We start from the raw sequence: 243,793 nt of genomic DNA on the forward strand, positions 1-243,793 counted from the left end.
AGTATGCTAAATGTGCCAGTGTGTGATGGATCACGATACTTCCAATAAGTCAGTCCCTGAGGCAATTTACAAATTGATTTGCGTTTCATATATGAATTAGCATGCACAGAGGCAGCACTTTGCTGGAACAAATGTTGCAGCATATACCATCACGGAGAAGCGTCTACGAGTGGATCCCCGTCCTCACCTATACAAAACCAAGCTGCTGTTCGCGTGCCACTCAAAGGTGGACACCTTCGAGCATGGATTTATTCGCGGCCGTCCAGCCGCGGAGTATGCACCACCCCGGTACCCTGGGGGTCACGAAAGTGAAGCAGCAGTCGTACTTGGAATCGAGGACGGGCCCACTTGTGGAGTCCATACAGGACTTGATTGTGTGCTTCCCGGACCACACTTCCCAGAATACACAGTCTCATTTGAGCCTCCCATCGGTGGGTGTGTCATATAGAAAATGGGGAAGTGGGTCGGCGGTTGCGCACACCGCTTCCGTTAAAGCCCCTGAAGAGAAGCATATGGAGCTTCGAAACGCGTCGGGCAGATCCCGTACGGATCGGCGTCTACGAGTGGATCCCCGTCCTCACCTATACATAAACCAAGCTGCTGTTCGCGTGCTACTCAAAGGTGGACACCTTCGAGCATGGATTTATTCGCGGCCGTCCAGCCGCGGAGTATGCACCACCCCGGTACCCTGGGGGTCACGAAAGTGAAGCAGCAGTCGTACTTGGAATCGAGGACGGGCCCACTTGTGGAGTCCATACAGGACTTGATTGTGTGCTTCCCGGATCACACTTCCCAGAATACACAGTCTCATTTGAGCCTCCCATCGGTGGGTGTGTCATATAGAAAATGGGGAAGTGGGTCGGCGGTTGCGCACACCGCTTCCGTTAAAGCCCCTGAAGAGAAGCATATGGAGCTTCGAAACGCGTCGGGCAGATCCCGTACGGGGCGGCGTCTAGGAGTGGATCCCCGTCCTCACCTATACATAAACCAAGCTGCTGTTCGCGTGCTACTCAAAGGTGGACACCTTCGAGCATGGATATATATATAAGTATATATATATATATATATATATATATATATATATATATATATATCCATCAACACAGTTTTGCCACTTAGGGAGAGCTCACACGGTAGGTTAACCCCCTAGGCAGGGGGACACAGCGAAGACACCTCACAGCCCTTCAACCCCGCATTCCTGGCTTAACGCGTTTCGGACATGAGTCCTTGTTCACAAGCCGTGGTAAGAAAGCAAACAGTGGGGCAGTATGGGACTTCTGCTTTTATTATTCATCTCGCCCCAGTGGGCGTGTCACAAAAAAAGGGCTCCCGCCCTATTGTATCGTGGTAATTGCAGTTCCTACACAAAATTCAAACCCAAGTTGGTGCACCGTAGCTTCACAAAAGTTCATCACCCTTGAATAAAAATCCCAGTGGATTGGTTAGAGGAGGCTGGAAACCTGGATTCTCTGTAATAATCATCCTCCCAGCCTGAGCCTTCCGTTCCAAGCGGCGTGCTGCTTTCAGAACGCCGCAGATCCGCAATACCGCGGCAGGCACTCCCGCGACCTGGCTCGGCTGCCTTTAATCCATCAACACAGTTTTGCCACTTAGGGAGTGCTCACACGGTAGGTTAACCCCCTAGGCTGGGGGACATAGCGAAGACACCTCACAGCCCTTCAATCCCGCATTCCTGGCTTAACGCGTTTCGGACATGAGTCCTTGTTCACAAGCCGTGGTAAGAAAGCAAACAGTGCGGCAGTGTGGAACTTCTGCTTTTATTAGGACTCCCTAAGTGACAAAACTGTGTTGATGGATTAAAGGAAGCTCTTTTGCTGTGTTGCACTGTACTGCTTAATTGATTAACTGCTGCATCAAAGTATGCTAAATGTGCCAGTGTGTGATGGATCACGATACTTCCAATAAGTCAGTCCCTGAGGCAATTTACAAATTGATTTGCGTTTCATATATGAATTAGCATGCACAGAGGCAGCACTTTGCTGGAACAAATGTTGCAGCATATACCATCACAGATAATGGGAGACTTCTGTCATGGCCAAAGGCATATCCTCAGGTGTAGATGGCAAAATGTTATTTGTAGAGATTGCCTTCATTCATGTGTCGGGGTTGTGGAAAAGTAAATTTTGCCATGTTCTGTGTCCCTACGCCTCATCCATCATATGTTATGTGTGCATGACCAATATGCATATGTTATTCCCCATTTCTGATTAAAGACGCAATTACAGTTGTGTCCACCTCTAGTATGTTATTTTCCAGTCCTCGTGAATACTACGAATATCAGGCCTATGTAAGAAATGTTGCCACGTTTCTCAGTGTGCACGTTATTCAATTATAAAGTCCCCGTTTCCAGGCCTCAAAAGGGCCCGGATCACAGATTCAGCTCCTGTCTCCTGAAAGCCTCGCTGAGGAGCGATACAGCCCCCACCTGTATCCTCGACCCTTCACTTACTTCCTGCCTTGCAGTGCCCGGTGCACCCCGGCTCTGCCTCTGAGTCTGCCAAAAGTATGTTATAGTTCCAGCTATCAGTTCAGTCCTCCTCCTCTGCATTCCTAAGCTACTGAACTGTATCAATAGTTTCCGTCATTGTCTAGCCTTCTCGTCTCCATGTTAGAGAAATACTGTATTTAATGGTCATTTAGTATTCTTCATCACGCACTACATGTAGAATAATGCATGGTCCAGTCTTAGAATCAAGTTAGTTTTTCCCCTCATGACTTCTAGTTTATATCAACATGTTCCCTAAACAGTAGATACCAGATAGGGTTTAGGTACATGTCGCTCCGACCCTCCAGACTCTAGTCTCTGCTCCTAGCACAGAGTTCGTAGCCCCCAGCTTCTCCTAGTAACACGTCATTGTCAGTTTTCGCGCACCATTAGGTTAGAGGTCCCGGCTCCTTAGGTAGCCCCCTCCAAAGTTTCCGCCCATTCATGACATATTCTGTTACGTTTTGCATCACGTGTCTATGTATACTCCCAGTTACACCTCTTTTTACTGTTATCTCTCGCGACTGCTACGCGTCACGCCTTCTACTCCACCTACTGTTACGCCCACTGCAATGTAATGCTATGTGTTTGCGCTATGTATATAAGTCAATGTTTTGTTATTAAATGTTAGCGCGCTCATCCCAGACCTAGCCCCAGCAGCTGCTGGGCCTCTTTTCCCCTGCTGGGCCCTGTCATTCTGTTCCTATGCAGGTTGTCCTGATCCTGTCCTTATGCTGTAATAAACCTGCAGAAACTCCTACTACCTCGAATCTTGACTCTTATTTATTGAGCTATCTGTTATGCTATAAGTCTAGTCAAAAATAGGGTATTATTTATTTATTTACCACATAATGGCGCCCGAATAGGGACTTGCCCTTTCCCCACGCGTCGGTGAAGCCACGCCGACCCCCTGACCCTCTGCAGTCGTGACGGAACCATACTGGCCAAGTGCAGATATTTCTGCTTCAAGTATCCCTCAGGCCCACGGAGGAGACGGAGGAGGCGGTCCAGCATCCGAACGAGACGGTGGAGGAACGCGGCGAGTCCCGACCAGAGCCCAAGCCGAGAGTCCAAGGTCCGAGGTATCCGGAGGCCCACCCGTAACTGAAGTCCGAAGTCCGAAGTTCGTCGTCGTAGTCCAGTCCCGTCCGAGGCCTTCCGTTCCGTGCTGCCCGGTGAGTACCATTGCTGGGGTAGTGTCTAGACAGGGTCAGTCTAAATTGACTCCTGGTCCGTGGGTTGGTGGTACCCAAGCCCACAAACGAAGTGTTCACCTAGGTGGATACGGGTCTTGATGCGTTCCTTTATGGGACCGGTATGTTCCGTACTGTTACAGCAGTGCATCCAGTAACTCTAGTCTGTTCCGTTCTCGAGAATTCTGTTCTGTTTCTGTTTTCAGTATTTTCAGGTAGTATTCTGTTCGAACTGTTATGTTATGATATTGTTTAATGTATTTCCAATGTCGTGGTATGCCTGAATTGTTTTCCCAATTGTTATTGTTTTTCGTGTATTGTATTGTGTTCCGATTCAAGTTTAGAATGCCGCTCTTTTCCAAGTTACGTCAGTTAAAAACTAGAAAGGGTCTGCTGGAAGCAGCAGTTCCTGTTCCGCCTAGGGACAGTCCAGGTCACTTTATGTATCAGAAACATGGCATAAGCGCCATATTGTATCTAGATTTATGGGTAGAGTATACCAAACAGTTAGAAGAAAAGTATAGATGGCCCGTATCGGGTACATGGGATGCCGAATGTATCATGCGAGTAGAAGAAGCATTATGGAAAAAGAAAGCCAGACAGTCACAGAAAGATGCCATCGAGTTATGGCGTAAGGAAGCGCATAGAAGAACGGAAAAGGAAGTCAGAAAGTCAGAGTTAAGTAGAGAATCCCAAGAACGAGCCCAAGAAAGAGAATTAATCGAGATAGGTGAACAAGTCAAAGCCGAACAGTCAGACAGACAGAGGCATGCCCTTATTAAGGGTATGTATCCTCTCCTTGCCGAAGGCTTGCCAAAAGCGACCCCAGAGGCACCCAGTAATTTCCCGCCACCATTAGTTCCGACCAAGCTACGTCACCAACCGACCGCAGCTGATATTTTTATTTCGTCCTATTTGGACGACACAGTTCCAGAATATGCAAATCCAGTTCGCGCTCCACCTGTCCCTGTAAATCAGGCACTTCCCGTTCCTCCAGACACCGGAGTACCTGTTACGGTACCCCCGGGTCAGCCTGCCATACAAGTTCAGCCCACGTTACAATTACCGACCCTGCAAGCACGAAGAATGTCAGTCGACGATTCTAGTATAGGGGCCGCAGGAGGAGGTCCTCCTCAAACCCCACCGCCACACAAGCGTTTATCAGCACTCGAATTACATGCTCAAGCATCACAGCGTACTCCTAAAAGTAATAAGTCTGTTACAGAAATCAGGCAAGCCCTTGCCGAATGTGTCTATGACACAGTCCCAGGCGAGTATAATATGGTTTTATATTCCGTACGCGTAAGAAGGGTGACCGAGTATCTAGTCACCTTACCAAATATGAAAGAAGATCTAGACAGAATATATCGTTTCATCCGTACAGGGGATGATCCAGAAAGTATTGGCGAGATTATGTCTCAAAGGAAAGCCGAGATTCAGTGCATGATATTAAAGTTCCTGATCAATTGTCTAATAAGAGAACAAGATTACCCGTCTAAAGATCCCGCCGAAATGAGAATTCTAACAAGGTGGAGTGATAATATAGCCGAGGGTAAGCACAAGACCATTAGTGCCATGGAAAGTATGTACAAGAAAATTCGTAAAGAAATAATAAGGTTACACGAACAGCGTAAAGCAGCACAAGTAAGCGAGAAAGAAAGTATCTCTGATCCTGAAGAGGAAGACGAGAATCCCGCCAGAATAGCGTATGTAGGAAAATCCAGATTTCCAGATCGCCATTTACGTCCAGAACCTAAGTCTATTTTTCATCATCTAGCACCAGAACAAGGCTCCCTAGAACAAGTATTTCAAGCTACCGATCACATTCTGAAATCACGAGTCGGATATAGCGAATTAAGTACCATGCACGAACAAGAACTAGCCCGATCAGCAGTCCGATGGATTACTGACTCCACCACTTTTCCAGACGAAATAGTGGCACAAATGTTTCTGAAACTGCCCCCAGCCGAGCAACGACTGGTGGGTATGTATATGATCCAGCACCTCATTACCCTGTATGAGGGTCAACATTCTGATCCAGGCCCGTTACATGATATCCTGAACGAGTTACTCCAGTACAGATGGAGAGGTCTAGGTACCGATTTAATTAGTGTCATTCTAGAACAGCGCCACAAATATAGAACGTTCCTGAACCCGCATTTTGTTCATGTCTCACCCCCAGAAAGTAAACCATTCTACATAGACAGACAGAATCCGCTACGAGAAGTCCACCCAGTCCAAGGGGCGGGTGGCGTAATGCAACGAGTGTTTGTATACACTCCGATATCAAAGATGGAACTTCTTGAAATGAAGAAGTTAATCCCCTGTCACGACAAAGATCCAGCAGGGTTCCATAGAGAATTAAAAGACATGCTCCGTATGGGAGAATACACTTACCCAGATATCATTAAAATGTTAAAGGTCCTGTTACCCGCAGGGGTGTATGAAAAGTTAAAGGAAAAAGAATGGGAGGTGGGAGAGAAAAAGATCGATTGGGCAGCTCTAGAAGCTGAAGACAAGGCACGAGTACCAGGTACCGGTCTTGGAGATAAATGTAAAGAATTACCAGAATTATTGATTCAAGTTTTACCCAGATTATTGACCACTAGGAAAGAAGACTGGGATGCAATCTCAGCCTGTAAACAGAAACAAGAAGAGGATATTAGTGATTTTTATTCTAGATTTGAGAAATGTTTCAGTATTAACAGTGGTCTCAAGACAAGTAGTGAGTCATACCCTCATCTTTTCGTTACCAAATTAGTCGAGAATTCAAGTCCACAAATTAAAAACCGAGTTTTGAAAGTCGAAAGCACCTGGCAAGCAAATACTCCGTCCCAGATGCTCCAGATGCTTCAGTATCACCAGAATAGAATTAGAGAAGAGCAAGAACACGAAAGAAAACGTATGAAAGACACGAAAATGAAAGTGCTAGTTGCACAGTCTATTCCTCAAGACAGTCAGAAGAGAGGTCCGAATCAAGCCAGTCACCCTGCGGCTCCCGTTAAAGGGAACTGCAATTATTGTAAACAGCCAGGTCATTTTATAAACGAGTGTGCAGTTCTGAAACACAACATAGCTACTGGTAAGACTAAAGAAAGACCACGTCCGCCGAGACAAGAACAAGTTTCACAGACTCCTCAGCCACAGAATGCACAACAGACCGTTACAGTACCGCAGCCCATTGCTGCAACACAGCATGTTACATCACAGATGTACCAGTATGCACAGTCTGAGTATCCAGAGTACCAGTCATATTCATGAAACAGCCTAGAGAGGGAGGTAGGCTTGCCTCTCATCGAGATACCTGTAGACCAAGAAGGTCCCTATGTTCATAGTCAAGTATTAGGGAAAGACAGAAAGTTTTTGATCGATACAGGGGCAAGTAGGACCACAATTAGTCACGCCGAAGTTCCAGGGGCTCCGCTCTCAGGCTCAAGAAATGTTTCCCTTGGATTTTCAGGAAAACCCATAGTTAATGAAATATCTAAGCCAGTTACTCTAGAAGTAGGCCCATTGTCCCGTACTACTGATCTGTTACTTACTAAGTCATGTCCAGAAAATCTATTAGGTATTAAGACACTGAAAGAATTAGGTGCAGTTATTTGCTGTTCCCCAGAGGGAATACGTCTGTTCCTACGTGACTTTAAGGGTCACTATGTATTACGAGATTTTGATTCAAGATTGTCTAATGTTCCGCAGCATTTATGGGCGCAAGGTCCAACTGATGTAGGTTACATGCAAATCACACCCTATCGTGTGACTCTCAAACCAGGTGTAGTGTTACCACGAATCAGGCAGTACAGATTGCCACCTGAGGCTGTAGCAGCCTTATCCAAAATTATTGACGAGCTCATGGCTCAAGGAGTAGTTGTAGAAACTGACTCCAATGTATGCAATTCTCCGATCATTCCAGTCATGAAACGTACTGATCCGAATGCACCCCCAGTATATCGATTAGTGATTGATTTACGAGAGCTTAATAAATGTATTATTCCTCAGTACCCAGTCGTCCCAGACATTTCTTCCCTGTTAACAGCCATTGATTCCGAAGCCATGTTTTTCACTGTTATTGACCTCAAGAATGCATTTTTTAGTGTTCCAATTCATCCAGACAGCCAGTTTCTTTTCGGATTTTGTTTAAATGGAAGGAGCTATATGTTTACACGCGCTCCTCAAGGTTTCACAGAAAGCCCTAGTATTTACAGTCAAGCACTCAAGAGACAACTAGACAACATTCACATGCCAACTGACACTGCCCTGCTCCAGTATGTCGATGATCTACTGATCACAGCCCGTTCTGAACGTGCTTGCGAGCGAGCATCACTTACAGTTCTGTATTTTCTAGCCGAGATGGGGCACAAGGTGTCACCTTCGAAGCTTCAATTCTGTGTCCAGCAAGTGGTATACTTAGGACACTTGCTGTCCAAGAGGGGTAGGCAGTTGACACCCGACCGTATCCAGTTAATAGCGAGTCTTCCCCAGCCCAGAACCCAGAAGGAGGTACGTGCCTTTATCGGCCTTACTTCTTATTGTAGACAATGGATTCCCCAGTATGCATTCCTAGCCAAGCCACTGATACAGTTAACGACACAGGAGGCAGCCGTATCGACTGTCCTCCCTTGGACATCTGACCATACACTTAGTTTTAACGAGTTAAAGAAAGCCCTATGTCAAGCTCCAGTTCTAGCTACACCGAACTACAGTAAGCCTTTTACACTTTTCGTTACTGAACGCGAAGGTACAGCATTATCTGTCCTCACACAAGATCAAGCAGGTCAATACAAGCCCTGTGCTTATTTTTCGAGCACATTAGATCCAGTCGCCCAGGCGTTGCCTGCGTGCCTCAAGTCAGTTGCAGCCACAGCACTAGCTATCAGACAAAGTGATTCTATAGTTTTAGGACATTCCCTGACAGTACAAGTTCCACATTCAGTAGAAGTTCTTTTAAACCGAACACAAACTCAGCACTTGACAATTGCACGTTTAACAGGTAATGAATTGACACTGTTCCAGCCGCACATAGAAATTAGACGCTGCAACGTCCTGAATCCTGCTACACTGTTACCATCAGTTAGTTCAAATCCAGACACACATGATTGTGTGGAAGTAGTTAACATTACGACAAAGCCAAGACAAGACCTGACAGACATTCCGTTACCAGATCCTGACCTGACACTTTATGTGGATGGTTCATGTATGAGAACTAATACAGGAGAACTAGTCGCCGCGTATGCAGTGACTACTGACACTGAAGTTATTGAAACACACCGTATTGATACCCTGTCCGCTCAAGCAGCAGAGCTAGTCGCTCTGACACAAGCCTGTATACATGCCAAGAACCTGAAGGTTAATGTTCACACAGATTCACGTTACGCATTCGGAGTTGTACACGACTTCGGAGTGCTCTGGCAGGAGAGAGGTTTTATGACTTCTCATGGAACCAAGATTCAGCATGGTCTCCTTATTCAAGCCCTGTTAGATGCCATACATTTACCGACATCTATTGCTATCATGAAGTGCAAAGCACATACGAAAGTCACTGACATTATTTCCCAAGGTAATGATTTAGCAGACCGCACAGCCAAGCTTACAGCACAGACTCCAGACATTCCAGTTAATCAGACACAGACACATACTCCAGATCCGATTACATGCATGACAGTTAAGGACCCTACTCAAGATGTCATAGATATCCAGTTACATGCTACTCCCGATGAAATCAAGAAATGGTCTGTACAAGGAGGGGTCCAGACAGATCAAGGATGGTTAACGAAGGGTAGAGCCACATGGTTTCTCCCCGATTCTATGGTTCAAGTCATTATCAATACCGCACATAGTCCAGCACATTTAGGAGAAAAAGCTATGTTAGACAGTATCCAGAACATTTGGTTCAACAAGCATTTACGAGCTGCAGCCAAGCAGAAAGTCCGTACCTGTATGATATGTTGTCAGTTTAATCCAGGTAAAAGTGTCCCGGTGGAACAAGGTGGTTTCCAGCCCCCTGACCACCCTTTTGAGGTCCTCCAGATGGATTATATTCAAATGGAGCGATGTCGAGGTTTCAAGTATGTCCTTGTAGTTGTATGCGCCTTGTCCAGATGGACAGAAGCATATCCAGTCCCAGATTACACAGCCGCGACCACTGCCAAGCAGTTGGTTCGTGAATTTTTCCCTAGATATGGACTCCCTAGAGTCGTATATTCTGATAACGGCCAGCCATTCTCATCTGAACTCATGAAACACGTTTCCCTTTTGTTAGGGTACCAGTGGAAGTTCCATTGTGTACGCCATCCAGAAGCAGCTGGACTAGTCGAAAGGCATAATCAGACTCTGAAAATCCGTATAGCAAAAATATGTAAAGACAAGGGTGTGGATTGGTTAGTAGCTTTGCCAGTCGCTCTGTTTTACATGCGTATGGTCGCACATTCCAGATCAGGTCTGTCCCCGTATGAGGTCGTTTTCGGCCGCCCCCCTAATATGTGGGGTACTCCTAGACCCCGAAGTATTACCGATGTTTCATGTAATATGCTGACAGATTACCTAGCTTCCTTGATGTCTGCCCTCAACTCATGTCGTTCACAGGTTGCCGCCGCATTTCCAGACAATACCGAGGTGGCACCGCACGAGATCGTTCCAGGCTCCCTAGTGATGATCAGAAATTTTGACAGATCAAGTCCGCTGGAACCACGTTGGAAGGAGCCACGTCAGGTCCTCTTGACCACCCGAACTGCCGTCAAGTTGGAAGGCAGGAAGGGGTGGGTCCACCTTTCTCATGTAAAACTTTTCAAAGGATCGAAACCAGTCTTCAAAAACATTTCCAAGAACATTTCCCAGGATTCGAAGGATTGCCAGAACATTGTTTTAAAGGACTGTCCCGCACAAGACATTATTACAACCCCTCCCTTGTTAGAGAAAACTCCGCAACAAGAGTATAAGTTAAAGCTCAGGTCTAATAAGTCAGCCAGTTTGATTGTATAAGTCCTCCCCTAGGTGAAACGGTTAGACTGTTTCTGACATGTATAAAATAGACCCCCATAGTGAGAGAGTCAGTCAAAGCTCAATCAAATGTATCGTTTTTCTGAGTTTCGTATTATTTCTCAGCATAATGATTTCCTGCACCAGCTATGCTTTCTATCTGTGTTTTTCAGTTCCTCATGTAAATATGTCTGCTCATGCTACAGTAGAGCACACGTTTAGTGATCTGCCTCCTCACGAATATGCATACCGCCTCGCCATGCGTAATAACACATTTATCCGTATGTTACATTATTCACACCAGACCAGCAATGCCACTAATTGTTGGGTGTGTGGTCGACTCCCCCCTTTCCAGACACCGAAGGGAGTTCTGCCACTCTTTCCTTATCCATTCTCACACAATGGTTCGTGTGGAGCATGGTCCACGTTAACGTCATCCTCAACAGATATGTCTTTTCTTAACAGTACATGTTTCCCAGACAAGCAAGGTCTCCCCCACAGAACAGGTTTAGATCTAGAAAATGAAGTATATAATTTAGGAAATTATTCGTCGAATTTCATGGTCCTGAATGTTCAGTCTGATACTACTCCAGACTTACCTGCTATTTCAGTACTACCAGTCAAAGGCGAATTATGTGTCCGTAGTTATGGTTCTGTACACATAGGTCATAGTGAATGTACTACTGTTATCCAGTATAGTGACAGTGGGAAATCTATTTTCAAAGCTTCACGTCATTCTTATTTTATTTGTGGTCAAACTGCATATGTCCGTCTGCCCCTCGATTGGGAGGGAACCTGTTACATTGCTTTCCTACTGCCACCTGTTTTTCTAGCCCCACCTGACTATCATAGGAACTCTTTCTTAGTACACACTAGACACAAGAGAAATCTCCCGATTGTCGATTATACTGAAACCGCCGCAGAGCAATTCATTGATATAGATAAAGGTGTTTTCCCTTACTTAGGTACAGTTGTAAATAGTAAGCTTATTCGTAGGTTAACAAGAACCCTTGAAGCAGTAGTAGATGAGACTGCCTCCGCTCTAGGTAACCTAACCGAAGAGCAATCCTTTATGAGAATTGTCGTTTTACAGAATCGTCTCGTCCTTGACGTCATACTGGCCGATAGGGGCGGGGCCTGTAGAATTCTCGGATCCAGTTGTTGTATTTTCATTCCTAATAACGCGCCGTCTGTTTATTCAGCTATAACCAGACTCCATAAAATTGCCCATCTGTTACACCAAGATCCAGGCACCTGGACATGGTCCGGTTGGTTCTGGAATATAATTTCCGCATGGGGATGGAAAGTCCTGTCCTTCTTAGGTATTGCAGTAGCGATCATATTTAGCTGCTGCCTCTGTATACAATGTGGCCCTGCGATTTGCAGCATGTGTGCTACCTCTTGTATTCCCAGTCCCAAGCCCCGTTCTAAATCCCGTTCCAAGACAATTCGAGACGAGCAAATGGTACTGTATGAAATGATAGACGGTATCATGAATATTGATGTTTCCTGATGGAAACGTAGTGACAAGGAGGGAATGTGGAAAAGTAAATTTTGCCATGTTCTGTGTCCCTACGCCTCATCCATCATATGTTATGTGTGCATGACCAATATGCATATGTTATTCCCCATTTCTGATTAAAGACGCAATTACAGTTGTGTCCACCTCTAGTATGTTATTTTCCAGTCCTCGTGAATACTACGAATATCAGGCCTATGTAAGAAATGTTGCCACGTTTCTCAGTGTGCACGTTATTCAATTATAAAGTCCCCGTTTCCAGGCCTCAAAAGGGCCCGGATCACAGATTCAGCTCCTGTCTCCTGAAAGCCTCGCTGAGGAGCGATACAGCCCCCACCTGTATCCTCGACCCTTCACTTACTTCCTGCCTTGCAGTGCCCGGTGCACCCCGGCTCTGCCTCTGAGTCTGCCAAAAGTATGTTATAGTTCCAGCTATCAGTTCAGTCCTCCTCCTCTGCATTCCTAAGCTACTGAACTGTATCAATAGTTTCCGTCATTGTCTAGCCTTCTCGTCTCCATGTTAGAGAAATACTGTATTTAATGGTCATTTAGTATTCTTCATCACGCACTACATGTAGAATAATGCATGGTCCAGTCTTAGAATCAAGTTAGTTTTTCCCCTCATGACTTCTAGTTTATATCAACATGTTCCCTAAACAGTAGATACCAGATAGGGTTTAGGTACATGTCGCTCCGACCCTCCAGACTCTAGTCTCTGCTCCTAGCACAGAGTTCGTAGCCCCCAGCTTCTCCTAGTAACACGTCATTGTCAGTTTTCGCGCACCATTAGGTTAGAGGTCCCGGCTCCTTAGGTAGCCCCCTCCAAAGTTTCCGCCCATTCATGACATATTCTGTTACGTTTTGCATCACGTGTCTATGTATACTCCCAGTTACACCTCTTTTTACTGTTATCTCTCGCGACTGCTACGCGTCACGCCTTCTACTCCACCTACTGTTACGCCCACTGCAATGTAATGCTATGTGTTTGCGCTATGTATATAAGTCAATGTTTTGTTATTAAATGTTAGCGCGCTCATCCCAGACCTAGCCCCAGCAGCTGCTGGGCCTCTTTTCCCCTGCTGGGCCCTGTCATTCTGTTCCTATGCAGGTTGTCCTGATCCTGTCCTTATGCTGTAATAAACCTGCAGAAACTCCTACTACCTCGAATCTTGACTCTTATTTATTGAGCTATCTGTTATGCTATAAGTCTAGTCAAAAATAGGGTATTATTTATTTATTTACCACAGGGTCCACAAAACAGCACACACGTAACACCTTTCCAAGTCTCCCTGCAGTGAGATCTATATTTACCCACTCTTGATACCATATACATTTACCATGCTTGCGGAGCAAAGGCCCCTACCAAAACATACTAAATGGTAGAAGTAGCAATGCATGTCATCTGAGAAGTAAGGCAAGGGAAATTCTTTCCAACCATCTCTTCAGGAATATAGAATATGTGTAATGTGTGAAGCATGTATGTCATAATGCAAGCACAAAATATTGTTGACATACACAAATATTTGAAATGTGGTGCAATGGTGGTGTTGGGTAGGGAATTTCCCCTGCATGATAAGAGTTGTGTACCATTGCCTTGTTTGCCCAACTGTATTCTTGTCTCGATCACTATTACTGGTATATTCCCTTTGAGGAACATGGAATATGCATGTGTGCAATGACATAAGGCAGTGTCATGGAATATAGTCTTGCACAACCAGACCTACCCTCATAGTTGTGGCATGCTACTGCCTTTGCCAGGATTGCCGGCATGGGAGTGGCAACATATGGTGTAGTGACTCACTCACCCTTTCTAAAGTTCTGCTGCTGAGTGTTCAAATCACCACTGCCCAACATCAGGTTAATATAGAAATGTGTGCATGATAACATCATTTGCTGAATGCATTTGCCTGCGCAAGACATTCACTACAAATAGAATTAAATGTGGAACAGTGTGTACATGGTTAATGTGTGTGTGTGCTGGTAGTGTGTGTTAAAAGTGCTCTACTACAGTAAAAGGGACTGTAGTAGTGAACAGTGTGTGGAAACTGAGTTTGTGTGCTATATGTCAAATGCTGGTGGTAGCATAATACATGTGTCTTTACTGTACTGGTCACTGAATGTGCTATGACTGTACACTGAGTGCAGAAGTAGCTGCACCGCTACATTACATTGAGGTCCTGGGGTTCCTTTGTGGGTAAGGGCATGGCTGCCTGGGTAAAACAGGAGGAGTAGAGGCATTTTATTTAACACAGATGTTTTATATATCCCAAACATGACCACAGGTGGTATCAGAGTGCTTTACAATTTAGCAATTGTGAAAGATATATGAGGCAGTAAAAGAAAGCCAACTGATCAAAATAAAATTATCACAGTCTCATAGAAACAAGTGTGTCCTAGACAGCCTTGGAAGTTAGGGTTCTAATCAGAAGTTTTCTTCATCAATATTGCTTTAACTTCCTTTTTGAAAGAGCAATCGAGGGATTCAGTATGACTTCAGGGGGCAAGGAATTCCAGATTTTCAGGGTGATACCCGAGAAGGCTTGATTGTAAGTTTGAGCAGTAAGGAGCTGGTACTTGAGCCACCAGAGAGCTCTATTTGGGTGAGGTATATCGGGGTCTTGAAATGAATGGCTGTGTGGGCCATGCATGTGATGTTTAGTTGCATCCTTGCTTCATATGGTAGCCAATTTAGGGATATCAGCGCAGGCGTGATGTGGTTGTTACTTTTAGAACCTATTATGAGCCTTGCAGCAGAGTTGAAAGTGGCCCTAAGTAGAGCCATCTTCGATCTAGGAAGGCCACAGAGAGTGAGCTTCCATAATCCGGTTTAGAGATCAATAGGGTTTGCTCTTCAACTCTAAAGTCATTAGAGGGGAGGAAAGGTTTTATTTTTTCTTAAGATGCTCAGTTGGAAGTTTGCTCCCTTGATGGGTGTACGAATGTGCTTCTGCATGTTCAGACTCTTATCTATGAGTTTGTAGAATCAATGATGTGAAGTGTACAATTAAGAGCTGTTATTTTATCCATTCTTCAATGACTGGTGACTGGGTGGGGCGATTAAGAGGAAATCAGTTTTAGGAACATTTAATTTCAGGTGGTTAAGTGTCGGCCAACTTTGGGTTTTCTGTAAAACTGAGTTAAGGTACCTTCAAGTACAGTTGGGTGTTGTTGGCATACATCTGAAAGTGAAAGAGGGATGTTTTCAAAATTTCTATTAAAAGCTCTAAGAACAAGATGAAGAGAGTGGGTAAAAGTGAGGACCTCTGTGGTACCCACAGAGTGACCGGTGAGGGATGAGACAAAGATTGGTTCACCTTAACTCTTTGGGTTATATTGTGGAGAAATGAGGAGAACCAGTTTAGTACAGACCCAGAAAGCTCCATCCTGTGTTCTAATAGGTCGAGTAGGTAGTCAAATAACCGTATCAAAAACTGGTGATAGGTCGAGGAGTATCAAAAGTCAGGATTCACTCTGATCAAGCATTCTTAGAGCATTATCTGCAATGTGAGTGAGAGCAGATTCCATGCATTGACCCTGATGGAAGCCAGACTGGAATTTGTTTAGAAGTTGGAAATGATCAATGTGGTTACAAAGCTGGACCGGAACATTTCTTGAGCAGCTTTGGCAGCGTAGGAATGTTGGAAATTGGGTAGGTCAGAGTGATCTACAGAATTTCTTTTTAGAATAATGGGTCCTGTCCAGACATTAGGCAATCCAGAATAGTGCCTTGCAGTAGTGAAGCATTGACAATCTTAGTCCAAATTGGAAGTATGGAGGATCTGATCTCAGAGAAGAAGTTTGATGGCAAGGGGTCATTAAAGTGGTTAGATGGTTTCAGAGTAGCAAGACGTTTGCATATAGTGCTTTGATCCAAAGTTTACAATATGCTCCAGGAAGGGTTGTGTTTGAGGGGGAGAACCCAAACGGGTTGGGTCACATCAGACCGAGGAGGAAGGGGGGTGATAGAAGGTGTGATCAGTAGGAGCTCCAAGGCTGACCGTAGGTTAGATTTGATCTTAGTTGTCTTGTCAAGGAAGAAGTTCACAAATTCTTCACAGTTAGGATGCGGACAGGCACCTACTGAGGAAAGGTTAGGGTGTCCGATTGTAGCTTGCTGAGTTCAAAAAACAATTGAGTTTTTTTTTGCTTGCTTTAGTTGGTTTGTTATAGATATTCTTAATGATCTTAATGATCTCATAGAGGAATCCCACCAGACCGAGTTTGATAGTCCAGCAAAGCTGCAAGCTGGGTGGGATATACACTGGAGTATGGGAGAACCAGCCTGTATCTGTGATAGATCACAAGGAAGGGACCTGGATACATATCAGCAAGAGAGAGATTAGACTGAATAGAAAACCTAAAGGAGTGGGGGCAGAGGGCCCAGGGTCAACATTTTAATGCACATATGACTCTGGCTAACATCCAGGTGTGTACCATTTTAACTCATAGTAATATTGATGTGGGACCAATCAGCTTTGGAGTCCTAACTTGCTGAGCTGCTCCGCAGCCTGCTATTCCCCTGGCTGGCTGATGAGGACTGCCCATGCATTCTTTGGCCCCCAGAGTGACTCCACAGGCAATCTGGCTCCCCTCCAGTTATGAAGGCTCAGGGACATAAAAGACTTCCAATCACCCTTTTTCAGCACCTGGACTCTGCCAACTTTCCGTCTGGACTGTCAAGTGTTGCCACCCCAGTCCTGGGCTCATGGGCTCATGGAAGTAGGCCTAAGGTGTTTGCTCTAGCAGAAGCCATGTATCTACTGTCGTACTGGTGCATCGCCTCTATTGCACGAGTCTGAACCAGCGCATCCCCACCATTGCATGGCATTTTGCATTGCTGCATAAGTGCAAATGAGAAGTGTATCACCCAATTTACAATTGTGAAGAAATGCACCAGAAAAATGAATGCAAAAGTTGAAAATATTCCAGTCACACCCAGGAAATGATGCAAGGGGTGTGTCTGGCTGCATACCAGGAAGTGTACATGTTACTTTCATTTTCTGTTAGTGTCTGTTTGTTGGTGCTAGTGCATGTCAAATATATTTGTGTTGTTTTACTACCTAAGTGCTGTTTGTTTGTCCTTGTAATTGTGTTTGGATTGTTGGGTGTTAGTTCAAATCTGGAGAATAGTTCCATAGGTATAGTTTGTGGTGAAAACATTTTTTTGTCATGTAAGGTTTAGGTAGAGCTTATGCCATTGTGGTCATGTTGAGGAGAGGTAAGAATTTCTATTCCAGGGAGGTTGGATTTCTCATCTGGCTGGTGCAGCATTTCTTGCCGTTGATGCTGGCTGCAGGAAAAAGTGTCAGCTAGGGGTACCAACTAACTGATTGGAAGGACCAGCAGAGCAGGTCTGATGGTTCTTGAGTAGGGTAGTCAATGAGGAGTACACCATCTCCCAACTGATAAACATATTTGGGCCCATGTTATAGTCCAGGATGCAGATGTTGTGGAGCATATGGGATTGGAGATCAGTTGGCCAGTAGGTATGTACTAATGTACCATCCACATGTGGTAATGTAGATCATTTTGTAAAGGTACATATCAATATCAAAATATATGTGCAATGTGTAGATGCCTTGTGACACCCAGGACAAAATAAAGTGACACCAGGTGGCAGATTTATCAAACTGTCATAAAAAGCAGCACATCTGGCATAAATGCAGTGTTGCCTTACCGGGAACTTCTACTATTGATGGTAATTATTGCAAGCAACCCTCTGGCCAAATGAGGGTTATTTTTTAGCAATATCTAGCACTGAAAAGGTTTGGGCTTGTAAATGTATTAGTAGACATTTATTTTTCTATTTTTCCTTTTCCCTGTGATGGCTATATTCACCCTAAGGCTATCTTCTCAATGCAGATCATTATCCACAGTGCACAGTATGTCTGTGTGGCAAGGCTACTATATATGTACCAAGGGCCACACCTATCAAATCTTCACCTCGCGGCGTGAAGGTGAAAGGGCAGGAATGTGTTGTATTCAACAATTTACGGTGCAAGCCAGTCCTTTCTGAGCACCGGCATAGTTTTACCTGCCTAGTAGCAATGCTTGCACCTTCGTATCATGGTGTAAGGGAGCTTGTGATTAAGCTGGTTATCATTTCATACAACATCATTGTTATAATGAAGACCGAAAACAGGTAAGAAAGGAACTCTTCTTTATTAGTCTTCTCACCACAGCAGGTTCCAGTCAGCTGGAGGGCACTGTGGAATGTTGGTAAACACTGGAGGGGAAATACTATATGGAGGTGCAAGGAAGGGGAGAACGGAGTGTACCAAGTGGAATTAATTATAACACACATCCCTGCATAGGGTGAAAAAAAGGTAAAGTGGCAAGGGAAAGAGGAGAAGAGAGGTTAAGGGGAAAAGAGAAGCAAGAGCGGGGAAGAGCTGGGAGCAGGTAAACGGGGAAGAAGTCAAAGAATGCAAATACAATACCCAAGCCTGCTGGTGGATGCAGGACAACAATCTGAAACAGAGGCTCTCATCAAAAAATGTAAATAAAATACCCAAGCCTGCCAATGAATGCAGGACAACAATCTGAAACAGAGGCTCTCACTTAACACAATTGTCTTTGGTCCACAAGGGTGTGCTTCTTCTTCTCAGAGATCTCCTGGGACTGAGAGCCTCTGACTCTCTCTCTATGTTCCTACCATTGCAGAGATCAAGCCTTGTTCATGAGGGATAATTCTGTCCATGCTCCATCTTTGACCGTTATCAAGATGGACTACATTGTTCCCTACCCTTGATATTCTGCAAGGATCAGAAAATCTGGACGTTTCTTTCCTTCGTGCTTTGGGCAAGTCCAGATGGACCCATTCTCCTTCTTTGAACATTTGTTTTTTGACATGTTTGGTCTTGTCATATCTGACCCTGTATTTGATTTGATGTTCGCCTACTCTTCTAGAGATTTCACTGCGATTTACCACACATGTATGATCCCTTGTCAATACAGGTGGGGTAAGCTTAGTTTTCGGGAGCATCCCTTTGAGAGAGGGGAATACCCAGTTACACTATTGGGAGAGGTGCGATAAGCCCAAATAGTCTCCATTAAAGCTGACCTTGCTGGTGTCCCCATTACTTCTGCTCTCTGCAGACACTCTTTGAATAAACGGTTGCTCCGCTCCACTAGTCTATTAGCACGGAGACAATAAAAGGCAGATTTGTGATGAATAATTCCCCTGTGACAGAGAAACTCTTTCATACTGTCCGAAGTGAACTGCACTCCATTGTCTGTTACGAGGGTGTCAGGTATTCTCTCCTCAAAAAACACACTTTCTAAGAACTGTGTGAAAACTCTTGTGTCGATTTGGTGGACACATTTGTAGATCACCCATCGTATGTGATTGTCCACTAGTACTAAAATAAAGCGTTCATTCAATGTTTTCAGGTTGAGAGGACCAATAATGTCCAGGGCTAACTTTGACCATGGCCGATCAGGAACTTCGACAGGGGAAAGTGGTGACTTCCGGCTTTGGTGAATTTCGTCACTGCGGCTATAGTCTAAAAAATTTTTACTACATTCTTCGGCATGGCATCCATCCCTGAGCCACCAGTATTCCAACCGGATTTTGTTTTTAGTAAGGCTGCGTCCTAAGTGTCCTATGTGTGCTAATTCCACAATTTTCTCCCTTAAGTTCTCTGGTGGAATCACTTTTTCCCCCCTCCAAACGAATCCTTCTTGTATGTTTAATTCCAGTCTTATGTCCCAGAACTTGGCCAAGGTTGGTGGAACATTACTTTTGTTTTCAGGCCAACCACTTATGATGAGTTCTTTGATGGAACCCATTTTTGCATCTGCTTGCATGCTATTGTCCCATTCCTCTTTGTTTAAACAAGTAAGTTGCAGTATCACATCTTCCCAATCACAAGAAACAGAACTGCTTTCAACCATAGAAGGAGATCGTGATAGAAAACCAGCCACAGTGTTTTGAGAATCTGATACATACTTTGCAATGAAATTGTACCCTTCAAGTCCCAGTATCCACCTGGCGATCTTGGGTGTTGTTTTATTTGCCCCTTTAGTGGTGAATGCAAATATCAATAGTTTGTGCTCGGTCTTTACCGTAAATGGAATACCCCAAAGAAAAACCCGAAAGTGTTTGATTGCCCAATAGCACGCAAGTGCCTCTTTCTCTACCACTGAATAGCTGAATTGCGCACCCTTTAGAGCACGGGAGGCAAATGCGACAATCTGTTCCTTTCCATCTAACATTTGGGTGAGAGTGGCTCCCAGAACTTAATTGCTGGCATCAGTGCAAAGGATAGTGATTTTGCTCGGGTCAAATCTACCCAGGGATGAGGCAGCATTGATGCTATCCTTTACAGTTTGAAAGGCATCTTGACAGTCATCAGACCACACAAAAGGAGTTCTGGATTTGAGCAAATTCTGTAGGGGTTCAACTTTGGAGGCATAATTTCTGACAAACTTGGAATAATATTCAGGAAGGACCAAAAAGGATTTAATTTCTTGAAAACACTTGGGGGCCACAGTGTTGTGAATCAACTCCACTATGTCCAGTTTGGGTTTAATATCATCTTGCGAGATGGTGTGCCCAAGGTACTCAACCAATCCCACTCCAATACGACATTTCTCCTTTTTGAGAGTGAGCCAGCTTTTCCCAAATTGGTCAACACCATTCTGAGGGTGGTATTATGTTCCTCCAGATCTTTCCCGTAGATGAGTATGTCATCTTGAAAACATAGTGTTCTGGGAAGGTCCTTCATAACATGCTGCATGATTCTCTGGAATGCAGCCACAGCAGATGCCAACCCAACTGGCATGTGAAGGAATTGGAACGCTCCTAGTGGAGTAACAAACGAGGTGAGGTGGCGTGAGTCAGGGTGGAGCTCTACCTGGTGGTAGGCTGAGGACACTGAAACAACTCAAACCTTGGATCAGGGTAAGGACCTCATGAATGCATGGAAGGAGGTCCCTGAGGTCAACACATAGCCTAATATCTTCTTCCTTGCTTTGCACGCGTGGATTCGTATTCCACCCTCGTCACCAGTGTTATAATGAACACCAAAAACAGGTAAGAAAGGAACTCATCTTTATTAGTGTTCTCACCACCACTGGTTCCAGTCAGCTGGAGGGCACAGTGGAATGTTGGCAAACACTGGAAGGGAAAGACCATAGGGAGGTGCAGGGTGGGGGAGAATGGAACGTACCAAGTGGAATAAATTACAACAATCATATGCATGGTGCATGATTTTGACATATGATGTAAGAGATGTCTGACCTTTCCCCTCCTGTCAGATCAACCCTGCGTGGTAACTATCAGCATGGTCTGAAAAAGTATACGTATGTGTATAAGGGTGTCTAAATGTACCATGACACTGGAATGTCATAGTGCTTAGTTGAGATGAGATTTGGAAGTGTGTAGAGTAGCTCTAAAATTAATGCAATGACTCCATTGTTGTTTGCAGGTGGATTTCATCTGTTCACCCGAGGCAAAGTTGACAGTTTCGAGGATGCTGATATGGAAAGTAAGTGTAATGAATACATGGTTGTAGCTCTGTTATGTGTGTAAGTGAGCCATGATAGATGAAACAGTGTTATGTCTAACCCTGGGTGAAGCACTACGCTACGCTCGCATAGTTTGCGAAGTTTGCACAATGTCGCACTATGCGAATTGCACGCAGCTTTGGGCGAACACCCGTAGCGTAGTGCAGCGGTCATTTTTTGCTTGCTCGCGGTCCTCAACGTCATGTTGGTGACCGTGAGCAAGCAAAATGACATCCCGGCGAGACTTTTTCATTGTTTGCGATGAGCAACATCAAGTTGTTTGGCAAGATTCTCAACGCGGGGAGGTCAGGTTTCTCTTTCCGAGTGCTCACGCATGCGCACGACCGCTCACAATGAGAAACTACCAGTCCATGTTGAGAAAGCTGCCGCTCGAGTAAAAATCTACTCGAGCGGCAGAAAACTACAGCTCGCACAGTACAAGATGCCGGTTTCAATGATTGCACAGTGCCGGATGCTTGTCAGCACTGGCAATCATTGAAAACGGCATCTTGCACAGTGGGAACATGCTACTACACAGTTCGCGTAGTGCGAAGTGCAATTTGCGTAGCTACGCATAGCGCTACTTCGCGAACTACGCCCACCCCTAGTTATGTCCATAGGGAGGCAGAAATCACCTGCCAAAAAATCTCTCAGAATCATTGAGCAAACACAACATCATATGTGCCAACAGATGTTAAAGAGAACAAGGAGGCATGATCATGTGAATGTAGTGTCAACATAGGTGTAGGTAACTGTTTTCTGCTGTACCCCACTGGAAATATGGGGATGGTATATCGGTGACAGTATCTGTGTTTCATGCCTAACAACACTTTACATAAACATCCATTACAATATTACCAGGTTAGCCATCACATTGCAATTATTGCACAATAGATAGATGCAGGAAATGTGGCAGCTAAACATTTCCTCAGTATTACCATTTACCTGAGATATATATTCTGACCCTCCATCAGAGGTGCCCCTGTCATGCCTATGTAGACTGGAGTATCAGTGGCCCTATTACACTGATGCCCTTGAGGCTACATAGATGTATGTGTATTGATCAAAGTTTTGCTTTATTACAGCTATCAGCCTGTCTAATGCACATTGTGAGGGTAGAATAACACATGGAAGGTAGCTTGCACTGTGGCCTAGCAGTTGTACTGTGGATAGTAGCAACCATATATCAGTAACTAATGTATTTGTTTACCACAGAGTGGCAATATAATTTATGTCAAGTTGTCATGCAGTGCAACATATCAAGCCACCTTGCTGTGCTGTGTAAAAGGGAAAGGACATAGTGATTTGATGATACAGCGCTTTCATGTCCTTTTGTACACCATGGCGATCGGACCTGCCATCTTCTTGTACATGAAACTAAACTCTAAAAACTTAGAAAAGCAGGAAAAACTTTTCTCTGTATGTTACAAAGTGATGCACTCAGCTTTTAACCCCATTATCTACTGCCTGAGAAACAAGGGTGTGAAAATGGCATTGTGTAAATTTACAAGGTCACATGGATTTCTGTAAAAAACAATGCAACTGGTTACCTTTATACGAGTGTCAATATAACTACACCTATGACAGAAGTCTATTAATTTTAATTCCGTTCAGTCACCTTATACACTAAGGGGCATATTTACAAGTTTCTGACATGGTGCAGCACAGTGCAGCAGGTCAACGTGCTACGCCACTGTGTGCCAGATTGAAAGGACAGGAAACACTGTACTTAAGCAATGCACTGCATTCATGTCCTTCCCCCTACAATGGCACCATTTAAGCAGCCTGATTTTAGGGTGCCTGTGTTGAAGCCACAATTATTTTTGTGCAGGTAGGTGCCCTTTCCTGCAAAAAAATTATCCACAAATACGTGTTCCTCTTTGTATGTGTGCTGCATAATACAGCACACATACAAAGAGGAAAGAAGGATGAGAAATAAAGATTATTCTTCTTGTGAATCCTCACCTGGGGGGGGCGTATCTTTTTGGTGCATTTCCAAGTTTACCAGGTTTGAGAAATCTATGAATGTGTCAAAAACCATGGGATTAGCATGGGAATAACCACCACAATACCCATGGAATGTCTCCCTTGTACAGAGTATGGCAACATAGCGATTTGAGCTGCGTTGAATTACTCCAGATTTATGAAGCCATTCAAAGCCCGGCAAAGTGACTTTACGTGGCATCATGAATCTGCTTCAGAGGCTTGTGTCACACGTGTACCACTTGTCATGGTGCAAATGTGACACAAGCCTCTCAGAAATATGTCCCTAAAACTTTTGGTTAGCACCAACGCAGGCAGCCGTGCGTCATAGTGCAAGTGAGCCTGCATTGTAGGCAACATAGTTATTGGGCAGGTATGGACAGCTGCCTGCATAAACACACTCCTGAGATGCTTTTGGCGATTTATTTTTGAGCTACAGAACGCAGGTGAAAGGTGAAATATGATTGTTTCTCCAGGTTTTATGTTCACCTGGTAACTTGATGCACCATGACACTTTCCAAGTATAGCACTGATGCTAAATCTGCAAAGCCCTTGATAAAAGGATGTTGCTGAAGTGAGACACCAACCCTCCTATCTATGGACTAGCTCTCTGCTTCAGACTAAGGAGAGTCAGCAATGTGTGCTGCCTTATGTAACTCAAGATTACTTGAGACATTCAGAGCCACAGAAGCTGCCATTGCTTACTTGTACGCATCACTTGTGATTTTCCTTGACCTTGCCCCCCTTACACGATGCAAGACCAACAACAATACATATCCGGCCTATGTGTATTATTTACAATTGACACTTCAACATGAGTGTGGATCACCTGTATGGGTGAAATGCATTGTTATACATTTGCCCAAATAGATGTTTTATACCTCTACACTGTCCTTACTTAAGTTATTTGACATATTGTACTAGAATTCACTGTATTGAAAGTATATTCTATATTTATTGAACTCGGTTGGTGGTATTATACTAGGTTTTGGCGCTCCAAGGGAATATACACCTTTCTATTTTCCAGCTCTATATGGTTGACGGTGCTACAAGGAGAAGAGAACCACACTTCCTCTTCTAGATTAAGCAAAAGCCACTGGATACTTGAAACTCCTTAGAACACGATTCTGTATCGTACTACAAGTTGTACATATGTGTTTCCACCAGACATCAATCATGCAATCATTAATAATTGAGATCCTTGTTATTCAGGGTTGTCGATGGGTGTTGTTTATTTCAGGAGACGTCACAGCCATGCATCATAGAAACGGCAGCGGGGACAGATACGGAAGCACTTGAGCGCAAGCGGCGAAAGCTGCCATACCAACAACCGACACTCCGGTTACAAACAGTGGGATATTTCAGCACGAGAACAAGTCCCCTAACAGAACCCCTTTGAGGGTTGGAAGTATCACCTCATCGAATAAGAAGAAACATTTCAGAGAATAGCCTTGAAAAAGTCGAGGGTTACAGTCCCTACCGACGAAACACGTGTTTGGTCTGTGACGTCTCCTGAAATAAACAACACCCATCGATAACCCTCAATAACAAGGATCTCAATTATTAATGATTGCATGATTGATGTCTGGTAGAAACACATGTGTACAACTTGTAGTACGATACAGAATCGTGTGCTAAGGAGTTTCATATATTCTATATTTCTATATGCCAAGAATAGGTATTGGTATGGACATGCATTTATCACTGCACAACAATGTCAGTTATATTTTGTGATATGGTATGTGCATATTTTACTTGCCCTAAAATGAGGTACAATTATCTCCCTACCTAACATGACACAAGACATGGCAAGAACCATTGCCTTGAGACAGGCACGCAATTCCCACCTGGGGAAGATTGCACATGCATTCCCGCAGCATGGGCTGCCCATATAACAAGGACAAGTCTGATAGTATTTTGAAGCCACCCTCTTCCACCCAGGCACCAAAGACCACCTCCGCTTCAGCTACCCATTATGGTCCTCAGCAGCCAGATACATTCTACCCACACCCCTGCACCCTCAGGAGCATACCAGCAGCAAGCCACAGTCAAGGCCAATATGGAGGTTCTGCGTATGTCAGATTCAACTTCATACTAGGAAGGCAGATGCGTAAAATGGACAAGAGGAATGGGAACTTGGTAAAGGAGCAGAAGCTGCAGGGGTAGCGTCTGGAAGTGCCATGAGACTAACCCTGGGCGAAGCACTACGCTACGCTCGCGGAGTTTGCGAAGTTTACGCAACTTCACACTACGCGAGCTGCACGTAGCACAGTGCGAACATGCGTAGTGCAGCGTAGCGGTCATTTTTTGCTTGTTCGCGGCCCTGAACGCCATGTTCGCGACCGCGAGCAAGCCAAATGACATCCCGGCGAGATTCTCAACGCGAGGAGGTCAGGTTTCTCATTGTGAGTGGTTGCGCATGCTCGCGACCACTCTCAATGAGAAACTACCTGTTCGCGTTGAGAAAGCTGCCGTTCGAGTAATTATCTACTCGAGCAGCAGAAAACTACAGCTCGCACTGTGCAAGATGCCGTTTTCAATGCTTGCACAGTGCCGGATGCTTGTCCACACTGTGCAATCATTGAAAACGCATCTTGCACAGTGCGAACATGCTACTACGCTGCTCGCGTAGTGCTACGTGAAGTTCGCGTAGTGCGAAGTACACTTCGCGTAGCTTCGCGTAGCTTCGCGTAGCGCTACTTCGCGAACTACGCCCAGGGTTACATGAGACACTGGAGCCCAATGCAGTACAGATATGCCATTTCCCATGGCCAATCCCTTCTTTTTGTATTCTTCATTTTATATAGTTATTTTAGTAGTCATAATAAAATGTATAGCGTAGATTTAGGAATAGTGTAGGTTAGTTTTAGATAATTGAGTCATTTTTATGTAGCAGTGTTTTGGTACATTTTTCTTATGGTGAGTTTTTAAGTTGATGTTTTGTGTTAATAAAAAAAATATTTAAAAAATATAAACAAATACCAACAAAATATATATTTGTTTCGACCTCTATGTGTAGTATATAGTTAGGATGTAGTGACGTTTGTATTGGACTGAGTAGTTAAGACAGGCTATGTTTCAAATTAGGTAGTATAGGCAAGTTTTAATCATAGTTAGTGTAAGTTAGTGTAGGTTAGTTAGCGTTTTTAGATTGTAGGTTTAGTACTTATAATAAATGTGTCATTGTTCTCTAGTTGGATAATATTTATTTGTCATGAGTTTCTACTATTGTGTTCAGTGACTACATGATGTTCAACTTGTCATGAGTTTGAAGGAATATGTTGCATTGTCAGAGTCCTCAGGACATCTTTAAGGCTTCCTCACATTTGACTTATGTTTGGAACTATTTACATAGTTTAAACTGTGTAAAGGGGGATTGTGATTTGATTTTACTCAGAGCACAACACAGGCAGTCTCCTTACTGTAGGGTTCTGTGTATCTGTGTAATAGGGAGAGTGTGGCAAAGTGTAGGATTTTTACAATTGACACAAATTGCTGCCCAGCACTAACACTGATACCCTTTCACCATTGTACAAGGGGGCATGTGCTGTTGACTGGTTAATGTATGTTTAGGAAGTCACACCTACCTTGATAACATCCATCATTATTGGTATTTACTACATGGTAAGTATAGCACATCATGCAGCTCACTTAGAAAATAACGACAACAATGATTTTTTTCCATATATATCTTCCATTATCTCCTCCCCTGGGGAGGTGTAGCATTGTTATAGGTTCCCTCCTTTGTCACATATGCGAAATAGTATGTACAAATGATGTATTGTGTGGATGTGGATGCACTCACACTCAACACGTGTAAGGTCTCTCTCTGGGCCAGAGTTACGTAATGTGGCAATAGCCGGTGTTGCATAACTCAATATCTATTTGATGTACACAAGGCCAGGCAAGGTGCCCTTCTTTGCCTTGGTCATTGTCATTCAAAGATACTGTGTTTCCTTTATGCATCCTTGTGTCACAAATACAGTGCAAAACCTTTCCAGATTATGAGCATGAGTATCTGGTTAGTGTTGGTACAACCATCCAGGTTTATGTACTGTTGATTATGTTTTGTGAGAATAGTGAGGCTTCCGATTAGGTAATGATGTGTTCATATTTACTTTGCTACATACATCTTGATGAGTGCAACAATGTTATGGCCTCACACATCCCATTTATATGTTGTATGTATTTGTGTCCTTTGCAAAGATTCTCACTTGTGTCTAGCAGGAAAATGCAGCTTGTTGATACACTGTTTTATTGTTTTAAGTTGTTTTATCTGGGCGGAGTGCTTGACCATCTTCCTGAAAACTAAGGATCGAGGACGTCCCAATATTAACACGCAGGCCCCAGACTTGGCCATATTCATCCAATTCTTTCAAGAAAGCGGGGACCAATCGGGCTTGTGACTCTAGGGAAGTAATAATGTCATCAACATATAAATTAACAGTGTTTTGTTCTCCCCAAAAGGGATGCCCACTGTCTCTGAATTATCCCTGATCCTCCGAGCCAACGGTTCAATATAGAGGGGGAAGAGGAGAGGCGACAGTGAGCAACCCTTTCGGGTCCCCCGTTGTATCTCAAAGGGCATTAAAGTTACCCCATTCACCTTATTCGTAACCATGGGATTAGTATAGCAGCTCAAGACCCATGCTCTTAACCTGCCCCCAAAACCAAAGTGTACCAGAGTTTTATCTAGAAAGAGCCAATCCACCCGGTCGAATGCTTTTTCAGCGTCCACTGACAGGAGAAGGGCGTCCATCTTAGAGCGGTAAGCTTTGTTTATAAGGTAAAATATGCGCTTAGTATTATCACTACTCTGCCGGGACTGTATGAAGCCATATTGGTCCATATCGATTATGGCCAGCATGAGGGGACCCAGATGTTATGCTAGAATACCTGTAAATAGTTTTAACTCGACGTTAAGCAGCGATACTGGCCGTTAAGAGCCGCACTTGGAGGCATCCTTGCCCGGTTTGAGTAGCACCACTATTGAAGCCGATAACATCTCTTGGGGGTTTGTGCCTGGGCCAGTGAAAGAATTAAAAAGCCTTGTAAGTATTGGAGCTATTGCTGGACAGAACAACTTATAGAACCCAGCCGAGAATCCGTCCGGTCCCGGAGATTTCATGGGCTTAAGGCAGGAGATAGCTCCCACCACTTCCTCTATACAAATAGGGCTATTGAGTGTCTCTCCATTATGGTGGTTAAGCGCTGTTGTGTGTGCACCTCGGAAATAAGTATCAATGTGTGGGATGGACAATGAGTCTCCACCGTATACAGCAGCATAAAAATCTCGAAAAGTCTGTGCTATTTTCATATCATCATTGAGCTTGACACCCTCCGGACTTGTGTAATCTCTTTTACCTTACTCTGCTGTGTCCTCGCCCTCAACTGCTTGCCAGCATCTGACCTGTCCTATCCACTCCTATATAGTATGAATGTTTAAGGCGAAGGATTGCGTATTCTGCTCTGTCCAAGTCGAGCCCCGCCAGCAGGGCTCACACGTTCTTCAATTGCCGCCAAATTCTAGGCACTCCCGTTTGGCTATGTACTTTCTCCAGCTCCAGTACTTGAGCTGTAAGTTCCTCCCGTTTGACTTTGCGCTCCATATTCTCTGCCACTGATGTAGCGATCACTAGCCCTCACAATTGCTTATAAGTGCCCACCACAGTGTGGCTATGTTTGTGTCTGGAGTGTCATTGATCTCTAAGTAATCTCTAATGAGCTTCAGGATTTGCTCCTTTACCGCTGATTTATGGAGAATAGCCTCCCACGATCTCCACCTTCCCACAGGCCGAGCTATGCAGCGGACCTCCAAGATTACTACCACTGCATTATGATCAGACAGGGCCCCCACTGTGATATATATATATCTTTGATCGTCGCCTGAACCTCTGTTGAGCCAAGGAGGTAGTCTAAACTAGCATAAGAATGGTGTGCATGTGATTAGTAGGAGAATTGGGAGGCTTGAGGGTGAGCCACTTTACACAAATCTACTAGTCCCCTTTCCTCCAACCATCGTTTGCCCTCCACAGAGACCTCCCCCGCTTGGGAATATGGACTGCTAGATCTGTCTACGGCCGTGTCCATAACTAAGTTCAGGTCACTTCCCACCAGGATGAAGCGATCTTGCATCTCTAAAACTGTTGATAGGGCAGTTCTAAGGAAATGTCTCCTGGCCTGTGTTTGCTGCATATACAGTCCCTATTGTTAGAACCAGGCCTTTAATCCAGAAACGGTGTGCCAATAACCGCTCTCTTATTTCCGTTATATTGTCCTCCACTGTCCCTCTAAATTTCCATGAAACTAGAATTGCTACCCCCGCTTTCTTATCCTGCGCAGAGGAAAAAATATTGATAGGGGAATGCCCTGAATTTCATTCTATGCCTGTCTCGTGCTAGCAGGTGAGTTTCCTGCAGCAGACAGATATATCCGCACCTGAGTTCTCCAGGTCAGACAATATGGAGCGTCTCTTGTTGGGGCTCTTCAGACACTTAACGTTAATTTTGAATCTTGCATGGCTCGCGTTACTTGCTTATGGAATGTTCCCCGGCACCCTCCAATGTGATGATGTTTCCTGAAATCGCAATTGTCTGAGTTGATAGTCCCCTTATGAGCACACCAGTTCCCCTCCCTCCCCTCCCTAACCCCAACTGCAAGAACTGTCCCCCCATATAGTCCTGTACACACTGAACCAAGCAGTGTGCCCGTGGTGAGTTAAATCAGTCCAGGGCATCCTCTGGTGTGGGTGATGCAGCAAAACCATCCGTCCCCCCGACCCCCTCCCCCCAGCCCCCACCTCTCAAGAACGTGCAAGATTTTCCTGAGTTCTCTCATGATTCTTCCTAAGGGGACGTGTCTTTGGTAACTGCTTCAAGCACCGCTCTGCGCTCCTGCGCTACTGCCTCTGGGTCGGAACCTCGGGGGGATCCCACTAAGCGTTTACTTCCCAACATCTGCCAATGTGCTGGGGACTGGTGTTGGCTGGATGAGCTCTCTGCTACTGGGCTCTGGTGTGGTAGACCCAAAAGTTTGCATGTTTCAGAGAGGAAATGTATTTGATGGAGTCTGCCATTCCACTTAAATATTATATGAAAGGGGTGCCCCCAGGAGTATGCCACTCTGTTCTCTCACTAGTGTGCTGTGACATCCTTAAATTCTCTTCTTTTCTGCAGGTTGCTAGCTGCTAAGTCTTGTTACAGGGTGATGTGCAGGACTTGATATTGAACTGGGTGTTTCAGCCTGGCTTCCCTGATAATGTGCTCTTTCAGCAGGTAATCTGGTAGGAAAGCCAATATGTCCGGTGGCAGTGCATTGGACCGTTGACGCAAGCCCACCCTGTGAGCTCTATCAATGCAGATCTCCATCTCAGGAGCGGCTGCCAGAATGTCACGGAACAGGCCCTGCAAATAATTGGAGATGTCAGTCCCTTCTGCATCTGAATGGCACCCCAGGAACTCGAATGTTGTTCCGCCGAAAACGGTTCTCGAGGTCCTCGGCATGGGCTTGCATGGCGAGCTGTTGGTCCTTCAAATGGATCACCTCTTGCTGTAGTTGTGTAATTTCCTCCTCCTTGGTCCGCTCTTGGTCCTCGATAGCTGCCACCCTGTCAAGGGTATCTACCTCCCTCCGGAGTTCACGCCCCTCCTCTGCAACTTCGCTTTTCAGTGTGTGAAAGTCTTTGCAAAGTGTATTAAATAATGTCTCTAGAAAAGATTTGGTTATGGGGTGTACTCATCATCATGACCAGAACTGGCCTGGGAGGTTTTGGCGAGCATCTCTTTTAGCGTGCGCTCCTTCTTTTCCCTTTGGGTGGGCATGACTTCTCCTGGGTCGGTGGATCACTATAGCCTAGTCCGAGCGAGGCTTGGTGCCAATCAGATCGGAGGCTATGTTGCGGCTCGGCGGAGAGCGTACCTTAGGATGATTCCAATGGTCGCTTAAGGTATGACTTGACTCCCAATTGCCATAGCAAGTTGTCAACTGGCAGTTTAAACCCCAGCAGGGCTGCCAGATGCTAGATATGGCCGGGACCCCCTCTGTCTGAATGCGGGGCTCCTTGCTTTGGTCTGGGTGCTGCTTGCCGCCCTTAGTGGTAAGGTAGAAAGCCTCCACCAATATTCAGGGTTCCTCTGTGCCTGGTAGCACTACCTGGTTGGGGAGGTGTAAAGGGTCGAGATCAAACTGGTGGCTGCCTCTATTCTGGAGCTTCAATCGGCCTGTCTGTATCACCATTCCCGCCCAAGGTGTCAGCTGGAATGTGCTGCCTACATCTTGGCCCCCGCTTCCGCCACTCGGTTCTGGGTCTGTGCCTCAACCTGGGGAGACTGCACCTAAATGTGGTCCCGGGGGTCACTTGAAGCTGCACCACAGTTCCCAGTTGCTGTAAGAGGCTGGTAGAGGGCAGTGAACTCCGAGAAGGGGCGCCCGTCGATGGATATGACCGAGTCCCCTCTATCTGTTGGCTGGGCCCACTGCTTGGTTCTAGGTGTTGCTTGCCGCTACTGATAACAGGAGGGTAGGCCTCTGTGGATGATCCGGGCACCTCCACGCCTGTATTTGCCTCCTCTATGTGAGATATTGTGGAGGGGTCGGTGACTGGTTGGGCGCTGCCTCTACCCTGGAGCGCCTGCTGACTAACTCTGGCTGAAATTCCTCACCACGCAGCGCTGACCCATCCCGCCTTCAGATGCGCTGGATTGAGACTTTACACATCTCTCCAGGCTCTTTACTTGCTTCAGCCCCCTAGGACCTATTCACAATCAGCTGCTTCAGTCATTGCTCACGGGGGCCACTAGCGAATCGGGAAAGCCACGCACTGGATCGCCTCTTGGTCCTGGGCGGCGCTTACCGGTACCATAGTCGAGCCTGCGGGCCTCCGCGGGTTTCAGTGTCCCTCCGCTCTCACAATCTCCTCCGTCCTGCAGGGTAATGCTGCAGAGGTTGTTAAATGCCGTAGAGGTTTCACAGGCTGGATGCAGCCACAGCATCAGAGCGCCAGCAGATCTTCTCTGGCCAGTACTCCCGGCCACTCTCCACCAACCAGCCCTACCTTTCAGGACTTCAGGCTCTGGGGACATCTCTCGTAAGGAAGCGCCGTGGGCCCCGTGCACAGCCAGCTGCTTCAGGAGCCTCTCTCGGTGCCACAGCAGTCTGTGAGGTAGTTGCTCCCTTCCGACGTCTCCTGGGTTGCGTTTAATACTACCCTCTGTACCCACCGGCAAAACTATCTGCTGAGCCCCGATGACGCACAGGGTCTGGCTGCCATCTAAGCCTCCATCTTTGCTCCATCGCCCAGCTCCGATTGAGCTCAAAATTCAGCCCCCATTCTCAAATTCGTGATTTCAAAGCATAGATTCAGCTGGGGGCCACTTTTGCTACTCCCGGGTTGCTCTTGGGGGAATTAATCTCTATTCTAGGGCCGAATCGGGCATCGATGGGCGCGGGAGACAAAGCAACGCACGTCCTACCCGCGCGCCTTCTTGGCTGCCCCCAATATGATGACTTTTGAGATACAACCATACAAAACTCATTATGATTTCAAACACAATATTGTTTACTTCCAGACATTTAGTTCCTCACATTATAAGTGAGTAGTTGATTTATTATCACTATCAACATGTATCCAAAATAATGATGTATTGTGCTTATACAATTTATTTGTTTACACATGTAAGTTCACCTTTACATATCATTATTCTGATCAGTGAGGAGGAACAAATTGACATAAGCAAGTGCAGCATTTTATTTTGGGCAAAAGTGGACAAGTGAAACTACTGCACAATCAAGAGAACTGGACTGGATTCCAAAGAAGCTGGCATGATGTCCTCCACAGGACAGTCAGAAACACTGGCCACAGAGTGCTCACAAATGTATATCAGGAAGTTCTTCTTTGGAAAATGGGGAACTCTACATCTTCCTCCTCTGATGGGTGGTCTGCCTTCCCTGGAAGTTGTTGATTTGGAATGAGAGGCAGTAATGTCTCTCAAGAGCCTTCCTTTTACTGTGCCTCCTTAGCTTCACAGCCTTTCTGCATCTGCCCATCTTTTGTCTCTCCTGTGACTCTCAGTCTCTGAGTTTCGTGAATGCTCCTCCACAGTCCAGTGCTTCTTCTGTCTGCCTCACTGTTGCCCCTAAGCCTTCTTGTCACCTGTGTAGACATTATCTTCCTATATTGTCCTTCCTCTGTTGTTTCCCACATCCATGCTGGGCCTGCTGCTTACTGCTTCTGTTCATGCACTCTGACAACTATGCATCTATTCCCACTACTCCGGCCTTCACCACCATAGTGGAATGCCTACTGTACCACCTAGTAATTGCGCTTGCAGTGCTTTCTTGCTTATTTGACCCCTAAACTCCTTAAATGTGGTCCCTGTGACAAAGTTAATACTCACGGTAGCATGCAGTGAAGCAACTGTTCTATTTCATAGTATTGTGAGTGTGGCAAGTATTTACAAACTCACTAAATATTAACAAAACATTTGTGGCCCTCCTCTGGTGACACAATTCACAAAAATAATAATGTTGGGCAATAAACGACAGAGGGGAAATACATGACAGGCGTGTGGAAGATGGGCAAACATGCACAATACAAGGAAAGCCATAAAGTAAAAGTATGGCATCATGGAAATGGGGGCAACACAGAGGGGCACATAGAAAAAAAGTAAGCATGACAGAAAGGGAAGCAAGGAAAAGGAGTGATGAGAGATGAAATATTGGGAAATGAAAGGAAGAAACAAAACAATGGGAGGAGGAAAGGAAAAATAAAAGGAGGAAAGAGACAAAAGGGAATTCGAAAGAAAAAGGGGAAGGTAGGATGAAGGGTAAATGATGAATTGATATAAGAGTGGGAGGATGTATGAAAGAGCAAAAGGAATATTAGGCTGTAGGGTGAGTGAGTAGAAGGATGAGAAATCTACAGATGGTCAAAATTAAAATATGGACAGGTGGGCATATTAATATGTGGATACATAAAATGTTGGCTGTCAGGTCGGAAGATTACAGGGTGAGGGTAACTCAATTCTCAATGTCAGTAGAGGCATGTTTCATGTAGAGGGTATTTTATCTGCCTGGCTATGAAGAAATATTAATAAAATAAATGCTTTTCAATGCTTGTTGTCAATAGTTGACTCAGAGGTCCCACAAAAATCACAGCACTGCTTTTCATACTTGCTTGCTTAGTGATTCAGAGCTGAGTGAAAGACAGCAAGGGCCTCGGCCATGGTCCTCTGTCAAGCTGTATCAGGAACAGTAGTCTAACCTATTTTGAAGATTGCAGAAAGAGACATGTCCTTGTGTCTTCATTTCTGAAACAAATAAACAACAGCCAACTGCGGTCAGATACCTGGTATACAGTCATATTGCGACGTTGCACAACAGATGCAACAGTGGTCATGATGTAGCCTTCTATCATAAATGCGCAATCCAGGAGAAATTATTTATCATGTGCAGTGTATTTACTTCAGTTGTGTCCTATTTTTATTTAAAGGTAGATCCAGAAGGACTAGTGGTGAGATGAACAGCAGCTCAGTAACAGAATTCCTGCTCCTGGGACTGTCGCAGGATCTCCATATTCAGATGTTTCTCTTTGTGTTATTTTTGGTGGTATACACAGCGACTCTCAGTGGAAACATCATCCTGATCATAGCCTCTGTTTGTACCCCACACCTTCATACCCCTATGTACTTCTTCCTGGCTAACCTCTCCTTCATAGATGTCTGCTACTCATCTGCTATTGTCCCTAACATGCTGCTACAACTCATTGCAAGGAAGAGAATGACCTTCTCTGCTTGTGCGGCTCAGTTGTACACATTTCTGCTTTTGGCGTGTACTGAAACTTTGCTCCTGTCTGTCATGGCTTACGACCGGTTTGTATCCATCTCACTCGCCTTGCGTTACAATGTAATTATGAGCAAGTCTGCGTGTATCAAATTGATGGCCTGCTGCTGGGTTTGTGGTAGCTTGTTGGCAGCGCTGGATGCAGTTTTTATTCTACTGTTGCCTTTTTGTGGTCACAATGTCATTGACCATTTCTTTTGTGAACCAAATGCTCTTGTAAAAATGGCATGTGTGAACACCTACATCACGGAGATGGTGATTTTATTTGTTGGGGTCATGGTCCTGTTGATCCCAATACTTGTCATTCTCTTCTCCTACACCCGTATTGTTGTCACTATTGTTGGCATCCGCTCCTCGGCAGGTCGATATAAAGCCTTTTCAACCTGTGCCTCTCACCTGATTGTGGTCACCATGGCAATCGGACCTGCCATCTTCATGTACATGAAACCAACCTCTAAAAACTTAGAAAAGCAGGAAAAGCTTTTTTCTGTGTTTTACACGGTGATGCCCTCAGCTTTGAACCCCATTATCTACAGTCTGAGAAACAAGGATGTGAAAAGGGCATTGTGGAAACTTACAAGGACACGTAGTTTGCTGTAGTTACCTTTATATGAGTGTCAATCTAACTACACCTTTGACAGATGACTATGGATTTTAATTCCGTTCAGTCACCTTATAAACTAAGGGGCATATTTACAAGATTCTGACATGGTGCACCGCAGTGCAGGAGGTCAACTTGCTACATCACTGCGTGCCAGAGTGAAAGAACAGGAAACACTGTATTTAAGCAATGCACTGCATTCATGTCCGTCCCCCTACAATGGCACCATTTATGCATCCTAATGCAAGGGTGCCTGTGTTGAAGCCACAATTATTTTGTGCAGGAAGGTGCTCTTGCTATCACAAAAATAATTCACAAAGACGTTTTCCTCTTCTGCAGCACACATAGAAAGAGGCAAAAAGGATGAGAATTAAAGATATTTCTCCTTGTGAATCCTCACTTGGGGAGGCGTATATTTTTGGTGCATTTCCAAGTTTACCAGGTTTGAGAAATCTATGAATGTGTCAAAAAACATGGGATTTGCATGGGAATCCCCACCGCAATACCCGTGGAATGTCTCCCGTGCACAGAGTAAGGCAACATAGTGATTTGAGCTGCGTTGAAATACTCCAGACTTATGAAGCTGTTCAAAGCCAGGCGATGTGACTTTACGTGGCATCATGAGTCTGCTTCAGAGGCTTGTGTCACACGTGTACCACTTGCCGTGGTGCAAATGTGAATCAAGCCTCTCATAAATATGCCCCTAAAACTTTATCATCAACATTACAAATAAACAATGTTACAGATTTTCATTAGTATTTCCCGCAAAAGTGTCAAAACACTACCTACTAGGGAATACTTCTACAAGTACACTATCAAAGACCTCAACCACCAAGTGTCCTTATTGCCCTGATCAGGTTGAGAGTATTGGTCATATATTTTTTGCTTGCCCAGCATACCGATTGCCCCGACTAAAATGGCTGCAACCAATTTGTAAAACTTTAAATTGTGGGGGGAATCGCACCGCCCTGTTGAAATTACGTGACATGCGCACTGAAAAATCTGTGATCTGTGTTGCCAAATTTCTGGGGTGGATGTGGCTGATACATGCAAAGAAAGTGTAACCCTGCCTTGATTAACTTGTTTTTTAACCTGTTTTTTAAATATTGTATGTTGCCTTGGGCAATCTCTTTTATAATTGGGGTTCCATGTAATATGTAAAAATGTTGATATGTTGTAAATGTTTTTATCTGTGGTCTTTTATGAATTTTATTCGAAATAAAGACTTATGAACTTGAACTTGACTATCACATATAGGCTAGCACAATGATCTTCTCTTGTTCTTCATGCCCGGCTCTGGCAGCATCTTCAAAATATCCATCCATTGTTCACAGGGGTATTCATGCATTAGGGCCACAATGTTTAGGAACACCTCTTGGGGCCCGATTCATAAAGGTAAACTATGATTTAACAGTAACTCCATAGTTGAGCTGGAGAACTCTGAACATATGAAGATAGTACAGGCCTTTTTTTTCAGTTTTCCATACCGACTGTGGAGTTTCTACAGTTGTAAAAATACTTTTAAATCATTTTTTGTGAATACAGAAAAAGAGTAATCTTACACAAAAGTGTACATTTACCTTTACCAGTATCTCAAAACACCATATTTGATATTACCATTCCTCACAATAGTATTAATATTTGAGCTGCTTACATAAGAGTAGGTTTTAGATCAGATTTTCAATGGTGTAATGATTACTATAATGTTTTGCCTTTTCGTACCATTTACATGAGGTGTAAGATTGTGAGATGTTTAGGAAAAATACTACGTAATAGCAAGTTTATATGCCAATATTAGTTGGTTTCTTAATCAGATCATCATCCAAAATACTAGAGAAGGATTTGGAGATGTGGCTAAACATGGGGTAAGGTAGTTTGGGTCAGGATCTAAAGGTGACACAAGTTTACATTAAGTTGGGCATTTTTGACTCCTATCATGAGAAAGGCTTTTGGGAGCAACAGCCTGTTCTGTTTATATAAACACATGGTGATCACCATAACTGGCTACCATGACCTCTGTAAGCTGATTTTGAGAGACCATCACACAGCACAAACATACACCCAAATAGTTTCATTATTTCTGTGCAACATCAAATCTCTCAACTCTTTTTAGAATACCTGGCTATGAATGGAGCTTGTGCAGATTGTCTCTCAGCTGCAACAGCAGCAACCTGTCGATACATACTAAGACAGTTTGCAAAATATGAGAAATATATAAACATAAATTGTAAATAAGAGAAGTAGGCTAAGTATATACAATGAGTGATAGGATTAGATAATTTTTCTAAAGAAAAAATAGCATTATTCAGATTCTGTTTTTAAGGAGAAACAAATGTCAGTATGTTGTTGCTCAGTTGACCTGGGATAATGCACAAATTCATTTTAGGTTAATTCCTTAAGTGGAGTTCAGAAGAATCTTCTTTGAGTGTGTTTAAGGCATACATTCAGCAGTTATGTCATACAGTTGTGAGTTTTTATACGTGTGGGAGTCATTGACCAACACTGACACCATTGTCTTGGCACATGACTTACGGTGGACATAGTGGTCAAGCAAGATGGTCCACCTACCAGGGATAAAAGAAAATTTAAAATGCAGTCATTACCATGCAATACCTTTACCGCACATGCATTACCACGCACCACCAATACCTTTACCACACATTGCCTTTACCATATTCATCTTTACCATGCAAATGTCACAATGAAATAGTAAGTATATGCTGGGTAAGAATATATATATATTCACTGATAGAAACATAGGTTTCAGGGACATTACAGTTAGAAATTAGCATTTATAAAACCTTAGAAATTCACTGAAAAATATACAGGTTTCAGGTACGTTATAGTTAGTTGGTCATTTCACTCGTACAAAACCAGAGAAATTCAGCTGTTATAGTTAGTTGAGCAAACTATAACTCGCGCCCCCGCAATGCACTGCTGATGACATTACATATTACATCATTCATGACATGGTCATTGACATCACTGATGACATCAATGATGACTTCTCAAATGACATCACTGATGACATCATCCATTGTGTGTTTCTATAAAGTATAAATATGTTTTATTACCTACTGGCGGTCGCCAGTAGGTATATATAGTTAGGATTTTTTCCCTATGGGATTTTTGAAAATTCTATGTCTAATAACTTTGGCGTTTGTGGACGGAATTGGCTGAAATTTTCAGCAAAATGGAACATTTTGTTTCTGAGCAGCCACTGGAAATTTGGGGGGAGTTGGTCCAGGGGGGGCCGAGAAAAAAGGGGGGTCCCAAAACGTGTTTTTAACATTGAGTTTTCCATAGGGCGGTTAGCCTCATTTTTAGCCCGAACGGCTGAATGGATTTGCACGAAACTTGGCAAATTTGTAGGGACTGGTAGCCCGATGTGCCTTTTGTAGGTCTCAATGTATGTGCTCCAGTGGATTTTGAGAAATTAACGTTCAAAAAAAGATATATATCTAGATCCGCGCCTGGAGCGCTCCCGGATACGCGTACGGGAGAGCGCTCCAGGCGCGCCACGCGACTTGCGCACGGCAAGCTGATTGGTTCTCGGGTGTCTATAAACATTCGAAACAGTCCGCAGCGGCCGCCATCTTGTGTCTCGGTAGGATTGAGACACAAGAGGTGGCAAAAATCAAAGGGGGAAATGAGCAAGAGGGAGCAGGGTACACACCCCCTGACCCCCTAGGTTTCATGTGGGGGCCATAAAAGGCTCCCGCGGGTGAAAAAAATAAATTAAAAAAAAATCGATTTTCGCGGGGGTGAGCGCCCGGTACGCGCACCGGGGAGCGTACGGGGGAGCGTACCATGGAGATTAAAAATGACAGACTTTAAAAAAAATAAAGCTTCTTTTTAAAAATTGGAGGTAGTTCTGAAAAGAACTTTTTTTTTCATTTTGTTGTTTTATATATATTTTTTTTTTGTTTTTTTTGTTTTATATTTTTTTAGACTTTTTAAAACAATTTTATATTTTTTTTGTATTTTTTTCAAGGGAAAAACAAAAACAAGGATTGCAAAACTGCTCAACAGGAGCAAAAAAAATTGAAAATTTAGGGACTGGAAGAGCAGCGGTGTTGCTGTTTCTTTAGAGCAATCAGTTCAACACTCTGCTCCCCATAGCAGAGCAGTTCGTCACACTCTGCGCACAAAAATTTGATGCCCGCAAACACCGGCTGAATGTTAGGGATCATTCTTCCACGGGGTGGTCCCGAAGGTGTTGCTCCACCAGTGGAGGTGCTGCCGCCATCTGTTGGTACATTCCGTGCCAGCTCTCTGACACTCTCCCTGGCAAAGTTGTTAGGGTGTCTTCTTTTGACATGCCGGATCAAATTGGCATTGCCAAAACTATATTTTTTCAGAGGATTGCCTCTGGATAAACTACTCCCACATATTTTGCATGTTACTTTGGGAGCGTTCACTTTTTTCTGTCCTTCTGGGATGTCGTAAAATTTCCAAATGAAATGGGTTTTTTTCTTTTGCTGAGGAGGGTCCTCATCCAAAAATCCCTCTGAATCACTGCTGGATGACTCTCTTGCAGCCATTGCTGGAGATCAGAAAAGTAGGAGATAGAGTAGACACAACAGCTCTTGCTCTCTCCAAGTACAAAGCAATAGTGAGAGAAATGGGTGGGTTTCACACAATTTGGAAAAAAAAAAGTTCTGAACCAATGAAAAGTGTTATTTTAAAGTCACATGGTTTGACGCGCTTACGCTACGCGCCCGGGGCGCGTCCCGGGCGTGTATCGTAAGCGCATCGGGGCGCTTACGTTGCGCGATCGTATGCGCTTCCGGGTGCGCTTACGCGGTGCGTCATAAGACGCATCTCGCGGCTACGCGATACGTGTCTTATGACGCAAGGCGTGGCGGCTACGCGATACGTCACGATGTTGTTTTCGTTCTCGACAATAGCGCTTCCGGGACGCGCATTAGTACGCGCCTCGGGGCGCGCCGCCAGATTGCGCTTACCCGTGCGTTCACCTGTCCGCGCCCCGGGAGCGCACTAAAAATAATATTAAAAAAAAATAAAAAAATTATAAAATATAAAATTAGATTTAAAATGTATTATTTTTATAAAGATTTGCTATTAAAAAACCTATGAAATTCACTGAAAAAACCATAGGTTATAGACCATATATAGTTAGGAATTAGCATTTACAAAACCTTGAAAATTCACTGAAAAAACCATAGGTTATAGACCATATATAGTTAGGAATTAGCATTTAAAAAACCTTATTTTACTCACACAAAACCATTGAAATTCCATATATAGTTAGTTGCAGTAACTATATATCGCGCACCCGCAATCCACTGCTGATCATGTCACATATTACATCATTCATGACATGGTCAGTGACATCACTGATGACATCACTGATGACATCTCAAATGACATCACTGATGACATCACTGATGACATCTCAAATGACATCAGTGATGACATCATGACACACCAATACCAGTTACTACATACGCACTCACTGATTCCTACGTCTACACACACATTCACTCATTCACCCATACAATCACTCATAAATACAGTCACTCATTATTACAACACTATCATATGCACTCATACACCTAGTCAGTCCTGTGAAGAATCAATCACACTTCGATTTCCTCATCTATACAGTTAAACACAGAACACCATACTTTTCACACATAAACTAACACATACTTACTCTCTTATACAATCACTGATACAAGTACACATTGATATGCACAGTCACACACCTCCCAGCCAGCCACACACACACTCAGTCTTCCATACATCCACTCATTCTTCAATATGTAAAACATATTTAAACTTTACAAAAACACACAGACACTAGATGATGTCATCAGTGATGTCACTGACCATGTCATGAATGATGTAATATGTGACATGATCAGCAGTGGATTGCGGGTGCGCGATATATAGTTACTGCAACTAACTATATATGGAATTTCAATGGTTTTGTGTGAGTAAAATAAGGTTTTTTAAATGCTAATTCCTAACTATATATGGTCTATAACCTATGGTTTTTTCAGTGAATATATATATATATTCACTGAAAAAACCATAGGTTAGAGACCATATATAGTTAGCTGGACATTTTATTGACATAAAACCAATGAAATTCCATATATAGTTAGTTGCACTAACTATATATCGCGCACCCGCAATCCACTGCTGATGATGTCATATATTACATCATTCATGACATGGTCAGTGACATCACTGATGACATCACTGATGACATCTCAAATGACATCACTGATGATATCTCAAATGAGATCACTGATGACATCATCTAGTGTCTGTGTGTTTTTGTAAAGTTTAAATATGTTTTACATATTGAAGAATGAGTGGATGTATGGAAGACTGAGTGTGTGTGTGGCTGGCTGGGAGGTGTGTGACTCTGTGCATATCAATGTGTACTTGTATCAGTGATTGTATAAGAGAGTAAGTATGTGTTAGTATATGTGTGAAAAGTATGGTGTTCTGTGTTTAACTGTATAGATGAGGAAATCGAAGTGTGATTGATTCTTCACAGGACTGACTAGGTGTATGAGTGCATATGATAGTGTTGTAATAATGAGTGACTGTATGTATGAGTGATTGTATGGGTGAATGAGTGAATGTGTGTGTAGACGTAGGAATCAGTGAGTGCGCATGTAGTAACTGGTATTGGTGTGTCATGATGTCATCAGTGATGTCATTTGAGATGTCATCAGTGATGTCATTTGAGAAGTCATCAGTGATGTCATCAGTGATGTCACTGAAGTATGGTGTTCTGTGTTTAACTGTATAGATGAGGAAATGGAAGTGTGATTGATTCTTTACAGGACTGACTAGGTGTGTGAGTAACTCCATGGATGAGTGGCAGTGTGTGAGTGTCTGCATAGGTGTATGAGTGCATATGATAGTGTTGTAATAATGAGTGACTGTATGTATGAGTGATTGTATGGGTGAATAAGTGAATGTGTGTGTAGACGTAGGAATCAGTGAGTGCGTATGTAGCAACTGGTATTGGTGTGTCATGATGTCATCAGTGATGTCATTTGAGATGTCATCAGTGATGTCATCAGTGATGTCATTTGAGATGTCATCAGTGATGTCATCAGTGATGTCACTGACCATGTCATGAATGATGTAATATGTGACATCATCAGCAGTGGATTGCGGGTGCGCGATATATAGTTAGTGCAACTAACTATATATGGAATTTCATTGGTTTTATGTCAATAAAATGTCCAGCTAACTATATATGGTCTCTAACCTATGGTTTTTTCAGTGAATTTTCAAGGTTTTGTAAATGCAAATTCCTAACTATATATGGTCTATAACCTATGGTTTTTTCAGTGAATTTCATTGGTTTTTTTAAAAGCTAATATCTATAGCTGTAAAATATATTCTTTATAACGTGACGTATCACGTAGCCACATGAGACGCCTCATGACGCGTCGCATAACCGTGACGTATCGGCTCAGCACCGCAAACAAAACCCGTAACGTAAGCGTGCCGGAGCACGCTTACAGATATATATATATTTTTTTAAGCTTAATTAGACAAAATCCACACGTGCACATATCTTGAGGCCTTGCAAAGGCACATCAAACAAACAGTCCCTACAATTTTGCCAAGTTTGCTGGAAATCTATTCCCTTAATTTTTTTTTTACTGTTTCTCTTGGTTTTCCCCTTGTTACGCTTACCGGGACGCTACCCGGTACGCGAACCGGACGCTCCAAAAACACAAGATGGCGGACTCCCGTTACGCTGCCGGTTAGCTGCCCGGTTCGCGTACCGGGAGGCGCCTCTACCGCGAAAAATCGCAGGGGACTTTAATATCCCCCTCATCAATCCTAGGGGGTCAGGAGGGGTTTACCTTGCCCCCTTTCCTTCATTTCCCCCTTCTTTTTTCACCACATCTTGTCTCTCGAACCTACCGAGAGACAAGATGGCGGCCGCTCCGGACTGTTTACAATGTTGACAGCTACGCTGCCGGTTAGCTGCCCGGTTAGCTGCCCGGTGAGCTGCCCGGTGAGCTGCCCGGTTCGCGTACCGGGACGCGCCTCTATGGCGTAAAATCGCAAAAAAATATATATATATATATTTTTTGCCCCGCGGGGCACTTTAATTTCCCCCTCATCAATCCTAGGGGGTCAGGAGTGGTCTACCTTGCCCCCTTTCCTTCATTTCCCCCTTCGTTTTTCACTACATCTTGTCTCTCGATCGTACCGAGAGACAAGATGGCGGCCGCTCCGGACTGTTTAGAATGTTGACAGACACCGGAGAGCCAATCAGCTTCGCTTCGCGAAGTTCCGTTACGCGTCAGGTACGCGAACCGGGGCGCTAACCTGAGCGCTGTCACAGATATATATATTTTTTTAAACGTTAATTTCTCAAAATCCACTGGAGCACATATATTGAGACATAGCAAAGGCACGTCGGGCAAACCATATCTACAATTTTGCCAAGTTTCATGTAAATCTATTCAGCCGTTCGAGCTAAAAGTGAGTCCAACCGCCCTATGGAAAAATGAATAGGAAAAACACGTTTTGGGACCCCCCTTTTTTCTCGGCCCCCCTTAACGAAACCCCCCCAAATTTTCAGGGGCTGCTCAGAAACAAAATGTGCCATTTTCCTGAAAATTTCAGCCAATTCCGTCCACAAACGCCAAAGTTATTAGACATAGAATTTTCAGAAATCCCATAGAGAAAAAATCCTAACTATATATACCCACTGGCTATCGCCAGTAGGTAATATACATATATAAACATATATAGTCTGCATATCTATATAAATATAAATGCATGCATACATATACATATATGCATACATATGCATGTTATTTACATGAAAGTTTTAAAAACACTAATAAAAGCAAAGCTAAAAAGCCACCTCATTACAAACAGAATGGCTTTAACTTAAACGAGGGCGAGATCTATTGCATTTTCAATGCTTGTTTACTTTGGTTCTATCAAGAAGGCATTCAGATGTGTCACACATTTGCCATAAATTCTGAATGTTAGCACTCTAGTTGCTCATTAGATCACTGTAGTAAAGCTAGTGCTCACCAGGGAAGTCTGCTGCTAATCATTGTTTGCAGCCATTTTCCTGCATTTTTTATCCCGCAGACTTTCTGTCCGCATACCATTATCCCGCAAGGTCATTGACCTCGCATACTATTATCCCGCATTTTTTCAAAACGCATGTGCATTTATCGCGCATGCCTTTACAAAGAATTACGTTTTAAAGGCATGTATGGAAAATGCATTTGCGTTGTGAAAACCACGATGACGAGAGAGGTAAGTGGGTTTGTGTTAATTTTTTCGTGGGTTAGTGATTGTGTAGTGTAGTGTAGTGTTGTGTAGTGTAGTGTTGTGTTAGTTTAGTGTAGAGTTGTGGTGGTTGTTTAGTGTAGGGTCATGCTGGGGGTAGTGTTTTAGGGTTTAGGGTTGTGTTGTAGTGTTTGCGTAGTGTAGGGTCATGCTGGGGGTAGTGTTTTAGGGTTTAGGGTAGTGTTGTAGTGTTTGCGTAGTGTAGGGTCATGCTGGGGGTAGTGTTTTAGGGTTTAGGGTTGTCTTGTAGTGTTTACGTAGTGTAGGGTCATGCTGGGGCTAGTGTTTTAGGGTTTAGGGTAGTGTTGTAGTGTTTGCGTAGTGTAGGGTCATGCTGGGGGGTAGTGTTTTAGGGTTTTGGGTAGTGTTGTAGTGTTTGCGTAGTGTAGGGTCATGCTGGGGGTAGTGTTTTAGGGTTTGGGTAGTGTTGTAGTGTTTGCGTAGTGTAGGGTCATGCTGGGGTGTAGTGTTTTAGGGTTTTGGGTAGTGGTGTAGTGTTTGCGTAGTGTAGGGTCATGCTGGGGTGTAGTGTTTTAGGGTTTTGGGTAGTGTTGTAGTGTTTGCGTAGTGTAGGGTCATGCTGGGGGTAGTGTTTTAGGGTTTTGGGTAGTGTTGTAGTGTTTGCGTAGTGTAGGGTCATGCTGGGGGTAGTGTTTTAGGGTTTTGGGTAGTGTTGTAGGGTTTGCGTAGTGTAGGGTCATGCTGGGGGGTAGTGTTTTAGGGTTTTGGGTAGTGTTGTAGTGTTTGCGTAGTGTAGGGTCATGCTGGGGGTAGTGTTTTAGGGTTTAGGGTAGTGTTGTAGTGTTTGCGTAGTGTAGGGTCATGCTGGGGGTAGTGTTTTAGGGTTTTGGGTAGTGTTGTAGTGTTTGCGTAGTGTAGGGTCATGCTGGGGGGTAGTGTTTTAGGGTTTTGGGTAGTGTTGTAGTGTTTGCGTAGTGTAGGGTCATGCTGGGGGTAGTGTTTTAGGGTTTTGGGTAGTGTTGTAGTGTTTGCGTAGTGTAGGGTCATGCTGGGGGTAGTGTTTTAGGGTTTAGGGTAGTGTTGTAGTGTTTGCGTAGTGTAGGGTCATGCTGGGGGTAGTGTTTTAGGGTTTAGGGTAGTGTTGTAGTGTTTGCGTAGTGTGGGTCATGCTGGGGGTAGTGTTTTAGGGTTTAGGGTAGTGTTGTAGTGTTTGCGTAGTGTAGGGTCATGCTGGGGGTAGTGTTTTAGGGTTTAGGGTAGTGTTGTAGTGTTTGCGTAGTGTAGGGTCATGCTGGGGGTAGTGTTTTAGGGTTTAGGGTAGTGTTGTAGTGTTTGCGTAGTGTAGGGTCATGCTGGGGGTAGTGTTTTAGGGTTTAGGGTAGTGTTGTAGTGTTTGCGTAGTGTAGGGTCATGCTGGGGGTAGTGTTTTAGGGTTTAGGGTAGTGTTGTAGTGTTTGCGTAGTGTAGGGTCATGCTGGGGTGTAGTGTTTTAGGGTTTTGGGTAGTGTTGTTGTGTTTGCGTAGTGTAGGGTCATGCTGGGGGTAGTGTTTTAGGGTTTAGAGTAGTGTTGTAGTGTTTGCGTAGTGTAGGGTCATGCTGGGGTGTAGTGTTTTAGGGTTTTGGGTAGTGTTGTAGTGTTTGCGTAGTGTAGGGTCATGCTGGGGGTAGTGTTTTAGGGTAGTGTTGTAGTGTTTGCGTAGTGTAGGGTCATGCTGGGGGTAGTGTTTTAGGGTTTAGGGTTGTGTTGTAGTGTTTGCGTAGTGTAGGGTCATGCTGGGGGTAGTGTTTTAGGGTTTAGGGTTGTGTTGTAGTGTTTGCGTAGTGTAGGGTCATGCTGGGGGTAGTGTTTTAGGGTTTAGGGTAGTGTTGTAGTGTTTGCGTAGTGTAGGGTCATGCTGGGGTGTAGTGTTTTAGGGTTTTGGGTAGTGTTGTAGTGTTTGCGTAGTGTAGGGTCATGCTGGGGGTAGTGTTTTAGGGTTTAGGGTAGTGTTGTAGTGTTTGTGTAGTGTAGGGTCATGCTGGGGGTAGTGTTTTAGGGTTTAGGGTAGTGTTGTACTGTTTGTGTAGTGTAGGGTCATGCTGGGGGTAGTGTTTTAGGGTTTAGGGTAGTTTAGTTGTTTAGTGTATGCTAAAGGCATATTCGTTCTAAAAGTTTTCGTTATTTTAATTTGCGGCCTAATAGTACATGCAGGATTTTTTTTGCGGACTGATGGTATGCGGGATTTCGTCATATATTCGCTAATCATACTTTCTATGGCAAAATGAACCCCCTCATTTTGTTCCTTTTTAAATTAAATGTTTTAAGAGTTACCACTTTATTCCAATCAAGATGGCTTCAGGTGTGCCATACCTTTGTAATAAGTAGGACTGTTAGCACTCTAGTTGTTCTTTAGAACACTCTAGGACATTCTGTCATTGGGCTATAGTTGGGCTACATCTGGCTGATATTTGGGCTACATTTGTTTTTTTTGTCTCTGGTGGCCATCTTTGGGCTACATTGGGCTACATTGGGCTACATTGGGCTACATTTGGGCTCCAACATATATATAGCCCAATGTAGCCCAATATATATTTTTCAAAGTTAATTTTCGTAAAAACCACTGGAGCCTATATCTTGAGACATAGCAAAGGCACATCGGGCTACCAGTCCCTACAATTTTGCCAAGTTTGGTGTAAATCCATTCAGCCGTTCAGGCTAAAAGTGAGGCCAACCGCCCTATGGAAAATTGCATGGGAAAAACACGTTTTGGGACCCCCCTTTTTTCTCGGCCCCCCCTTGACGAACCCCCCCCCAAATTTTCAGGGGCTGCTCAGAAACAAAATGTTCCATTTTCCTGAAAATTTCAGCCAATTCTGTCCCCAAACGCCAAAGTTATTCGACATAGAATTTTCAAAAATCCCATAGGAAAAAAATCCTAACTATATATACCTACTGGCTATCGCCAGTAGGTAATATATATATATATATATATATATATTACCTACTGGCGGTCGCCAGTAGGTATATATAGTTAGGATTTTTTCTCAATGGGTTTTTTGAAAATTCTATGTCTAATAACTTTGGCGTTTGTGGACGGAATTGGCTGAAATTTTCAGGAAAATGGCATATTTTGTTTCTGAGCAGCCCCTGAAAATTTTGGGGGGGTTCGTCAAGGGGGGGCCGAGAAAAAAGGGGGGTCCCAAAACGCGTTTTTCCCATGTTAATTTCCATAGGGCGGTTGGCCTCACTTTTAGCCCGAACGGCTGAATGGATTTGCACGAAACTTGGCAAAATTGTAGGGACTGGTAGCCCGATGTGCCTTTTGTAGGTCTCAATATATGTGCTCCAGTGGATTTTGAGAAATTAACGTTTAAAAAAAGATATATATCTGTAACAGCGGACCGGGCAGCGCTCTGGTTCGCGGACTTTTCGCGCAACGGAGCTTTGTGAAGCGAAGCTGATTGGTTCTCCGGCGTCTGTCAACATTCCAAACAGTCCGTAGCGGCCGCCATCTTGTCTCTCGGTAGGATCGAGAGACAAGAGGAGGTCAAAACAAAGGGGGAAATAACTATAAGGGGGCATAGTAGATCCTCGCTGACCCCCTAGGTTTGATGTGGAGGTTTTAAAAGGGCCCCGCGGGGCAAAAAAAAAAATAATAATAATAATCGAACGGCTGAATGGATTTGCACGAAACTTGGCAAAATATTAGGGACTGGTAGCCCGATGTGCCTTTGCTAGGTCTCAATATATGTGCTCCAGTGGATTTTGAGAAATTAACGTTCAAAAAAAGATATATATCTGTAACAGCGCTCCGCTTCGCGTAACGGAGGTTTGCGAAGCTGATTGGTCATTCTGTCACTGGGCTATAGTTGGGCTACATCTGGCTGATATTTGGGCTACATTTGTTTTTGTGTGTGTCTGGCGGCCATCTTTGGGCTACATTGGGCTACATTGGGCTTCATTGGGCTACATTCGGCTAATTAGCAAATAGCTCATCGCAAACTAGGAATGGTAAAGAATCGCTATTTATTCCTTAAAGTTCGCTATTTAGGAAATGCAAAAAACTTTGATGATACATATGGCGGTTCATCTCTAACAAGATAAGAAGCATAGGGATACATTTATGATGACTGGCGCATCACCAGGGATGTGTTAGTCATTCTGTGCCGCTGTTCCGTCACCTATGGTGTGCTGCATTTACAATGCGGCGCATCATGGGGCAAAAACAGCACAGATGCGTGATGTATCTGTGCCGTAAAGGTGGCGCATTGCTGGAGTTGTATCGCAAGTGTGATGAAGCTCCAGCAAGGGTCGGGGGTGTTCGGGATCCCCTGTCGCAGGGTTTCTGTTCTCACACAGAACTGTGGACAGAGGATTGGAACCTCGGCGAATGCATTGCTGGAGTTGTATCGCAAGTGTGATGAAGCTCCAGCAAGGGTCGGGGGTGCCCCTGTCGCAGGGTTTCTGTTCTCACACAGAACTGTGGACAGAGGATTGGAACCTCGGCGAATTAGGGTGTCCCAAAACTCACGTTAGTAATCAAAAACTCCTTAGCAAGCTAGGTACAGTGTCACATTGGATATAACAAACTCTCAATGTTTAGACAATACAGAATATGAACTTATAGTACCTCAGGATACGTGGAACTCATGAACAGTCGGTCGTTATAGATTTCTTAGAAACCAGAACATGGAGTTAAGAAGAACAGATGTGTATTTGAAATGTTTATTTACTAATGCCGTCTTCTCAGGCGTAGTACCTTAGATAATAAAAGTACACATATTATCAGTAGCAAAATTACCAGCATAGTTACTAGTACATAAAAAGTGAATGGTGATAGTATGTTAACATGCTGTAAATGAATAAGAGTTAGCAACACTTATAAGCAGCCGCGGGCCGTGGAGGGAGTTACGGTGAGGCAGGGAGGCGGGGAGGGGGAGAAGCAGGGTGGAGAATACAAGTACACATATTATCAGTAGCAAAATTACCAGCATAGTTACTAGTACATAAAAAGCGAATGGTGACAGTATGTTAACATGCTGTAAATGAATAAGAGTTAGCAACACTTATAAGCAGCCGCGGGCCGTGGAGGGAGTTACGGTGGGGCAGGGAGGCGGGGAGGGGGAGGGGCAAGGTAGAGAGGGCTCCACCCTGCTTCTCCCCCTCCCCGCCTCCCTGCCCCATCGTAACTCCCTCCACGGCCCGCGGCTGCTTATATCTCACCCTCCCTAATACACATATTATATTATTTGCTAAGAAGGTCTCTTTGTGTTGGTTTAGGGCGTGCCCATACTTTAGTGTCTTAGATTTGAAGGAATCACATCAGCATACACCAGCTCTCTCTTCATGTGAACCGCATCAACTGTTGTGTATGTGTGTTCGGCAAAGCAATATAAAACCCGCCTCATGCCCAGAATTGGCAGAAGTTGCACTTATGTTATGAGTATGAAGTCGTGGAGATCAGACCTCATAACAATTCTGTATCGTGTTGTTCTTGAAACTTTAGCACTCGCTGTACAGATATAGTTTAACAAGTAAAGCAGATAGTAGACCAATAACATATTATTCTCATGTAAACCACGATGAACTACTAGGTGGAAAGCTAAAGCAACAACTAAGTGTCGTGTGCAGAAGTTGCAAAAAAGGAAAAATGGCGTTTTAAACCGGTAATGAGCCCATGCTAACTTAACACGGTGTAAAGATATCCAGGACCTAGATGACACCTCCTCATGATCCGGAAACGAACTGAATAAGATAATAGAAGTGCCATCTCATGAGAGCAGATTGCAAGTTTATATGTGGACGGTCCGCAAGGTAAAGCATTAAAAACTAGGAAAATTTAATGCTAAAGAAAAATAAAACAGCCAAGTACTTTATCGAGTCTTAAGCCAATAGGCAAGGTAAATAATAAAAACTTGACAAATAAGTCAATGAATTGTCAATGAAATGCTAGTACTCAGCATATCAAACATGAAAAAGGTCTATGACATAACTGTGTATGCAAAATAAGCTGCAACAGCCTCCAATAGGAAGTCACCGTCTTCATCCGAAAACAGTTCAGCCATCCAATTTAAAAGCGGAAAAGAACATACGTGCTCTCCCAGCACCGGATCCTCTATCACCATCAGAGGACAGCTCGGTGGGTTTTCAAGAAAGCTCTGTTCCAAGAAAGACTGTGCTGCCGCCAGTAAATTCCAGGGACCAAGTAGTCCATGCATCAATGCCACAGCCATAATCCTTTCGCCAGGACAAACCAACTCGTGAGTAATGATAGGAGTCATCAGCTGATTAAAGTCGACGTCAGGAGAAACCGGTCCGCAGAGACACAAATCAATGGCCCAATCGAAATCACAGGTCAGGCAGTGAAATACAGGCTGGACACAGGTGAAGTAGGAGAATCGAAAAGATAATCCATATGCCGTGCTTAATATCGCCAGCGGCATTGTGCCATAATATTCTAGCATGCGATTGCGGAACAGTGTCAGCAGCTGCAGGGTGGGAGGTTGCATAGGAGGGACATCCATATTTAAAAATGTAAAAAAGCACAAGAGCGTCCGCTGGTAATGCAAGTAAAAATGCCAATCCACGAACCAGAGTGCAGAAAATAGAATGAAAGGAAGCAGGGATGACTCCAAAGATTTTCTCAAATGAAGTCACGAGACCACTGGTAACAACTTTAAAAAAGTGCGCCAGGGACTTTGTGGAGGATGCGTTAAAGATAGTCGGAAACATGTTGCTGAAATTGAAAGGCAAATCTTAATTGAAAAGGGTGTGCACCTCTGTACGGGTGTTCGCTATGTGAAGTACGAAAGTTTCACGGGCCGAACTCAAGGCCACCTCTCTCTGAGACAAAAGAGCTCTTATTCTTGCCATGCCGTTGAAACGTGTCCCAAGGTTGGTATTTGTGGCCAGATTGAAAACTCCCTATGTTCATGTGTGGGAGGAAATAGAACATTTCTGCAGCAAATAACCCGTTCACTTACTGTTACGATAAAAGGAATACTTTTAATTAACTCAGAACAATCTTCATTATTGAGCATCAAATAACTACCATTTTCCAACAACTTGAACGTGGGGATGATAGCAGGAACTGGCGTGCCTTGCAACACGCAAGCCATATTTGGTCGGTGTTTGTTGCATGAACCGTGTAACTGTATGTGCCTACACATTAGTGAATGATCTGGCGTCTCAGTGCATTCCTCTCCATTCAGATAAACTTCTTGATCATCTTTGAAACATCTGTATGTGTATGGAAGCGACCAGACCTCATGAAGAAAAGCACTACCTAAAGGTTCATAACGACCTATTGGTATATATTTCATACAATTTGAAAACTTATATAAAGCAAAAGGCAGCGTTATTAAACCGTGGATAAGGCATGTTGCCAAAAAACCCGCAATCCTCTGCTGATGATGTCACTGAGCATGTCATGAATGATGTAATATGTGACATCATCAGCAGTGGATTACGGGTAATAGTATCTCTAGTTTACTCCCCTATAGCTGTCTTTCTTTTAACATAAGTGTCTGTTTCCTTCCCTTATACTTACTGTTTTTGGTTCGCTTCCGGTTCGCGTACCGGCGAGCGAACTGGGAAGCGAACTAAGAGAAATAGAGGTTGGCACAGTTCCAAATATTGTACCAATTTTTTAATAACGGGGAGGTAGTTCTGAAAAGAACTTTTTTTTTTATTTTTCTGAACATTTTTTTACTGTTTTTGAATTTTTCGGAACAGTTTTATATTTTTTGGGGTTTTTCTTGGAGGGGGCAATGAAAACGATTCATTGTAAAGGGCTCAACAGGAGCAACAAAACAAAAAAAAGAAGTATTTATTATTTTGGGCGTTTCGGACAAACTTGCATATGATAGTCAATAGCTCTGTTGATCAGAGTGATGCTTTTTTGTCCGTAGGAAATGAATCCATCGCAAAATGCGCAGATGTGTTTTACATCACCAAATCTCATTTGTATATTTGGCACCATCTCCCTGCCCTCTGGTCCCGTTACTTCCGGTACAACAGATCTTCTGGCCATAATAGGGAGATTATCTAGGTCGTTCCGAAACTGTGCAGCACTGTAGTTGTTAGGATGCCACCTAGTCATATGGCGATGCATTGTGTAGTTTCCGAAACTGTATTTCTTGTCGGTCCCTCTGGACAGTCTATCTTGACATATAAGGCAAGTTACGTATCTTGCATTTACTTTTTTCTGACCTTTGGGAATTTTAAAAAATTGCCAAATGAAGTTTTCTTTCCGGTGAGACGTCCTGGGCTGCTCAGGCAAAAACTGCCTCTCTTCGTGCTCGTCCTCCTGTTCCTCTTCTTCTTCTTCTTGTTGAATTATAACTTGAGTAGGTGGTCCACTCTTCCTTGCATGTGGTGGAGGTGGTGGGGAAGCACCAGCTGAAGCTACTAAAGAAGCCATTGCTCAGTGATCACAAAGGGTCTTTCTCTCACAATGATGAAAGTCAGAGTGAGGAAAGAAGGAGGGATTTTCATCATTTGGGAAAAACAAGAGTTCTCAACCAATCAAAAGTGTTCATTTTAGATTATATGACCTAGTCTTACATCATTAGGAAACCAAAAGTGAAATGAACCAATGAAAAGTGTTATTACCAAGTCACATGACTTGCTGTGTTTACGTTAAGCGCTTTGCAGGGCCTCCCGGTTTGCTTCCAGAAACCTGCGCTTTGCGACTCGCTTCGCGTACCAGTTCGCTAACGTAGTACGTCATATGACGTATCACGCGACAACGTGAAACGTCATGCGGACGGGAGGCGTCACGATGTTGTTTTGTAACGCGGCACTTGCGGTAAAGAAACGTTTACCGGCTCGCGGTCTATTTCGCGGCATCAAGGTCAGCTAACGGGAAGCTTCCCGATTTGCGAAGCGGGAACGAAGAAAAAAAAATATTAAAAAAAAAAATTATTCATAAACATATAAAATATATTTTTGGATTTAAAGAAGAATACATTTTACAGCTACAGATATTAGCTGTTAAAAAACCAATGAAATTCACAGAAAAAACCATAGGTTATAGACCATATATAGTTAGGAATTAGCATTTACAAAACCTTGAAAATTCACAGAAAAAACCATAGGTTATAGACCATATATAGTCAGGAATTAGCATTTACAAAACCTTGAAAATTCACTGAAAAAACCATAGGTTATAGACCATATATAGTTAGGAATTAGCATTTAAAAAACCTTATTTTACTCACACAAAACCATTGAAATTCCATATATAGTTAGTTGCACTAACTATATATCGCGCACCCGCAATCCACTGCTGATCATGTCACATATTACATCATTCATGACATGGTCAGTGACATCACTGATGACATCACTGATGACATCTCAAATGACATCACTGATGACATCACTGATGACGTCATCCAGTGACTGTATAATTCTGTAAAGTTAAAATATGTCTTACATATTGAAGAATGAATGGATGTATAAGTGTCTTGATGAAGGATTTAGTAGGGGCATGGCTGACTGTATGAGTGACTGATTAAATGTGTCTCACTGAGTGCATGGGTTAGTGACTAAACTGTCTTAATTTGTGCATCATTATGTCTGTTGTTCTGTAAACTGCTGCATGTGTTGATCATTAGCTATATGATTAACTGTATGGGTTATTGATTGGTTGCCCAAGCATTTGTATGGGAGACTGAGTGTGTGTGTGGGTGGCTGGGAGGTGTATGACTCTCTGCATAGATGTGTGAGCAGTTGATTGACTGGATGTATGGGTTCAAAAGTGCATGTGGAAACAGCTGTATGGGCGGTTGACTGTGTGCATGAGTGTATTGGTGAGTGAATGGATATCCCAGTGCTACATGTCAAAGTAAGTACATATGTAAAACACAGTACATGTGAGAGTTACCATATATAAATAACTGTGCATAAGAGCCAGTGAATGTGTGAGTGGCTGTATGGATCATTGTGAACTTGTATCCAGGATTGTATAAGTGAGTAAATATGTTTTAGTATATGTTTGAATAAGTAAGGTGTGTATAACTGTATAGTTGAGGAAATGGAGGTGTGATTGATTCTTTGCATGACTGACTAAGTGTCTGAGTAACTCCATGGATGAGTGACAGTCTATGAGTGTCTGTTTACACTGAGTGTATCTAAGGTTATATTAGAGTCTGAAGAGGTTTATCGTATTATCACATGAATGATGTCATCAGTGATGTGATCAGTAATGTCAAATGAGATGTCATCAGTGATGTCATCAGTGATGTCATTTGAGATGTCATCAGTGATGTCATCAGTGATGTCACTGACCATGTCATGAATGATGTAATATGTGACATGATCAGCAGTGGATTGCGGGTGCGCGATATATAGTTAGTGCAACTAACTATATATGGAATTTCAATGGTTTTGTGTGAGTAAAATAAGGTTTTTTAAATGCTAATTCCTAACTATATATGGTCTATAACCTATGGTTTTTTCAGTGAATATATATATATACATATATGACAAGGTGTATTAAGAATGAGTCAGTGTATGAGTGTCTGAATGAATGATTTAGTAGGTGCCTGACTGACTGTATAAGTGAGTGATTAAATGCATGGGTTAGTGACTAATCTGTGTGAATGTCAGTATCAGTCTGTCAGTTGGTGTGTGAGTAGCTGCATTGGTTGGTGAGTAGCTACATGAGTGCCTATATGGGTTATTGATTGGTTGTCTGAGTATCTGTATGGGTGCCTGAGTATCTGTGTGAGTGGGTAAGGGGTGTGTGACTCTGTGCATAGATGTTTGAGTGGGTGATTCACTGTGTGTATGGGTTCAAGAGTGCATCTGTGAAAGGTTATATGGGTTGCTGAGTGTGGGTATGGTTGTGTTGGTTAGTGAATGGATTTCTCAGTGGTACATGTGTGAGTAACTACATATGTACAATGATGTATATGTGAGTGTTGGAGTATATACATGACTACATGTGAGAGCAAGTGAGTGTGAGAGTGGATATATGGATGAGTGTGTGCTTCTATCATTAAATGTATAAGAGTAAGTATGTGTTAGTATCTGTATGAATAAGAGTGGTGGTGTGTGCATAATTGTTAGGTGAGTAAATAGGCGTGTGATTGATTCTTAGCATGACTGACTAGGTGTGTGAGTAACTCTATGGATGAGTGGTGGTGTGAGGAGTGTCTGTATAGTTGTATGAGTGCATAGGCTAGTGCTGCACTCTAGAATCCTGCCCCATAATGCATTGTTGAGCCTCTGGTTTGCATTGTATTGTTGCCCATAACTTTGCTTGGGGTGGTCCTAGGAGAATGGGACCACCACCAAAACATCCATCTTGATATGCTCATTGTGTTCAAGACATTGCTTGCCCTCCCCCTAGGTTGGGTAGACCCCAAAATCATCACCTCTCTAATTACCTGATATATATTTGAAAGCTCACTTTTGTGAACTGGTTATATGTTTTTTAGGATATAACGGTAAAGTTGTTTTATCAAAGGGTTGTAGGTGCAGTAGCTAACTCTGCTACGTGTCGGAGTTTTTGAACGAATTCTGTGTTATCAATGTTAAGCATAGTTAGCAAATCTCTGCCACTTCTGCTAGCTGAGTGGAGTTCATTGCCCACGATTAGCGAGGAGGGGCATCAGATTATCATGTGGATGATGCCATCAGTAATGTCATTTGAGATGTCATCAGTGATGTAAATGACCATGTCATGAATGATGTAATATGTGACGTCATCAGCAGCGCTTTGTGGGGGCACAAGTTATAGTTAGCTCAACTAATTATAATATACAAGTGAAATGTCCAACTAACTATAATGTCCCTGAAACCTGTGTTTTTTTGTGAATTTTTAAGGTTATTTTAAATGCTAATTTCTAACTATGATGGCCCTGAAATCTATGTTTTTTTCAGTGAATAGCTAGGGTTTTTTAAATGCTGATTCCTAACTATAATGTTCTTGCAATCTATGTTTTTTTCAATGAATTTCAAAAGTTTTTCAATGCTAATTTCTAATTATGCCTACAGAGGTAGGGCACGTGCAGAAAGAGGAAGACAAGCACAGAAAGAAGCAAGAGAAATCCAGAAAGAGGCAACAGAGGTGCAGAAAGAGGCCTTGTTGTAAAGTCATCCTGTGCACCCAACATTTTGCTGACTGGTACTGGTGGTAACTGACTCTGATTAACCAAGCCCAGAACAAGTGCTATGCTGAAAGACAATTGGAATACAGTGAAAACACCTACATACACTAAGGTACACTATTTGTTGGGGTATCCCTGTGATTGGCATGACCTCTCCTGTAAGGCCCTTGTACATGATAGGGCAAGGGGATTAAAACTACCTGTAAGTCAGAGGTACAGAAAGAGGCAAGAGAAGTGCAGAAATAAGGAAGAGAAGTGCAGTAAGATGCAAGAGAATTGATGAAAGAAGCAACAGAGGTGTGGAATGAAGAAATAGAAGTGCTGAAAGAGGGATGAAGGGTGTAGAAAGAGCAAGAGAAGTGCAGAATGAACCAACAGATGAGAAAACAGAGGAAAGAGGAGTGCACGAAGAGGTAGAAGAGGTGTACTAAGGTGCAAGAGAGGTACAGAAAGAAGCAGGGGGATACAGAAAGAATGAAGAGAAGTACAGAAAGAGGCACAAGACTTGCTGAAAGAAACAAGAGGAGTGCAGAAAGAACCAAGAGAGGTGCAAACAGAGGCAAGAGGGGTGCATAAAAAGGTAGGTGAGGTACACAAAGAGGCAAGAGAGGTACAGCAAGAGGCAGGAGGGGTGCAGAAAGAAGATAGAGAAGTGCTGAAAGAAGCAACAGAGGTGCTGAAAGAGGGAAGGGAGAAGCAGAAACAGGCAGGAAAGGTGCTGAAATAGGGAACAGGGGTGCAGAAAGCAGCAAAAGAAGTACAGAAAGAGAAAAGAGGAATACAGAAAGACAGAAGAGGGGTGCAGAAAGAACCAAAAGCAGTGCAGAATGAACCAACAGAGGTGGAAAAAGTGGTAAGAGAAGTGCAGAAAGAGATAGGAGAGGTGCACAAATAGGCAAGAGAGGCACAGAAAGAGGCACGAGGGGTGCAGAAAGAAGGAAGAGAAGTGCAGAAAGAGGCAAAAGAATTGCTGAAAGAAGCAACAGAGGTGTAGAATGAAGCAAGATAAGTGCACAAAGAGGCAAGTGAGGTTTAGAAAAAAGCCAGAACAGTGCAGAAAGAACCAACAGAGGTACAAAAGAAGCAAGAGTGGTACAGAAATGGATAGAAGAGGTGCACAAAGAGGCAAGAGAGGTACAGAAAGAAGCAGAAGGGGTGCAGAAAGAAGTAACAGAAGAGCAGACAGAAGCAACAGAGGTGCTTAAAGAGGCAAGAGGAGTGCAGAAAGAGGTAAGAGAGGTGTACAAAGAGGCAAGAGAGGTACACAGAGGGACAGGAAGGGTACAGAAAGAAGAAAGAGAAGTCCAGAAAGATGCAAAAGAATTGCTGAAAGAAGCAACAGACATGTAGAAAAAGGAAGCAGGAGAAGTGTAGAAAGAGGCAAGTGATGTGAAGAAAGAAGCAAGAGCAGTGCTGAAAGAACCAACAGAGGAGCAAAAAGAATCAAGAGCGGTACAGAAAAAGGTAGAAGAGGTACACAAAGAGGCAAGAGAGGTACTGAAAGTGTCAGGGTGGGTAAAGGAAGAAGGAACAGAAGTGCAGAAAGAAGCAACTGAGGTACAGAAATAGGCAAGAGAGGTGCTGAATCAGGCAGGAAAGGTACATAAAGAGGGAACAGGGGTACAGAAGAGTCAAGAGAGGTACAGAAAGTGAAAAGAGGGGTACAGAAAGAGGCAAGAGGGCTGCAGAAAGAAGCAAGTGAGGTGTAGAAAGAGGCAACATAGGTGAATAAATACGCAAGAGAGGTGTAGAAACAAGCAAAAGAAGTGCGGAAAGAGGCAAGAGAACTGCTGAAAGAAGCAACAGAGGTGCAGAAAGAAGCAAGAGAAGTGCAGAAAGAGGCAAGAGAGGTGCAGAAAGAGGTAAGAGTTATAGAAAGAGGCAAGGTAAGTACAGAAACAGGCAAGAGACATGCTCAAAGAGGCAAGAGAGGAGCACAAAGAGGCAAGAGAGGTGTAGAAAGAAGCAAGAGCTGTGCAGAAAGAACCAACAGAGGTGCAAAAAGAGGCAAGAAGGGTGCAGAACAGAGGTACAGGAAGTGCACAAAGAGGCAGGAGTGTTATAGAAAGAGGCAGGAGGTGTGCAAAAAGAAGGAAGAGAAGTACAGAAGAAGGCAAGAGAATTGCTGAAAGAAGCAACAGAGGTGTACAAAGAAGCAATAGACGTACAAACAGGGGCACATGAGATGCAGAAAGAAGCAAGAACAGTGCAGAAAGAACCAACAAAGGTGCAAAAAGGGGCAAGAGGGGAATAGAAAATGGTAGGAGAGGTGCACAAAGAGGCAAGAGAGGTAGGGAAAGAGGCAGGAGGGGTGCAGAAAGAAGGAAGAGAAGTGCAGAAAGAAGCAACACAGGGCTTGAAAGAGGCAAAAAGGGTGCAGAAAGAGCAAGAGAAGTACAGAAAAAAGCAAGAGACGTACAGAAGGAGGCAAGAGTGGTGCAGAAACAGGCAGGAAAGGTGCAGAAAGAGGGAACAGGGTTGCAGAAAGAGGCAAGAGAGGTGCAGAAATAGGGGAGAGGGGTGCAGAAAGAGGCAATAGGGGTGCAGTATGAAGCAAGTGAGGTGCAGAAAGAACCAACAGAGGTACAAAAAGAAGCAAGAGTGGTACAGAAATGGATAGAAGAGGTGCACAAAGAGGCAAGAGAGGTACAGAAAGAAGCAGAAGGGGTGCAGAAAGAAGTAACAGAAGAGCAGACAGAAGCAACAGAGGTGCTTAAAGAGGCAAGAGGAGTGCAGAAAGAGGTAAGAGAGGTGTACAAAGAGGCAAGAGAGGTACACAGAGGGACAGGAAGGGTACAGAAAGAAGAAAGAGAAGTCCAGAAAGATGCAAAAGAATTGCTGAAAGAAGCAACAGACATGTAGAAAAAGGAAGCAGGAGAAGTGTAGAAAGAGGCAAGTGAGGTGAAGAAAGAAGCAAGAGCAGTGCTGAAAGAACCAACAGAGGAGCAAAAAGAATCAAGAGCGGTACAGAAAAAGGTAGAAGAGGTACACAAAGAGGCAAGAGAGGTACTGAAAGTGTCAGGGTGGGTAAAGGAAGAAGGAACAGAAGTGCAGAAAGAAGCAACTGAGGTACAGAAATAGGCAAGAGAGGTGCTGAATCAGGCAGGAAAGGTACATAAAGAGGGAACAAGGGTACAGAAGAGGCAAGAGAGGTACAGAAAGTGAAAAGAGGGGTACAGAAAGAGGCAAGAGGGCTGCAGAAAGAAGCAAGTGAGGTGTAGAAAGAGGCAACATAGGTGAATAAATACGCAAGAGAGGTGTAGAAACAAGCAAAAGAAGTGCAGAAAGAGGCAAGAGAAATGCTGAAAGAAGCAACAGAGGTGCAGAAAGAAGCAAGAGAAGTGCAGAAAGAGGCAAGAGAGGTGCAGAAAGAGGTAAGAGTTATAGAAAGAGGCAAGGTAAGTACAGAAACAGGCAAGAGACATGCTCAAAGAGGCAAGAGAGGAGCACAAAGAGGCAAGAGAGGTGTAGAAAGAAGCAAGAGCTGTGCAGAAAGAACCAACAGAGGTGCAAAAAGAGGCAAGAAGGGTGCAGAACAGAGGTACAGGAAGTGCACAAAGAGGCAGGAGTGTTATAGAAAGAGGCAGAAGGTGTGCAAAAAGAAGGAAGAGAAGTACAGAAGAAGGCAAGAGAATTGCTGAAAGAAGCAACAGAGGTGTACAAAGAAGCAATAGACGTACAGACAGGGGCACATGAGATGCAGAAAGAAGCAAGAACAGTGCAGAAAGAACCAACAAAGGTGCAAAAAGGGGCAAGAGGGGAATAGAAAATGGTAGGAGAGGTGCACAAAGAGGCAAGAGAGGTAGGGAAAGAGGCAGGAGGGGTGCAGAAAGAAGGAAGAGAAGGGCAGAAAGAAGCAACACAGGGCTTGAAAGAGGCAAAAAGGGTGCAGAAAGAGCAAGAGAAGTACAGAAAAAAGCAAGAGACGTACAGAAGGAGGCAAGAGTGGTGCAGAAACAGGCAGGAAAGGTGCAGAAAGAGGGAACAGGGTTGCAGAAAGAGGCAAGAGAGGTGCAGAAATAGGGGAGAGGGGTGCAGAAAGAGGCAATAGGGGTGCAGTATGAAGCAAGTGAGGTGCAGAAAGAACCAACAGAGGTACAAAAAGAAGCAAGAGTGGTACAGAAATGGATAGAAGAGGTGCACAAAGAGGCAAGAGAGGTACAGAAAGAAGCAGAAGGGGTACAGAAAGAAGTAACAGAAGAGCAGACAGAAGCAACAGAGGTGCTTAAAGAGACAAGAGGAGTGCAGAAAGAGGTAAGAGAGGTGTACAAAGAGGCAAGAGAGGTACACAGAGGGACAGGAAGGGTACAGAAAGAAGAAAGAGAAGTCCAGAAAGATGCAAAAGAATTGCTGAAAGAAGCAACAGACATGTAGAAAAAGGAAGCAGGAGAAGTGTAGAAAGAGGCAAGTGAGGTGAAGAAAGAAGCAAGAGCAGTGCTGAAAGTACCAACAGAGGAGCAAAAAGAATCAAGAGCGGTACAGAAAAAGGTAGAAGAGGTACACAAAGAGGCAAGAGAGGTACTGAAAGTGTCAGGGTGGGTAAAGGAAGAAGGAACAGAAGTGCAGAAAGAAGCAACTGAGGTACAGAAATAGGCAAGAGAGGTGCTGAATCAGGCAGGAAAGGTACATAAAGAGGGAACAGGGGTACAGAAGAGGCAAGAGAGGTACAGAAAGTGAAAAGAGGGGTACAGAAAGAGGCAAGAGGGCTGCAGAAAGAAGCAAGAGAGGTGTAGAAAGAGGCAACATAGGTGAATAAATACGCAAGAGAGGTGTAGAAACAAGCAAAAGAAGTGCAGAAAGAGGCAAGAGAAATGCTGAAAGAAGCAACAGAGGTGCAGAAAGAAGCAAGAGAAGTGCAGAAAGAGGCAAGAGAGGTGCAGAAAGAGGTAAGAGTTATAGAAAGAGGCAAGGTAAGTACAGAAACAGGCAAGAGACATGCTCAAAGAGGCAAGAGAGGAGCACAAAGAGGCAAGAGAGGTGTAGAAAGAAGCAAGAGCTGTGCAGAAAGAACCAACAGAGGTGCAAAAAGAGGCAAGAAGGGTGCAGAACAGAGGTACAGGAAGTGCACAAAGAGGCAGGAGTGTTATAGAAAGAGGCAGGAGGTGTGCAAAAAGAAGGAAGAGAAGTACAGAAGAAGGCAAGAGAATTGCTGAAAGAAGCAACAGAGGTGTACAAAGAAGCAATAGACGTACAGACAGGGGCACATGAGATGGAGAAAGAAGCAAGAACAGTGCAGAAAGAACCAACAAAGGTGCAAAAAGGGGCAAGAGGGGAATAGAAAATAGTAGGAGAGGTGCACAAAGAGGCAAGAGAGGTAGGGAAAGAGGCAGGAGGGGTGCAGAAAGAAGGAAGAAAAGTGCAGAAAGAAGCAACACAGGGCTTGAAAGAGGCAAAAAGGGTGCAGAAAGAGCAAGAGAAGTACAGAAAAAAGCAAGAGACGTACAGAAGGAGGCAAGAGTGGTGCAGAAACAGGCAGGAAAGGTGCAGAAAGAGGGAACAGGGTTGCAGAAAGAGGCAAGAGAGGTGCAGAAATAGGGGAGAGGGGTGCAGAAAGAGGCAAGAGGGCTGCAGAAAGAAGCAAGTGAGGTGTAGAAAGAGGCAACATAGGTGAATAAATACGCAAGAGAGGTGTAGAAACAAGCAAAAGAAGTGCAGAAAGAGGCAAGAGAAATGCTGAAAGAAGCAACAGAGGTGCAGAAAGAAGCAAGAGAAGTGCAGAAAGAGGCAAGAGAGGTGCAGAAAGAGGTAAGAGTTATAGAAAGAGGCAAGGTAAGTACAGAAACAGGCAAGAGACATGCTCAAAGAGGCAAGAGAGGAGCACAAAGAGGCAAGAGAGGTGTAGAAAGAAGCAAGAGCTGTGCAGAAAGAACCAACAGAGGTGCAAAAAGAGGCAAGAAGGGTGCAGAACAGAGGTACAGGAAGTGCACAAAGAGGCAGGAGTGTTATAGAAAGAGGCAGGAGGTGTGCAAAAAGAAGGAAGAGAAGTACAGAAGAAGGCAAGAGAATTGCTGAAAGAAGCAACAGAGGTGTACAAAGAAGCAATAGACGTACAGACAGGGGCACATGAGATGCAGAAAGAAGCAAGAACAGTGCAGAAAGAACCAACAAAGGTGCAAAAAGGGGCAAGAGGGGAATAGAAAATGGTAGGAGAGGTGCACAAAGAGGCAAGAGAGGTAGGGAAAGAGGCAGGAGGGGTGCAGAAAGAAGGAAGAGAAGTGCAGAAAGAAGCAACACAGGGCTTGAAAGAGGCAAAAAGGGTGCAGAAAGAGCAAGAGAAGTACAGAAAAAAAGCAAGAGACGTACAGAAGGAGGCAAGAGTGGTGCAGAAACAGGCAGGAAAGGTGCAGAAAGAGGGAACAGGGTTGCAGAAAGAGGCAAGAGAGGTGCAGAAATAGGGGAGAGGGGTGCAGAAAGAGGCAATAGGGGTGCAGTATGAAGCAAGTGAGGTGCAGAAAGAACCAACAGAGGTACAAAAAGAAGCAAGAGTGGTACAGAAATGGATAGAAGAGGTGCACAAAGAGGCAAGAGAGGTACAGAAAGAAGCAGAAGGGGTGCAGAAAGAAGTAACAGAAGAGCAGACAGAAGCAACAGAGGTGCTTAAAGAGGCAAGAGGAGTGCAGAAAGAGGTAAGAGAGGTGTACAAAGAGGCAAGAGAGGTACACAGAGGGACAGGAAGGGTACAGAAAGAAGAAAGAGAAGTCCAGAAAGATGCAAAAGAATTGCTGAAAGAAGCAACAGACATGTAGAAAAAGGAAGCAGGAGAAGTGTAGAAAGAGGCAAGTGAGGTGAAGAAAGAAGCAAGAGCAGTGCTGAAAGAACCAACAGAGGAGCAAAAAGAATCAAGAGCGGTACAGAAAAAGGTAGAAGAGGTACACAAAGAGGCAAGAGAGGTACTGAAAGTGTCAGGGTGGGTAAAGGAAGAAGGAACAGAAGTGCAGAAAGAAGCAACTGAGGTACAGAAATAGGCAAGAGAGGTGCTGAATCAGGCAGGAAAGGTACATAAAGAGGGAACAGGGGTACAGAAGAGGCAAGAGAGGTACAGAAAGTGAAAAGAGGGGTACAGAAAGAGGCAAGAGGGCTGCAGAAAGAAGCAAGTGAGGTGTAGAAAGAGGCAACATAGGTGAATAAATACGCAAGAGAGGTGTAGAAACAAGCAAAAGAAGTGCAGAAAGAGGCAAGAGAAATGCTGAAAGAAGCAACAGAGGTGCAGAAAGAAGCAAGAGAAGTGCAGAAAGAGGCAAGAGAGGTGCAGAAAGAGGTAAGAGTTATAGAAAGAGGCAAGGTAAGTACAGAAACAGGCAAGAGACATGCTCAAAGAGGCAAGAGAGGAGCACAAAGAGGCAAGAGAGGTGTAGAAAGAAGCAAGAGCTGTGCAGAAAGAACCAAACAGAGGTGCAAAAAGAGGCAAGAAGGGTGCAGAACAGAGGTACAGGAAGTGCACAAAGAGGCAGGAGTGTTATAGAAAGAGGCAGGAGGTGTGCAAAAAGAAGGAAGAGAAGTACAGAAGAAGGCAAGAGAATTGCTGAAAGAAGCAACAGAGGTGTACAAAGAAGCAATAGACGTACAGACAGGGGCACATGAGATGCAGAAAGAAGCAAGAACAGTGCAGAAAGAACCAACAAAGGTGCAAAAAGGGGCAAGAGGGGAATAGAAAATGGTAGGAGAGGTGTACAAAGAGGCAAGAGAGGTAGGGAAAGAGGCAGGAGGGGTGCCGAAAGAAGGAAGAGAAGTGCAGAAAGAAGCAACACAGGGCTTGAAAGAGGCAAAAAGGGTGCAGAAAGAGCAAGAGAAGTACAGAAAAAAGCAAGAGACGTACAGAAGGAGGCAAGAGTGGTGCAGAAACAGGCAGGAAAGGTGCACAAAGAGGGAACAGGGTTGCAGAAAGAGGCAAGAGAGGTGCAGAAATAGGGGAGAGGGGTGCAGAAAGAGGCAATAAGGGTGCAGTATGAAGCAAGTGAGGTGCAGAAAGACAGAAGAGAGGTGCAGAAACAAGCAAGAAAAGTGAAGAAAGAGGCAAGAGAATTGTTGAAATACGCAACAACAGGGTAGAAAGAAGCATGAGAAGTGCAGAAAGAGGCAAGTGAGTTGCAGAAAGAAGCAAGAGCAGTGCAGAAAGAACCAACAGAGGTGCAAACAGAAGCAAGAACAGTACCGAAAAAGATAGAAGAGGTGCACAAGGAGGCAGGAAAGGAGCAGGAGGAGTGCAGAAAGAAGGAAGAGAAGTGCAGAAAGAAGCAGCAGAAGTGCTGAAAGACGTGAAAATGGCGCAGAAAGAGTAGGAGTAAGTGCAGAAAAACCAACAGAGGTATAGAAAGATGCAACAGAGGTGCAGAAAGACACAAGAGAGGTGCAGAAACAAGTAAGAGAAGTGCAAAATAAAGCAACAGGGATGTAGTAAGGGGGAAGTGGGGTAGGGAAGAAGGCAAGAGGGATACAGAAATAAACAAGAGAGGTGCAGAAAGAGGGAAGAGGGGTGCAGAAAGAGGGTGAAGAGTGTTGTGAAAGAGGCATGAGGTTTTCAGAAATGAGTACAGAAATGTAGGGAGGGTCAGAAAGAAGCAAGAGTGGTTTAGACACCATTAGTACCAATGTAATACCCACATTTAGAAATAAGTAACAGGTGACCATTCTAGCTTTACACATGGCCTTCCACCATGATGTAACACGTGTTGCTGCATTTTTGGTAACGTTTGAGACGTTTGAGCTAGAAACAATGTTCTTATGTTCAAATCTGCAGATTATGCAGCAGATGATGGATTATGTGGCAAAAGCGGAAAATGTATAATTGTGCAAAAGCCAGTGCAGCCAAACAGTCACATAATTCCAGTGGCCCTGCTCATACCTCTGACTAGGTCCAGAAGTGCTAGCAATCCCACTGTGTTGGACTTACTGGAGGTAATAAGAGGAATTGTTGGCCCCCAAGGAGATCCATCTCCCTCCTATTAGCTCCAGTGAGCTCCACAAAGCAAGAATGCTATGTTCTCATAGCAGGCCATGCCTGCTTTGCCCACCACTCTGCAAAGCGCTCTCTGGAGCGCTCTAGGTTGGGGATTGAAGTCCCCTTCGCTGCTGGGGGTGGATTGGGGCAAACTAGCCTATGTGTTACCTCCAGTAAGCCCCACTCAGTGCGATTGCTGAGAGGTGGACACAGCTACACCCCCTTTGCCCACCACTCTGCAAACGCGCCTCCTGGTACACTGCTCATTCTTGTTCTACCATCATTGGATAAAGTGCTTTTGGAGAGAACAGGCCAATAAAAATGTAAGAAAGAATCAATACTCGGAAGGTGTAGATGGATATATTACAATATCCCAACTGCTAATGAGCAGCATTTAGTAACACTGTGTGAAGGGGTAAATACAATGTCAATGAATTTCATAATATATGTGCAGGTCTGACAACAGCAATACTAATAAAAGCAATGTCAACCTGTGCTATCACTTGAGCCCTCACCATTACTGACAGTAACAATAGCAATGTATGCCATAGTCCAGTGGTTCCCAAACTTTTGACTCCACCGGACCCCCATTGAGTCACCACTGGAAGACGGGTACCCCCCAAGCAATTCGTAGGATTCAAAATTCTAACATTAAAACAGTAATTAAAAAAAAATATCACATGTGTGCACACAAAAAAATACTCGAATTAGTTAATATTTTAGGGGCATATTTACAAGCTCCTATCACCATGAGAAAGTCACTTTTTGCAACTTTCCCGTGGCGATAGGGTTTTCGCTTTATTTTCAAGGCAACATTAAGCCACTTAACATGGCTTAAAGCTGTCTTGTAAATAACACCCCCTTTTACCCAATGCTTAGTGTGAAAGGGGTGGGCAGTGGGTGTCCCACCGCAACACCCATTGATTTTGACATTGACCCCTATTAACAAGGGCAGCGTAAATGGGAGGCAGCGCCAAAAGTAAGACCAGGAAAAACCTGGCCTTAACTTGGCGAAACAAGGAGAAATGCTTTAGTTCTCCTTGTTTTTGCGAAACGCCTTCGATTGTTTAAGTTAAGGAAGGTGACCCTTCCTGCAGATAAACAATCTTTAAAAAAATTACATTTTGTAACTTCCATGTGTGCTGCATTACGCAGCACATATAGAAGTGTCAAAACAGCATTTCGAAATCGTTTATGTGCAGGAAGGGGGACCTTACTGTACATACACAATCTTCCCCTGCAGGCAGACCCCCTTGCACTATGGTGCAAAGTTAAGTTTAGCGTGAGCGCAGGGGAAACACAGGACTGCATCATATTCTTGAAAATATCGGTGCAGCACTGTTTCTGAAGTGGTGGAGTGTGTTGTTAAGCCAAGGAGGCTAACAACACTCTCTGCCACTTCTGTTGTATTTTATATTTTATATTGAAAGAATTTGGAAAAAAGGGGAAGGTTTGGTGCTGCATCTCCATGACTAACTTTTAAATGGTTGGCTTTGATTCACAGTACGAGGCACCTGCTCCTGCCAGGCCGGACTGGAAACCCTAAGCTGCCCTGGCGAATGTTTTCAGATCAGTCCCCATATGGTGCACACCAAGTGCAGTGAGTGAGCCGGACCACTATGAAGGGGGCTTTTGGTTGCCACCCTCCCCCCCCAAAAGAAACTTTTAGAAAACAATGGTGCAGTCTACAACACAGTTATCATTACATATTGCATTGTATTAGCTGTACCAGAATACGACAATCTTTTTTGGGGTTCTTCAATGATTCCCCCACTATCACCCTCCAACAGTACCTCTCATCTCTCCATAGCCCCTCTGTTACATGTATTACATTTATTATATCATCTCTCATACCATTGTATGAGAGAGAGCACTTTAGATCACACACACATAGAGACAGTGAATCATACATGTAAATCAGTGTATAAAAAATGTCACATAAGGCAAAAGGGACTACAAGGTGTGGAATTTGCGTCATTCACACAGGTAGGCATTTTTAAATAGTGCTTGGTCTTGAAAAGCACAAACTAAGGATTCACAACATACCACAGTGGTTAGCATTGACGTTAACAATAAAAATGTATTTCCACCCAAATAAACCTTTTTAGCAGTATCAGGATTATGAAAGACTGGGAAAAACATGTCACTAACTTGTACCTTGCAGTTTGCAAGCAGCTCTTTGATGACAGTTTATAGGTCACTGTGCTAGATTACGATTGTCACTTATGAACTGCACAGTACCAAAATAATCTCTGTTTTTTAAAATGCATTATACATGTTCTTTGCAGTAGGCATATTAACCCTCTGTGCTACATTAGATAATTCAAAGCTGCCACTGGACAACTCGCTCATCTCTCTCCAGCAGGTACATTAATCACTGGTGTTATCTTGACATGTTTGTTGTTGTTTGAATACTGCCAATTATACAAGATACTTTTAAGTGCTTTTAAAACTGCTGCCTGTGGACCCCCTGGGAATGTGTCATGGACCCCTGGGGTCCACGGACCACAGTTTAGGAAACACTGCCATAGTCCATTCACGAATAACAATATTGGTGACAGTAAAAGCAATTTCAATGTTCGTCATGATCTAGGAATGCATAACCATGTAAATATCAGTAAAGACAATATCAACGTGTGCTATAACAACTGTAAACAAGGTTTCCTAGAATATTATTTTCAGGAATTCCAGTGAATTTGCATCATTGCTGTCAGATTTACCCTAGGTGACCTCCCCATCAACCCAGAGTCAGAGATACCTGGTGAGACAGGCCCAGTAGACCTCACCTATCGAATAACAGGTCACAGGTGGGATCTATCTCTTAACCCAAAGACAAACGCACACCCAGGGAAAACCCTGATTGATCCCACAGATAGATAATTGCACCACAAATAGGTCTGAGGAAATTGGCCTCCCCAAAAAGACCATAAAGCTAGATACCGCATGTTCATAGGAACACTCAACCAATCAGGACACAACATGCACACCACACAGAGTGATCATGCGCTTCTTATGCCGGACATCTGGACACATACACATTGGCCCACATTTGCTCTCACTAAGGTCAGGAGCCATCTGTTTCCTGATCAGATGCCCAAACCTTTTAATTTACGACTGGGATGCTTTTTAGGAATATATAAATAACTATAAAGAATATACTAATAACATTGTAGTACCTCACAGATGTATATAATATCAAACAAAACTTTGTCCTCCGAGAGACTTTCCTCAGATTCATTATGTCGATAATCAACCTCCTCCCTAATTTTGATTGACTCTCGATAATCTACCAGCTGCTGCTTTAAATTAATCCAACTTGTTCCTGTTAGGCAAGTGACTTACTGTCTCTAACCCCTTGGACGCAGGATTATTTTCAGCGGAGTGTAGGAGAAATAAATGGCGGGCGGGATTTGGACGGCTCCCGGCCGTTGTGCGCAGATGCCAACCATGATGCATGAGGGGCGGGAGCCATCATGAGCATGCAAGGGGTTAAGGTAAATTCATATTCGAGTAAGAATATTACACAGGGTATATGTATTTAAACATCAAATTATTATATGTTTATAATGCATTATGTTACATTTTATTCTAAATAATAAATCATGTTTCGTTTAAACCAATATTGGGAAATATTTGTGAAATATTTTAGTTCAGATTTTGAAAAAAACTAAACAGAAATGTAAAAATATAAATGTCAATTACAAGCAACTTTTAGCTATTAGATGAAAATGTTCCTTTACATAAAACACTGAACACAGTTTATCTAAAATAAAAATCAACACATTTCAAATACTTTCTCAAATATAAATTATTATCACTTGCATATATATTCCTTAATAATTACTTTAAAAAAAGTCCATCCAATGCCCCCCAAAAATTAGGAAGCTTATTTTTCACTTACCTACATTTTATTAACTGTATCTAATAGCTTTGGGATAATTGGCAATTTAATAACAAAAATGCTAATTCAAACCAATTTCATAATTTTTTATAAAAGACAGTCATAATAACATAACTTTACAATACAGCATACATATTGCTATAATATTACCACATTAACAAAGAAAGAAAACACATTAATACAATTAAAATTATTAATGCACTAAAACAAAACCAAATGAAAAAAAAACAAAAAAATTGCATTGTGAAATAATAATTCAACTTATACTTATAAATAAAAGATAATAAATAATAAATACATACGATAATCAATAACATAAAATGATACATCATGATGGGTTATGTTGGAATCGTCAAAAACAAAAATAGCTTATATTTTTCCTCTCGATATATAGTCCAATGTAATTTAGGAACTGACAATATTTTGACCACAATGGACCTGATTACGAGTCTGGTGTTCCAAGGATTGGCAGGCTTGCATGGGCGTAGTGGTGGCGTCCCAGCCACTGACGCCCTGGCAGTCTGACTACTCTATTAAGAGTTGGGAGGTCAGACCTCCCTGGGACCACCAACACTGCCAGGGAACCGCCAATCCCTGGAGGTGGCGCAGCTGCCAGAGGCCGAAACTTATGAGTTTCCTGTCCACCAGCAGTGACATGGAGGTGTCTACTCCATGTCAACCATGGTGGAGAGGAAACAAAGGCGGCCCTAGAGAACTTATGCCCCCTGTGTGCATGCACAACAGTTCCTGCACAGACAGGACTTTCGAGTCCATGTCATGCAGGACCCTTGTCAGGCGTTCCCATTGGAGTGCCTTTTTCAAAGGCACCGTAGCATTTGAAAGAGGCACCGCCCTAGGACTTCCACACTGCCCGCCCACCAGACTACTTTAAAGTCATAATATGGCGGGCAGACGCAATGTGTTGGTCAAACAATATTATGGAGTCAATATTCCAATACTACATGAAAGACATGGTGGCCGGCGTTGGAACAAAAAATATTGCCCATGATGTGAAGAAAGCAACCTTAATGAACATCATGACAGTTTTTTGGGGGAAAATAGCATTCTTCAATGACTCCAGTTCCTCCCCTGCACTGGCACATGCACTGAAGGCAAAGTTCAATGCTTAACTTAATTCATCACTCCACACAACGACCAGCTACATATGCCAGTTTAACCCCCAGAGTACAAAGTAAAATATGGCCCCAGGTTACAGAAATAAACACATTGAATTGCCCACAATTTGGCAGTTATTTGCAGGACTGATTTGCTAGCCTGATTTGCTCTGCTGAGGTATTGCCACTGCCTTTAACCCATCTTCTGGTTTCAATAGATGGTTTGATTATCTTAAGGTTCCTGATGCAGGCACACAGTGAGATCCCAAGCTTTGCTATCTGGAGAGAATATTAAAACCCCCAGTAGTGAACACTTCAAATGGGAGATTCTAACTTGATGACTGATTTTGTAATGGATGCTGCATCTGAGCAGAAATTCCCACAATTCCACCTAGAGAAATGACAGCCCTTCTCCATTTAGAGCACAGTGAGAAAAACAGAGGAGTTTTTTTTTTTTTAGTTCAAAACTGCTTTATTGCACAAGATGAAGCATAGTACACAGCTTTTCGCGCCCACAACCCGGAGGCCGGAAGCGTATTGCGGTAATTATAACACAGCCTTGTGACCGGCATCCCTGAGGCCCGGCGGCGCAGCACAACTATGAGCGAGGATGGTAAAACAGCCGGTGTTGTGGGACACGTGAAGGATGAGCAGCAGCAAAACAGTGTTATGAAATTTTCTTTCAGTTTCGAAATAGTTAAAAGAACTTCCCAACAAGGAAAAAAATAAGAGGCAAGTCATTCTCCCTTGGAAAGAAAAAGGTATCAAGTTGGTATGGCAACCCAGATAGACAGAGTCATGCATGTCACAGTAGCCGCACCCCACTAATCCCAACAGCTAACCACAATGCCATAGATAGTGACGTGTGCGGTGGCATGAAGTGTGGTGTGATAGAAGAAGAATGCGAGTATGTGCCGATTATGGTGTAGGGGATCCCGTACTAACATGGGGGGGGGATAGTCGCCATCAGGAGGGAGGTCTTCGATGTCGGGTACTGTGTGGGGCATGGAAGGTAGATCGATTCATCGTGGCCCAAGGATAGTAGGTCTTGTTGAGGGCTGTCCACAATGAGATGTGGACGTGGGAGTGGGATTGATGGCCTGAGCCAGAGTTGTAAGTCATATCATCAAACAGCAGCAGGGTTTTCTTCAGGCGTATCCGCATCGTCTGAACGTGCGAGCAGATAGCTCACTAGAGGACCCCAAATGTCCCTAGGCCGACTGGAGATGGGTAATAATTCGGCGAATGTAGTATGTTGGTCTTGACAGTAGGTCAAGTCCGCTAGCCAGTCCTTAAATTTGGGCGCCCTACCTCGGCCCCAACGGCAAGCCACACGCCTCTTGGCCAAGAGGAGCGCGGTATCGACGAATTTCCGGCAAGAGCTAGGGATCCGCAAAGTATATCCGAGAAGTGTCACCAAGGGGTCTATGGGCACAGTTTCTCTCGTCATGTCTGCGAGGGCACTCGTCACCTGCTGCCAGTATCGCGCTACCTGAGGGCGTTCCCACGCCAAATGCAGAATATCCGCATGTTCGGAACGGCAGCATATGCAACGATCATCATCCGCAAGGCCAAACCTATGTTTTCTCACCGGCGTATAGTACATCCGCTGTAGAAATTTGTAATGTATAAGTTTCAATCTGCTGCTGGCGGAGATGCGGGAGGTGAGCGCACAGCAGTATTGCCATTGCTCGTCAGTGATGTCAGTAGCCAGTTCAGTAGTCCAGCGCGCCCGAGCACTAGATTCCGGCATCGGAGCTGCGCCCCTGAGCTGACGGTAAAGGCCGGAGACCAGATGAGTCCCATCCTGTGAGCATAACAGGAAATGAAGCGGAGGCAGGACCTCAGGTTCGTCAGGGAAATTGGGTAGGATATCCCTCATCCCCGCACATAAGCGTATGTAATAAAAAAGCTCAAGAGGGGTGTGGCTGTGTGTCGCGAAGAAAAGTTCCGCCGATTTACCATTAGAGAACAAGTCACCCCAGCAGGTGACATGAATCCTTGCACAGAGGCTGCGGAATCCTTGTTCCCACAGCAGGGTGAGATTAGGATGATAGGTAAGTGGCAACCTAGGTGAGTAGGGTAGGTGACAAGACAAGCTCTTGGCTATACGGCACCATGCATCCAATGTGCACGAGACCGAGGTATTTGGCGTGGTGATGGATGATTCCAGACAGTGAAGCAGTCCATTGAGCGGAAGGGGATGCACTATCCAGTCCTCCACCGCAATATGTGACATGAAAGGCTTAGGAGCCATCCAATGGTAGGCGAAATGTGCCTGCGCGCACTGATAATACGCCTCGAAGTCAGGGACATCGAAACCGCCTTTGTCATAGGGTAGCGTAAGCGCGGACCATTTGAGCCGTGGGCTCCTGCCTCCCCAGAAAAGCCTGTGCAGTTCCATCTTCAGGGTTTTAAAGAAAACAGCGCCGGGGAAAAAGGGAATGTTAAGGAAGAGATAAAGAAAAAGGGGGAGGATAATCATTTTTATAAGGGACGCCCTTCCGGCCATGGAAAGCGGTAGGGTGATCCAGCGATCCACAGAGGCGGTCAGCTTGGTGATTGCCACTCCATAATTGGACCGTAATGTCTCCTCCCTATCCCGGGAGATACGGATCCCCAGGTAACAGAGGTCTGTCCGGCACCACTCTAGTGGATAGTCAAGGGGAAATTCAGCAATCGCATCCGTTAAAGGGAAGAATTGGGACTTGGACCAATTAATATGCACACCTGACATCCCGCCAAACATAACAAACTCCCTGAGTAAGGGATTGAGGGGCATCTCAGGGTGCTTAACATATAGCGTGACATCGTCCGCATAGAGGGACACATCTATTTGTTGCTGTAAGCATTGCACCGCCCCGTCTCGGTGTAGTTGAAGCAGGCGACAGGCAAGGGGTTCAACAGCTATGGCAAACAATAGGGGAGAAAGTGGGCAACCCTGGCGCTTGCCTCTGGTAATGTCGATAGGTTGTGATAGGCGATTATTGACCAATACTCTCGCCGTGGGCCGAGTATAAAGCAGGCGAACCCAGGATATAAACAAGGACGGGAATCCCATGCTAGCCAATACAGAGAATAAGTAAGGCCATTCGACTGAGTCGAAAGCCTTGGATGCATCAAGGAAGACGGCTGCGACAGGTACGTCGGGATGAACTGTGCGTAGTAGAGAGAACAGGGTACGGAGGTTGTGTGAAGTAGACCGGCCAGCCACAAACCCAGACTGATCGGGCAGCACAATTCTAGTCATCAGCAGCGATAGTCGGGTAGCCAGAACCTTAGCGAGTATTTTAACATCGCAGTTTAGGAGGGAGAGTGGGCGGTAAGAGTTGCAGGAGCTGGGATCTTTGTCAGGCTTCAGGAGAGAGGTGATTACCACTTCACGCATGGAGCAAGGAAGAATACCGTCGCTAAGTGATTCCGAGTAGACCTCGCGTAGGACAGGAGCCATGATATCAATGTACGCTTTATAAAATTCGGCAGGAATGCCATCGAGGCCTGGGGCCTTACCGTTCTTGAGGGACATGATGGCTTCGCGGATCTCGTCAAGCTCGAAAGGTGCCGCCAGGAATGCCCTATCCCCATCACTGAGCCAGCACAGCGCTACATCTTTTAGGTAATCAGCATAAGATGTTTCGAACCCTGCGTTGGAATTGTATAGCGAGTGGTAATGTGCTGTGAATGCAGTAAGGATCTCATCCGTGTCCCTGATTGTGGCGCCGTATGTATCCGTGAGTTCAAGTATGACATTACGTTCTCGCGGAGTTTGTGTGAGCGTGGCGAGCACCCTCCCAGGCCGATCTCCCTCGCAGTATCTCCGGGGTTGCCAGTGTTTTCCACGGAACTTAGCCTCCCTAGCAGCCTCTTCCTCATACCTTTACAACGTCTCCCTGAAAGTAGAATGCAGATCGGGGCCAGTCTCATCCACCATATGGAGTTCCAGAGCTCGCAGCTCCTTCTCTAGTGTGCTAATAGTATGGAGGATGTCACGCAGAACTCCACAGCTCTTGGAGATGCAATAGCCCCTAATGGTTACCTTGAAAGCCTACAAACAACAAACATTTCTTTTAGGGTTCAAGGGAAATATTTAAAGACCAGAGCACAGTTATACTCCCCACACAAGGATTCAAAGACAACAAATAACTGTGGGTCTAGAAAGTGAGCTCAAGACATGCTAAATAGTGCTGGCTATGTGTCTGCTGCTACAAGGACGTTAGAAGACAGACTGGACAGTTAACCACTGTGAAAAATGTCCATCAGTTACGCGTTTCTAGGCACCCAGTACATCATTTGGTCTACTCCACAGTAGTATCACCACCACTCTATCTCCATAGATGTATATTGGGGATACAGAGTGATGGGTGGATGTCTGGCAGAGGAGATTTAATCGTAACTGTGAGCAGTGCACAAAAAATGAGTGTGAAAAGAATATGTAAGAGTAAAATTGGATGGTGCATGCAATTATTATTTTATTCTGGAGTCAAGCACCTCCAAATTTAAAAACAATAGTGCAAAAAAGTCAGGTGGTTCAAGCAAATACCTTCTGACTGGGTTATCTGGTCGACATGTTTCTGCGGTGACTGGTCAATCATTAGACCATCCGCTTCCTCAGGACCCATAAACTTAATTGCTACTGCTAAACAAAGTGAGTGTGAAAAAACAGGACATTAGTGAATGAGAAAAGTGTCACCTGTACACTTCCATAATCCTCCTGTGAGTGTCCGTTTTATGCCACAGCCAGCAAATCCACATGTAATGAAAACACAAACATTCACAGCACTTAAGTTAGTTCATGCTGTGTACACATTATACAACAAGATATTCAGATACTGCATCTGGGTCAAATGACCCTAGTGTGTATAACTAAATCAGCGTGATTAAAGTCTCACCTTAATTTGTAAGGGGGAAAGCCTCACCTCACCTGGCAAACAGCTCAGGAAAATGAAGCACCGCTCTGTATTGCGGAAAAAATATATATACAAAAGTCAGTGTAAAATACCAGTGTCAGGCAGGTGCAGAGTCAACCCTAAAAGGTGCCGGAAGCACCAAGTAGGTGTCATTTTGCTTATCATTGTTCAAAAATAAGGCATATTGTTTGGCATACTTTAGGAGTGTATTGTTCCACGCATCAAGCGTCACTCTCTGTAAATTATCGAATGACAGCCTCATAAGGATACAAGCCTTTAGCGTGTCAAAGGGCGCCTCATGGTGTCGATCAATGCTGTCCAGTATCGTTAATCTCTCAATTGTTAATGGTCTTGATGCGAGCACCGGCCATCAAGGCACAGTGAAATTATTAAATGCGCTGTGTCAGCATGCGCGATCTAACCATAAGTATATCATAAATACATCTTATGTCAAAAAGGCATTTCTTAGCGATAAAGGAGAATGCTTAAATGGACTCCTATTAATAGTGATCGCGGAGGTGCCCAGTAGACTATTAACCCCAAAACGGTCACGCTGTGTTGACAGGCGCCGTCTGTCTGTACCAGCAAACGGGGTCTCATGAAGCATATCAAAGTTAACAAGGAGTTAATGCGAGAGGCAAAGCCCCTCCTGCCGACTCACCTATCCGTCGGTTCTTCAATCAGCCATCCGGGCTGTTTGGGGAGGTGCTGCGGGGGGCGCCGTGCAGTGCCTTATCGTTTCTGAGCCTGCGCGGTGAGTCACGCGCGCGGCTCATGGAACTACAGGAACAGGCAAAGAATGCCGGGAAATGTGGTCCCGCTTCCGCTAGGCATGTACAAACTACAAAAACGATGGGAAATGTAGTATAGCTCGCTGGAGCTAGGTCGCGTGTACTTAAATTCTACAAGCATGCCGCTGATCTCAAGCCTCTCTAATCGGAAGCGGTGACATCAAAAGTATGCTCGCGGTGAATAGACTGCTAGTCTCTTAGTGTCAGGTTTTAAACACTCTCCTCACCCAGGGCTGCTACCCGGGGCTTGACTAAAGAGGTATAGGGAATAAAGGATTTGATGATAGTACAGACTTCATCAGATCCTCAGCATAATAATAGCATATTTACAAGGCGTATACATAAGCCAGACAGTTAGCTGGTTGTGAGGCATGGATAAATATGATGGAAATATATGGTCCAGTCCTCTTTAGTTTGCACTGGTCTCAGGATAGTGGCCGGTGGCCATTACGCAACAACCACTCAAAATACAAGCAAACATTGAATATTTGTGATAAAGGAACCTTTTAGGGTTGACTCTGCACCTGCCTGACACTGGTATTTTACACTGACTTTTGTATATATATTTTTTCCGCAATACAGAGCGGTGCTTCATTTTCCTGAGCTGTTTGCCAGGTGAGGTGAGGCTTTCCCCCTTACAAATTAAGGTGAGACTTTAATCACGCTGATTTAGTTATACACACTAGGGTCATTTGACCCAGATGCAGTATCTGAATATCTTGTTGTATAATGTGTACACAGCATGAACTAACTTAAGTGCTGTGAATGTTTGTGTTTTCATTACATGTGGATTTGCTGGCTGTGGCATAAAACGGACACTCACAGGAGGATTATGGAAGTGTACAGGTGACACTTTTCTCATTCACTAATGTCCTGTTTTTTCACACTCACTTTGTTTAGCAGTAGCAATTAAGTTTATGGGTCCTGAGGAAGCGGATGGTCTAATGATTGACCAGTCACCGCAGAAACATGTCGACCAGATAACCCAGTCAGAAGGTATTTGCTTGAACCACCTGACTTTTTTGCACTATTGTTTTTAAATTTGGAGGTGCTTGACTCCAGAATAAAATAATAATTGCATGCACCATCCAATTTTACTCTTACATATTCTTTTCACACTCATTTTTTGTGCACTGCTCACAGTTACGATTAAATCTCCTCTGCCAGACATCCACCCATCACTCTGTATCCCCAATATACATCTATGGAGATAGAGTGGTGGTGATACTACTGTGGAGTAGACCAAATGATGTACTGGGTGCCTAGAAACGCGTAACTGATGGACATTTTTCACAGTGGTTAACTGTCCAGTCTGTCTTCTAACGTCCTTGTAGCAGCAGACACATAGCCAGCACTATTTAGCATGTCTTGAGCTCACTTTCTAGACCCACAGTACCTTGAAAGCCTCCCAAATGTGTTCAACCGAGTCCACTGATCCCTTATTACTGGGGAAAAAGGCAGCTATCTCTCGTTCAGTGCGAAACAGATTGTCCAACAAAATTTCAGGGCGGAGTCTCCAGTGTGACCTTGGGCTATCCCACCCAGGTGTACGGAGGTGAAGCAGAACGGGACTGTGATCAGAGTATGTTCTCGGCAGGTGCGCCACCCCTACCAACTCCGTGGCGATCCCTTTGGTGACTAGAAAGTAGTCCAAGCGTGCCCATGTTCCCGTGTGTGAGGTAAAGTGTGTGCCTTCCCTCCCATGTGGGTGCGAGTGTCTCCAGGCATCGAACAGCTCGCCCTCTGCGATCACTCCCTCCAGCGCCTCTCGCGCTCTAGGCTTATAGGAGCAAACTCCGTCTGCCCTGTCTAGTTGAGATACCAGCGCCAGGTTGAAATCACCACCCCAAATGACGTGTTGTGAGCCTGCGGTCATGATCTTGCCCCACAGAGTGGTGAAAAAAGCAGGTGCATCCACATTCGGTGCATATGCGACGACAAATGTGTATGTGTCCCGACCCAGACTACCCCACAGCAATGCATAGCGCCCCTCCTTATCGACCAGCTCCCCATATCTGTGAAACGGTACATTGCGGGCTATAAGGATAGCTACCCCCCTCGTATAAGTGGAGTATGAGGAGAAAGTGCGGTCCCCTGCCCATCTGCTCGCAAAGGTGGTCCTACCCTGTGGTGGCAAATGGGTTTCCTGCAACATGGCCACCTTAACGTGATGTCTATCAAGATAGGCAATGACATTGCGACACTTTTTAGCATTGTTCAGACCACGAACATTCCATGACAAGCAAGTCAATTGTGTGTTAGCATTCAGAGCAGCCATAAATAGGTCAACAACAAACGTAGTAGTGCCAGCCAAGGCAATGAGATAGGGCCTGCTCCACCCCGCCAACATAGGTGCACATACCATCGTAGGGTCTGCATATATATTCCAAGCGATAAATGCCTCTTCATAGAACAACCCAACCCCCCTCCCACCCCGGCATCCCAATCATGCCAGTAGCCATTGAGCCCCACCCAACATCCCTCCCCCCACCCCATCACTCCCAACCCTTGCAACAACATCAAAAACAGTAGCAGTCTTAAGGGGAACACCCTTTAGGGGTATAGCATAGAGTACGCAAAGCCACTTCCCGGTCCATAGCTCCAGTCTATACCGCCCTCGGTGGAGCCTTGGGCCAAGAGAGTGGTCCTTGGTTTACGTTACCACAGGAATGTCGCGGCCATGCAGGTCCATCGCGTGTAGTCATCTCAGTGTCTGCGTTTAGAGCAAGGGGCAACATTCAAACAGTGCAGGTGAAGCATCCAGCGCAGCCGGTGTAAGCATTCAGTGATCATTTAGTGCCGGAGGCAGGCCCTCGTCTCCCAGTTCCTCTGCAGCATCGCGTTCTTCCCTACGCGCTCTCCGGAGCGATTTCAGGAAGTCCTCCACTTTCTGCGGGTTCGTGAAAAAACGTTGCTTTGCCTGATGTGTAATGCGCAGCTTTTCCGGGTAAAAAAGAGCAAAGTCCACTTGGGCTCCCCGCAGCTTCTTCTTCACTGGGAGAAATTTGCGCCGTTCTTCCTGCACCATCGGTGTGAAGTCCGGGTATATGGAAAAGGTGATACCATCGTACTGCAAGGTCTGTTGAGATCGGGCCGCCCTTAATGCAGTGTCGCGGTCTCGATAGTTCAATAGTTTAGTAATAATAGGCCTAGGCGGTAATCCAGGCTTGGGCACAGGTGCTAAGGAACGGTGTGCTCTCTCAACAATGAATTGGGGAGAGAAAGCGTCCTCTCCGATTGAGCCTTTAAGCAGTTTTTCGATATAGAGTTCCATCCTGCCCGTGTCTGTGGATTCCGGCACATTCGTGACGCGTATACTGTTCCGGCGGCTGCGGGCTTCCAAGTCCTCATTTTTAGCTGCTATGATTCTGAGCAGATTCTCCATCCTATTCCTAGCTAGTTGCGTCGTGTGAGTCGAGGCGACATCCGCGTTATCAGATACACGTTGTTCCGCAGCAGTTAGCCGCTCCTCGTGGCGATCCACCTTATGGACCAAGGCGTCCAATCGTGCAGTGACGCCGTCGACCTTTTCCACAACCGTTGCAAACCCCTGCCTCATCTCCTGGAACAGGCTGTGTAGGTCAAGGTCTGCTGCTGTGGGGGGCGCAACGGCCTTCGAAGCCGCCTCGCTGGGTCCAGGACCAGCAGGTACTGATTTCGCGCCTTTCTTGGCGCCATCAAAACTTAGCTTCGCTTGGCGATTATCAGGACGCCCCATGGTGGCAGCAGGTCGCGGCTCCCAGTTGCCTCGTATCTCGTCGGCGCTATGGGTCCAGTGGTCGGACAAGTTGGACACAAAAGCAGTACGTGAACTTGGCACGCACAGGCAGATCTCAATGTGGCAGCCGCTGGAGAAGATGGTGACGATGTGGGACAGTAATTGTCGGGGGAGGGCACAGGCCTACGGCGCCCCCCGTGCTCCCAGGTATTCCAGCGACGATGGGTCACAAGGTCCAGGGGGCAATGGTGGGACAGTTTCGGTCGTCCCGCTGACCGAGCGGGCCGCGGGTGCAGCCCTGCAATGTGGTAGCAGGTGTGATGGCCGCCGGCACCCTGCACAGAGGAGGGCAGTGTCCAGTATGATCACGGCGACTACAGAGAATCCGCCCCGATCAGGCACAGAGCAGAGCCCAACCGCGCAGCTCGTTAGCGGGAGGTGATGTAGTCCAGCCAGCCCGAGGGGTCCGGCCCTGCTTCCAATGAGACCAATGAGTCTATAAATGTTCAGCAGCACACTCGGTGCTATGTGCAAAGTTCAGGTGGCTCACAGATATTGCCGAGCACAGCAACTCCTCCCGCAGATGGAGTTAAAGATGCGGCTGCCGTCGTCTGATTTGGGCGCTCCGCGGTCTCTGCCACCCCGCCGAGATTACCGGCTTGTTGTGGGCCTCTCCAGTCGCTCGGGGGGCGTCCCGCCACTCGGTGCTTCTTCGGGTATAAAAGGCGGCTCACCTGTAGTCCGGGCGCCGAGAGTCAGCAGCAGTGGGGGGGGACCAACACATGTGAGGGGGCGACTGCACCTCGCCCCAGCCGCGGGTTCCCACACAGGATCTGTCCCGACTCCAGACGGCCGCCCGAAATCGCGGCCTAGTTCCTCGTGGCCGTCCCCGGTGTCACGTAGGCTGCCGCGGCCGGCCCTCTCCGCTCGCAGGCTCCAGGCCAATCTCCGGTGATTTTTGAAACGGCGGTAACTCCGGCTCCGAACCTCGTAGCGGCCCCAAACTTGGGTCGAGTGTAGATGGCAACTTCCTGCAGCATATAAGGTGTATATACGGCGATTCGGCACCCTGTGGCAAAGGATAATTTGAGGATAGCTTGCCAAGAAGCGGGAGCTACTTGCCTAAGCAGCCATTCCGCTTGTGCGCCCTCTAGCGCCCTAAAAAAAAAAAAAAACAGAGGAGTTTTGAAGGATACTCTGACTGTGTCAGGCATGAAGTTAGTACTCTGCACAAATATCTGGGCTAATGCAGTTAACGATGAAGGGGAAGTCTTGCCACAACGTATACTTCCTTTTTCAATGAGTTTTATGCGTAACATGGAGCAGCTGCTACATTCATCGCAGCAGGCAGAGAGTTGCACATGAAAAACCATGTATCAATCAACATCCCCATCGGCACAATCGTGTCAGTCTTGCAAATGCAATTGATAAATTCTGATATATATATATCTAACAAAGCATCAAAACAAAGGAAATAAGCTAATAAGACTGCACAGCAGAAGTAAGAAGCCAATTAATGGGAGGAGGATGTCGCAGGGATTCTGCTCATACACAGAACTGTGCACAGAGACCCAGGACATCAGTGAATTGTAGTGGACCAAAAAACTCACCTCAGTACCTAGAACCCCTAACAGACTAGCATCAGTGTCACATTAGCTCTTCGTCCTATAGCAAAGGTACCAATGATTACGCAACCCAGATCATGCGACTTAGGTTACTCTCAGGAATGGTGGGAATCAAGAACACTTTTTTGTTATATTCTCATACTAGTCCACAACATGGGTAAAAAAGAGACCCAGTAAAGTTCAAAATGTTTATTTTAACGACGTGCTTTAAGATGCAGTATTTTTGCGAGCATAAGCAGGCAAATATTTAAAAATAATACGATCAGCATTGTTACAATTCCATAAAATACAAAAGGATAAATAACATTATAATGATGGTGGGAACAGGTTCTATAGCACCTTGTATGCCACCCTCCCTAGCTACGAACTATGTTTTATAAAATATAGAAGGTCTCTTAGGTTTGAATGGGGAACCCCATACCTCCAAAATCAGCAGAAGTGAATAACATCAGGATCTGCACTAGCTCTCTGTCTCTCTGGAAACGGATTTTCTTCATAGTGTGTAGAATCATGTATGCAGTGCAATATTAAAGGCACCAGGATTTCAGCTAACTGCAACTGCGTGCATGTTGTGTCTAGAGCATGAGCCGATCAGCCCGAACAACACTTAACATTGTTAGGACAACCTAGGAGGCTTCAGCTCTCACTGTGCAGATTAAGGTCGAGAACGTTGAAAACAAGCCATTCTCATGTGAAGCAATTCAAGCAGCCTAACTTACAACAACAGTTACATATAGTGTCGCGTTCAAAAGCAGCAAAAAGGTAAAATGGAGTTTAAACTTCTAATAAGATTATGCTAACATAGCAATGTGCGTAAGTAAGACCCTGCCTTCACTACAAGGGAGGGATAGAGCCCAGAAAGGTGTCCATCAAGTGTGAAAAACAAATACTTGGTGTAGTCATTTCACTTAGGGTGGCAAGAGGGTGAGGGACCCCAGCCCAGAGTGGGAAGGGCAATGGAGGCACTGCACATACAGGGGAGAATAGTTGTTTCTGCTGTAGTGTGTATGATGTGATGATTGTGAGACTACAGGATCCAGTAGGCCCCACGTGTTGTAGGAAAGATACTCACCCCTATTTGTGACAACGTGCTTGTTGAAGATGTCAGAAGGATAAGTGTGTACTCAAGGAGGGTGCATAACATTTTTGTTTCCTCATTAGGCAGAAAGGTCTCCCAGCAAACCCCTCCAGTGCAGGAAATCCCCCACATCCAGAGACACTGGAGTGTGTGAGTGTCAATAGGTTATGGAGCCATTTCTGAAAATCAGTTGCCATAGGTATGTGCTGCTGATTCTGTCACTGTTACATTTACACTTGGTGGAAAAACCCTGTTTTCTTTAATGTGCAGTGGAGGCAAGTGGAGACGAGCATCGGAAACATATGCTTAATGTGTTGAGGGGTGAGGTGGGCCTGATGGACATAGATGAACTGTGTTAACCTAGACCTGGGGTTACAAAATAACCCCATGACCATCTGGAGAGCCCAGGACCATGCTCTGTCTGACAGAGGTTACGGCAATACTGCATCCCACTCGGTGTCCATGTAGTCCAGGGGGGTCTCATGTAGTGCTGTTAAGAGAGCAGTGATGGTATGCCATCTGCACCGGAGGACAACAGCGTATGCAGCACCAGCAAGGTAGGGGGGTCCTCTTCCCCCCCACCCCAGCTGACATACAACGTGTAATAGGTTAGGAATTGGCCAGCTGTCAGACCTTAAGTATTCATAATGTCCTGAAAGTGCATGATGACCCCCCTCCAGATAGAGGTTCCCTAGCTGCTCAATTCCTGCTTCCTTCCAGAGACACAAATTATTGCTCCAAATTGCCCCAGACTTCAAATGGCTGTGCCCAGTGAATACATGAGGTGGAAACCCCTAGAGTGCACACATCTGCTCCAGCAAGCATGGGCAACTGCCACCTGGGTCCTCTTGTGCCGAGGGTGGATGGAAGAGTCAGGCAGCCAGGTGTAGGTGCCCACACTGTTCAGCACAGCTCAGACAAGAGGTATCTTGAGGAAGGCAGTAGGACACAGCCAGGCCATCAGCCACTACAGCTGCACCACTGCGTAGTAAAGTTCAATATTTTGAGCCCTGAGTCCGCCCTACTGCAGCAGGCGCTGGATCATGGTCAGGGCACAATCGTTATGGCTGCAAAAAAATACAGAAACCTAGGCAGCACCCGCATTTTGGATATGGCCATCTGACCCAGTGGAGACAAAGGTAACGACTGCCAAAGCGACATGGATCGGTAGACAGAGCAACCGCCCTGTCGAAGTTACCATCGCAAAGGTCCATCTGAAAGCAAAAAATCTGCACTCTCAGATATTTGAAAGAGTCAGACCACCACTGAAGGTGCATGCCCGTCATCTTGGTCCTATTTGATGTTGGGTGTGGCACAAGGGGGAATAAACACAATTTGGGCATGTTCAGCTACAATCACAATGCATCACCAAACCCGTCCAGCAGACGCATGAAATTGGGGGGAGTATCTTCGATGTAATGGAGAAAAACCTAGGTGTCATCTGCGTAAAGCAATATGATATAATGGATGCTCAGCTCAGGGATACCCCATAACTGTGCAGTACATGCAAGCTCCATGGCCAGTGAAATGATGAGTGGGGACAGAAAGCAGCTGTGGCAGGGGCCCAGTTAAATGCTGAATCTGTCTGATATCACCTGGCCAGTCTTTACCAATGTGCATGGGTCTGTGTATAGGTTGTGCATCCAAATCAGGAACCTAGTCCAAACCCCATAGCAGTGAAGCTGAGAAAAAAAATCCCACCCCAGAGTATAAATGGCCTTTTTAATGTCCAATGATATGGCCACTTGGGTCACAGACTCCGGGCGAGTGTTATATATGAGTTGCAGTAACCAGTGCATCTTCTTTAGTGAATCTTTGGTCATGCATGCTTGCTCTTTCCTTCCTATGTGAACGTTTATATATGAAAAGACCCTCTCAACATTGTCACTTGAGACAGGCAACACCAAAAGAGTCAGTACACAATTTTCTAACTGTGGCCAATGACATAGCTTTCCATGCCAATACTGGTGCACTTGAAGATCATAATTCTCTAGGACATGTTCTGCAACATATGCCTTGAATTGGGCACATATTCCCTCAGTTATTGAAGTGGTCAATATAAAGCAGTACTTTTCAAAGTCCGGAGAAAACTCAGAAGGGATCTAGAACTTGTGCAGAGTACCTCAGTGAGACTTTATTAACTTCAAATGTCATGGTTGGTGAAGGGACATTTCTGTGCATCATTGTAAGCCATTTCCTATGCACTGTAAAAAAAAATCCTGAATTGCTCCTCAACATTTCTTTGCTTACCAAGTGGTAATAATTCTAACATGGAGCATGTTGCAGTGCCAAAGTCACTCAAAGTGTCGCCCAGCCTACTCTCAAGGAGATGTTACAAATCTACACCAATTACGCTGAAAACTTGGTACACAAGAGTGTTTTCAGACTCTAGTATTTTGATTATATCCACTACAGCAGTAATGTTTTCCTTTAAAAACCTAAGCATACAGTAGACAATCAATAAGTGACCAAAGTGACCAAAAAAAGATCATCACATTTCTTGCCTTTGGTAATCAATGAGTATGTCTTTCAACGGGGTTCTACTATGAAAGACATGAGGCTAGATTTGGAGGAATGGGACCTAGTTAAAAGTCTGACAGACATGCTTCGTCCTTTTGAGGTCTTTACGCGTGAAGTCAGCAGGGAGGACTGTACTTTGGGCAAAGTTATCCCATTGTTGTGCATGCTAGAGCACCAACTGAAGGAGGTGTCTTCAACGTTCAGAGATGATACTGAGAAGCAAGCCGCATGTCCGTTGGCGGAGAGCTTATTAACCAGCCTAGTTGACAATGAGAGGTTTAAAAAAATACATACAGATCAACATTACATTTGTGCCACTATTCTGGATCCACGGAACAAAAAGGCAGTGGCCAGCAAAGCATTCATTCCTTTTACTGAAGCAGATGTTTCAAAGTACAAACATTGGCTAGCTCTGTCAGCCACTTGGTTCGAAAAAGAGCAGCAGGAAATTGAAAGACAAGCAGAAGTACTACTGAATCAGCAGGCCATCCGGCGTCAAGGTCCAATTCTGTGGCTGAAGGCAGTCACTTTCCCTCAGAGCCGTTACCTACACAAGCAACCGTATCATCATCCTCACCTGCACCAGGCCCAGCCATAATATTGTCGGAAACGGATTGGATACTTCATCAAGAGTTTGCTTGTTCCAGTGCTGATGCAAAGGCCACAGATGGTACGCAAAGTGGAGCAGCCCTGGATGACCTTGAGTGTATGGTGCAGGCCTATCTGGATGATCCAACAGAGGTCTACATTGATCACAACCCATTGGTGTATTGGTATGGGAAAAGGCCTCACTGGCCACTGATCGCCAAGCTGGCTATAAATTATTTGTCTTGCTCACTCGCAAATGTGTCTTCTGAACGTGTTTTCAGTGCTGCTGGTGCCATTGTAACTTTAAAAAGGACCCGCCTCTCACCCAAAAATGTGGAGAGGTTAACAATGATCAAGATGAATCTGCACTTCATACCACCAGATTACAAAATATGTGAATCCACGCAGGAAGAAGAGGACACCGACTTAGGTGACGGAAATTCTTCTCTGTTAGCTCACCTACTCCTGTCTCAATTCACAGAGTTTGAGGACGACAGTGCTGACACCTAGGTCTGAAACTAACTTCCTTTTTTTTCCATCTTGACTCCTTATTCACTTTTTTTACTCCTGTGTGTCTTTTGTTTTTTTGCAACTTTTACCACAACAAAACTCTAATCACAGCAAATCCATCAGCAGCACTGTCTTCGTCTTATTTCCGTATTGAAGGTGCCACTGTCTGCAATCCTGAAGTTCACAACTTAAGTTCACAACTCAGTCATGCTCCTCTATCCTCCTCCTCCAGACTCCCCTATCCATTTCCCTCAAAGCAGATGGCTGGATTACGCAGAATGAAGAAACTGTCGATTCGTAGACGAGTCCCCTCAAAAGAAGTGGGACTGCAATTACTGACTATATGCTGATTGCTGACAGCTACTTCTGAAATTGACAAGAGAGGCTGCCCTGTAGGCCTCTACTTTAAAAACAAGATGCGGACAAAAAGTGGAACAGGTAATGAATAATGAGATGGCATGCATGGATTGGACAGCACTGGCTGTCTGGCTCTGATAAAAGCAATTGTTGTATGTTGTGCATGAAATGAATCATCATATCTCTTCTGTTATTGTTTAATGTTTTACTCACTAAATGTAACTCAAGTCTACTCTGTTTTTTTACTTTGTTTAATTCAAAGTCTACTTCTACTGCAGGGGCTACTACGTTGCATTTTTTAATATGCAAAATGTCCTTGGACTCACTGTGCGTATAGAATGCGACTGTATGAACAAGATTGAGTTTGCCAATATACCATGATGATGATAATGAGTCTTGATGATCAAAGTTATATAATATCTTTTTTCATTACAGTCACTCACTGGGAGGGATGGATCATCATCGTCGGTTTAGAGAAGAACTATGGCCATTTCGTTAGTGGCAGCAGACAGGTAAACCAGTCAACAACAACTATAGCAGAACTACATGTCTGTCTAGTCGTGGTATGGAGTGGTCGAGACAGTGTAGTGTTGTTATGCCAGAGTCCAGAGAGCAGTTCATGTAAAATAGCGGCTATGTGACTTGCTGCATACAATTAGATATGCTTTGTCTGTCTGTGTCAAAGAGGTATGCAACATCAGGCTGCTTCACTCAGTGATGCTTGCCTTGACCGTCTGCATGGCCCTGGTGTTTTAATATCACTTCCTGTTTTTCCATCAACAAATACAGGCTGGCTTTTACCCTGTGCGATGAGAAAAGCGATTAACTCAGGCTTACCATTAGCGATCCGCAATTCCGCATCCGCCAGGCAGGCAGTGGACAGTGTGTCTGGTCACCAAGATTGATCGACGGAGCATCAGATGGAATGGAGGAGTACCGCGAAGAAGAGGAATGGCTGGATGAATGCAAATTCCCAAATTGAACAGGACAACTACAACATACAGTTACAGTATCCTCTTCACTTCTCCTTATCTTTTAAATAATGTTATTGTTGTGACAAACTTCTATGAGTGTGACTCTGTGCGTTTGTTTGCTCTCTGCTTGAAATTCATCCCTCCAGCTATTTGATAAGTTTCTTTGCTATTTTTCAAACTAATTTAATGTACTAATAAGTGTTTATTCTCTCTGAGGGCAGATAGGCAAGTAAAATTGCGTTATTACTGCAGCCCTGTACTGTCGCATTGTTTCTTCATAGTTTGTAAGTTGTAGTAAGTACTACTTTTCAGTAACCTAACCATCCATTTAGCAAACATCTTCATGCATGCAGTAGTGCATGCACTTCCTTTATGTCCCTTAATAGATTCATGGATATCTTCGTATCCAAAGATTTGTTGTTCTTCATTTGTTGTTTGTCCATGCTGTGTTTTTTTTCTCTCTACACAAAACTTTCCCAAAACCCCCCATTCCCATCCAATTTTCAAACCCTAACCCTCTTCCCCCGGGCTGTGTGGTTTTCATTGAGGTGTGACTAAATGACACCAATAATTCCACACACTTGCTGGGGAGTAAAACGTTCAAGCAACCTCCTCAAGTCAATTTTAAGGCAACTAGATGAATCCTAGGATATTGTAAAACACCAATGAGTATTTTCAAATCAATTCTGAATTTCATGCACACCATCGATTGGATCCATCGTCAAAAGCATCATCATACACATCAAGAAATGTTATGCTGATGTGTCACTGTTCTTGTTGTAGCCATCATCATCCATGCAAATATTTTTTTCCCATACTTATCTTCAGCTTTGCGTAGGCTACATACTGTTCTTTCTAAGACTCATCTCAGGCCACTCAATGTCTATTTCCTTTTTTTTCATATGCTGCCACTGCTAGTGTGATACCACCCCTACTACCACCAAAACAATGGAATGTCTGTCCTGGATGGATTTCATGGGCAACCGTAATCGCCATTTGCCATGCAGCCAGCGCTGTGCCTAGCTCTATTCTCAAACACAAATCACAGGTAAGATAAGCATTTTGGGGAGGTAGAATAATGGGCTAGGACTCGGAGGAGAGGAGAGACTGACAGTAGTACTAGTAAAGTACTAGTAGGGCAATTGAATTCACTAACTCTGTTAGTGGCACTTTTGTACATTTTTGGACGTTTTAGATAATTCATGCTGGTAAGTTTGAGGAAACCAAACGTGCAGTAACCCCCGCCCACCACCCCACAAAATATTATGAACGCGTACACTATGTTGAAGTATTTAAAATATATAATTATATTTCCCCTAACACAAATAAACTATTCAAAAGACCCAACCCACCGCCCTGCCTAACCCCAACAAATGTCCATATGAATGTCCCTCAAAAAGTCCCTCTGAATCCCCAACACCCAATTCCCACCCCCCCAACAGTCTTTAAAAAGGGGGCAAGGGACAGTCACTTCCAGCGGTGTCCTGTGGACAGATGGTCCCGCATCTCTTTGCGGAAGTCCTGGAGCTGGCACTTCATGTTCTCCACTGTGTGCTCCAGGTAGTCCACTCTCCAGAGGAGACGGCGTTGACGTGCCATCCAGGCTCTTGGGGGGAGCTGCTGTTTTTGTTGCAGCTCCGCGGCGGCGGGGGGAGGCTGGTGGACCACAATGCCGTACCACTGGAGGCTGATGGCTGGTGGCCCCGGGAGCACTGGAGGAGGATGCAGTTGTTGCCGGCTCCTCCTCCTGTTCCCGAGCCCACAGCCGCCGATATTCAGCACAAATGGCCTCCAGCTTCCGGGCCCTGGCCCGGACAGCCATCTCCTTCCTGCTGAGCTTTTGTGGAGCATCTATATGAAGAAAGAAAGAAAAATACGGTAACCAATACTCTTTAACATTAACACAAAATATTTCAACAGAAAGTTGTCTCACAGTAACACTAGCAACTTGCAAGCACAGTATAACATTTTGGCATGTATCTTTTCGACATCTTTGTAGGCCTGTAACATTAGTGGGAGTTTCAGGAATTCTACTAGCAGCACTATGGACTCACTACATAGTCAGAGAGTCAGAGAACACCAGTATTCTTCTTTTTTTCCTCTCGTTTTGCAAAAGAAATTACTTGTATGTGAACTTGCGGTAGCCGGCATAATGCCAGCTCAGTTAGCTTGCACCCAAGAAAAACAGACACAAGCCATGATGACGCAGACTCGCATTATTTTAAGCAGTACATGCAGGTGGGAAAGGAAAGCTCTTACTTTTCTATAGGGGTGGCACTGGCCATACTCGGTTACATCAAGGGCTACTGAAGATTATTCATTTCTGATCATATATCCAGCCGATCACATGGTCTTTGCTTATATGATGGAGAACTTTAGGTGCTTTGTTTTGATAGATTGAGCTATATACTAAACCTATGTCATACTGTCATATGTCATATATATTTTTTGTATAAATTTAATTGATAGTATCATTCTATTGCTGTATATGTACCTACCTCATAGTACTGTGAAAGTTTACTATAACAATGCTTGTCTATAACTACCTCATGTAATGTGAAGCGCTCTGATACCCAAGGGTCATGTTCGCGCTATAGAAAACTCTTAAAATAAAATAAAATAAAATAAAATAAATTAAATAAATAAACAACAGCAATAGTCCACCCATGATTGACACAGCTGAAAGAAAATTATTAACATAGGGAGTGAGTGTGGTACCCATAATTGCCGGAGGAAGGGACTTGAATAGATATAATGTGAACTATACAATACATACACAATATATGCTGTGCTTGCAAAGTAAACTACTGAACTGTTAGTCAAGGGAGTATTTCTGAACAATCACAACTTCTAGTATTCGGATTTCTTCTGTTTTGCTATTCTGGCACGGACATGCTGTTCAAAGTAACACTCTTCATCCACTGAACGTCTGCTCTACATACACCTCTGCTATCTATGAGGAAGAAGATACCATCAAGGCTTCCAAAGTAAACGTCTATCATTCTTCTTAATGTCTCAACTGTACCAACTTTACTTTTTATCAACAAGCAACTAACACGCATTTTATTTTATTTGGTAAACCACTGTCTTGACTTGCATTTGAGTTTCACCCAAATGATATATTGCAATGCACACCACACATGCATTATCTGATTCACCCACACAGGCAGTTATCTTTTCTTTCTCCTCCAACCACCCTTGCTTCAAGCAGCCATGCATCTGATTCCTTCCTATCAGCCACCTCTGCATGCATTCAAAAACACGTATCATTCTTTACAGTCATAAATGCTACAACTCGCTCGTCCTTCCTTACACCCTTCTTTCCCTTTTAGTTCATCACATCCCTCAAGTTCATCTGATCTGACTTGGCTTCACAATAAAAGTTTCACAGCTGAGTTGAAGTCAAATAGAGGGGGCCATTGCTTACTCAAGAACTTCCGGTGCTAATGCTATTGCTAAGTCAAGGGTGACTGTCTTCTCCGTGATTGGCAAAAATGTAGTTCTAAATTAGTAACTGTTCTTAACAGTTCAGTGTACTTGTACTAGTGTACTGTCTACTGTACAGTACATCATACACCCCTTTGCAAGCCTATTCTAAAATGTCAATAAGTAAGGAGTATAATAACTTACCACCATCTGCCGCTGCTGAGCCATCCCTCACAGCAGCTCCTCCTGGTGGCACTTGTGGCACCGCCGCATCAGTCCCTGGAGTGGACGCCTCCGCGCTGCTGGTCCCGGCACTGGTGGTGGGAGGTGCTGCATCCGATGTTGTGATGACGCCTAGAAAAACATGTCATATTTTTAGATGCCATACACCACCCCCTATTTCGTCTCGTAATGGATGAAAATGTTAATACATAAACAATTTTTAATTATTGGGACTGAAAAAAAGTCACAGTTTTGTGGAGGGTGTTAACTTTTTATATGCTTAGCCATAACATGCAACACTTTTTGGCACAACTGATCAATGCTTGCTTTTTAACGTGCACCATTTTTCTAATTACGGACAGAAGATTCCATTGCCCTTCTGCCAACAAGAGCTTTTAAATTTTCACTACCTACTCACCAGTACTTGAAGTTCAAACAAGGTGAGGGATCCCACACAGTTACTATAATAATTAGATGTGTTAAGTTGAAGTATATTCTAGGGAAGGGTGTTTAAACTTTAACGTCATCTATCACCACTGCTCGCTGGGAATAAGTTGATACAGCGCTACTAAAAATAAATAATTTTTTTTATTTCTTATTTGAAAATAAAACTTTAAAACTAACAAACACTGTGTGTTTTTTGTTCACGAGTGAGTGAGCGGAAGGGTTTGCAGTTGCACTACTGCACTTTGCAAGCATGCTTCCGTGACTCTGATAGTTCGGGACTCGTAGTCTTCTTCTGTTCTTCTGGGTCGTATAATTATTCATTGGTCAGACACACTAGATAGTTGGTCAGGGGATCGGGGGTTCAACTTCTGTTCTGACTGAAGTATGTGGAAAGTCAAACTGCACCTATCATCAACAATGTTATATTTCTCTTGTTCATATGTTTGTATGTGCATAATAGTCCCTGAAACACTAGCGGTATGGTATGTGCTCCTATCAAATCAAAAAGACAACTACTAGCTTATTCTTGGTGGACATTGACATTTTGTTGTTGGGAATTGTCAAAGCACTAACACATTAAGAAGACTGGAATAGACAGCAAGGGCAACCCAGAGGACTGCACTCAGTGCCTAGAGGTATTGCTGGATCTGAGTTTTGTTTAACAGCAAGCTTAGCTACCTACACAGACCGACTCATAATAATAGTAAATAGTAGTAGCACAGAGAGTGATAGTAGAGGCAGGATAAGAATGTCGAAACAGTCTACAAGAAGATCAAAGACTATTTTGTAAAAATAGAATTAGGAAACAGTTTGGAATGAATAGGTGCTGTAAAAGTTAGGGAAGTATAATTATTAATATTAACAACAGAACAACTTACTGGGGCCAGCAGAAGAGCCTGCAGAGGACCAATCCTGCCCACCTTGTTCCGCAGGCATCTCTGTCGTGGTTTTCTTGCCCCTGGGAGGTGCTGATGATCATGAAATAAACAGAAACATGGATGATTGTTTTTTGAAATATTTGATTTCTTTGACCACAATCTAAAATTATCTCTGGGAAACAAATTACCAACAATTGCACTACATGTATTGACCTATCTGATCTGGTCAACTAGGATAGATAGTACATTATTGCTGGATTCGCAGACCGTCTACTTGGAAAGTATGTAAATCACTAACTAAACCAACAACAAAAAGGTTCTACTACGACTGCCAGCACTCAGCAGCACGCGACGTGACAGACACAGTCCGTCAATATGATTGCAGACCACTAAAAAATGTCCTACTACTAAATAACAAGTCATAATAAGGCCTCGAATAAGATAGAGGGGGGAGCACTTGAGGACCCCCTGGTTTTCTCTAGAGAGGCACTCCCATCAGAGGTGGAGATGGTGGCATCGACCTATACAAGTTGGATCAAAAAGGCCTGTGCCACCCTCGCCCCACCTAAACTCTGCCTCCCTGCCAGGTCCCAGCCACCAGCTCCCTGGTTTTCGGAGGCACTTAGAAAACAGAAACTAGGTTGTAAAAGACTGGAAAGGGTTTGGTGCAAAGACTATAAGGAAACCAATAAAAGACTACTTAAACAAAGCCTGCTACTATATAATAAAATGGTGGTTATGGCGAAACAAGACTATTTCACTGACCGTATTAACCTGGTCAAGAACTCGGCGAAGGAATTGTTTAAAACAGTTTCCTGTTTGGCTGCCCCTATACCTGCAGTCACACCCGCTAGCCCCTAGCTGTGTGAGGAGTTAGCCAAATTCTTCTCAGATAAAGAAGAGGCCATCTTCAAGGCCTTTGCTGGCTTAGACATGCTGAATTGTCCGGCGAATATACCGGATAACACAGCCGAGCTTACTTCAGGGGAAAACCTGGAGTGCTTTTCCCCGGTGAAAGTTGAAGAGATAATGGACTTCCTTCAAGTGGCAAAATCAGGCTCCCCATTAGATCCATGCCCGGTGGCTGTGCTCAAGCTTGCTCCAGCCCCGATAGTTACATCTTTGCTTGCCTTGTTTAACAATATGTTCAGGACAGGAGACTTTCCATCCTGCTGGAAACTAACCTCTATTCTTCCTCTACTAAAAAAATCAAACCTGGACATTAGGAAGCCTAATAACTACAGCTAAAATAATAGAAAAGGTTATGAACATCCAACTTAGCTCTTTCCTTACGGCTACGCGGGCTCTGGACCCGTCTCAACACGGTTTTAGAGCCAGCCATAGCACAGAATCAGCGCTAATTAAAACAAAAGAGGAGATCAGAGCAGTAAACCGATGCTGGGGGCAGAGCTGCGCTTGTGCTTTTAGACCTTTCCGGGGCCTTCGATAGGGTCCACCATGTGATATTGTTGGACCGTTTGAAGGCATGTGGGGTACAAGGAAAAGCAGTTAACATTCTAAAAGCTTTCCTCTCCAACAGAGTTCAGAGTGTGGCGCTGGGCGAAAACGAATCTAAACCTTTCGTTCTACCCTGTGGGGTCCCTCAGGGTTTGTCCCTGAGCCCAAAGCTGTTCAATATTTACGTCAGCTCACTGGCCCCAGTAGTTCGGGCATTTGGCTTTGAACTTACCTCATACGCCGATGACACCCAGATTGTGGTGTCATTGTTACCAGGTAAGGAGGAAAGAGTAGCCAAACAATTTCAGGATTGCATGCTGGCGGTGGGAAACTGGATGGCCGTAAAGTGCCTTAAACTGAACTCGGCTAAAACGGAAGTTTGTGGAGTGGTGTGGCTCACTGGTTAGAGGCTGCAGACCTGTAAGCAGAGAACGGCCCGGGACCAGGGTTCAATTCCCGACGCGGCAGGGTCTTGGACCAGGGTCAACGGACCCGATAATTCTCGCCTCAGTGCCTACTCTAACCAGGGAACACACTCGGCAACTCTGGGCATTAAGCTTGCCTCATCTCTACAACGGCCCCCCACAGACGCCGGGGATGCCTGGTTTCACCCTGGAGATACCCAGAAAGGGACCATCTCACAGGGAAAACCAGGACGGGTTCCCCAGCGGTCTACAGCGCCAGGACACTCGGGTAGAGTAACAGTGCGCTTTACAAGTATCTTTTAATAGTGTTTGGCTCAAATGTTAACTTTTGGAGTCCAAACTAGTGGCCTGAGGGGATGGGCAATGTTCCTACCCCTGTGTCTAAAGTCAAGAACTTAGGGGTGCTGATCGATGATCAGCTTACCTTTCGACCTCAGGTTAATCCGCTGTCCTCCTCCATTTCCTTCCTGCTCAAAACAATTCGAAAGATTCTGCATTTTCTTCCAGTAAGTGGTAAAAAAATAGTTGTTGCCACTCTGGTACTTTCGCGGCTGGATTATTGTAACAGTCTGTTTCTTAACGCCCAACAGGGCATATTGAACAAAATGCAGGTTTTGCAAAATGCTGCAGCAGGGCTCATTAAGGGCTTCCATTTCTCAGGGGTTAGTTAAACTTCACTGACTCCCGGTGTGAAAGCGGATCTTGTTTAAAGCGCTGTACCTGGTATTTAAGGCCTTACGAGGCCTAGGCCCATCCTTCCTCTGGCAGTATTTTCATTGGTATCATCCGACAAGGTACTTTAGATCCGCTGACGCAGGGCTGATGTTGTACCTCGCATCAGGAAAGCGCACTGGGGAGGTGGAAGCTTTGTGCTGGGAGCAGCCAAGGCCTGGAATGCCCTGCCCCAGGCTCTTAGAAAGATGACGGATCTTATGGCCTTTAGGAGAGGTCTTAAGACCTGGCTGTTCAGTAATTAATCATTCCACGGTTTGTGCCTATGGAGTTTTACAGAGCGCCAGGATACCTACGGGTAACAGTGCACTGTACAAATGTCAAAAATAAATAAATAAAAATAAATAATATACTCAACCTATCAATCCACCACTATCTCTTCTTAGAGGCAGCAGGAGTACAAAGGAAGGACTAGACTTGAGTCTCTAGTCTCTAGTCTCTCTAGCATTACACAGTTCTGTAAAGTACTACACCCATACATAATCAATCAGGCCAAATGAGCACAAAGTTGCAAACAAGTAAGCATAGTAGCAACGCCACTGAGCAGGTGAGCACCTGCAATCACAGAAGCTATTTAAACATTAATTTACTTGCAACGTAATTGAATCGGCAGCATTCTTGCTCTTCGGGAAAAACATATATTAGCAATATAACACAGAGCAGAAGAAAACAAAGTAGGTATTAAATAGCTACTCACCAAGGCCATGGATCTCTATGCCTAGCAGGTGGAGCAGGTCCTGCTCCCGGTCAAGGACGTCCGACCACCGGTGCGTCGCCTGGTTGTAGGTGCGCCGGACCCCCGACTCCATAAACAAGGCCCAGCACACCTTAGCCCAGAGCTGGCGACGCTCCCGGACCCCATACCATGAACCGGGCCTGCCCCCTGCTGCGGCGGTCTTCGGGAGGTGCCGCTGCACATAAAAGATAAGTGAGGCCCCCTCCACCGCACTAAAGATCTCCCTGGCTTGGGTATCCTCCGCCCTTAAGCGCCCGCAAGGGAGCCGGCTACGGGGTGCGAGACCCTTCCCCTTAGACTTGCCGGCTCCCTTTGCCATGCTCCTGGGTGAAACAAGAAAAGAATAGGGGGGAAAAGTAAGTAAAAGAAAAGAGAGAGCTAAACAAAAAAAGTAGTTAACACCCGCTCGGCACCTAGCGATTCCTCCTACTGGATCACGGGGTCCACGGGGTCCAGTAGATAGAATCGCTAGGTGCCGAGCGGGTGTTTGGCGTTGCGGGCGGTGTGCCATTGTCGCCTCCACCCCCCTCCTGAGACCCATGGGGTGTGGATCTTTTAAATAACAAACCACAGGTTCCTCAAATTCTGAAGGAACACCCACTTTTTCAGGTTTGTTTCTTTTTGCACATATTTTACACTGAATTTTAACTTTCACGTCCTCTGGTAAGGGTGGGCCTTAGCGCGCCCACACCACCGAGGTACACTGTTACATGGTCCTGATGAAAGCCCTGTAAAATCTACACATAAATGGGCAGAAACATGTCGACCCCACTCTAAGTGGAAATACCCAACACACTAGTTGGTAAATTTCCCAACACATATATATTTTTAACTAATGCCTGGCTGACCACAGAATAAAGTCTTTGTCTGGTACAGCTCTGTGGCATTTTTTAATTCACTTATTTTTCACACTATTGTCACGAAAAACCAGCTCCGCAGTAACCTGGCGTTGTAGCACACCAGGGAGGCATTCGGCTTCTCCTGGTGGGCCCGATGATGAAGCATGTCACCACCCAGGGTGGTGAGTGAGGGCTTCCAGAAAAATCCCTAAATGACTCCCAATGTGAACCTTTAGGTTGATTCCAACTTTCTCAAATACTGTGCCTAGCTATATTTTCTTCTGATTACACTCTTTTATTGTTTGATATAATTATCTGGGGGCCTGAGAGTGTCCTGTCTCTTCCCTCCCTCTCTAGTTGTTCTATTTTTTTTTTTTTTTAAGATGTACAAGACAACACCCTCAGATCGCCACAGAACCCCCATCACTACGCACCACAACAACCTGAAACTCCAGGCCCACATTCCTTATCCATCACCTACCCCCCCAACCTTTCAGCCAATGCCACCAAAATCTTTTAAGCACAAACTACTCAAGCAACACCCTGAAACACTCATAGCATCCAAAACACTTGGAAATGAAAAACAAAAACAGATCTAATGTTCTACATTACCCACCATGCCAAATGGAGAAAGAACCTAGCAAGCCACCTTTGAGTTACTAATGCCCCACGGCAAAAAACTGCTTGCCTCTAATTCACACGCCTTCAAAGGCAATGCCACCATAACACTATACAGAAATGGCAAAGTCAAGGTCCAAGCCAATGACTTCGACTTGTGTCAGTTTTAGCACATCTTCACTAAAATATGCAGTTCCATTTCTAATCCCTCCAACCATCCAACCACTACCCAACCCATCCCCCCAGAAATGAACGCAAGGTATACCTCTCTCAAAAATACCAGCTAAACCACCCTCACTGCACACCTTAGATTTATACTCTACCCGTGTGCTAGATGCCCCGACACACCTTACCGCTACCCATCTCAACTCCACCCCCTCTCTCACGACACCACCCTATCTCTCCCCCTCACGCCACTGAACACACTATCCCGGTACTACCCACCTCCGATAACTAACATACGCAGAACCACCACCGAAACCATGACCAAACTAGTCTAAAGATACATGATAAACACACTCCCAACAATTGCGATTCTCCTATTAACATGACTAGAGAATCTGGATTTCATTAAAGACACGGAGGCTAGCATTATGCATATAACTTTTAATGCAACTCCAAACAGCCGCATATGTCACAAAGCAATAGTTCCAATGGAACATTCTTAACAAAACAATTCTAGTAAGGACCAAGGAAACAGCCTCTTTTAAATAAGGAGTGAAGGAGAAAAGGAAATGTCCCAATGAGAAACTTCAACGATGAGACTTCATAAAATCAAGGTAGATGGAGGACAAGCGAAATCTCCAGGATCCGAAGAGAAATAATCAGGAACCTGAGTTCATGAGAGGTTATCTGAAAAGAAAAGAAGTGTATATATTTCCAGAAATATAAAGAAAGATTAATCCTGATAAGGAAAAATAATAATTCAAGAAAGGTATTTCGTTCATTAAAATATGATAGATTTTATCAGTTTACAGAAGTAATCAGTAAGCAAAAGAACAATCATCAACCACCCAGGGAAGGGTGGGAGGAATAATGCTAGCCTCCGTGTCTTTAATGAAATCCAGATTCTCTAGTCATGTTAATAGGAGAATCGCAATTTCATTACAAGACCGGAGGCTACCATTATGCATGTTGGAAGCCATGTAAGACAACATCAGACATATGAGTGATTGGTTTGCAATAATGATGAGCAAAGGTTCTAGAATTTGACCAATCAGCAGCTTTAAGAATATCATCCAACTTACCTCCTGACCAAAAGGGCTTACTGGCCATAGCACCTCTGATAGATTGTGGTTTGAAGATATTAAGATCAACACCAGCAAAATTCATAGCAATCTTTACCCATCTTGCAATAGAGGCAGAGGAGATATCCTTATGAGGTTTACCAAAGGATATAAGTAATTGATTAACACCAGAAGGGCAAATATCATGCATTCTTGAATCATATTGTTTCATACAATCTACAACACAAAGTTTTTTACAAATATCAAAACGAGGCTAGAAAATAGAATCAGACATAGTTTTAGTCCTTCTGTGGAGTTCAAATTTAACACCAAACATATCATAAGACCTATAGGAAATATCTAGAGCTTTAACATCAGAAACTCTACGACATGAAATTAGACAAAGAAGGGTAGCTAGTTTGATAGAAACGTTCTTTCTGTTCAGAAGTGAGTTATCCTCCAACTACAGAAAAGGTCAAGAATTAATTCAACTTCCCTTAGAGATTGATATCTAGGTTTTGGAGGTCTTCTAAGTCTTATACTTTTAAGGATTCTACAAATAATAGGATTTTTACCTACCGTCCTATTGTTGACCAAGGAATTACCAGCAGAAATAGCTGATCTATAGCAATTGATAGATCTATAACTTAGACCTCTATCAAATTGTTCTCCAAGGAAATTAACTATATCAACGATAGGTGCTTCCACGGGATCCAAGTCCCTCTCCAAGCACCAACGTAACCACACTTTCCAAATGTTGTTATACCGTTAGTGTGTTCCCGGGGCCCAAGATTCTCCCAGGAGAGTTGAAGCAGTCGACGAAAGTCTTGAGAGATCATTGGATCTCCTGACACTCTCCAGGCAAGAAGGTTCAACTTCCCTGTTTGAACAAGAGGATGAATAAGACCGTCTACGTCGGTGAGAAGGTCATTGAGAAAAGGAATTAGGAAAGGAGGATCGTAGGACATCTCCAGAGTAGTTGGGAACCAGGCTTGGGACGGCCAAAAGGGAGTTATCAGGACAATGGAAGCTTGTTGATGTCTTATTTTCTGGAGGACCCTGTGAATCATTGCAAAGGGAGGGAAGGCATAAGCGTTGACTCCGACCCACGATTGGAGAAAAGCATTGACTGCTAGAGCACCCGGGTCGGGCATCCAGCTGTAATAAGGTTCCATTTGAAAGGTTAACCTGCTCGCAAAAAGGTCTATTTGGAAGGGACCCCAAAAGTAATTGAGGGAATTGAATACTAAGGTGTTCAGTTTCCAATCGGAATGATCCAAGAGGAATCTTGAGTTCCAATCTGCAGAGAGGTTGGATTCCCCTGGAAGATATTCTGCTCTTAGATAAATTTTGTGTTCTAGACAAAAGATCCAAAGTTTTTTGGCTAAATTTGACAAGTCTTCCGACTTTGTTCCACCCAGGCGGTTTATGTAGGCAACAGCGGACATATTATCCATTTTTAAAACAACTGATCTTCCTTGAAGAGAGTGTTTGAAGCTCATTAGAGCATAAAGGCCTGCAGTTAATTCTACATAGTTTATATGGTGAGAAGACTCCTCTTGAGACCAAACTCCACCAGTATTTCGATCTAGGAGACAGGCACCCCAGCCATGAAGGCTGGCATCTGATTCCAAAATAAAATCTGGTGTTGAGCCAAATATTGCTCTGCCATCCGTACCAGAGACATGATCTTAAAGCTTTTCCCTTTATCCTTTGAAGGGCTCAATAATTTAGAGGGCCCGGAAAGATAGCCTGAATGGAGGACGAGAGAAGACCTAGAAGTCTGGCTAGTTCTCTTAAGGAAAGATTTTGATGTTTGAGGACATGTCTTATCTCTTTTTTGATTTTGGAAATCTTCTTCTGAGGAAGAAGGAGAAGACAATTGGTGGTGTCTACGGTGGAACCTAGGAATTCCATGGACATTGAGGGGGACAGTATTGATTTTTCTTTGTTTACAATAAATCCCAGGTTTTCTAAAAGATCCATAACAGTTTTGAGATCTTGAAGAATTTGAGTATAATCTTGGGACATAATAAGGATATCGTCTAGATATATAATCATATGAGTACCCTTCTCTCCTAGAGATGAAGCGACTGCTCTCATTATTTTGGTGAAACACCAAGGGGCTGATGACAGTCCGAAGGGGAGAGCTTGGAATTGATAAAGTCGATTCTTCCAAATAAATTGTAGGAAGGGTTGGTCTTTCATGGCCATAGGGATGGTAAAATAGGCGTCTTTGAGATCTAGTTTGACCAACCAGTCTCCTTCTAATAAGAGATCTCTCAGAAGATGGATACCTTCCATCTTGAAATGTCTGTAAACAAGATATTTGTTGAGTTCCCTGAGATTTATGACGGGTCTCCAACCTTTGTCCTTCTTTTCTACCAGAAAAAGAGTACTTACAAATCTCAGAGTTTCCATAATGACCTCTATGATTGCGCCTTTGAGGAGCATAGAAGAGATCTCCTCTTCTATAATCTTTTCTTGATCCTGAGAGAGAGACATTACTCTTGGGAAAGAAACTTGAATCGGAGTGTCTATGAAATCTATTGTAAAACCAGTAACAGTGTTCAGAACCCAAGGGTCTTGAGTAATTAGTTTCCAATCCTGGAGAAAGAATTTTAGTCTGCCTCCCACTTTTGTGGGAGGGGAAAAAGGAATCAAAGGATTCAAAGGACTTACTTTGTGGGTTGGTGTCGTTAGATCCCCTTCTTGGTCTCGAACCTCTCGAACGGAAGCCTCTTCCTCTTGAAGGGTAAAATTGAGTTTGGTAGGAAGACTGGTAGTCGCCTCTTGCATTATAACCTCTGAATCTACCGAAGGGCCTACGATTAAAGCGGCCGAAAGATTGGCCCCTTCTTCTGGCCCTGCCAAAAAGGTTATTGTTGTTGACATTGAAAACCTTTTTCATACTTTGGTGAGCTTTATCCAGGGCAGTAAAGGTGGACACGTATTTACCTAATGTTTTGATTAGGTCTTCGCCAAAAAGAAGGCCTTTAGGATTAAGTGAAGGCTCTTTATCGGCTAAGTCAGACAACTTCGGGCTAATCTTAGTCAGAACGACTCTCCTTCTTTCAGAGTTGAGACTAGCATTAGCGTTTCCTAAAAGAACTAGTGCCCTTTGACTCCAACCACGTATAAGGTTAGTGTCTAGTGGGGAACCGTTGATATGACTATTTTGAGCGGCATCGATAATTTTAGTGAGGGGACCTAAAATATCAAGAAGTCTGTCTTGACAGATTTTAAGGGATCTATCCATACCTTTTCTTGGATCCCTACCGAGCTTGAAAAGATATTTTATCAGTTTGGGATCAAGGTTAGGAGTTTGGCAGACTTTACCTTCGATAGAAGGTCTCGAACATTCAGCTCGTAAGAATGCCGAGCGCTTAGTTAGATCCTGTCTCCTGAGGCGAAAAGCCGGGAGTTGCTTGATTTGATATTTTAAAACTGGTGTCCTGTCCTATATTGTGTTTTTAAACCCTGTACTGTGTGATTTTAAACTTTGTACTTTGTGTTTATTAACTGACACTCTGGCACTTTAAGGTGACGTGCAGCGGACCTAGCGCTGCCACGTGACACCCTCGACCGGCTCCACTCGCCGCTGGCCACGCCCACTTCTGGCCACGCCCCCTTCCCGCCCTATTAGTAGCGCTGAATACCGAGCGCTTAGTTAGATCCTGTCTCCTGAGGCGAAAAGCCGGGAGTTGCTTGATTTGATATTTTAAAACTGGTGTCCTGTCCTATATTGTGTTTTTAAACCCTGTACTGTGTGATTTTAAACTTTGTACTTTGTGTTTATTAACTGACACTCTGGCACTTTAAGGTGACGTGCAGCAGACCTAGCGCTGCCACGTGACACCCTCGACCGGCTCCACTCGCCGCTGGCCACGCCCACTTCTGGCCACGCCCCCTTCCCGCCCTAAACGGTCCACTATTTAAATGTGCATTTCTAGAACGCGCAGCGGACGTGCGCAGCGGGCGCGCCGTTTGCGCGCCGAAGGCGCGCCTAAGGCAAGCCCGTCTGCGCCCGTCCGCGACCAGATCGCGGCCGGGGCCAGACATGCTGCCGGTAGCGAAGAACAAGGTGGAAGGATAGCGTGGTCGGGTGAGGACCTCAAGGCGCTCGATCCCCCATCCAAATGCTGCCCCCATTATATTGACCCTTTGACCCTCGAACTCCCTCAGACCTGTAACAACTGTGGGATAGCTATTGGCAGTGATGCCTCTGTGATATCCCCTAAGCCCAAATCCCTATTTCTAACAAACCTAAGGGCGGGCCTTCTTAACTGTAGATCCTTAGCCAAACACGCAGATGATGTCTGGCTTTTACTTGAAGAACAGGAATGGGATATATTGTTTCTAACTGAAACTTGGATCAAGGAGGACAATTCGACCTCCATTGCACTTGCAGTCCCTTCGGGATTTAAAATATGCCTCGCCAACCGCCCTGGGACAAAAAGAGGCGGCGGTGTAGCCATTATTTTTAAAGAGCATTTAGTTTTGACATCCTCTGCCCCTACTGCCATTCAAGGTATTGATGGCCTCCACTTTTGCTTCCAAGTGAGCCCTCAGCTGTCACTAGCAGGACTAGTGTTATATCGCCCACCGGTTGGTACAGACCCCTACCTTACTACTTTACTGGACACCATTGTCCAGAGTTCGCTTCTCCACCCCCTTTTTATTGTGGTAGGCGACTTCAATATCCACATGGACAAACCCGACTGTGCCATGGCAGAGCTGCTAAGATCCACGTTAAATATGGCCAGTCTCAGACTGATCAATGAGGGCCCTACTCATACAGGGGGCCACACTATTGATCTCATTTTTTCAAACATTGAGAATGTGCAGTCTGAGACACCTCTTCCTCTGACATGGTCAGATCATGCACTCGTCCCATTCACACTGAATATTGCGACTGATACCCCTGTCTCGAGTAAACGGTACTTCTTGAAGAGGCAGTGGAAAAAACTGACCCCTGATACTATGTGCCCTGTCCTTGCGCAAACCATCCCGTCCCTGACAAATAATTCCAATACGGATGCTATACTTCTTAATGAATGGATCAGAAAGATGGTTTCCTCTATTGCTCCAGCCTCCCGGGCCCTATCTAAAAGAGACTCTCCCTCAGCCCCCTGGTTCACGCAGGAACTTAGGAATGAGAAAGCAGTCTGTAAAAAACTGGAGAGACTCTGGAGAGTAAACTACGGTCCAGAAGAAAAAGCCAGGTATAAGGAAGCCTCTAAACAATTCCGGAAAGCTATTAGGAAAAGCAAAAAGCGCTTCTATGCGGACTTAATTTTTCAGGCAGAACAGTCCAGCAAACAAGTTTTTAAAGTGGTACAGTCGTTTTTTAAGCCAAAATGCATTGAAAGAGAGGTTGTACCCACTGCTACGCTATGTGAGCAAATTTCTGAGTATTTTGAACAGAAAATTAAAAAGGTGTACGACTCTTTTGGTCCAATAACAAAAACAGTGAAGCAGGACATAGCGAATAAAGGCGAGCTAGAAGAGACTTTTACCCAGTTCATGCACATTCCACTGAATGAGGTAAGGCAAGAACTCAGCCGATGCAAATCCGGTTCCCCGGACGACCCCTGCCCAGCTAAACTTTGGAGTGCCATTGCAGACTCGGTAGCCCCGATACTTCAATGTATTTGGAATTCTTCAATTGCTTCGGGCATTTTCCCTGACGTCTGGAAGCATGCCACTCTCCTACCCCTAAAGAAGAAACCCAATGGGGACCCTGACGACCTGACGAATCTCCGCCCAATATCCCTATTAGCTGCCCCGGGAAAAATGCTGGAAAAAATTATACAGCGACAATTGAGTAAATTTGTGGAAACCAACAACATCCTACATGAAACTCAATCGGGTTTCCGACCCGGTTTCAGTACGGAAACAGCGCTCATAGAGGTAGCCGAGTCAGTGAGGTGGTCGATGGATGCAGGAGACTCTGCAATGCTGGTACTCCTGGATCTATCGGCCGCCTTCGACACGGTGGACCACGCCAGCCTACTCAGTCGGCTCGCAGAGATAGGCATTCAGGACAGAGCACTAGGGTGGATAAACTCCTACCTATCGCTTAGAACGCAGAAGGTAACACTTGGGACGTTCTCTTCCACGCCCAAAATTCTTGGCTGTGGAGTCCCGCAGGGATCGGCCCTCAGCCCCCTTCTGTTCAACATCTACCTGGCTCCTCTTTTTACGTTAATTGCCAACTGGGGTGTCAAGGCAATTTCATATGCCGACGACACCCAGTTGGTATTTCCGTACTCGGAGATGACACATGATTCTTTCTCAAATTTCAAAGGTTGTCTCCAGGATATAGCACACTGGATGAACACTAATAAATTAAAGTTGAATGCCAATAAAACCGAAGTCATCTTCTTCAGCAAGGGTCCCCTCCCCGCCCATGAGCTCTGGTGGCCCACGGAGATGGGCCCGCCCCCTCACCAAGTCACTCGGCAAAAAATCTTGGAGTGAGATGGGATGATAACATGTCCTTTTCATCCCATGTCCAACAAGTGGCCGGATGCTGTCTCAGCAAGCTGAGAAACCTCCGAAAAATCCTAAGGCTCCTACCGGAGAGTTGTAGAAAAACGGTTGTTCACGCGACTGTCACCTCACGGCTGGATTATGCCAATGGTTTATACCTGGGCCTACCAAAATACCTGACTCATAGGCTTCAGGTAGTTCAAAATGCGGCTGCGAGACTGTTACTGCGAATCCCTTTCAAGCAGTCAGTCTCTCCGCATCTTCGAACCCTGCATTGGCTACCAGTAGCCAACAGGATAAAATTCAAAGCTCTGACACTTGCGTTCAGATCTCTGTATGGCTCCTGCCCACAATACCTGAAAAACCGCCTTCCTAGATACTTTCAAAGCCGTGCACTACGATCCAATGACCGTGTCCAACTGGTCATCCCGCGGGCAAAGAAGGCCCGGCTAGGCGGTCGGACCTTTTCAGCCAACGTCGCCGCTCTGTGGAACTCCTTGCCACAAGTTATTCAACAGGCCCCCTCTGAACCCTGCTTTAGGAAATTACTAAAGACCTGGCTTTTCTCCCAGCCACGCTAGCTCCCATATTTTGTATGCCTAAGGTTATCAGTGATCTACTAGCGCCGGGACACCTCCTCGCGAGGTAGCTGTTCGCGCTGTATAAAATCCAGTATTATTATTATTATTATTACGAGTGTCCCTCTCTAGAGGGTTCCTGATCCATTTGGTAATAAATTTGCTAACATGGTCCATAGGAATCCAGTCAGAACTTCTAGGATGTCTGATGTTCAGAGGTGAAAACATCTCTTCACCTGAAGGGTCAAGAATGCTATCCTTTGATGAGGAAGGTAAGTTATCATCATAGGATTCAAAATCTTGATTATCTTCATCCAAGTCGAGGATGTATTCGTCGGGGAATTCTGAGGCAGTGTCATTATAATCATCATTGTCAAAGTTGTTAAGATCATCATGGTGGATGAATTCATTATTCTGAGCACTTGGATAAGTTGAGCCGCCGAGGACACCTTTATAATGTGTGCCGCGGTGGACACCTGTAGATGTTGTGCCGCTAGGGACACCCGAGGTACTAGGACCTGAAATAGTGCTCTTAGGGGTAGAAGCCATATTTTTAGTTTTTTTAGTTTTTTTACCCCTTAATTCATTGAGGTCATTAACATTTTCAAATTCATAATGAAATTCATCCTCCTCTTCGGGACAAAAGGGTCTCTTAGATGCCATGACTTTAGAAAGTGTAGAGAACATACAAGACCTCATTTCTTTATGTATTAAGGATTTAAATGCCTCATTTTCAATGTTGGGGAGAGAAAGATCGTTTTGGTCTGAATCTGAGTCAGACATGATAAATGGTATAGCAAGTAATAAGTAAGGACCTTTTTTCTCTAACCCCTCTCTTTTTTTTATATAAGAATATGATTAAATAAAGAATAATTCCCCTTTTTTTATGCAGGGGGTAGAGATTATATTAGCTCTATTATTTGATTTGGGTATATAATAAATAATATAGCCCAAAATGGATCAATTTGTTAAAAAGGCGAAGGATAAACGAATAAACAGTGTAAATCAGCCGATCGCGTTGGGAAACTGACAGTTTCCCTGTGCGCGATCAGCCGGTTGCTTAGACACGCTCATTGTGAGCATCGCATTTGAGGAAAGACGCTAGGCAACGACGACGCGTAGCGCGTGTGTTGCCAATGGTCTTTCCTCGTTTTGCGTGAAGGACGCGGCAGTGCTGAGGAAAGGTTCCAAAATCACGGGTACTGTCGAGGGGGGTGATCGAGAGAGGCGATCAGAAAAACGAGGCAAGGCACTGTCTTTACTGTTTGGACACACAACGTGCGGAGACTAAACCGCTCAAATAGTTGGAAAATAAAAAACGGTGAGATCATCGAAAATTAATAAAACCAAGCCGACCTCCATACATTGGAGGACGGGCAACGATCGAGTCAGGGAGGGGGGAGGGAACGGAACGTCCCACAGGGGAAAGGCAATCAAGAACAAATAGGGAGATAGGAAATATTATTTGATGTACAAGAAATATGATTTGAATTTCACAGTGCAAAGTGCAATAGTTCTATCAATATCAAACACAAGTCATAAATAGCAGCAGTAAAACAGTAAATAGATAATAAACAATGAATAGCGAGAGCAAGAAAAAACATGACTTATCTGCTTGGAGCTGCATTTAAAAGAGGCTGTTTCCTTGGTCCGTACTAGAATTGTTTTGTTAAGAATGTTCCATTGGAACCATTGCTTTGTGACATATGCGGCTGTTTGGAGTTGCATTAAAAGTTATATGCATAATGGTAGCCTCCGGTCTTGTAATGAAATCTGCTCTAAGGAAGACACCTGGGTCACCACTACCCGCAGTCCAACCACCCCACAACCCACCAGTCCCGGCCAATACCTCCAAACTAACCAGCTCCTTAATTCCCCCTCTCTCTCCACCATGAACCCAGTGTAGGCAGCCAAATTAACCAAACACCTTGCACATATAGAAAAACAACTCTGGTCTCTCTTGTCACAGAACGCTATGCCCAATATATCCATAAGTGAATGCCTAACCTGCCTTCAAAGCCAACTTGACATAATCACTCAGGGCATAAACAAAATCCTTATCAACTCCAAAACCTCCTCCATCCGCACCCAACACTCCCAATTTCCCCCCACAAAACCATCAATGAACCCTCTCAGCTATGCAAATCCCAACTGATTACCTGGCGCACCACTCTCTCGACAACCAACATCACAGACCAAAAAGACTGAGTCCTAAGATGTGTTTGAGAGAGGCAATGCATCTTGCCAAAACATCCAGCCTTAGGACAGCCCAGGCTCCTCCTCACCTCTAATATCCAGGTGATCACCGGAATTTGCAGAGACATCAGTCCACCAAGGATCACAAGATTATCATCACAAAGCACCTTTGGTCCCCCCCAAAAAATCACCCCACCAGCTGCAAGGTAAACTGCATGCTAGTAAACTGTAGATCAGAAATCAAGCATGCAAAGGAGTTGACTGATGCCATACAGAACTACATCCTTGACATTGCATTTTTAACCAAAGCCTGGCTTAACAAATCACCCTATCTGATCCTTGACCTCCTAGTTTCCCCCGGTTTCTCTATCATCAAAAAGAACAGATTGGATCATCGAGGCGGTGGCATACCATCATACATAAGTACAGAATCAAAATAGCTGGAAGTGAAAACCTTCTCGTATTCAACATTCAAATACCTCTGCACCAACCTAACATGAAAATACAACAAAGCAATGAATTGCCATCTCATCTATCACCCACCAGAAAATACACCCACATGCATGGAAAAACTATCTGACCTACTAACACACTGCTCCCTCTCTAACTCCGACAACATTCTCCTATGTGACTTCAGTCTCCACTGGAATAATGATATGGACACATTGATACAGTTAATAATTAACTCCTATTCATGAAAGATCTCACCCAACACAGCAAGGGACAAACCCACAACAAAGTAACTACCTTGGATGCTATCATAGCCAAAAATGATATAATAAGCATCAGCAACATTCTCCCAATCGACTGGTAAGACCACCACATAATACTATTTAATATTAACCAAGCTGAAGTGCCACCTAACTGACATTAGAAGACCCATCAATGGCACAGAATCCTCAATCCTATCCCTCTCTCTGACTTGGAAGAAAAAATATCCTCCCTAATCCCAACCACCATAGAAAACCTCAATACCGATAAGCTCACTTCCCTCTACAACTTGACGATGAAAACTTTCCTTGACCAACCAACACCCCGAAGCAGAAAAGGATTAGCAATAACCCGTTGGGAGCCTGGGTCAGCAAAGCCCTCAACTTTGAAAGAAGACAAGTAAGAGCCACTGAATGGCTCTGGACAGCACACTCATCCACCACCAACCTCTTCCAGCCCAGAAGAGAAAGTATGAACTACAAAAAACCACATCTTCAAAGAGAAAGCCACCTTCTTCCGGAACACTCTAGACAAAGCTAAAACCCCCCCCAAAGGGCTCTTCAACATCATCCGAAATCAATCCTCCATACATGCCAAAGATGATCCCCCTGCCTCTACATTACAATGCGACAACCACGACAAATTCTTCAATGAGAAAATCACCAAAATAAAGCTCTCTCTAGGCTATCACCCACAAACCTAACTCAGCAACTTTTAAACCAAAACGGAGATAAACCCAACCCTAGCTCGCTCCACAAGCTCTAAAACTAATACTCCTCCCCCATTAACCATAAACTAATTCAATTCCCAAAACCTTCCTCCACGCGCATGAACTGGAAGGACTTCATACCTCTCACAGTAGAGCATATCTCCATGGTGATAGCCAAATCCAAACACCCCCCCACCCACTATGTACACCCACTACCTGCCTCACTGGCTAAAAACCTCAACCTCACCACACTATGGACTAAGATCGTTAACAGCTCCCTGAAAAATGGGCTGATGCCCAATTACCATGAACAAGGCCAAGTCACCCTGTGCTGATAAAACCCAATGCAGACACAAAAGATCTTAAGAACTTTAGAACCATCACCAACTTTTCATTCCTAGCAGAAATCCTCAAGAAATGTGTTCTCTCCCAAATCATCCAACACCTGGGCTCCAACAACCCACTCGACAGGTCCCAGGAAGGGATGCAGCATTGAACAGCTATACTGAATGTAAAATATGACATTCTCAACTGTCTTGACATAAACAGATACTGCCTGCTTATCCTTCTTGACATATTGGCGGCTTTTGATATGGTTGATCACAAGTTACTCCTAGATGTCCTACAAAAGCGTATCGAAGCTGATGGCACTGTTCTGAAATGGTTCTCTTCATTTCTTCATAACCCATCCCAGCTCATAAAAATCGACAACTCAATGTCGGACAGCTACCCCATAACCAAAGGTATCCCGCAAGGCTCAGTCCATTTGCCCACACTCTTCAACATTTACATGGAACCCCTCACAACCATTCTAAAACAAGCAAATATCTCCTATCACCAATATTCCAATGACACTCAGCCCTACCTAGAAATATCCTATAATTAACAGCATTCACAACTTAACTCCACACTCACAAAAGATCAAAACTGGCTATCACACAAATTCTTGTCTTCTCCAATCATGACTACCCTCACAGAGTGGGTAAATAATATGGACTTCCTAAACTGTGAGCTTACTCTAGCCGACTCACTTAACTCTTTAGGGCTATCCCCGGACTTCAGACTAAACATGAGCTCTCACATAAGCTCCACTGCAAGGGGTGCTTTCTAGAACTTTAAACTCCTCAACAAAATCAAGCCTTTCCTATCACCTAAAGATCAAACAAATGCAACGCAAGATCAAGTTTGTCCAGAATAGACTATGGAAATGTCACACCCACTTGAGCACCCAAAGCACATGTAGCCCCATGAGAGTCACCCTAACTGCAGCATCAAGAATGGTCATAGGACCCAAGAACCACAACCACATCACCCCTGTCCTGCAAAACTTAAAGTTGCTTCCAATCGAAGTGTGTTGTTGTTTCAAAACAGCCTGTTTCACCCATAAAGCACTACACACTGGCAAACCAGATTACCTCACAGCTAAAATCACAAAAGAAGGGAAAACAAGAAACCTAAGAAGCTCTCATACTCTTCTCTCATCCTCCCCCCAAGACACAAACAAAAACCCTCTACAGCTCCGAGTCTGGCAATACCCCAGACATTCTCTCACAGCACATATTGGAACCAACCCCACCATCACGAGCTTCAAGAGACAATTAAAAGAAATTCTCCTCACCGGTCATCTTTATTCCTCTGGACAACAGGCGCTCTATGTCACCTCTTAATCCCCCACTAACGATGGCTTAGCAGTGCTGCAAAGCTTCTCGCTGCTCCAATCCCCAACTCCTCAATCGAAATTCACCACTCTGCCTGAACTGAACATTTACTACATTATATCAAATTGGGAACTATCTAGAATCTCTGTTTATTAGTGTACCATGACTGTTTATGATTTTGTTGTGTTTGTTGTTGTAAAACGCTCTCACACCCCTCGGGTCACGTCAGTGCTATATAAAACTCCTAAAATAAATAAATACATAAGAAAGTAAAGAAGAAGAAGTGGAGTCTGAAAAGAAAACACAGGACAATTTCCGGTCTGTGAAGAAAGCATCACTCATGATTAACCAGAATTTAGTCACCACAGCTTTATTTCAGCATTACAAGCTTTTTAGATCCTAGATGCTAATGTATTTCAAGAAAAAATAACTTGAATGCAGCAAGAATAATCACACAGGTGCACTTAACAGAAATGACCCCAGACAATAAGCAGATGGAAATGATTCATGGACAGCATTCTGATCTCACTCATCCTTCTCCATCTTTGAAGTGTGAACTTTACTTTTGTGGACCTGGGATGCAATTATTTGTGCCAGCAAGGGCTGACAAAATTCCAAATAAATCAAAGAGAGTATATATTTTGCCTGCAAACATGCTTTCAAGAAGTCCTCGGCAAATTTGGCGGCCTTTAGGTGAACACATGGCCTGCTTCCACTTCACCAGAAGGGATCCTCCTGGAGGGTGGGGAGTGGAGAAGGACAAAATTACAATCTTAAGTAAATATATATGTGCCTCAGTACAGATTAAGCTCAAGCGAAACAAAACATTAACATGCATTCTAATAGAAATATACAGTACTTATTGAACAAGTTGCATTTTACATGTGTTTTTACACAGTGCGTACAAAATCACAAGACATGCACTGGTATGTAACAGACATGAGCATAATACAATCATTAATATATTTAAACCATCTACTGTTGTGTATCCTTTACATTTGTGGGAGGAAGAGTGCAATATTTTGAGTATTTATAAAGTTTTCAGAATATTTAAGTTAAACTCTTAAGAAGCAAGTGGAATCACTGGGAAATTTCATAAGACTCCAAGGGGGGAGTTACCATTTTTACCATTTTTTAATCGGGAAACAACCTTTACATCGGGGTCATTAGACTGCTATGCCTTTACAACGTAATGCTGTTAGTACGCGTCATTACATCGACTTGCAGTAGATGGCGGTCTAACATAAGAAATAGTATAATTTACTATTCCAGCACCTTCCCTGCTGTTACGTAGGCTAGAGTTAGAATAGTAAATTTACAGTGCCATCTACTGGACATCGATGTAATGACTTGCGCAGTAATGGCATCGCGTTGTTACGGAACGCGATGTATTTGCATGCGTTGTACCATGCTATATTCGTTTGATCAGCTCTACGTCAGAATAACATTGACAAAGATATTGTCCAAACAGCACATTGCCTCATAAATGTCATATACAAAATACCATCTCATTAAGTGTATAGTTTCCATTACATTAGAGTAAGGAAATTTCTGTTCTGGTTCCGTATGATTTGTCTGAAGAGGTTTAGAAAAATGTTTAAGCTAAAGCCGATGAAAGCATTTTTGTTCCCTCACAGCCTCATGTATACTTGGCTGTAAAAAAAGGGAAAACATGGGAAAAGAGTGACTTGACGCTCTCTCCTATTGTTTAAAACTTTTACCCTCCGGCTTAACAATGGTGGATACATCTGTATTTAAAATTTTGGACCTCAGTGGAATGTTGGGAAAAACTGGGGTAAAAATGAGGTTTATTATGCTGCTTTCTTATTATACCTTTTCGTCCAAAAATACTTCAGGGAGCCCCATTTTTGTGATAGGAAAAGGTTTGGGGAGCAATTGCAACTCCATCAGGACTGAGCTGCATAGCTGCCAAGGTTTCAGACTGCTATGTGTAACATTTTCATAATTTCAGTGTAATTATGAGTGACATTTCAACTACTATGAGTGACACTTTCCCGCAAGAAAAATCAAGCAGTAAAGACGAGAAAACATATAAATATCAGAAATTACACCCATTAAAACTGCTGCAACTCAACAGAAATGGAAGGGCACTAACCTAGTGCTTTTGTAAACTGATTGTAGTTTTGGGAATATGCAGTGCATCATTAGTACAGTCAAGTGCTCCCGAGTAGCGGTAATTTAAAAATACTACGGGGCAGATTTACTACTTCTGGTGCATCTCTGCTAATCTGCAGGGATGCGCCAGAAGAGTTGCAACGCATCTGCCCACCCGTGCGCCACCACTGGTGCACCGCATTTACAATAAGGCGCACCGTGGCGCACGGATGGGCAGATGCCTGTCGCATCCACCCGTGGAAAGGCGGCGCATTGTTGGAGTTGTGCCGCAAGCACAACGCAGCTCCAGCAAGGCTCCGGGTGCCCCTATCCCTAACATGCTGCATTAATCCTTACGCCTGCTTCAAAGCAGGCGCAGGGTTTTGATGCAGCATGTCCCTAAAAGGGACTTAGTGAAATCTTGTAGATTTCACTCAGCCACTTTTCCGAGGTGTTCCTGAGCCGAAACGCCCCCCCCACCCCCCGTGCAGGAACACCCACATGTGGCGCAGGGCTTTACAACGTGGGTCACGTTGTAAATAGCCTGAATCATGGTGCTGGCTTTGCCCCGCCACTGCGTCACAAACGTGATGCAGCGGCAGCGCAAATCTAGTGTAAGGGGCTTGTAAATTTGCCCCACCGTCTCTAATGAAGTCACAACACTACACTGTGCACCTAGGTGGGGAAATTGTTTTTAAAATGCAGCTGCCGATGTCTCTGAGAAGTGTCCCTGTGAGTCTGTCTGTCACACTCACTGGCTCAGCCCACTGCATACACTCAGCTGCTGTACAGTAGCAAAGTCAGTCTGTCCCCAGTCACGACCATGGTAAGGAACCCCAAGAGCCGTCAATGCATAACTGGTCATGGTGGCACTGTTTGGCAAATGTGAGATGAGTGTATGCCCTAAACACCACCTGCTCAGCCTCTCCCAGACTTCTGGCATGTGTTCATGAGGAGTCCTAGTGTTGCCAGGCCGCAGCAAAAATTACTGGGGGCCCGGGCTGGGGCACAGGCTGAGGGAGGCAGATATCCTGTGCATTTTTGTGATGCCCCAGAGTGCCTTTCAAGTTCAACAGCATGGTATTATGTCTGTTTAGCTGTGAGCAGTGTGTACAACCAAAGTATGCAATATTATAGCCTTATAGCCCGCCGTAGAGGGCTATACTGGCTATTAAAGGCCCTCTCCAGCGTTAAAGGCCCCGAGCCGAAGGCGAGGGCCTTTAACAAGGGAGAGGGACTTTAATAGCGGTAGAGCCCATCTACGAAGGGTTATAAGGCTATTAGAACATTCTGCCACTAGAGGACAGAATGTTCTAACAAAAAAAACAAAGCTTTTTGGGAGCGTGAGGGAATTGGAATCCCCTCAGGTTCCCTGAAGCCTTTGTTCACAGCCAGAGCTGTGAACAAAGAAACATTGGAATGTTGGAGCTCCAGGCTTATACCAGCCATTATAAGCCCGGAGCACTCCATTGTTTTCAATGGAGCTCCCAACATTCCAATGTTCTAATATAGATTCATTCATTCAAGCATACATAAGTTCTACCACTTATTTCATCATAATTCGTACAACACTGAGTTCGATGATGAGCAGAATGGCCGAGAAACATGAAGCTTTTTTCAACACATGCCCACGAACAGCAACAACGTACATAGGGAAGCGAGAAACTATGACATTGTAAAACATACTATCTTATCGGGGAAGCGAACAGCTACTTCATAACAGCCAGAAAGCGAGCTGCTCTCATTTAAGGATGTCCTTCCCTTTCCTGCTTGTCATCATCAAAATCCCACCAGAAGAGGAGAGACACACCCGACGTCACGGGACAGAGGGCCAGAGCATCACATAGGATGAGCTTTTTGGCACAGCGCCCCATCATATTTTAATGCTGAAGTCACACCGAGTCATAGCAAATTGAGTGTAAATCTGCCCCAGCATTTGTAACTAGTAAAGTATGTCGGAAAGATTTACAATAACTGAAATGCAGGGATGTGCCAGTTATTGTGCGTCACGGCTCCGCCACCATGGATGCGCCGCATTTACAATGCGACGCACCATGGGGCAAAAATGGACAGATGTGTGACGCATCTGCTGCTCTTGGGTGGCGCTTTGCTGGAGTTGCGTCGCAAGCGCGACGCAGCTCCAGCAAGGCTCGGGGGTGTCCTATCCTTAAAATGCTGCATCAATCCTTACGCCTGCTTCAGGCAGGCGCAGGGTTTTGACGCAGCATGGCCTTAAAAGTGGCTGAGTGAAATCTTGTAGATTTCACTCAGCCACTTTTAGGAAAGTGTTCCTGTGCCAGAACGCCCCCCCCCCCCCCACTGCACCGGAACGCCTACATGTGGCGCAGGGCTTTACAACGTGATGCACCTCCCAGATGCATCACGTTGTAAGTACCCCAAACTATGGTGCTTGTTTCGCGCCGCCGCTGCGTCACCAAAGTGCTGCAACAGCGGCGTAAATGAGGCGCAAGGGGCTAGTAGATCTGCCCCGTCATTTTTTTTCAGGTAAGCAGCATTTAAGCAAATAGACCATCAGTTTTCCTGTCAAGAGTCCCATGTTAATAATTGTTTGTCTCCTATTTGCACTACATCATGGCATCCTGGAGTTCTGGGTGAGTTTTAAAGGCAATCTTTTCACAAGTTGCATCTTCACCTGAACTTACTTGTCTAGGCGTTTTCTCTTCACAAGGATTCAAACAAGTACACCTGGAAAGCAGCACCAGCCAGGTGCCCAGCTGACGTCTACAGTTGTCATGTGACATCTTCTAATCTCCCTGTATGAATACTACAGAACACAACATCACAAGTGAGAAAATGAATCAGCTGGTGCAATTGTACACTTTTGTTTTTCTTTTTCTCTGCAGGGGAAGCATTTTTCCTCATGAAGAAAAACCATTGCCTACATTCCCCCCTGCTGTGGTGGGTGGTCTGTTCCCATGCACATTCTGGAAGCTCTCTGCTGGAGTAGGATTATGAGCATTTCCAGAGTGGGATAGGATAGAATTGCAGAGTGTGACTGTACACAAATAAACATGCTATTGAGGGATTCCCAATTTACAACACAAATATGCCTTGGGACACTCTCTTTCCAAATGCATATTTCTTGGCGCTGCTAGTGGAGAAATCTGAAGTCGTGAATGCATGTACACCTGCCAGGAATCCTTGTGTGAATTCCTTGGAAGCATATCTGGAGATATTTTTAGCCCTAAATGTCTGTGTATGACCAAAAATACCCTGAGCGCCCTCACAGGCTTTTTGTATCAATAAGTGATGAATCTGATCAAAGAAACATTTAGGATGCTTGATTATAATCAACTCCCTATATATATTAAACATTTCAAAACATATGCATGAAAACACATACATACCACTTAACCTATTCAAGGCTCTCAGCATCTTTAAGGTCGCGCAGACTGCATTTTGTTTCAGTGTGAAATCAAGGATGAGGGGGCATTTATCGCCATCCCTCAAAAGGCGGGGTGGTAAATTCGCCTGAAATTTTTGTATATTTTGATAGTCGGTGCTAAAGTGGGTAGCACCAATGAAATACACCGCGGCTGCCCAATCCTCATCAAACCCCACCTCCGGGCTTGGCGGGAACTGTAATCTAAAATAAATGAAAAAACAAAGAAAAAGGAGTCAGAGATGAAAAGTACCCTTAAACTAAACAAACAATACAACTGCAGATCATGAAACCTGACTCCATTCAGTAGAATATGCACCAGTGATCTGGTCACTAGGTGGAAAAAATAGGAAAAATATAAAGCATTATGTGAGGAAGAGTGAAATGCAGGTCTGTTCCATGTACTATTGTTCCACAGCCAGACATCCTCTAAACCTGGAAGAATATTATTCCTCACTGTACTCATCCCAATGCGATACAGTCATCAGTCATCAGTGGTACCTAACAGTGGGCTGAGAAGAACATTAAAATATGTTTTTCTCTTGGAAGCAAGATAAGGAACTAAGGGCCATTTTATCAAGAAAGGGCGATACATTATCGCCCCCTTTTATCGGCAGGAAACTGCCGCTAAAGCAGCGATAATAGGCTTGATAATATGCCCTTGTGAATTCCCATAGCAGCCCAGGTTCTGGTGTTAACCTGGGCTTCTATGGGAATTCACAAGGGTGTATTATCAAGCCCATTATCGCCGCTTTAGCTGCAGTTTCCTGCCGATAAAAGCGGTGATAATGTAGCGCCCTTTCTTGATAATATGGCCCTAATTTCTAAAAAAGTAAGGATGTTGACAGTAGGGTTAGAAAAGACACATAGAACGTAGGGGCACAAGGCCTAGAGGTTGACATCTCCCAAATGTGAACGTTTGGAACTAAAAGCAGAAATGTTGATGATTGTGATCTTGAAATCACTACGTATAAATCTTGATGTGAAAGGAGATTCCTCTCTTAAAAAATGATGTGTTTATTATTATTATTATTATTATTATTATAATTAAGTTTATAAAGCGCTCAGCTACCCGTAGGTTTCCCGGCGCTAAAACCAAAAAGATGAGAGGGGAGAGTCAGAAGAGAACTGTTAGATGTTGAATAACCAAGTTTTTACCTGTCTGCGAAACCTAAGGTAGTTGGGTTCAGTTCGTAGCTGGAGGGGAAGAGAATTCCAGAGTGAGGGGGCAAGCCAGGCGAAAGAGCGGCCACCCATTCTGGCTTTTTTAATTCTGGGAACTGAAAATAAGTGTTGGCTAGAAGATCATTCCTGAAGGTATGATATTTCAGGGGGTAGAGAGTGCATTTCGTGATGGGCAAGACTGCCTTTTTGCACTCCTCAACTCTCTGATGTTCTATGTTCTACTGTATGCTTGCTAGAAAACATGTATGCCAGATGTCACACATGAACTCTCTTTTTTTCTCTTTTTTCTTGTTATATCTTACCAACAATCCATGGCCCATGAGCCAGTTCCCTCACCATCTAACACATTTATTTTATTTTCTGTTCATTCACAATAAGGTTGCAACTCTAAGGAGCGTATCGACTCTATGTAGCTATGTCATGGTCATTTCACAAAGTCATGAAGAAGACCATTGAAAAAAGAATCAACACAAGCATATGCAGCAGGGGTTGCAAAGAACATTGATGTGATGGTCGTACCTTTGCTTTTACACCTGGAATAAGCAAAGGAAGACACTTCTGTCTTTTTGAATTAGGATTCAAGTTTTTTATAGCCCATGCTGCATTAGTCATTTGGAATCATCCTAACCAAGAGTAGATGTGAGGAAATGCATTGCAGGTTCATGGGGTGGGTGGTGGTGTGAGCCTTTGTCAAGCAAGTTCCAAAATCCTTACCACAAAAGACACCAAATTAACCTGTGCCTGCCCCTCTAGGGCCTTGTCAAAAAAGTAGTCAGGCTCAAATTAGAAACAATGTGTGAAGTGTTTACCCATACTAAATAAGAAAAAAGGAAGTAGAATTCAATATTGTATTTGACACCAAAATGACAAACATTTAATAGGTAGAACAGGAGATAAGCCATTCCAAAGATTTAGGTAAGTACAGTGCTTAAAACTACGAAGCACCAAATGTGCTAGTCCGGGTGAAAGCCACACATTTAGGGCCAGATGTAGGTAATTCTATTTTACCGACTCATAAATACCGAATTTTGCCGATTCGGTAATTATGAATCGGTAAAATAGAAGGAGGGAGATTTAGGTAAATTCGGTAATTGAATTACTGAATCTGTCAAAATCGGTATTTACGAATCGGTAAATACCGATTTGGTGATGCCCATTGATTCCTATGGGCCTTGAAGCCCATAGGAATCAATAGGCAATACCGAATCGGTATTTACTGATTCGGTAAATACCGAATCTTGCAAGGGTGCAGGGGGTGTCACTTTGACACCCTCTAGCACCACAAATACAGGCATGTGTGCCATGTGGCACACAGACATGCCCTAAGGGCATGTCTGTCTGTCACATGGCATAGGTGTGCATGCAGACATGTGCATGCACACCTGGATTCGGTATTTTACCACCCAATTGGATTGGGTGGTAAAATACCGAATCTGTAAGGCCTGTGGCACTCTCAGGAGTGCCACCTACATTTGGATATACCGAATCGGTAAAAGTACCGATTCGGTATTTTACAGATTCGGTAAATTTACCGATTCGGTAAATTTACAGATTCTGTAAAATATTAGCCCCTACATCTGAAAACCCAAATACCGGTCGGTGACGGCCGAATTCGGCCGTTACCTACCGGTATTTGGGATCCTACATCTGGCCCTTAGTCTGACAGCGAGCAGCATGGGCTGAATACAGAGACCAGTTAGTCCCACTAAAAAAGTTAAGTTCTCAAACTCCAGTGTGCAGAATCCAGTTTGTGGTGGCGGTCATGAGGAGCAGGGAAAGCATTGCAAATGGTCATTGCTGTAGCTCGAAGAGCAGCACAGGCATCGATGTAGCATGAAGATCTTGTTGCGGGTCATGGACAGTATTTGAGGGAAGGGAAGAGGTGTGGGGCAGTGGCCAGGGAACCTGACTCCGGACCACAGGGTTCACGGTTCTATCCCTGGTGCAGGCGGCAGGTTAGTTTAGCACCTTGTGACTCTGTGCAGTGGCTGGTTTAATTTTCCCAACGGCCCCCAGTGCCTTGACACCCTGGGTAACTGTGCGCTTAACAAATACTGGATTTCATTTAAGTTCATTTCAAATCAAATCAAAACAGCTTTATTTGGTGACAACAGGGCAAACACCTTGTATCTAAAGAAAAATCCATTCAGACTATTATTCATAAGCATTAGCAAAAATGTATTGTAATAAAATATGTACAGATTTGACTTCATGGGGAAAATAACACAATAAAATAACAAATTCATTTTCCAAAAATTCATAAAATACAATCTGCCACTTGTTCATGCGATAACGTGCGAGTGCTATCAGTGCAAAAGAATGCGATTAAGGAATGGTATTAATCATCATCTTTTTCATACGGCAAAGCGTCCAAGAATGCATAAACTTTTCTTTTTCTAATTAATTGTTGTATGAAGCAGATTACAGAGCTAATCATTTTCATAGTGTCCAAGCTGCACATAAAATTAAACACATCCTTATAGTTAAAAAGTATATATTTTTTAAAAAGTGGTTTCAATACAGTTTTTCGAATATCCATATAAAAAGTACAAAAAAGAATAACATGCAGAGTAGACGGTAAATTTTACCATCGCATGGGCAAGGGGGCAGAGTTCTGTGCCATTTCTCTGTTCTTGGGAATGCAGTTAAATGGTGTAAAGTGCTCTTCCTTGGCCTGGTCAGATAAACTCTGTGCTGAACGTTCTGGACCAAGATAAGACATAACTGAGTACCTACCCCTCATATATGGACGTTCACAATAAGCTGCCACTGTCTGTTTTCGCATAATCGTTCTATCCCTATTGTGTTCAGCGGCAGTAATATATCTCGAATTCAGGTCGCTTTTACTATATTCTTGTATGCTTATGGGGTCGTCTGTGCTCATTTCACATTTTTTCAAAAAAAAAAAGTGACACGGCCATGATATTTTCAATTTTTCATACCATGGTCTAATGCTAGGCAATATGTAATTAACAGCCTGATTCATCAACGGGCCGTTTTGCGTGGCCCTAATAGCGAATCATAGAGACTCGCTATTGAGGACACGCAAAACGGTATTCATGTAGGAATTGCTAAATAAATAGCGATTCCTACATGTTCTCTATTTGCGAGTATCAATTTGCTACTCGCAAAAAAAGGAAATAACTCCCCATTCATTCCTATGGGCCAAAAGGCCCATAGGAATGAATGGGGAGTATCCCTTATTTGCGAGTAGCAATTTGCTACTCGCAAATCAGATAGCGATTTTAAGGGTGCCAGGGGTGTCCAAAGGACACCCTGTGGCACCCCTAAAATGCACATTTGAACAGGTGTTGCGCACACACATGTCCAAAGGACATGTGTGTGTGTAACATGCAAAAGAAAAAAATGCACTAAAGTGCTTTTTACACTATTTCCGCAATTTACCACCAAGTCAGACCTGGTGGTAAATTGAGACCAAATATTGCGATTTCGCTATTTCTATTTGGTTGATGAATTGCATTTAAGGAATCTCTATTAGAGATTCCTCAAATCCAATTCCTCGCAAATATGCGATTTCGCTAATAGTGATTTTTGCATTTGGGATGATGAATACCAAATGCAAAAATCGCACTCGCAAAGGGCCAGATTCTCAGAATCTGGCCCTTTGCGAGCGCAAATCAGCTTGATGAATGAGGCTGCAGATCTTTAGAAAATGTTGTTTCTTCTGATCCAGCGCTCCTAATGAAAAACTGTCTCTCCAACGCTACCCAACACCACAATACTCACCATTAATCATAAATCAATAACACAGGCCCATAAACCGGCGAGACAATTTTTGAGCGACTAAATCATGTGACCTAATTATTCAGAACTATTCACAAACTATTTACATGTTTATATACAACTGCAGTTTATCATTTCTTACCATGGTGTTTAATCATTTATCATTTTAATTAAGTCACTAAGGCGAATGGATCAACTGATGGCAACTAGACCATGAATAAACAAGACCAGCTTGTCTTTTCAAATCTAATTTTTATTGACTTTATTATTCAAAGAAAGAGCATTCTCGGTTATGAATCTTTATTTAATAGCAATATGAAAGCAGCATTTATTAAGGAAATTACTTATTAGACTGACATTCTTAAAGCAAATCAATAGCATGAATTAAAAGGCAAAATAACAGTTTCCATTCCCTAATTCTGTTTCCCTGCCTAAAACTCACTCCACCTAAAAAGAATAATCATCAAAGTCTGCTATCCTTACGTGCGCCTTCAGGAATCGGAAAGCGAGAAGCGCCCTCCTGCCCATGGGGCCAGGTTTTATACCTTTCTAACTAGCTAATCTTCCCAATTTTTGTATACTTTCTTTGCCATCCAGGATTCCCATTGGCTGTCTTATGTCAGTCCACATTAGGTCATCACCGTTTCCAAACCAAAATCAGGCTTTTCTTTAGGCCTATTGTCCTTTGCTTTCGTGACATTTGGCTTCCTCGAAAGTATTACATTTCTCTCGAGTTACAGTTCACAACTTCCTTGTCTTGGCAAACTTGCCGTTTCCTGTCCTTGAGCCTTCTTCTCCAAGAGCACGTTTAGCAAAACTTATTGAACTGCATTTTCTGACAAAACTGTCAACGTGGTAAAAGTTTCCACTTCTGTGCAAGTCTCCTCTCTGGACAAGATTTGAAACACCGTCTTTTTGCAGGCCTTAGGCTTCTCTCGGAAACTATTATTTAAACAAACGCAAGACATCATTTAATTAAAGAATTGAGACCCATTCTGTTACCCACCCCCTTCGCTAATTAAAAACCCGTTAATTTATGTTACCTAGCTTTAGCACACAAAGCAGCGTTTATATCTACCTTCTTCTTCAAGAACTGCTGGAACTCTTTTATGCGTTTTTATCACAGAAAGACATAACATAAGCACATAAATAAGCACATGCCATTAGTTATTCAGCCGCATTTAATACTGACAAAGACAATAGACAAGGTTAGTTTATTATTCTCTTCGCATCTGCAACATAAAGCACAAATGTTAGTCCCACGTGTATTTCAATAGGTGCATTTTAAAACTAAGTTGATTAATAATTTCATCACATACTTGTTAATACTGTTATACTTATTATAGAAGTTTAACTTTGCAGGTTTGAACAAAATATTGTTCATCAACTTGCTCCATCACTTCCTTTGACCATAAACCATTCCAGAGTGTAAGGGCAGCTATATTGAAGGTATCACTAAAATATGGGACAAACAATTCCTTGTGTACTATCATGTTTGCAGTTGCACTGGGGACTGCCAATAGTCTTTTTAGGAACTTATTTTCGTTAATTTGAAGGATTATCGTGTTTGCTCTCCCCCATATGGCGGCTCCGTAATTAACTGCTGGGACACACTTACTCCTATACAGGTTTAAAATTTCTCGCAGAGGTTAGTTTCCAAGTTGTGATGCAAACCTACAAATTCCCTCAGTCGTTTTTAAAAATTTAATTTGACATAATTCAATATGTGAGTTCCATGTGCCGTTATTACAAAATAGCAACGCCAAATATGAAAAAGTCGGAGCTCTGCTTATAAAAACCCCACCCACATGATGCTGTCTACACTTTTGTCTCTTGCCTCCACATAACATTACAAATGTTTTTTTAAGTTCAGCTGCAAGTCTATGTTAGTCATATATTGGGAAAAATGTTCTATTAGGCATTGTAGGCCGTTTGCAGTTCTGGACATTTGGACGGCATCATCTGCATATAAAAACACGGGGGTGGAGCGTATTCCAACTTTTGGAACATCTAGAGGCAATTTTAGTAAAAACCAGTCCTCAAGGAAAATAAACTACAAAGTCAGGCGTGCATTCCCCTAGTTTTCCATACTGTACCCTTGAGGTTAAATAGGTATAAATTTGTGATAAAAGATGGATTATTTCTATAGGAGCTTCAAGCACTCTTAACGTTTGCCATAGTTTTTGATGATTAACTAAATGGAAGGCACTAGTCAAGTCTACAAAGTTCCACAGGATCAGAATGGGCATGGGGGTCCTATATTTCTATATGGTGCTAGTTTCAAGTGGAAGATATTTCTGGAGCTTTCCCTCACAGCAGTTTCTTGAATTTCCTACCTCCTTGGCCTTTTCCCAGGATGTCCGAAGTCACAAATGGCTAGTGTGAAGTTCCTTGTGCGTGTCCTGAGGCAGTGTGACTGCTCTCCCCGGTGCACCTCCACCACTTAGTGTTGATCCCTGAGGCCGCTGAGCTCTGTCACACAGGGAATGAGGCCCTCCTCCACCCACAGGCTCTTGCCTGCACCTCATCCCTGGTGGTCTAGTAGGAGAGCACTCAGCTCTTCTGCTGCTCTGCCCCTTTGGCCTTGTTTTCTCTTTTCTATCTTGTTTTTGTCTTCCATCTCTCTTTTGCCTTTCCTTCTATTTCTGTCTGTTTCTCTCTGCTTCCTCCTTTTCCTCTAATCCTGTGCTGATTTTTCCCTGTGCTTTACCCCCACTGCTGCTGCTCCCAAGGCCCCTCCAGTGTGTCCTTCCCACCTTCCAGCTGACCCGCTCTCCCCTGATCCTCTCTTAGTGGTGGCCACTGCGTGGCAAGAAGAGCCAGACTACTGACCTGGTCAGTGTGACTGCTCTCCCTCACGCGGCTCCAACACTAAGTGTTGACCCCTGAGCTCGCAGGTTTTTTAAGGCCCTCCTCCACCCGCAGGCTCCTGCTTGCACCTCACCCCTGTTGGTCTAGTGGCAGAACACTCTGCTCTGCCCCTCTTGCCTCTATATTTCTCCTCCTTCTCTCTCTTTTGCCTATCCTTCTATTTCTCTCTCTTTTCTCGTTTTCCTATTCCTCTGCTGCTTTTCCCCATGCTTTTACCTCGCCGCTGCTGCAACAGCCCCCCCTCCAGTGTGTTTTTGCCACCTTGCAGCCAACCTTCCCTCCCCTGATCTGTACTTAATTGCGGCCGCTGTGCGGCCGTGCTGCTGGCGTTCCACTGGTGTGCCATTGGCAAGCTTGTCTGCGCTCGTCCATGACCCAACCGCAACCAGCACCGGGGACGCTGGTCCTCCAACCTACCTCTGCTACAACTCCAGCATCCTCCACACTCTCAGCCCCAGAAGCATGAACAACTGTCAGCTTTCAACGCAGAGCAACACCCAAGGCCCGTTCTCCTGTCTACACTGCTGCTGTACCTTCACCCAGCTCCGGACCCCAGCAGCAGCCCTCAGCATATCAGACCTCACCGCTCACAAACCGCTCAACTGCATCCTCCTCTATGTGCGCTCTCAATACAAGAACACAATAGAAATCGGGAACCTCCTCAACACCTATGCCCCAAATATCACCTTCCTCACAGAAACTTGGCCCAATGCCAACTCCATGACTGACATTGCCACCGCCATTCCCGACAAATACAAGATCCTGCAGAATGACCGCCCCATTGACCCAGGAGGAGGCATCGCCATCGTTCACAAAAGCACCCACTACATGACCCCGACTTAGCATAAGGAAACAGTGTCTCCTACAGCCACACTATAGAACCCCTCTGGACAGACCACCACTGCTCATAACACCAAAGTGCTCTTCTCCATCATCAAGAAGTTTGCCAAACCCTGTAGCAAAACAACATACGTCCCCCTCCCAAATCCTCTGCAACAGACAGCACCTTTTTTGCATCATGAATAAGATGATCTATGAAAACTTTGATAACCAAGACCTCCGTACTGCACCAGCTCCTCCCCAGACACACCACCCAACAGACCCTGCTCACTTGGACCCCACTCACGACGGAAGATACCTTAAAGACCATGAAGAGCATCCACTTTGGGGCACTTATAGGTAAGCATGGGCGGATCTAGCGGATCTCGCGTACGTGAAATTGCGGATTTACGGATTCGCAATCCGCGAAGATACGCGAACTCTTGCGGATTTGCGGATTTTCCCGTTTTTTGTGTTGGCGAGCGTTCGCGCCGATTTTGGGACAATTTCGCAATTGCGAACTTACTTTTCGGCACGCAACGGCCGCGACTATGTTGTTTCTACGTCTGGTTTATCTCACAGGTTCACAGCACCCTCTGTTTCACCACTGCCACCCTCTGGGACACCCATGCCACCCTCTGGTACATCCTCACTGCCACCCATTAGGTTTGTTTATCACTGTAGTTTATGGGGGGTGAAAAAAGCAAGCACACCTCCCCTACTTCAACTGCCATGAATTAATTTGGGGTTGATTAATGTGTCAGTTATTTAGAAAGTTCCAGTCTGGCTGGCACCTGCTTCCTTCCTTATCTCTAAATTGCTTTCTGTTGCAGTGAAATTTTTTTTCACAGGACCTTTATGGTCTACTTGTAGCTATTCTATGAGCCTGCTGTTTGGGTCATAGCAGGGTCATAGAATAGTTGCAAACTCTGGAGGGGCCCCTCAGGAAGCACTACAGTGAATGTTACAAATGTTAAGTTTGAACTTTTGCACCTGCTCATTGCTTTCAGTTTAGCAAAAATCGTTTTTTCTGCAATGTCGCGCGTTTTTTGGGGCGCGAATCCGTGCGAGATCGATTTCGGAAGCCGCGAATGCTTGCCAATACACTAATTTTTTTTTTGCGACGTGTATATTCGCGTGCTTTTGTGCGTGTTCGCGAGGCGCTTGTAGCTATATGTTTGCCAAGTTACCCTAGCGGTCGTACGCGGGCGCGGCCATCTTGTTTGCGTGACGTAATTCCGTTTCCGGCCGCTATGTGTAATCTCGCAAACTGTGCTGCTCGCTAGTACAATTTTGCGCGTGCTCGCAAGGAAAATCTCGCGCGAACTTACCCACGCGGTCGTGAACGGGCGCGGCCATCTTGTTTCTCATTCATTGCTATGGTTCTGGGCATGCTTTCTGTATCCTCTCTGAATCTCTGCCATCCTTTGCTTGTTTGAAGTTTATTTAATCTATTTTACTTATTATCTATCCCTCTATTTTTCTAGCTGTATATTTTTGTGTTTTCTGCTACTTTTAGTTACTTTTAAACTACTTTTTGAAACTCTTTTCTTTTCTTCTTCACTATTCTATTTCTTCTTTATCATTTAAGTTTATTTCTGCCCAGACCATGGTAAAGGGAGCCGGGAAGCACCCTGAGAAGGGGAAGGGTCCCGCACCCCGTGCCCAGCTCCCGTGCGGGCGTTTGAGGGGGGAGCAAGTGGTGCCACGGGAGATCTTCAGCGCGGAGGAGGTGGCCGCGCTCATCTTCCACGTCCAGCGCCGCCTCCCCAAGACGATCCTGGGAGGCGGCAAGATCGCAACTGGCTATGGCATCCGGGAGCGCCGGAAGCGGTGGGAGAAGGTGTGCCGGGCCATGTATAAGCTCTCTGGGGTCCGGCGCACATATAACCAGGCCACCCACCGCTGGACCGATGTCATGGACCGGGAACGGGACTTGCTGGACGCGCTCGCGTAGAGGTCCCCGGGCTTGGTGAGTAGTAGTAGCTATTCATCACTACTCTGTTTTATCCGGCTCTGTTATTTGCAAATCTTTGTTCTTTACCAAGAGCAATAATGCTGCCGATTACATTGTAGGTAAATTATATTTCAAAATCTTCTATGCATTTCAGGTGCACTGCTCTCCTTCTCAGTAGCCTTGCTTGCTACTATGCTTATTTGTTTTGTAAATTGTGTTCATTTCATTGGCCTGAGAAATTATGTATGAGTGTAGTGTAAAGATAAGAACTGCGTAATGCTAGACACTAAGGGTCATATTTTCAATTACCGGCGCATCCCTGCAAAGTAGCAGGGATGCGGCAGTAATTGTGTGCCATGCCACCACCACCCATTGGCCCAAAACGTCACAGAAGCCTTACGCATCTGTGCCGTAAAGGCGGCGCATTGATGGAGTTGCGTGCCAACGATGGCGCAGCTCCAGCAATGCTCTGGGGTACCCTATCTCCCCAATGCTGCATCAAGCCGTACGTCGGCTTCAAGCGCGCAGGGTTTGACTCATGCATCATTGTCTTAAAAGTGACTGATTGACATCTTGTAGATTTCCCTCAGCCACTTTTAGGATTCGTCCCTGGCAGGTACGCCCCCCCTTGCGCCGGAACGCCCCCTGATGGCGCAGGGCTTTACAACGTGATGCATTGCCCATATTTTTTTTTTAATATATACGCCGCACCAACACCATGGCGAGTCTTTTGTTCTGCCGCTGCGTCACAAAAGTCACGCAACAATGGAGGAAAATGAGCCGCAAGGGACTTCTAAATCAGCCCCAACAGACTGAAGTCCAGTCCTTCCTTTAGACACATGGCTATAAGAAGAAATAGTGGTGGTGGTGGGTGGATTGATAGTTTGAGTATTCACTGATCTGCAAGCAGGATGGACTTTGTCTGTCACTTCTCGTGCTGCGGACTGCTGCCTGCAGTGCCAGGCCTAGGCAAACCTCTTTAGTAGTCTGTTTATTGAGTTACATAGGAACTTTCTAAGTCAACGGTCCGCAATCAGGCAATACGAATAACGTAGTATACCACATGAGATAGATCCCGTGGAATAGTTGTCTATCTATTTGCTATTTCTCCAAAAAATGTTGTTATTGTTCTTTTGAAATGGTTGATTTGGTTGACAAATCTCATCCATGTTTTCTGGTCTTTCTTTCTTTCATGTTGTACATCAGCTCCCCCCAAGGGCAAGAGGACACAGGAGGAGGAGGGTGCTGTTCAGAATGCAGGCCAGGATCGGGCAGGCGAGGGCTCCTTTGCTGGCCCCAGTAAGTTTTAATTGTAATAAAGAGTACCTATTTTTTCCTAGCGTTCCTCATTCGATTTTTTCTAAATCGTCTTTGATCTTCTTGTAGACTGGATATAAATTCTTATCCTGGCTCGAATATGACTCCCTGTGGTATTAGTAGATTATTCTTATTAGTCTGTCTGTGTAGCTAACTAAGATTGGACATTTGGCAATTCCATTGGACTCCCATTCTATTCAGCAATAGCTCTATGCACTGTCTCCTTACTGACTAGATAGTGTGGCAGAGTCATTCAGCTCCCGAAGTCACCGATGATTGATCCCCAATGATCTCTAGATTATCGTACGCAGGACAAGAGAGTACGGAGTCACAGCACAGTCAAGAAGTGTCAGAGGCACTCATGCTTGCAAAAATTCCAAAACCTTTAGCTCATCCACTCTAGTCTGGAGGACCAAAAACCACAGAGTCTATTTAAGTTTAAAAGCTTTATTAAAAGTAAACACATTTATTAAAATCTACTTTGTCATAAAACTAATTAACTGAAAACGGAAAAGTGCTTAGTGGTGACGATTAATTGGACACATTTCTTGTGGTCGAGCCGAGCTCTCACCTGGTTTGAACTTGATCCTGGTCGTGTTCTTAGGAGTCAAGCTTCTGTCTGTTAGGAGAAAAAGTGGTGCGTGTTAAAAATAAAAAGCAAGCATTCATCAGTTGTGCATAAAAGTGCAGCAAAACAGCCTTCCCTGGAAAAAGGGACATTTATACTTTAGAGTAGACAGTCACAAATTATTACATTGTATTCTGTTTTTTTTAACATTTCTCCTAGACCAAATATTATATAGTAGTGAGTGGTGTATTCTAACATTCTTAAATGTACTTTGTAGGTGTAACATCTGGTGACGGGGCCAGCGCGGAGGTGGCGGTGTTGGGCGAGGACTCGGAGGACTCTGGGGAGGAGGCGGTGCAAGAGCCGGCGGACGGTCCTGTGGGGGTTCGCACGGTGGTGGCGGGAACAGGTAAGCTATATATTCCTTACTTATTGAGATTGAAGACTGCATAGTGTGCTTTCTGCACGGGTGTATTACAAATCAACGGGGTAGTAGCCTCCTCGAAATGTACTTCGACTTAGCTGCGAAGTTTTTGGTGAGAAGAATCCCAATAAGTTCTTAGACGAACGTGATGGATGGGATGAACGAAAAGCGAAAGAAGGGTGTAAGTAAGTGGGACGCGAAATTGTATGATGGCTGGCAAAGAAGAACGATATGTGTTTGCTTGGCCCCCGAGGTGGCTGGGAAGGAAAGAATATGGTATGGTGCATGGCTGGGTCAATGATGAAGCAAGGATGGGTGGAAGGACATCAGCCTGGGTGGGTGAAACAGAAACTGTATGTGTGCGTATACTTTGAATGAATGGATGCCTGGAGCATGGTATTCTCTGACTCTTAGATAGCACATGTGTATCTATAGAGAGTAGATGGTCGCTGGATGAACTAAGTGTTACCTTGAAGAGCATGTACCACCGCACCCGCACGTCCGTTCCAGTGTAGGGAAGGCAAGGAAAAGAAATTGTAAATGTGTCCAATACTACCATGAATAGTAGCAGTACTTTGTATTGCAACTGCAAGCACAGCATATATCTGGTTATTACGGTGGACACTCCGTACCTCTCTTAATAACTTTAGTTTAGTTGTAGTGCGTCATTCATGTGTGGGTGTATCACTGTTCACTCAATATTAAGCAAAGCACCTAAAGTCATCCCATATGTCATCAAATACGTCCCATGTGAAGTGATAGATAATCAAATTATTTAGCTTCTTCATTTTCCTTTTCTAGTACTCATTTGCACTGTAGGGTGAAAGGTAAATTAATTAAGCAGTAGCCCTTGTAACAGAGTATTCTCAGTGCCACCCGTAATAGAAAAGTAATAGCTTCACCACCCGCATGTACTGGACGGGTACAGTAACGCAAGTCTGTCTCACTCATTTATGGTGTGCAACTGTTTTTCTCGGGTGCAAGTTCACTGTGCTGCCATTCTGCCGGCTTGCATAAGATAACGTACCAATTTTCCTAAACAAGAGAGAAGAAGAAGAATAAGACTGGTGTACTGTCATAGTCGACTGTAATGGAAGTCTATAGTGGTCGTAGAATTTGTTCATTAAACTACCACTAATGTTAGAGCAAGGATGCAGAAGTGGGAGGTTACATAGATACTGTCCTCAATAGTTATGTACTGTGCTTTCAATTTGCTACTTGTACTGTGACCCAACTTTCGGCTCAATCACTTTGTGTTATTAATGCTAAGGAGCATTGGTTACAGACTATGTCTTTCTTTCTTCATATAGTTGCTCCTTCCAAATCAACATCACGGAGGGAGCAGGCGCGAATGGCCCGGCAACGGAGGCTGGATGCCACTGTCGCCGAATATCGGCGGCTGGTGGCCCTGGAGGAGGAGGAGGACACGCAGTCGACCGGTGCAACAACAACATCCTCGACTGGGACCGCTGCATCCTCCTCCGTGACCCCACGGGACGCCAGCATGCGCAGTGCTCCAGCGGGACCGAGCCGGGCTAACAAAGACAACCGCCACCGCCAAGCAACAGAAAGACCAGCTGCCCCCCACAGGAGCTGCAAGGCACGCCAACGCCGCCTAGGAGTCCGAATGTCCTACCTGGAGCAGGAGGTCCTGAACTATAAGAACTTGGTAGAGGGCCTCCGCTCCGAGCTTGCCACCCTCCGCAAGGAGTATGATGCCCATGCCGCAAAATGCACCAGGTCCAGCACCCTCCAGTAGTGGAGTGTCCCTTGCCCTTTTTTTATAGACTTTTGGGGGGTGGGATTTGGGAGTTGGGATCGTTTTGGGACTTTTCAAAGACAATCGTTGGGGTTAGGGTGGGTCTTGAGGGAGATTATTTTGTTAGGGCTACATAAATATACATTTTTAAACTTTATCTGACCATACCTGTTTTTTACTGCTTTTCAGTCTGGTGGGTGGGGGACGGGGGTGTAACAGTAAGTTTGTTTTCCTGAACAGTCGTAGGACTTTAGTAGTACTACCGTCAATCTCTCGTCTAGTCCTAAATAATACTCCATTATACTACCTCCCACCAAACGCTTATCTTACCTGTAATTTGTGTTAGAAATTAGGGCTAGGCCCAGGGCTGGCTCCACGTGAAATGGGGATTAACGTTGGCAATCCTGGGTGGGTGAAATTTCCTCATTGCGGTGGTACTAGTGGTGTGACACAGTGGCAGTTGCATGCCTATGGAAAAAAAGAAAACGAAACCTGGTTTGTCCTTACTGTAGCATTACAACGGTTACGGTACCATCGAGAATATAGCAGGTGACAGTACACTAGAACAGTGCCATAATGTAGCCTAACAAATGGTAAAGTATTTACTTGCAAGTATAACTAGTACCTGCGTTGCATTTATTTGACATTGGCTCCTACTACTAGAAGATATAGTACTGAAGCTGAGTAAGTCTAGAAGATATCCTCGTATTCCTTCACCAGCCTGTTGCTATGACCTTATCCTCCCCAGCAAGTGTGTGGAATTATTGATGTCATTTTAGTCAGACATCAAGCAAAACAACACAGCCCGGGGGAAGAGGGTTAGGGTTTGGAAAATGGATGGGAATGGGGGTTTCTTTTTGGGTAGGTTTTGTTGAGAGAAGAAAAAAAAAGCAAAGCATGGACAAACAATAATTGAAGATAAAGAGAATCTTTGGGTACAAACTAAAGCTAAGCACATGCAGTCACACTCATAGAATAAAACAATGGATACTGTATCTGAATTGCGTATGTTGTTGGAGTTGTCCTGTTGAATTTGGTAAGTAAGTTGCATGCAGCAAACAATTCCTCTTATTGGCGGCACTCCTCCATTCCAGCTGACGCTTCGTCCATCAATGTTGGTGACCACTGACAGAAGACACCCTGTCCACTGCCTGCCTGGCGGATGTTGACTGAAACCCGGCCTGTAATTATTGAACAGAAAACAGGAAGTGCTATTACAATACCACTGATAAATAAATGAAAGGTATGTACGCTGTGTGGTGCAAAAAGTGACACTTTGATTTCCCTAATAGACAGTACAATATTTTTGAAATTGCGTGCTCTGTCTGAGTCACCTTTTTAAGGATAAATAAGTATGGCCAAAATATTATAGCGGATCTTTCCCCTCAAGGTAGGTGTACTGTAAACTGTGTTTTAGAACAAAATTTGACCTTTCCAGCAATGCTCCCACCAAGACACTTACTAAAGCCAGTCGCAAAAATGTAGAAGACCCCCAATCAGATCTCCAAAAACGATGCCTAGCAGAAAAATGGTGACAAAACGTACTTTGAAAGTAACAGTAGGCCCAAATACAGACCGTGGATTGTATTCAAACCACTTGCAAGCAAGCAAAAGTATCCATAGCCAGCATCGCTCCAACAGTGCTCTAAAACCCCAGAACTGCGTTGCAATAGAACCCCCCGAAACACATGCAATCCTGCTGCTAGGGCGAACCCTAACGAACCCTAACTTACAAAAAGTGCCAAAACTGGTGTTTCCTTATGGATTTTGTCCAAAACACTTCTATCCGGTATTAGGCCTTCCCAGGAATGCCCCAGGCAAGACCCGCCAACCCACCTGCAAAAAACCACCCGACAACACCCCCAAACAGCGAAAAAGCGAAATCTCATACTTACAATATCTCTCGGCCTTCGGTCCAAACGCGGCGCTGTGCAGCTAGGTCATCATCACATCAATCATCATAACTCCTGTTTTCCACCACGGATTTCCTGAAAAGCAAATGCAATCAAGATTAGACTGTCGCAGCAGTGCTTCGACAGAGACCCCGGCCGCAACCCACCCACGAACAGCAGGAAGCCCCCCAAAACGCTACATTGAACAAGATGTCAGAAGAAATAGCGAAAAAAAGGCTGTTCCTTAAGGATTTTGTCCAAAACACTTCTATCCGGTATTAGGCCTTCCCAGGAATGCCCCAGGCAAGACCCGCCAACCCACCTGCAAAAAAACACCCGACAACACCCCCAAACAGCGAAAAAGCTAAATCTCATACTTACAATATCTCTCGGCCTTCGGTCCAAACGCGGCGCTGTGCAGCTAGGTCATCATCAATCATCATAACTCCTGTTTTCCACCACGGATTTCCTGAAAAGCAAATGCAATCAAGATTAGACTGTCGCAGCAGTGCTTCGACAGAGACCCCGGCCGCAACCCACCCACGAACAGCAGGAAGCCCCCCAAAACGCTACATTGAACAAGATGTCAGAAGAAATAGCAAAAAAAAGGCTGTTCCTTAAGGATTTTGTCCAAAACACTTCTATCCGGTATTAGGCCTTCCCAGGAATGCCCCAGGCAAGACCCGCCAACCCACCTGCGAAAAACCACCCGACAACACCCCCAAACAGCGAAAAAGCTAAATCTCATACTTACAATATCTCTCGGCCTTCGGTCCAAACGCGGCGCTGTGCAGCTAGGTCATCATCAATCATCATAACTCCTGTTTTCCACCACGGATTTCCTGAAAAGAAAATGCAATCAAGATTAGACTGTCGCAGCAGTGCTCCCAGACACCAAAAATCACCCACAAACACCCGGAACCCCGCCAAAGAGCACCTCAAAGGCAAGCAAGTCAGCAAAAACGGCAAGAAATTTCCACCTCATATTTGGTCCAAAACACTTTTGTCCATTATTAGAGCTTCACAGCAATGGGCCCAAATCCGTCAACTCACCCGCAAAGAAGTACAACACCCCCACAAGTGCTGAGTCTTTCTTCATTGGGTGTAATCCAGCACTCTGCTTTGAGGGAAATCGCAGTCTGGAGGAGGAGGATAGAGGAGCATGTTCTTCAGAACTTGTGAACCTGAGGAATGTAGACTGCGGCACCTTCAAATCAATAAGCAAACAAGTGAAGACAGTTCTGCTGATGGTCTTGTTTTTGGGATTAGGTGATTAAAGTTTGAATTAAATTAACTGTGCAAAACAAAGAAAGAGAGACACACAGGAATAAAAGTGAATAAGGATGAAAAAGAAAGTTCTTTATTCATTGTCTCATTTTCAGGGCTCGGTGTCAGGGAATAAGAAGAAGATTTCGTCATCATACTCTGCGAATTCAGGCAGGATGAGGTCAGTGCCACCGAACAGAGAACAAATCCCCTCATCTACGTTGCCGTCCTCCTCGTCTTCATGCGGCGTGCTTTCTCGTACTTTGTAATCTGGTGGTATGAGGTGCTGATTCATCTTGATCATTGTCAGCCGCTCCACATTTTTGGGCGAGAGGCGGCTCAGTTTGGGAGTTACAATGCCACCAGCAGCACTGAAAACACGTTCAGAAGACACACTTGCGAGTGGGCAAGACAAATAGTTTATAGCCAGGTTGGAGAGCTGTGGCCACAATTGTGTTTTGCCATGCCAATACTGCAATGGCTCATCATTAAGAAAGACCTCTGTTGAGTCATTCATATAGTCCTGCACCATCGACTCAAGGTCATCAACGGTTCCTCCACTTTGCTTACTTTTTGCTGTGCCTTTGACATTTTTTCGAGAACCATACCCAAGCAAACTTAGCCAATCCTCCTCAGCAGCCACTGTTAGTGTTGTGTGTGGTGCAGATGATCCAGTTGCCGGTGTCTTTAACGGCTGAGAGGTCACTTGTGCCCCAGCCACAGGTGCAGAAGTGGATTCTTGTGACTGGGGATGGCCTGCTGATGCTGATGTACTGTCTTCTCCTTCAATAACCTGCCGTTCTTTTTCAAACCTCTTGGCTGACCAGGCTAACCAATGTTTGTACTTTTGAACATCTGCATCAGCAAAAGGAAAGAATGCTTCGCCTGCCAGCGCCTTTTTGTAGCGTGGATCCAGAATAGTAGCACAAATGTAATGCTGATCTGACTTGATCTTTTGAAGACGTTCATCACCACGTAGGCGCTCTAATAATTTCTCAGACAAAATGGTCTTTTTTTTGTACATCTTTTTGAAACTCAGAAGACACCGCCATCAGTTGGTGCTCCAGCATGCACAACAATGGGATAGCTTTTCCCAAATTACAGTCCTCCTGGCTGACTGCACGCGTGAAGAACTCAAAAGGACGAAGCATGTCAGTCAGGCTTTTAACTATGTCCCATTGCGCCGCAGCCATCCGCAGGTCCTCCTTTTGACTTGTACCCTCTGTTAAGAAATAGTGATCGAGTACCGTATACTGCTCATACAGACGCTCAAGCATGTAGAAGGTTGAGTTCCAACGTGTTGCCACCTCCTGGATGAGTGCTTTCACTGGCATTCGACTTTGAAGTAGCAGCCTCCTCAGATGCTTCCGGGCCTTAAAGGAATGGCTGAAATGGTTGCACATTTTGCGGCAGGTGGCCATTACCGCGAACGCTGCACTGTCTCTATCACTCAAGAATTTTTGAACGACCAGGTTGATACAGTGCGCCAAACACGGCACTCTAACATAGTTACCCAGCGACATGGCCTTAACTACAATGGCGCCATTATCCGTGGAAACATAACCAATCTTGCAATTTATTGGAGATAGCATTTTCAAGACCTTTTTGTCAAACTCTTCCAAAATGTTTTCTGCTGTGTGACTTTTCTCCAAGCCAAACATGGCTAGTGTTGCATGTTTCCGAGCAGCTTTGAAAACTTTGTCCGGGTCAACACCTGCGTTTAGCTTTGCTTTAACACCTGAAAAAGAGACCCAGTGTGCAGTGATGCACATGTAATCAGCGCCTGCGCCACTGGTCCACATGTCTGTTGTCAGATGTATTGTGTGAACAGCACTCTTCTGCAAAGCTGCCACAATCGCCTCCAGCACATCTTCATGTATTGCTGGAACCGCAACTCTGGCAAAATAGAACCGGCTAGGAACCTTCCATTTAGGGCAGAGCGTTGCCACTAATTCTAGAAAACCTACCGCTTCTACAAAAGAAAAAGGGAGAAGGTCCACAGCTAGCATTTTAGCCAGCTTAGTGTTATACAGACGCGTCAGTGGGTGGTTGCGTTCATATGGCACGTCTGAAGTAAGCATTGTTCTAATGTTGCCCTGGACCAAGCATTTACGGGCTGATAATGACTTTGTTGACCCAATTTTGCTCGCTGGTGAACTTTTGTGCGTTGGTGTCTCACTCGCTCCAACACTCTTAGTGTGCCTCACATTGGGTGTGCTGCTGACAGGGGTACTGGGTGTAAGGGAAGTGTTTGACACGTCTTCTTCCTCCTCGTCATCATCAGATGCAACATCAACGTTTCCTTGAATTCGGCCTTTCTTGATCGCATCTAGGTGCGCAAACCATTGGACAGTGTGCTGTCTCCTAAGATGACCTCTCTGGCCTCCGGTACCATAGTTGGTACCTGGCTTACCACGACTAACTGCAACCTTACAAAGGGTACAAATGGCAAACTTTGGATTTTTTTGACAAACAGTAAAGAAGTCCCAAACTGGGGACTTGAAGTGTCTGTGGGACCTGGAGGAGGCGGCGATACTGGTGGTGGTGGTCATGAAGCTAATGCCAGATGAAGTGGAGGATCTGGATTGCCCAACTTTTGTACGTTGTGCACTTTCACCGCCACTAATTAAGGTCGAGGTGGATGGAGGTCTCTTCTTGCCAGAAAGAAATATGGAAGCGGGACGAGTTGGTGTACTACTTAACTCCAATGATTGTGGTGTTTCCACTGCCTCCTCATCGACAACATCATCATCATCACGCTCAGCAGCTCTTCGGGCTAGGGTCAAAATGTCTGTTTGCTGCATGCCCGCTGGGGCTGCAGTGACCTTTATGATGACTGGGTCGTCGTTGGCAGAGTCTTCATCAGCAGCAGTATCCGCCACTTCTTGTTGAGCCTCATCACACTCCATAACTCTGAGACTTTGGACGAGCTTCCTTTTACGCTTAACTACCTTTGTCGGATCATGGTGTGCCTCACTCTCAGACGGCAGTGGTGCTGCTGGTTCCCAAGTTTGATCCGTATCATCAGAAGGAGGTGTGCTTGAAGAAGATGTAGACACCACCCTTGATCTCTTCCTTGCTAGGGGTGTGGAAGACAATGAAGGATCATCAGGAGGAGTGGCTTCCTCAAATGATACCTCGCCTTGATTGTCGATTTCCTGATGTGCCCCTACTTCGGGAGGAACAACTATTGTGGGCACTTGTGACCCTCCATGCACCTCTGCTTGCGCATCTCCTTGCGCTGCCTCTCCTTCCACATGTACTTAGGCTTGTACTTGCACATGTGATTGTTGTTGCGGCTGTGGTTGTTCAACACTCGTCAGATGAGCTACAACAACCTGTGTTGATTGAGGGACATTGCTGCTGCTTTCTTGCGATGAGCCAACATCACTGGTCGATGGTGATTGAAGAACTATACTGGCTGCCTCTGCAGCACTCAAGGGCTTGGACTTAAGTTGGTGTGGTGGTGGTGGTGGCACTGAGCCCAATGGAGCGGGGGTGCTGCTGCCAGGTTGGTCCCCAGCAGATCCCGCTGCTGCCGCAGGCATACTTTTTTTTTTACTCCCAAAAAAAGGGGCGGGTGGCACACCAGTCTCCTTGGTAACTTGCTTCTTCTGCTCCTTACTGGCACCTTTCTTGCTAGAGGAGCTACGGGTTACTTTTTTTGGGGCCATCTTCTTCAGAGCAGGTCAGAACAGCAGGCAGCAGTTGCACGAGTTGCAGAGTTGTCTGTGTCCAGACGTGACGTCGCGTGACGTTATGCTGCACACACACACCGCTGCAGGACTTCTTCCTGGCACTGGTGGTTCTCTTGAGTCTTGTGCACCTAAAAGAAATGGAAGACAGAGGAACATCAGTTCAGTTATACACCCCAAAAAATCGACAAAACACAGAAAAATCAGCACAATCCCATGCCATCCATGATGTTTACATTGAAGACACCCCACAGAAAGACTAGGGCCATGCAAGTATGCAACACTCACTACCCCTGGGCATAATGGATGAAAAGTAGGCAAAATAAGTGCAGGCCTCAGACACTGCCTCTCTTCAAAATGGCCCCTTACACCCCAAGCACATGTTGCCTGTACCAGCCAGGACTCAAGATGGCCACCACCACCACCCACATGGCCACAGTCCACATCAACAGTACACCCCCAAAAAACAGAAAACCAGCCAGAAATCACCACAATCCAATGCCATCCATGATGTTTACATTAAAGAGAGTGAGACCACACTACAGGCACACTCAGTCCATGCACCACTACCCCTTGGCAAAAGGCCCCATCAGCAGCCCCAAAAAAACGACAAAAAACAATAAAATCAGCACAATCCCAGCCCATCCATGGCCTCAATGGTGTTTAAATTCAAGAAGACACCCCTCAGAAACACTAGGCCCATGCAACACTCACTACCCCTGGGCATAATGGATGAAAAGTAGGCAAAATAAGTGCAGGCCTCAGACACTGCCTCTCTTCAAAATGGCCCCTTACACCCCAAGCACATGTTGCCTGTACCAGCCAGGACTCAAGATGGCCACCACCACCACCCACATGGCCACAGTCCACATCAACAGTACACCCCCAAAAAACAGAAAACCAGCCAGAAATCACCACAATCCAATGCCATCCATGATGTTTACATTAAAGAGAGTGAGACCACACTACAGGCACACTCAGTCCATGCACCACTACCCCTTGGTAAAAGGCCCCACCAGCAGCCCCAAAAAAACGACAAAAAACAATAAAATCAGCACAATCCCAGCCCATCCATGGCCTCAATGGTGTTTAAATTCAAGAAGACACCCCTCAGAAACACTAGGCCCATGCAACACTCACTACCCCTGGGCATAATGGATGAAAAGTAGGCAAAATAAGTGCAGGCCTCAGACACTGCCTCTCTTCAAAATGGCCCCTTACACCCCAAGCACATGTTGCCTGTACCAGCCAGGACTCAAGATGGCCACCACCACCACCCACATGGCCACAGTCCACATCAACAGTACACCCCCAAAAAACAGAAAACCAGCCAGAAATCACCACAATCCAATGCCATCCATGATGTTTACATTAAAGAGAGTGAGACCACACTACAGGCACACTCAGTCCATGCACCACTACCCCTGGGCAAAGGGCCCCACCAGCAGCCCCAAAAAAACGACAAAAAACAATAAAATCAGCACAATCCCAGCCCATCCATGGCCTCAATGGTGTTTAAATTCAAGAAGACACCCCCCAGAAACACTAGGCCCATGCAACACTCACTACCCCTGGGCATAATGGATGAAAAGTAGGCAAAATAAGTGCAGGCCTCAGACACTGCCTCTCCTCAAAATGGCCCCTTACACCCCAAGCACATGTTGCCTGTACCAGGCAGCACTCAAGATGGCCACCACCACCACCCACATGGCCAGTCCACATCAACAGTACACCCCCAAAAAACAGAAAAACAGCCAGAAATCACCACAATCCAATGCCATCCATGATGTTTACATTAAAGAGAGTGAGACCACACTACAGGCACACTCAGTCCATGCACCACTACCCCTGGGCAAAGGGCCCCACCAGCAGCCCCAAAAAAACGACAAAAAACAATAAAATCAGCACAATCCCAGCCCATCCATGGCCTCAATGGTGTTTAAATTCAAGAAGACACCCCTCAGAAACACTAGGCCCATGCAACACTCATTACCCCTGGGCATAATGGATGAAAAGTAGGCAAAATAAGTGCAGGCCTCAGACACTGCCTCTCCTCAAAATGGCCCCTTACACCCCAAGCACATGTTGCCTGTACCAGCCAGCACTCAAGATGGCCACCACCACCACCCACATGGCCAGTCCACATCAACATTACACCCCCAAAAAACAGAAAAACAGCCAGAAATCACCACAATCCAATGCCATCCATGATGTTTACATTAAAGAGAGTGAGACCACACCACAGGCACACTCAGTCCATGCACCACCACCCCTGGGCAAAAGGCCACACCAGCAGCCCCCAAAAATCGACAAAAAACAATAAAATAAGCACAATCCCAGCCCCTCCATGGCCTCAATGATGTTTAAATTCAAGAAGACACCCCACAGAAAGACTAGGCCCATGCAACACTCACCACCCCTGGGCAAAGGGCCACACCAGCAGGCCCAAAAAAACGACAAAAATCAGCACAATCCCAGCCCATCCATGGCCTCAATGGTGTTTAAATTCAACAAAACAGTTGTATCATGCACCCCTAACCAACCCTGGTCCTACTGGATACTGTGGCTAGGCTACCCACAATATAATTTATTTAATGTTCTGAAAAAGTTCCAAAATTGTACTTGCAGCAACTGTAATGCCCCAAACAAACTTACTTCTGAAAGTTGATTTCTAATCCAAAAGTGATCCAAAGACAGTCAAAAAGGCCTCGAATCCAAATATCCAGCAGCACCCACAAAAAGTAATCCTTCCAGCTCCAGATCCAAATGAAAGTGACCAGGAGATGGACAAAGCACTGGGAGGAGCCTGCTGGACAGGAACAGGAAGTTGGAGACTGTGGGGCACTTCCTTCCTCCCCCCCCCCAAAAATGGACTCCTTGCAAAAACAAAGGCCATGCAAATGTCAACCTGAGGAGTGATTCTGATGAAAATCATAATTTTCTGAAGGTTTATCCTGTTCGCTGGTGATTTTCTTGTGCAGAATTGCAAAATCTCTATTTCGCGAGTGCGAGATTGTTCCTTTCCGCCGCAACTACGTGTTCGCAATTGCGAACTCTCGCGAGGTGTGCTGTGCAAGGTGGCAAGCCGCGATTACGTATTCGCGGGCGCCAAACTCCCGCGGGATCACGCAGCAAGATCCAAAATGGCGCGGCACTCGCAAAGAAAAACAACTCGGCAAACGCTAAATGACGGAAAGTGAACGCCGTGCACCACGCCGCGCGCCGCAACCAAGCAAAAATTCCGCCGCAAGCGGATTCACGGATTTTCGGCAAATTCGCGAGAGTTCGCGGATTGCGAATTTGCCGAAAATCCGAAAAATCCGCGATCGGAGCGGATTTTACGCCCATGCTTACTTATAGGCCCCTGCTGACCTCACATCTTCCACAGAGATATCACAGCAATCGCATCCAAACTATGCCAGACGATCAACTGCTCCCTCAAAACCTGCCCATTCCCCAATGACTGGAAACATGCATAAGTCAACCTTCTCCTGAAGAAATCCTCGGCAGACCGTGCAAACCTTAAACACTTCAGGCCCATTCCCCTTCTATTTGCAGCCAAGGTCATCAAGAAGGTCATCAACGCCTTGCTAGGAATTTTCACCACAGCTAACAACGTCTTGGACATCTCTCAATCTGGATTCCACAGAAAGCACAGCAATGACACCACCGTACTTGCCGCCACTGATGACATTTGACCCTCCTCGACCATGGTCAAATGGCAGCTCACATCCTCCTGGACCTCTTGGCTGCCTTTTACACCGTCTCCCTCTGCACACTAGCAACCAAATTCCACAACACCGGCATCTGCGGAAAGGCCATGAACTGGATATGCTCATTTCTCACCGGCAGAACTCAGTGAGTCAGACTCCTTCACCACCTCTCGGAACCAACAGAGAACAAATGTGTAGTGACCCAGGGATCCTCCCTCAGCCCCACCCATCTCAACATCTACGTAGCCCCCCTGGCAACCATTGTTAGAAACCATGGGCTAAACATTGTCTCCTATGCCAATGGCACCCAGCTTATCCACTTCCTCACCAACAAACCCAACATCACTAGACACTACTGCTAAGAAGGGATGAAAGCCGTTGCCATTTGGATGAATAAGAGCTGCCTGAAACTCAATTCCAAGAAAACAGAAGTCCCCATATTCATGGCTCCACCCCTTCTCCATGGAACAACTCCTGGTGGCGCCCACCCTCCGATCCCCCAGACCTGATGGACCACGCACAAAGCCTCGGCATCATACTACACTCATCACTCATAATGAACCACCAGATCAAGACCATATGCTCGGCCTGCTTCAACTCCCTGTCATACTCCGAAAAACGTTCAGATGGATCCCATCCGAATCTATACATTTAAAGGCAAAATGAAGACTTAATGAATTGGCCCGTCAAAGGGGGTTGAGAATGATTGCAAATGAGATTAAAGAACTTAGAAGCAAACATCAATTGTTGCAATTTATTCCAAAGTCTTTGGAACAGGCAAGCTAGGCAGGTCTTGGAAATGAGGAATACAGATAGGACAGTCCGAGACCTTTATACAAATCTCGACTACTAGTCAATCTGATTTAGGAAAGGTCAATGTTATTGCGATTTCCATTTCCTGTCAAAAAATCTTTTTGGATGGATTATTTAATATTTATTTACCACCAATAATTGTTTGTCTATTTAATTATGTGTTATGTCTGCATCCAGAGGCAAGAAGAGGTCATCTGTTGTAGTGTAGCTCCTATTTTCCCAATAGGCTCTGCGCATTGGAATAATACCTACAGCAGTAAAGGCCTAGGCCAGACGTTAACTAGGTCTACTACTGTCGATACTAGACTTAAGTTTTGGGTTTGCCAGCGTAGCTCAGAGTTCGCTAGAAACTTTCTCGAATGTTCAGGAAAGAATTAACTCCCCTGATTAGACAAGAAGGGATTTAGTTTCTGACAACCATAGAACATGACAACTTTGCTCTCCCCTAATCAAGAGTCAATCTCGAGAGTCGTGTGAGCACAAGGCAATTATTTTACTCAGTCAGTACGTGCATTCTTAGTCTCATCAGATTGTAGAGAAAAGGAAGAGACGGGCGTGTTCAATAAAAAGGTGTTATTTATTGATCAGTCTCTTTTCTCGTACAAGAGAAATGGACCGATATTATTGCAATACTTATAGTTAAGTAAAGTGCATACATTAAAAGCAATAGTATAAAATAATACTGTAAAAACATTGATATGGTTTCTGAGCCATATGATGTTTAAAATGATTAAAATATATTTACATATACATTTGACTAAACGTACTCAACTGGTGTTTCTAAATACGCCTACCCCGTGTACCTGACCTAAGTCTAATGCGTGGGCGGGAATAGAAAGTTACAGTTTAAGTTAAGTTTGTTTTTGCCAAGTGAATAACTAAAGAATTCTCTGTGAGGGGTTATTCAGTTCTGTACCTGGAATTTAGGATGAATGAGGAATGGTATCTCTTTCTCTGCTCTCGATATTCCAGGCTGCCTGCGAGGGCTGCCCAGAAGCGCCGGTGCTGGGTCTCTCGGCTTGAGATAGCAGCGCGTCTCTCAGCGCGTCAGGAAGGCGGGGCTGCTGCAAGCGGGGTCTGCTTCTGCTCTCGGCTTCGGCAAGTATGGCTGCTCCGTCTCGTCACCACGCGTGTGCTTGCATAGGGCAAGATCGGCAATATTTATACCTTAAAGGTGCCGAGATTGACGTAAGGATGGACATAGATATGTCAATAAAGATGTCATACGACTTGCTCGTTAGCACATTCTTTACTAAAGTTCTCTGTGAAATCAAAACAATGGCCGCACGGATTTTCCAGGTTGTCATAGGTTTGATTTGTTATGAGAACGTCGTATGCCTTATCCGGGGCTGGAGGAATGTCGCTTGTCTAATTAGATCTCAAGCGTTATGACCTAATCAGATAACACGTTCCTGTGCCGTAGTGTGACTGCGTCAGATAACGGTATCTGCATCATGGGGGCTTTTCTTGCCTCATGGGCTGAGTCAAGTCAAGTCAAGTCATAAAATGTATATAGCGCACTACATACCCAGAGGGTTTCAAGGCGCTTAGGAAGGGGAGGAGGATTATTTGTCAAATATCCACGTTTTAAGCTGCTTTCTGAACGCTAGGTGATTCTGGGTGAGGCGAAGGTAAGCGGGGAGTGAGTTCCATGTTTTGGCAGCCAGGTATGAGAAGGATCTGCCTCCCATGGTGGTCCTGTTGATGCGAGGTACAGTGGCGAAGGCTAGGCTGGAAGAGCGAAGTTGGCGGGAGGGGGCGTAGAAGGACAGTCGAGAGTTGAGGCAATCTGGTCCGATGTCGTAGAGTGATTTGTGTGCGTGGGTAAGCAGACGGAAAGTAATCCTCTTATTGACGGGTAGCCAGTGGAGGTCTTTAAGGTGACCAGAGATGTGTTCGTTGCGTGGGATGTCTAATATGAGCCTGGCTGAGGCGTTTTGGATTCGTTGTAGTTTCTTCTGGAGTTTAGCGGTGGTACCTGCGTAGAGGGTGTTTCCGTAGTCCAGTCGGCTCGTGACTAGAGCGTGGGTGACTGTTTTCCTTGTTTCGGAGGGGATCCAGCGAAATGTTTTTCTGAGCATGCGAAGAATGTTAAAGCAGGAAGAGGATACGGCGCTGACTTGTCTGTTCATTGAGAGTGAAGAATCCAGGATGACGCCAAGGTTCCGTGCGTGGTCTGTCGGGGTGGGTGCATTTCCGAGGGCTTCCGGCCACCAGGAGTCGTCCCATGCAGAGGGGGATTTACCTAAGATGAGGACTTCTGTTTTGTCTGAGTTCAGTTTCAGACGGCTTTGTTTCATCCATTCGGCGACTTCTTTCATTCCTTCGTGTAGGTTAGTTTTGGCGGTGCTGGGGTCCTTGGTGAGAGATAGGATCAGTTGGGTGTCATCCGCGTAAGAGATGATGTTGAGGTTGTGTTGGCGGGCGATGGCCGCGAGGGGGCTCATGTATACGTTGAAGAGGGTGGGACTGAGTGAGGATCCTTGTGGTACGCCGCAGATGATTTCAGAGGCCTCGGACTTGAATGGTGGGAGGCGGACTCTCTGGGTCCTTCCGGTGAGGAACGAGGTGATCCATTCCAGTGCCTTTCCTTGGATTCCGATGTTTCTGAGGCGTTGTAAAAGGGTGCTGTGGCAGACTGTGTCGAAGGCTGCAGAGAGGTCGAGGAGGATGAGGGCGACTGTGTCTCCATTGTCCAGTAGAGTTCGAATGTCGTCTGTTGCTGCGATGAGGGCGGTCTCAGTGCTGTGTTTGGCTCGGAAGCCAGATTGTGAGGGGTCGAGTGATTTGTTGGCTTCGAGGAAGGCGGCGAGCTGGTTGTTGACAGCTTTCTCGATGACTTTGGCCGGGAATGGAAGAAGCGAGATGGGGCGGTAGTTTTTGAGTTCGGTGGGGTCTGCTGTTGGTTTTTTCAGAAGGGCGGTGAGTTCAGCGTGTTTCCAGTCTTCTGGGAAGGTAGCGGAGTTGAAGGAGCAGTTGATGACGTCTCGGAGGTGCGGAGCTATGATGGAGTCTGCTTTGTTGAAGATGTGGTGAGGGCATGGGTCTGTGGGGGATCCAGAGTGGATGGAATTCATCAGGCGTATGGTGTCCTCCGTGGAGATTGGGTTCCAGGCGTTAAGGGTGTTAACGAGGGGAAGATGGTCAGCTGATGGTAGGGTGGGTTGGCTTCCGGGTTGTTTGTCAAAGCTGTTGTGGATGTCAGCAATCTTGTTGTGGAAAAAAGAGGCTAGGGAGTCGCAGAGGGTTTGAGAGGGGGTGATGTCGTTGGAGTTGGCCGAGGGGTTGGAAAATTCCTTGACGATGTTGAAAAGTTCCTTGCTGTTGTGGGCGTTGTTGTCAAGTCGATCCTTGAATGCTGTTTTCTTGGCTTTTCGGATTAGTTGGTGGTGAGTACGGATGGCGCTTTTGAAGGCGTCCTTGGTGCTGGTGGATGGGTCTTTTTTCCAGGCCTTTTCAAGGGAGCGGCACAGTTTCTTGGACTTCTTGAGGTCATCGTTGAACCATGAGGCCTTCTTGATGCCAAGTTTGTGTTGACGTTTTTTCAGTGGTGCTAAGGTGTCGGCGGTGTTGGATAACCAAAGGGTGAGGTTGGAGGCGGCTTCGTTGGCGTTAGAAGAGAGGGCTGGGGAGGTTTGAAGGAGCGATGTGGAGATCTGCTCCGTGGTGATTTTGTTCCAGTTTCTTTTTAGAGTTGGTTGGAGGTGGATGATGGGTTTCGGCTTGTTGTAGGTGAAGTGAACGCAGCTGTGGTCAGTCCAGAGGAGATTCGTAGTGTGGCTGAAGGAGACATGGTTGCTGGAGGTGAAGATGGGGTCAAGTGTGTGACCTGCGATGTGGGTGGGGGAAGTGACCAGTTGTTTAAGTCCGAGGTTGGCGAGGTTGTCCAAGAGGGTGGCGGTGTTGCGGTCGTTGATCTTTTCAAGGTGGAAGTTGAGGTCTCCCAGAAGGATGTAGTCTTTGGAGGGGAGCGCGTGTGGGGTGATGAAGTCCGTGATGTCTTCACTGAATTTTGCGCGGGGTCCTGGTGGTCTGTAGAGGAGGGTGCCTCGGAGTGTGGTTTTGGGGTCGATGTGGATCTGGAAGTGAAGGTGTTCGGAGTTAGCGAGGTTAGCGTCAGAGCTGGTTGAGATGCGGATTGATTTTTTATGGACGATAGCGATTCCTCCTCCTGTATGGTCGGTGCGGTCCTTGCGTGTGATCTTATAGTCATCAGGGATAGCGATGGCGATGTCAGGGGCGGAGGAAGCGTTCATCCATGTTTCCGTTAGGAAGGCGACGTCAGGAGAGATGGTGTCTAGTAGGTTCCAAAGGTCAATGGCGTGCCTGTGGACCGAGCGGGTGTTGAGAAGGATGCATTCTAGGTGGTTGGGGTCGGGAATCTGTGTTGTGGTCGCAGCGGAGATGTTGTCGGTGCCGCTAAATTTGCAGGAGAGGCAGGAGAACGGTCCATGGGTGCGTCCAGGAGCGGCTTGGACGCAGGTGGGGGCGCGACCGGGGTTAAGGGCTAGGAGGGTGGCGGCATCGTAGGTAACGCGGGGGGGCTGGGCAGCGCGAGGGGCAGGGGGACTGGCGCTGGGCGCGGTCCGGGCGCGGACGGGCGTAGACGGGCTTACCTTTGGCGCACCTTCGGCGCGGCCGTAGCGCGTGGACGCTGCGCGTGGGGGCATTGGCCATAAATGGAAGGTGGGGGGGGGAGGGGCGAGGGCGCTTCAGCTGGGAGGCGGGGCGGGCAAAGGAGGACGACAACAACAACAAAATGGAGGTGGAGGGGTCAGGGCGGCAGGAGCGCTAGGGGGGAAACGCAAATATTACAATAGTGTCACGCTACGGAGCAAAATGCTAATGAGATAAAGCGGCGAGATGAAAACACAATATGCAACAGAGTCACGCTAGCAATATCGCACTGTAAATGGGCAAATCGGTAAATTCAGCAATTAAATGGGCAAAGCGGCAGTTCCAGCACGCAGCGGTAATGAGGGCACACAGCAGGCAGTAATTATAATCGCAGACCAGGTTAGAGCGTAAGCGCTGCACAAACGATACCTCAGCAGCAGGGGAGCGACCACTCAGCTTGGAAGCAGAGAGTGAGTCACGGCGCTTCCTGGTGTGGGAGCGCTGTTTGTTGTCTGTGGGAGGGCGCTTCAGCTGGGAGGCGGGGTGGGCAAAGGAGGACGACAACAACAACAAAATGGAGGTGGAGGGGTCAGGGCGGCAGGAGCGCTAGGGGGGAAACGCAAATATTACAATAGTGTCACGCTACGGAGCAAAATGCTAATGAGATAAAGCGGCGAGATGAAAACACAATATGCAACAGAGTCACGCTAGCAATATCGCACTGTAAATGGGCAAATCGGTAAATTCAGCAATTAAATGGGCAAAGCGGCAGTTCCAGCACGCAGCGGTAATGAGGGCACACAGCAGGCAGTAATTATAATCGCAGACCAGGTTAGAGCGTAAGCGCTGCACAAACGATACCTCAGCAGCAGGGGAGCGACCACTCAGCTTGGAAGCAGAGAGTGAGTCACGGCGCTTCCTGGTGTGGGAGCGCTGTTTGTTGTCTGTGGGAGGGCGCTTCAGCTGGGAGGCGGGGCGGGCAAAGGAGGACGACAACAACAACAAAATGGAGGTGGAGGGGTCAGGGCGGCAGGAGCGCTAGGGGGGAAACGCAAATATTACAATAGTGTCACGCTACGGAGCAAAATGCTAATGAGATAAAGCGGCGAGATGAAAACACAATATGCAACAGAGTCACGCTAGCAATATCGCACTGTAAATGGGCAAATCGGTAAATTCAGCAATTAAATGGGCAAAGCGGCAGTTCCAGCACGCAGCGGTAATGAGGGCACACAGCAGGCAGTAATTATAATCGCAGACCAGGTTAGAGCGTAAGCGCTGCACAAACGATACCTCAGCAGCAGGGGAGCGACCACTCAGCTTGGAAGCAGAGACTGACTGTTAGTTAACTTGATAGTTAGTTTAACCAGAATAGGGTCAGGAATAGGGGGATCGATTCAGAACCTATAGGAATACATGACACCCACTCCACGCTAACTATGGTCATATTTACTAATCTATGCATAGTATAACATAGTACAACATACTATAGAGTATAGTGTATACCTTACCACCCCAAAATACATTAATGCATTTTGAAATTTTCAAATATACTGAAAAATTGCAGTCATATATATTGTATGCACTTAAGCTATGAATTAAACGCTAAAGTAAACACGGATTTGTATGCATTATTGCTTATTTGGTATATGAGAAATACACATGAAATGGCTCTTAATATAGCTATACAGAAAGGAAGTGCGAGACCATTTCATCACATAATAAAATATTCGTGAACATCCCAGCGGGCAACTAAAGTTTATAAAGTATCTAAAAATAGAAATCTTAGTTCTCTAGGAATAGTTTCTTACTTTAAGCAGAAGATAAGTGTCCCGAAAATTTTGTAAAAAATAATTTGGGCTGCTAAAAAATTGTTGTCCGTGAACTGGTGGGAAAAATTGTTCATGTGACTTTATTTTTAAAGTTGAAGGCCGAATTCAGGGAACGCCGTGTGCGAGCTTGCTCAAAAGTCTCTATTTCTGTTCTGGAGAGAACATCATATCATTAAGGCTTTCGAAAAAACTGTCAACAGCTTCATGGGAAAGTTCCACTAAGTCGGAAATAGGTGTAACCATGCATTCGTGCGCATGATTGTCTGCATTGACATTCTGATTCGCATTGCTGACAGAAGGTCGTACCTGTTCGATGCTGCTTTCATCTTGAACTTCACTACTCTTCAATCGTAGTGGTGAAGATTCCACGAATGCCGTCATCAGGATTGGCAGCCTTTGAGGGCAGCACAAAGCGTGAACCTTGGTAGGAACCAACAATGTATCTGCATCCACTGGCGCATCCGATTGTAGCGTCAGACAGGTGTCTAACACGCATTCTTCTCCGCATAGCAGACACCTTAGTACAGGTAAAACACACCTTTGCCACATTGGTCGAAATGATAGAAACCAAGTCATGTTTAGGTCTCTAAGCCGGGAGAGTCCCAGGATTTTTGATATCCGGTCCCGGTATCCAATCGCTAGGATCGTATCTTCCATTGTCGCGAGAGTTTGATCTGTGACATGGGTTGCCATAACGAAAAATAAGGACTAAGAATAGGATTCCTGCAATTAGTCCCAGGATCAGGGGAAGTCCGCCAAAAATCGAATGGACGAAATCTGGAAAAATACCCAGTATGGCTTTGAATGGTGTTAATGCCATCGAAAATACTGTCTTAAATACCTTTGAGACCCCAGTGGTATCAGAAATATTTAAGATTTCGCTCAGGATTTCCGCGAAATGTACGGGGGAATTAGTCGATAATAATGTATGTATCTCTGCAGTCGTCCTTGCGACTTGTAGATCATACGTTTCTTTTGATGACGTGAGCCTTGTAGGCGTCTGAAGAAGCACTGTTTTCATTCTGCTTAAAGTATCTATTCGAATAGAAGTAATTTTCAAATTGGGCCATGCCCTTGCCTCCCTGTCTGGAAAGGAGCTGGGGAACAAAGAACGTCCACAGCACTTGACCTTCGCAGTCGTAGTGACTAGATAAGGAGTCCCGGGCATAAGACTACAACATTTGCGGTCTACAATAAGAATGTAACTCCCATTATAGAGTCTTTGAAAGAATGGTTCTATTTCAGTTGCAGGTGCGCCTTGCTGGTGACATGAAAGGTTGTATGATTTCCCTTCACAGGCTCCATGCAAACTAATTCCGTTACACAGAAGCGTGCCGCTTAGTGACATAGCACAATTGTTGCCACTAAGAAACACTTTCTGTCCTTTATTACTGACACATGCATGTGAATAGGGCAGGTTCCAAGTTGTTTTAAGGTACCCCTTTCCCAATTTCTCGTACATGCCAGCCTGTATATATTTTTGGCAGTATTGAAACCTGAAGGTTGAGATTGGAATATTTATGATTCCGTGGATTATCCATTCACTGACAGGTCGTTCTGACATTGTCATTGGTAATCTTTCTAGTTTTTCAATGCTCAAGATTGTATAATCAGCACCCTTTTGCGCCATACCGATTTGTCTATCAGTAAGGTTAAAGATTTGGAACAGTGACGTTGTGTTGATTAAACGCCAAGGCACATAGCCTGAACGCAGATTTTGTAACGTCCAGCCAAGCTGTACAATAGAACGCAATTGTGACTGACCATGTTGTAATAACAGTAAGTCTTGCGATAATATGTCGATTGCTGAAGACACAATGCTGTCCAAAGAAAAAATTCTGGAGGACAGAGTCATTAACCCATTGTCCACTACAGAAAGTGATTTTTCCAAATTAATACGGTCAATTTCCCGTATTCTCTCTGCTGTCTCAATTTGAGTAACCTTCCAGGCCTCATTTTATGCTGCATATACAGAGGCTGCTATGAAACGCTTTTGACGCTGTTTGCGTGGTCCCAGTATGAAATCACGCAAGTCAGCACCATCAGTAAGTAAAGTTAGGTGTTGCTTAATTTCAGGCAGTGTGGAAGTTTGTAGCCACTGAAGGCATAATTTGCCCACACTGTAGGTTGTTATTATCCCTGGGTGATGTCTTTGGGGATATCTAGGGTCTGGCCTGGTCATTTTGAAACCCTGTGTTTTATTCAGGAATCTATCTTGACAGTTATTTGTATCTGTGGGCCAGATCAACCATTGTTTCCAATCAGGATGTGTTCTGTTTTGGTTTAATATATGGTTTACGTCTATCTCTTCATCTGTTACAGAGTTATTGCTAAACATTATTGACTTTGGAATAGGCGGTTTATTTAAATCTTTGATTTTGGCTAAGCCAAGACAGGTGGTTTGTTGAACAGTGTCATTTAAAAATATCATTTGTTCTGGGATCATGCAGGCTCTAAACAAAGCTTCTAAACCCTGTACTTGCCAATCTTTTGTACCCCAAACACTTTTCAAATCAACATTTTTGTCCCAATAATCAAATCCAAAAGTATTCATTTTTTCGAAGAATGAATCTGAATATATCAATTTTGTGTTGGTTATCATGGTTTTCATCCCTGTCTTGTTTGACATTTTAAAATAAAATGTTTCAGCATTACTTGTGTTAAAACCTGAAAAATATGAATATTTGTCATAAACGGTTCTTGAGCTCCCTTTTGGAGGTGTAGCACAATGTTCCCATTGATTATAATTTAAAACATTTCTAGGTTGTGCAGATTTATGTAAAAAGTGGTTACCATAGTGGTTATAGCAATACATACTATCATAATTTGTAGAACCTTGCAAATAATCATGTTTTGTAAATTTAGCAGACATTACTAAGTCAGACATCATGTTATTAATGTTTTCGAAGTCCCAATCATCAGCAAATGAGTTTGGTTTTGCAAAGTCACTCAAGGAGATCTTGATTTGGTGTGGATATTTCTGTCAGGTCTCGTCGGGGCGCCTGCAGTATAGCGCAACGCGAGACGATTGCCTCTCTAGACTTACTATGAGGTAAAAACTACATTATCCAGAAGCCCTGGCTGAGGCTACATCAGTCAGGGCGACACGCATCCTGTTGCGTGTTATTCCGTTTCCTGGCATCCGTTTTGGAGGAAGGAGGTCGCGTCTTGCTGCTGGCGGAGGGGCTCGTCCTGGACGGTTGCTGTGTGTATTCAGCGTGTCAGGTAGGAGCGGCCCCTCGCCGGTATCTTCTCCGTCATTAAGTGGAGCGCTGTGGGGATCCACGCGTTGCCGTTTGTTCTTGGAGCGCGCAGTGAAGGAACTGCCGCGTTTTTTGTATATTTGTTATTGGACTACTCTGAGGAGCGGAGCGGAGTGGTAGGAAGCCACACGTTGCCGTGTCTTCTATCTTGTGTTTCCTTTCTTCCTGTGTGCTACTCCTGAAGGAGGCGGTGCGCTGAGGCGGTCGCAGCTTCAGGCAACCAGTGCAAGCGCTTGTGTATTTTCTTTTGGTTTATGGGACGATCAGTATTCACAGTACTCAAGGAGCGCTGTAGTGGTCGCAGCTGCGCGTTGCCATAGGAGCAGTACTTCTAGGAGATTGTGTTGTGTCATTTTGGAACATTTCCGCTTTCTTCTCAAACACCCTTATTTATTTACTTTTGCTCTCTTTCTTCATTTGTATCTGGGAACTGCCTGGTGTTCAGAGGGTGCTTTTCTCGAGGGAGCGGAGTGCAGTGGTTTTTGCTTCCCACGCATTACCGTGTCCTGGATTGAGACGTGTACGCAGCTGCCTAGTGCTCTGTCATTTCTTTGGTTTTCTTTCATGGTGGCGAAACTCACACGGAATCCCTTATCATACAGGCATAGGCTGTGTTCAAGGTATAGAAGAGGGTTCTGTTTGGGTAATAAGCGTGTTAGTGTATGGGAAATGCAATGTGTCTAATCTATGTGTATTCCTTATAGGTTTCACGTTTGTATATCTAAAAAGAGAACAGCAAAACAACCAGTAGGAAAGACCTGCCTTTTCCTCACAGGTATTCAGGCTACATATCAGTACCTTAGATGTTACGGTGTTGCACGACAGGTGGCCTTACCCTTGTATGTTCTGTCGTTTCAGGTACCTCCCTTCCCAGCTGTCCCCTTCCTTCCCTTCCCTGTTTATTATTTTACTTTTCCCCTCACCTAATGGCTCAAACCCTCTGTTAACACAAAGTCAGAGTGTTTGTGACGTTTGGAGGTGGGCTTTATATTCATCACTCGGATCCTGTGGAGCGGACCTGACAATTTCAGGATCTCGACCGGACCATAAATTTCATAGTCAGTGTTGTCCCAGGCTACCCCACCAGGTATCGGATTGGCTGTGAAGTTGGCTGAAGAAAGTTCTCTTTTCTCGACGTGTGAAGATGTGTGTGGTTTGAGGACCAAGTTGATGTTCTGACTTGCTGTGTCCATTTTAGCATATTTTCCCTCAATGAAGCGTCCCAAAGTAAATACCATGATGAGCCAAAGTATGAGGATAAATGCACCAAAACCCACCCAAAATTCAATCCATGGAGAAATCAGATATGTTTCTTTCAGTTGGTTCAAAAGTTCCTTAGCTTTGTCTTTAAAGGATTTTGATGATGGCTGTGTCTTTGATTCACTGAGGCTTTCAGAGGAATCATCGAAGTTGATGAAGTAGCCGGATGCAGTTCTGTCAATTGTTCCAATTGGTTCAGGATTTTTGTTTCTTGCATTGTCTCTTGGTACTTCATTGTAGATTGGTGTGTCTCTGCTAAATGTTTTTATTTGGGTTGTCAGAGGTCTGAGTTCTATTGCGTTGTTGCATAGTCCTTGTTGTTCTTCTGTAGGCGTTTCGAATGTGATGAGCCTCTTTGTTAGGACCTCTGTACTGGTAGCAAACCTTGGTGTTCTGCTACTTATTGGGAGTCCACTAGGCCTACTGTTTGTTATCGGCCACATGTTGTGGTTTTACCAGGTCGATGGATACAACTCGGTTCTCCTTTTTACCAGCAAGTGGCGGTAGTACAACTGATCTTGTCCCGTTGACAGACAAGACAGGAACTGCTTTTCTGTAAGAAGGCCCAAATTCCTTCTTTACCGCGATCTTCTCCCTGACTAGATCCCCGACTTTTGGAATCCAGACAGGTCTTGCTGGGACAGGTGGTGATTCTTCAGTGGTTGTTGGCTGTTGTTTCAACTTTGTGTTGCTCAGGTCTTTTCTTGTTTTGTTTAAGTCCTGCAAATTAGCCAAACGGTCTTTGACATCAAAGCTTTTTTCTTTAACCACTGAAGTCTGACTGTCGAGGTCAGAGATAATCATTCTAGTTCCAAATAATAATTCGTACGGACTGAATCCCTTCAGAGAATTTCTTGGCAAGTTATTTAGACTATGTTGGACACTTATTAGATGTTTGACCCACCCAGCTCCCGAACCTAATATCCTTTCCATTATAGATTGCTTTCTGCCTTGGTTTTTTCTTTACACCATCCCGTACCCTCAGGAAGGAAGTGAGAAGATTCCCGCTGGACTGTGCTCATTCGGCCATGTTTCCCCCCAGGCTGGTGGGCTTGAGTGAAAACAATGGTCGAACGTAGCATGCTCTTAGCGTATATGCCATTTAGACTCGCAAATCTTTGTATAATAGTCCGGACGTCAGCCGAGTGCTGGTGATCTACATTATAAGTGGAAACTAGCCTGTATATGTTAATCGCAAGCCCTGCTTTTTATTGGTCATATTATCTGCCTTGATACGACGAGGTATTAAACTGTTTCTCTCCCCACTGCGATCTCTGTTGCAGTTTGGGCAGTTTTTTTACAAACATGGTGTAATGCAGGCTCATGCCTGGCCACCAGTACCGTGATTGTAACTCTTCCAGAGAATCTTTCAGTTTAAGGTGTCTGAGACCCTCGCCCATGTGTGCGTCTGCGATTAACAAGTTTATCCTGTCCATGTTTGGAATCACTCTATCCCCCACTCCAGGGATTCGAGCAAAAGGGACGGAGTTTGCATCGATTATGTATGTATAATTGAGTGGATAGTTGATCGGTAACGCTGAGCAGTCGCCTTTTGATGACGTTTTCACCGCCAGCATTGTTTCACCGTCAATGTATTTTAATGTACGCTTTTTTCGAACTACGGGAGCCGATTTAGTGGCTGCCGCTGCGGCTGTTTCAGCCAATGAATTCCCTACAACGTGAACGCCATCACGCTGATGACTCAGTGAGTGAGTCACGTGAGTCATTGGTAGTTCTTTTTGTAAAAGAGCTATTTGTTCCCAGAGCAGTTTCTGCTTTATTGGTGCATCTGTGTCATCTTTGTAACCGTTTTGAATCCATGTCTGCAAATCGTTGTTATATGATTTGATGCAGTAATATGAATCTGACACTATAAGTGTCGGGAATTCGCGATCCGCATTATCTAGCGCCATTTTCAATGCTATTATTTCAGTTTGTTGTTCTGAATTAGTTTCTACTGAGTGTGATTTTGTTAATAGAGGTTTTAATATACCTCCGCGCCACACTTCTTTTGTAATCTCACATGTGGGGTTGTATGCTTGTTCTCCCCAAACGGAGGGTTGAGCATGTCCGTCTGTATAGATTACACAGGCGTAATGTCGTAGAGGCAGAATGTCGATTGGCAGAGGATACGTCTTTTCATATTTTAGATTTTTTAATTCTTCTAGTTCTGGATCAAAGTAGTAGTATACTTTGTCCGTTGTGATTGAATTCACCCATTGTATCCATTCCGGATTCAATGTTGTTGTTGGTAAATTACACGGTGTTGTTAGTGCCTCAAAGGCTGATTCTGCTGTTCTGACTGTGATATGTCTACCGTCAGCTATGTCTTTTTCTCTAGCTATTGCGGTTTGAACTGCACGAATGATTTTTTCTGTATTACTGAATTTCTGTTCAGCTTCTGTGTACAAGTGTGATTTGAATGCAATTGGTACCTTTTCTCCCTCATTAGAGGTTAGGTATGTGAATCCGCATCTCCCTGGGATGACTCGAATCACAAGATTGCGTGTGTTATCACGTGTTTCTAATTTTGTTTTAATTAGCATGTCTGTTTGTAAGGATCTCAAAATTTCTGTGTGTGTTTGAGTCCAATTGGATCTTTTAAAGTCTGGTTTAATTAGATCATAAAGGGGTTTGACCCTTTCTGCGTAATTTGCAATGTATGTTCTTCCGAAATTTAGGAAGCCTAGAATTGACTGTAGGTTTTTTAGTGTTTTTGGAGCTTGGATTACGGCACATTTCTCTAGGAAATTGTCTGCCAGGCTTTTACCTTCACTTGATAACTCATATCCTAAGAACAGGACTGTCAGATGGGCAATTCTGGACTTTTTAAAGTTGAATTTGTAACCCTCTGCTGCGAACCCAAGTATTATGGTGTTCACTCTTTTCAAGTGAGTATCCAAGTCATCATCTGTTAAGTAAATGTCATCGACATAAGATAATGCTTCATCATCATATAGTTGTAGTAATTCTGTTACTCTCGCTGAGAATACCCCCGGGCTGTTCTTGTACCCCTGGGCTAACCGACAGAATTGCTTTTGAGTGCCATTTACTGAGAATGCAGTTAAATATCTGCTCTCAGGTGCTATGTTTTGACAAAAGAATCCATTGGAGATGTCCAAGGTTGTTTTGTATTTTTTGCGCACTATGTTATTCATTAGTGCAGCACTGTGTGAGTTTTGCACTGCAAAGGTTTTGCAACATGTGTTAAGGTGTCGGTAATCCAAAACTAGATGATATGAGTTGTCTGGTTTGGAGACCGGAAACAAAGGATTGTTCATTTGTGAGGTGCAAGTTTCAATCACCCCCTGGTATTCTAGCTGATCTAGTATTTCATTTACCTGTTTTTTAGCTTCTTGCTTAATTGGGTACTGCCTTTGTGCAGTAGGTTGTGATTTTAACTGGATTTTGTGAGGAGGAGAATCCTCATCCCATCCTACATGATTTTTATATAAAGCAGGTGCTAAGGCCACTGCCCACTTTCTAGCAAGTGTGTATTTTTTATGAATCGGGATTTGATTCGAGAAGGCAGGCATAATTACTTCTTCGCCATGAGGGCACTCCCTGACAAACTCTGGTGGCCAGTCTTTTTCAGCTAGAAGGATATCATAGCCCTTGGAGAGATTATCCCAAAATAGTCCCCTTATTTTCCTAGTCTTATCTCCCTCTATACGTAATGTTATCTCGTATATCTTGTGGGGTTTGCTAACTCTGGTGTCTGCAGTTTCCACTTGAAGATATTCATTCGTGTCCACTGTCTCCAGATGATTCATAAGGACTTTGCGAGCTATGCTCACCTCTGCTGCGCTGTCTAGCATTGTCTGAGCCCACTCTCCGTTTTTCAGTTGTGTCCTCAGTATTCTCGGCATTGTTAACTACCTTGATACTGGCTACCTTCTTTTTTGGAAATTGTAATTTCTTTTTTAGCTGAGCAGGTTCCTTGTCTTTGGACTTGGCGTGCTCTTCTCTTTGTTCTGATCGTCCTCTTCTTTCCGATTTCTGCGAGGAAGTCTGAAAAGATTGAGAGGGACGTGTATCAATGTCTTGATATCTATCAGGTTTTTTAATATTATCCCTATTTCTAAGGTTATATCTATTCCCAGAGGGGTCACTCTGCGGTGACCTCTGTCTTCGGTTTGGAGATTTTTCTCTTCGCCTAGGAGACCTTCCTCTGGACTGGAATTTCTTTTCTTTAGGATTGGATTGTTTGTTTCCATCCCAGTTCTTTTTTGGTGAATTATTATTAAAAAATATTTTTTCTGGACTTTCAGTCAGTTGCGGTTTTACTGGTATTCCACCTAAACTATCTCTACCTAGTTCCTCATAGGATTTTTCTATGATTCTGGCAATTTCAGCTGGTTGGTCTGCTATATCTGTCTCTTTTAACCTCTGGCGGATCGCCACGTTTGCTGCTTCACCTTTTATGTTGGCTAGTAATATAGCCGAGACCTGCTTGAAGTCTTTCAGTAATTTCATACCAAGAGTTAAAGCTGGTTCTGGACCGTATTCATCTTGAATTTGTTTTAGCACATCTGGTATCACCGAAATGGATGGAACACCGTGCGTTTTTGTGTAGATGGAAGCAAAGACTGTACCCCAAGTGTCACAGTCCTCTATGTGTGGTGCGATTCCCATTGGGAGACATATAGTCAGAATCATGTGTTTTTCTAGCGGAGTGGTGTCAGGAAACACCGCCTCTATTTGGGTGATTTTCTGTGCCAACCAGAATGGTATCTGTTCCCGTTTAGCCGGAACTTTACCTAGGCAGGATTGGATGTTCTGTGGTGTGATTTTATTTGTGTTCCCCTGGTGAGGGGTCAGCTGTGGTAGTTTAATCGCTGGCTGAATTGTTGAAGTCCGCATTACATACTGAACTAATTGTCTATGAATTTTTAGTAATTGTTTTAGCTGTATTAACAGCTCTCCTGTAGACATTCCTTCGATGTCTGGGTGTGGTGTGTATCCGGCTAAGACCGGCCACGTTGCTCCTGGTCTACCTAAAGGACCGAGCCTTGTAATGTGATTGTTATGTTTTAGGGCGCCATCAAATAAGAGCAAATGCTCTTGGAATTTGAGTGGTACTTCCACCTCCTCGAAAGGAGTGTACTCATTAGGAGGTTCCTCTATTTTGTAATAGTGGAAGTACTTTGTTACAGCATTTGCTGCTGGAAAATGTATCCATGAATAGTATACCTCTGTCTGCCGATATTCGTGTGCCTCAATTACGAATATGACTGTGCCACCTCTAGGTGTCAGTCCATTTTCTATAAGTTTTAGAGTTATAGATCTTCTTTTGATGACCGGAATGAGTATTATATCCGCGTCTGCTGCTTGCATGGTAGCATCAGCATCTGCGAGTTCAGTTGCTAATCTAACAGCCTCTCTTTCGTCATCACTTCCTGACATTTTACTGTTAGAAAGGTTATTCTTTTTGTTTGCAGATCAGGTTTCTTATGGAAACAGAGATTAGATGCACAATATTTTGGAACAGTGTATCCTTCAACGTTGACTATACCAAGAACCATACATAGGAGTTCCCTCCTGCGAGGTTTTGGAGGATATTACCTTCACCCACTCCAGACGTCTTTGGAGTATTTGGGAAAAGGGGTCTGAGTGAGAAAGCACGACTGAGTTACTCTAAATGTCTTACGTTAGTTTTATCGCCCTTTCCAAACACGTTGGGCGCCATGTAGTGTAGCTCCTATTTTTCTAATAGGCTCTGCGCATTGGAATAATACCTACAGCAGTAAAGGCCTAGGCCAGACGTTAACTAGGTCTACTACTGTCGATACTAGACTTAAGTTTTGGGTTTGCCAGCGTAGCTCAGAGTTCGCTAGAAACTTTCTCGAATGTTCAGGAAAGAATTAACTCCCCTGATTAGACAAGAAGGGATTTAGTTTCTGACAACCATAGAACATGACAACTTTGCTCTCCCCTAATCAAGAGTCAATCTCGAGAGTCGTGTGAGCACAAGGCAATTATTTTACTCAGTCAGTACGTGCATTCTTAGTCTCATCAGATTGTAGAGAAAAGGAAGAGACGGGCGTGTTCAATAAAAAGGTGTTATTTATTGATCAGTCTCTTTTCTCGTACAAGAGAAATGGATCGATATTATTGCAATACTTATAGTTAAGTAAAGTGCATACATTAAAAGCAATAGTATGAAATAATACTGTAAAAACATTGATATGGTTTCTGAGCCATATGATGTTTAAAATGATTAAAATATATTTACATACACATATACATTTGACTAAACGTACTCAACTGGTGTTTCTAAATACGCCTACCCCGTGTACCTGACCTAAGTCTAATGCGTGGGCGGGAATAGAAAGTTACAGTTTAAGTTAAGTTTGTTTTTGCCAAGTGAATAACTAAAGAATTCTCTGTGAGGGGTTATTCAGTTCTGTACCTGGAATTTAGGATGAATGAGGAATGGTATCTCTTTCTCTGCTCTCGATATTCCAGGCTGCCTGCGAGGGCTGCCCAGAAGCGCCAGTGCTGGGTCTCTCGGCTTGAGATAGCAGCGCGTCTCTCAGCGCGTCAGGAAGGCGGGGCTGCTGCAAGCGGGGTCTGCTTCTGCTCTCGGCTTCGGCAAGTATGGCTGCTCCGTCTCGTCACCACGCGTGTGCTTGCATAGGGCAAGATCGGCAATATTTATACCTTAAAGGTGCCGAGATTGACGTAAGGATGGACATAGATACGTCAATAAAGATGTCATACGACTTGCTCGTTAGCACATTCTTTACTAAAGTTCTCTGTGAAATCAAAACAATGGCCGCACGGATTTTCCAGGTTGTCATAGGTTTGATTTGTTATGAGAACGTCGTATGCCTTATCCGGGGCTGGAGGAATGTCGCTTGTCTAATTAGATCTCAAGCGTTATGACCTAATCAGATAACACGTTCCTGTGCCGTAGTGTCACTGCGTCAGATAACGGTATCTGCATCATGGGGGCTTTTCTTGCCTCATGGGCTGAGTCAAGTCAAGTCAAGTCATAAAATTTATATAGCGCACTACATACCCAGAGGGTTTCAAGGCGCTTAGGAAGGGGAGGAGGATTATTTGTCAAATATCCACGTTTTAAGCTGCTTTCTGAACGCGTCACTGCGTCAGATAACGGTATCTGCATCATGGGGGCTTTTCTTGCCTCATGGGCTGACTGTTAGTTAACTTGATAGTTAGTTTAACCAGAATAGGGTCAGGAATAGGGGGATCGATTCAGAACCTATAGGAATACATGACACTGTGACGGGCATGGGAGCTGGAGGTGCTCCTAAGATTGCTCCTGGTCCGATGGCTCTGCTGGCCCCAATAAGTCCTCCTATTGTTAATATTAGTATTACTTTCCCTAACTTTTACCATCCCTTATTTAGAATTATTTATTTCTACCCATTTCCTAAATGTATTTTTTCCAAATCCTTTTCAATCTATCCACTTCTAAATTCTGGTTATCTCTGCATTATCCTATTTACTTACTTTATATTTCTGCTGTCTGTCTGTTACCTCAAACTGTCTCTGTCTATACTAGTGTGTCTCTAGCTTCCTTTCTTCTGGGTTTTCAGTCAGCTTTCACTCTCCCCTTATATATGTTATGGACTGCCTAGTGGTGGTAATGTAAGACTCAGAGTACCCATTGCTCATGGTCACTTACTAGTACTCGTACTACTACACAGCCGTGAAGATTGCATGCCCAAGTAAGGTATTATACACATGTTTGTTGAGATGAGAAGGCTTTCTTGTACTTTCTCATGTCGTCATTGCTCAGTCAGTAAAACGAAAGAGTGGCAATGGTTATTTTGGACACGCCAAAGTTGTAGCTTCTTCTCATCTTGGCCTACTATTATTAGCAGCAATTGATGATGAACTTATTACTGTGCACCATGGCTGGAAGGATGTATGAGGAGGAGGTGGAGGATGGCCCCATTGCATTTGCCAACCAAGAAGACCTTATGTCTGTCCAGTTGTCCAATCTGACTCAGATTCATCAGTAGCTCTAGCCACTCCAGTCCTTTACAGTTAGTCTTCTTGAGAGGCTTTTCAAAAATTGCCACCAACAAAATGCCCAACCTGATATTTTTGATGAAAGATACTTAAGATACTGTCTGTATCTGAAATGTAGTGATATAGGTATATTTTTAATTTTGCTCTAAAAACAATAAGGTTGGAGTGGAGTGTCTAAAATCTAAAAAATGTCTAATGTTTTTCCTAGCCGCACCGAACAAGAGCTGGGGACAGCGGGGATGGAAGCTCTATCCAGGAAGCAGATGCGACAGCTGCAGAGAGTGAGCCAAATGCAGTGGTCGGTAGTGGTAAGTCGTATTGCTTGCTAATTGACATTTTATATACTTGCTGCAAGTGTGTACACTGTACTGGTAAGACTTGTGAACAGTCGAAGACACCCCTCATTTCTTAGCATATAAAGTGGGAGTTAAGTAACTAATGGCCTTTTTTATCTTCAACTCAGCAGAGAAAGTTTTGTGAAGAGTCAGATCTTGATAGGGTGATGAAAAAGTCAAAAAAGATGGAAGAAGGAAGGACAGGTGAAATGTATTATTACTGGAAGAGTAGGATGCGTAGGTGAAAGGATGCTTATACTCAATTTTCACTTTTCAATTTTCAAAAGCTTTATTCGACAGCATGTCATAAAAGCAAAATTATACTTACAATCATTGCTTATACTATAGGTGGCTGATAGGATACATGGGTGGGTGGAGAATAGATGAAAGGGTAAAGGATGCCTACCTGGGTGGGTGAAAGTGTATGGGTGAAAGGAATCCTCTGGGGGTTTGATAGGTCAAAGTGAGGACACGTATGTTAAATGACAAATATTTGTTGGTGAAAGGTTTGTTGAGAGAGAGAGCCATGTTTGGATGGATGGATGTAGGGATGGATGGTATTCATAGGTTAAGACTGGATGGAGTGAATATTAAACTGAAACACTGACTGAGTGGCAAAGCCAAGGGTGAAGAATAAAAAATACTAGAAGAACAATGCAATGATGAATGGGAAATCATTGGAAGAAGTGTAAACAAGGAATGGGTTGTTTTTTATCAAGGTTTGTGATTCAAAGGGTTGAAGTGGTATTTCAGACTACTCCTTTGTCTCACAGTATTTTACAAGTGCAACATATAGTATGTACCCACCCATCATCATCATCATCGCCTCCCTCCGAGTCCCTACCCATGGCATTTCACCACTGACTGCCATGGATGACCTATCCGCTACATGATTACATCAGCGGCATGCATTGTTGGCTGCCCAATGCACGTCTGCATCACTTAATGAGTTGGCCCCTTAACAAATGTAATGACAATGTGAAAAATAAATAGTTTTGTTTCCCTTCACTCCAAGTGCCCACTCATTCACTTCCTAGTACATAACTAATTTGAGTCCTTTCCTAACTTCCTTGTTTTTTACCAGCCGTCCATAAAATTTGAAAAAATACATTATTTTCATGTGCCACTTTCCTCTGGCCAAGGGATCTATTTTATTATTCCTTCCATAAAGTATTATGTCAGTTCAAGTTTTTCCCAGTCAAAAATTGTCGAACAAAGTGACTAACGACTAACAAAAGCTTTGGTACTTGATGAAAATGATCAGTGAACCGTATAGGAATAGGCCTATACGGCCTACACCCTCTAACTTACCTGCTGTCGATTAAGTTAATTTTGTTGGGAACAAGTAATGTCAAATGTGGTGATGGAGGGTGATTCCAAGTAGTAAAGTGGGGATAAAGAGTTGGTGGCTGTGCATTTTGTGGATGGGATAATCTGTAATGAAGGTGTCAAATACAATATCATGGTTCTTAATCCTTTCCCTGTACTGTAGTGCATAGCTTTTCCCATGTGCAGACATGAGGATGTCTGTCTGCATAATTGTCTTCTTTATAATTAGTTAGTAGTACCTCACATGACGTATATCATTCATAGTAACTATTCATCTGCCTTGTTGTAGTGAGGGTAAAATTGAGGCATTTAATTGAGCATGGCCATGATAGGAAAAGAGATAATTGTCTAGGACAGCTGCCCCACCTGCAGACAGTAACAAAGTAATGAAACACAAGTATGTGTATCTAGGGTGTAAGCTGAGCTGGCATGCCTACAGTAATTTAGCTTAAAATGAGATAAAAGAATACTTGTATACCCCATAGTGCTTAATGCCTGAAACTGTAATCGCATTAAAATTGAACTGCCCTAGGAATCAGGGATACCAGTAAATGTTATGTACTGTTAGTGCTACTGTGGCATTATATACGTTTATGTGTTACTGTTGTGCTAAGAGTATTGGTTACAATTTGTCTTTTTTCTTCCTTGATATAGCTACTACTGCTAATCCATCATCACAACAACCCAACAGGCAGGAGATAGTAGCCAGGATCCAACAAAGGAAGCTGGAGGCCATGAGGGCCAAATACAATAGGATGGTGGCCGAGGAGGAGGAGGCGGCAGCAGCTTCAGCGTCAAATACCTGGGTGTCAGCAAGGTCCCAGTGCCTCTGGTAGTCAGGTGCTGTGGTCAGGAAGTCACCCGCCGCCATTCCACCACTGCTGCTCCCCCTAAGACTCTGTAGAGCCTTCCAGCGCCATATGCTCCAGAGGATGGTGTGCCTGGAAGCCAAGATGGAGGAGCGTTTCAACATATTGGAGAGAAAGCTCCTAGCTCGGCGCTAGGCCTCTCTTGCTCCTTTTTAAATATTTTGTTTGGTAGGTGGGACTTGTTGGAGAAAGGGTGGGAATGTGGGAGTTTGAGCATTTTGGAGGTTTTCTTATTTATGTCTTCATTAGGCTTACTTTGGACATTGGTTAGGGTGAGGGAGAGGGGTGGGCCAGGTGTAGTTGGTTTACTTGTTTTGATTTGAACACACACACACTGGCCAGACAAAGGAGGCATGGTAAATCAGAGAACACATAATTAATTCAGCAATGCCAAGACAAAAATTAACAGGGCTCCGCCACCTATCCCTATACACTGTTTTCAAGGGAAAATATGAAATACCACAAAAAAATAACACATTTTGTATTTCAATCGGAATCCATCCAATGCCTAAATGCTATTTCAAATTCCACAGACACCACAGAAACAGATGTTTCATGCTCCCATGACTAGCACTGGGCGAACTGGCTAAAAAATCATTTGGCAGACTAGGCCACAGAGAGAATTGAATCAATGCTGCAAATGTATTGGAAAAACATTGAGAAAATATAGTAAACTGTGCAACATTTTTCCTTTACAAAAGAAGAAAAATGAAACTCAAATAAATCTCTAAATCCTACTGAAAAAAGCCACCCACTACAATACATGTTATAAATACATTAAAAGTTCAAATAAATCCCGATGCATGGCCCCAATCAAACAACCAACACCTGTATTCAACTTACTTACGAAATGTCAAACACAAAGTCCTTAAATCCAATGGGATATGCAGCAGACACAATAAGTGATCCTTCAAGCTCTAAATCCAAATGTAAAGTGACCAGGAGATGGACAAAGCACTATGAGGAGCCTTCTGTACAGGAGCAAGACGTTGGAGAATCTGCTTCCTTCCAGTTGGAAAAAAGGTTATGAAAAAGGACTCCTTGAGCAAAACCACAATTCCAAATGTCAATTATGGGAGATTTCTAACTCCAAATCATCAGTTCAGGATGATTTTGATGCTTCTCGAGGAGAGAAACATAAGCCGAAAGTCGCTGGCGTGCCAGAATGACATGTTGGTTGGCTGAAAAATCTTGCACAAGCATTCAACCAGCTAGGAAATCTTGTGGCGCCTGCAAATGGCCTTGAAATTCTCGTGAGCAAACGCGAACTCCTGCACGCGAGAAAATACATTTCAGGGGCCTCAATCCCAAAAAACACCACTCCTTTGCAGAATGCTTAATTTAACGGTAACTCTGCCTTCTCCCCGGGACGTGGACTTGCTGAAGTCTGCAAACTCAGCGAAAAGAGAGGAGTTTTATGCCCGGGTTTAATTATGACACTTTTGGTAGTAACTATACAGTTGCATTTGATGTTTTCCTGACCCCACCCCTTTTATTTTGATTTTTGTGGAAATGTATATCTACATATTTTAGTGCCTTCATCCTTGGAAATGGTGACTAGCAAAAGTAGTAAAGTTGCTCAGAAGTGTAGGAGTAAACTTATACATGTAGAGTTACTATTGTGTAAGCTTACCTTTGGAATAGTCCCATATGTGGCCTCTTTTCTCATGCCGTATTTGATAATAGGTTATTTATGACATGAAGCATATAGGTGATTTGTACAAATGAGCTACATATTACCTGTTCTTGCATCTTGGAAGTGCAGAGTCAACTGATTCCTCATGTGCATCCCACATGTAGGACAGCAATTTGTCAATAGCAGATGGAACATCAGATTCTGGTTTGGTTGCCATCAATTTCTGAAACAAGATATATCATTCATATTGTTACACTTAATGTAGCATGTGTGGCAAACAAACTATTATCATTCCTCCCATAGAGAACATATGAGCTTTGCAATATATTGTAATTTGGACACAGGGACATATAATCATATAGTGGTTTTATAAAGGTGTTAGAAGCACTAGCCTTGCTGTGCACTGTTGTTTCAGAGGCCAATGGGATGAACAGTGTTTGGTTTATGTATTCGCTCTAGTTTCTATGTATTGGAATGCATGATGTATTATAATAGAAGAAAGTGTTTTGTGCTTTAGATAGAATATGTCTTCTATGGAGCGTCATGTTCTTAAAATAGAACAGGACCTCTAATGCTGGCCAACAATGACAAAAGCTGCAAATAATGGAGAGAGAGAAACACTGGTACAGAATTGATTACAGCTTAAGTGCACAAAGTTTACATTTTAATCTGAAATGGATGATGGAACCATCTAGGTTTTAGGTGTGTACCATATTTTATGGTTCTAGTATAACACTCAAAGATATTTCATATGCATTACAGGAAAAGTCCCAATGGAGGTGGTGTTACTATTTCTCAAACATACAGACCACATCCATCAATACACCTCACGCCCAGTGCCCCACTGCCAAGAATCGGTCATTTACAATGTCTTGCATTTATCATATTTCGATTGTCATTACACCGGTGCCCCCACCTTAATTTCCTCATAAACACGTTACTGCCTTGCGTGATTCTTCACCCCTCATATCCTTAGAATATGAACCTGGGCTAGAGCTAGTTTCACAATATAAAAATTTTTCTCACACATGCCACCAACTCATACATGACCCTAACATGTTCTTCAGTAATTAGACTCATAGATGAGAAATCCTGGAGAGAAAAGCACATTTGGCTATAAAGTCCCTCAGTGTATCAGAGCTTGGCATCTGAGGAAACACCCTCTGCCTGTCTGCATCTTCAGAGAATAATTGTTTTGGAAAGTGGGTTAAACTTTGATTCCTGCAAAATAGATCTCAGCAAACCACCATGAAGTAATTTACATTTTGAAACCCTGGTGCTGTTAAAAAATGTGCCAGAGCAACAGTCCACTTCTCCATCAGTTTTTCTCACACGTAAATGAAGCCTTGTGTATATTTGCAAAAACCTGGTTTGGGGAAAAAAGAAGGAATAATGGGTGACGGGAAAGACGGACAACGTGAGTCAATGTAGTTTATTCCATAAAAATTCATTAATAACTCATTGCTAGTTTCAAATAATTGTCCTCACTGCTGACCTTTGACTCTTATGGTAACCGGGCCTCATCTGGTCATCTCCATTTTCTTGACTAAAACTTGGGGAGCAAAGAAGTTCCCCTTAATGCAATCATGTAGTGAGCAAGGAGTGAGGACTACACGTTTGGTGATGGTGCACCATCCAGCTCCAAAGTAAATAATTTTCTGTAGAAATTTTTTGAAGACAATTTGCATGTTTGAATCTGAAATCATGGGGGGTTAGTCGCAAACTCCATTTCATAGTACTACAGTAGTGCTACTAAAGTACTACAAAATGTTATTCATAAACCTATGAGTGGAAATCTCCTACTCAACCAAACATCTTTTCTAAGGTGAAGTCTCCACATATGTACGTTTACTACTCAGTAGAAAATGTGAGAGGGGTCAGTAGGAGGGGGGGACCAAGGGCCCGATGTAGGTAGCAAATACCGGTCGGAAACGGCCGAATTCGGCTGTTTCCGACCGGTATTTGGCATCTTGAGATGTAGGGGGCCAGATTTTACAGATTCTGCAAATTTACCGAATCGGTAAACTTACAGAATCTGTAAATTACCGAATCGGTATTTTTACTGATTCGGTAACGGCCAGATGTAGGTGGGACTCTTCAGAGTCCCTAAGGCCTTACAGAATCGGTATTTTACCACCCAATCCAATTGGGTGGTAAAATACTGATTCCAGGTGTGCATGCACATGTGTGCATGCACACCTAGCCATGTGACAGACAGACATGCCCTTAGGGCATGTCTGTGTGCCACATGGCACACATGCCCGTCTTTGGGGTGCTAGAGGGTGTCAAAGTGACACCCCCTGCACCCTTGCTAAAATCGGTATTTACCGATTCTGTAATTACAGAATCGGTATTGCCCATTGATTCCTATGGGCTTCAAGGCCCATAGGAATCAATGGGAAATACCGATTCGGTATTTACAGAATTGGTAAATACCGAATCTTAACTGTGAGAAATTGGCCTGATATGCAGTGCTCACTATTCTAGTGATCACTATGTATCAGTCCAAACAACCCTTATTGATGATTGGTTGTCAACCTGATAGACCAGCTATCCTAGTAGCATGGACACGTGCAGTCTTTAGGCTAAACTCTAGAGGGCGTGTTAAGCCAGCTGTTTTACCATCACATTTACCCCTTGAACACCAAGTGAAAGGACACCACACAAGTTGTTATCAAAAATAAAGTGTATTTATTTATAACAAGACTACCCTGGCTCTTTATGAGACAGCGAGCTAAGCACACAACAAAACTCTTAAAGAAATACTTAAAGTCGCACAATTTACACAAATGCCCGAGGGGCACGAAAAACCATATACTACACAAGTGGAATGCGAATTACTAGCAGGTAAGTAACTATTCTCATAGGCTTTAGGATCGCTAGGACTAATCTACTGAATCTTCAGATTGCAAGCAGGAGGCCTAGGGACGTCGTGTGCAGAGTGGGAACTCTCACGCGTAAGGCGGGAAAAAGTCTATGGAGGCTAGTAAAAGCAAAGTTAGTGTTCTCGGGCGAACCCGACTAAGTAGAGCTGAAACGACAAAGGATCCTGACACTTAGATAGTTAGACTATGCTGGAGCACCGAAATGCTCAGGTTACCTAGCCCAGGGGCTGCGGCTGCATAGGGCTGAAAAGACGTCGGAGATCCTCGTTGCAGTCTATGGAGCCTGAAGAAAGAAGTTGCTGGCAGGCGACCAGTGAAGAAGTTCGTGGTGATCCAAGCCTGGATCGATGAAGATGGGTACCTGTAAGCAGAGGGGACCAAGTTCTGAATCACTAGCCAGTGATTAGGTGGGCACCAGGATGGCACCGGACGAAGTCACCTCGACCAGGTGAGTGGGCGACGCTGGGCTCTGCAGTCTCTCGGACCAGGAGGTGTTGTCGGCAACCAGGATGGAGGTGCGAGCTGTCCCACGGTGGTGTCTGCTGTCGACGTCGCTGGACCCAGGATTGGGGCAACAACTCTTGGCAAATGCAAGCCCACGCGGTGGACTCAAAATGGCGTCTGGAGTGGACCAGGAGGGTCCGGGGTGCTCCTCTGCTGGAGGGGAGCAAGGGCCAGTCTGGAGCAACCAGACCAGCGGTGTTGTCGTCGTGGTTCGTCGTCAGAAGGGCCACTAGCCAACGGGCAAGCGACCTGGACAACGCGGTAAGCAGCAAAGAGCAGAAGGGCCCCACGCAGATCTCGTGGATGCAAGGGGGCTGGACTTCGGTGCTGGAGCTGCTCAGGGTTGGGGCTTCTTGGACCCCAAAGCACTCACGTGAGGATCCCTCAGTAGTCGTGCTGGGCAAGCGTCGTGCAGTCTTGAAGATGGCCGGTCCCTCGAGGTCTCGTCACACCCACGGATCTCAGCTGGGCTGATGATGTAGGTAGAGGTAAGAGGTGCCAGGGAAGCCGGTTCTCATCGAGCTGGGCAGTCTTGATCCGGAGGAGAGACTAACAGCAAACCGCGATGCTTGGATGGTGCCTGCTGCTGCAGGGTGACTACTCCTTAGTCACAAGGGAGAAATCTTGAGAAGAAGTCTTGAGTTCCTTTCGTGGAAAGTAGTTTCAGGATTCAAAGATGATCTAGTTTGGAAGGGGGCCTGCTCCTACCTTTATCCTGCAAAAGGGGGCTGGCACGCGTCTAAGTCCTGCCCTATGGGTGGGACTAGGAGGGGGTGGTTACACCCCTCTCCTTTGTCTGGTCTCTCCCCAGCTCAGGGGCTGGTGTGCCCCCAGAACTGGTTTGAGCCGGCCTATGCCTAGTGAGCACCGGGGTGCCACTTGCAGTCCCCTTCCTCTAAAGCCCTGCCTACCTGGGATACACAAAATCCTGTCTGGGATGGTGCTGGCACCGCCCCTGACAGGAAACCCTTTGCCCTTGCCTCCGTTGCTGGAAGGACTCCCAGCAGCAGGAGGGCAGACTTGTGTCTCGGTGGCAGCATCCATTTTGTGGAAGCTGAGGCTATGTCTGACTTTAACCGGGGTTACAGGTTACCAACATGTCGTGTCCCTCTAGAAGGGTGGAATGCTAACCCCGTCGCCAGAATTGGCGAGGGGTTAGTATTCCAATTCGTATGACACCTTACTCGACATGTTTTGATAATGCTATACCAAAGTTAGCATATGACCGCGAGGTACATAATGCACTTAAGAGTATATGGTATAGCGTTATCATGGAACAGCTATTAGGACTTGGTTCCGCAAGCTGCAAACGGGCTCAGCTCATGCCAGAGCACCATTTCACATTATTCCAAGCACTCTGCCTTCAGGATTGTTAAGGCCTGCCATAGGAGTGACTGATAGGAATATATGTGTCCATTTTAGGGTTAGATATAGGAATACTATATCTAAAGCAAAGGGTGTGTACACCACCTTGCCCCAGCTGTCAAGCAGCCAGTTGTGTCTGGTTTAGTTAGTCAACCCAGGGGTGGCATAATACATGCTGCAGCCCCTGGGAGACTTCTGGGTACACCTCTGCCCTGGTTACAGGGACACAAGAGAGGGCCCAGTGCCAATTCAGTACCTGGGTACAATTTGGAGTAGAGAGAACAGCTAGGCTGTGGGTCTGATTAGCAGGCCCACAGCCAGGGAAAGTCGTAAACCAGTGAAGCAAGAAGCAAAAATCTGGGGTGATCATAGGATTGCAGACCCTACTCTCCTACATTAACGATTCGGTATTTACAGATTCTGTAACACCTACATCTCCCCCCTTCATATTTACCGACTCTTAAATACCGAATCGGTAAAATTCGGTATTTAAGAGTCGGTAAATATGAATTACCTACATCTAGCCCATAATGAGGTGTCTTCACCACAACATAGGTGAGGCTTCGGGATGATTAATAGGAGGTAAAGGATGGGTTGGGGAAGGGAGCTGTGAACCTATCAACAAAAGAGTAAGCCCACCCCTGTTCAAAGAAACAAAACACTTATACTATGTTCTCCTGCTCAGAGCTGGGGTAAATCCAGCACCACACATGGCACGCACAGGAACTGAAACTCTGTCCCATAGGAAATAAGGGACTAATGGAGGTAGATGCTTAACCCCTTCACTGCGGCGGCTATTCCGCCGCACTGCTAAGGGGGCGGGGCGGCCGCATGCTGGTGACGGAACCGCTCCGTCACCAGCCGCGGTTGAGCTGTGCTCGTGACGGAGCGGTTCCGTCACGGCCACGCCCGCTCAATAGAACGCGCCGGATAGTCACGCCGAGCAGGCCGTGACGGCACCGCTCCGTCATCAGCACAGCGCGACCGCAGCTGATGACGGAGTGGTTCCATCACCAGCAGGGGAGGGGTTAAAATACAATTTCATATGAAAATATGTTAAAATAAATTAAGATATGTAAGATTGATAGAAAAATGAGTTTAATGTTAAAACATAATATGCATTATCTTGTTTATTTTTACATATTTAAAGGACTTGTTTTAATTTAAAAAACAATGCAACAATACTAATATTAAAAGGTGATTACATTACTTAAATTTAATTCTAAATAATCACTATTAATAATTATGTATAAATAATAAAACACCAGGTGGGAATTTCAATTTCAAATTTCAGAAACATAATTTCAATTTAATTTCACATATTCAAGGTAATTATATTTTACATTTAAAGTCAAGAGTGAAGTTGTAGGGGCATGCAGACAGATACGGTAGGACAGACAGGAATGGTGCAGGTCCAGGTAAAGCAAGATGACTATACAGGACAGGCTGGCTTGGCAGGGGAAGCAGGCTGACACAGAGTGCAGGAGGGAGGTGACAGGGGAATACAGATCGAGAACAGACAGCAGGAAGGAGGGGGTCAGGGGCAGCAAGCTAACAACAGAGCTACTGTGGGCTGGCCTGACATGGTAAGTGGGCATGAGACAACCATGCTGAACATAGCCAAAGAGCATGTGGAGTTGGTGGAATATGATAACAAACCTAAGAAATTCACTGAAAAAAAACAAAGATTAAAGTGCAGTTAAAGTTAGAAATTGAAATAGGTTAAAAACTAACATTTATAAACATAAAAATGCCCCTTAATAACTATAACTTATGCCCCAGACATGCATTGCTTATGATTGTAGCATCTTCCCAGCCGAACACTCGCTAAGTAACACAACGACACACAGAGCTGTAACTCACATGTCTTTATCTAAGCCAAGATTTCTTTACATTCTATTCTAGTGAATATGTCACACTGATAAAGAGTCCTCTGAGAGTCAGAAAGGTTCAGTTCGAAATAATGCAAGACACTACATCTCCCCCTCTGTTAAAGGAAACATTGCACATTTTTAGAAAGTTATGAGATGGACACAAATATCTACATAAATAAAAACATGTACAACTATATCTGTTCAATTAATCTTCTTGGTGGTTTGATCTATTGACCCAGTTTGGTTATAGGAATGACAATCCTCAATGTCGGAGATTGCCGATGATGGTAAGGAATCAGCAACATTAATTGACTTTTCAGAATCAGACTTTTCTTTACAATCTTGAGTTAAATACCGAAGAAATGCAGGCCTGAAGTGAGAAGAGTCTCTGATAAGGGATATTTCAGGTTGTTGGGCAATCATCATGTGTCCTTTGGTATACACTACTTGAACATGTTCAGCATCTTAATTCTTTACATTCTTTATTTTTGAAGGGTGGACCATTGTTAGACCTCATAATGGCTGTGGAGCCCTATGTTGAAAAGATGCCATCAACTTTTTGAATCTTCGCTCATGTGTCACAGATCGACCAAAGAGCAACATGAATATTCATCTATAATCAGTGTTAAATGATGTCCCTTGTGAAGTGGTTCAAATAAATCAATGGCTATTCTCTCCCAGGCATGTTTAAGGAGTTCTGAAATATTCAGAGTATGTTGAGTAACTCTGGTTGACATGCAATTGTATATGTGACAGGCCTTGAGTACCTTTTCGACTCTTTCAGCTATCCTGGTAACAAAAAATAGTCTCAGAGAACTCTCTTTGTAGCAACAATACTACAATGTCCATCATGGGCAACTTCTATCAAGTTTTGTCATAGACTCTCTGTATTTGATCCTTGCAGTATAATTCCTTCCTGAGTTACGGATAATTAATCTTTAGCATTCTTGTAGTTTTAATATTTACGATAATTACTGAGAGGGTGAACATGTATACTCCACAACTGATGTGTAATTATGTATTTTAACTTTAGGAGGTCACTATCATGACGCATAGAAGTGACAACCCGGGATAATGATACAGCAGCTGGTGTGGTTGACTTTATTATGAAATTGATATAAGCCTCAGCCATTTTGGATGGAGTACCATGACCTGGAATATGCACTCATGAAAAGTAATTGTCAGGATTTTGATCCTTTCCTGGTCAATGTGAAATTAGATAATGGTACTCTTGCAATCATAGTCCCCATCATTCAATTTCAGGAAGCATCTTATCTTTTGGATTACTGAAGATGATTAGCAAAGCTTGATGATCAGTCACTAGTGTAAAAAGCACTCCATACAGGAATACACAGAAATGTTTACAAGCCCATAATACAGCCACACTTTCCTTCTCAGGCTGTGATTAAGCACGTTCTGTTTGAGACAAACGTCTACTATCAGAGGCCAGAATATGTCAACTTGCACTTGGGTATCGACTATGCTGTGCAAGTATTGTCAGGACAAACGAGCTCCTCAGGATCAGGGTGATGCTCAAAGTGGTCCACCTCCTGACTCCCCCACACTCTGACTACTATATATATATATAGAGAGAGAGTATAGAGGCAATCAAGCTAGGGATAGGGTTAGGGTAGGAACAGCGGTGGAAAAGGAATACCTGAAACAAAACAAGCAAACAATTGATATTATACAAGACCCTGTCTAATCTCATATAATTCTCACTTGATTGGATCCATACCTAATGTAGGTTATTTCCTGAGGTGAACCCTTCCTCTCTCTCTCTATTGGCAAGATGCTTCTCTCACCGTAGGGAAGTTGTTTATACCTAAAAGCACATGTTTACTAAACTCAAAACCACAGTACCAGGCTTTTACATAACTGCTAATCATCCACATACGTACCCCCTGTCACACACCCTTTATTCCAAAATGAAAGGCCAACTCCAACACCAAGGAAATGTTCTCTGTACCAGATATCAGTAATATGGTATGCAACAAGGATACCCAAAATGTTTGACTACACTGTTCCAAGTGAGTTCCGAAAACAGAGTGTCAAATTAAGGACTCCGAGAATTAACCAGCCACCCCAGCATTACAGTTTGTTATTCATGTGTTAACATTCCACCAAAACATGAACAAAAATAAAGTCTCTTATCCCCGACATCCACTCCGGATGCCCAGGGAGCTTACCGGACCTCCGGATACCGCCAGATACTCCAAAATCTAGGAAGGAGCCTAAACAGGTCAGAAGGCCGGTTCCTCAGCTATCACACGCTGTCTTTACTTTTCTTTACTGCGGCCGTGGGTAAAGATACTAGACGTGGGGCAAATGCGGAACACTCCCGCCACAGCCGCAAGCGGAGTATTTGCCAAAGAAGCAGGCGTCCATGCTTAGCCAAGTGGAAAAAGCTAAACAGCTTAGACAGAGCCCAACAGTAATCACGGAAGCACTTTCTCAGCACTCCAGCCGCAGTGCAAATGGGGTAGTGGCAAAGAAGCCGGCGATCATGCTCAGCCGAGCGGAACCCTCCGGACGGCTCAGACGGAGCCCAACCGAACTCGCTGCAGATTCTTCGGGTCTCAGCCGAGAACGCTAATCCAAGGAAAAACACGAGCAGCAAGATTCAGAGCAGCAGCTCTGAAACAGGCACCAACTCCAAACAGAATAACGTATAACGTTCCATGCGTAGTACGTGATAATAAACGTTAAGTCCCTCCCAGAAGGATGGCCTTCTGGGAGATGTAGTTCTGTATGATTCCTGCAAGTAATGTAGGTGTAACCATGTCAATTCCTGATAAGTATAGCACCTTACCCAAAGGGGTTAGGGTCAACCACAATTTTGGAATTGAGCTTTGCATTGAAGTATCCCGTTTCTGTAGCATTAACAATGGCATGTTTGAGGCTTTTGAAACTCTTTCCACATTCTCGTGGCCGTTTAAAAATTTGTTTTTATTTTTAGCTCTAGAAATGGAGCAACAACACATCGTGTGGGGGTTCAGCATTTGCCAAGGCTTGAGCTTTTGCCAGATCAAGCATCACACCCCCATCAGAAAAGATATGTTCAAAGAATTTCAGTTTGTCCTATTGAACTCACACTTAAAGTTAAACCTGCATCATTGAGTAACTAAAATACTTGTGTGAGGGCTTTATCATGCTCCTTCTGTGTAGCTTCCAAAAATAATATGTCATCGCTATAATTAAATGCTTTCACAACAGGTTGTAGGATGCATTGTATGATATCTTGGAAAAGTTCTGCAGCCAATGACACACCAAACGTAAGTCTCTTGTATCTAAACAAACCAGCATGTGTAAAATATATTTGAAGCTTTCTTGAATTTCTAATTGGTGCTAACCTTAATTCAAATCAAGTCAAGCAAATACTTTGGCACCATTTAATTGCATGATCATGTCAGCAATGGATGTGGCTCTTGATTGTTTGCCTGGTGCATGTTTGTCAATGCATATGCGCACATCTCTTTCATGGCCCTTTTTTAACGTGGTACTACTACTATGGGCATTGGACCAGCGGAACATTGAATAATGTCATGCTTAAGAAATGATTCAAGTTTGTTTTCAACACCTTCTTGTAAATAAAAAGCAATTCATATGTGTCTCTGAGTTGGACAAACATTCTCATCAATATGCAGGTTTACTTTCATAGTCTTTAACTTTCCTAAACCATGAATTAATGGAGGGGATTGACTTTCTATTTTGTGATGAGCATTCAAGTTGAAATTCATATTCACTGTCAGCAGCTGTGTTGAAACTGAGCAAGCAGGCCCTGGCCCCTGTAGAGTGAAACACATGGATCAGTGCTTGTATATTTCTTTCCTTATATTTCACTGTCACTATAAATGCAGAACAGGTGTACAATTTGGTCTTTAACAATATAACCCGCAAAAATTGAGACAGTTCCTTGTACTATTCTTCAGGCAATTATATTTATCAAGACACCACTATCGATAATAAAAGGTATTAAACATTAATTTATGTTCAATGTAATCTTTGGACATTGTTTGTATGATTTCATTGCTTTGACAGGATGATTTTTCTTTGACTGACTTTTCTCCTCACAGGTTACTAGTCCATTATGTGCATGTTTTCCTGACGTAAACATTGACATAGCACCATAACTTTTTTTAAAGGAGTTTTATATAGAGTGAACATGACCCGAAGGTATTAGAACGCTTTACATAGCACCAATTGCGTTACATGAGGGCACATTCATTTTTTTGAGGCACGGGGAGATTAAGTGATTTGCCCAGAATCACAAGATGTTCAGCGTCATTGCTGAGACTCAAACCTAGCTCCCCAGATTTGAGGTTGAATGCCGTAGCCGCTAGGCAACCTCCACTCCCCAACACACATTCTTCACTATCACTCATTATTGAGGTGGAAGAAGTATCTACTTGCTTTTTTTGATGTTGCCACTTGACCTTCTTGTTGCACATTGCTTCTGGAAGATTCTGGCAGCCACTTTACCTTCACACCAACGCCTTCAGGCTAAATATTAGGCAGGCTCTTCATGCTAACTTCAAATCAGAAGGAGTCTGCAGTCACTTGCAAAAAGAATGGCTTGCACGTGTTATGGTCGCCTACGGTCTCTTAAACCCATATTGGTTTTTTTTTAGCCATCAGTACGCCAGACAATTGTCCAAGCCCTTGTCCTTTCGCATATAGATTACTGTAATGGCTTAATGCTTGGTTCCAACTTGACAGCTATCAACAGACTCCAAAGGGCTCAAAAAGCTGCCGCTCGCACTTTGTTTGCCCTAACAAAACACTGTCACACGTCCCAAATCCTGCGGCGTTTACACTGGCTTCCGGTGAAACAATGCATCCACTTCAAGACTCTTTGTCTAATGCACAAAATTCTTCATTGCTCTGGTCCTCAAATCTTGCGAGGTCTGTTCCTTCTATGTTCCTACACGTGCCCTCCACTCGGCAGACCTTCACCTTGCCTGTACTATCAGAATCCGGAGGAGCAGAGCCGGCGGTCGTTCCTTCAGGTATTTAGCCCTGAAACTGTGGAATTCGATCCCCGCTGAAGTGCGTGTTACAAAGAACTACCTGTCCTTTAGGAAACAGATTAAAACCTGGTTGTTCCCCTCTACCTAGGATATCTAAAAAGGTGCTACACGTCACTTCTATGGGTTAGGCTGCTTTGCCCTCAGGCATGTCTGCAAGCGCTGGGACGCCCCGTTACTGGGGTAGCCATGCGCTATATAAGCTAACATAACATAACATAACATAACATTCTCTGTACATCAACAGTTCAGGTTCCATCCAGGTTTAAGCTCAGACTGTGCTCTGTGAACTGAAGGACAACTCCAGCTTATATAAAAAAACTGGGAAATTTGGCAGCAGCCCATTCCCAATCAGGGCCATAATCATACAGATCAAAACCACAGTTAGATAGGGAAATGCACAGTTACTATCTTCAGATAGGTGTTTTGGAATACCGTCATATTTTCCCTGATATAATTCTATTTTTGCGCAATCAAACCATATGTAAATTCATCTAAGCAAAAGTCTGTTATTAGCATGTTCATTTCCTTCTCCTTGGTTCTAGACCCAATGTGGCTACTACAAATACGTGGAACTGATAAAATAGAAATACAATACACAGTTATCTAAGTTTTTTTAATTTTAGCAGTGTCTGTTTTGTTGCCAATGTTTTTGAATGCACTATCTAGTGCTTCATAATTATACAAGTAACAATAAAAACATACCAATTCTCTATATGCTGCCCTACCAAATACCAAAAGAAAAAAAGTTTACCTCAAAATATAATTTCCATTTGCCCATTAGAAGTGAAAGTGATGAATTGCAACCTGCATAAGTGTAACAAAAGTGATTAGAGAATTTCTTTGGCGGTAATATCAGTGACTCATTTTGCCAATTCTCAAAAATGCCAGCCTCAGCAGCTGCAAGGAATGGCACAGCTGCCAAAAAGTAATTCATGCCTGTAAGAAAGAGAGAAACACTAAGAATCATAATAGCATAAACACAGTAGGAGTGCACTGGAGAAACAAATTACTTACACAAAATAAAATAAACATTACTGCTGTACCCAAATACTACATAAGTCTATGCTATTTTGTTATGGAGCACTCTGCATTGGAACACTCTGTGCCATTCATTTATTGATACCAAACTTGTCTAGGTATGTGCAACTATAACAATTTCTCTTGGTATATTTTTACATTTCCTGGTGCTTATTTAAAAAAAAAACTAGGTACAGGTGACCAAACTTATTCTTAAGAGTGCACCTCCACCTTTCAGTCTGCACTGCCCAATTTCACCCTGGCATTGGCCACCCCTACCCCTAACTTCAACCAGTGACAGCAGGGGCGGTCCTCACAGGGGATTGCAGCAAGCATGTGAAGTTTACAGACCAGTCTTCTTCAATGAAGGATTTTGGGGGATGTGTTCTACTGTCCCCTAGAGTGAAACTGGGCATTTAACAGTCCAATTATCACCTACATCTGCTAATAACACTGACAAAGACCCTCTAACAGGGCACTTATGAAGTATTCCAGTACTTTTATGTTCCTGTTTCCTGGGTGTATGAGGTTAGGCTGTTTCGAATAAAAGATTATACAGACTAATTGATTAAGTGACAAAATGAACAAAAGGAGTTTAAAATTACACTCTGAACTATTAAAGTTATCAAATTTAGATGATAAACTTGGAAGCAAACAATTGTCCATGGTAGTGGGGGCTGGGTGTTCAGTTGATGACTGGTGGAGCAACCATAATTTTATTCACTTGCGAGCCACAGAGCCTGGCACTATTATTTGGGAAGGGATTGAAACAGCACAACCAACTCATCCCTTTACCGCACACCAGAGTATGTAAGGCAGCATAGTTGGTTTCCTTGCATCTTTTAAAAGAACCTTCCTCATCCCCATTTGTAAAGTGTTCAGTAATCTGGCGATTGGGCCATTGACCGAATTATGTGAGAACAGAGGAAAATGTTTGGTTAGAAGAGAAAATGTGGTTTACAGAAAAACTCAACCATTGTAGAACACAGGGACTGGCCTTCTAACCCCAACTCGTTCTGAAAGGAAATAAGTAGGGTGTGCAAAAGGAGGCTCCCCTTCTATTTAAGACTTGCAATGAGATGTATCCAGGGTACCATTACATGCTCACCTAGATATCTTCCAAAATGTGAACATTTTCATTTTTGAGGCTGTTTTAAAAAGATGATTCCCTTTAGGGAAGGCAAATGCAGGGATGGTTTTCTGCTGCTACTTGCTGGCCTCCAGTCCTGTGATTGTAGAAAATCACAAGGGGTCATAAAAGGCAACCTGCCTAATTGATATCCATTAGGGACATTGGAGTATATTAACTATGTTTTAGTGCAGTGTTTGCATCACAAACATGATGGAAATCACAGCTAAATCTGTCTTTACTAATTTACCTCTCAGGGAAAAATGATCTACACTGGAAAATTTATCGAAAGTAGCATAAAGCAGCACATAGCTTTGCTTTGCATTACTTAACATCAAGGGGGTGTATCATGGATGGTACATGAGTGTTCCCATGCAACCACCCAAGGTTCTTTACTCTAAGCCCTATTTTACCTAAAATAGTAGACACAGTTTAGCTTCAGAAAAGATAGCCCAGTTCAACAATGTGCTATTTTAGAGAAATGCTTTGATTTCCAACCCCCAGTGCATGTCTAAATGGAGTTCCGGACAAATTTGCTCCAGCTGAATCAGAGTGACCGCGTGAAGGCCTTTGCAAAGGCAAGTAAATATAGACGCAATTTGAGCTGGTAAGGCTGATCAGTGGGTTAGTGCAGCGGCTGCAGAGGTCTTGTACTTATGCAACCTACATGTAAAATGGTTTAAATTCAATAGTAAGAGTACTGTTGAGTAATAACTTGTTATTAAGAAAACCTGCCAAGCACAGTAGTGGTTAACAGCATTGTGTTTTACTTAGTGCTGTGTGCCAGAAAACTCTGCTACGGACGCCTAGGTGGATTTTTTGCCAAATTCCGCTCTCCAAGTGGAGTGCGGATTGACAAAAATTTTGTGAACTCCACCAGCAGAGTTGAATTTACTGCCCACCCGAAATCTAAGCCCAGAGTCAGCACTTGGCCTATTTTCAGTCTTGTCCAAGCAATTATAACCTTTTGTAGACTGATTAATGACACGCAATGTCCAGAAGAGAAGAGAACCTCCCTCTGGTAAACGGGTCAGGGAGATGACTTGAAAGATTCTTTATCACACCTTGTGGATCTTCTATCAGAATATTCTGAGTTCACTGATTTAATTGTCCGGTCAGATCACAGGTTAATTGAACACAAAGGAGTACGCCCTTGAGGGTACCCTTTTTTATTAGTGGTATGTCCGGTGGGGGGGGTCGAGATATTACAATTAAGAATCAGTATAATGCAGAACTTATGCATATAAGGATTTTACATCTATAGAGCTAAAAGATCGAAGATAAAGTATAAATATATGCTTGTATTGTGATATTGCCGGGCACTTCACTCATGAGTGTACTGTCCAAATGTTGCTGTAATGTTTTGTTCGATGCAGCCAAACTAGAGATCCCGGCTGGCATTGAAGAAAAACAGCTTGGGTAAGGTCTGCATGCAGAAGCCCCAATTTGTGGCCAGCATTCACAGAAGGTCCCACACAAATGTTCCTATAAAAGTGACTTTAATACTTTGAAATCCATAGAAGAAGGCGTTAACCATACTCTTTGATTTAGGGGCTAAAGGAAATGTTTTAGATCTAGCTTTGGCCAGTTCTTTTCATATAACCTGTGTTAAGGAAAGTAACCCCAAACTAGTTAGTGCTGTGAGTGGCTCTGAGGTCTCTTCAAAAATGATTCGATATGAATCTATTTTATTATTCTATCATGAGTCAGGAGGCCATAGCATTTTAGGGAACTAATAATGGCAATAATGTCTATAATAATCAACCATACCAAAAAACCACTTTATTTATTCCCACAAAAAAAATAAGACAACACACATTTATTTGGTGTCATGACACTCCCCTGGCTGGTCCTCATGGAATTCACAAGACTCTAGCTAATTGTCAGCGATGGCTATGGTGACAAACACTGCCCAAGGATGTGCATGATGATGTCCAGACCTGTCCCATCCATTCTCAGAACAAAACTTCTCACACACTATTCAAGGTTCATCTGAATAGTGTATGTACGAAGTGTTGGAAATCTCTAGTTGATTCTTGACACTAACTCCTGTTCTTTCTGTTATGCAACATGTTTGTGAAGATCTGTAAGTGTACATAATCATGTAAACCACTGCAAAACATTTTGAGTTACGAACAAGAGGGCAAAATTATTTGTGTTGTTTAAAGTGTTTCGCTCGTGTATAGGATGATAAGGTCCAGGAAAACCCGATCCCATTAGGTAGTGCGCAAGACAGCAGAGAAGTTTTCCATGTGACACAAAACTACCTTCTCTTGTGTATTCTCATTCCCCTCTCACGCCTGGTGGTGGGTATTGAGCAATGGTTGACCTTACTAATGTTGAGTCCCTGCCTCAGGTAGGTTTGGAGGTCCAGCATTGTCTCCACAGTTGTAACCAGGTGAGTGCTTGGTAAACTGCAAATCTATCTTGAAACTGTGACTTGATAGCCTGTATACAGGCGTTATGATCCTCAACCTACTCTGTTCGATCAAGCTAAGGCCATGACACTACTGGTCATCAGCAATTATCTCTGAAGTTCATCTCTCAACAAAACGTACCAAGCAAATGTTTTACTCAGTCAGTCAGTCAAATACACTTTATTTGATTCGTTAAAATCATAAAAGGAATAAAACATTTATATACACATAAAAATCACATATTACGTACATATACACAATCATAAAAATCATTGTATGTGCGTACATTGGACAGATGTGAAGATGAATGTAAACATGGACACCGTGCAAACGTTATACTAATATTACGGACTAAAATTGTACAAGATCACTCAGTGGCCCCTTTTGGATTTGATTCTATAGGCCGCCACTAAGAATCTAGCTACGCAGAAAATAACCTGGTTGCTACCCAAGGACTGTAAATAAACTAAAGCAGGCCTAACCTGGGTAAACCCTGCCTCTCTCAGTAGCGGTGTCAAATATTTCTTCCTGGGGTCCGTGTACAAACTACAAAACATTATAAATTGCATGGAGTCCTGCGTAGAAAATTCATCACATCTACACGGAGGGCCACATTCTGGCTTGCACCATGATTGATAGTTGCCTAGGGAATAATGAATCAAATTAAATCTGAATTTAATTAACAAAAATCTATGGAAGGGTTTGGTTACAGTTCTAAGGTAAGGCTCGATTGAAGGTGATATTAATAACAAACAGTGAGATCTAACAGTAGGTTTCATAAGTTCCTGTTCTTCTCGAGCCAATCTCGCCCTATCCATAAAGCTCTTTTTAGTCCAGATAATATCCTCTTGCGTAATACTCGAGGGAGCATTGTATAAATCTGGACGACCTAGCTGTGCAAAGGTAAATCTTACATATTCTAGCCAAGGTATTTTCATGGCATAGTCTAAAGACATAACGTCTGTTAGAATGGAGTGATTGAGTGTTAACTCAGCGTTTAGCCATGTCTTTAGCCAGAATAATAAAGGGGCCATTCTGAATCTGTCTGTAACATAGTCTAGGCCCACCTCCCCGTGGGTCGAAAACGTAGGTGTGGACTGGGGGATGGACAATAGAAGTCGCAGAAATTTATTTTCAGCTTTTTGGATTGGATCTAGTGGTACGTACCCCCATACAGAAGAGCCGTATATGACTAAAGAGATACATTTAGCAACATGGATCTTTAAAAGATCCTCCATTGGCCTGGCCCCCAGTCTTTTTGCAAAACACAGCATAGCTGAGGACGCTCTCACTAATGATAAGCTTTTGGCCTTTATTTGTGGACCCCAAGTGCCCTTCTCGTCAAATGTAACTCCCAAGTAAGGAAAGACTTCCACCCTGGACACTACTTCTCCCTTACAGGAAAAGGATACATTTTTCTTCTTTTTGTTTCTATGACGACCCACCACCATAGTATGGGACTTTTTGGCGTTAATCTTTAGGTCCAACTGGTCCATAAAGGTCCCAAAAGCGTCTAGCAGACGCTGAAGGCCCACCCCTGTACGTGCTATCAGTACAGCATCGTCCGCGTATAGGAGAGCCGGGATCTTAACTTCTCCTACACGCGGAACATCCCCCTCCACTGCCTCTAGATGTTTTCCCAGGCCATTTATATAGATGGTAAATAGGAGGGGGGCCAAGATGCAGCCCTGGCGCACTCCTCTCAGATATTTAAATAGGCTTGTGCATCTTCCCTCCTTCGTTACCCTTACTGAGGCAAACAGTTCCTGGTGTAGTGAGGCCAAAAAATACACAAGTGGTTTGTCCACACCAAACTGTACCAAAGCTTCCCACAGTTTTGATCTATTCACTAAGTCGAAAGCCGAGGAGAGGTCCATGAAAGCCAGAAACAAGGACCCCTCCTTGGCCACTGTGTACTTCGATATTATCATGTGCAAATTGGAGCACTGGTCCAGTGTGCCCGGCTTTTCTCTAAAACCATATTGCATGTTTGACAGGCCCCCACACCTTTCGATGTTAGCTCTAAGTTTATATAGTAAGACTCTGCCTAAGATCTTAATTGCAGAGTCTAAAAGGGAAATTGGCCTGTAACACCCTGGGTCATCCCGCTGGCCTTTTTTAAAGATGGGCACAATGATGGAAGTGGACTAGGTTTTAGGAAAAACTTTACCATTAGCAGCTATAAAGACATTTGTTAAAATCCCTGCCCAGAGATTTGGGGAGTGTCTATAAAAATCAGCAGGAACGCCATCCGGCTCTGGGGCCTTCTTCTTAGAGGTCTCCTCAATGGCTCTCTCTACCTCAACTGGTGAGAAGGACAAGGGAGCACAGTCAACCATCGCCCACTGTATCTCGGTAGCATCAGTTTCTCGATTTCCATATACCTCCCCAAAGTGTCTTAACCATTTATCATCTGGGATGACGCATTCCATAACTGTATTATCACCCTCAGCGAAAAAGGTTTGATTAACTATGCCCCGGAACTGTGAACTGTCATGCAGGATCTCACAAGAGAGTAGGTCTTCCCAAGCCTTCTTTTTAATGTCGTTTTTTCTCCTATTTATAGTGGCCTTGTACTCTTTTCTTAGCCTGGTCACCGCTACCCTATCCCTTGGGGTGGATTTTAAAGCTATCATTAGCGCTTTATGGGCTTTAGAGCACTTGGCATCAAACCATCGATGCTGTGTAAGTCCCCTCTGTACAACTTTGACCGTTAAGGCACCAGAAACATTGGAACATATAGATTCAAAGGCCCTCATGACCTCATGGGCAGTAGCCTGTTGGTACTGGCAGATGACCAAATGCCCCTCAAGTGTAGGCAATAATTTCTCCATGAAATCTCCAGGGATAATTTTGGCCCATTTGACCCTTCTCCCTTGGTCCGTGGGGCATATGGAGTGACCGGTAGGCGCAGAGCGGTGGGTAACCTCCATGTGGGCTCTCCAGTGCATAGTTAGTCGGACTGGGTTGTGATCACTATGGGTTGAGTCTATGGCTTTGTAGGTTAAGACTCTATCTAAGATACCCGGGGTCAGGAAAATATAATCTAAGATAGAACCAGGGCTAGAGCCTTCGAATGTAATGGTCCTGGGGCCTCCCTCGCTAATTAAAGGTTCATAAAGGTTCAGGGTGGCGAGCAACTCCTCGAGCGCCTCCCCTGACTTGGTGTGCTCGAAATGGGGTATCCCTATACCTGCTGGGCCCTCCTGATCGCCTAGAAAGCACGACACATTACAGGGATGTATATTAAAATCACCTAATAAAATTAACTCGAAGTAAGTGTGGTTCATTTGACTGTATGTGATAAGACATTGTTGTAGTTCGGCTAAATGGACATTTCCCCTCTCCCTGTCCCACGCGTTATAGAAATTAATTAAGAGGATTTTATTACTAGGTGGGACAGTCCACTCAACGATTAAAATATTCAAAGAGCTGCTGTAAACCCTCCTAAATGTACCCCTAAGGTTAAGCGAAAGAAAAATGACAAGGCCGCCTTTTGCTCTTCCGGCAGGGCTAGGGGTAGCCGGAGTGGAGTAGGAAATGAAGCCATCTAACCAGATGTTGGGTGAAATATCCCAAGTTTCTTGGCACGCTATGTTTTCGTGGCTACACACAAAATCGATCCATGTCGGATCAGTCCTCTTAGTTCTAATCCCAGCTACATTCCATGTTAACAATTTACAGCATGCCAGTTTACATGGGCTGTGTGTCTCCTGGGTGGCATACTGGGGTTGGGATGGTAGTCAATCGATTTCTTCAATATCCGAGAGGGGCGAAAAACGCTTGCTCAGGGCTAACCCTCCACCCTCATTACATGTATTCACCTGCTCTATGTTTAAAGCAGGCTGTGTACCAGAGTTCCCCCTTGTGTTGTGCTGTGTATGTCTGACTGCCCTATCTACTCTTAAATACCTGCTTCTGCTGATTGGACCCGGGTAGTTAGTGCAAAAGTGGGTGTTATAGGGAGGATAAAAAAATCCCAGGGGGACTGGTCTCATGTAGGCTGTTCCCTCTATATCAGAACCATCCCAGAAGAGTCTATATGCCAGATCAGGACAGTCAAAATTCACTACAACACAATCCCCCTGCACTGTTTTTGGGCGTTTACCAATCCAACCCACCCTATTTCCAAAAATGACTCTATCTGATATATGGGTCCCACCCCTGCTAGCTTCCGCACACCAAGACCTGGCCTTTTTTAATAGCTCAGGTGCGGTTTCAAGTGTTCCCTCTACCAAAGGGGGTACGCCTACGAAAATGGCTACTAGAGGGGCAGCTTCGGGGGGCAGATGTAATTCCAACTTACTTTCCATGGCCCTCCTAGAGGACCCAACATGTTTCCCGTTGAAGAGCCCCCTGTAGTTAGCACACTGTCGACATTGTTGGTAATTCGTGCCCCACTGTACGGGATGTTCTCCCTGGATAGGAGCGTTTGGGGAACAAGGGTACAATTGGTCATGTCCTTCACATTATTGCTAACTGCTACACCAGTGTCCCCCTTGAGTAAGACCGGTAAGGATGAAAGGTCTTTAACAATTTTGTCAATTAAAGTACATTTTTTCAGAAGACCAGAGAGACAAGTGTTCAGTGTGTCCACTATATCTTTAGCGATGTCCGCTATCAAGGGCTCGATTCTCTCAGAAAATAACGCCTCCAGTTGCTCACCCAAGTCCACAGCAGTCCCGGTGTGCGAACTTACACTGTCCTCCGCATTCCTCCTCTTTGCGGATTTCCTCCGAATACATTCACTCTGTGTTGGGGGCAGGATTGAGGTTGTAACAGATAGGGGGCAGACAGATGATACCCCCGTGGATTTGTTATTTGTAACAACCACCTCCGGCTCTAAGGGAATATGGGGCCTCCGGTTACAGACAATAGCTTGAACCGCCGTGGATGGTGGGGATGAAGACAAACCCAGTTCGTGTTCGGCACTTGCTATTTCCTTGGTTAAAACCCCGACAGCCGAGGAAAGATAGGAAATTATCGACTCGGAATGTCTCGGCACCTTAGCCTCTTTGCCCCCCTCCTCCGTAGTAACAGTATTTGTCCGCTTACCCATGGATGGATGTCAGAGGGCTGGCCCTGCCCTGCCTCTTCCTGCCTACGACTGCCTCAGACTGCCCGGCCTTTGCCTGGGCTTCGCCCGGCGTCCCGGGTAGCGGAGGCTCGGGCACTTTTCAGCGCCTCCAGGCGCCGGAAACGCGTTGGCGGCCTCTGCTTTGCCGCTAGGGATGATGGGAGTTGAAGTCCCTGGTGGCCACGAGTGAACGGCGGCAGCGTGTAACTGTCTGGCTGCAAGCAACAGCGAGGACACACAGGTATGGAAGTGTGCCTCGCCACAGTCTTAGCCCCAAATGCTGATGGCTCCCCCGCTTCGCCGAGGCTAGGGGCACTTTTCAGTGCCTCCAGGTGCCGGAAACGCGTTGGCGGCCTCCGCTTTGCCGCTAGGGATGATGGGAGTTGAAGTCCCCGGTGGCCGCGAGTGAACGGCTGCAGCGTGTAACTGTCTGGCTGCAAGCAACAGCGAGGACACACAGGTATGGAAGTGTGCCTCGCCACAGTCTTAGCCCCAAATGCTGATGGCTCCCCATACTCATTTCTTTCAAAGGCCTTGAAGCCATGTTGAAGGAACTGGTTTTACCCCATTTGTGACAGCGCCTAGACCTAGTAAATGTTTAATGTACTGTAATTTTAGCTTTAATACCCTGGAGGTACATTTTAATGGTGAAGGAGTATCAATGCTCAGGGAGCAAGCCTGCTTCAAGTACACATTTTTAGAATTAAACGCATCTGAAAATTACATATGTTGTAACTAGGTGAGTGCTTGGTAAACTGCAAATCTATCTTGAAACTGTGACTTGATGGCCTGTTGATCCTCAAGCTACTCTGTTTGATCAATCTACGGTCATCAGCAATTATCTCTGAAGTTCATCTCTCAACGAAGCATACCGAGCACATTTTTTACTCACTTCTTTCAAAGGCCTTGAAGTCATGTTGAAGGAACTGGTTTCACTCCATTTGTGACAGCGTCTAGACCTAGTAAATGTTTCATCTACTGTAATTTTGACTTTAATACCCAGGAGGTACATTTAAAACCTTCGCTGCTGGGCACATTCCCCCACTGGGCTAACTTATGAAAGCAAAGTTGTCCTACTTCTAAAACAGCAAATATTATGCAAAAAAGGGCTTCAAATTACTAAGATGGAAATTGTAAGGACTGTACAGAACTACCCTGTATAAACTAATAAGAGTCGCTTTGGCCTCAATTAAGATTATAAGTGAAAAGGGTTTAGATACCATGTGGCTGAAAACAACACTTCTGACTGATGTTCATGCATCTATTCAGGCTATTCTAAATTAATTCTCATGGATTGGAAATAACCATGCAGACACATTTCCATGAACATTAATGCTCCTCTTTATTGCCTTCCATCAGTAAGTGGGATATGGGAGTGGGTATGATGCAAGAGGTGGGTAGTGTATCAATGGACAAGGCAGGCTGTGGGCTGGCTGGTGGTTTTCTACACTCCTCCCACACTGTAGGAGAGGTTAAGGCATTGCAAGGGCCAAGGAGGGGAGTTGAGGTTGAATCATATAGATTCATCAGCTCAATGTGCCTGGCTGGTTAGACCAAGTGTTTTAGCATCTGGTATGTGGATGTGGGAACACCAGACCAATTGGATTTAGGCATTGCAGTAACCCATCCAGGGAGTCCACTCCACCAGATTAATTAATGGAACCAGAGTATTTTCCAATCTAGGTGCTTTACATTCAAAAGAACAGTATTGCTTACTGCAGAGAATCTGAGATTGCACACAATGTAGCACAAATGCGTTGGTGTGTCCTCACTGCTTCCTAAGTCAACCAATTTTCCTCAGTTCCCTAGACAACCACGAAGTGTCAGTATTTCACCTGCTCTCTAACATAGGATAGGGGATGGAAGGGTGTGCCATTGTGAATGAAGGGGACCAGCGGTGTAGTGCCTGATACAATAGTGGACTAATTCACTTAGGCTCCTATGTCTAGATATAAGGCAAGATTCATCTTGATGGACCAGCTACTCTAAACTTACGCAAATCACTCAACTCTACTTTTTGTTTAGATAATCAACTAATGAAAGGGTTGCAACTTTATTGCTGGAGTCTAGCACCTCCAAAAGGAACAGGCAGTCTAGCCAGTGTTTGGTTTGTGCTGCTATGAAAGGCTCACAAAGTATTACTGCGATCACAGTTTGGGTGTTTTCTTATACTTGAGTGCCCTATTAGAAAAATGCATGGCTTGTGTATAAGAATATCATTTATTTATACTGACAACTTTAATTGTAGTCAGTAATAAAATACCAAAACATACCTCTAAAATTCCTCTACCTATATTAATTTGACTACACCGTGATACAGAAAAACAAGGTCTTTCAGTATTATTATGACTTTCACATCTTTCCCTTTTCACTCATTTCCTGAGCAAACAATGAAAAGATTATCTTCTTTGAAGATCTGGCAAATGTTTACTTTTTGTAACCTGCAGGTAAGTTGGTGGGCTTACTACAGAGGCTGGGTACAAAAGAAAGAAATGTTTCAGTACAATATGCTCTTCCTTCCTCCTTCCTACATTTCATTGGCCAGTAATAAAACATCAGATGATTATTCAACTCTCCAGCACCATATTGTACAACACACTGAAGCCAGCAAATCTTTAGTACATTTGGTGGGGGTGTGGAAAGGCATTGGGCCAATGGAGGGAGACAGGAGACTTGTAGAAAGATCAAAAACAAAAATGAAAGAAACCCAGAAAAGTCAAATTGAGGTAAAGAAAGAAATAACAATGGAATTAATAACAGCTCTAAATATTATGTAATTGTTTGTTTTACATTCCTGAGATTTCTGGTACCTTTGATAAAGTTGAAGCTCATTTTATCTGGTTTTCAGAAAAGGAAACAGATTTGTTTATGAGATTCCCCCTCCTTTCCCTTGATAAGGAATGGTATTAAAGACTTTGGGTACTTATACCTACTGCTAAGCAGAGAAATGATGGGTTGTATACCTACTTTCCATATATTTTTCTTTGTTTGTAGACATGGTAATTGGTGCCAATATAGCCCCATTTGTGGCAGGTTTACCAGCAAGATCTTATAAGTGACACTCAGATTCCCAAAAAGAATAGTTTAGGGATGGTAGTACACACTGCAGAACTGATCCTGACATTTCTTTGATGTCTGAAAAACAGATTCATTATGTGTTACTTCTTTTAGAGAGACCTTGGGGTGAATTTTCGGTGGGTATGCAGGATAATCCTCTGAAGTTTATTTTCACTCCTCCGTCATTCATTTAATCTTTTGATATTTCTCCCCTTCAGTGTCATTACTGCTTCCCTGGAATATGAGCTAACGGATCCTGATCTGGTGTCTCCTAGAACGAAATATGACCAAGGGTAGAAAAAAATACCCAGTGCAACTTCAGGCAAGATCCATCAATTGCAGATTAACCCTGCACGATACCCTATTGTTAAGAAACTGGAAGTGCACAGAGAAAGCTCAGATCCTAAAATAGCTTACCAAATGATGACTTTAGGCAAAGGTGGTTTGGATCTTTCTGTTTCAGGCATTGTACGCACCTTATTAGCAATTTTCTGGATCATCTTTCATTATTACAAATGACATCTTGTGGAAGATGCATGATTGAAAGAGTCACATCAGCCCTCAACAAAAGCTATGGGTTTAAAAATAAGGCCATGAGAGCTGGCATTTATGCTGTCTAATCCTCTTAGTCCCATGTTAATAATAGACCATTGTAGCCGTGACTGGTGAAGACTGTTGTAGTGTGCAGTGTGGAACTATAAGTGAAGTTCATGTTAACTGAAACGTGTGATGTTCTAAAGCTACTGCCTTTGTCAGTGTGACCAATGTTGTAGCCAGGCATCCTTTGGCAGGTATTCAGAAGGGAAGTCTATCAGTTTTTCTCTCTTGGGATTCAACTTGAGGCCATGCTGTGAAAGGCTTTTAAGAATCAGCAGCTTGCATAGGTTTTAAAGCAGCAGTTTAAACCTGTACGAGCTTCTATTTCTCTACCGCAAAACATCATTTAAGACATTCCAATGATCCAGCTGGCCAATGTCATTATTCCCAATTAATCAATCACTCAGCATTTGAGTAGAGTTGCACTATCACCCTTAGTGGTACTTGGGCGCTGGAGGTGCTGGATCCCCAGTGTAAAGCTGGGTCTTGAGTTTCTTTCTGAAGTCCGCCAGGATAAAGGAGGAGGAGGTGCAGGGATTTCCAAGTCTTGGGTGTGATGTACGAGAAGAATCATGTGAGGGGGGGTGAGGGCGAGTAAGGCAGAGCGCAGGTGTTTCGTGGGCAGGTGGAAGTCCTGTAGATTGTTGATGTAGGATGGTCCTTGGTTGTGTAGAGCCTTGTATACATGCGTGAGGACCGTGAACTTGCATCTCCTCTGGATGGGTAGCCAGTGGAGGTTTCTGAGATAGAGAGTGATGTGGGACCTTTCAACCTCCTTTTCAGGTCAAAGATTCCAATGTTAATCCTTCACTTCAATAAAGCTACAAAGAACAAACAGGAGCTCTGCTTATGCAGCTCAGTGGCTTAGTGTTCCAATGGAAAACACCTCTTCTACTTCTATCAGGCCTGGGCAAATTCAAGGAAAAATGCTTCTGAACCTTGAAGTGTTTTTGTCAAAGATGCCAACTAGACTTTATAAAAAGTCCTCCAGATTCAGGTGTCGTTTTCACTCCAGGCCCTGTGATTATGTTCAACAGAATTCCTTGTTGCACAGCATCTCAGACATGGTTCCGAAACAGCTATTATCCCTGGTATCATAGGTACCAAATATGATATATCTTTCTACTCAGAATGAGAAATTACAGCTTAATAAATGTAAGACTTAAATGTACAGGTCTAAATTTTGAAGGTTCACAATACCCTGCCTCATGGGCTACCTAGGGCCTACCTACGGGACGACTTGTTTGTAATAAAAGGTGAATGCTAAGTAGTGGTAAAGGGTTTGTAGCCACTCCCTAAAACGAGTTAAACATGGTAAAATTGGCTTACGCCTGATTGTCATATTTAATGTACTTGTAATTCACTTGTAAAACGGAATACCATATACCCAGTAGTTCTCCTTACCCAATATTTGACATAGTAATGGCCATGGACTGGGGGTCCCACCCGAACTGAGGTCAATAGCACAGTTCTGAGTGTTGATTTTAGAATATTGCTTTTCATTCTCTGCAATGATTTTCTGATGTTGTATTTGTTATGGGTTTTTAACGACTTCAAGTAATCATACCATAAATAAGTTCATTAATGCATTCCTTTTATACTAATCGAATAGAAATGGCAATCAGTTGGGTAGTCTATTATAATGTGGATGAAAATCATGTGATTGCCTAAATCACATGATTACTAAAGTGGGCACTTCAAGGTAATACATATAGGGGATGCATTGTGAGGGAGTGTAAAAAAAACTTCAGTGATTTATGTAGACATCTTATGTTCAAAGATTTGCTTCTAAGAAGTGAAATAAGAATGTGTACCTGTAAATGTGTATGTATGTGTGTATCCGGATCACTGAAAGAATATCGACTACCACAATATCGAGTACCCAAAATATCGAGGTGAAAATATCTACTACAAAAATATCGAGTTTGTATGTACAAACAGGTAAGTACAAAAATATCGACTACAAAATATCGTTTACAAAAATATCGTTGTAAAAAATATCGACTTTACTAAAAACAATGTTTAATTACATTAATATAAAAAATTAATTACTAAAATATAATTAACAATACTTAAAATAACTTTTAATAATTAAATATTTAATGAAAGTAAAAAAAATATATATTTTTAATCATATTTCTTAAAACATATATATATAGTAACAACATTTAATTAAATAATAGGCAATATTGTATATGTACCCCAAAAACCCAAAACTGACCCTGAACCCTAAAAATACCCCTTTACCCAAAAACTAAAAACTGACCCTGAACCCTAAAAATAACCCTTTACCCAAAAACTGAAAACTGACCCTGAACCCTAAAAATACCCCTTTACCCAAAAACTGAAAACTGACCCTGAACCCTAAAAATACCCCTTGACCCAAAAACTGAAAACTGACCCTGAACCCTAAAAATACCCCTTTACCCAAAAACTAAAAACTGACCCTGAACTCTAAAAATACCCCTTTACCCAAAAACTGAAAACTGACCCTGAACCCTAAAAATACCCCTTTACCCAAAAACTAAAAACTGACCCTGAACCCTAAAAATACCCCTTTACCCAAAAACTGAAAACTGACCCTGAACCCTAAAAATACCCCTTTACCCAAAAACTGAAAACTGACCCTGAACCCTAAAAATACCCCTTTACCCAAAAACTAAAAACTGACCCTGAACCCTAAAAATACCCCTTTCATTTAACATAATTAGCAATTAATCAATTAAATAAAATTAATTACCAATTACATTTTAATTAATTAACAAACATTTTTTAATGAACAATTAATTAAATATTACTACCAATTATTAAATTAACATATTTAATAAATTATAATTAAATTACTTCCCACCCTATTCCCCTATAAACCCACAACCCGCTAGAGAAAATACATTATTTTAATTGACATAATTAGCAATTAATCAATTAAATAAAATTAATTACCAATTAAATTTTAAATAATTAACATATATTATTTAATTACCAATTAATTAATTATTACTACCAATTAATACATTTACATATTTAATTAATTATAATTAAATTACTTCCCACCCTATTCCCCTATAAACCCACAACCCGCTAGAGAAAATAAATTATTTTAATTGACATAATTAGCAATTAATCAATTAAATAAAATTAATTACCAATTACATTTTAAATAATTAACATATATTATTTAATTACCAATTAATTAATTATTACTACCAATTAATAAATTTACATATTTAATTAATTATAATTAAATTACTTCCCACCCTATTCCCCTATAAACCCACAACCCGCTAGAGAAAATAAATTATTTTAATTGACATAATTAGCAATTAATCAATTAAATAAAATTAATTACCAATTAAATTTTAAATAATTAACATATATTATTTAATTACCAATTAATTAATTATTACTACCAATTAATAAATTTACATATTTAATTAATTATAATTAAATTACTTCCCACCCTATTCCCCTATAAACCCACAACCCGCTACAGAATTAAATTACACAATAATTAAAAAAATAATTAATTAAAAAAAAAAAAAAAAAATTGACACTTTTCACACATATTATAACATAAACACACTATAAATAATTAAATATTATTTAAAAAACTATATTTTTTACTATCTAGATTATATACTTGGATATTTTCACTGTCTATATTATTTACAGTCGATATTACTTCACTTACCTTAAAACGATATTTTGGCTGTCGATATTCTGTCTAGTCGATATTTTCTCCAAACGATATTTAAAACTCGATATTCTGTCCAGACGATATTTTGGAGTCGATATTATGTCTGTGCACCGTGTATCCATGTATGGTGAATATCTAGAGGGCAAACCAATCCAAAAGGCAGCAGAGCACTGTGTAGGATCAAAGATAACAAAGCAGTAAAGAAGCAGATGACTAGATGGAAGAGAAAAGCACCCTCCCTAACTTAAAACATCAACTATAATGCCCTAGAGGCAGGTAAAAGACAGTGGCCTACCAAGTTGACATTGCATTTACTTGAGATACTTCCATATTTTTATTGGGTCCAGCAACATATATTCTTAGTTTACAAGTATTTATTGAAGGTAATGAAGGTAAAACTGATTACTTTGCTTGAATATGGGTCAATAATTTTTCATGGCAAAGACAGTGAACCTTTAGAAAAATTACAAATAAAGGTTTTGAAATCAATTTTCAGAGTCCTAAGACATGTTGGCCATGCTAATGTTAGGTTAGAGTTTGGTTTATTAAATCAAACGTTGGTGAGGCAAACTGCTTTTCTAAAATGTATATTTACATTCTATTTATCGGACCATGAAGCCCTTGCATGTATGTGCTGGCAAGAAATAAATAAGAGTGTATACCAGGGCATGGAGATTATACCTAACTGAGAGTTTGAATACCTTCAAGCTCCCACTCTTTGACAATTTGGAAAAAAATAAGACTGTTTTAAAACAGATTTTGAAACAATCAACTAATTTTGCATGATATTTATTTGATTAGAAGATGATTGCCTCAGTCTACCCTGCAGCTCTGCTGTGTTCTGTACTGCCGCTGACACTGGTAGCCCCACCCTTGCAGGGTTCGAGCCCGCTCTGCGGCTCGCGCCCTCCGGGATGATTCTGGTATTGCTCAGCCCCCTTGTGTGAACTTATTGTTCCACTGTAGTTTCTTTTTTGTCTGTTTACCGTTTCTTACTGTACCTTGTTGTCACTGTAGCACTGTTCTTTTGTTTTTCCATTACTGTGAGTAGTGATCCCCCTCTCGTGATTCCATCCTTGCATTCTTCCTGCTGTTCCTGCCACCACCTTGCCCCGTGACCCCTCCTACTGACTGCCCCTCTAACTCCTCCCAGCTGCACGTCCCTCTCTCCTCCCCTACATAATGGCGGTCTCTTTGCAGTTGTGCCGCTGGTGCACCTAAGGCAAACCGGTCTGCGCCCGACTGCGATCTGACCGTGGCCAGCGACAGGAACCCTGGATCTCCTGGACCCCACCAAGACAACAACACCGCCCTCCATGCACTCAACACTGGAAGACACACCGGCTGTGAAAGATCCACTCCCAACACCACCCACAGACAATTCTCCAGAAGACAGGGCCTATGATCCTTCACAATCAACAATACCACCATGACCACCGAAGGCTCGATGGACACCTGCACCACCAAAGCCCTGACAGGTATCCTCCTCAATAGGCGCTCCCTACACAGACACGCTGTAGAGATCTGGGACCTGCTCGACACCCTCTCGCCCAGTGTCGCCTTCTTCAAAGAAACCTTGACCAACACCACCTCCGGCCTGACATTGCCACTGCCATCCCCGATGTTTGCAAGATCCAGAGAAAGGACTGCCCCCACCCCCTAGGGGGTGGACTCGCCATTGCACACACGACCCCCCTCAGGCTCTCCACATCCAATACGAGTGACCCCCACTCCAACACAGAAGACCTCCACTTCCAGATCCAGACCAACGCTGCGTGGCACCCTTGCCTACAGATCCCCCGAACCCCGCACTCAGTCCGGAACCTACATTGCTGACATCGTCGCACACCACAACATCACTTCAACGGACTACATCCTACTCAGAGACCTGAACTTCCACCTCGACAACCACAGCGACCCCGACTCCACCACCCTCCTCAACAATCTCTCCAACCTTGGACTGAAGTAGCTCATCACCACCCCCACCCACAGAGCAGAACACACCCTTGACCCCATCTTTGCAGGAGGGACAAACATCCATTTCAGTTATTTCATGCAGCCCCTCTGGACTGACTACCACTGAGTATATTTCACCTTCAACACCACCACTGCACCCAAACCCGCACCTCACCTGCCTTGAAGGAACTGTAACAAGATCATGGAGGAACTCCTCAACACCTTCTTCCTCCTAGACCCCCCATGCCCACAACCGACACCAATGGCGCAGCCAAAGAACCCCACCACTGGATCTCCAGCAGCACCGATAAGCTCATGCCACTCTGACACGCCACCAAGCAACGCCCCCTGAAGGCCCCCTGATTTACCACCGAACTCCAAGAAGCCAGGCACACCTTCAGATGCCTCCAGAAAACCTGGCAAAACCAAAAAACGACAGCAGACCTGAACTACCACAGGATTGCCCTGAAGGACTACCACGAGTGCATAAGATACACTAAGCGTTCCTTCATCAAGAACAAAATCAACTCCAACACTACAAAGGCCAAAGAATTATTCAATGTCAACCAGCAATTCACTAAACCTGCCAGCAAAGCCACGGACCTCACGCCTTCGCAGGAACTCTGCGATAAGCTCAGCTCATACTTCCATCTAAAACTCAAGGCCCTCTACGGCAACTTTAACGAACAGATGCCTGACACCCCTCCCCCCCCCAATCTGGAACCCTGCCACTGTTGAACTCACAACCGATGAGATCATGAAGGTCACTCACTCAGGAACCCCCATAGACCTCTGCCCACCACACATCTACCACAGAGCCACCGCTGTCATCGCACCTGAATTAGGATGGACCATCAAAACTGTAAGAAATGGGATCTCTGGTTGGCTAAGGCTTGCGCCAAAGCCAGACAGAGACCACCAACCTAGTCAGGATAAGGGAGTTACACGACAAAGATAACCCTTGCTTACCCCCTTGGTAGCTTGGCATGAGCCGTTAGGCTTATCCCGGAGGCAATGTGTAAAGCATTTGTGCAACACAAACACAGCAGCAACACACAAGGCACACCACAAAAGGAACTCCACACAAGGTTATATCAAAAATAACCTTTGTATTATCACAAACACATTAGATGGTAATCACACAATATACACTGTGCCAAATGGCACTGGGCAATATTTACAGGGGATTATATATACATGCCAGGGCCACATGGACCACTGTCAGTATCATCACTTAGTAGAAATAGTAAAAGTAAGAGTTATCATAAACGTAGAGCACAACCAGTAACTACTGGTGAAATACTGAACTGAGACCTAGATCCTGCAATGTAAAACAGAGGATGCCTAAATCACCTTGCGCATGAATCACATTAGGCATAAACCTACATTAGCATCACACATTATGCACCAACCTTATACGTGCATTTATGCAAGAATCATGGCCCATAAACACATTAGATACTGACCCAGGCCAACTGGCCTTCCGTGGGGCTCAAATGCCCTACGTCCAAAACAGTGAGTAAGCTGCCAAGCCAGTAAAAGCAAAAGTATGCAAAGTACTGGCCTAAACGTGGCAGCTGCCCACTAATTTCTGGGCAGCTGTGCAAATGAAAAGGACGGGTACTGTGAACATTGGAGTCCCGCTCTGGGACTCTGAAAATCAACCATGCCCCAAAGCGTTGCAGCTGCTTGTGCTCTCGCAGGACAGCTGGGGAAACCGTAAAACAAGCACTGGCACTACATGTGCTAAAGGAGCCCCAATTCAGGGCTTAGTTTCAGCCCCCAAAAGAAATTGGCGTGGGCACCACTGTGCCTGGGGGAGCCCCACTCAGGGGACTCTTAGAAACAAATGCCCCCAACGTTGGAAGAGAGTGGGGCTGGCATTATGGTGCTTCCAGAACCGCCACTGGGGCAGCTAAGAAACTATGGCCCCACGTGCAGCGGCCCGCAACAGCAAACCCTGGCAATGTCACTCACTGGGGCTCTATACCAACAAGGGTGTCTCTGTGGCAGCTGCCCGCATTCCTGTGGGGGCAGTTCCGAAGAGCAGCAAGGGCTCTGGCACTGATTCCCTCTAGGAGTTCCACTCACCAGGGTTGCTTTCCTCTTAGCCAGAGGCAGGCTCACGTTGTGGAGGCTCGCATCGGAGCATTCCTTGCTTCCCCATGCCTCCGTCTCCAGCCGGCGGGAGCTCCTGGCCTGGAGCACGCACCACTCCAGCTTCTGTGTATCTGCAGGGCTCTCTCTGATTCACGAGAACCCCGCTCAGGCCTGCACCCTTACCGGCTCCTTTCTTGTGTGGCCGCACTGGGATAGGCAGCCTCGGCCTACTTCCGCTATTGCCCTGCCCCGCCCGAGTCAGGCAGTGGGCGCCTGGCTTCCTGGTCGCACTGGGCTGTGGCGGGGATTTCTTCGCGTGGGCGCAATACGGGGTAGGCTCCCGCTGTACACAAAGACACTTGCGAAAATCAGAACAACCATGCGGGATGGGCACTCACTGGTTAAAAACGAGCACCAGAGGCTGCAAAAACATGGGGTGGGCTCCCGCAAAATAAAGCGCAGTGTGGGGGGATCCCGCATGTTGCAGTTTTGCGCTGCAAGTCACCAGTGCTCATTTCAATTAAAGTCAACAGCACTCAGAGATACAAAATATATGGAACAGTCCATGCACTTTGTCCAAAGTCTAGGGAGTCAAAGGCTGGGCCCAGGCAGGCCAGCACACAGGGCCAACCAGCAGGGAGGCAGTCCCTAGTGGTGGTTCCTCCTGGAGCCCAGCAGCAGCAGGCCCCCCTCAAGTCAGGAACAGCGCAACAGAGCACACCTTCATGGGGTCACAGCCACTTCATTTATACACCCTTTTCCTTTGTCTTTAAGCACCGGCTGGGGAAAACAGATGCAACTGGTTTGGGAGAGCTTTGGAGCACTTTGTTTTGCTCAGTTCCTCTTCTTTGTCAGGTGGGGGCTCAGGGATCAGACGCACCACGGGGGCGGCGCCAGCATTGTGGAGGGAAGGCACAGTCCTATTCAGGTCCCAGGTGCAAATCCTCCCTCCTATCTGCATGCAGATTTCTCCATTCACCACTGGGCTGACTCCCTCTGGCTCCTGGAGCCACCCAAACCTTTCAGCTCCTGTCAATCACAAGCCAGACATGCTACTCACATAAGGCAGGCAGCCACACAGGACACAGAAATGCCAACTTCTAAAAGTGGCATTTGTCCAGCAGTCACCATAATTTTGCGCACACCATTGCGCAGCATTTATTCTCAGGAGTTCAGACATACTAAACTCGCCCCTGCGTTCCTCTCATACCAGGTATTACCAGGAACACACATATCTCCCATGCATTCCTATGGGAGGGCCGGCAAATCTCACCACAAGCACTTAGAGCGCACACGCACTTTTCACTGGGCCACAGTGCTTAAGGGCGCAGAAGCCTAAAACCACTACCACCATGTCAGGGCTTAAAGCAATAAGTTTAGGGGTGAACCTGCCAAAAGGGACAAGTTCAACAAACACCTCCTTTGAATCTGGCATCTTACCAGATGACTGGAAACAGGTGGCGGTCTACCCCTCCTCAAAAAACCCACGTCCGACCCGTCTGACCTGAAAAACTAACGGCCCATCTCGCTCCTCTACTTCACTGCCAAAGTCACAGAGAGTCTAGTAAACGCACAGCGGACTGCCTTCATTGAAGAGAACTCCAACCTAGACCCCGCCCAGTCCAGCACTGAGACCACCCTACTCGCCGCCACTGATGACATCCACATGTTACTCGACCAGGGACACACTGCAGCCCTCATCCTACTAGACCTCTCTTCAGCCTTCGGCATCGTCTCATCTCGCACTCTCAAAGCCAGAGTCCATGACGCTGGGATACGAGGAACCGCCCTCAACTGGATCCAATCCTTACTCTCTCCGGCAGAACCCAGAGGATCAGACTCCATCCCTTCCTCTCCGAACCTACAAAGATCAACTGCGGAGTGCCCCAAGGATCTTCGCTCAGCCCCAAGCTTTTCAACGTCTACATGGCCCCCTTCGCCGCCATCGTCAGACAACATGGGATTAGCATAGTATTATATGCCGACGACACCAAGCTCATCTTCTCCCTCACGAAGGATCCTGAAAACACCGGACTCTGCTTCCAAGATGGCATGAAGGACAGGATGAAGAATAGCTGCCTGAGGCTCAACTCGTAGAAGACTGAGGTCCTCATCCTTGGACCCTCCACCTCCACCTGGGACAACACCTGGTGGGCTGCTGCCCTTGGGATCCCACCCACTCCCACAAACCTTGCAAGGAACCTCAGCATAATCCTTGACTCCTCCCTCAACCTGACCTGCAAAATCAACTCCGTCACCCCCACTAGCTTCAACTGCCTTCGCATCCTGTAGCAAAACCTTCAAGTGGATACCCCCCGAATGCAGAAAGACCGTCACCCACGCACTCATAACCAGCAGAATGGACTACGGCAACGCCCTCTAAGCCAGAATCAACAGAACTCTGCTACACAAGCTCCAAACCATCTAGAATGCCAAAGCCAGATTCGTCCTTGGGACCCCACGACACAAACACATGACCCAACACCTATGAGACCTTCACTGGCTCCCCGTCAAGAAGAGAGTAACCTTCAAACTCCTCATCCACGCCTACAAAGCCCTCCACATCATTGGACCCAAATACCTCAATGGGATAGTCTCCTTCCTCGCCTCCAAAAGGACCTCTGCTCTGCTGACCTTGCCCTAGCAGAGACCCCCCACATCGGCAGAAACAGAGCCGGTGGACGAGCCTTCTCCTACGTCGGAGACAAAATCTGGAACGAGCTCCCTGTCAACATCAGATGCTCCCCGACTCTGCACACCTTCAGGGAGAACCTCCAGACCTGGCTCTTCAAATGAACCGGAGCTGCCCCCCATCCACCCCCCAACGCCATGAGACCCTCACGGGTGAGTAGCGCACTTTAAAAAACTGCTGATTGATTGAGTGATTGCAAACAAAAAAGCATGTCTGGTTGCCTTGTATAATAAAAACAAACCCCAAACTTAATTAACCTCCTATTTAAAACCGGAGTTAAGCAATAGACTTCTTAAGTTAAGATTTAGCCACCATCCAACAGAGGATTGCTTCAAGAGAGGCTTACACTGTTAAAACTGCTATTTAAGGAATTAGGAGTGAGAATGTGCCGCCAAGCGATTATATTGTGCCTTATAGGGCATATTACAAATCTAACAGTTCATTTTGTTAAAATTATTCTTTTAACTGAGAGAAAACGGACTCAGGTTGAACCGTTGGTCATGTTAGAGGAATAAAATGACTTATCTACATAGATATTGTAACTAGCAAAAATGTCATTATAACAAATATTATTAATAATGTAAGATCTTAGGCATAAAAGAAACACAAATGCACTTATAAATTAAGTTGCAAATGATTATAATTGGACACAATGTGCAACAGTTTTAACAGTTCTATGTATAGCTCGTCCCATGGGACTGCACAAAGATATTTTAGCTATTGGGCTGAGAGAGGCTGCTAAGAATAATCGTATGATGGTTTTATCAATATATAGAGATATGGTGATCAGTAACAATATGAAATGTTCGTATTAGGCTATGAATGAAATATTGTTTTATGCAATTTTAATGTTTTTTATGGTACGCTATGAACTTATTTAATGATTCTGTAATCATTTTTATAAATTGGACAATAAAGAATACATGAATATGCTCAGTTTATTTATCTACTCAGCCTTTTTCTAAAACAAGACTCTGTTCACATGACTACCTCAAAACACAGGTTTGATCAACCCACGCGTGATCCATAACATAACTTTCTCCTTCCATCCAGCATTGGTCAGAAGATCGACAAGTGGAACATTCAATGGTGGGTATCTTCTTCTTCAAAGGGCAATACATTACACAAGTAACAGTTTGTGATTTCCCATTTGAAAAACATCTTACAATTTTTGCAAGTTTATCTTGTTCGAAAATGTTGAACCTGCTTATCTGAAATGAGTGATACTCATAATTGTCGATGCACAGTGGAGGGCCCCAAGACTTTGCCAGAGAATGGTAGGGTAGAATATGATTTCTCCAATTTGTGACTTAGCTGTTCTAAGCTTGCTGAGTGTTGTATGTGGTTTATGGCTTTCCGAAAACTCTGGTCCGAATGTTGTGAGGAAGATCAGATGTCAGTTTTTAGGTCTTGGCTAGGCAGCGCCTGCGCTGTCTCGTTGAGAGATGCTGTATACAGTATTGTGGGGGAAGCTCCGCCCACTTTCTGCCCATGCCTTTGATTGGCTCAAATCTGAAATGCTGCATTCTGATTAGTTGCCAGTGTATTAGTCCCGCCTTCTTACTGCCATGACATCATAGTTATCCTTCCATGGCTATCAGCCCCTTTACTTCAGCAACTCTTTTCTTCCCCAGCCTCCCTCTGTTCCCTCCCGCAGTCTGTGAATTCTCTGGCCACCACCCCTCCCCACCCACTCCCATTCCTGCCTTCTTCGGCGACCGCATTTTTGTTCACTATGCAATAGGACTCGCGTAAATACGAGTCCTATTGCATTTGTAAATGCTTTTTTTCCCTCTGATTGGCTGGCTGCATTAAAGTAGTGCGCATTGTGCGCGAATACCAGAAGACAGGCGTCTCGCGTCTTCCGGCATACACAGTTACACAACCCCGCCACTGGGCCTCGCCTGCCACATAATGTAGACATGCACCAGCGTGGAAGCAGTGCAAGGGACCCTGTTGCACGCAGGTTCATGAGACCCCCTCACCCCCGTCTTCAGTGGTAAAATAAGCCTTAATTAAACACTCGCTTTAAAAGGAGATAGGGTATGTGAAAAGCACAAATGCACGAACGAATAAGCAATTACCAAAATGAAAAGCGTGTTCTCCTCCATGGGCTTCCCCAGCTACCTGGGTTCGTTTTGGCGCGCGACGGCAGGTAACGTCGCTCGGCCAAGGGTCGACCTGCATACAAGAGTGAAAGGGAGCCGACACACACCGCTTCTGCAATCCATCAGCAGCCGCAGCCTGAGGTTTTGGTACTTTGACACCAGGCTTGTCACCTTGGATGCCACGCCATGTGTGATCTCTGCTTCCTCGCGGTTAAGGTCTCCGCTACTTGCTTTACTTCCGCATACTGATTTATGCAGCGAGAACATTAACTCACTTAGGCATGTATGGCAAAATGTGCGAGTGAGCGACACGCCTCTTGCAAAAGGCTGAATTGCCTTGCACAACTACTCCAAATAAGTGTGCACCACTGATCCACATTAGTGACGTTTATTGTCCATATGAGTAACATGACATCCATAGCTGCCAAGGTTTCAGATTGCTATGTGTGACATTTTCATAATTTCAGTGTAATCATGAGTGACATTTCAACGACTATGAGTGACACTTTTTCGCATGCAAAATCAAGCAATGAAGATATGGGAAACATATAAATATCCAAATTTACATCCATTTGAACAAAGAGAAACTCAAAGTTAACTCCTGCAACGTATAAGAAAATACTTAGTCTGCCACTGGTGACATGAGCAGTAAGTATGGCTGCACTGGAAAGCTGACAGAGGAGGCATTCATTTAGGTCACAAATATATTATGGAAACTCAAAAAACATAGTTGAAATTTGTGTAGAAGTGAATAGCTGATTTATTTTTATGACACTGACATTGGGATGTTAAGCTGCACCTATCCAGCAGTCAGGACACCTGAACAAAAGCATAGCTGACGGCGTGAGGAATTGAGGTGGGCCCAGCTGGAACTGAATATAAAACGGCTCGCTCACTCGAAACACAACCGTTCAAATAATTAAGAACGGACTCCCATGGCGCCTCTCCTTGACCTGAACAACCTTCCAAATAAACACGCACGTAAGTGGCTGTGGGCCCAAGCTCACAGTCCCAGAAAAAAAAACGTACTTGTAAGTCTCTGCACTCAGCCACAGACAGTTCCGCTTTTGTTTATAGATGCCAGTGCATACACTAATGTAAATCCCATAAATATGGGCACTCACGTAACAACAAAGACAAGATAAACACGGAAGGAAGCAACCTACCGGCTTGCTCCAACCCAATGCCTCACCCAAATTGCTGTCTTTTTCTCTAGTGTGCGACAAATGCCTTGGCATGCTGCGGCCGGCTGAGTGCTCTAGAATTATTAATGTATGCGCAGCCAGCAGCAACTGAGGCAGCACATTGGAATCGGGTCTACTATTGGCATGTGTGCACTACAAATCCTCCGCCGCTTTTTTCAGGATACCTCACTTGCTGCAGAGCAGCGTGAGGTCACATCCGGCCCTCCCATGTTTAAGGAGCAGAGAGTGTGGCCCGGAAATTAATTAATACATGAAGTCAGGCTGGCAGGTGGCTGAGGCCGCAATGTAACATTGTAGCGCTGCAGTCAGCTATGCAGCCAGCACTCTCGTGACTCACTCAGCCAGAGCTGAGGGGCACAAGAATTTAACTGTGTTTCCACGGCAACGGAACACACACTGAGTCGACGTCGGACTCTAGCACTGCAGGCAGAGCAGCAGAGATACATTGTAGAGATCAGAGCTGCTGCAGTGTCTGTGGTTTCTGTAGACAGTCGGCAAAGCTGCGCAGGCAGCATAACTCTCAGAACTAGAGAGCCGGGGCCCACAGGAGCTGCTGGCGCGCCGCTGGCACAGGTGGCAAAATGCGTGACAAATGCATTCAGTGCGGTGATGCGGATCACCGCACTGATATGCGTGAGTGTCACACCAGTTGCGTGACGCTTGGCAGGACTGGACATCACTGGTCTGAGGGCTTGGTGACATCACTGTTCAAAATGAGTGGCGTTGACGTCTAGATGAGGGACATCACTGCCCAGCTGAGTAGCTATGATCAAAATAACGGGCTTCCTGTATTTAATGAGTGACATCTGTCTAGAGGAATCTGATATCGGATGCCACCATTACGAGATCGCTATTCAGAGAGTTACAGTCCATGTGTCAAACTGACGTCATGATATCAGACCAACGGCGTCCAACACAAAGCAAGTGATATTTGAGACGCCGAGGTAGCTGAGTGGGTTTATCTTAGCTTCTCAAAAATCTGGAACTGTCGCAGGTGTATGTGCATCCAGTCCTGGGCACCCATGTAATGACCCGGTGCATTATCGGAGTTGCAGTCTTGTTTTACATCAAAGGAAAGGAAAATCCAGGTCTGGGAGCTAAGTGTATCAGGCAATGCTGCTAAATATGCTTTCAAAGACTAATATTGGGAGCAAAAAGGTGGCAGGGCGGTTACGTGAGTTAAACACTCGCTGTAGCTGCTGACTTTTGCGTGTGATCTGCTGGTGGCATGCTAAAGTTTAGGCAGGGCCAACAAAACCTTTTATTCTTCTGATGTTGGTGCAATGAATGCCATTAACTTAGGCTGTTTAGATTCTAATAACGAAAAAAGCCCTTGTAAAATTATATCACTATCTCTTTATACAGTCGAGCCGAACTGTGGGGCTTGGGCAAAGTGGACTCACTGAGCAAGGCCGAAAATAAATTCATCAAAGATCTCCTTGCCATTCCATCGAGTAGCCCGACCATCCCAGTGCTCATGGATACTGGCTGCAAAACTATAAGGGACCAGGCTCGGCTTCGACCCCTCTTGCTTTGGGCACGTTTGTGGAGGGTCCCGGAGCTAAAATCTTATGCCAATGGTCTAGCTGAGGTGATGCACTCCGACGGTTGGCATAGCATCAAATGGCCGAAGGACATTAAACATCTTCTAGGGGACTTAGGCCTGGACTCCTGCTGGCATAGCCACTCCGCTCCTCCGAAGGAGACCTTAAAAAAACTTTTTTGGGAGTGGGTTTGTGTGAAGCGCTTGAGAAGCCAGCAGCACTGCAAAACCACCGCAGCTTTTCTGCTGTTAAAAGACGTTGCCATCTACGAGCCGTACATGGACATAATATCAGTTGCCATGGATAGGTCCTTGTACATCAAATTTCGGTTAGGAACCCTACCCTTGGCCGACTTTTGCTCCAGGTGGAATAAATCCCAGCCCACATCATGCTTCTGTGCTCTTTGTCGTGATAAACCAGAGACGGTGCCACACTTTCTTTTTGAATGCCCGGACTATGGTCGCCCCAGATCACGTTGGCTTGGTCCTATCTGCAGAGAACTGGGTACCCGTCAGCACTCCGTTGCACTCCGGATTCTTTTAACCAACACAGCCCCTCCTATCGTTTGTGCTGTTGCTAAGTTTTTAAAATGGGCTTGGTTGATTAGACTTAGAAGACTGTCCATATCAATTTAATTCTTTTTTAATTAATTTATGCTGATCTAACGTGTTTTATTCTTATACTAAATGTACAGTCATACTTTTTTTCGACATGCTGTTTTTATCTTTTGTACTGCTTTTATGATATGTGCATATCGAAATAAAGCATCAATCAATCAATTATACAGTCATTATATTGACGTTTCCAGCAATCGGGGCATGGTCAAGGGCACATACTAATTGAAAGATATTAAGTTGTTTTAAGTAGTTGGTTGGTTGTCAGTGTAGGTATTGAAGTTCACGAACATAGCTTAGTTTATCAATCACATTGTGAAATGACATATTAATTTTCAGCAGGCTCCATGCCGCAGCGCTGCTTTCCACTTCGAATTCCTTCAAATGAATTAAAGGGGACGCCTCTATGTCAATTTCTTAAGGCAGCGGGAAATGTCTGGACGGTTCACTTGGTGGACGTGTGGCTACTGAGGGTATTTTTTTGCCTGCAGCGGGAGTCTGTTGCTGTGGTTGCATCCCCCTACCCCGCCTCCTCACCCACAGCGCAGCTCAGGGACGGACTAGAAATGACTTACAAAGAGTGCAGCAGCACAGTAGCCACGGAACCCGCCCTGTCGCCCTGGCTACTATGAGAGCTCTGTGTCTCCTGGCCATGGGCGTCCTGTGCTGGCCACAGCTGCGGAGCCCAGTGGCAGGTTAAAGGGGCGTGTGGGGCGCGGTGGGCACCAGCTCAAACTGAAATCTCACTATCTCTTAGACATCTGGCTATTAATGTAGGAATAGGGCAGACATGGGCAAAAATAGCTAATGCAGGGGGCGTGGCTAGCGGCAGAGAAAGATGGCTGCTGCTTAGAGGAGCTCCGGGAGGGCAGTAGCCTTCTGTAACAATCCGATCACTTATCCGTGTCATCACGACACCCCGGAGGCTCTCGCTGGTGTCTGGAGGCGGGTTGCGGCTGTGCAGCTAGCTCCGGTTGAAATCCGATACCGGAATCGGGCTCTCCCAGGGTTGGACGTTGGCGGCCTACAGAGCCCTCTGAAGCCGGGGACTTGCCTGAGGAGCGCGCCGGGCACGGGACAGCACGGCAGAGGAGACGAGCGGGCTGATGTGGGTGGAGCTAGTGGGGCCCTCACACTTGCGATGGCAGGTGCGGGCACACGACTGACCTGAGCGCAGGAGCGGAAGCCGTGGACCGGAGGCTGACGAGAGCGCACCCAGAAGTGGCGGACCTGAGGTGAGGCCTGCCCACAGCAGAGAAGCCGAGACCTCGCCTACCCGGGAGCCCTGGACCCCTCACAGTGCCAGCAACATGGGAGCCCGCGTAATTATTGAGCAGAGCAAGGTACCCGGTGCGACCCACTCACCTCACCTCCCCCCACACCCATTCGCGTAGATAACTGGTGATCTTGGCCGAATACACGGGAGTGGTGGGGCCCAGCTATCCCGGTGGGAGCGGACCTGTGTTGACGACGGCAGCCACATGCACTCTGCACGGCGGCCTGTGGTAACAATCCTAAATAAATGGCTGCCCTCCTCACGTATTGATTCGCAGGTGGTGAAGCCGCGTGAGGGCCACCCAGAGTGCGGAATACTGTGCCCAACAGTGAGCAGACTCAGGTACCCCGGCAACCCACGAAGTCGCAATGGCGGGCAGCGGCCCACGGAACCAGTCCGCCGTCCAAGCTGGACAAATATGCATATGAAAAGGACTTTCCGCCACTTCCAGAATGAAAGGACCAGTCAGAAAAGACCCAAGGGGACGGAGGCACTGCTAAAGTAACATTGGAAGACATAATGGCGGCCCATACTACGGTGCAAGCAACAGTGGGGTCCATATCAACCAATGTATCTCTCCTAAGGGTAGACTTTTAAAAAACGGTGACCAGGATCACTGAGGTCGAACAAGTCACCAAAACTTTAATAACAGACACGACGGCCCTGCAGAAAACAGTATTTCGGCTCGAGGCGAAGAACAAACTAATAACGGCGAAACTGGATGACCAAGAAGGGCGTTCCCGAAGAAATAACGTTCGAATTCTCAGAATTCCTGAAAGTGAAAGGAACCCAGGAATGGACCAATATGTAGAGGAACTTATAAAGACATGGCTACAACCCAGGGGACTGTCAACCTTTTTCTCTGTCGAAAGAGCCCATAGAGTTCCTGGGGAGAGACCTAAACCTGGGCCCCCCCCCAGGCCTGTACTGGCCCGTCTGTTCAATTTCCGTGACAGGGACGCCGTGCTGCAGTCTGCCAGAGTGGCCCCACCGATCCGAGTTTTGAACTCCACAGTGTCCTTCTTTCCTGACTACACAGCGGCGGTCTCTAGGCACCGCCGAAGTTTAATGGAGGTCAAAAAAGAGCTGAGGGCCAAGGAACTTCCCCACCCAATGTTATTCCCGGCAAAACATAGGGTTGTGGCAGAGGGTAAGACTTAGTTTCTTGAGACGCCGGAGGAGGCCCATGACTGGCTCGAGGGCTGGCGACAAACCGGAAGGCATAGACGCAGAGATGGGAACTAACACCGTCAGGGCGAGGCTGGAAATGCGGACGTTCAGGATCAGCGTCAAGATGAAGATATGCACTCACAGCGGAGTGAAAGGGAGGACCCTGAGTTCGGTTGAGCCTGACAGATAGGAGCTGATTGAAAAGCTGTGAGCATGTACCAGACTGTGGTACAGTCATGCTTGTTCTGGACGCTAAGCTGATGTAGTCTCTGGGGGGCAGAGAAGGACTACGTCCTTCTCTGACTTCTTACCCCCTTCACGCAAGTACTTTTTCAGGTTTGGGATTGAGCACTCTGTTAAGTTGGGGAGGCGGGCAGTTCTGAGTCCGTCGGGCAGGGAGGCAAGGAGGGGGGGGGGGATTCCAGGGAAAGATCGAGGGTGTTTAAAGTTTATGGTTTTAGTTTGTAATGGCATTGTCAAGCTGGCTACGTAGCCATTGGCTGTTATGTGTGCACATCACATAGACAAATTAGTGCTTCCACTCCTTCAATACCATACACATGGAGACACCAACTCCAGCTGAATGCGCGTCAGTACTGCCAAATAGTGCTCCAGTGACTCCCCCAACGCTGCGCACCTGTAACGTACATGGCTTGGGAGATAAGATAAAGAGGGGCCTGGTACTGCAGGCCCTCAAGCATCAGGCCCCAACGCCGGCCCTCTCACAGGAAAGGCACCTCACTGGCGCCGCATGTAAGGCGCTAGATAGGTGGGGATACAAGATGGTGGTGCATTCTGAGTTCTCATCTGGCTCCAGAGGGGTCGGCATATTGATATGGAAAAATGCCTCCTTCATAATACATCACACGAAAAGGGATGATCAGGGGAGGTTTGCAGCCCTACATGGTCAATGGGAGGGCAAGCCTGTAAATGTGGTGTATGTCTATATCCCCCAGGCTCTAAATGCGGTGGCATTACCAGCCCTTGGAGATTTTTTGCTTGCTCTGCCGGGGGCGATCTTATAATTGGGGGCGATTTTAATGCCACAATGGATGGTAACCTGGAAAGACACCCAGTGAGGACACACACACCAGGCACCTCTCGCCTGCAGGGTTTCACAGAGGCACTAGGGCTTATCGATGTCTGGAGGCACCGCCACCATGCAACACGACAATACACCTTTCACTCTAATGCACACAATAGCCTATCCAGAATAGATTATTTCCTGACCTCCGCAAATAGCCTGCAGAGTGTCGACGACATAATGATAAAAGCCGGAGGCATCCCAGATCACTAGCAAATTCTGTTGACCTTCTCGCATCATCATGAGGCCCGTAGATGGCTCTACCCTATACGCCTGGGCTACCTACAGGTCTCGAAAATCAGAAAAGAGCTCCGCAAAACCATGAAGTATTTTTTCGAGGAAAACACCCCATCTGTTAGCTCCCCCACTAATCTATGGGAAGCTTATCAGACCGTACTAAGGGGACAAGCAATAGTCACGATTGTGGGGCACAAATGAGAGAAGCAGCGAGAACTGTTAGATTTGGAATTAGAACTGCATGAAGCCGAGACACGCCACGCCACGCGGCAGACCCCACGCCAACATCTTCGCATGCACTGCGCCTTAAGCAACAACAATATAGGGACCATTTAAAAGAAGTGGTCTCCGCACAGCTCATGTCCACCAGACACAGGGTATATGACGTGGGGGATAAGGCTGGGAAACTCTTTGCCTGGCTAGATAGACGGGAACTGGGAACTAAGGGAATAGCACAAATACGGACGGCGGAAGTGCGGCTAACAGCAGACCCACGAGAAATAATACATACAATGGCAGGGCATTTCCGGACAATTTATACACCTACATCAAACATTACAGAGGAGGAAGCTGCAGCCACCATTAAAGATATAGTTATGCCCAAGCTATCCCCAGAGGCTGCCCTGGAACTGGAGGCCGACCTCACGGAGGAGGAACTGCAAACCGCGATTCGATCACTGCAGTCGGGCACAGCAATGGGTCCGAATGGGGTCCCGATCGAATTGTATAAACATATGACAGGCATTGTTACTCTGCACGTATTGCGAATGTACATGGACAGCTTAGATAGGGAATTACCGCTCGACCAGCGATTGGTCACGATAGTGGCGATCCCAAAACCTAGGAAACCTCCGACTGACTGCACCTCATATCGCCCAATTTTACTACTCAATGCAGAGGTTAAAATACCTGCTAAGGTACTGGCCAGCAGGCTAACACCTCACCTCCCACATCTAATTCACTCAAACCAATCCGGCTTTATGCCGGACAGAAACACTGCCTTAAACCTCAGATGCCTGCATGGGGTACTAGCTGGGATCCCAGCCCTACAGGAGCCGGTGGTAGTGATCTCCCTGTACGCGAAGATGGCCTTCGATATGGTTGAATGGAATTTCCTCTTCGCTGTCCTTCACCATTTGGGTTTTGGACCCAAGTTCTGTGCATGGATCCGCCTCTTGTATACCAGACCCTTGGCGTGCGTGACGGCCAACGGCCATCTCCCCGATAACATATCACTCGCTAGAGGGACGCGCCAGGGGTGCCCCCTATCACCAATACTTTTTGCATTGGCACTGGAACCCTGGAACTACTGGAACCCCTGGCGGCATAGATTAGATGAGAACCACTGATGGGAGACATTCAATGGGCGGACGGGTGGGAAGATAGTATCTCACTCTACGCAGATGACATTTTGGTGTACTTGACCGATCCTGAGCACTCCCTGCAAGTCCTCCTTAAGATTTGTGATAGTTTCGGAAAGGCATCAGGATACACCATTAACTGGTCCAAATCCATTATGTATGTATTACGTGGCCCCGCACCACGTCTACCAGTATTTTGCCCACTTCTTGTTGCGCATGACTCGTTTAAATATCTTTGCATTCATGTCACACCTAACCCTACGGAATTTTTTTCAAAAAATTTGGCGCCCCCACTGGAGCGTTTGAAGAGAGACGTGACACATTGGGAATCGCTCCCCTTAACATCGCTGGGGAAGGCGGCATTGTTTAAAATGATGGCCTTGCCTCGATTTTTATTTGTCCTTGAGAACACGCCACTTCCAGTGCCTCTGAAATATTTTAAGAAAATAGCGGCTCAGGTGTCCACCCTGCTATGGGGCAATAAGCCAGCATGAATTGCACAGGCGAAGCTACTCAGGGGGTGGTACGATGGAGGAATGGTGCTCCCTAATATCCAATTGTATTATTGGGTGGCGCAGTTATTAATCAATGGATACCCGCCTCCCAGGGTGATCCAGCATATCAGGCAGACAGGTTCCAGCTGGGTACGGGGAATGTACTGGCGGCTCTCTACAACAAAGGCCAGACTTCAAAGCTAATTGGTCCCACACAACACACAGTCATGATATCGCACACAGCGCAGACACTGTTGGGATGGAAGGGAATCATTACACGGCTCACCCCGCTTTGGGATACTAATTGACTAGGGCATATGAGAAATAGCGAGGGCTTTGACCAATGGGACAACATAGGCATCTCTACGGTGGGCGACCTATGGAACAAAGGGACAGTAATCCCGTTTGCACAACTCAGGCAGCAATATGAACTTGCACCTTCTGAAGCTTTTCGTTATGCACAGATTAGACACGCACTATTAACGGTGCTAACACCGGACACTGACGTACCTGAGGCCTCTCTGTTAGAGGACAGGCTTCTCACAGAATACATGCAAAAGCGAGCCACATCCTTCACATATCGTAAACTGATTAATTACCTACCGGACCCGACAGTCGCCCTCCGAGAAAAATGGGTAACGGACGTGGGGGAGTTGGACGATACAGAGTGGCAGGAGGCATTATCCTCCCCCAAAGAGGTGGGCATACCCTCACGGCTTAGGCTGGTACAGCTCAAAATACTACACTGTACATATCATACCAGGTACAATCTATATAAAATGGACAGAGCGCAGGATCCATATTGTCTGAGAAGGTGTGGGGAGGGGGGTTCCTTCTTTCACACATTGTGGGACTGTTCCAAGACAGCCGACTATTGAAAAAAGTTCTTCAGAACAGTGTCACAGACGGTGGGGATATCACTGGTCCCAGAACCACGCAGATGCCTGCTAAATGTGTGGGAACCCAATGATCTAACGCGCCCTGGGCAAACGTGGGCCACTATGGGCTTAATGTTGGGCAAGCGCAATATAGCGCAGAAATGGGGAGCAGTGGAGGGACCATCACTGGAGAATTGGTGTAAGGACATGGACATGGCTATGCTGGCCGATAAAACAGTATTTATGAATCGGAGATGCCCCCGGAGATGGAGCAAAATATGGGGACCTTGGAACAAATATCGGGGGGATATTTGTTAGCCGCCACCAGAGTGGGAAGATGACAGTTCTGAACATGAGGATTAATGTAAATATGGGGAACGGTTTTACAAGATGGTCCGATGTGTTGGCCGCAATCAACCAAATATGTGCAGGTGTTGAAAGTGCATTGCTATGGTGGTTATATATACTCAATGTAACATATGATATTGTTCAACCTGATTTTATTGCCAAAGTTGTTGATGAAAATAAAAACAGATAAAAAAAAAATAGCTAATGCAGTATACTTGTTTATTAAAAATTACAGAAACAATATATTGAAATCTTCGTTGCTTATCTTGATAGTAAAGTTAACAGAGAATACTAAACGTAGTATATTAATATATTTATAATAGCAACTACACCAGTAAACTCATTAATATTCCGAGACCAATTGGCATTGCCAATGCTTGTTTTGTCTTTCTAGATAGATATGCTAAATACAATAGGTATACATATTTCTTTCCGAATCTTGAGAAAATTACAGACCCAAATTCACAAAGTTATTTTTGGCCAGCAGAGATTCACAAAGGGATTCACAGTAGGCGTAACTAGATTCACTAGTGTGTATTCATCTTCCATGAGTGCAGAGAAATCCACAGTAGCAGATCCCAGTCAAGGTGTGGAAAGTGAGCATTCCCCAAGGGCTCCCTGCACTCTTTCCACTCTAGAAATGGATGCAGATTCACCCAACCAAGGACATACGTAAATCTGTTCCTGGATGGGAAAGGGGATGGAGTATTCCCATGTTGAAGTCAGAAGACCCTTTTTCATGGGGAAAATATATTCTCAATAGAGAAAAAGTGATTTTGCAAAGGAGGCTTCTATTTGTCCTTTACAGAATTATCCTCTGTGACTAACTCTGTACATGTGTATTAAGAGCCTTTGAGAAAAGTAACATGACAATCCTAAAAGTGCACTTTTATTTCATTTTCCAAATTTACGTCTGTGAATGTTGGTAAACATGGAATGAAATGTAAAAATGCATGTAGGCGATGCAGCGAACGCAAGGTAAATAGTTGTATTTATTTATTTACTTAGTTTACTCCTGCCTGTTATATGTCCAAATCCACTACCCTCCACCCAACTCCCGCCCCGGCTCACCGCCCCACAGCACTCCCTCTGTGAGCCGCCACTGGTATGTAGGCTAAAATAATCTAATGAGCAGAGCATTGGATAGTTTCCAAGCAAGTGAGAATAAGGAGAAAACTTATTTTACTTTGGGATTTGCTACCAAGTGAGACAAGGAGAACACCCTGGAACCTGGAAAACACTCTAAGGGAGCTATTGAACAAACCAAGGTATTGGGAACAGACAGCTGTAAACATGATATATAAAACAAATGGAGAACAGAGAAAAAACAATTCCAACAAAGCTATTGATGAAGTGATCTGAATGTGAATGTTCCTAGTACTGATTGTGCATCTAAAGTACTACTGTAGTTTTCAGTACCGACAATTAAAACACGCCTCCTATGATGAAAGAGAAAGAGTGCCAAGGGTCTGATTTAAACTTATACCACCATTCAATGACAGCACATCCCATGGAGAGAGACCACAAGAAAACAATTGGAAAACAATGCACCAAAGGTGATGTAAAGGATGTATTATCAGCAATGTTACTGGGAAAGGTCATGCAAGAAACATGGTTCTACAGTGTTCACCACAGTCTGTTCCTTATCTTATTTCAGAAAATACTTACAAGCCCACCAGCTGGAAGGAGAGATGCAGTTCAGGTCTCCACGTTCATCGCCACAGGTTGTGCTCCTTGAAGGATCAGCCAATCTCCCTGAAACACAAACCGGAAGAAACCATGAAGAATACAGTGATGTGCTAGGTGTATCTTGTAGGGCTTTAGAAATGCCCCGGATCGATGTTGATGGTTTGGTTCCATGCTCTTCTGCTTCACAGGCTTTGGCTGCTGCTCTGTTCATCAGCAGGGCTCCTGCCAGATTTGCTAGTTCCGGGACCAAAGTTGCTCTCTGTGCCAGGCAGTCTCTGGTGCCTGTGGTGCTCTATGTGCCAAACCCTATGATGTACTAACCCAGCTCTGTGCAGCCTAGGTGGTCTTTGGTGCCTGAGGAATATGTGGTCCTATACTATCAGATGAACTAACCCTGCTCTAGGTGCCAGGCAGTTACCAGGGCATGGGACATTCTATGAACCACAACATCTGATGTACTAAACACTCTACATGTGCCCGCCTGTCTCCGGTTCCTGTGTCCCTCTATGTCCCATACCATCTGATGAACAAGCCCTCCTCTACATGCCAGCTCTGCTCTCCATCTAGAGATGCTTTGAATCACAGGGACCCATGGCCTTCTGGTTATTCGTTCATCTGGACTCATCTTATGCCGGGGCCGTACTGTGCGCATCACTGTTCTAACTCCAGAAATAGCTTTTGTGCCAACACTGCTCTAGTGGCCGGGATGCTGAATGTTATTGGTGATTTCATGCCAGGATCCATTTTCTACTAAGTCTGCCAAATGAGCAGCTAGTGTTTTTGTTATAGGGAACGTTCTCTAAAACACGTTTTTAAAACATTGGGGAAGATGGAGATTTTTTAAAGCAGTTCCAACTAACTTAATGAAATAGAGCAGGCAAAAAAAGTTGAGCTGAAGTAGGTCAATCATTCTTAGTGGGGGTGAATCATGTCTCCTCAACACCCATGGGCCACCTAACCCCAAACGCCTCTGCCTGCATATCGCTCGCAGTGGTGCTGCTTAATTTCCAAAGCCTGGGAGCCGCCATCAGTGTTTGACTCTGAAGTGATGAGGATTGTGAAAAATTAAAGCATCTCACAAGAAGAAGCATAGAAAGTGAGCCACGCCCATCCAGTGGGAGAGCAGGAAGGGATTGCGGTATGTACTCAGTGGTGCAGTTTGAAGCACACTGTCACAAATATATGACTAAAGCATGGTGTGGTAAACACTGTCCATTACAGACAGCACATTTTCATTGAAATGTCCTCTACATTTTCACAAAAATGTAGCTTTACTGATAAATAAAGAAAACAAATGATAATGTGTAGAAAGTAGGCCTGGGCGGTAAATTCCGTTCTGCTCGCAGAGAACGCAAAATTGCCCAAAATTCAGCGTACCGCAACTTCGCGAAATTTTTTGCTTGTTCGCGTTCTGAAATGGGTGTTCGCGAGATATTTCCCTCGAGCATGCAAACAGCGATTGCAAACAGTAAAAGAGCATCGCGAACAAGCATTTCCGTGTGTTCGTGGAATTTCTGTGTGTTCGCGGAGATTTTCTACCGTTTCACGGAGATTTGCGTAATGCGATTACGCAAATTCCGCCCACCCCTAACGAAGCATGGGCGGAAAATTCGTTCCACTCGCAGAATTTGCTTATTTTTGGCAATTTCGCGGTCCGCGAATCACGAAAAATTGCCCAAAAGTCCGTAATTCGCGAGTTGGCAAATTTATTTCGCTTGGTCGCGCTTCAAATATACAATCTCTCGCGCGCGGCATTGACTTACCGTGATTCTGAGTTCGCTGACTTGTTTTCCTTCCGGTTTGCGTGTGCTGCGCCATTTTGGGTCTGGGTGCATGATCGCGCGAGACTTTTCGACCGCGAGTACATCATGCGGTCCCGCCATCTTGCACTGCGAGACTTTGAGAACGCGAATATGTCATAAGGGCCCGCGATCATGCATCGCGAGAGTAAACAATAGAGAATACGTAGATGGAATGCGCAGCTCACATCCTGCGGGAGATTTGACCAGCTCGCTTTCCCGAAGTCGCAAAAATTCGAAGTCGCGGTGAAAAAAATCTCGCGAACAAGCAAAAATAAAAAATCCGCAATCTCCGCGAATACGCTTTTGCGTGAATTCGCGTACCGCGAATTCGCAAAATTCGCCCATACTTAATAAACACCAGGCCTTTTTCCCCATGCTGAACTGCAGCAGCTTTGACCTGTTAACATTTAACTAAAAGTGTGATCTACATACTGGATGCAATCAAGATCCAACCACTTGCTACTGCAATCATTGTGCACTTGGGTGTTTTTGTAGAGATCACTATTTAATTAGCTACTTGTAATCTGGCGCTTATAGCTAGTTGAGTTAGCTGTGAATCAGGCTAGAAGCTTAATGAATGAGATTAGAAATCTAACTGTGGAAGAGCAGATATTTGTATTTTCAATAGTCGTGATGTACAGTCCCGATGCAAAATACTGATTTTCCAGCTGTAGAGGGTCTCAAATGGTGAATTCCTGACTGAGTTGAAATTTGTTATGAGAGTTCTTTCATACCAACTTAGAGGCTTTTGGGTCTGGTACTTGACTTTTAACTTGCCAGTGCCTCAACATTTTTTACAATTATAATACAGGACAGAGCTATGTACTGTGAAAGCACAGATGTGCAGTACATCTGGGAGGCCCTTGGAAGCATTGCAGCAGGGACACCATTTTAGTAAGAGCTGGCATGCAAGAACGGAAGTTTGTAGCATGATTTCGAATTTTGTAACGAGGAGAAATATCTTTATTTTGCCTCGTTCCTCTTTCTGCAGCACAAGTCGAAAGAGGGACATGCCTCTCATGATTGTTTTGTGCAGGAAGGTGTCGATCCTGCAGGCACCCTGCACCAATTGTTCTCGTTGCATTGTTCGGCATGCAGTATTTTCTGGCTGGGTCCAAACTGGGGTGGCAAGTAAGCAAACAAACAATGGATTAAACCTCTTGACTGGGGTGACTGGTTCAAAAGTTTCAGCGCTCCGTCCATCATCTCCTTGTGTTTGCTTTGTTTGCCCTAAGTGGCCATGGGTATGTCCAGACCTAGGTCCCTTGCTCACTGTGCCACTAGATTCAATCCAGCCTGACTGATGAGGGGTGTTACCCCAAAACTGGTCCCAGGATGCTAGTTTCTGGTTCAGGGAGGACCTGGCCTGGTGGTTTGGGCTGGACTGTTCCCATAAGGGGCAGGTTAAAGACTGGTGTGCATAGGGCTGGGTCCAAACTGGGGTGACACGGTGAGCTAAAGAATGATGGATTAAACCCAGATCTCTTGACTGGGGGTGAGTGGTTGAAAAGTTTCAGCGCTCCGTCCATCATCTCCTTGTGTTTGCTTTGTTTGCCCCAAGTGGCCATGGGTATGCCCAGACCTAGGTCCCTTGCTCACTGTGCCACTAGATTCAATCTAGCCTGACTGATGAGGGGTGTTACCCCAAAACTGGTCCCAGGATGCTAGTTTCTGGTTCAGGGAGGACCTGGCCTGGTGGTTTGGACTGGACTGTTCCCACAAGGGGCAGGTTCAAGACTGGTGTGCAGAGGGCTGGGTCCGAACTGGGGTGGCACGGTGAGCTAAAGAATGATGGGTTAAACCCAGATCTCTTGACTGGGGGTGAGTGGTTGAAAAGTTTCAGCTCTCCCTCCATCTTCTGGTTGCGTTTGGTATTTTCTCCGTTTTCATGCAAGACTAAACAGATGCCAGAATATAAAGCAACAATATATCAGACTTTGACCGGTTACTTGTGCGCGGCACTTTACAAAACAAGCGCATTTTTACAGGTCAATATTCTATTGAGAAAGGAAATAGAACGTCATAAAAATCTAAGTCAACATATCATAACGTATTACACAAGCATCTATGCACACATCCACAGCCCGATGTAGCTGCAAGAAGCCCCGTGACGTGTGCTGACCTCGGCCCGCCCGCATTTGGGGTTCTAGGGCTGTCGGATCAATGCTCACAACGGGGAAGGCAAAGCTCTCACTTCCGGGATGCAGAATCCGGGGCCTCTGAAACCAGAGCCTGCTGAAGGCATCGATGAGACGTGGGCGCGCGCCGAGGGGCCCAGGAACGGATGGGAACTGAAGAAACACGCTTTCGAATTCATATGGTTAAAAGGAGAGAGAGATACAGAAATGACACGTGAAAGCATAACGAAGACTAGAACGAGCTGACGAAGTTGTGGACTGGTGTGGAATGGCTCTGCGTACGTCACATCCTGAAATAATAAGAAACATTCTTGCTAGTTCAGAATATTCAACGTTGTTTCAAACAATCGGACAATACGTCTGTTTTGCAACCCGGGGAAACATTACTTAACAAAACCGTGGCTTTCCCCCAGATATTTCCTATGTTCTGGATGCTTACCTGTTTCAAACTGCCACCCCAGCTGCAGGGGGAGACCCCATAACAGGTTGTCAGTTTCATTCAATCCCAAAATGGCGAAATATTGATGAGTGTGATTCAGCAGAGTTCTGTACATCCCCATTCTGTCCCGATAGCTCCACGGATCGATCACCGAGTGATTGCCTTCTTTTCCGAAAGAGTCGAGGTCCCCCGGGGCCTGCGCCCAGTGCGGGGGGAAGTGATTCTCTAAGGCCGGGTCTGCGGCCTCTGCAGCGCTCATGGAAACCAAAGCACCGAGCAGAGCCAGCCCCAGCCCCGGCGGTGCCATCCTGATGCCAGTCTCGGCGGCACTGCCAGGGCCGCGGCGGCAGACGCTTTTATTGGCTGCACCCTGGCTCGGCCTCAGAAGCGTCATCGTGTTCAATGTTTACAGAGGTGACGTCAGACCTGCCAACTCATCTCGTGCCAGGTGTGGACAGAGGTGCACGCAGAGTGCTTGTCCAGAATCAAACAGTTTGTAAAATCAATACATCCGAGTCAGCAGTGCTGGTTATGTTCGATCTGTCAGTGGCCTTTGACATGGCAGCCCAGACCACACTCTGGGCCCGGCTTCAATCCATTGCATTGGGGGTCATGCGCTGAGCTGGCCGGCTTCTCCGTGGAGGCCGAGGTCGAGAGGTTTGGATTCCTTCCTTCTCGTCAGGGTCGTGTGAGTTGCGAGTGTGAGTGCCACAGGCTCAGCGTTGAGCCCCACGCTATTCAATATCTATCTTACACATCTCGCGTTACTCGCTGAGGCTCTGGGAACAAACATACCCCCAGATGCATCAAAGTCATGTTTTGCGAGTCCTTAATAGCAAATTTTAAGGATTCGCTATTAAAGACTCGCAAAACGGGATGCATGTAGGAATCGCAATATTATTTGCGATTCCTACTGATTGCTAATTTGCGATTAGCTAATTGCTAATCGCAAATAAGGAATGGCTTCCCATTCATTCCTATAGATCTAAAGGCCCAAAGGCCCATAGGAATGAATGGGGAGTCATTCCTTATTTGCGATTAGCAATTAGCTAATCGCAAATGTGCCGCAATTTCAAGGGTGCCAGGGTGTCCAAAGGACTCCCTGTTGCACCCCTGAAATGGTAATGTTCACTGGTGTTGCGCAGACACATGTCCCAGGGACATGTGTGTGTGTAACATTCAACTTAGAAAAAAGCACTAAAGTGCATTTTTCTAAGTTTTTGCTATATACCATGTAGTTTGACTTCACGTAAATAGCGGCCCCAGATTGCAAATTCGCAATCTAGTAATGGTTCACGCATTGCATTTAAGGAATCGCAAATTGCGATTCCTTAAATGCTATCGAAATTTGAGAACTCGCAATTATTTGTGAATTCTTAAATTGCGAGTGCATGAACCCTTGATGCATCTCAAATGCCATTTTTAAGGGCGCAAACGGTTGAATTTTGCGATTCGCACCGTTTGCGCTCGCAAAAATGCTTGATGCATCTACCTGATAGTTCCCAATGCTCATGACACTGAGGTATTGTTCTCTTGGGGCAGGGATGACATTTTCACAGGTGAAGATATCAGAGCCTGCCTGATCGCAGTTTTACTTTGGCTACAAACCACCAGCTCAAATCCAATCAGAAGAGATTGAGCTACTTTTCTTTGGTTTTAAGTCCTTTGAGCCCCGGCAATCATTTTGGCTGGCTGATGCCCCTCCTCCAGGCCATGAGGCTAGCTCAGTAAAGAATCTAGCCTTTACAATTGATGACTATCTGTAATGATAATACCAGGCAGATGGAGATGAAGGAGGTGGTGATGTATAAAGTCAAGAATACATCCAAGGAAGGGGCACTGGAGCAACTGACAGACAGAACACGTTGCTCCTATGACCTCATAACATTCGAAACCTCTAGCTTGCATATTACCACACATCTCCCTTTTTTTAAAAGAAAAAATAATATAATTCAATTAACAATATAGTTGACTATTCAAAAGAAGACTTATTTAACATAGTACCTCAACTTCAGGGGTTTCATTTAACATTTAACCTCACATTGTAACCCACACACACTTGTTTTGAAAGAAACATGAAAAGGAAGACACAAAACTGATCTTGAATAAAGTCAAAGTCAAAGTCAAAAACCACTTTATTCGATTTAGTTAAAAATCATAAAAGCATGCTACAATCAAAAAGGGACGTTACAAGATCATAAAATTTCATACAGTACAATTTCATTATATTTACAAAGTTTAAAATAAGCATTAAAAATGATTACAAGGTAAGATTGCCATGTATAAAAACAGTTTGTCCTCCAGCACGGACCCTAATGTTACATGTGCATTCTCCTCCTCCTGATCCTAACAGCGGCAACAAGATAATTGGCCACACTAAACATAACCAAGGGAGATTCTAACATTTGTAAATACAAAAGAGCTGGTTTTGCCTGTACAAAGGCTTTGCATTTCAATATGGGGACCAAATACTTCTGTCTAGGGATATTGTAAAAAGGACAGAACAACATTAGGTGCATATTATCTTGTATGGAAAAATTATCACAATTGCACACAGGTGCGTCCTCCGGTTTGTACCAACCATGACTGTCGCAGAGAACCATGTAAATCTGGTTAAATCGAAATTTAACCAGAAGCCACCTGTGAAAAGGAATATTCACAACAGCAAGGTACGGTTGAATAGCTGAACAAGTGATCGTCAAGTAATGGTCTCTGACCGAGGTTTTGATTAATTGATTTTCCTCCCGATCCAAGCCCTTCAATTTAGAAAAATTGAGCTTGACCCATTCTAGGTCTGCTTTTTTTAAACCCAAAGGAGAGGAAAAGATCTCAGGACGTCCAAGATCTATTGAGCACTTATGGATGTATGACAGCCAGTCAATATCTTTAAATTTATCAAGTTTTAAACAATCCATCAGTATTTTATGATTCATATCTAGGTAGTTATTCGTCCAAACCCTAATCCATAAAAGAATAGGTGCCATGGAAAGGATATCAGTGATGTACCCTAATCCAAGCTCCTGATGAACTGAGAAAGTGGCTGTCGACTGGGGGAGCCCTAGTATAGACCGAAGGAACTTGTTTACCTCCCTTTGGATGGTATCACTTTTCGCGTAGCCCCATAGACCTGCACCGTACCTTGCTATTGCTAGTGTTTTCGCCTTATGCAAGGCTAATAATGCACCAGTTGGTTTCCCGCCAAGTCTCCTTGAGAAGCTTAAGATCGCATTTGCCGAGCTCCTTACCGCTTTGGTTTTAGCTGTTATTTGTGGAAGCCAGCTCCCCTTGGTATCAAAAATTATTCCAAGGTATGTAAACACTTTGACACTAGTGATCGCTTCGCCGTTACAAAAAAAGGATTTAGTGTTGTTTTTTACAGCCCCAAATGCCATAACATGCGATTTAGAATTATTCGCCACTAGGTCAAGCGAGGACATAAAATCACTAAAAGTATTTAATAGTCTTTGAAGACCCAAATGTGTCCTGGCTATTAATGCAGCATCGTCCGCGTACAGGAGAACAGGAATACGGGTATCTCCTGCACGCGGTATGTCCACAGAAGCAGTTAAAAGATGCTGCTCCAGAGAGTTTATGTATAAAGTGAACAGCATGGGGGCGAGGATGCAGCCTTGTCGCACACCCCTGCTCGATTTAAACCAGGCTGTGCGATTCCCTTCTTGGTTCATTCTAATAGATGACTTTAAATCTTTATGAAGTTCAGCCAAAAAGTGGACAAGAGGTGGGTCAAGGCCCAGTTTTAACAACATGGACCACAGCTTCGCTCTGTTAACTAAGTCAAAAGCTGTTGACAGGTCCATGAAGGCCACAAAAATTGACCCCTTTGCTGCCTTGGTGTATTTTGAAATTAGCAAATGCAAATTTAGACATTGATCCTCTGTTCCTCTTCCTGAACGGAAACCATACTGGGCGTTGGACAAGATATCATTATCCACTGACCACTTAGTGATTCTAGCAAGCAAAACTTTGCCCAGGATCTTCATAGAAGAATCCAACAAGGATATCGGGCGGTAACATTTGGGGTCACTTCTTTGCCCTTTTTTAAAAATAGGAACTATGATTGAGCATGACCAAGTTTTGGGAAAACCCCCAACATATGCACAATTAAAAACATTAGCTAATATCATTGCCCACATCACTGGATTTAATTTGTAAAGATCCAAAGGAACCCCATCCGGGCCAGGGGCTTTATTCCCTGCAGAGCCTTTTATGGCTACCTCAACTTCAGTTATACTAAATTCCAGTTTAGGTAGCAAATTGGAATGGCGAGGCATATGGAATGTCTCAATGACTTCGTTACTTCCATAAATTGCAGAAAAATGTTTGAGCCAATCTGCTTCAGGGATATTTACTTCGAGATCTGTATTTCGTGATTGGGCAAAAAGAGGGTTATTAATTATTGACCAGAATTTAGAGCTATGTTTAAGGGTAGTAAAGTCCATTAGAGAGTCCCAGGCTTCTTCTTTTATGATCTTTTTCCTTTCCTTCACCACCTCAGCGTACGTCTTCCTCAGTTTGGCTACCAGTGACTTATCTCTAGGAGTATGTTTAAGCGCTCTCAACAGTGCAGAGTGTGCTTTGGAACATGCATGGTCAAACCAGCCATGAGCAGGGGCCGGTCCCCTCCTTGGGCTAACTGTGAGCTCCTCTTCCACTCTAAGACAGATAGCCTCAAAGGCGGCGACTACCTCTTTTCCCCCCATTTCTGGGTCCCTGCAAGTATCAAGTTCCCCTGCTAGTTCTTGTTCAATCAGGCCTAAAAAGTCCTCAGGGCACACTCTACACCATTTTAGTCGCCTCCCTTGATCTTTACTCTTAACATCCTTCACAGAAGTAGCCAACAAGGCACCTTTGAGTAGACCAAGAGACCCATCCATAACTAGTGACACCGGATTGTGATCACTGAACCCGCTTACTATGGCGTTATAGAAGACTACATAATGAAGAAGACCAGGAGACATAAAAATATAATCAATAATCGACTCACTTCCCCTTGCGTTATATGTGACCACACGATCATTTGAATCATAAAAACCTGGTTCATATAAATCATTTGATGATAACAAATCTTCCATAGCTGAACCCTTTGAGCTATGCTCAAAATGAGGCAGAGTCGTGTGATCAGGACCATCAGCAACCTCAATCTGGCAATGTAACCCACACAAATGAACATTAAAATCTCCCATTAATATGAGTTGCACAAATGTGGTTTGTTTTGACACATAATCAGTTAAAAAGGGAGATAAACCTTCTAAGACAAAATTTGGGGGACCCCCCTGTATAGAATTGTAGCAGTTTATCAGAACTATCTTATTTTTATCTGGAAGAAGGATTTCTAGCAGCTGAAAATAGTGTGAGGAGCTAGCGATCTCCTTGATACTACCAGCTACATTAACGGACACTAAAAACATCAAGCCTCCTCTATCCCTTCCCACCGGGGAACTCTGAGCTTTGACAAAGAAAGATGTGTAGCCATCCAAACAAAAAATATTGTCCCTTGAACAAGTTTCCTGTAAGGCCACTACATCATACTCTTTTAGCTTTTTTAACCAAATCGGGTCTTCCTGCTTAGAGCGTAAGCCCGCGATATTCCAGGACAGTAACCTGACATTTCCCCGGTCAGGGTCTGTTGGTGCATCACAAGATTTAGATGATATATTACAAGGTGAAATAGTAATAACATTATCATGGCCATAGGTTATCTTTCTAGTTTGATCATGCTCTAGTCAGTCAGTATCTGTCTGGGTGGCAAGGACCGTAAATCTGTTTGGCAGGATCAAATCATCTCTGGGCATGTTCCTTGAAGTATTAACTGTAACGCCACCCCTGGATTGCTTTGTAACCCATTGATTGGCTTGTAAAGGCATAATTGCTTTATCTACTTCCCAAGGGTTAATGTTATACTGCAGCCTAATTTTTTCGCTGCCAACTGACATGTGTGCTGGGGGGTAGAAAAAACCCAGGGGCATAGCACGAACGCCCTTACCTACTGGGTCCAGGGGAGAGGCATCCCAAAAAAGGCGGCTAGTTATGTTGCGAGATTTAAAATTGACTATTACACAGTCGCCTGCCACACATTTCTTTGTTTTACCCACCCAATTTACCCTCCTACCTGTCAGTATATAATCTGCAATGTTACTTTCTCCCGAACAATTCGCATTGCACCATTTTTTAGTATGATTAAGAAGGGTTTCGTGTGATTCTACCTCCCCGTCAGCAAGTTTGGGCACATTAACCAATATTGCTACAAAAGGTGTTGCATCTGGTGGTAAATTTACTGGGGGTACCCTAACTGACCGCCCCCCCTGTGAGCCTCGTGCCCTATCCAGTGAAGTGGGACGAGGCACCGTTTCCACAGTAGGCGTAGATCTGCCCTTTACAACGGGTCCTTTATTGGGCACGAGGTTATCAGTGGCCATGTTAATCAAGGGGCTGTCAACCTTAGGTGCAGAAACCTGTAGAACTGATGGGCCTATCACTGTTTGTGTTGAAGGTGTAGGGGCCTGTTTGTTTAAGAAATCATTAATACGATCACATTTCACCAAAAGGTCCTTGACACAATCCTTCAGAGTCTCCGTTATATCAGTGGCAATCTGGATTAAGGCAGATTCCAGTTTGTCAGAAAAAAGTTTTTCTAGTAGAGACGAGATTCCCTCCTCTGTAATGTAAATAGCACGTTGACCCCCAATCTGGCAGCTTGGAATGTTCTCTTTGTCACCAGAGAACTCTGCTACAGGAGGTATCACTGTTTCTGGCAATTCCGGGATAGGAAGTACAGTTGGGGCCTGGGCCATATTTGGTCTACATGTCTCGATAATGACCCTTGGTTCCAGCGGTATACAGTTAATGGTAGAGGTATTCAAGGTATTAGGTGTGCCTGAGCCCACTGGAGTACTTCCAAGGCCCAACTCACGCTCTGTGACCACAATCTGGGTAGATAGTTAATCCACTTTTGAAGTCAGGTACGTGATAATGCTGGTGGTGTACTTAGGAACTTTGGCTTTTACTTCCCCCACCGCAGATGTTAATAGTTTTCGCTTACCCATGTTGACAAAGACGTGGCCCGTCCCGTCCCTGGTCGTCCTTGGACAGCCTTAGACGGCCCGCCCTCTGCCCGGGCTCCGCCCGGCGACGCCCGCGCGCGTCCCGCGACGCGGAGGAAGCGTCCGACCTTTGTAGCACCTCCGGGCGCGAAGAGGGAGGGAGGCAGGTAGTGCCCGCTAAGCTCACTGGGAGCTGTAGTCTCCAGCCGCGAAGATGGAGCGGCGGTGGCGAGACTAACAGCGTTCCCCACCCAGGAGCAGCTCTCGGCGTGACCGTTGGACCGCAGACACAGGTAACAGCTTGTCCCCCCGCTCCACCGAGGGAGCGTCCGACCTTTGTAGCGCCTCCGGGCGCGAAGAGGGCGGGAGGCAGGAAGTGCCCGCTAAGCTCACTGGGAGCTGTAGTCTCCAGCCGCGAAGATGGAGCGGCTGCGGCAAGACTAACAGCGTTCCCCACCCAGGAGCAGCTCTCGGCGTGACCGTTGGACCGCAGACACAGGTAACAACTTGTCCCCCCGCTCCACCGAGGGAGCGTCCGACCTTTGTAGCGCTTCCAGGCGCGAAGAGGGCGGGAGGCAGAAAGTGCCCGCTAAGCTCACTGGGAGCTGTAGTCTCCAGCCGCGAAGATGGAGCGGCGGTGGCAAAACTAACAGCGTTCCCCACCCAGGAGCAGCTCTCGGCGTGACCGTTGGACCGCAGACACAGGTAACAGCTTGTCCCCCCGCTCCACCGAGGGAGCGTCTGACCTTTGTAGCGCCTCCGGGCGTGAAGAGGGCGGGAGGCAGGAAGTGCCCGCTAAGCTCACTGGGAGCTGTAGTCTCCAGCCGCGAAGATGGAGCGGCGGCGGCGAGACTAACAGCGTTCCCCACCCAGGAGCAGCTCTCGGCGTGACCGTTGGACCGCAGACACAGGTAACAGCTTGTCCCCCCGCTCCACCGAGGGAGCGTCCGACCTTTGTAGCGCCTCCGGGCGCAAAGAGGGCGGGAGTTAGGAAGTGCCCGCTAAGCTCACTGGGAGCTGTAGTCTCCAGCCGCGAAGATGGAGCGGCGGCGGCGAGACTAACAGCGTTCCCCACCCAGGAGCAGCTCTCGGCGTGACGGTTGGACCGCAGACACAGGTAACAGCTTGTCCCCCTCTTGAATAGAATGAAAACAAAATTGTTCAAATCAATTCAATGTGATTGAATAAAGTATTACAAAGAAACAAGAAACAAAGTCTTTCCATTTCCTTGGCCTTATTTTAGTGCGAGCGCTCCTTCTCTAAGCTTGAGCCAACGTATCAATCTTTAAACATTTCTTGATTTTGCCATGTATAACAAGATTATGAGGAATCAAAGCCACACGAGTGATACTCCATCAATTCCCATCAGAAAGTCTCACAAATTTTTTTCTTAATTCACATACTTGAACAGGATCTTTAAATTTAGATAAACATTTTTCTTCAAGAACTGGATTTTCGACCCATACCCAGTATCCTACTTTTAATCTACATTCTTTCCTCAAGCCTGAGTTTGCTTTAACAGCCCTTCTTAAATTGACTAAGTTGGAATTCTTTTTGGCAGATTCACACCAACTTCTAACACTTTTATGCTTTGGTGTTATTTTAGTAACCCAATAAGGACAAAGTTCTGTAGCAGCTTCCCTACCCCATATCACCTCAAACTGGGATTTCCCAGTCACATAATGAGGAGTGGTGCTTTGAGACCAGACCAAGTCTTGTGTAGATTTGGCAACGCACATATTGCTTTTGATAGAAGCTTGTAAACACTCTTCTAAAACTTTTTTGAATCATTCAACTTTCCCCTTGATTTGAGGGTGATATAGGGGCATTATGAGATGTTTTATTCATGGCACATTTGTTTAGGGATGAAGACATTTCTGTGATAGTGAACTGAACTCTATTGTCAGTGAGGATCTCTTCTGGTAAACCTTCTCTTGAAAGAAATTTCTGAAAGCACTTGATTACTTTCTGGGTGGTAGGTTCAGAGGCTGGTTCAACCTCAACCCACCTTGAGAGATGATCCACCATGACAATGAAGTATCTCATACAATTGGGTAGCATTTGATATGGACTCAAAAATTCTACACCAATGCGTTTCCAAGCTCTCTTTGTACAATAACTTACTGATTCCACCTGACATTCAGTTATTAAAACTTTGTCACTCAATTAGCATTTGACACGATCAGACACAAATTCTTCATCTTCAGTGTCCATGCGTGGCCACTAGAACCTCTCCCTGATCTTTCTTTTAGTTAAAGTGGAACCTAGATGGCCACAGTGTGCTAATTCAATTATTCAATGCTGAAACAGGAGGGTGCTACAAGCTTATCTCCATGTACTAAGACGTCATTTTCTAAAGATAGTTCATCTAAAACTTTCCAAAACATTTGTAATGCATACAGCAATTGAGTCTCTTTGGGCCAGCCAGAAATCACAGAAGCAATTACTTTACTAAGAAATGCTAAATGCATGCTAAGAGTACTTTTCAATCATTGAATATTTACGTTCTGCTGGTCAAAACCTACAGTGAACTCATATCCCTTGCCAACTTGAGTGAGAACTACGCCAAGACCATTATCACTAGGGGTGGGATGGAATTTGCGTAGGCGCGCTACGCAAAGTTCCACAAAACGGTTAAAAATTTCTGTGAGCACCCAAAAGTTCAGCGAACATGCAAAATTACTTGTTCCGCCCATTTGCGATGCTTTTTTCCTGTTCGGGAATGCTGTTTGCGTGCTAGAGAGAAATATCTTGCGAACACGCATTTTGAAAGCACAAACAATCAAAAAATTCTGCCAAGCCACGGATCGTGGAATTTTTGGCAATTTCACATTCTCCGCGGGACACAAAATTACACAAATCCTGCAAATTCCACGAGCGTAACAGAATTTACTGCCCAGGCCTAATTATCACATACATCAACTGTTACCACAGTGGTTCTATCTTCGAGGAATGGTTGCAGGGCAGGAGAATTCACAATTTTGTCCTTGAAGATTTTAAATATACAACAAGAATCTGACCAGACAAACTCAGAATTTTTTTTAACAGCACCCGGAATCACTCTGACAAATTTGCTAAATACTTTAAAAACTTACCGTAAAATTCACACAGGCCTAAAAATGAAAGTAATGATCCTTTTTTTGGGGCTGGTGTATCTACAATGCTTTTTACAAGGCATGGCTTAGGTTTTACTCCTTGAGCAGAAAAGACATGAACTAAATAGTCAATTGCCTTGGTATTGAAAATGCATTTGTCTTTCCGCAAGGTAGCACCTCTAGACTCAAGTATGCTCTGGACTTTACTAAGTATGTCATCATGTTCAGACTTATTTTTTAGTAATCTTGAAATATAGCTACTTGAGTGATACCATGAAACATTTCATTATCAGTCTTTGGAAAACTGCCGCTGCTGAAGCTATGCTGAAAGGCATCCTGCAAAAGTGGGAAGTGCCCTCTGGGGTGACGAAAGCAGTAAGACGACGGGAGGCTCTGTCTAATTCGACTTGATGGTATGCCGATCTAAGATCCAGTTTGGGGAACCAACTGGAATGACAATTCTTTGTGATCAGGTCTTCTGTTCTGGGTAAGAAAACATTGTCCATGTATATGACCTCATCGACACTTTTGAAATCTACACATATCCTGAGTTTGCCTGTCTTTTTCTTAGCTAAAACTATGGGAGATAACCATAAAGTGCCCTCAACTTTCTCAATGATGCCTTGCTCTCACATGCTAGATAACATATCTTATCATTCTTCTCTGACACTCAAAGGGATATTGTCTAATTTGTGTTTCACAGGTACATCTTGCTTTACTGTTATGAATGAACAAAGTCAGTTATTTCTCCCAACTTATCTTGAAAGACGTTTTGATATTTGCTTTCCCAGTTGTCAACATTTGTGACAAATGTAATATCATGTTTTCCATTGGTATTAGGATTACTAGAACCAGGACTAATGGTTAAGTTGAATTCAGCTTGGTGAATGAGACCTAAAACATTAAAGCCTTTGCGTGCAACATACCCTTTCCCAATGATAGAGAAATTTCAAAGTTTGATAGATGACCAAAAATAACTAATCAGATCCACTTTGCTAAATTTAAAAGCTACAGTCATTAGATCTGGAGGTGGTAAAGGTTGTTTACTCCATAGCTGGGTGTATTTTGTGTGATCTACAATGGTGATGCAAGCGCTGGTGTCTACCAAGTGTTTAATTGGAGCTTCATTAATCCACACTTCAATTTCTGCTACAAAGGCAGATGTATCTTCTTTTATACATCTCACACCTAACACCAATTCTTCATGTGTATCCTTCTTCTCGTTGTCATAAACCTCATGGTCATCGCTGATTACAAAACAAACACGATTGTTGTATTTACCCCTTTAACACACTTTCAAGAAATGGCCCAGTTTACCTAATTTCTTGCACTGTTGCCCATGTGTGGGACAGTGGAAGTCTAAACATGATCCTCACCCATGCACACAAAGCCCTCCACAACACCGGACCAGCATACCTTAACAGCCAACTCGAAATCCATGCACCCCAAAGGACACTACAATCAGCCCAGCTCTCCTACGCTGTGGTCCCCGCACCAGGAAATTTAGTTTGGGAGGCCGCTCTTTCTCCGTCCTAGCAGCCAGAACCTGGAACGCCCTACCGCTCCACCTCAGACAGACAACATCACTCCACACCTTCATGAGAAACCTCAAAACATGGCTCTTTGATAGACCTCCTGCTTGATGGACTGGAACCTGCACCTCCCCTCCTCCCCAGTGCCTTAAAACCTCACGGGTGAGTAGTCACGCTAAACAAGCCCATGATTAATTTGGGTGGCCCACATCTAAAACAACTAACTCTCCATGATTGGAAGGTTTGGGGGTTAGGTTTGAATATATTCTTATTCCTTTTGTTTTCTACAGTTAATGACTGCACCTGAAATGGACATTTTAATAAGAGATTCTTCTAAAAATTTCACATGCTGACATGAACCCTCAGTACTTTTGGCTATGTCAATATCTTTGTCTAAAGATGGATTTTACAAGTAAAAAGACGTTATGGCATTTTCTTGGAGCTTAATTTACTACCATTTGATCTCTTATTAATTGTGGATGTGAACGCTTCAAATTCACAAGTTGCAGCTATTAATTTTAGAGCAGTAACATATGTGTCAAAACATCTTGAAGGTTTTTGTATCCTAGTAAAGAATTCAAATCTATGAAAGACTAGATTTTTTTGTCTCAGAAAAGTATTTATCGAGTTGAGCAATGGCAGTGTCAAATTCATCAAGGTCTGTGTCATCTAAATCTTCATATTCAGGTAAATGGTCAAATATGTTTTGACCTTCAACTCTTAAATGGTAATACATTAAACCTTTTTTCCTGTCTAGTTTGAATTTTGTGGCCACAATAGCAGCTAAATACGCCTTGATAGAATGAATCCAGAGTTTCCATTCTAAAGGTGGTTCCCCTGGTTCTTGTAAGAATGGTGAAGGTGGTGAAATACTTTGCATAGTTTCTTATTAGTTGAAAAATGTAAAAATTGTAAAATTATAAAGTGTACAAAGTACAGGTTACTGCTGAATTGTACAAAGCGTGCAAATTGCTGAAATATAAACTTGCCCAAAGTGCGGAAATTGCTGATAAATTTGCACAGGGTGTGTGTATCTGTTCAAAATGTGCAAATCGTTGATAAACTTGCACATGCGTTTAAATCACTAGGTCATATGTTGAAAGTAAGCATGCAAATTGCAGACTTACAGATTTCCACAAATATAATTCAACAATGGTTTGTGTGCACGTAGCAGCAAACAAAATATTGCAGTGCTTTTGAGAACTGCTGGGGGCAGTGTAGCGAGATTGCCCTCTATCATGAACTTGGAGAAAGAATGTAACCAGATGAAAAACAGCAGCTCCGGGACTAGATGAAGAACAGCAGCTCCGGGTTACTAGCAAGATGTATGTATGGCTCGCAGTTTAATGTAAGTTTGAGCTTAAAGTTTGACACCTCATGGGTTCTCGGTTCTAGCAAGGAAAATCAGCCTAGGTTGGATTGTGAGTTTTGCTACACATGAGCTAGAGGCTGTGTTCTTTGTTGCGCCGTGAGCTTAGCTATGCTTAAGCAGAAGGCTGTGTCCCTTGTTGCGTCATGAGCTTAGCTGCGCTCAAGCTAGGGAACAGACATCATGAGGAGATTATTTTTTTAAAAGAAGCGGTAGCTAAGTAACAATCACGACGATCAAATAATGAGTAAATTGAAGTTATAGTAACTTTGTTTTTTTTCTTCAGGAAGTCTTTAATAAACAAAACACATAATGTTTTGTTATTTAGAAGAAACAGTAACATTTGAATGGTTGCTAAGTGACAGGAGCAAAAGAGGGTATCATAATACGTTCCCAATTTCTCTTGAACATCTGCAACGTAAGGTAGCAGGAAAGGGAGTCTCACCTTGCGTGTTCACTTATGAGTGACACCAACCGTTGGTATTTGTAAGGATGGTACACCTTCCTGTACATGAACATTCTTTGAAGCCGATTTGCAGCACAAATAGAAAGAGCAAAATAGAGATAAATAAAAGTGTTTCTCCTTGTTGCACTAAACTCGCGCCTGCTATTAAGTGGCGTTAGTTTTTGGTGCTGCCTCAGGTTTATAAATCTTTGTAAATCTGAGGCGGCATCAAAAAGCAATAGGTGTTGTGGTGGAACGCCCTCAGCAGCACCGTTTGCATGCACCTTTCACATAGATGGTGTCTCTGTTACCTGGGAAGGAAGATGGAGTAGCCATGCAATTTCAGGAATGTATGTTGGCAGTGGGTAGGTGGATGGCCGATAATTGCCTCAAACTGAACACAGCAAAAACAGAAGTCATTGTGTTTGGCTCAAAGGAGTACTTCTGGAGTCCCTGCTGGTGGCCGGAGGAGAAGGGTACTCCTCCCTTAGCGGTCGCTAAGGTGAAAAACATGGGTGTCTTAATTGACGATCAACTTACCTTCAGGCCCCAGGTCAACGCCGTAGCATCTTCAGTATATTTTATACTTCGGAAGATACTCCCTTTCCTCCCGGAGAGCAGTAAAAAACAGTTATTACTGCCTTAGTGTTGTCCCGTCTAGATTACTGCAACAGCCTGCTTTTGAATACCCAACAGGGGCTTCTCAATAAAATGCAGGTGTTGCAAAATGCAGCAGCTAGACTTCGACGGGCATACCGAAGTATGCCTCCATCTCGCCGGAAATCACAAAGTTACACTGGTTGCCAGTGCAGAAGCGGATCTCTTTTAAGGCCTTGTGTTTGGTCTTTAAGGCCCTGCAAGGTCTGGGGCCTGCTGCCTGAAGGAGTATTTTCAATGGCACATCCCTCCCAGACAACTAAGGTCATCTGGGCTGTGGTTGGTCAAAGTCCCTCGCATAAAGAAACCCCCGGGTAGCGCGCTGTATAAATGTTAAAAAAAAATAAATACCCGTTTGAAAGGGGATGATATTTACATAGCAGTGTTAAGCCTCACAAAGTGGCTTAATGCCATTTTGTAAATATGGAGCTGTACATTGCACCACTGGAACCTCAGAATAAGCAACGTTTAGTGGCGCAAGGCCCTTGTAAATATGCTCCCATGTATCTCTCCAAAAACAGAATAAAAAAAATAAGTACAAAATGTGACTGTCCAGGATCACTCAATTTGGCAAAATGTTATGCTGAAAATAAAAACAGTCTATCTTGTGCCTATGTTTCCAGGTAGACCACAACTATCATGGCTGTGATTCTGCTGGCAAGGTCAAGGTGCTGCCCTTTCCAGTTAAACATCAATGTATTGTGGCCTTGACCACCTTTAGAATAGAGTGTTTATTTCAACCATAATTCTATTTATTTCAAGAAAATCTCTTGAAAATTATTCCTGTGAAGATTTTATGATCACTATTCAGTAATGAGGTGAGTCTATAGGAATCTGCCTTCCTGGGAACTTTACCTGGTATCAGAATTGTGAAAAGTGTAGCTTTGTGCCAAGGGGAGGGGGAATATCTTTGCTGAGCACATATATGGTGTGAAACAAGATTTTCCATAATGGGATCAATTCACTAATTATACGTTTACACAATTATGTGGGGATCCCATCCTGGCCTGCCACTTTCCCATTCTTTATCCCATGACCTGATCCCTGATTTCTTCCTCCAGAGGAAAGTTCATTTATCCTCAGAAAGAGAAGTTAATTCCTTATCTGATAGCCAGTCTTTACTTTTACATAGATTAGGGTCAATATTTTCTCTATCACCCACACTAAATTGTTTAACAATTCTGCTTCTATTTCCTGATTTGCATTCAGGATCCTTCTTGTACATGATTGTATCAATAAGTTGATATGATTCCAGGTTATATCTACCTGATTCTTCCAGGATAAGAGAACACCACAGTTCTCCCCATATTCAAAGTAGTGCAACTTACTAGCATTCTACTTCGCTTGTATTCTTTGCTCCAAGATGGTCTTGTACTCGCTCTGCATATCATTGAACTCTGACCTAAAAATTGAGTCAGCCCGTGACAGGTGATAGCCTGCTTGTACTTTCCTTCTTTCTGAATAATTCTAAGAACTACGAACTCCCCAAGACTTACGCCTCACGACTGACTGTTCCGCTTTTGGGAAAAAACGTAAGACCCATCTATATCCTAAGGCCTAACCCCCAACAGAGCATGTGATCAAATTGGCAGCCCATCCACAAACTCTCACTACATAGCGCCGTGATATCGTCCAGGATAAGGGTTGCGCTCAATAAATAAATAAATAAATTGCTCTCTTCGGTGACGAGCTTCTCTATAAATGTTGTCTTTGGGATGCGCCCCCAACAAAATTGCCTCATAATCATACCAAACAACCTCACACCTAGGACTACCTACATTGATTTGAAACTAAAATGCCTAGTTTTCTGCTTCAAGTCCTCAATGACGTGCTAGTCTGGAAGTAAAGCAGTATTTTGTGTCAAAGGTTTTTGGGGTTTAACCACAGGCATATCTATGAAAAGCATCACTTCAGAATGGTCTGAAATTATTGAAATTTAACAATGGTCTGCCTAGTAGGAAATAGCCTATTAGAGAGTAATGCCCATATTTTTAACTATAAAAGATGTAACTTCACTGATCACTTCTCTTGCCATATATAAAGAAATCCTGTATCTACATTCATATCATTTACATTGGTTGTATAGTTACGCTTGGATGTTCTGTCCCTCTCATTCAGTACTACATTAAAATCGAACGCATCAAAAATGGAAAGGGGGATTCCATAAATGCTGTGCTAAGATATTCAGGTAATGGAGACCATCACAATTAGCAATATCCTGCAAAAGTGCATTTAAAGATGCCTATTCCCAAAATGCCAACTATTCAACTGCCTAGAACCACCTATTTTAGTAGCTTATTACTCTGATCCCACAATTTCTTTTTATAAATATGGCAACCCTCTTTATAGTGCCCCACTGATCAGAACAGGTACATCCTGCACCCAGGAACACTTTTCAAAACACCATACTATCTCTGATCTTTCTAAATGTGTTTCCTGAAGTATGATAACTTGGAATTCCTTCCCCTTAACAAATTCCTGTACCTATATTTCCTTCTTTCTGACTCTTGAACTGTTTAAATTTGACACAACTATTTCTACAAAAGATGGCTTCTCCCAAAACCTTGCTCACCTCTGCACGTAGTCATCCTCTAGGAATCAACAGCATGCTCTGAGGATTACATTTGTTTATTTTTCCCCACATGCTCCCCACCAAAGTGTCACCACCCTGCGGAATCCGCTCAGCCCTATATGGTGAGAAAGCAAGAGATACACAATGATTGATGGAATTTGGACCAAATCAATCATTCACCCCCAGTCAAGACATATGGGTTAAATCCATCGTTCTTTTGCTCACCCTGCCACCTCAGTCTAGACCCAGCCAGATCCAAAGCAGTCTTAACCCAGTCCGTCCTAAACTACCTGTGGTGGCATAAAGACTTAACCCAGATCTCTTGACTGGGGTTGAATGTAAGATGTACTCACTGTTCCAACCAATAATTTGTTGCTGTAGAACTTTCTGCCCTAGAACAAAGCACGCAAAGAGGGTTGAGGCAAGAGCCTGCACCTGTCACTGCGAGTGGCTGGCTAGTATAGCGATGGTGCTAGAAAACCAGGAAGTGCACCCCTTTACACTTCCTATTGGGGCGAATCCCCAAAAACAAGCACAGAAAAAATTTAATCAGCACACATCAATTTAAAGTATTATTTAAAGTTCAAATGATATCATGTGTCCATGATGATTTGAAGAAATTGCCAGGTCCAGAGTTTTCTTTGTAATCAAAAATATTTTCTTTATTGATGGATATGTGCAGTCATTAAAATCCAATATTCACACATTTCATTGAGCCGTTTAGCCAACCCATTTCGTCTCGAGAGAGACTTCTTCAGGTCAAAAAGGAAACATATATGAACATAATTTAAAAACAGTACAGAAATACATATGAATAAATGAGAAATAGAATAATTTAAAGCTACTGATTGCATTGAATTATTATTAAGTTGGCCAAACACAGTATTATTTTGTTATTCCAATGATTATTCCAATTGATCGAATAATTCTGAATTTTTACACTCTATATCATATTGTTAATAGATTGGGCGGAAGATGAGAATAACACCAATGCACTTGTAGTACTTCTACCTATATAAGTGAACATTCTAAAAACGTATTGAACAAAACTATTGATTCTATGTATGTTAAATTGAACACTAGAGCATTAGCGAAATTGTTACTTAGCACATGTAGTATCACATAGATAAATCAAGATTGTATAGGTGCAATTTGGACATTTTAAAGTGTGAAAAAAAATTCAAATATTGGTCATGTGGACAAATCACCAATTAACAGACCATTGGAAATACACAAATATTATATTTACCACATACCACTAAGTTGTTTACGTATATTATGTCCAAGATCCAATAACAGTTACAAAGACACATCAAGTTGTGGTGTCACAAAAATAATCTGTAACGAAAGAAAAAATAAAATTCACCCTAAGCCTAAAGCTTATCATGGTATGAGGCATTTGATATCTATATAATGCTAATTATTTTAGTGATTTAATTTAAAGCATGCATTGATGCGCCGTCTTTGAAAGTTAACACATAAAACATTTATTATTGTGCATGAGCACAAATTTTAACTAATGAAAAAATATTTGTATAATAGTAGGAAAAGCATATATGAAAAAAGTTGCATGAATAAACATGACAGGTGACTATTTTACATTTCAACACTGTATGGACGTCAAATTACGCTGTCATCGTGAGCAATAAAGTAGCACATCTACTCTCTTGTAAGCGGCATGTTGGATCGGCAAATGAGCGCTAAATGCTGTATACTGGTGTCATTTCTAAACAGCAGAAAAATATCAAGATATGCAAAAAACGTTTAATGCTCATAAAAAAGGAAACAAAAACACACACAGCGGCATGTTAGATTGACAATTGAGCGCTGGAAGATGTATATTGGCGCCATTTCTAAACAGAGAAATGTCGATATAAGCACCAAGCGTTTAGTACTCATAAAGGAGGAAACAAGAACATGCACACCATAGTTACTAGGCACCTAGTGGTGTAAACGGGCACCATCTTTAGATGTCAAAATGAGCATTATATGAAAGCAGACTATACTGCCAAAATACCATATAAGCATACTACAAGTATCAATATGTAAAAGACAGTACCTTACATCGATGATGATAACGTAAACATCAACTGAAATAAAAAAAAACACATTAAATCATGATGATCAATGTATTAAAATCGAATAGTCTATGACAAAATTATGGATTGGTGTCAGACGTACCATTAGAAGGCACGGTGGCCAGCAGCAATCATCTCAACGTATGTACGCAAAATAAGTAAACCGGACAGGGTGATAACGCCCGTTTACATACTGAGATCAAATAAGTTCACAAACCTGTGTGAGTAGAAATAGAAAGCGGTTTGGTTATCCATGATTGGCATGTTTTATTTACTAGTAAGACCATACTAAAGTTCACTATATGCCCTAAGGCCTGTACATCAAATGCTACTAGTGGGCATGCAGCACAAGCTGTACCACCCACATGAGTAGGTTGTAGACTTGTCTCAACCCTACCATTGAAATATTTTTAGTTCAGTTTTTAACTGCCATGTCTACTGGCAATGGGAACTCACTAAGGTAGGCCCAAGTTACCCCTGTTCACAGGGTGCGGTGTGTGAAAGGTAGGCCATGTGTTGTTATGTTTTAAATGTCCGAGCTCTCCCACAGGCCAGCATTGGTGCTGCCTTATAAGATCTTACAAGTGTAACTTTCAACTGGGAGCCTCTAGAGGTTTGGAGTTTAGGTTCCCTGCAGTCAGGATTAAAAAATGTATATTTTAGTGAAGATGGTTTTCAAATTATGTTTTTGAACATTCCACTTTTAAGTGGGCATCTTTTTGCTTCACCAATCTTTGTGCCTCCGCCTACATGTGGATTCACCATCTGGTGTTAGACTGACAGCGGCTTGGTTGTGCAGGCTCTCCAGACACTCACACAAAGGGAGTTGAGAAGTGCCCTGAATAAGCTGTTGTCATCCTGAGCTAGAGTGGTGGTAGGAGTTGCCACTAGCACCTAAATAGGCTGTGGCTGCCTTCACAAAGCTGTCTGCACCCCTTGTAATGTGGCTGGAAAAAGGGGTGCATGTATTAGACATAAAACACCAGAACTTTAGATAACTCCTGGACAAAAGACCAAGCCAGGAAGAAGGACTGAAAAAGATGTCAGGAAGAACTGCACTTTGCTGTGTGCTTTTCTTTGTTGGCTGTTGCTTGGTGCTTCTGTCATTGGGTCATTGGCAGTATGACGACTGAACTGTCCTCTTATCATCCTGCTGTCTTAGTATCTCCAAGGGCTTGAAGGAGAGTTTGCCTCTCGTTGGAAGTATTAGGCACACCAAAGCCTTCACCATCCTCTGGTTACCTGTACCTGGAACTACGTGTTTCAACTACCACAGAAAGAAAAAGTAAAACAATACCTTCAATGATGCTGCTGCTGACTTGTGACCAGTTAACATCACAACTAGCATAGCCACACTTTGCGCCACAACCCTGGTCTCACTGATGCCATCTGAGGCTGTCACTTAGCCGCTGCTTGCATCGTCACCTGTGGGCACCACGTGCCATACCTCTTTACTTCACATCATCGCCCTGGTCTCACTGACATTGCCGCTCCAAGATGCCATTGACACTGTTGCCTGCAAAGTGCCCGCCCTGTGAACGCTGCTCATAAGGTATATGAAGCATCACCTGATCCCATACCGCAGCCTTGGTCCACCAACTCCAGCACCATCAACATGCGCCGCAGCTTGTACCACGACTTGTGGGCCCGCACATTGCATAGTCCCAATCTGCACCCCAGCCTTGGGTCTATCAATGACAGCACTTCAGCAACAATGATACCACTGCTTGCACCATGACCTGTGAGCCCCAAAATGATTACCTCCTCACTTGGCACGGCATTCCTGGTCTCACCAATGCCACTGGACACCATCACAGAGCCGCTGCCTGCACCATGATCGCAAGGCACTCCACGTCGATCTGCTTCGCATTGCAGTACAGGCTCATGCCTGCACTATTGCTCCTGACTTCAACCTCACAGAGTTGGATCTCCAACATGTGTGACTTCAAGGACCAGACAATTCCTACACCGACTTCTGGAACTGACACCTGTTGATGCCTGCTGACACCGAGAACCTGCCTATTCGGAGCTCATCGCAAGGTCCACAATGTCCTGCATTTCTAAGGTACTGTTTGTGGGTCTTTCCAACAGAGTAGTTTGCCCGCAACCTTGCAGTTGGCTTGCACTGAAGGACTTGTTGTTAACAAAGCTGTGATAGCCCCAGACAGAGCTATCTACTTCAAGGAACTGTATTTTAAGCCTATTTATGCTATATTCATATCTTGAATACTGTACAGTGGAGTTTTGTTGTTTTGGTCCTGTTTGGTTTGGCTAAAGATACTTTACTTTTGTAAACTAGAGTGGTATCCATTAACACTGTTTTCACTGTGTTACTGTGTGTTATGTGAAAATGCTTTACAATTTGCCTCTAAGACTGACTACTTGTGTGAAGCTACCAAGAGGGTGAGCAGAATTTTCTTAGCTGTGTAATCCCCTTAGCCAGACCAAAAGGAAGGGTCCCTACTTGGACAGGTTGTAAGCTACTTCCAAGTAGAGACCCACATTTTTAACATGGTTTGTCGGTGATGGGGATAGGACTTGCATTTGTAGTTAACATGCAGTGATTGATGTCCACTTATTTATTTCATTTATAAAGTTTTATATAGCGCGGACATGATCCCGAGGGATATCAGAGCGTTTCACAATTACGGATGGTCAGGGTTAGGCAGGCGTCAAATACATATCAAAGAAACAGTTACAAAGGGTGCAACAGAGCATCACAATAGTTGAAAAAAGGATAGTGGGAGGGGAAGAAAAGATTAGGTAAGGGGATATAAGACATCAGTACAAGGAATGAGGGTGCACGTCCAGTATCTTCAAGCAAATGATCGGAGCCAAATTAGGGTAAGAACTTTCACATAAGAAATTGTTTTACTTCCATTTTAAAAGCAACCGTGGAAGTGAGTCTGCGAATTTCAGGAGGGAAAGAGTCCCAGATCCGTGGATCAGAGCATGAGAAAGCTCTTTCACAAGTTTTCTTTTTGTGAAATATCTGTGATTTCAGAAGGAAGGTGTTAGCACTTTTTGAGGGTCTACCATCTCCAGATAGTTCTAGCTTTTGGCATAGGTACTTGAGGGGTTTGAGAAGAAGAGCTTTGAGAGTCAGGCAGGTGATCTTTAGCTGCATTCTTCCTTCAAAAGGCAGCCAATTTAGTGATTTTAGGACTGGGGAAATGTTTGCAGATCTTTTTGTGCCCGTGGTCAGTCTGGCCGCTGCATTCAATACAGCCTTCAGTGGGGCCAAGGTATATTTTGGGAGGCCACATTGTGTAGCACTGCCATAGTCTAGCCTCTGCAAAAGCAGTGCTTGAACCACTTGCTTGAAGTCAGCGTGTGGGAGGAAATGTTTGAGATTCCTGAGTAGTCTCATCTGGTGATTCGCTCCCTTGCAAACCTTACTAATGCGGTTCTTCAAATGTAAATCTTTGTCCAGGGTAATTGCGAGCAATTTGGCTGAATCAATAATGACGGGGCAGTTAAAGGCAGTGAGATGGTTCATCCAGAGATCTACCTTGGGGGTCTTATTCGGAGGAGCAATGAGCAAGAAATGAGCAAGTAAAACACTACTAGTAAAGTGCAAAACAGTATGCAACCACGTAATCTTTTTCATTCTTGTGTTCTCTGGTTAGTTGTTGTACCTGAGAAGTCTTTAAAGAATGGAAGTTAACCACTGGTACCTGCATATTTATAGTATGAGGGATCTGAGGGTCTTCTGCAAGGAGAGATAGTTGCCTCTTAAGAGGAGATCAAGGGAGGATCTTGAGTTAGCCCTGTTTATCTATGAGGATAACCTCTGGCGAGCATCACTTTCAGATGATTCTGAGGAGGAGGACTTCTCAGAAAGTGAGGGGAGTAACCCTAAGAGGGTAACATGGACATGGAACTGATTCTTGAGAAGAGGAGGATTCTTGCTCATGAACAGAAGCTGAGAGACCTTGATGAGGAGCTCGCTTGAGAATGTTGAGGCCATGCGTGCCTTAGCCAAGCCAAAGGAAGTGTGTGTTGAACATGAAGTGAGCTTGGCTGGGCTGGAGGTGGATGCCATGAGGGTGGAGTCCAGCTCAGATGGTGCCAGCAAAAGTGTTATAATGACATACACCAGGAGGTTCAGGTTTATGAGTTAGTTCTAGTGGTGTGCAGGGTCCCTGATTTGGATTGGGAAACTGACACAGGGTATCATATTCCTAGTGGTGGGAGGGACACTCTACTGGCTCTAGATGAGAGATTCAGGGATAGGGGTTCCCCCGTGATAGAGATCACCCAGAAGAGTGTAGGTTGAATGACAGAAACAGTCAGACACTGTCTCACCAGTCTAAGAAGTGTGATGCGTTATACTTGTCGAAGTCACTGGATGGTGAGGTGGAGGGTAGTGTGGTTGACACATGTGAGGGCCTGGGTGATCTGATTTTTGAAGACCATTTGTCCAGTGCCGGTTTCCAATACCTATGCCAACATACAGTGGACGGTGATTTCCATGACCCCCGGGAACTTGCACTGGAGGCAGAATTTAGGTGGATTCCAGAGGGTCTGAAGAGGCTTTTGGGAGTGATCATGAAGGGGGTGGCTCAGGTTTTCCCCAAACAAAGGAGTTAGGGGAGGATGGTAGAAGCCAAGTTAGGTCTCAGTAT

General features: G+C 44.4%; 3 protein-coding genes across 3 annotated transcripts; 1 reads left to right on the forward strand and 2 right to left on the reverse strand.

Annotated features, from left to right (window-relative positions):
• The first annotated feature begins 35,200 nt into the window (after nucleotides 1-35,200).
• Nucleotides 35,201-36,124, forward strand: LOC144763029 (olfactory receptor 2D3-like). Its single transcript, XM_078648341.1, has one exon. It carries the CDS (start codon nucleotides 35,201-35,203, stop codon nucleotides 36,122-36,124), a length of 924 nt encoding a protein of 307 aa, XP_078504467.1.
• A 53,736-nt stretch (nucleotides 36,125-89,860) lies between these two features.
• On the reverse strand, nucleotides 89,861-97,144 carry LOC144762046 (uncharacterized). The gene is made up of 4 exons (XM_078647197.1): nucleotides 96,818-97,144; nucleotides 93,506-93,595; nucleotides 92,163-92,312; nucleotides 89,861-90,383 (listed from the first exon to the last, which is right to left on the reverse strand). Exons 1-4 carry the CDS (start codon nucleotides 96,927-96,929, stop codon nucleotides 89,893-89,895), a joined length of 843 nt encoding a protein of 280 aa, XP_078503323.1. The 5' UTR covers nucleotides 96,930-97,144; the 3' UTR covers nucleotides 89,861-89,892.
• Nucleotides 97,145-112,240: 15,096 nt separating this feature from the next.
• Nucleotides 112,241-220,668, reverse strand: LOC144764021 (protein LEG1 homolog). The gene is made up of 6 exons (XM_078650153.1): nucleotides 220,357-220,668; nucleotides 215,957-216,043; nucleotides 178,982-179,166; nucleotides 166,677-166,795; nucleotides 117,370-117,608; nucleotides 112,241-112,621 (listed from the first exon to the last, which is right to left on the reverse strand). Exons 1-6 carry the CDS (start codon nucleotides 220,661-220,663, stop codon nucleotides 112,446-112,448), a joined length of 1,113 nt encoding a protein of 370 aa, XP_078506279.1. The 5' UTR covers nucleotides 220,664-220,668; the 3' UTR covers nucleotides 112,241-112,445.
• Nucleotides 220,669-243,793: the final 23,125 nt, after the last annotated feature.

Source organism: Lissotriton helveticus, chromosome 6, assembly GCF_964261635.1.
Source record: "Lissotriton helveticus chromosome 6, aLisHel1.1, whole genome shotgun sequence".
Lineage (NCBI taxonomy): Eukaryota > Metazoa > Chordata > Amphibia > Caudata > Salamandridae > Lissotriton > Lissotriton helveticus.

What these genes read in the sequence shown, in the direction of transcription:
- LOC144762046 (XM_078647197.1), bottom strand. Translation starts at nt 96,929, where the DNA reads ATGGAGTCGGGGGTCCGGCGCACCTACAACCAGGCGACGCACCGGTGG. An exon ending in CATAGAGATCCATGGCCTTG is followed by an intron (nt 93,596 to 96,817) that starts GTGAGTAGCTAT and finishes CATGATCATCAG; the next exon opens with CACCTCCCAGGGGCAAGAAA. An exon ending in CTCAGCAGCGGCAGATGGTG is followed by an intron (nt 90,384 to 92,162) that starts GTAAGTTATTAT and finishes TTCTTCATATAG; the next exon opens with ATGCTCCACAAAAGCTCAGC.
- LOC144764021 (XM_078650153.1), bottom strand. Translation starts at nt 220,663, where the DNA reads ATGGCACCGCCGGGGCTGGGGCTGGCTCTGCTCGGTGCTTTGGTTTCC. An exon ending in GGGGTGGCAGTTTGAAACAG is followed by an intron (nt 216,044 to 220,356) that starts GTAAGCATCCAG and finishes TTTGTGTTTCAG; the next exon opens with GGAGATTGGCTGATCCTTCA. An exon ending in AATGGAAATTATATTTTGAG is followed by an intron (nt 166,796 to 178,981) that starts GTAAACTTTTTT and finishes ATCTTGTTTCAG; the next exon opens with AAATTGATGGCAACCAAACC.
- LOC144763029 (XM_078648341.1), top strand. Translation starts at nt 35,201, where the DNA reads ATGAACAGCAGCTCAGTAACAGAATTCCTGCTCCTGGGACTGTCGCAG.